This window comes from Neolamprologus multifasciatus, chromosome 19 (genome assembly GCF_963576455.1).
Source record: "Neolamprologus multifasciatus chromosome 19, fNeoMul1.2, whole genome shotgun sequence".
In the NCBI taxonomy this organism is placed as follows: Eukaryota; Metazoa; Chordata; class Actinopteri; order Cichliformes; family Cichlidae; genus Neolamprologus; species Neolamprologus multifasciatus.
This window is the reverse complement of record NC_140457.1, coordinates 1,875,286-2,119,078: the sequence shown is the minus strand read 5'-3', so window position 1 is coordinate 2,119,078 and position 243,793 is coordinate 1,875,286. Positions and strand designations below refer to the sequence as shown.

The 243,793-nt window shown below is 43.8% G+C and overlaps 4 protein-coding genes and 2 long non-coding RNA genes across 18 annotated transcripts in view; 3 read left to right on the top strand and 3 right to left on the bottom strand.

Moving 5' to 3' along the window:
* Positions 1 to 364: 364 nt before the first annotated feature.
* Positions 365 to 7,288, bottom strand: erich1 (glutamate rich 1). The gene is made up of 6 exons (XM_085143754.1): positions 6,720 to 7,288; positions 5,991 to 6,131; positions 5,764 to 5,910; positions 2,554 to 2,919; positions 1,956 to 2,138; positions 365 to 602 (listed from the first exon to the last, which is right to left on the bottom strand). The coding sequence occupies exons 1-6, from the start codon at positions 6,736 to 6,738 to the stop codon at positions 532 to 534; spliced, it is 927 nt and encodes a 308-aa protein (XP_084999880.1). The 5' UTR covers positions 6,739 to 7,288; the 3' UTR covers positions 365 to 531.
* Positions 7,289 to 7,359: 71 nt separating this feature from the next.
* On the top strand, positions 7,360 to 195,840 carry dlgap2a (discs, large (Drosophila) homolog-associated protein 2a). 9 transcript variants are annotated; one of them, XM_085143735.1, is made up of 16 exons: positions 7,360 to 7,621; positions 18,497 to 18,551; positions 18,918 to 18,965; positions 104,040 to 104,072; positions 134,369 to 135,513; positions 148,052 to 148,266; positions 159,488 to 159,556; positions 160,547 to 160,706; positions 161,325 to 161,541; positions 168,688 to 168,747; positions 176,489 to 176,874; positions 184,898 to 184,986; positions 185,143 to 185,582; positions 185,659 to 185,750; positions 189,435 to 189,587; positions 189,686 to 195,840. In XM_085143735.1, exons 1-16 carry the CDS (start codon positions 7,604 to 7,606, stop codon positions 189,890 to 189,892), a joined length of 3,387 nt encoding a protein of 1,128 aa, XP_084999861.1. In that variant the 5' UTR covers positions 7,360 to 7,603; the 3' UTR covers positions 189,893 to 195,840. The 9 variants fall into 9 exon arrangements, with proteins under 9 accessions (XP_084999861.1, XP_084999854.1, XP_084999856.1 ...); XM_085143728.1 differs by lacking the exons at positions 168,688 to 168,747; positions 176,489 to 176,874; positions 184,898 to 184,986; ... (2 more) ...; positions 189,435 to 189,587; positions 189,686 to 195,840 and adding an exon at positions 163,080 to 166,856; XM_085143730.1 differs by lacking the exons at positions 104,040 to 104,072; positions 168,688 to 168,747; positions 176,489 to 176,874; ... (3 more) ...; positions 189,435 to 189,587; positions 189,686 to 195,840 and adding an exon at positions 163,080 to 166,856.
* On the bottom strand, positions 149,276 to 151,682 carry LOC146495663 (uncharacterized). The gene is made up of 2 exons (XR_014871226.1): positions 150,415 to 151,682; positions 149,276 to 150,373 (listed from the first exon to the last, which is right to left on the bottom strand). It is a non-coding gene; the product is annotated as an uncharacterized LOC146495663 (long non-coding RNA).
* LOC146495662 (uncharacterized) lies at positions 165,947 to 171,317 on the bottom strand. Its single transcript, XR_014871227.1, has 2 exons — positions 166,855 to 171,317; positions 165,947 to 166,282 (listed from the first exon to the last, which is right to left on the bottom strand). It is a non-coding gene; the product is annotated as an uncharacterized LOC146495662 (long non-coding RNA).
* A 92-nt stretch (positions 195,841 to 195,932) lies between the features above and the next one.
* Positions 195,933 to 199,510, top strand: cln8 (CLN8 transmembrane ER and ERGIC protein). The gene is made up of 4 exons (XM_085143755.1): positions 195,933 to 196,054; positions 196,345 to 196,970; positions 197,295 to 199,215; positions 199,260 to 199,510. Exons 2-3 carry the CDS (start codon positions 196,431 to 196,433, stop codon positions 197,619 to 197,621), a joined length of 867 nt encoding a protein of 288 aa, XP_084999881.1. The 5' UTR covers positions 195,933 to 196,054; positions 196,345 to 196,430; the 3' UTR covers positions 197,622 to 199,215; positions 199,260 to 199,510.
* Positions 199,511 to 200,801: 1,291 nt separating this feature from the next.
* arhgef10 (Rho guanine nucleotide exchange factor (GEF) 10) overlaps positions 200,802 to 243,793 on the top strand; it is a 53,367-nt gene continuing 10,375 nt past the window's right edge. For 2 of the 5 annotated variants that reach the window (XM_085143739.1, XM_085143742.1), the window contains exons 1-27: positions 200,802 to 201,292; positions 208,521 to 208,630; positions 213,438 to 213,782; positions 216,364 to 216,711; positions 217,441 to 217,477; positions 217,559 to 217,647; positions 217,933 to 217,989; positions 218,317 to 218,504; positions 218,829 to 218,945; positions 219,514 to 219,625; positions 220,785 to 220,894; positions 220,971 to 221,048; positions 221,129 to 221,308; positions 223,012 to 223,128; positions 223,262 to 223,354; positions 223,848 to 224,018; positions 224,499 to 224,644; positions 224,731 to 224,915; positions 227,636 to 227,751; positions 230,656 to 230,783; positions 232,048 to 232,148; positions 232,382 to 232,503; positions 237,053 to 237,139; positions 237,780 to 238,006; positions 238,096 to 238,253; positions 240,617 to 240,759; positions 243,392 to 243,566. In XM_085143739.1, the coding sequence (XP_084999865.1) occupies positions 208,594 to 208,630; positions 213,438 to 213,782; positions 216,364 to 216,711; positions 217,441 to 217,477; positions 217,559 to 217,647; positions 217,933 to 217,989; positions 218,317 to 218,504; positions 218,829 to 218,945; positions 219,514 to 219,625; positions 220,785 to 220,894; positions 220,971 to 221,048; positions 221,129 to 221,308; positions 223,012 to 223,128; positions 223,262 to 223,354; positions 223,848 to 224,018; positions 224,499 to 224,644; positions 224,731 to 224,915; positions 227,636 to 227,751; positions 230,656 to 230,783; positions 232,048 to 232,148; positions 232,382 to 232,503; positions 237,053 to 237,139; positions 237,780 to 238,006; positions 238,096 to 238,253; positions 240,617 to 240,759; positions 243,392 to 243,566 (3,667 nt within the window). In that variant the 5' untranslated portion in view covers positions 200,802 to 201,292; positions 208,521 to 208,593. The remainder of the gene's footprint in view (positions 201,293 to 208,520; positions 208,631 to 213,437; positions 213,783 to 216,363; positions 216,712 to 217,440; positions 217,478 to 217,558; positions 217,648 to 217,932; positions 217,990 to 218,316; positions 218,505 to 218,828; positions 218,946 to 219,513; positions 219,626 to 220,784; positions 220,895 to 220,970; positions 221,049 to 221,128; positions 221,309 to 223,011; positions 223,129 to 223,261; positions 223,355 to 223,847; positions 224,019 to 224,498; positions 224,645 to 224,730; positions 224,916 to 227,635; positions 227,752 to 230,655; positions 230,784 to 232,047; positions 232,149 to 232,381; positions 232,504 to 237,052; positions 237,140 to 237,779; positions 238,007 to 238,095; positions 238,254 to 240,616; positions 240,760 to 243,391; positions 243,567 to 243,793) is intronic. The other 3 variants (XM_085143740.1, XM_085143738.1, XM_085143741.1) reach the window with 3 other exon arrangements.

Sequence of the window (243,793 nt, the reverse complement as noted above, 5' to 3'; positions counted from 1 at the left end):
GATTGGTGGGGAGTGTACTGGAGATAATTGAGCAGCTATTAGGTTAACGGCTGGGTTTAAATGTCGAACATCTGCAAACAATACTGATGCTCGAGGTAGAACTGACATTTGCTCTTCTGGCAATTAGGGGGTAAGATGTGACGGGGGGGTTGTCAGGCTAACACCAATAAAATGTTTCATTTATTTAAAATGCATACAGAAACGCTAAACAAGCGTAGCGAAGTAAAAGTTTGGTCGATAAAGACAACTTTGGCCTTACTAAGGATGGGCGGAAGGATTTGTCTGGCTCAGGATTAACCGGCTTTGTTTTCCTCTTGCAAACGGAGGAGACGGTGTAAGAATAGACTGGGCACAGATTCAAAACTGACATATTTAGAATTTAATAAAACATTTCATGCATTGAAATGAAGTCCATCGTTTACAAACGCTGTGTACGAGCAAAAAGAAAAGTCTTGGTAGAAATTATTCTTCAGTTGTGTCTCTGCGTCTGTTCGACTGGCAGTCTCATGGGTGTGTTGGAGAAAGCACGAGTCATCTTGTCTGCATGGGGAGAATGTCTGTGATCCAGTATTGGAAGAGTGTAACGACTGCTGCGGTTTCCTCTACAAACACAAGGAGACAGAGCGAAACATTTCAGTTACTGCTGACAACACAAAACCACAGGAACACTCACAAAAGACATTCACTTGCTGGTGTATTTTTGGCATAATGCATCAAAATCTGCTTCCTTCCCCCCGCCTGCACGTATCCAAACCCCTAACAAGACAAATTCCTTTTACTCGCTACTGTTAGAAGAATATATTTAGCCTTTGCAGAAAGCAAAATGGACAACACAAAAGGCGGAGCAGTCTATCCAATGTCATTTGTGAGAAACTCCAGGGTGCAGCAAAATATGCTTAAGGGAAATCTGCTTTAGAGCTGCAGCCAATTGATTGCCACTACAAGGGTAGACAGAGTGAGGAGAGCTTTAGTGAATTCACCTGAGGGGCTTTAAAAGCACGCATGCACATGGATTAGCTGAAGTCACTGAATGTAGGTTACTTTAAAATACCGAATGCTCCCTGAACATGATGGATGTTATTAAGAAGTTTAATTGTTTTACATTTCCGTACTGTGGGGACTGATGAATGTGAAGCGAGATGCAGCAGAAAGGCCGGGGCCTACACTCAGATTGAACCATAGCAGGCGAATCAAAAGTGCGCCTGCTGTTTAGCTCGACAGACACTCGTCTGCTCCGACGCGATCTGCCGGCACGCCGGAATTAAAAACAGCAGCATTTAAAAACAGCGAACTGAAGCATGACTCATTATGAGAGAGCTGGGAGCACGGGGGGGTTAGAAAAGCTTTCAGGCAGCTGTGGAGCAGCTGTACGGAGAGGGGACGGCAGGATCTATGGTGGTTTTTACACAGCGTCGTCAGGGTTACGGGGAAGGGGCAGACAAGCGTCACTTTGTGGCCGCCGACATGGCGTTGGCCTGAATCCCCTGGCTCGTCTCTCGGTCTCATTCTCACATGCCTGCACTTGTGCGTGTGACAGCAGAAAAGTCCCTGCTGATCCTATTATGCAGCCAGCTAGCTGCCTAATGCGTAAACACACACTCGGCAGATGAAACCGCGTCGGGGGACGTCGGCGCTATTTTGACTGTTGAGAGAGTCGAGGCGAGTTAAAACATGTTCGTTACTCACGGTCAGCTTGAGTCAGGGGCAGGTGCGCACAGGTGAAGGCTGAATGAGACAAGTCAGGGCAGGTAACCCGCAAACAATCCTAATCGGCGTTTGCCCCCTAACACTGGGAGGCGAGCGTTAACCTGCAGGGACGGGCCCGACGAAGCGCTCGGGCAGGTTCCAGCAAGAAGAGCCTACTGTAGGCGTGGATGCATGAACCAGCGACACAACAATAAACACAGACCTGTCATTCAAAGGAAAAATCTCTGTATTTGTGAGTTTTTACTGACCTGCAGACATGCAGCAGGAGTTGCTGCAGAGCTCCTGCAGAGCTTTTTCGAGCTTTTCTGTGTCCGTTTGCTGAACAAGTGTCTTGAGACTGTACAGCTGCTTCAGGACTGAGTTAGGTTTGCCGCCCAGAAGGCCGTCCACTGTAGCAGACAGGTCAGGGATCGTGGAAGCACGCGACGAGGCTGAGGAAGGACAAGTGGGCTGTTAAAAAGAAGCCTTCAACATCAAATTAAGCGTTTTATAAAACATCAAAAGGACCAATAGATGCCTATTTCATGGTGATCATGCACTGACCAAATATAAAGAAGACTCAACTTTATTTACATTAAAAAATAACTTTGTTACTAGTTTCTCTCATTTTCGTGCTTTTCTAACACGTATGGAAGGCTTTCATTTTCACTGAAAACACGTTCATTTCTCAGTAATGAGCATTTAACAATGCAGTGTAGGATTTTTGCACATTAGCATCCAAAATAAATCCAAACAAACAAAACATTAGCAACTAAAATCACGGTGAGCATTAGGGATGCCTACAAGGTGTAATACTGAGAACATGAGCTTCATCCAAGAAGGCAAGTACAAGTGGTCCCTACTTACAATCTGACAAATACGTTTCCATCGTTGTCCTGAGGAAGTCTGACACCTCAGCTGCTCTCCTCTCGTCTTCCTCCTGCCCCTCCTCCTCCTCCTCTCCATCTTTTTGATACGTGAACTCCAGCGCAGTGGCCCGAGGCATCAGACCCATGGAGAGCAGCTTCTGTTTGTGCCGTTTCTTCTTCAGCTTTCGCTTCTTGTTCCTGCTAATTCGCTCATCCCCCGCCGTCTGACTCTGACCTGTGCCGGACTCGCTCCCTGGAGTTGCCTCGTCATTCCCAGAGTCTTGACAAACTGTTGCTTTCTTCTTCCTTTTCCTCCTCCTCCGTTGTTCCTCCTCTTGCTCTTCATCCAGCACTTTGTCGCTCTCTAGAAGCAACAACAGATTAAACTCTTCATTAGTTTTAAAAACAGTCTTTAACTGAATCCACGATCCCGTGATCCGGACAGATCGGATTTTAAGAGGTCAGATCGTGTTCACATTGTTAAAGCATGAATCGTGTATCCACCTGCACTCTGGGCCTAATGGCTAAAACAGGAGGTGGGCGTCGTCCATTACGGTGAAAGCTGGGAGACGGCTGCTTTCCTTTCAGCCAATCACTGCACAATCTAACTCCACTAATTAGATGTTCCCTCTTGTTCACTGATTGCAGTTCAATCAGCGAAATCATCTGGTGTGGCCTCTGATTGAAAAGACACGGTCAAATCTGCAAGTACGACCATCGCTCATTCTGAGCCGGCAATTTGAGACGTTCCATTAAATCAAAGGGAACATTTAACAGGACGGTGCTCAGGTGATGCACGAGCTTTTACAGTGAGAGAAAATTAACACATTCCTCCCACCTTATGGAAATCATCCTTTAGTTTAGCAGCTTCATTGGGCTTTCCATTTTTCAGCTTTTCTCTTTTGCGATTATCACGTTGCTAAAATCTCCGCGGTCACATCACCGAATGACTAAACCTCAAAGGAGAACCCGTCCACAAACAGCAGTCTTGGATCTTCTGTAGCTCGCCACACCTCCCCTTTCCTTAAAAAACCCACGAAGCACAGAGAGGTCAAAGAAGCGACTTCTCAGCGACCCGTTTGTGAGCGGTGGACTGGAGCCAGAACACAAAGCAGCAGAAGTGACAGTGGCAGAGCAGAACTGACCGACATGCAAGGAAAATACAAACCAAGGAAGCTACTGCTCATATCAGACATGCAAATACTCCATTTTTTTAATTTAGAAACATTTTAAATGATTATTTTGTGACAGATTAAAATGATAGACTACTTTAAGTCATTATGTTTTTTGTTATATAAATATATTTAAAAGCCAGCCAACCGCAAACATGAGCGAGACAGATAAATATGAAGTCAGGCCGGCTCGGACGCCGCCCGGATCAACAAGGTCTGCGTCAGGTGTTGAGGAACCAGGGCTCCCTGACGAGAAGTGAGCTACTGGAACAAAAAGGCATCGGTGGGCAAGAGACGAAAACAGGGTGTTGTTGGGATGCTACTACGCAAGTAACCCCAGCGGAAGACGTTACATGAATAGGATGCGGAGCACTCGGTGCGGTGACTCCAGCAGATCCCAGAAACAACATCGGCGATCTCTGTCAAGAAGAGCGCAGTCCTAGGAACAGCTAAGAGACTGCGCAGGACCCTCAAGCTCCCAGGCATCTGGTAGAGCAGCGGCCCCCAACCTTTTTTGCGCCACGGAGCGGTTTGATGTCACACAATATTTTCACGGTCCGGCCTTTAAGGTGTCGCAGATAAATACAACAAAATAAAATGAAACGCGCCAACATCATTGAGAGTAACGTCCTCCTCTCTGCCCCTTAATGCTCTCTGGTCGCTATGGTAACGCATATATATATATCACTGTATGCACAAGTAATCCCTGCGAGTCACAATCATCTCAATGCTTCTTTTCTTTCCAGTCTTGGATGAGTCTGATGTCAGAGAGAATGAATATCCTAATATAATCACCTTAGGCACACTGCTCTGTCTGTGAGCATAGCAGCCCCGCCCACGTGCTGTTCAAACCTCTGTTTGAGACAGTCAACCAATCAGAAAGTGACTGGCTTAAGAAGAAGATTTGAAACTGCTAGTTTCAGGATGGACTGAAGGATGACAACGGCAAGCTGCTCTACAGAGTCCAAGAATTTGATGCAATTAAAAGAAAATAACAAGTTAAGATAAACTTTCCTTTTGATTGTTCAGAAACAAGATTTTCTCGAGGATCCAAAGGAATCCCAAAATCAGATGAACTAAAATAGACGTCCGTTTCTCAAAACATGTAGAAATACGTTTCTACATTTTGCAGCTAAAGTGAATGTGAAGAGAGATCTGTTCATTCAAGACTAGCACAGCTTTTCTCTTTCTACACCACATCAACTACATCAACTCTCCTCTTTGTAAAATATTACACTGAAGCCTTTATGAACCTCTGCAGAAACTCCAGTTGACCTTAAACAGCTCTGGGTTGCAGTTCCCTTGAAGGCTCGCTACCCACTAAATCGAAAATGTGTTCAATTAGGAACTGTTACACTTACGAGTGCAATTAATCAAACTTAACCTTGTCAGTCATTCCAGCGGCCACCCTCAGACGATGGTCTGTGTAAGCCAGCAAATCCCTTTTTTCACTGAGGTAAAGCAGAAGCTCTTCAGCTAAACGACGGTCTGAGTTACAGAAGATGACGAGCACAGAGGTGTAACGAGCCGGCGCTTTTATTACAGCCTCATCACTTTGGTGCTTCATGACAATAGAGAGAGGAGATAAAACAAACAGTCTCTAAATGATCCATATCAAATGCAGAGCATGTGACTCATCCTTGAATACCGCTGCCAGACAGCTCGACTCATCGCAGGTCAAGAAGATTTTAGCTCGGCATAAATCAGCTCACAACTCAGCCTCCAACATGTTATTAATAATAGTTAAATATCTCCTTTATAAATTATGCAAGTTTGCCCCGACAAGCACATTTAATCGGCCTATCGGAGTGAAAACAGAGCCACCCAGGCTCACTCACCACCTGCACAAGTTCTCCTCAGTTAAAGAACACGACTGATTTTCACTGTGTTTCCCCAACAACAGTGGCAGAGACAATCAGAAAGAGTAACTTTATTACTACAGAGCGCCAACCTGGAGGAGGCCCATGACATAAATCTCTCCTAGCTTTATGGTGCACAGCGCCAAGTCCATAAATGTAAGATTATGGGCAACATACCAGCTGGTTCCTCCACGCTATTTATGCTTTTTAGCTGCTGTAGTGAGACCGATTCCTCTGAATGTATATCATAGTCTGCAGGAGGAGGAAGGACCGTGTACATCCGCCTGCCTGGTTTGGCTGCGCTCTGTCTCTTCACTGCATCTCCTGAAACACACAAGGCAAATAAAGTAAGGCACTGAAACACAAAGGAGGGAGGAACGTGTTAGTAATTATCATGACTTTACCCGAGGCCGTGTCCTCTCCAGGAGCTTTGCTTTTCAGATGTTTCTTTTTGCCTAGAGCTTCTACAATCTGTGGTGGGCTCTGCTCCGTCACCACCTCTTGGATGGCAGGGTAAAGCTTCTGGAGAACTTTTGACTGGAACACTGAGTGACACAAAGACAAGTTGTGTTAATTATGCATATTCAGGCTACATGTGATATAGTCCATGTTGCAATGAAGCATGAAAACAGGATGTAACCCGCTGACTGTGAAAACTGAAACAGGTGATGTTCATGCTGTTTGTGACTGCAATAACACAGCCTAACAATGAACACTGTGTTTACAAACTTATTGTGATGCCAAACAGTTCAGATAAACTCAGAGTACACTGCCAGTCTTTAGCTTTAGTCTTTGTCATTTTCCTAAACCGTCAAAACAAAAGGAAAGGTCAGTGAGTACGTTTATTCAGAACATAGAGGACTGAGATGTCCACACGAGCGTGACCACATAAAAACTAATAAAAGCTGATCAAATATGAATCACCAAAAAACAAAACCTGTCTTCTCAGGTACGTCTTCCAAAGTCAACGAGTGTTTTTAGGGCTTGACAGAGGAGCACGTGCTTTTGTTTACAACACAGAAACCAACTTAACGCGAGATTTAGCTAGCCACGTTATTTAGCTACGTTCGCGAGCTAAAGAGTTACGAGCTGTGTGTATTTGTATGAGCTGAGTTATTTCTGGCGGTGCTTACCTTCTTTCCTATGTGCCATATTCAAACATCCACCTCAGTCGAAGCAAAGAAAACATGAATTCCAACTCTGCAGTCAGCTAGGAAGTTACTATGCTATCAAGCTAGCTGAGTTAGCTAGCAAGTATGCTACAGCAGCTTTTTAAATGAGCTAGCTTGACGCGCACGTCCCGCTCAACTTAAAGATCAGAGATATTCATCTGTCAGTATCGTCGCCACAGAGCTCCAGCTTCTTCAGCAAACCCCACTAACCCAGAGTAATGCGCAAAACTGCTGAACCGCGCACTTCACCGGCTACCACACGCGCACTGTGACGACAGAGAGATTTCGCTTCCTTTTGCGCCAACTTCTATTCAAAATCCGGCCAGTTTAAAATGCACGTAGTCCTCACAAACACATGCTCTCTGTATATACTTAATGATATGTATTTATGGGATTACTCGAATCTATTCTTCACATCGGCAGACGAATCAACCTCGTTTATAGTATAATATTCATTAGCCTTGCGTATTTCAAGGAAAAAGACTCAAGAAGGTCTGGATTTGTAGAGCGAACAATGACTCCAGCTAAAATGATTATAAAAACCGTTATTAGTTATCTGAGCAGGTGTATCAGACTACCAGAGCAACATACGTTTTTTTAATGTCCACTTTTATTCTTTCCAATGGGCTACAGCGCCCCCTGCGTTTGAAAGCTGTTATAACAGCGGCTTGGGCGTGCGCACACCAAGCCAGCTGTAGGACGGGGTGCAGGCGAGATGAGAATACTAAACAGGCGCCTCATGGCTCAGCATCAGCACCGGGCTGAGTTCAGATTTGCGCACCCATCAAACTTGGCTTGGGACCTCAGCATGTGAACGGGCGTTGCAGGAGGAGGATCCACCTAGAATGTCAGCTCTGAAAAAGGTATTTCCTCCCTCTCTCTCTCTTTTCTTAATCTTTCAGCACACATTGAAGTCATGAAATGTGACAATGTGCAGCATTCAAACGCGGCATACAGTCATCTTACAGTAAATGGGAAAATGTATGCAGTGGTGACAAATAGGTGTGTGTGTGTGAGCAGTTCAGTAGCAAGGTTTTCTTAGAAGTGTGGCGCTTTTAAGCGTCTGGCTTTCTTTCTTCTTCTTATTTTTAAAGTATATTAAGTGTCACAGCGCTGGTTTGTTTAATCATGACCACTGATTACAGTTGCCCAAGTATAATATGATTTCTGCATGCTTTGCATGTGGAGTCTGATCACCGCTCCTCTGCTATAGCTCTCGCATGTCATTCCACTTGCATTTATCCCTGAGGAGGCTTGCACGAAGAGCACTTCAGGCAGGAAAAGCTTAGGATAACTTCTCAAACGGATGTTGTGTCAGGTTTGATCTCAGCCAGACTCCTCCTTTTGTGCACTGTCACGTAGTACTGTATGTGCCATGCTGACTGCCGTCTCTGTGGGTGGATGAGCTTCACTGACTGTGTCTGACAGAGCCAAAGCAACTGGCAACCCTGAATGAGAGTGAAGCTCCAAAAAGCTTGCAAAAAATGAGCCAATGGATGAGTTTACTCTGTAGTAAATTATGCTGATTTAGGTAAACATGTTGCATAATTCCTTGCAGTGAACAACACACTGAATAGCACATAAACACCTCCTGCAAGCCTTCTTAATGAACAAGTAGTAAGAGGTGCAGGCTGCTCGTGGTGTAGCAGTCATCCTCTAACAGCGCTGGTCATGCTGAAAAAAGAACTTGCTAACTGCATGTTTGTGCAAAAAAAGAAGCTTGTCATCACTCTTGGTGTACATTGACAAATGATGCTGTTTAAGACTCAGTGCAGCCGCAAGTATCGACGTCTTAGCTCTGACAGATTCCACTGACTGAGCAGCACAAAAAGAAGGAAAGTTGTATAGGACGCCCGCTACGACGCTGCTGCTGAATCCATAGCAAATGCAGACTACTCAGCACGCGCTGTGAGTGACAAAGTGCTGGCTGCCAGCGCTCACATAGTCAGACATCATAATCACAGAGGTGCTAAAAATAGGGGGCCATGTTTATTGGAATGCTAAAGAAGCTCAATGGAGTCACTGCTGTTCGCACAAGTGGCTAAAAGTTTTACCTGGATACTCTTCGATGCTGCGCTCCTGCTCAATAATACAAAAGCACTTATTTTTAGACAGTAGCGGTCAGCTAGTCTTCCTTCAGTGACACAGCTTCGGTGAGACACTGATGTGTAAGATATAGAGCTGAAGGTCTGTGCATTGCATAGTATAGCAGGACATATGTGGAAAATGTGATTTCTGAATGTTTTATGTGGGGTCTTTGCAAACCGCCCCGTGTTCTCTCATTGAAAACAGCAAGCGGTCTGACACCAAGCTAACTGCATGAAATGCAAGTGTCAGTATCTGTTTGTGTGCAGATTTGCATGTGATCGCAGTATCTAACATAACCATATATCGTCTGTCCGTCCTGGCAGGTGGCAGATGAGAAATGTAAGGCCTGGACTGAAAAATGACGTGTCACTTCCCCACCTTTTACCCCGTTCACACCGCCACCTCTGCTTTACCCGGCGACAATTCAGCCCTTCGATGAGAGCTCGATGATTCACTGAGAAATCTTTGCTCATCCTAACAGGCGACTTCTCCACTTAAAAAGCAGGCTGCCTAATTAAAATCCACTGCCTGCATTTTTAAAAAGTAATTGGAAACTGACACTGTTTTCCTCCCAGAAGCACTTTGAATATTGAAGGTCGCTTTTTCTTTTTTCGCTTGCATGCACAAGCGTGCACTCGCTTCTGCGCCCACACAAAAGAGTGGCTCGTGTGGACTTTGGCTCCTTGGCAGCGACACGATAAGGCTCTCATAATCTATTTGAAGATGCAGCACAAACTTCAAACGTTGCATTTCTGCATGCAGCGATGTCATTTTGGTGAACGCGGAGGCAGAAGAGCAGCGATGAATGTAGACCAGTCTGACTGAAAGTAAACGTTGAAACATTCAGGAGGTTCTTTTCTTATTCATCCGCTCTCTGTGACCGATGTGTATCTGCATGTCCCTGCATTTTCTCTCACTTTAAGACTTTCTCTCACCAGCCCGTGCACACAAATCTAACTTCTTTTCATGTGTTTGCCTCAGTTTTTATACCTCAGTTCATTTTGTGAATGAAGCTGTAATAGTTCTGGCTTGAGTAGAGGGATGCAGAGTGAGTGCAGGGGACGGATGAGACGCTGCTTTATGAATATAAAACATGAGGCATGAGATCCAAGTGTGTGTGTGAGTCCTTGTGTCTGGGGAAGTCTGTGCATACCTGCAAACCAGCCGCAGTCATTTAATCACCTTTGTGCTGTGGTGGGATAACGCGTGCAGACGGGCGTCCCTGAATTCTCCCAGTGCTACTGTACCGACGTGTAGCCCTCAGGCATGGCGAGCCGGTGTCCTGAGTGACCTTTTCTCTCTGGCGGTAAATAGAAATAGTTTGATATCAGCACTGATGACGATTTCTAAAGGTTGTCCTTTGAGAGTTTGCTGAGCAGAGAGTCGAGCGGCTGTGTCTCTTGTCAGCTGTGCGCCTTTGAAACTCTTTGACTAGAGACAAAAGTAAATCATCTCATGCTCTAAATGGAATTATAAATATGACCTCTCGTGTCAACACTCTGTCAAAATATAAAATGTCACATTAATGCATGAGCATCACACCCATTTCAACTGGTCTCGCCTGTGGAGTGTGGAAGTCCCAGCTCTTTACAACCAAATCTTTATCGGGCCTTTTTTCACCGAGCAGTGAACTTGAATATATCAGCTGGAAAAAAGCAGCCGGCATTAATGAAGGACAATCAAGGCAGAGCGAGTTTTAACTGGGACAAAGTTTAAGGATTTTGATGAAGAGCCAGAAAAAGTTTCGTGCGGTGAAGCTGTTAGGATATGTTTCTAAACCCGGGCTGCTCGGATTTTCTTTTTAAGTTGCTTTGCTGTAAATACTCCAAACGCAGGTCTGCAGACAGAGCGAGACAGAGGAGCCGTGGATGCTGTAGGCTATCCGTGATTACTGTGCATCGTGTTGTTTTCACCTCTGGAGAGTTGTTCTCCAGGTGCTCGGTGCTTAAATGATAACTTAGTTTAGTCTGATGTTTACAATGAAATTTATAGTGTAAAGTAAAAGAAACATCTCATGTAAGTTAAGCTGGATCTAAAGTAAGCAGAAGCAAAGATGTAATCTTTGTTGTCAGATTAGTTTTATGATATTTTGGATGGCGTCTTTCTGTCGGGCTTTCTGACACCCACAGGCTGACTCTGTGCTTTTATGTCAGAAGTCTTTGTCATACATCTGCTCTTGTATACCGACTTATTTACATTTCACGTAAAGGTATCAAAGCCTGTTTTATATATCTATGTAAAGCTTTGTCCTTCATCTGAGCCTGCAAACGCATCCCTGCAGTTGGTGCCTGTTTTTCTGGCCCCGCCTTTTACTTTTCCTTTACACGTGTTCCTCTCTAACTTCACCCTGAAGAAGCAAAGTGAAGGTCGCTTTGCTGTAACAGTGCTTTATTGTTAATTTAACTGAAATATCTGAGTGTATGATATGATACATGTGATATCTACTGATGTGATCACAGGGAGCTTTTAACTATAATATTTACAGTTTCTACCATATCAGGCTTGTGTGGATAGAAGTGACTAAGTAACCTGCTAAATACATGAATTAACATAACTTGGCCATTTGTTAGGTGCTTGCTAGGCAACATGATGATGTCATGCATAATTCAAAGGTCATTATAGCTTGTTGGAAGGTGATTGTTGGACACATGCAGAGGAGGGTTGGTGGAGATATTAAACATGGAGCTGCAAGACAGGTGGAGAAGAGGAAGGCCTCAGAGAAGATTCATGGATGTGTTGAGGGATGACATGCAGAGTGTTGGTGTGCCAGAGATAGTGTGAGATGGAAGGAGGTGATCCACTGTGGCGACCCCTTAAGGGAGCAGCTGACGAGGGAGGTGACTGTTAGGCATAATGATGATGTAATAATGTCTGCTATAGATTAGGGCTGCCACGATTAGTCGACTAGTCACGATTACGTCGACTATCAAAACCGTCGACGACTAATTTAATAGTCGACGCGTCGTTTGAAGCTTTGTAAGATCACAAAAGACGCAGGAATAAGTAGTAGGATTTAAGAGTGTAATAACGGACTGAAACAGAAGATGGCAGCACTGCATGTACAAGGATGCCAGCTGACGTTAAACCCCGAAGAAGAAGAAGAAGCTGTGTCCCAGAATTCATAGCGCGGCCCTGCGCAGTTTCCAACAATGGCGGCAGCTGGTTAGTTTTAATATTACTCTTATTATTCTTTTTGGGTCACAAAATAAACGTTTAACATATTTTCAGGCGAGAATGTAGCTGTGTAAACCTCAAATATCTGCTCAGTTTATCAAGACACCACATATTTTCAAAAGCGCTCCAACGTTTTCGGAGACGTCTGTTACCCACTAGCTCGATAGCTAGCCGGGGGCTAGGCTCACTAGAGCCGTGAGAACACCGGACTCCTGGCTACTCAGGTTAAACATGATATATAAGTCACTTAGATAACTTAAAAATGTTATTGTTTGGCTTTTTTTAGTATTTTATTTGTTCCTGAGTAAATCGGTTTGGCTGAGATTAAAGTTATAGTTTTTACACAGCTGAATAAACATCAAGCAGACAGCTGATTATCAGAAGTGTGAGATGCTCGAGAATTTACTCCGGTGTCCTGTTATATTTTAGATAGCAAGGAGTTTATTAAACTTCACCGAAACAATCTGCATTAATGTCATTAAAATTTAATAAACTATCATTTTGTCTTTATTGTTAGTTAGCACAGACCTTAAACACTTAAAGCTGTAAGCTAATGCTAGTTATATAGCAGATGCATGCTGGTGCAATAAGCTGTACGTTTTACGTCCAATGGATGATGATCTGATTAGTCGACTAATCACAAAAATAATCAGTGACTAGTTGACTATCAAAATAATCGTTTGTGGCAGCCCTACTATAGATAAGAACCGTCAGAGGCAGACGATGCACCCGTGTGCCCAGTTTGGTAGCTCAGCTCCTGATGGTGTTGGACGAGTTTGTGGGCAAGCAAGCAGAGATATTCTGAACTGTGGTAAATCCTGTCTTAAACATATAATAACAACAAATAGATAATAATAATAGTAATAAATATATATATTATTATAATATAATAAGAATTATTACTAGCTCAACAAGAGGAAAATTATGTTTTATTTATGTATAATGAAATCTGATGTATCCTACCACCAATGATAAAAAACATCAGCAGAATGAATGATACTTTGTTCAAACAGCCGCACTCTCCTCTAATAAAACTATTGTTATAAAATGAATCGTTTCTGCTGAAGCTGCTGTGGATTCAGCTCTGTGACCTGACTTTATGTGTTGTTTACTTGGACTTCATTACACTGGAAGGAGTCTTAAATATGCTGCATGTTTGTGTGTGTCCTAAAAGCCACTGCTGGGAGGTGCAGACCTTATCATCTGCTCAGCCTGTGCACCGCTGCATTTAACCAGATGGAAAGCGAGCAGACAGTGTTCAGGCAGAGCTTTGAAATGGGCTGGAGTGAGTCTGCTTCCCGTCTATCTGCTCAGATCTCCATTAGCTCACCATGGGTTGCACTCTGTCCCTCAGCAGCAGGCGGCAAGATTTTCTGTTATATACTGCCACTTGTGATAACTGCCTGTACTAAAGGTAGTGAGTCTTGCAGCATTAGGTTAAGAGTAGTTCAGTGCTCTTTGACATGGTCAGCCTCAGATCACGAGCAGAAGAATGAAATGACAGTGGTGCACTGGAGCCTGACCTGTTTGGAGGCACGTACACCAGCCCGGTTCAGCCGCTGTGAGCTGACAGGTTGTAGGGTACAAGGCTCCCAGTGTGGAGGAGAGAAGTAGAAGTTCAGCAGTAAAGCTCAGACTTGTTTTGTCTGTGCAGGTTCTGAGTCATCCAGGTCACAGGCGAGATTAAGACTTGTTTAGGTCAACTTTTCTGATTTCAGAACTATACTTTTAGTCAATTATGAAGCTAGTTCACATCCTCTGTTCTCGTGACGTAGGCTCCATCAGCATCAGACAAACAATCTCCCAGATAAATGACGGTACTGTTAAGTCCTGGGGTCATTCACAGAGAGCTGATATCAAAGAAAAACGTTTCTCCACGGATGCTGGGTGGTGAGTGACTCACCTGAGTTACTTGATTGTTCATCTCAGTTAATGAGCATGCGTTTGGTTATTTCTCTCTTCTTCTGCCGCTGTCTCATCAGTGCTTTAACACTGTAAAGTGTGCCTTTGTAAGAGGAGGCACGTAGCTCTGTGTCTGCTTTGTGCTAGACGTGAAACTATATTTAAATCAACAAGCTTGAGGTTTAAAGAGAAGCTCTGTTTTTCCCATCATGCAGACATGAAAACAAACAGAAACCTCCCAAAACGAACAGATGCACAGTGTGTTTCTGTAGGAATGATGTCTATAAATTCACTCTTTTCTGTTATTATAACCTGATTATCTCGTGGAGTTTTAGATGCTTTTATGAAAAAAATGATCGAGTGAAAGCATCGACTGATTGTAGAGCTTAAATCTTCTCCACAGAGCTGGTTGTTATAAAAACTGAGCATGAACAATGTGGCCAATTGAGGCTTTTTATGTCTCAGTGGGCACTGAGGACTCATGCACAGGATTAGGCCTTCAGTCTTGAGGACAGCGTCTTTCCTCTGACTGAAGCAAGCTGTAAAACAAATGAAATAATTGATGTAACACGTGATTATAATTACCTGGCTTTTATCTAATTAAGGTTATTTTTATAATGCAGTCAGACCGGCTATTCAAACGTTTGTACGTTAGAAGGCAAGTCTGCTTTCCGAAACCTGATTATCGATTGTGTGTTTTTTGCAGCTGCCCCAGTTACACGTGTCCGCGGGATTGTTCTGGTGTGTAAATCTGTCTTTCTAAAACACAGAACATAAATCCTCTCTTGCGTTCATCTCAACACGAGCTTAAAAAGACAAACAAACAGATGCTTTACGCGTTTCGGTTTGTGAAATTCGATGACTTGCTTCCCGACTCCAATCCTTTTAAAGCGTAAATGAGAAGCGAGTACCAAGAGTGTCCCTGACAGCTTGTTTTCCAGCCTCCTCCACAGCGAGTCTCTGCCAGCCAGCTCCCAGCATTAGTTAAGTCTGTGCATCGTGCAGCTGTTTTGGGTAATGCAAACCAATAATTCTGTCATAATCTCTGCAGAGCTGTCCATTTATATCTGAACTTTCTTTCCCACTTTTACGTGCAGAACCTGGATTACGGAGACTGAGCTGAATATATGTTCAGCAGGACAAACTACAGTCGCATGTACACAGTAAAATAAGTGTCACGAGCAGTTTGTAAGTCCTGGATTTTAGGTTCTTTCCTGGTTTGCCAGTATTTCTTTTCCAGGTTATTCAGTTCTTGTTATTTTTTGTAGTGCTTCTGTAGGTTCTTATGATTTATTTGACAGCTTTATTCCTGTTAAAAGGGAGTTTTTCCTTCCCACTGTCACCAAAGTGCTGCTCATAGGGGGTCATATGATTGTTGGGTTTTTCTCTGTATCTATGAAGCGCCTTGAGGCAACTTTTGTTGTGATTTGGCGCTATATAAATAAAATTGAATTGAATTGAATTATTATTTGTGTCTGGTCTTTTATATCTTCCATTTTTTGTTGGATTCTCAGTTATTTTATTGTGTTTATTGTATACATTCTTGCAGTTTACCCAGCCTCCCGGTGTTTCCTGTGCATCGTCCCTCTTGTGTCTGTTGGGTTTGGATTTGCTTCCGTTGTCTGATTAGTTGCAGCTGCATTCCCTGCTGTTTCCCATCTCCTTAATTACCACGTGTGTTTATAGGCCTGTCACAGTTCTTTGATGAATCATCCATCATCTACAACGGGTAAAGTACGATCTGAACACGTCACCAATTTTCTAAGTAAATATATTTCTAAAGGTGATGTTGACGTTAAATTCTCACCAGATGTCTGTAACAACCCATCGAATCCACATCCATAGAAAAAAATCAAACCATAGATGTCCATGATTGAAGTTATGTGTTTGCACAAAAGGCTTTGTTGGTCAGCTTCCCCTCCTGTGAGGAGTAACGAGTCGCACACATTCAGCTCAGCTGTGATTTTTGGCTCCTCCTTCCACACAGTCTGCAGGTTGCTGCAGTTCTCCACTGATTTTCAGGTGGAGTCAGGTCAGGTGATCGGCTCGCCCATTTCAGCAGCTTTATTTTCATTTTTCTGTGTTCGGGATCACCGTCTTGCTGAAACATCCACCCTCGTTTCATCTTCATCATCCTGTTAGATGAAGCAGATTTTTAGTTTCCGTACACTTTTCCCTTCATCCTTCCTTCAATTAAACGCAGCGCTCAGTGCTGTATGCTGGGCACGATCTGATATCCTCGTGTTGGTGTTGTTCCCAGATCATCATACTAAAGGTTGTTCCAGGATCAACATTGCAAGTGACCAATCAGAATGTTGTGATGTCATACTTTTGCGACTTCGGGAAAAACTGGCGCAAAACAAAAAACTGTACTTAAGCTGTGAGAAATCGCCTTTGTCCGCCGATCAACGGACCCTAACCCTGACCTTAACCCTTTAATAAACGCTAAGCAGAATTGATATTGTCCTTGCAACATTGGAATTTCATAAATGCACGAATGGGTTGGTGCGCAAAAGAATAACGTCACAATAATGTGATTGGTCACTTGCAATGTTGAACCTGGAACAACATTTTCATGATGATCTGGGAACAACACCAACACGAGGATATCAGATCATCCGTATGCTGGAAAACAGCCGCTCACCATGATGTTCCCACCTCCAAGCTTTCCTGTTGGTGTTTTGGGGTGGTATTCAGCGCCCTTTCACCTTCAAACATTTTGCATCTAAATGTTCAGTTGTGCTCTCATCTGACCAGACTGATTCTCAGGCATGTCTAAAAGTTGTTCAGCAAACTTTAAACATGCTTTCCTTTCAGCAGTGGAGTCTTGTGTAGTGAGTGTGCGTACAGGCATGGTGGTTGAGTGTGTTACTTCTTCTTTTTACTTTGAAATAATTGTACCTGCTGACTGAGGTCTTCCTGTAGCCACAGGTGCTCCTGGACTCTCTTGATCACTCTGTTTGAAATCTTGCTGCTCGTGCTCGGTTTCAGGGGAATGATGTTCTTTTATGGCCCCAGCAGTGCTCACTGGAACCTTCAGTAGTTTAGAAACCAGTAACCGATGCCATCAGTGTGCTTTTTACCAATAAAGTTACAAAGATCTTGAGAGAGTTCGGTGGTTTTACCCATCATGGGATGTTTTTTGGTAATGAAACACCTGTTTTAAGGACTGAACCAGATTATAGTCATTTGCACTAAGTGGCAGGATTGTTATCTAATAGCTCAAAGAACTCACGATGTCCCTTCTTGTGTTCAGCACTTTCCTCTGTGCCATTTCTTATTTTTATCTATGGTTTCTTTTCATGTGTGGACTGCTGGAGTTGTTACTGACATTCAGTTTCATGATAACAGCACCTTTAGAAAATTGGTGTTCAATACTTATTCTGCTCACTGTATGTAAACCTCAGTTCTCACATGTTAACTGTTCATTTGTCTGTTTTTAAATAATTCGAAGAATCGCTGAACATTACAGTAATTTTGGTGTTGGTGGACTGGAAATGTTTATTTTTGGAGACACATGTTCAGGTTATTTCAGAAAGTAATGTTTTTGATTGAAAAATTAAAATTAAGTGTTTGTAATGATGCAGATAATTAGGGCTGAAGGGTTCGTTTCTATTTTTCAGGCTTTTCTCGCTTTTCTTCAAGTACCTTTATATATGCTCCCCATTTAATTAAAAAGAGCATTTATCTGATCTGGCTTGTTCAGTCCCAAAGCGGAGTGAAATAACTCTGCGAGACAAAGCAGCCCGAGATAGCGAGCGAGCGCAAATGTAAAGGGATGTTAACATAATGACAAGGAAAAAATAGAGCTGAAGAAATAAAGAAGAGGCCTGTCGACTGTTAAAGCCGTTTCAGGTAACAATCAGCCTGTCGGTCAGATGCAAAGACAAAGAGAGACTGATGGGACCTGCTGAGTCAAATCTCTGGGTTTGTTTACATTCAAGAGCTTTTTTGTTTCCGGATAGAAATCGTGCAATAATAATGCCTGTAATGATATTCAGTGTCGCAGCTGAACAAAGCTGCTATCATCACAAAACCCAGTGATTTTTCAGGTCTGCACACAAACGATTCAGCAGCGTTTCCCAAGAACAAAACGGTCTCTGACAGAGGACGGGAGACGATAGCAAAACATTCAAAGTTCAGATAAAATCTGAATCCATTAAATTTGTGGTGAATCCTCACAGAATAGATTGTTGGCATAAATTATTGATTAGATAACCGCCTCGGGCTTTGGAGCAATCTAATAATTGGCTGTTGTATAGCAATGGCTGCTAAAACTTTGTGGAACAGATGTCGATGGAGCAGAGCCACTCTTTACCTGAATGTTTCTGCACCTCCACTGTTGACTCAGGGCTTAACATGAACCTCCCACAGTTTGCAGAAAGGTTGCAGATAAAGGTGGGAGCTGCTCCTTCTGATGCTGATGATGTGAGAGATGGGTATCTGTTGCTTCTCTGTGATTGTGGGTCTCAGCATGGCTCGGTGCATTTCCGCTGAGCCCCGAGTTGTTTATCTGCTTTAAGCTGCTGTGATATTAACGTTTTTCCATCTCTTCTTCTCTTGTTTCCTGGAAGGTGTTGCCAGGCATACTGCAGAAGCATTGCTGTATCTTACCAGACAGGAACGCAGGTAAGGACCTAACAGATGTCCCCCTCTCCACTCATGACACCACTCACACACAGGCTGAGGTAGAAGGCGAGAGCCAGTCTGTGAGAGTAATGAGCAGGCTGTGATCCCGGGAATGGAGACTCAGCGGGGGGGTCGTATTTGTCTGCGTGCTCTACATCTCGGAGCTGACCGTGTTTCTCACATAGTGCTGACCTGACCTCCCTGTTTGCTCACTTTATCCTTCTTACATTAAATTATTCTCACTGCTACCTTTAGCAACATGAACATGTCAGATCTGATGGGGTCTCTGTGGATTAACTTTCTCTACCTACATGCCTGAGGTTGTTGGAACGTGTGATGGTGACGGGCTTCTTCACATCGTTGCAGGTGTGAAGAGGTTGCTGATGAAATTGAAGAGCAGGGAGATATACTCAGGTACCTGGCCGCAGCTTTCACAATAATGACTTTTCTTCTACCTCTGTGCGTTTTTCCTTTGGCAGCTCCGCCACCGCATGCACATGGGCTCCCGCACCATCCATCCCACTAACAAAAGCTCGTTAGTGCTACTCTGATGTGAATTTATCAGCGGCGTGGACATTTTGACACGTTAACATCAACTCCCTCGGCTGTTATGCACTTTGTGCCTTCTCTTTGTTTGACACATGGCTCGAAAGCTACCTGCCCGACTTTTCAAGGTGGGACACGCGTGCTTAAGAGTAGAGCGAGGGCACGGCAACCTCGGGGAAAGAGAGACCTGGCAACGTACAAGTTTCAGCTGATCGCTGTGAGTGATTTGTCACAGCGTGAAATTAATGTTTGATGGTCCATATAGGCAAGATTATCTGCAGTTAAGCAGATCAGGAAGTTTACAAACCTGTAAACCACTAGTTGTAGTTTTATTCTGAGCATAAATGTTCCGCTCTCATCCACAGGATCTCCTCGCTCAAAGGATGCCAGATAGGTGATGCTTGCAGGCGTGTGGCAGCCCTCTTTTTATATTAGGGAAATGTTTTTTAAAGAGTCCACGTCTTAATAAGTTGCTGTTAGTTGCTTGCAATCCCCCGTGAATATGGAGGACCGCCGGGCTATGCGCTGGTCTTAGAACAAGGTGTTCTGACAGAGTGAGCACACATTAACCCTTTAAAACCGGTCAGAGCTGCACGCTCTGTTTTGCGTAACTATTTTTAAATCCCGGTAGCTCTGCAACCACGTGAGCTAGCGCAATAATTTTTTTGCATATGAAACCGGAGGAGTTGTACTTACATCTTATGCCATCAGCTTGTCCTCGGTCACAGTTTCCTTCCACATATAACTTTGCAAAAACTGCATAAAAAGCACTTGCAGCAACAAAAACATAATATTCCAGAAACACGCTTTGCCGATCCGATCAGCTGTTTGTAACACTTCCTACATTGGATTAGACGTCAGAAACCGGAAGTGACGTCATTTTCGCGGAATTGTAGTTTTTTACCATCAGGGCCTCATGAGCCTATACTGGTGTTTTTAAAAGTTATGTTTGACTTTATGACTTTCTGTGTGGTTTCTGGGATGCTTAGGACTCATATTGCACTGCTGGAAATAGTTTATTTTGATGCATATGCTGCTTTTTTGCAAATTTGTATTAAAATATTTATTTTCGTTTTTCCTGCAGTGTATAAAAATTGGTGTATTTCAAAAATAAAACTATGAAGACACTCAAAATAAATTTCCTGTGGTGGGAAACTAGTTTGTGCAACTTTTTCGTATTTACAGTTTTGAGGGATAAGCCTCTTAAATTTCTCTAACTAGAAATATATGTTAAAAAATCAAAAGCGATTTTCAATTTTTTTGTACTTTATTGCACTTTTTTGCAATTTATGTAATTACTATGCACTTAATGCAGACATATTATTAAAATCTGGGCTGTAATGGTTGTATTGATGTATAGCAACTTGAAATGCTCCCAAAAATGGCTCCACAGCATGTAAACATATAATATAAGCTCTGGCGGACTTGGTTCTATGGTAGGTCTTAAAGGGTTAAAATAACCGTATTAACATGGATATCTCTGAAAGCTTTCCACTGAGGGTTGCAGAGACACTTGTCTGGGATACAGAGTTTATTTCATGATGTTTGCATCTGTGTTTGTGTATCTATAGTTCCTTGACAGCAGTATTACTTCCCCCCACAAACTCCATTTCATAAAAAACACAAAACAAAATGCACACAGAAAAAAAGTCATTGCTTTTCTCTGCAAATGTCTTCGTTCTGAAAGATGGCGCTGTCAAGAAGACACCGTGCAGAGCGCTTCTCCTGAATCCTCGGCGGCGCCACATCAACAAACCTCTGATTTTCTGAGAAGCACCAAAGTTCACCGATCAGCCACAGGTTCCATCTCAAATACGAGTCGGAGCTTTTGCAGATTGTCTACCTTGGCATCCTGTTTCCATGGCAACACAGGGTGCCAGTAGGCGATACTGTATTTCGTCATCTCTCTAGCGACAGGTCGACGTAGTGTTAGTGCGATTGCATATGCGAAACAGATGGCATAAATTAATACAGGCAGTGAGTGAGGACGCTCTCCAGCGAGCTCGTCCGTGCTGAGTCGGGCCGCCTGAGGAGCAGCGTGAGTGGAAACACTCGGTGGAGGGCTTGGATAGGAGAGCACAGAGTAAGAAGGGCGACTGTTTCGAGGAGGAAGTAATGCCCATAAAAAGACTGATATCTCCAACACAGATGCTGCACTGCGAGTGTGTATGTGTGTTTTCGTGTCCTGGTGCACGCGCTCAGCTCTGGTGTACTTCACTGAGCGAGCGGCGCCCTCTCCTGGGCGGTTTCACTCCACCTCGTCCTCAGAAACACTTCTCATCTGTCCCCGGCTTCTGCTCGGTAGAAGCTGGAAGGATGAGGCTTATCGTAATCTTAGAGTCTCACTGTTATCAGCGTGTCCCTCTGCTCCTGCAGCTCTCCATAAGCAGCACTCAGCATTTCTATGCCACACATTCACAGTTTGTCCTATTTATAGACATTAATTAGCGTGAGACTGTTTCACCATTCATACCTGTACTCCTATTATCATCTCGTACTATCCCAGGTTTAAAGACACTTGCCAATTCGTACTCTGGCATTGCAACTAAAAGCTCCATATTTGACTTTAGCAACTGGTACATAAACTGGTTCAATCTTCACGTCCACTGAAGGAGTTTTAGGATGATTTTGTTGTAGATGGCATGTTTACGCGGTCTTGCATTGCTCTCGCTTTTCTCTCTTTTGCAAACATTTCACAATCACTGAGGTTTGTGCAAAGCTTTCTGTCTGGGAAGCCCGTCTAATCAGAATCAGAAACTTTATTGATCCTTAGGGGAAATTATTTTTCATTGCAGTGCTCCATTATAAACAAACATTAACAAAGACAGACAATACACTAAGAATAGAATATATACAGGCATATATATACATAAAAGTCACAACACACAAACAGCCTTTGCAGTGTTTGGACACTTAATGTTTTGCATTCATTCATATTTAGTTTCCCCGAGCTTCACGAGACTCTAACAGTGTCATGGGCTGGGTCGTGTGACCCAGTGTTTGAGTTTTATGTCTTTTTGTATCCATGTTTGATCGAGTTAATTTCTAGGTGGCTATTTAGTATTTTATTTCTTAGTTGTTTCATGTCTGTGTGGTTATGTTAAGTTCATGTCATGATTTATCTTCATGTCTCTGGGTTTCCTGTTTTATTTTGAAAGAGTCTGGTGGTCTTTGTTCACTGCATTTAGGTTTACTCTCCCCTGTAATTATGTTTCATTCTAGTCAGCTGTGTCCTCGTGTGTCTCCACTTCCCCTGATCACCTCATGTGTGTATTTAGTCCTCAGTCTTGCTGTGTTCAGCGTCGTCTGTGTTCTCACCTCCATGTTTTCACGGTCAGTCTTTGCAGTGATCATCAGTGTTGGGAAGGTTACTTTTAAAATGTATTCCATTACAGATTACAGAATACATGTCCCAAAATGTATTCTGTAACGTATTCCGTTACGTTACTCAATGAGAGTAACGTATTCTGAATACTTTGGATTACTTAATATATTATCATGCTGTTTACAACTACATGAATGTACTATTGCTGTGATTTATTACTGTTACTGAAGGTCCGCGGCTCCGAACCGTAGTAAAGGGACCTCTGGCTAATACGGTGGGTTCTGTGTCGGCTCGTAGCTGAAAACTAGCTTTACTTTGTTGTCTGGGTCAACTTTGCTAGCAGAGACAGAGAGAGGCGTTGAAAGGCTGCTCCAACAGAACTTATTGTTTCAGAGGAAAACACGAACACGGTGTACAGTCGAGTCTTAATAGCTTACTTACAGCTGGGCTCGTCAGGCTCTCTTCTTGGCTGCAGTGGTTATTATTATATTTACATGCTTCCAGCTCCTGTTTCTGCTCGATGACAGCTCGTACTTTTCCTTTTTCTCCCTCCCTCGCTCACAGACACATAACGTGTATGGCAGTCCATTCTCCCTGCAGCACGGACTACACTGCCCATGATGCTACATTCTTTAGAGCTATACCTGTAGCATTCTGCCTGTTAGCTTAGCACAACAACAACAAAAAGGCCTCTCTCACCCAGGAAACACGCAGAGAGAGAGCGTCACCCTGTAACCATGGCAACCGTAACGCTGCCACCTGGAACAACAGAACGTAGCTGTCAAACAAAACCCAAACAGTCCTGACCCGCCACAATATGAAACAGGGAAGTACCGCCGTGTAATCCATTTATTTCAACAAAGTAACTGTATTCTAAATACCACCTTTTTAAACGGTAACTGTAACGGAATACAGTTACTCATATTTTGTATTTTAAATACGTAACGGCGGTACATGTATTCCGTTACTCCCCAACACTGCTGATCATCATAGTCTCTGAGTCTTCTTAGTTTGTCACAGTATTAGTTTCCCCAGTTTAGTTATAGTCTAGTTTAGTCACCTATCCCTGCTTTGTTTGTACACTTTGTCTTCAGCCATAATAAAGGCTTTCTGTTCAGTTCACTCCCATCTACTCACTTGTGTACGCACCTGGGTCCATCACACACACCACCGCACGGCCTGTCTGTGCAGACCGTGACAAACAGTCACACACACAGAAACACACATTTTCACTACTCATCCTCAGTTTTCACCCAAAGTCTTCTGCATTTTATTAGTAGAAAATTAGCTGTTAATAATAGTAATAAATATTCCTACATATAGACGTGCACTTACCTTATTAAACACTATTTTAAATGCATGCATTGATAGCAGTGATGCAAACAAGCCCATCATATTTTGTATGAGAACAGTGAGGGAAATCATTGTTATCATGGCATGTATGAAACAGACTTTACAGCAGGTGTTATGTTGAGATGGAAAACATGTATGAGTGATGTACGGTCGTCTACCAATCGGAAGGTTGAAGGATCGATTTCCCAGCTATACTGAACCCTGATGCATCTGTCAGAGTGTGGATGTGTGTTCAAATATCAGACTAAGTACAAGAGAGATGAAGACAAACAGCAGCTGTATGAATGTGTGTGCGATTGGGTGCTTTGGACTCAAGATGTTATTCGATTGGCAGATACGTTTCTAAAGCAGTAAATTCATGTGTACACTTGAAATTGGGCACATTTCAAGTTCAAGCTATCTGCGCCGCATGAGAAGTTTCTGATGCGTCTCCGTCTAAAACAGCTAAAGTCCCTGAACTGCATGAGCTGATAGCATTGCTCTTTATGTGAGTCGCAGCATGTCCATCTTAATGCTTCCTGTCCCGCCTGAGCTTCTCCGTCCTGCTGTGAGTCTCACTGACACCAGCGTGAATCAGCAGCCGCTCTGTTAGCTTCCGTAATTAACGGGCGGGCTGTCCCTTCCCTGTTTTCCTAAATGCGCGCACACACACACACACACTGGACACATGGTGTCCTTCAACACACTTTATCAATCTGCAGCAAAGCGAGACAACGAGGGAGAGCCCGTCTCCTGCTCTCAGATACCTCGATGGCAGGTCTGTATATCACACCTGCTCATCAGAAGGAAAAAAATCCAATACTGCATTTTGAAAGGAGCTAATAAGTGAATGTGTGTGCATGTGCACATGTTTAGACATCTTTCTGAGCACAAAAGTAGCATGCTAACAAAACGCCCGTCACACAACTTTGAAGGCTCAAAATGTGATTTTAGTGTCAGGGTTACATTTAGGTTTAGGCTGAGGGTTAGAGTAGCTCGGGAAAGCATTGTGTCAATGAGATGTCCTCACTAAGATATGAAAGTGCATGTGCTGGAGGACATCAGCAGCTTTCTGTTGCCTGCTAAACTCTCAGCTGCTATAGATTATTCAACCCGATTCTTTGATCCCCGTGATGGAAGAGAGAAAACCCGACTCAGAGGTCGAAACATTTCTAATTCTTTATTCATTCATCCTCGGGAAGAGAGAGCTCTGCACAGCCCAAAGCCAGTTGCAGAATCTGACATTAGAAGCTAAAAATGTCTCATAGGTGTTATTTTGGTACTTTACACGTCACACAGCCTCGATACAAACAACTCCTTATATGTTACTAGTTCCTGTTTTTATTTGTATGCTTGCACAGCTCTACACTAACTTCCTGTTTTCCAGTCTGGCTGATTAGTCTGTGAGTCACACTGGCCTTGCTTTACGAGCCTTTATTACTAAAATACATAAAACAATATAATCAGAAAATAAGAACTAAAATATGTTTATTCCTTAACAAGATGATAATGAGTCCTACACTATCTCCCCTCCTCAGCTTTTCCCACTTTCTACTGTTAGTCCGTACCCTCGACATTCACCGCCTCCTCTGCACTCCCCCCACCACTGAACTGTTACAGGAGTAGACTGTAGCTCCTGGCATCGTCCTCCAGGTCTGTGCAGCACGTTGATCATAAACAAATGTGACACAGAAACATAATGTATTAGAGGGAAACTGGCTCCACTGTTTGGTCTCCCACGAGGTGTCAGATCAAAGTAGGACATGCTGGTCGAGTTGAATATTCATTATGCAAACTCTGAATTTAAGTTTCTGTGAGTTCAGGAACATTTCAGTTTTTTGTGGTCAAGATGCCGTTCAGCTGTGTGTGTGTGTGTGTGTGTGTGTGTGTGTGTGTGTGCTGAATGCACATTATAGAAACGTGTTCGTAACAGCAACAGGGCGATTGCTTCTGGTGTTGAATATTTACAGACGACTTCATGCTGCTTGTGCTGGCAGTTGTCACCTCACATATTGGAGCTCATTAACTTCCTCTTCACCCTGGCATCAGCTCACACAGTCACCAGGAAGTGGCCACTAGGTGACCCTGCAGACTGTGCACAGGCACACTTGCAGATTCTTTAAAGGATCTCAAAGAAAATCAGTAAAAATCCCAAACTGTGCTGGCAGAAGCTTCTTCCAGCTGTTACTACTCACCTCTCCTTAACTGTGTGAGGAACTGCGAGCCAAAAACCTGACTGTTGGCTGCACTGAAGTGCATGTCTGTCACAAGCTAAGCACGACGATCGCTGTGACTATGGGACTGGATTTGCAGACCGTAATTAGATTATTTTTCTAATCTAATAAAAGATAAATATATAAAAATGTTGACTATTCAGAACCTCTCGTGTTTGCACAACATGCACATGGTGGAAAAAAAATACTATTTGCTGTGTCATTGGACAGTGTTGCACTCTCGGTGTGCAGCTGTGTGCAGCCCACTTACCTGGCATGAATGTGTTTCAGTGCTGCATCTGTCTGTGGGGACTCCTGTCATTGAATTGTATAGTATATGACTGGAGGACAGCTGGTCTCCGTGGACTGTCTGTCTCAGCTTGTCCCTGACATAATGAGCAAGCTGGGAGAAAGCTTTGATTTAACGCCGAGTGCTCACTTCCAGCTTGCTCGTTAATGGATGAATGACGGTGGCAGGAAGTGAAGGAAGTGGGAGGTTCTCCCTGTTTCTGTTTCTGTGCGGACAAACCTTTAATTCCTTTTAATAAACTCTCCTTCCTCCTTTGCCTTTTTAATCAGAAGTCACACACATAATCATAGTTTATGACTCACAAACAGACAATCAGTTCACAGCTTTATTCTAACTAATGGGAGACGTAGAGCTGTCGACTCTATCCAGACACTCAGTTAGACCTTTAACTCTGCTCTGGTTGCTCTGTAAGACGGGAGCATCTCATACCTGCTGAAGCTGAATGAACTGAATAATTAAGCATAAAACAAATGAGACTACTGATACTTTGATGCTGCATTAGCAATCATTGCATGCTTAATGTGCAGATAGCATGCCAAATACTGTATATGCAGGAAGAAAGAAAGAAATTTTAGGAAAAGCTGCCGCCTACTTCCTGCATGTTTCCGTGGAATAGCTTGAGAAAAGATTGGGGTCACACGGTGACAGAGGGGTGATTGTAAAAGCTTATCAGAAATCTGTGTAGTGCTTGACCAGATAGATCATCCGAAGAAAGTCGGCCAGAGTCTGTGTGTGCACGGAGGCGATAGTGAGAAGCAGCTTCAAGCCGCCAGGCTGGGCTCTAATGAAACGTTTCACAGCATGTGTTCAGCATCCCTGTCTGTCTGTGCAGCTCTCTCCTCAGTGGAGTCTCTGATTATGTGCAGGTTTCCTATTGGCTGGCATTTTAAAATAATACAGACCTAGAGTTGGTACTTCCTCTCTGCTGTTTGCAATCGTTTTCTCTCTAGCTGAGTTTAAAGGTTCACTGTTGACACTGAAAAAAGGTCGTTCATCAAATTAATCGACTCAATTATTTACTTAGTGCAACATAATGCAGTTTTTTTTTTTGCTACACTAACAATATTATAGAAAGTGTAATAATTACTTTCATCATAATTTATTATTTTCTAGCTGACATAGATTAATTTAAATGATTAAATCACGTTTTATTATTTCTCCACTTGACTCTAACCAAACCCGTGACCCTTGGTTAGCAGAACCTAACAAGATTTATGTAAAAGACTCTTTCCTGATCATTTTAAAACACATTGTGGGGCAGAAGCAGAGCCTGCTTAATGTAGCTGAGATGAGAAATATTCAAAGACTGTACATAAAAGATAAACACAACTAGTCTTGACTGTCAGTTTATGGCAGCATTTTTTATTTTCACCAAAATGAGAAACCATGCATACATATACACACGGAGACGACCATCCATCCCTATGCTGTGCTATCTGCATCCTGCGAGGTGGGACCTCCATGGATCAGACTTGTTTATCCAACATGTCACAGATTGTTCGATTGAATTGAAAAGTGGGACTTTGGAGGCCAAGTCAACATCTCAGACTTGTTGTTGTGCACCTCAAACCATTTTTGCTTTTTGTCAGGGCACATTATCCTGCTGAGAGGCCCACATCAGTGAATACTGTTTCCACGAAAGGGTGTACGTGGTCTGTAACAGTGCTTAGGTAGGCGGTATGTGTCAACCTGACATCCACGTTGATGGCAGGACCCAAAGTTTCCCAGCAGAACATTGATTAAAGCATCATTCACTTTCTTCCCATAGTGCATCCTGGTACCAGGTGTTCCCACCTTCTTCTGTTGCTCCGTGGTCCGGTTCTGATGTTTACATGCCCACTGATGACATTTTCGGCACTCGACAGCTGTCAGCATGGGCACAGTGACTGGTCTGCCCCATGCACAGCACACTGTGGTGCTCTGTGTAATCTGACCTTTCTGTCAGAACCAGCACGAACTTGTTCTGCAGTTTAAGCTACAGAAGTTCATCTGTTGGATCAGACAACAGGGCCAAGCCTTTGCTCCCCATGCACATCAGTTAGCCCAGGCTGCCCATGACCCTGCTGCTGGTTCACCACTGTTCACTGTTCCATGTGTGGTAGATACTGGGAACACCCCACATAGTCGTCTGCCCATCACAATCTCAGATCACTCAAATCCTTGCGTCACCCATTTTTCCTGCTTCCAAAACACCAGCTTTGAGGATATAATCTTCACTAATATATCCCACCTGCTAACAGGTGCCCTGGTGAAGAGATGATCAGTGTTACTGGTCATAATTTTGTGTCTGATCAGTGTAAATACATATTGGAAAGATGTAATCTACCTCAGACAGAATACCAGTCACAGAAAGATGGACTCACATCATTACCTGCAGCTGATTTAAAACCAATGGTTAAGCTCTTATATCGTCTCTTTGACTCTACATGGAAACACATTTTACAAGATGAACATTGTTCTGCATTAGTGTCATGGCTGCGTGCAGGATGAAGGACCCAACATGTAGGACTCAGAAACAGGGAGTAACTTAGTAACTAACCTAAATTCTGGAAACTCTTAAAAACAATAAAAGTTACAAAAACAAATCAAAACCTCAAATGCTGGAAACAGGAACCAGAAGCTAACAGGCACACGCTAGGAAAAACCAACTAGAACGTGACGAGAGAGCACACAGCGAGTGCGACACGACACCGAGCAGTAGGAAGATGTTGCACACTTGGATTAAAATGAATTGAAACCAGTTTGGCTTTGAGTTCGCCTTTACTGTATCTGCAAATATATATGTAGACATAGCTCAACGTTACACACTTTGCAGTCTCACACAACTCTTATAGGTGCCCTGCCTTATGGTTAGTGGCTCGGCTTATTTACTCCCGCTAGAGCTGCTCATTTTAAGGGATACTCCCTCTTGTGGTGTAACGGAGGAATAACTACCCTTCCTGCACTATGTCATTTTTGGAGACTGGGGCACATTATTTTACAACAATACATATTTGAACAATCAGACCCAACTGACATTAATGACACAGACGAGACGGGGAGAGTGAAACAGAACACATAGACATGAGACCTGGACCTTCAAAGTAAAACAGGAAATACAACAGGCACACACAGACACCAGCTTAACACTAACACATCAGACATGGCAACAGGGAAGGAACATGTGGGCAGGTGAAGGGACGCAGGCTAGACACAGAACAGAGGGAGCTTAAATAATAAACAGAACAAGGCAACAAGCATGAACCTGAAACATAAGATGATAATAATCAAAACCAAAACCACTGAGACTGGGAAACTACTTTCTTTTATATACCGTGTGTGGTATAATTCCTGAAAGCAGAGACAGAAAACAAAGACATTTTGATGAACTTCCTCTTTACAGCACAAACTGAGCTGTAGCCTAGAAAGTTGAACGCCACAACATCCAGATGGGACTGTAAATATTCTGCCAGTTACTTTGTCATTCAGGGTTTATGCCTTGAACAGCTGCCTCGTTCAGCCTTAGATGAAAACCGAAAATCACCGTTTGTGCTTTCCACCTCTATTTCTGTCTCTTTGGTTCCCCTGTTGCCCGTCTTGTTGTTGTACCCAATGTTCCGAACACGTTTCTCCCACTGCTGCAATTACACCAAAGCAACGCCATCCATTTCAGCCCTCATCATTAGCACAGCGGCTACGCTGAATAGATGGCACTCGTTTGGCAGGCCGGAGCTCCCGGACACCTGACGAGCGAGTCTAACCGAGCTCCACCTGTTTGTCTGAACCTGCTGCAGGCAAACGCTTGTATTTCTCCTGTTTATTTTTTGCACAGTGTGTTTTATTAGTCTCGTCTCTTTGCATTCATCAGCGCTTGTCTCTCTTTGCTGATGTGCGTGTGCAACCATCGCCAGCGCTCTAGAATAAGTGAATTATTAAAGCTACACGGGTCGATGTCACTGCAAACATTTGTCTCACCGTGTGCTCTGTCAGGCGTTCAGGTACTCATAACTCACTCTATTAACTTCTACCCAAAGAAACATTTTCTCTGCCTGTCGGCCACCATTCTTATCTTTCTGCTTTTTACCACAGTTCAAATTACATTTTTTTTTGTGCTGTTGCTGTGACAAATAGCAGTGACCGCAACATCGGTTTGTTTTCAGAGGACACACATTATGTGTGGAGGAGTTGTAGCCAGCGGGCGTGAACTGGCTGCGAGCTGTGATTTGATTATCAGCCACAACAAATAGAAGGCAGGAAGTCAAATAGCAACACCTTACACAGTTCTGACCTCAATTCTGTGGTGTGTATTAAAAATAAACGAGTGAAGAATTGAATATAGATTAACTTTTGTGTTACCAAATAGAACAACTTTGCTTTTGTTTGGTTTCTTCTATTGTTCTTTCTTTTGGGATATAATGTAGATAGAAATGTCGTGCCATCCAGTAGTTAATGCTCTTTGGTCTCTCGTTTTGTAACAGACCATCAGTACTGCAGTTGTAGCAAATTATTTTTGAACATTTATCTTCTTCTGCTTCCTTTAGAGTTCTCCACAGCAGGTCATCCTCCTCTGTCACACCAACCCTCTACATGTCCTGCTTCACTACATCCGTGAATCTTTTCTCTTCCTGGTTTTGTTATAAAATGTTTCTAATTGTATATGAAACACGTTTTTGTCCATCAATAAAGTTCAGGTTGTTTTTGAAACCTTTGGTTTCCTAACTTATTAATTCCACTTTCACCACCAGCTTCGTTCTGCAACTCTAAGATCAAGTTTCAGCAGAAATGGTTTTTCTTGACATCCATCTGTCTCATGAGTTGGTGATCCATCCTGTCTGATGGACTCTGCAATGGCTGCTTTGACTAAGTAGGCCTATCCTGGAAGGGTCATCCTTCATGCAGTTGTGGTAGATGCACTCAAATGACGACCGGGTTTGCCTTGCTCTCTTCTGCTGCTGTCGCTCTTTTGTTGTGTTGTTTTAGTCCTTATCTCCTCTGCAGGTTTCATTCAGTTCCATTCAATTTTATTTATATAGCGCCAAATCACAACAAAAGTCGTCTCAAGGCGCTTCATAGATACAGAGAAAAACCCAACAATCATATGACCCCCTATGAGCAGCACTTTGGCGACAGTGGGAAGGAAAAACTCCCTTTTAACAGGAAGAAACCTCCAGCAGAACCAGGCTCAGGGAGGGGCGGGGCCATCTGCTGTGATTGGTTGGAGTGAGAGAAGGAAGACAGGATAAAGACATGCTGTGGAAGAGAGACAGAGATTAATAACAGATATGATTCAATGCAGAGAGGTCTGTTAACACATAGTGAGTGAGAAAGGTGACTGGAAAGGAAAAACTCAATGCATCATGGGAATCCCCCGGCAGCCTACGTCTATTGCAGCATAACTAAGGGAGGATTCAGGGTCACCTGGTCCAGCACTAACTATATGCTTTAGCAAAAAGGAAAGTTTGAAGCCTAATCTTGAAAGTAGAGATATGCCAGCTTACAGAAGCTGCTTCTTCCCAGCATCCATGTTGATGCGGCATGCTTTCATGCTTGCATACATCCTTGAATTTTAACTGTGGGTACCCTCGTGGCTGGCACCAGTTACCAGTTTTTTGGGGATTCTGCCATTGTCTCCATGTTTCACATGATCAGCGCCTTTGGTTTGCTTGATCAGCCTTTGTATGCTGGCAGTCTGAGCTTGCTGTAGGACCCTGGTGTTTTGATGCATGCTCGATCATCCAGATAAGGAACTTCTGATCATCTGGACGTTGTGTTTTCAGTGGAAGAAGACTCAGACCGACCCTGTGATGAAACATCCAGATGGACAGAATCAAATCTGGATATTTTCCAGGTCTCCTGACACATTTTATGGTCTTAATATCTGATATCTTGGAGTGTTTGAATTTTATGGGATTTAAAACTTTCTCTCGTTCCCTTCTTGTCGCTCATCGACCTTCTAGAAAACTCTCAGCCGAATCCACCTCGAGTCTACCATCTGTAGTCTCCACTCTCTGTTGCTTCCTTGCCCGTCTTAACTCTTTGACCATAATGTTTTCTTGGGGTCAGTCCATCGGGGCGCTCCTCATCCATCCAGCCAAACGCCATTTGTTGATGATAATTGAATGTGCTTATGCCTAGAGGGAGCAGAAGATCGAGCCCATTCCTTTGCTGCTCCCCCTTGAAAATGATAATCAGGAAAACAGCATGGAAATCATCCCTCACACTGTTCATTAGCATTTCTTCAGCTGATGCTGTTTGTTCACTAATGAGAATCACGCATGGAGAGACACTTGTTGTCTTCAAGGACACAGAAAGAAAGACATCAGCTGAAGTTCTGACGGACTCGTCTTTGCAATTCAAAGATTTCCTCACATTTTTCTTGACGTGTCATCACTTCTTCCTCTTTATTAGGGAGGTGGGAGAATCGTTCTGTCTGTAGCGATCCCCCGCATCTTCCAACTGTTTCCACATGCAAATCAGCATTTTTGCTTCTTTGGAGAAATCCTCTGAAAATACCTTTTTCAAGGTTTCAGGGTGAGTGGCTCAGTTTATTCCAGCTTAGAGAAATAAACCAGACACAACAGAGTAGAGAGACATTTCTCATTTCTTTGTAATTTAATTGAATTCTTTTGGACTTCAATAAAAACTAAAAGCAGACTTACATGACAAATTCTCGATATAACAACATGAAGAGGAAGGTGTGAAGCTGTAGCTTACAGTGACGCTCGTTTAAAGAGTGACGACAGGAAGTTAAACAGGTGTGTGCTTCAGCTCTGAAGCAGAGCGATGTGGGGAATAACTGGGCGCCATCATCACCCTCTCTTTCTGTAATGATGTCCTGCCTGATTGGCCTTAAGGCCAGAGTCGGACCTCCAACTGACGACCTCGTTCCACAGCTGGTCGCGATGAGTCGCTGCTCAGGGTTAAAGCTAAGTCTGTATTTGAAGAAGTGGCACGAGGAGCAAACAGAGAGACAGCAGGACGTTTGGGATTGAAATAGACACCAGATCCATCATCGAACATAATCAACTTTATTTTAAATCCGTCGAAAAGCAGAAGTTAAATGTTTCTGATAATTGATTTGTTGAGGAGAAGCTCAGACGTGCTCACGTAGGGGACAAAGGCTGAAGTTGTTTTCCTGACGAGCGGCAGCGTTATCTCGTGAAGACACTAGTGTTGTTTTCATTAAGCACTGATGTTCTGTAATCTCATCGCCACACGGGAGATTCAAGAGACCCGAAAATGTTCTTCAGTCGATAGAAAAACTTGACATTCGGACGTCCAAATCAGATTCCAACATTTCAACTTCAAACTGGAAAACTACACATCCATCGGTGCTCGTTATTAAAGGAGTGAAATGATTATAAAGAGAGCTAGAGAAAATTCAATGGCACTTAATATTTATTTCAGTCAACAACAACAACAGATTATAATTTTACATAAAAGTACTCAAACTAGGGATGCAACGATACCAACTTTTTCCAATACGATACCGATACTTGGTTCTGAGTACTTGCCGATACAGAGTACAAAAACCGATACTTCTACCACACACACACAATGAATTGGAAGACCGATTTTATTTTATTCTCTGCCAATAAAAAATAAAATCTTAATAAAAATGACCACAAAAAAATTTCAAGTGAAAAATAAGCACTTCTGTTAAATTATTGAGTCTCCACATTGTAATTTAACAAAATATCACTGAACTATTGGCACTGTCTCGAGCTTTCAGAATAATAAATAAACACTTCTGTTTATTTATTATATTTCATATCGCAGCTCGAGTATGCTGAGAAGACTGTGCAATCCTCTGTTTTCCACGACCGGCATTGGCTGGTCATCCAGAGCGATAAAATGAGTCAGAGCCTCTGTTATTTTAACTGCCCGTGGATTTTCTCTTGACATTTTTCATCGCTTTTCCAAAACCTGAGTTAAAGTTGGCTGTTCCACACTGCTGACATTTTGTTTAGCCTAGCTACAGCAGCCTCCAGTTTCTCTTTTTTATCTGGAGCTGCCAGTCTCACTCGCCTAACCCTGTGCCTGTTTAGTGCGGGATGTCCCCCTAGTGGCCAATCTAAAAAACTACAACAGAAATGACAAGCCACCCTCTGATTAATGAAATAAGTTAGTATCGGTTCATGGTATCGGTTAACTTTTATGAGTATGAGTACACACACATTTTACAGTATCGGCACCGATACCGATACCAGTATCGGTATCGGTGCATCCCTAACTCAAACAGTAACCGAAAAAGGAATAGGCTGAAGCCTTGTGACTTATACTTACCCCCATAGAAATAATTAAATCCTTAACCAAGAAAATAAATAGCATTGATAAATAAGTTGCATAACAGTTTGAAACGAAATCAATGATAAATCAAGAAATTAAATAACACACAAAAATTTTAACAAACCAAATTTCTATAACGTTGTATAATACTAATTTTTAAAATCTTCCTGAAGAATGACAAAGAAAAACACATCTTCAGTTCATCATTAAGTCCATCCCATAATTTCACTCCCAAAACTGACACATCTATACTTAACATTGGTTCACTTTAGGCATTTCAAACTTATAAGACCCCCTCAAATCATATTTTCCATCTCTTAGTTGAAACATACTTAAAATACAAATTAAAACATTCTTTTCCATCACTCGATATATCATTTCTAAAGTTTTAGAATATATAATGTCCATGAATTTTAACATAGATGATCCTACAAAAAACTGGTTCGCGGACTCCCTATATCCAGCTTTATTTATTATTCTAATAGCTCTTTTTTGCAATTTAAATATTGAATCCAAATATGTTTTGTATGTGTTCCCCCAAATTTCTGCACAGTAGGTCATATAAGGCAAACAAAGGGAAGTATCCAATAAATAAAGGCAGTTCTTCTTGTTTTATAAAGAATAGAAACAGACTTGGATAATTTCCGTTTCACATGTTCTATGTGGGGCTTCCAACAAAGTTTATCATCAATAATTACTCCTAAAAATTTTGTCTCATATACTCTTTAAATTTCAACATTATTTAAATTCAATTTTACTTTAATATTACTTTTACTACCTCCAAACAACATAAATTAGAATGGCACTTAAATTAAATATAAGTGCCAGAGCTTGTTTCGGTGATGTGCATCACCAAAGCCGACGTTAAAAGTGGACGGGTTAAATGTCAGGCTTATAATCTGGCACTTTTTTATGGCGGCGCTGAGGACAAAGAGATGACCGACAGCAGTTGCTCTTTTCAAGCTCTCAGTAGTTCAGAGGCCGCATTGAACGTCATCAAATTGCTTTAGAAAGTAAATCTGCTGGAGTACTCGCTTGATGCTTTATTAATGCTCTGGGAGAGATAACGGGGAGAAGATTACGGAGCAGCAAATTCACTTCCTTTGCTGCTGCGACGCGACAGATGTTTGACAACAGGCTTTTGTTCCCTCCATCCAAACTTCTGTGAGACTCGCTGTGATAGATCCCTGCTGAGATCAGAGGATGAAGGGATGAAAAAGCATGAACGCATGCACGGAGAAGGCTTTGATATCACGAGGGCTTAGAGGTGCGACAAAAGAAGAAGAGCCTATAGTTTGGCATTCCTGAATACAAGGGTCTGCATATGTAAGGTCAGAATAATGTCTGGGAGGACGAGAGCAGCACGAATGTTGTCATTTCGCAGACATGTGAATGAGTTGGTGTTATGACGTTTCACTCTGGAATCACCAAGAAAGTCTGAAAGCAGATCTACAACTCCAAAACTTTCTAAAGTTATTATTCTTAAGTAGGGCTGGACTTCAGAGCTGTTGTGTTTGAGGCTCAGGCGGTGGAGTGGGTGCATGCTAAAGTGTGTGAGTGTTAGATAGAAAGCATTTAGTGTTTGTTTGCATGAATGGGTGAGCGAGGCGCGTTATATAAAGTACTCTGAGTGTTCAAGCAGAGTGGAAAAGTACGATGTAAGAGGCCGAATTTTCTGTGCTTCTATTTGAGTGTTTCAGTTTTCACTGTTAGAATAGAAACGGCTGTGCTGCAGCGCGTAAATGCAGCGTGTACTCGAACCCTGCTGCCCACAGCCGACGTGGTTCTGAAGTGATTCGTACTTGCACCACTTCATCCTCTGACCGTACTCGTCGTTCTGTTTAGGTGTGAAGAGAAAATCATTTCTCTACGATGCAGGAAACAACAGACGCAGCTGTTTGCTGTTTTTCTCTACTTGTGAAGGCAGATGTTCAAGCTGAGCACATTCATTAGGATTAGAGCTGAAATTGAAACAAAGTTTCATTTGATTTGACATTAATATTCGAGTAATGAGCTTTTTACTTTTATACTTTGAGTACAAAAGTCAGAAACTCACCAGAGAAATGTTCGACACAAGCGTCGGTACTTCTAGTAAAGCCACAGGTGTATTTTTGACTGAGATGAATATACGCAGTCATCATGATCACATATGGTGACTGAATGCTGCTGTTTTCTTGGCACAAGCCCTGCAGTTCAGACATTAGTTTACATGTCTATGAAACACACAAACTTTTTACGTAATCATTTCTATCACTGGATCCCAGAAAGCTGATTGTTAATCTGGAGGTTCAGGTTCAACCTTCTTCAGATTCAGTCACATGATCCTGGGTATGGGATGACCGAGCATACATCAAGACATATGATTGGATATTTCAGTGATGTATTGAATGATGTACCTGCATGTTCTCTTTATCACAAAGTAAATGTCACAGTTACCATATCAAATGAAACATCTCCAGTTGTTATTGTCCTGGGCCGGTGACCCAGTGTTTTGACTTTTTGTATCATTATTATTATTATTATTGATCTTTGTTTTCTTCTGGGTTTTGTCTGACGTCCGTGTGTTCTGTTTTGCGTCCTCCCTCTCATGTTAATTAGTAGAGGTGGGAATCACCATACATCCCACGATACGATATTATTGCAATTTTTTAAAATATTTTGCGATATTCAGATTCTGTACATAAAGGTAAACTTTATCAATATTCATTTTCTCTAATATCAAAGTCTCACACTCAGTCTTTCTCTCATTTCAGTTTGATTGTTGACAAACTGAACGGTTTGTATTACAGTCTAGTCCAACTTAACTGAATCAACCATCTGGTACAATTATAGCTATTCTGAACTATGCAGTTTATGAAAACTATGCAGCCCCTTCAGCAACTGAAGAATTTGAAAGTAAATTAAAACAAAATATAATTTTACATTAAATAAAAAAGTTTTAAACTTAATTAAAATAAAACATGTCTTAAATTAAAATAAGTAAACTGTCACATTTGGACAGTGAAGGAATGTCAGGATTCTTGCTCAGAAAAAGGATCAACATGCTCTGAAGTCAGAGCACAAAAACCTTTTTGTAACAAAGTATCGATTTCTGCTGTCCCTGTATCGATACATTATTAGCAAACAAAATATCACCATGCTACACAGTATCCATTTTTTCCCCCACCCCTATTAATTAGGTCCAGGCATGTCTCCCTCCTGTGCGCTGTTTCCTTGTTACCTTGTGTGTATATTTAGTGTGTGTTTAGCTCTGTTTGTCGTCGGATCGTCTGCTTATCATCCCGTGTTTCTCTGCTTTCATGTTTTCCGGTTGGTTTGGTTCGTTATCCCCAGTCTAGGTCGCTCTTGTGTTCCAGCTCCGCTTCTGTTCGTGTTTTCACCCCGTCTGGAATAAAGTTCACTCGTATCTCAGCCAGCGGCTGCTTTTTGGGTCCTTCTACAATCCACACGCCTGCTGCTGCTGCAGCCGTGACAGTTATGGGCTAAAAAGATCCAAACAAAGTATGACTTCATGGATCCAAACAGTCATTTACTGGATCTTTTCTACTTTTCTTCTGTCTGTCTCAATCATTTAGCTCTCAAAAACAATCTGCTCTGCATTAATGCAGAAGTTTAGCACATGTGACAAAGTTATGTAGATGACTCTGTCTGTCTCTCTACATTATCCTTGATTATTCTCTCTTTCTCTCTTTTAGCCAAACAGGTGGAAGAGCACAAAAGAGAAAAAAAGCCTGTTTTCATTTTACTGTCTGTGGAAACTTTCAGAGCTTTTACCAACAGATTAATTGTGGGAAAGTGAAAGTATATGATGTTGGGCTGTTAATTTAATGCAGCCCGTTGAGTCATCTGATTAGAAGAGTCTTAATGTGTGAGCGATGTTAACAGTGACGTCAGGTCTTTGTAGCCTTTTTCAAAAGACGCACGTTTACAGCGTTCAGCCAGCATCAACGGCCACGGAGAGGATTTATTCATTATATCTGATAACAATCTCCTAAATAAACCTTATAAATAGTTTGTTAGTTTTCAAATATACAAAAAGGTACAGTTGTGTTTTAACAGTTTTATTAAATCTGATGAGATATTGATCTGCACAGCTGCTAGTTTCATATTCCTGCCGTTATTTTCCCAGCACAGTTGTCTCCGGTCTCTAAAACGAGAGCGCACCAGGTCTTCTCCCGTTAGCTACAAGAGTGAACCCTAAAGACTTCCTCGCTCACACTTTATTAGCAACTGGCCAGTTAGCTGACAGATCTCTGTGGACTGCACGAAAAGAGAAAATCATATTTGAATGACAGGGTGAATTGCGAGCTAACACCAAGCTTGATTAGAGAGTTGCATTCATGTGCAATGCACAACAACAGCTGCTAATTGGTGCTGAATAAGAAACTAACACAATTCTTTAGTCGTAGTCTGTTCTGCACTACGAGTCATATTATTTATCAGGTCATTTTAATAAAAAATGCTTCAGAAACATCAACCCAAACATGTCAGAGGTCCAGGTCAGAAAGCAGGAACTCCAGCAACACTTGAGGAAGAAGAACAACTTTAATAATAGACCAACGCGTTTCGGCTTGTGGCCTTCATCGGGGTCATAGTAAAAGATTGTAAAAATTGCTTAAATACAAGACAGGAAACAGACAAAAAATTCAAATTAACCAGTCAAAACTTCATAGATGGGTCAGCTGACATATAATAGGTAGGTATTGGTTAATTGGCTAAGTCAGGCCCAAGTAAATACCGGACTAGATCATTACTGATGAGGAGAAGGTCCAGGTCAGACCCAGCAGACACTGAGACTGAGATTTGACAGGTAACATCTACAAACTACAATAACCTGGGAGTTTGAATCAGCAGCCTAAAGCCTCACTGATGTGTGAGGCATGTTTCTGGTCACAAACAAGGCAACAGACCGTTTTGAAGCATGTTTTTAATCCTCGTGGATTTAATGTGTGACCTGGGTCAGCGTGCTATAATGATGAGGCGAGAGGACGTTAAGTGTGTGTGTGTGAGACTCAGAAACTGTACAAATCGCACAAGGTCAGATACAAACCAAATATTGGTTTTCTTGGCCAAGCAGAGGAAGAGCTTGTAGCAGCACTTCTTCTAAAGCAATAAAGCCCCGACAGTCATGAAGACAGATGGAGGTTATCTGTCCCGTCTAGCGTGTCCAGCGGCGCGGCCCCAGATAAAGCTCTGCTGGGACCAAAACACGGGGAAACGCACACGGGACTCTCATTAAGAGGACAGTAATGGCGTTTCACTGTCGCACACCTGCCTCAGCAGAACGTGCCGGGGATTAGAGCGAGAGAGTTCATTATTGGTGATTCACAGCTTCGGTTTGTCTGCTGTGCTGCATCACAGCTAATCAGTGGAAAGACGCTGAAGATGAAGCTCCGATGCAGCTCAAACCTCGCTGTGTTCTCCTAGTGGTGCACTGATATCTTCAGGAAGTAGATGCGTAAAGAATGCACAAAGTACGTCCAAGTTAACGGTAACGGGAAAGCGGCTCGTGCATCATAATGCGTCTGCAGTCGACATCCAATCTGTGGGATTGACGGCTCTGTTTTTGACAGCGCAGGCAGCAGGCAGCCTGGCGTACAGCTGCCATCATACTCGCAGCAGGAGAGCGTCAAGAGATGAATGTCGATGTGGATCACACGCTGAGCGCGTCACAGAATCATCACCTATAGCTAATACGCTCCTTTATAATTAGGTTTTCATTACATAAATATTCCACGTCTGCAGTCCACGCGTTACCCAAGAAGCCGCATCAACATCTATTTAATTTCCTGCACCACCAACCCATACATTACCACACTATTATAAGTTTAACTCGAGCCTACTTTCATCAGAAGGTGACATCTTATCTTTGCCAGTATTTCCAGGCTGCATTGGGCAGATTATGTAATTCCACAAGCTGACACGTCCTCAGCTCGGAGACGCTTTGAACCTCCTGCTTTTAAATTACTTTGTGTCCTTGCCTCACTTTAGGCACGGCGGTGAATAATTTAGCTCTCCGTATTGCTTTTGTCTTTACTGTATGTGTCTGAGGTTGCTGCACGGCACAGGCGGCTTTGATAGCGCTTCAAAGTCTGCGAGATGGCAGACGAAAAGATTCTTAATATCGCGTCGTAAGTATTGAAAGATGTTTAAAGATGCTGGATTTTATTCACACAATAAAAGGGATGTAATGGCAGAAGTGTGTAACTGCTGTTGGAGGAACTTTTAACCTTTTTAATTTGACCTGTAAAGATTAAAGCTGGAGGAGCCAAGTTGGCGAGTTCAGTATTGAAGGAGACGGTTAAACACGAGTGTCACTCTTGGCTGTTTGCATTACAGCTCTCCCATTAAAGATGAATTTCTGTGTAAGACCATAAGATGGTGCTATGCATCTAAACTGGGGGAAAAGTCATCACGGTGAAACACATGGTGCACATAACGTCAGTGATCCCAGCTGCAGCTGAGTGATTCTTCTCTGTTTTTCCTGCATATGATCCAACTAGATGGGCGCATGCTGCAGGTGAAGGACTCTGAGGATATGTGGACCTGCATTGCAAGAGTCACCCATGCTGCTTAGCATTCAGCTATCGTGCACTGTGAGTCAGCTTATCATTAGTCTGCACGACTAAGAGGGTGAATCTCCGGCTGCAGCGAGCAGGCCTTTGCAATAGATTTACATCACTGTTTCGTGGCACAGAGCGCCGGGGAGGAAAAAGCACCGGCGTATAGGAGCTGTGAAGCGTTCCACCTGTGTGCCATCACTACACATCAGCTCCATAACTCAGCTCCCCCACCAGCTGCACACAGACAGCTACCTGAAGAGGTTTTAGTTGCCTGCCTAAACACTGCAAGGTCAACGCGAGTGAATTTAAGCACGCTGTCAGGTCTCGTGCGCAGGTTTGGAGGAGTGATCGACGTAAAGCGGCAGAAGTGACAGGAAGGAAGGATTTGACTTGTTTCGAATGTCACAGCTTCTTAGATCATTTTTAACAGGTCATAATGTTTTCATGTTCAGTAATCTTCTATATTGTCCCCTGTTTATTATTCAGTGTTTTGACCACACGTTTGAATTCACTCTGCAGCTGTAGCTATACCACTTGCAGATTTGAGGCTATTAATCATGGCAGGGACGCCCTTTATTACCATTAACTGTGCCAAGATTTGACTTGAGTCAGCATATATTGATGAAAGTCCATTTAAATGCTTTATTAATAGGCCGTCTTACGCCTCAGCGCTGTAGCCGGGGATTTCCTCAGCAAAAAGAAAGAAAAAGGCAGAAGATGCACATAATGAGAGGACAGAGGCTGAGCACAAGCCCGCAGCGACTTCTGTCTTTGCAGCTTGCAGCCTTTACTCCTTTCTGCAAAATGCATTTTGTTTTCTCGCTGATAAGAGAAGCACGGATGCTTTCTGATTTAATCCCATAGATTCATCCCACTGTAGAAATCAGGTGTTGGAATTTGGGAAATTGCTGAGGTGTAAAGACTTATTCTGGGAAGAGTACTTTGCAGAAACGAACTTTCACATCATTTCCAGCCAGTTTTTGTAATGGAACAAGGCTCCATGCAGGGGGAACATGAGGATGCTAGAGATGACTGTAGCTGCCATTCATCCATGCTGGCCCGAGGCCCAGAGAGAAGGGGTGCGAGGATGAAAAGTGCTGGCTTGGCTGCGTGGCTTTTTTCTGTGTGTAAGGGAAAAGAAGAAGTGTCTGGCTGGGGGCTGTAAATCTATTTCTTCTGGGAGAACTAAAAGGACCTTCCTGTGGTGGGCTCAAATCAGCCACGGGGCACATGATCGTGCTGAGTGCACGTGCAAAACTGTCGTAATTACTACATTTTTAAACACTTTAAAGGACTATCTGACAGAACTGTGACTCTTATCTAAATTAAACCTAAACTTAAGCTGTCCAAAGTCTCTCTGTAGCTATTAGTCCTGCCTGTGGACAAATATTTAGGCAAATATTTTGAAAATGCTCCTTAAATGAATCAGAAGGGAGCTGTTGATTGGTTCCTTGGGGGCAGGTGTGACAGCCAACCTTTGTTCTCATTATGAATTTTGTCTGTACATTTAAATTCAGGATTATCTGAGCACCGCGTCTTTGTCTTTCCTTACCTTGGGCCTCAGGCACACAGCCCAGAGACTGGTTGGTAGCAAATTTGTGTGAAATCGGTAATGTTGGTCACAAAGAAGGTGGTGCATCAAAAGTCAGTCTGATTGCTTTGCTTTGTTGTTCACTAGCAGTGCCGCAGTCGCCCATAGTTTTCATGAAACATGGCGACGTGTCTGCAGACACCTGTATTTACTCTCCGAGCGATGGAGGAACTTTAACGGAGAACGTTAGGCTTCAAAGTAAAAGTTGTCTTACCACTGCAATCATTAAAATGTGCAGCTTTTACTTTGAAAGCCAACACTGTCTGCTTCTGTTTTGCAGGAGTTTGTGAGTATTTGCAGACATGTTTATGCGTACTGTGCAAACTGCTGATAATCACAGCTAGTGACTGCTGCTAACCTCCAGCGACCACTCGGCAACCAGCCAATGAATGCACGGCTTTTCCTTAGGTATTTAGACCCACTTAAATGGGGTTTTATTGGTTCATTTCACAGCGAATGACAGCTGCCTGCAGCATTCACTCGCCAACCGGTTGGGGAATATAAATGTTTTTCCCGTGTAATTGATGGTTACCGTTTGGATGCCAACTGGTCTCTAAGGCTGTGTGACTGAAACCTAATAACATGTTCTACTAAAGGAAAGAAATCCTCATGATGTGACTGTAAACACACACACTCTGGTGAAACAATAGCGGCAGCATTGCTGCAGCTGGTAACGGCTCTTTCCACAGTGGGATACACCTCAGTAATGCTCCTGGACTGAAACCTATTTTCAAATCGTTGCTTTTTTCAAACGTCCCTTGTGCTCTTCATCTTATCTACCGCTTCCTCTTCCTCACGCTGTTGGGTTTTTCCTTCCCTGCGTGATTCAGATGCATGCTGCCACTGTTGTTGCGTCTCCACGCATGCACTGATGCACAGAGGGGCTTCTGCATGTCTGAGTCTCCGTCTTTGTCTCTAAATGTTCTTTTGCTTTCATGTCATTTTAACTTCTCTTCTCATGGGGGAGCTCTAATCTCTTATTCCAAGCATCATCAGAATACGGTGCCTATATTTGTGCCGCACGGCCTCACGTTGGCACTCGCTCACGTTTACCACATTTGACCCTTGAAGGGAAATCTTAATTGCAGGAGAGTGATCTTTTGACCATCTGTCTTTGTTTTCTGACAGTACCAGCAGCGAGTGGCAGATAGCGCTGCCCTGTTATCGCACTCAGCTAAAATATGAAATTGAAGGATTATAGTAAGTCCTCGTAGAGTGGCTGTCCTCTCCTCTTCTGTGGATTTCAGCAGTCCTCTGACCTTCGTCTCAGCCAAAGAGAAATTTGTCTTTTTGCAAATTGTTGGTACTGTGAATTTCATGCAGACTTATATTTTCTACCTATATTTCTAAACCACCTCGTGTTGTTTACTGTACAGTCCTGCAGGGTAAACCTTTGCCCTCCATTTTCAAGACCTGCCGAAAGCCACAACCTTCACTTAAAATCAGAGTCGGCCAGATCTCTGGCAAAAACGGTCCGTTAGTGTTGTAATATTGTCAGAGTCATGCTGCTCGGTTTGCCTGTTGCCATTTGGGCGCTGAGATGAACAGGCGGATCGGCATGAAAGCACAGGAGGGGGGAGAGACGGGGCATTTGCAAAGAAAGAGGAGAACGGGCAAATACAGACTGTGTGGAGGAAGGCAGGTCTCCCGAGCCCTCTGTGCTGGACGGTAGCTGGGAGAGCAGGCGGATACGAGAGTAAGCAGCAGCGGAGAGATGCACTCGATAGGGTACATGTATGAACACAGCCTGATATAGTATCTGAGATACAGCTAGAAATTCTGGCTCTAACCGAGATCCACTGATGACAGAAGCATCGCTCAGTTTTAGGCTTTCAGCTCCTTTCAGCTGGAACAATTCATGGATTTGCAGTTTAAATAAATGTTCACCTGTATAGAAAATGTTGTGCTGTTGGCTGTGATAAAAAGGGCAGGAAAGTAAAATGTTAGAAACCTGTAATTTATTCGTGTGAGTGGATTTTCTTACAGATACACGCTGGGCCTTCTGCAGCTATAACGTGTTTCCTGTTGCACTCAGGAGTAATAAAGTAAAGTTACCATAAAGTAATGTAAATGTCATTGGTGCATTTTTGTTGTTAGGGTCACAAAATCATGACATGGACGTTCAAATGGGGAAAATTTATTGGTTGTTTGATTTCAGTCTGTAAAGTAAATAATTTATTCAAATTTTAACACTCAACACTAAAAATGAAACAAAGATGTAACACAAATATTTTAGGAACTATTGTAGCCTAACGTGCATTTTTATGGCCTTTTAAGAAGCACATGCCAACCTTTCCACCTTCGATTTATGCTCCTCTTTCTATACTCTAATCATCATGTCAGTCTTACAAAGTGAAATCTTTCTGCGGTCCCAAAGTGTCTCAAAGTGAAGTGAAGAATGTTTTTCCTGAATCCCGTTTCTTTTACTGAATATTTAAGAGAAAAACTCAGAAGGCAGCACGGTGGTTAGCACTGTTGCCGCACAGCAACAAGGTCCTGAGTTCAATTCCACCATCAGGTCTTTCTGTGTGGAGTTTGCATGTTCTCCCCGTGTTTGCGTGGGTTCCCTCCGGGTACTCCGGCTTCCTCCCACCGTCCAAAGACATGCAGCTTGTGGGGATAGGTTAATTGGATAATCCAAATTGCCATTAGGTGTGAATGTGAGTGTGAATGTGAGCGCAAATGGTTGTCTGTCCCTGTGTGTTAATTCTGCGACAGACTGGCGACCTGTCCAGGGTGTACCCTGCCTCTCGCCCTATGACAGCTGGGATAGGCTCCAGCGCCCCCCACGACCCTGAAAAGGATAAGCGGAAGCGAATGGATGGATGGAACTCAGAAAGGACCGATGACGTGACACTTGGTGGCCGTTATTCCTTTTAAAAGGTCAGTCCCTGCAGCAACCAGCTGTAGCATGTTCTGCCTGTGAGGATGCAGATGTGTGCAGATGGATATTACCAACTGTTCCTGCTTCTGACCGCTATGTCGCCAGCACTACAGTATCTCCAGAGCTGACGTGTCACTGCTGTAACTCTAACAAAGCACAGCCATGGCTACAGTCACAGAAACAGCGATGTCATCCCAGGGCTGTAGTCGTAATGAGATCTGCAGTCTGTGCTCGCAGCAGTCAGTGAGAGAGCTCCTCCAGCTGTTTTCTAAATGCAACGGGACAGGCTAGTGCCTGACAGCTACAGTAAGGCTGCACTGACTCACTGTAGTCACAACCAGTGGCAGCCTACTACATAATGCATGATACCGTATCAGGATACAGCTCAGCCTCCGCTGTTGGTCGGGGGAAATGCAAAAGTTATTACAAGGAAACTCAAAAATAGTCACAGAAAGCGAGCGCAGAGTCCAGAATCTCCACTCAGCTGTGAAGTATTTGCAGCATTTCAGCCCCTTATGTCAGTTTATTAGGACCACTGCACGTTTTAAGGTTGCTGACTTATATATTCAGACAAACAAGTCACCAAACCAAGTCTAACAGTAGAAAAAAACAATAAAAGAAACTTGTGTCTATTTCTTGGTACTTTTGAGTCACTATATGTAGATAAATTAAACCTTCCTGCAGTGAGTGGCATTGCATTGCATGCTCAACCTCTGGGTGATCAGTCGGTTGCCTCGGGTACTTGCAATTAATCTAATCTTAACACAAAAAAAATCTATGCAATCACCAGGGAACTACTACAGCTTACGCCGAGGTCATCCAGAGTCATCGGGTTTAAAGCAGCTGAGGGGGGCTTGGACAAGCACGTTAAACAGATCTCCCCACAGCGAGGAAATATTCTTTGGAACAATGGTGTGGCATCCCTGCGTTAAATTGAAGCTGTTCTGGCAGCATATGGTAGCTCAACATCTTCCTGTCTAGTGAAAATCTGTTATCAGCAAAAAGTGTCAAGTGAAATCTGCTCAGCTGATACAAATCAGGCCCCGACTGTCTGAGCAAACCTGGAAGAGCGAATCTACAGGAATGTATATATTTACACTACAATAAAAGGTTTGCTTGGACGTTGAACATCGAGGACACAGACGCCGTAGATTCTCTTTCTTATTCACCCGCTGCATTATTGATAAAGCCTGGAGTGAATTCGCGGGGCTTTCCCCATTGAGAAGGCTGACCTTTCTCACAGCTGAGGCTCACACTGGTAATGCACTGATATCTGGTAGTAGCATGGAGGGCAATTTCATGCTGCCCGCCTTCTGAACCACAGCCCAGTCACAAAGCACTGCTTCTGTTTTTAGCATCGGTAAGTTTGTATTGTCTTATTTTTATTTGATTTGATTCTTCTCGCCCTCCGCGGGATATCTGCACCATTTGTAACGACAGTTTCACTTCCAGACAGATTTATTCTGTTTATGTGACGTAGGGATGGATATTAAGGGTGTAACACACACTATCTTTAGTTTATTTCAGATAGGAGCCATCACAGACTTTGTGTCAGTTTGCTGTTAAATAATGAATGAACAGTGGTGTAGTCATACTCGGTTCCTGATCTTCTTTTCTCCAGAGATCCCAGGCTATAGAAACAAAAGTAATGGTTGCCTGCAGTTGAGAGATAGAGATGCATTTTTAAATGTCTGCAAAAATCTGGATTTTAGCACTTATAAAAACATTTATTGGCACACGGGGCCATTTAGATTAGTACAAGTTGGTTAATTTTAATGCACTGGTGTTTGTTAGCTTTGGGCATTGCATTGTATGACTTCCAATCAGTGATTGACACATGCACGTTACATAACCCCAGCTTATCACCCAGCCAATTATTTTTTTCATTTTAATTTTTCCTCTTTCAATAGAGCGCTGAGCGTCGTCTTCTGTCCCACTTCTAATGAGAATCTGCAGCTCTGAGAGGTGAATTCTTTCATAAAACCTGCCTAAACGTCTCATATTAAAAAACGCAAGCTTGGAAATCCGTCACGAACAGACTCCGTCTTGGAGGGTCCGGGATGTTTGCTGCTGGAAATTAAATGTCAATTCCAACCAGCGAGTCCATTTGCAAGCGTGTGGGTGCAGCAGGGACATCCCTGTTCATACGCTGCACATCGACACACCAACACATTTACCGTCATATCACTTACAAAGTATTTATGTCCTGTCATGCTTGCTTTTCTGCAAAATTACCTTTTAAATGTCATTCTCACAACCAAAGAAACAACCACAGTGAGTGAAGCTTGTATGATTTTCCTGTCTGATGCCACTGTGGATTATAATGAACACGAGGTGTACTGCTTCATCTCTGTCATGGCTTTAATTACTATCTGAGCCTGCTTAGCTCATATGTGATATTGCTGTGAAACACGCCAATCAGCCCGATCATTTAAACTCTTCAGAAATGTTTAGCTCTGTGATGTTTGTCTGAATAACATCCATGAATGCCTCGACTTGCAGCACAATACAGTCAGAAGCGTCAGACTTCCCCTGTTGCCGTCATCTCATTGTGCATCCTGCTGCCATCTCTTCCCCTGGTAAATGATGCGAATGAAATGTGATTCATCAGAGCCGCCTATCCATGTAGTCAGCATGGGCACTCTGACCGGTTTGCAGCTATGCAGCCCGATTCAGAACAAGCTGCACTTTATGTTCTGAAATCTCTCCGTCATTGCAAACACTCAAGTGAACATTAGTTCTGCAGAGTGTCACTGAGCCTAAGCTACCCATGACCCTGTTGTCCGGTCACTGTGTACCTCAGAAAGAATAAAATAAAAAACAACACTGTTCTAAAAATAAGTTTGGATGCTGATTTATAGGAATGTGAGAAACAGTGTTCACAGGACCTCTATAAAAGCAGACGTTTTGTCAGTTTGTTGGCATTCAGGTTTGTGTAACACAATGCTACAACGTAGCATATTAAATGTTAAAGTTAATGACAGTACAATTAGAAAAAGACTGAACAAATGGGGACTGTTTGGAAAAGCTGCCAGGAGAAAGCCTCTGTTTTTCTAAAAAGAACATGGCTGCACAGCTTAGGTTTGCAAAGCTGCATCTGAACAAACCACAAGACTATGGAGAGTAATGCTTAATGCACAGCATTATCATACCAATGAGTTAAACTGCAGGAATGTCTTAAAGACATAAAGACTTGGATGGCCACTAACTTTCTGCTTCTTAACTCAGATAAAACTGAGGTCATTGTACTCGGTGCTGAAAATCTTAGAAATATGGTCTCTAAGCAGATTCTTACTCTGGATGGCATTACCTTGGCCTCCAGTAACACTGTGAGGAACCTTGGAGTCATTTTTGACCAGGATATGTCCTTCAACACACATATTAAACAAATATGTAAGACTGCGTTCTTCCATTTGTGCAACATCTCTAAAATTAGAAATATCCTGTCTCAGAGTGACGCTGAAAAACTAGTTCATGCATTTATTACTTCCAGGCTGGACGACTGTAATTCATTATTATCAGGAAGTCCTAAAAACTCACTGAAAAACCTTCAGCTAATCCAAAATGCTGCAGCAAGAGTCCTGACAGGGACTAGAAAGAGAGAGCAGATTTCTCCTGTTTTGGCTTCCTGTTAAATCCAGAATTCAAAATCCTGCTCCTCACATACAAGGTCTTAAATAATCAGGCCCCATCTTATCTTAATGACCTTGTAGTACCATATCACCCTATTAGAGCACTTCGCTCCCGCTCTGCAGGCCTACTTGTTGTTCCTAGAGTATTTAAAAGTAGAATGGGAGGCAGAGCCTTCAGTTTTCAGGCCCCTCTTCTGTGGAACCAGCTTCCAGTTTGGATTCGGGAGACAGACACTATCTCTACTTTCAAGATTAGGCTTCAAACTTTCCTTTTTGCTAAAGCATATAGTTAGGGCTGGACCAGGTGACCCTGAATCCTCCCTTAGTTATGCTGCAATAGATGTAGGCTGCCGGGGGATTCCCATGATGCATTGAGTTTTTCCTTTCCAGTCACCTTTCTCACTCACTATGTGTTAACAGACCTCTCTGTATTGAATCATATCTGTTATTAACCTCTGTCTCTCTTCCACAGCATGTCTTTATCCTGTCTTCCTTCTCTCACCCCAACCAATCACAGCAGATGGCCCCGCCCCTCCCTGAGCCTGGTTCTGCTGGAGGTTTCTTCCTGTTAAAAGGGAGTTTTTCCTTCCCACTGTTACCAAAGTGCTGCTCATAGGGGGTCAGACTGTTGGTAGGATATACTGTACAGTATAAAGCGCCTTGAGGCAACTGTTGTTGTGATTTGGTGCTGTATAAATGAAATTGAATTAAATTGAATGGTCCACTGAAATACCAACATTAACAAAGCTGTGAATAAACAAATGTCTAAAAAACCTCAATGAATAAATGAAGAGATTTTATAAAAAGTTTTTATTCCCTAATTTTAACAATGAAAATCAGATATTTTGAATAATATGCTTATTATTTTTGAATGATCAGTCTGCATACATCATACCAGCTCTATTTGTAACGCACTTTACATAAAACCAGGGTTCACAAAGTGCTGTACATATACAAATAGCATAGGCAAAGTAAGAACAAAAAAATAATAAAAATAAGATAAAAGAAATAAAATACAATAAAACATGTTAAAACAAAATATACCTTTAAGCTGCTAAGTACTACTTCAGTTATCAGCTGTGCGCGCTACAGTGAAGTGAACAGCATCCCCATTTCGATTTGTACAGTCTGAGCTGTTGCAGTCAGAGATCAGATAACCTGCTGTTCCACGTTAGTCAGTGTGATCCGTGTGTCAGTTTGTGGGCTGTGTTGCTGGTAATATCCAATAAGCAGGCAAATATACACAAGATTTACCATGCTGATAGGAGGAGGGCAGTTTTTACACATTACAGCGCAGGATTATGTGCTTAGCCGAGAGAATACGAGGGATATTCCAGGTTTTTCCATCACTGCCTGGCAGCAATGCCTTCAGCTGGTAATAGAGATCTTTGTTTCTTTAAACCTGACGCTTTCTGCTCGGTGATATTTCACACCTGGTGAGATGAATAGGTTTCACGACTAGCACGGGGGGGCGGTGTTATAATGTTGTTTTCCCACTTAGTAGAATTAATTTCCCTTGTCACAAGCTGAAAGAAAGCTTAATTCCATAAACAGCAAACACACAGACACACATCGTATCCAGCTCATGGGAGAACACGTGTGCGCACTCTGTAGCCGTCGAGCCAGCTGGTGTGTTTTTGTCCTCCACGTCGGGGAAAAACGACCACATATGTGCGCAGTTCTGCCGCAGTGGGTCAAGTTAATTTAGCGGGTGCGCACTTTGTTTTAATTTTCCTCAGTAAACATCAGCAGATGACCCCTAATCTGTCTTTCTTCTGCTGTAGCAGATGCAGGGTTATACATGTGGAGACAGAATTTTCTGCAAGAGGGCCTGTGAAATGACTATGAGTCACATGCTAATTACAAGAAGTTAATTTGGGCTTTGAGGGAGGTGAGAACAAATCCCAGTATACACACAGATCTCCAAAACATCCAGAATCATCCAGTCGCACGGGAGAAACTCATGCACATAGAGCCAATCTTTGAACAATTCAATTTTATTTTATTTATACAGCATCAAATCACAGTCGCCTCAAGGTGCTTTATATTGTAAGGTCGACCCTACAATAATACATACAGAGAAACACCCAACAGTCATATGACCCCCTATGAGCAGCACTTTGGCGACAGTGGGAAGGAAAAACTCCCTTTTAACAGGAAGAAACCTCCAGCAGAACCAGGCTCAGGGAGGGGCGGGGCCATCTGCTGTGATTGGTTGGGGTGAGAGAAGGAAGACAGGATAAAGACATGCTGTGGAAGAAACCTTGAGGCAGATGGGCTACCACACCAGGCGCCACTCCTGTTAGTGAGAACATGAGGCTACAATGCTCACAGGCTCCCCAGAATTGAACAATAGAAGACTGGAATTCACCGGAATCATCCAGATGATAGGATCAGAATTTGGCATAACTAACACAGGCCAGATTTTCTAGACCAACGTCAGGAGTGCCCAATCTTAAATCTTCCCTCTAATCCAGAAACAAGAGGAGGTGATGAGTTTCCTTCAAAGTTTTATTTAAAAATCATAAGCAGCACAGGATGGATTGATAATGCTCCTCAGCCATATGCAAAGTGTTAAGGCCAATGTGTGGCTGACTTAGGCTACAACCACACCTACACGGGTATTTTTGAAAACGCAGACTTTTCTGAGTTTGCACCTTTCGTCCACACGTAAACTGTGTTTTCGATCACTGAAAACAGAGATTTTCAAAAGCTCAGTTTTTGCGTGTACGTGAGGGCGAGAAAAACTGAGATTTAGTCACGCAACATCAAAGGTGTGCGCCACGTTATTGTTTACATGAGATAAATTTCTACAACGGCAGATATACACAAAATGCTGTGGCTGTTAATCTGAATATCTGCAGTTTTTACACGGTTACATAAACACACGCAGTTACTGTCCCTCTGTTTACGAAGACAGAGGCGTCAGAGTGAACTTCTACACTCCCGATGCTGACGTTGGCTTTGAATAAATTTAAAAAATTTAATTAAATTTATGCATGCTGTATGCATTTTGTTCATTCCTAAGTTGTGAGTCTACACCACCAAAATACTGTTTTGTTTATTAACTTTTGAAATGATGAAGGCTTCTAGACTTCTGATTGGCCGACATTTCAACACAGGTAGGGTTTTGCATGGTCTGGACACGTTTGACTGCGTTTTAGGCGTTTACATGTGGACGGAGATATTTTACTGTAGCCTTACTATTGGGAGAGAGCAGTAGCATCAGGCGAGAGTAATGAGTAATATCACAGTTACCAGTTTTAATTCACTTTTAATGTAAATAAATTCACATAAATAACTGTAAATGTACCTTCACAGCTGACCAGGGGCCCCCCCCCCCACAGTTTGAGTCACTGTTCTATTTCAATAACTTTATCGATAATCAGGGAGCAGTCAGCTGCACGAGTGTAGAGCGTCCCCAAACCAGAAGACATACGTCAACAAACGTGTGCGCAGTGGACGCAGGCGGCTGTAAAATGTACAGATACAAACTTTATAGTATGAGACGATGATGACGACGGTAGCTCAAATGTCCAGTGTCAGGCTGACTGTGTGTCCTGCTTGTTTACTGTTTTTTAGCGGTTTATGAGCTCTTTCATTGGTCCAATGATTTTGCTCCACGATGTGGATCCTACGTCACTTCTCATAAGGATCTTTTGAGAAGTCTCATTTACGTTGCATTGGTGAATATCTCTGTCTTCTATATTTGCATCTGTGTCAACTTTCGCAAACTACATTTGTTTACTATTATTATTACTATTATTTGTTTACCACTGGCCTTTGGTAACAGCGAGTAAACTCACTGGTGTCTGCAGTGAGCCCAGCAAAGACCCAGTCCTCACATTTGCTCTTGAATTTAATAAGGAAATAACTTAAACGCCATTTGAACATTTTCTCTTTCTTTGATCGGGGGAACTTTTCCCTCCATTTACAAAGAAAGAAGACATTTGCCTGCCACACTTAATTAGGGTTCCTAAGCTAAAACTGGACAATCACCCTTTGGGGGAGTATTTCTCAATTTTGTGACTTATTTGATTAACATTAGTGCCAATCACGTTTGCAAATCACAGAGTTCATTTTATCTGTTATAATAGAGTCGAGATCAGAGCGGGAATGATTCAAACCTGTAATAGCCGGCCCCCATGTGCATAATTCCCTCATTTGGTTTTTATTGAGTTCACTAGTCGTCTTCTCTCTGAGGTTATTCACGCTCTTTACAATCTACATGCCATAGTGTTGTGCAGACTCGCAGCCTGTGAGCACTCTTCTTCTTCTTCTTCTTTCCATTCAGTCCAGCACTGGTTAGTGGATGGGTACCCCCCCCCCCTCCCCCGGCAGTGTAGTAATCACCGCTGCTCAATCTCTAATGCATCTCATTTCCCGATGCTGTGTACATTTTTTTCTCTGTCACCATTTTCTGGAAAAAAACAACATCCTGGGAGAGTTTTTGTCCTTTCCCGAGGCTTGTGTCACATTATTGAGGAGGAGTTGCTGCTAACACTGTGCCACTGAGAATGCATATTTTGAGCTTCTGGACTCACAGATGTGGTCGTCTGAGCATTAGGAGGAGCCATAAAAGCAGCAGGTAGGCCTGGTTCACCATGCTGTCATGTCACGGCGCATTACAACAGGTACACACACTTGCGTAAACTTTATTTACTATTGTGACCTTGTGCGTACAATTTTCTATGTGCTTATTTTGTAAATTTACCAGATTTGAGTTCATTTTGTTTTAAAACACATTGTGCAACGTTGGCGGTATGATAAGAATAATCATTCTTATTCGGAATAATAAGAATGAGTCTAGTAATTTTGACCTTGTTTTGCTTTGCTTGGATAGTTTTCAAGCTTTATTATTAGAGACAAAAAATTGCATTCGACTGCTGCACATGTCAGCTGCTGTGACGTTTACAGGAGAGCTTATGCCCCAAGTTAAGCATGAACTACAGATGTGGGGTCATGGTCTAAACCCCTACAGTTTATACCAGGGGTGGGCAATCTCAGTCCACGAGGGCCGGTGTCCCTGCAGGTTTTAGATGTGTCCTCGAACCAACACGGCTGATTTAAACGGCTAAATTAGCTCCTCAACATGTCCTGAAGTTCTCCAGAGGCCTGGTAACGAACTAATCATGTGATTCAGGTGTGTTGACCCAAGGTGAGATCTAAAACCTGCAGGGACACCGGCCCTCGTGGACTGAGATTGCCCACCCCTGGTTTATACACTTCCAGTTCGCATCAAGCTATTATAGAAGCATGTCTGACAAAGTCCTGCTTCACACTTGTTATTAACAGTCGAAGAAAACGTAACACGAGGTTTACAGGAAGCTTTTGCCCACTGAAAGCTAGAATTGGCAAAAACAGGTAAAACAGCTGTTCGTAATTGAAATACGAGGACTTGCAGGTATGCAGTGATTCATTTCATGTCCTCTTTTACACACACGTGCTTTCATGATGTGGTAAAATGTTATCAGATGAAACGTTTTCCTGACTGTGCTGACTGTTCATCACATTTTTGATGATGCCTCTGAGGAGAAGCCAGCAGCACCAACCCTGATTTACACCTTTGATGTCCGCAGGTCATAAACATCCGCCCTCCAGCACAGTGTTTTAAAGAACTAATGATTTAGGTGAATCAGAGACAAACTGCTGAAGGTCTCCTTTCTATTGGGCCACGGCCACAAAGCGCCCTGCTGAGTCAGGACTCTAAATAGGCAAACATCATTTACAAAGATTGCATGAAAGCAGGCCTTGGGATAGCGGGTCGGTGTGAGATGGACATTGTGCTCCAGTGTTGTTTATAACAATTCTTTCAGAGGCGGTATGTGGAGATGTTTTTGAAAGCTTACAAGAGAAAGATGTATTATTCAGTGGTGACGAATCCATTTGCTTTTAAATCCACAGCAAAGCTAATACCTGAATACTCATAAATTGAGTCTTAGCATTAGCTTCAAATACTTCTGCACACAACCACTGGAGGTTGGTTAACTTTAAAATGTAGATAAACATCATAACATCCATCCATCCTCTTCCGCTTATCCCAGCTGTCATAGGGCGAGAGGCAGGGTACACCCTGGGACAGATCGCCAGTCTGTCGCAGGGCTTAACACAGACAACGATTCACTCACAGTCACACCTTTGGGCAATTTAGAGTCCAGTTAACCTAACCACACTAACTGCATGTCTTTGAACTGTGGGAGGAAGCTGGAGTACCTGGAAACGACCTGATGGTGGAAGTGAACTCAGGACCTTCTAGCTGTGAGGTGCTAACAGTGTTGGTCAAGTTACTTGAAAAAAGTAATCAGTAACTAATTACTGATTACTTCCCCCAAAAAGTAATCCTGTTACTTTACTGATTACTTATTTTCAAAAGTAATTAATTACTTAGTTACTTAGCTACTTTTTAAAAACACGATAGATCTTTCAACCCAATTCTACTTTTTCTGCATAATCCATCATACAAAATGTAATCAAATGGAAAAGTCTCTTTTTAAAACTTGTTTTATTAGTTTTAATCTTTTAACTTTATGCATCAAGTAAAAATTTAATTATCTGCAACATTCTCTGACTGGAAGAAATTAGTTTAACATTTAAACCTATTTTTAAACCTACAGCACATAAAATAAAATATTTTTTTTGTGTGTTTACACTTTCAAATAGATGCAAGTAAAACACAGCAGAAAATAAATAAAGTCAAAGACTAGCGGTCCTTTTGCTCTATTTTCACCTGTAAAGCAGGAGTGGGGTAGGCGGAGGGTTACCCTGGTGCAGGTGTGCAGCGGTCAGTGGAAGAATCCGCGAGTTTCTCTGTGAGTTTCCCATTACGTCGTAGCTACTCGGTGCTTGTTTGGAAGTTTAGGGGTTTTTTCGCTGTAAAAAGAAGTTTTCTTCCCACGCACAACGGACACTAATGTTTTTGTCACTTTTTATGGAATCAAACTCAAAGTAAGGTCAGTACTTCCACGCTTTAAACGCTGCACGCTCATACTCTCTCTGCACTCGATATATGATCCATTGTTGATCTGCACACAGCTGTTGTCACGAACGTCGCACTCGCTTACGTCACTGTCATGAGACATTCTCGCAAAAAATCACGCTTTTAGTAACGCAGTAACGCAGCGTTCCTACGGGAAAGTAACGGTAATCTAATTACCGTTTTTGCAATAGTAATTCCTTACGTTACAAGTAACGCGTTACTGCCCATCTCTGGGTGGCACTTTGCGACCGTGCTACCCTAAAGATCATAACAGATTCCATCAGAGGAAGAAGGTTGCCTCGTCATCTGATTCATGTCATTTTGCATCACATGGATGGCCGTGCATGATGGTGATTGGATACTTTGAGTTGGTGGTATCACAAAGATGTGTGCACGAATTATCCTCGGCAAAAGTTGACAGTATGTGAAGGAAATGTAGCAACGATTTTGATGATGTCAGCAGGACAAAGTAGAAGGAACATTTTGAATCCATGAAAGCAGAACAAGGAACTCCCGAGTGGCTGATCAAACTAAGCTCTGAACCAGCAAGATATCTGGAGAGGAAATTACAGTGACAAGTTAACACTGGTCAGTGTTTGGCTAACATCTTTGACAATAGCTCTAGGTGATTAGAAAGAAGACATGCATCTTAATAATTCATTTTTTATAATATTTCTGATGACTCCAAATTCATAAATGCTTAAAAATGACTGAATTTGAATATTATTTTCAGATGGAAAGAAGCTAGACGATGACCTATCCCACGCGGTCATATGATCATTTAAAATGGGCCCAAAAAGGACTTTTTTAGAAGTTTCCTTTGATTAATTTGTTTGTATTCAGGATTATAGACATTAAAACGTTAACACGTGTCACGTCTCAGCTCATTCTGAGGGTTTCAGGTGAATTCCCCAAATAAAACTTCAGCTGCAACAATTTATCGTCTGCTTCTGGGAGTAAAGTAGCACTGCAGTTTAAGAAATCGAGTGCGACCGTTGCACGTGTGTTTTACCTCTTCATTATCCACTTGCAGTAGGAGGACTCTTGCTCACACATTCGTCTTTGTTGGGTTTGTTATTACCTTTGGGAAAATCCATCACACCACTTAATTCAGTCAAGTAATCACCTGCTTGGAGTCATTTCTTATGCATTCCTCAGCTGCAAACAGAACAACTTGGCATTTTGAGCACATTGTTTTTCTTAGAGCCTAACCGGGTGTCGTTCATCAAGCTTTGTGCTGACCCAGTCAATGCTCAGGTGGCAGGCGAGGAGAATTAAGGAGCAACATGAAAAATGCACGCAGGTAACATTCCTCCTTTTGGTTAACGCCTCATATAATTCGAAGTAGGTGTGGGCTGATATTAATGGAGCCTCTCTAGACACCACCACCCCCTATATCTTTAAAATCTACTGTAAATGATTCAGTTGTTACATAGTTGCTTCATTCTGTGGTGTGAATCTGCGCTGTGATCTGCAGACACACTGCCGGGTTGTGAGGTTCGTGTGAGAAATGCTTTTCAATACTGTGGACGGTATCACCTTGAACAACTATAGCAGTGTTTAGCAGAGGGTACAGTGGTTACATAACACACACACAAGCCACAAACAAAACCAGCAGCAAATGAGATCTGAGAAAGCAGATCCTAGGAGAGCCATCATTCCAGCTGCAAGCAGAGCCAGATATGCCAGGAATACAGATGCAGTATTAAATTATCTCTGGATTTGATTTGTCTGATAGATATTTCCTCTTGGATACATTTAATGTCATGGTAGTTTAGAAGTTTTGATGCTGTGCAGGTAACGCATGGTCTGCTGTATACAATTTGCCACAGTAATGCATGTGTGTGGGCCTGGTTAAATTCAGATGTTGGATATTTACTGGAAAACAGTGGCTACTAAATTGTGTTACTCACAAATTGTTCTTTTGTGATGCCTGACAGGTGAACAGCTCATAGTTGAGCACTGAGAACGGTGAGTCCAGGTGAAGCTGACTTACTGGAGTGATTTTATTCAAAGCTCATTTACTGAGACCACCTTACAGAAGGAAAAAAGCTGCAGAGCGTCGGCCGTGGCTCTGGAGGAGCTCCTGTAGGCTCTGACAAAAAATGTGCATGCCATGCTCCTCAGCTTATGTTGCAAAAGTCACACATTTTGTAGCGTTAACTAGTCTTTGGAGCCGTACGTGGGTAAATAAAACTCATTTGACTTGAGTACTATAACATGGCTACAACAAGTAACTAAAACTGCAGGCCCACAGCTATAGTAGTTAGCCTGTAGCATTGCCACTATGCTGCATTTCATTGACTCACCCTTTGATTTCATGCTTCCTCCAGGCTCACGAGTCTCTTCACTACTCTATTAGGACCCAGTCACACGAGCCTAGACACAAGTTGTCTATTCCTTTACTGGAACAGGTTGCACAGAGAAATATAGCGTCGCACTGAAAACGTCCTAGCATTTGCTTTGGTTGCTAGCAGACTGGCAAGTGTTACACAAAGTGGAAACAGAGCAGCAGTCGCACCTTTTTAAACGTGTTTCAACAGTCACAGCTTTTACTTTGAAAGCGAGCGTTTTTTGTTCCTGGTTTGCATCGTACTTTTGAACATTTCCCTACTGCTCGGTGGTTTGTTTGCAAGTCTTTGGAGACAAGTTTGCATCTTTCATGCAAGCTGTGGACGATCACCACAAACTGCTAGGCACCAAAGCAATCACAAGGAGGTTTACGGTCCATCACCAGCTGTGTGGCCAACTTGACCCAGCAACAGTCGGCAACCACTCCCCAAACAACAGACCAATAGGTCTCTGTGACTGAGGCCTTAACACTGAATTTGTCATTACACTTTTGGTAGAAAATTAAAGAAAAACTAACGACCTCAGTGGGGTGATATGCTACATGGTAACCGTTATACCTGCCAAATGTTAGCTCAATGCTGTGAGCATGCTGCTATGAGCGCCACCCTTAGTGCATAGTCTTCTTAAATCCATGTTACACAGGCCCTGTAACGTTTATAATTTCAGTTTTATAAACAGTGGTGGGGCAGCATGTGTTCAGCAGGAAGTTGTATGTTTAGTGCAGGGAAAATAAATTCTGTTTGCTTTTTTTACACAGTTATAAACTTTATAGCTGTGTGGATTAAATCTGAGAGTAAAATGTCAGAGAAATGCCAAGTGGATGATATTTCCCCATTAAATAATACACTTCCTGTGTTTTTTGCCCACTTCCAGTTTTAATTGGAATAAGATGCCGAAGAATCTAAAACTTCCCTCGCCTTAATCCGAAGGTCATTTCAGCTGCTGTTGTTTGTGGATTTGTTTGCTTTGTTTTAATATAATTTCATTTTTTACTGAAGTCATTTTTGTAGATTTTATAAGATTTCTTATGTGTGTTTTGTGGTGATTGTTGTTGTTGTTTGTTACTTTTATCACTTTACCAAGCACGTTTTGAAATATGTGAAACAGTAAGATATATATAGATCACTTGATTTTGAGGACATGGTTCAAATTAGGCAATAGATTTTCATTTTTCTCCTTCCTTCCATGCATAATTCCCTCAACACTGAGTGGCCTTCACGGGGCTTCATCAAACAATGACAAACTGCCCAGAGCACATCAGTGCAATGCAACAAGACAGGTGAGACGTGTCTCCTTTGCACGTCATTTAGCCAAAGTCATTGGAGAGCAACGATAAGCCTGCTGGTGAATGGCTTGAATGAATGGTTAGATGTGGCCGCAAACCTCATTACGAGGACAAACCACGTTCGGCGGGAGGCTGATATCTCCTGCACAGGCGCACTTTGCAGTCTTGAATTTGAATAGAGAAAGGAGTAATGCTTAATGCCTTTCCCTCTGTGGGTATTGGCTTGTGCGGGACAGCGACCCGTGAAATGAATATTTTTGTGAGATGAGATTTGTTATACACAAAGAGGAAGTCCCGCTTCCCCGGCCGACACAGAGTAGAGGTATTGTACGTTCACGACGTGTCGAGCTCGGAGAATGACAATACTTCCGAAAAAGGAAGAAGATGAAGAGATGGAGGAAAAAACTGGGCTCACATAAGATTACACAGAGAGTCTGAAGCTGTCTTTTTCTACCTGATGTAGCAGATTGTGCAAATCTGTCTGCATAATTTTTCCTTCTGCAAATGCTTTGTGAAAGTAGCTGAGTGAACTAATGACTTGCTTAATGAACAGTGGTGATTTTAAAATAGCGCTGCATTTATTCATAAGAAAATTGCTCTTCAGATATACATATGCTTTTAGGAGAACGAGAGCTCCATTAGTTGTTCTCTGGAAGAGAGAAAGACTCTTTTTAAAAACATATTCAAAAATAAGCTGTAAACAAAAGCGCCCACAGCTCCCTGTGATTAAACGCAATGAACTGATTTTTTAAAAATTCTTCTAAATACTGAAACTTGCAATAATAGATACAATGTATTATTTATAAATGCTTTATTGAGAATTCTTTTTATAAAGCAGGTAGTAGAAATAATGATGAAATATTTGGTGACCGAGTGTTTAAGATTATTGTGTGTCTGAATGGCTTGTTCAGGCCATGAAGGGGCTGCAGGTGGGTTGGGGGTTTGGTGACACTGCTCTCTGCTGTTTTTGTTGTTTTTTTATCATTTTCCTAGTTTGAAAAACAAAATCGCAGATTGCAAACTAAATGTTGCAGTGCAACGAGCAGGATGCACGTGCAGACCAGCGTTATTAGTCCAGGGCGGACGTAATCGATCGCGTTCTTTTCCTGCTTCACATTGAAAATTGATTTTTTTTTTAAATCTTGTAAATTTGTAGAAACCAAACAAGCACATATTTACAATCAGTCTTCATTGTCAGTCTTTCCATGTTGCACCAGTTTGGAGTTGTAACTTGTCTGAGGAGCTACATTATCATATATTCTACATCCTGGAAAACATGAATTTCTTTCGGCGCGGACGCTAATGAGCGCTTACACATATTGTAAGTAAGCTTCTCATCAGACTTTGTAAAATATAACAAATCGCTTTATTTCGCTCCCAAATTTTTCCTGCGCAAAGGGACCGAATCAAACTAAAGAACCGATTTTCTGACGAGGAGGCAACAGTTGCAGTCAGAGCACGAGATGCTCGGCTGGTTAGCAGATGAACTGTGAGCTTCAAGGTCACACTCTTCCTTCCTGATTTCACACTTTGAGAAATCTGATGGCTGTTTATCAAAATTTACTCCAGTGTTTTATTTCTGGCCAAATTCAATAAAGATGTTAAAGTATTTGTAATTAATGGTAAAAATGTGTTAATTTTAAAAGCAATTGTAAATCCTTTGACTGACTTAATTCATTCTAATGACGCAAAGAGTTATTTTAGGTTGTAGAGCTTATTAGCACCTTTATATATAATGTTCTTATATATAAATAAGGCTGCTGCTTTCTCGTTGATAGTGATGGACTTAAATATTCGACCTGTTGCTAGTAAAGTCGTATAAAGGAAAGTGTGTAATGACATCGTCCAAAAATAACAGCAGCCAGGGGGCAGAATTGAGTTGACTGCAATCTACTGACATCTAGTTGTGAACAATTATACACTATACCTTTAACCATGCAAAAGCTAATGCTAATTATATATAATTATTATAGTTTAGTATTAAATGATCAATAAACAACGTCCAGTATTGGTTTGTTAGCACGGTGGCTAGCACTGTCACCTGACAGGAAGAAGCTCCTGGTGGCCGGCAGGCTTGTAGACAAGGTGTGGACCCAAGTGCAGATGCCACCCGGAGGCGAGGAGTGAAAATGCAACAGCAGCGTTTTATTCTAATGCTAATTATATATAATTATTATAGTTTTATAGTATTAAATGATCAATAAACATATTTTTAGTCCACTAAAACTTTTGAAAGGGTTGCAGGAAGAATATCTGAAGAAATCTTGAGCTTGGCAGTCAGTGCTGTGTTTTTGCTAAAACTGGGGAAGAAAAAAAATAAGATCATTTTGAGTCAAACAGCATTAATTTATGCTGTGAGAAACAACAACAGTTATTTTTACCACAAATAAGTCACGGAAAGCCAATATTTGTAACATGTAACAATGCCTTTAAACATCTAAAAAACATCAGTCTCATAAAATATAATGTGTGCTAATGTCACTGTAACGTGTCATCAGCTTTAATAAATTCATAATATAAAGTTCACAAGTCCAGTATTGGTTTGTTAGCACGGTGGCTAGCACGCTCACCTCACAGGAAGAAGCTCCTGGTGGCCGGCAGGCTTGTAGACAAGGTGTGGACCCAAGTGCAGATGCCACCCGGTGGCGAGGAGTGAAAATGCAACAGCAGCGTTTTATTTACACAATGCAACAGATCAGAAGGAACTAAGGAAACCATGGCAACGATTGAAACTAAAGAATTCACTCAATTAACTAACTAACTACTAACCTTTAACACTAATTCAGGAAGTCAGAAACAAACCTTATCCTTAGCTATGAAAGCATTCAAGAGAACTAGAAGTGAGGCACAACTCAGAAGTCCTATATTACATTGAATGCCTCACCAACAAAAGACTTTAATAAAGCAGGTTTAAGCAATCAAGTTCTCTGGTCACGCTGGTCATGTCTCCGGGGTGTAACAGCCGTCCCACAGCTGTGTGTTTTGACAACCGATTTACAATAAAGATCAAATGAAGCTGTGAAAACATGAATCCACCAGGTAACATGTGACCTGAGCTCATTATAAACGCAGACAAACAGCATTCTGACCTTGTCTTGTCCCCTGATGAGCTGCAGAACAATATCAGTATTTCGTATGTACCCACCTTTTCGGTGAGAGGGGATTGACTTTCTTCTGTGGGTTCATAAATCTCCCCCCTCTACCTGGCCGAGCGCTGTTTGAATGCACGTGGGTTAGCTGGCCGGCTCTCTTGGCCAAGACTATAGATTTGGATTGACAGCTTTTCCATCCTGTCTGCCGCTGTTAATCATCGAAGGATTTCGGCTGCCGGCAGGCAGCTCTGCCAAGCGACCTTGAGCCCTGCTGGGGCCGAAGGACTCTAACTAAAAGCCTGTTCCCTTGTTACAGTACAGCAAGCAAGAGACACTTTAGCCAGGTGGCCCAATTGCTCCATAAGAGAGATTATAGCAAAATGTGCCACATTGTCAGAAAGAGTTTAATGTGAATATCCACGTGCGGCTAATGCATCATTTCACTTCCTGTGGGAATGCAGTGTCCGTCATCACCTTGGATCTCCGCTGTAAAGATTTATATAGCTGGAAAATGACCGAGACCGAGATAAAGTAAGGAAACAAAAGAATATGACAGCTGTTGTTAGAGATGATTCAATAGTTTGTCCACAGCAACTCTGAAGAAGCTGGAGAATGATAGCAAACATGCAAGATTTGTTGCCAAGAAGGGGAAAATATTAAATGTGGTGCAAAAGAGAAGTTAGATGGAGGTCGTGCAGCAGACATGTCCTACAACGATGCTCTGCTCGGTCTGTGCTCCCTTCTTTCCATAACTCTCCATCTGTATGAAAGCAAAAGAGCAGGATCCAGACTCCAGTCCCAGGTTTTCGCTCCAGCCGTGCTTTTGGAACCAGCAGCAGTAAATGCCTGTTTTGCCTGCCTCGCTCCTCTCTCCCTCCCTCTCCTCCTTTGCTGCGCGCTACTCTGCTCTGCTGCAGTGGATGGTCCTCACGTTGCGCTCGCAACTCGTCTTAGTGGAGGAGATCTGAGCATCTCGCGGTCGTTTTGCCACCCTTCTTTGCTTTTTTAGCCGTTCCTTTTGCCGGCCCCTTACCTTTTCTCAGAAGGTTTGGATCAATGTGAGGCAAAAGTCATAGGATAGACTATGAAAGTCATAGATGAGAGAGCTCAGGAAGTCTTTAATCCCGCATCTCATGCACTATGACTGTCTAATCTTCTGCTGTCTCCAGATGACAGAGAAGCTTGTGGTCCTAGATGCCTCCTGCTTTTAGACTGTGTGCCAGGTAAGTTGTTTTCTGGCTTCATGTTCATTCATGTTCGTCATGTGTTTGTTGTGGCAGCTTACAGAGAAGCTCCGTTTCCCCATTTCTCCCTGAAGGAGGCTGATATGTTGTCATGAGGAGATATTTTGGTGGAAGTTATGTACAAACACAAGTCCAACACAGGCTGCATGTAACATATGTGCACCTGTCTCCAGTTTTGTGCTTTTATAATAGACCAGCTGAGCTTCTGTGCAAAAAAAATCCTGCAGCAACTTAAAACTGTTAGTTCAAAGACAGCTCTGTTTACCTCCTGGTGCTGTAAAATGGTTTGCACGTTCCACATGCAGCCATAAATGCTGTGGACTGACGGTAGCTCCATAAATGTGTGTTTGAGTCCCTCACTGTGGTTTTTGGGGAGGGGAAGCAGAGGTAGTGTACACACAGTGCGGTGCAGCAGGGATGATAACAATGAGATTGTGTGACAGCGCTGTGAGGAGAGGGCACTGCTGTGCGAGCGTGTGGGTGTGGGGCAGTTGTATGTGTCTAATGTAAAGTTTCAGGGCTCTGTGTTGGGCGGCTTTTGTGAATGAAGTGCTTTTAGTCCGAATGCATGCGTGTGCATGCGTGTTTGTACTGTTGCGTGTGCGTTTCCTGTTCAACGCTATCGTTTGTCGCCGCTCCGCTCGCTGTGGTTGTGCCCTCACACGTAAGGGCACGCGCTCTCTTTTGGGAAACACTCGTCCGCGGCGCAGCGCCGTCTCCTCATCAGGTATTGGGTGGCGTTCCGCTGTGGGTGGTGACTTGGTGACGAATTACAACCTGGGTTCCCAGGTTCTCATCTACTGGTGTAAATCAGCTGCTTGGTGGAGCGCAGAGCCACAGCAGCCAGTTAGAGGAGATGCTTTGGATGTTCACTGCTGCACTGCAGACAGACTCACACTGAATCTACTTAGAGACACGATGTTACTCAGCCACAGACAGCGTGGGCTCAGTAAAGAGGCTCTTTATCTATCACTACACAGTATTTAAACAGATGGTTGTAATCCAAAGTGACATCCAGCAGGCTGTGTGGTGTTTTTGCAGATGCAGGTGGACCAATCCCCCGGGAATCATCACCCACTGTACAACTGTGCACATAATGCCACTATGCTAAGTGATTAAATGACATAATCTAAACGTGCCAACTATAAACACTAAATGCTTCTTCTGGCTCGCCTGCCATGCCCTCCCCTGGGCAGTGCTCACTACTTGTGCAGGATTTTCCTCACACATGCACTCTGTTGTATATTATTACTGTGTATAATGCTGCAAGCTGTGTGTGCATGTATCAGGACTCCATGTCACACTGAAGTGTCACTGTACTGCAGCTGTATGCATTCACCCTCAGCTCACCTGCTTGATGTTCAGCCTTTGCAGTTAAAACAGGAAAAATAACAACCAAGTGACTCAATGCATGGAACCAGTTTAAGTGTCAGTGGATTTCAGTTCATGTTCCAGACCCATAAATAATTGAGTTTCTTCATGGATCAGTAGAGTACTCGAGCACACATATGCAAAGCTTGAAGACTTCAAAGTTTCCTTACTAACCATAATGAAGGAATGTGTCTTTTTGCCATATTTATTAGACCAGAATAAAATTATAACAGTATCCAAAGAAAAACACTGTCATTTGAATTTAACTCCATATTCTGTAAATAGAAATTGAACATTAACTCATTCTTAAACTCTTTAAACGAACGCAGTGACTACATAGAAGATTACTTTGTTTTAATTCGTTTAAACACTTAAGAAACTATCATCAGGTTTTACAGTCCATGGTACAAATTTTAAGCATGGAGCTTATTCATTTCAATTCAATTCAATTCAATTTTATTTATATAGCGCCAAATCACAACAAAAGTCGCCTCAAGGCGCTTTATAGATACAGAGAAAAACCCAACAATCATATGACCCCCTATGAGCAGCACTTTGGCGACAGTGGGAAGGAAAAACTCCCTTTTAACAGGAAGAAACCTCCAGCAGAACCAGGCTCAGGGAGGGGCGGGGCCATCTGCTGTGATTGGTTGGGGTGAGAGAAGGAAGACAGGATAAAGACATGCTGTGGAAGAGAGGCAGAGATTAATAACAGATATGATTCAATGCAGAGAGGTCTGTTAACACACAGTGATTGAAGAAGAAACACCCAATGCATCATGGGAATCCCCGGCAGCCTACATCTATTGCAGCATAACTAAGGGAGGATTCAGGGTCACCTGGTCCAGCCCTAACTATATGCTTTAGCAAAAAGGAAAGTTTGAAGCCTAATCTTGAAAGTAGAGATAGTTATAGTTACTTCTAAACTGTGGCCTGTGCAGCTATGATTTCAAACCTCAAGGAACACAACTAAGGCTTTGATTTTTATGCCGAGAGCATTTATCCTTTTGGAGGACACAATCTGCTCTTACCTCTCGTTTACTTAATGCGCTTTAATGTGCCTCCATGATTGGCACATGTGTTTAAACACGCACTTCCACTCATCACCTTCACAAACTCCTTTGCACAAAGCCTGAGTAATGAAACACAAGCTGCCAGTGTGCATGTGAAGCAGTTTGCACTGATCTTTTGCTTTAGTATCAGAAGTGGATCCACCACCTGCCACGACGCCATCATTTCCCATATTTTGAAAGGTTCATGCATGTTAATAACAACACCCATGTATAAACCAGTCCGTGCTCTGCTAAGCTGCTGGGCCGTTACTTTATTCAGTGCCAATTTGTTTTCGTCAAGCACCAAACTTGAGAAATCGTGTTTGTAGTATGTCACCTGGCTCACAATAACACGGAGTATAGTCGATTGTCTTGTCAGACAACTGCTCTGTGTGGCTTGTCCCTTTCAGCACCCTTACAGGGAATTAGGATGGAGCAGGAATTAGACAGATACAGCTGTTAGCCCCACAAAAACCATGTTATTGCACAAAATGTTTTAATTTTGTTTTCACAATGATAATGCTGCTTCCTGAGGATGATTGGCATGGCCTGTGTTTGGGCTGAGGTCTTTTTATCCTAGCTCGTTTGGCCATTTCACTTCTGTTTGATGCACCGTCTCAAAGCGCCTGCATGAATTAAGCAAATGTTTTCCAGAAGAAGCCAGTAAAGAATGAAAAATGGACCAGTGGGTATTATTTTACATGCAAAATGATAAGTGCAGTAAAGATTGCACAGAAGCCTTCTGAGTGCTCTTGGCGGTTCGCGTCAGATACAATCAAACACTGAAAACAGTCGCCGGCTGTAAACAAATCAGAGGGAACATGACAGCGTGGAAGGAGTCCTGCAGCCTATCATCTCTCTGTCTCGACATGTAGCTGCAGCAGTATAGAATATCACCATCAGCACATTGTAATGCTAATCATTTCCTTCTACTGTACTGCATATTAGGAAACTCCATAATGGCTGTAACAAGGAGCTTTTAATTTAATTGTGCAAAGGCCTGGCAGTCAGACGCCGTACAGGAAGCGAGTGAGCTTGAAATGATTATTCGCCTGCAAAGGTTGCAGACAGGTTTTGGAAAACACTGATGCTACAGCAACAAATCAAGTTTGCAGTGCCCAGATTTCAAGGTTGGAGGTTGATTTTCAAAGAGGAAAAATATTGCCACAGTCCAATAGTGAGCTGTTACTGGAACGACAGAGAAGGAGAAGTGGTCGCATACATTTAATGCGGTGCAGCCTCGGAGACTTTACTGCAAAGGAATGCGTTCCTCTGAAGACTTCATTTGTTATGCATCATCATTTCAGCAGCTGACATGGATGAAAGCTGTGGCCGGGCCGTGCTGAGGATAGTCGCTGAGGATAACTGACGCACAGATGGTGGCCCGGCACCGACAATAAGTCACCAGTCAGTGCGGGGCATCCCACTCGCTGCAGACGATGAGCCGCTGATATGAGTTGTGTCCTTTTTGTTGGTCGTGAATGTGTTTGCGTGAGGCGTGCTATCTAATGGGATAATGGCTTTGCTGGGATAATGGTTTTGACTCCAATCAGAGTCCAGCTGACTCCATCAGCGCTCTCATTTTGGAACACTTACCCAAAAACACACATGCATAAGAACACAGGCTGGACGCTGTTGAGGTTCTGAGCAGCCGCCTCTTCAGAGGAGGTTGAACTGAGCCCAAAAACAAAAATAAGAGAAGAAGAAAGCCTTCTGTTCTTCTTCTGCCTTGGCATCTCTCCCCCCTTCTGTGTGTCTGTCACTCACCAGCGCTCTCAGTCCACTATAGCTCTGCTTTTATCTCTCTCTCTCTGTCCCTGGGCAGTCAATAGGTTGCACTGCATCCTGAGTCCGAGCCAGAGCCCAGCCTCTGAGCCACAGGTAAAGCATTAAAGCCAAATGACTCATGCACTGAAACAGAACAAGCTCTTTGCTACTTGAAAGCACTGCTTGGGCTTCTTAAAAGTTTCACCTGAATAAGCTGCTCCAACTGCGATGCTTTCTCCCTTTAGCTGCACCGACAGTTAGCTGACACACCTTTGTGCCTCAAAGTCAAAGATGGGGTAGCACAACGGGCTGTGTGTGTGTGTGTGTTTGTGTGCAGAAACATGAATTAGAGTTTGTTTCCTTTGTTTTTTAGAATTATTAGGTGGAAAATAAAAAGGACACACTGTTCTTGAGATGGATCACTCTGATGGTCTGTGAAGGTTCTCAGTCATCCAGGTCATCATAGTCAAAGGAGCTTGCAAAGAAAAGCGTCTGGACTTCTTTAAGTTACTTGAAGACGTTTCACCTTCATCCAAGAGGCTTCTTCAGTTCTAAGGTCAAATGGTGGAGAGTCCCAGATATAAACCTAGTGGGAGTTTCCCCCCACAGAGGGACAAAAGGACCCCTGATGATCCTCTAATCGCCTGAGCCAAGGTGTGAAACTGGGTGTGGGTCCCAATCAGCCAGTGAAACCTGGCCCCACCCTATCATGCGAATTCCTGAGGTCAGATGGCCCAGGATGTGAGTGGGCGTTAAGGCGTCTGGGGAGGGAACTCAAAACTGGATTATAGATGGCAGAGAGTTGATGTCGTAAGCCCCGCCTCTGTTCAAAGATGGCCGCTCACAGTGGACATAGATGCTTCTTTCACTCCTCTTTCAAACCATCTGTCCTCTCTGTCCAAAATGGGAACATTGGCATCCTCGAAAGAGTGACCTTTGACCTTTAGATGCAGATGGACAGCTGAGTCTTGTCCTACTCTGATGGTGCGTTCACTTGTTGTTCTGCTAAACTCAATAAATGCGCCCTGTAAGTAAATCGACCTGACTACACTGTACTCGGAGTTTAAATAGGCAATTTGGGCAGATCACAAGTGCAATACAGTATGAAGCTGATTATTGCACAGAACTCATTGCACGTGGCTTCCTACCTTTCTAGCTTATTAGAAAAGAACACGAATAACCAGTTTATATAAAATTATTTTAAATCCACACTAATGCACAGTCATGCCAGCGCCTTCACTTTGTAGCTCTGCTTTAGCTAAGATTTGGATCTTTGCTCCTTCGTTCACATATTTCCATCATATATTATGGGTGAGGTTGGGTTTGGTACTTGGACTGCTCTGCTAATATTAGTAAAGCACCTTAAATGCAGTTTAATGTAATATTTCATCATCACATTGTCATCGATTGGGGAGACTTCATTGCCATGGCAATGATAATAACCAGCGTCAGCGCGAAGCTGAGAAATTAACAACTCTGTGACGTTTTATTGACTCATCCATCCACCTGGGCTCCCTCTGGTTACACCGCACAGAACGGAGTGATTATTACTCCAGCGAATATTAAAATATGTCATTTTTGGGAATTTGCCAGAATGACTAATGCTCTTCTTCATGTGAGAACAGTTTTGATATTTCAGAGAGCCACTTCTGCGTTATCCTCTTGTCCCCCTGCTGTCCTGGAGATGTGTCATCCAGTGCAAAAACCTTCGTTTGAAGCAAAAAAGTTAACTTTGAAATATCCAGCATGTTCCCAAAACATAGAAAATGTGATTAATTGGGGAAATGCTCACAGTCTAATTCAAAAACAATAAAACTGTGTATAACAGGCTGTCTGTCAGAGTTGAATGCTACACAGAAGTGTCACTGTATTACTGTGTGCTGCACAGGCTGCTTTCTCCATGCTAAACATCATGAGTGTGAAATATCCGCCACCTAAAGTGTGTCAAATACAGTAATGATGCAAGAGCATCATCCAGCTCGTTTCTTCGCTAAAGTTTAAATCGCCGTGTTTGTTTGACACTGCAACGCAGGGCCTTGCTCCCTTAGTTGCCATGGAGACACCATTAGGCAGTGGTGCCGCAACGATTTTTGTATTTCTTTGCATAACCCCATGCCAAACCGTGCTGGTTCTCGGGGACTCGCCCGTGCCAACTGCGTGCGTGGGCGGATAGATGGGTGCACGTGCATGTTTTTGTGACTGAGAGCGAGTGGGAGAGAAAAGAAGAAAGAGATCAAAACAAGGTGGGAGGGATTGAGAAAATTAACACAAAAAAAGGGGCGAAAGAGTGACAAGGAGAGAAATGAATGATGGAGTGCACTGGAAACGCACCCACGCACGTGCACTGGCATATACGTGCTGATCAGACACACAGTAGCTGTGCACGTACGCCCCCCCAGCAGCCATGACTGGAGTACACGCGTGCGAGTGAGCACGGTGACCGTGTGGGTGGAGGGATGCCGCAACAGTGCATCTTATTTTGCCTTCAGTTTGATCCCTGCAGCCCCCTCACGGGAGCTTCTCACTGCGTTACCGGTTCACATGGTATGATGCCAAATGCAAACTCGCTTCCAATTTTGTCGCGGATGAGAAGCTGATAACGACTCCAGTGGTTTTCAGATTCCTGAAAAGTGTAACGACTTGTTTTATGAGAGGAATGGCTGCATATTGATGTATGGCACAGCGCAGCATAAAAAGGGCTCATTCAGTTACTCGTGAGTAGGAAATTACTTCTCTTCATCGGCTTAAACTAGTCCCTTAAGACTATTTCCCTTAATGCAAATAATTATTGGAGAGGACCAATTTTTTTTTTCACAAGCTGCAGCTGTTTCCTGATATTCATTACTGAAAGTCAGCCTGATTTCTTCTTCTGCTCCAAGTCTGAAGTGAGAATGACTGAAGAGAGACGTGTTAATCAGACGCAATGTGTTAAAATATTGTTTCTGCAGGACAAATCTGGCTTACCAGGTTTGCACGTTGTCTGAAGAGACTTTCAGCCTAATATTTTTAATGTGCACAGTGAAATCTTCTGTGTTGTCTTGCATGCATTGTTGCTTTTGGTCAGCAGATGACACTGTTGGACACATTTCATGAAAACACTGTAAATGTGACACGGTGCTGTGGTGGTTAACACTGGAAGGTCTTGAGTTTGCATCTATGAGCTTGGGTGAGGTCTTCAAGTGTGGGGTTTGCGTGCGCTCCCCGTGCCTGCATAGGTTTTCTCTCCACTCCAGCTACCTCCCACAATCCAAAGACATGCATGTTGGGTTGTCTGGTCATTTTAAATCGGCCATAATAGGCTGTGATTGTGAGTGGCTGGCTGACCTCCGCGTTGGCCCTGCAGTAGATTTAGTGTTTTTGCCTTTTCAGTTTGGACTCAGTGGCTCGATGGTGTAGTGGTTAACACATTTGCCAGCACATGAAAGGTCTGTCATAAAAACCCAGCCTCAGGGGACACGAGCACAGACAAATAGGAGGGTTGTGAGAAGAACAACATCCGGCGTAAAATCTGTGCCAAATTATACGTGTTCATCCATCTGCTGTGGTAACCCTTTGGGAAATAAGGGAGCAGCCAAGAGTTAATTTTAATGGTTTAATTTCCCTTTCCTTTTATTAGTTTTAGCATTAGTTCAGCTACTTTCATTATTGTTGTAATACACGTGGGTGGTATTGATTAGCAGCAGATTTAAGTTCTGAAGAGAAAATAATAATACACATTAGTCACATTAGTTCTGCTGGTTGTGTAGAAATAAAAATATACCGAACTGACTAAACCTGAAGACATTTCCCTTAATTTTTTATATAAACATTTGTTTATTGTATTTTGATTTGTCCACCATGTGATTTAATGTAGAGATGGAGACCAAAGCTGTGGCGCTGTGGTAGATGCATATGAAAGTAGACGAGTGGTTTCTCTCTGTAGTCTATAAGTGCAGGACGACAGGCTCCCTTGATGGCACAGTACTTGTTCCAGAAGATTGCAGCAGCAAAAACTGGAAATGGTTAGGCTTTCTGCCAAACACTTTAGAAATACCTGTTATTGTGTTTGTGTTGGACTGACGCACTTCCAGCATATCAGTACACGGCTCCTTTTAAAAATAAACCGGGTAATGAGAGGGGATGGAGTCCCTGCTATAATTCACAAAAACACACCTTAAACCTGATAATGTGTAAGCTGGTGAAGGTATGTTGTTGTTCATTTGATCTGTGAAATACTCAGAAGCCCTCAGAAGGACAGCTGACGTACTGACATAATAATAACCTATAATATTTATTTACAGTCCTCCTCTCCTTTACGCCTTTCTGAACTACAATATTTATACTGTTTATAAGGTTGGGGAAACCTGCAGTCAGCTGAGACTGAAGAAGTCACCTGGATGAGTGACGAAACGCTTCTCCCACAAAACGCTGCGTCCAGATGAACAGAATCAACTTTTGGAGAATTAATACTAAGATTTTATATGTGATCAGTTTCTCTCTATTAAAAGGATACACACCACAGGCTTTAACTGCTACTTAAAAAGACTTACTTGACCCAGCAGTCTTAGCTAATTATAGGCCAATCTCCAACCTTCCTTTCATATCAAACATCCTTGAAAGAGTAGTTGTCAAACAGCTAACAGATCATCTGCAGAGGAATGGTTTATTTGAAGAGTTTCAGTCAGGTTTCAGAGTTCATCACAGCACAGAAACAGCTTTAGTGAAGGTTACAAATGATCTTCTTATGGCCTCTGACAGTGGACTCATCTCTGTGCTTGTCCTGCTAGACCTCAGTGCAGCGTTCGATACTGCTGATCATAAAATTTTAATATATTAAATAGAGTACGCTGGTGCTATTAAAGGAAATATGCTGGAATGGTTTGAATTGTGTATATATGATAGACGTGGTGATGGAGTTCCACAGGGCTCTGTGCTGGGTCCAGTACTTTTCACATTACACAGTGTTCCCTTACACAGTATTATTAGAAAGCGCTGCATACATTTTCACTGCTATGCAGATGATACACCGCTTTATGTATCCAATGAAGCCAGATGACACAAATCAATTAAAGTGTAGGCATGTCTTAAATACATAAAGACTTGGATTACATCGAATTTGCTGCTTCTAAATTCAGATAAAACTGCCCTAAACATCTTAATAACATGGTATCTAACCAAACACTTATTCTGGATGGTGTTACCTTGGATACCAGGAACGCTGTGAGGAATCTCGGAGTCATTTTTCACCAGGATGTGTCCTTCAAATATGCAGGACTGCTATCGTTCATCTGCACAATATCTCTAAAATCAGAAACATTTTGTCCCAGAGTGATGCCAAAAATATTAGTTCATTTTATAACTTGTAGACTGGATTTCATGGTCCTGGGTCTTTAATCTATTATTGCGAGTTTATGGACTTTTAGTTTGCATATTTTTAACTTTTGCATCTTCGTGTTCTTTCAGTAGTGTATTTAATCTTTAATCCTTGGAGTTTATTTTTCTCTTTGTCAGTTCTCCTGTTGTTTAGTTCAGTCTTCTATCTGGATTTCCCTTTTTAGTTACTGCTTATCACCTTTTTTATTTTGGTAGTCATTTGTAGTTTTAGTTTCTCTCATGTTGACTTTGATTGTTGTCACCTGCGTTTCATTACCCAGTTGTCTCTACTTTCCTTAATTGCCCTCTTGTGTATACAGCAGTGTCTTCCCATCTGTATTTGTGTGTGTTTGTTGCTCTTCATGATGTGACCCCTTCCCCTTTATTTTAATGCATCTTAAAGGGGATGCAGTTGGTGCAGACTACAGTGGGACTTCATGTAATGCACTGACCATTACTTCTATTCACCTCATTTCACTCCCCATACAGCGTTTACTGCATATACCACTGCAGCGTGTCATTAAATATGTCTTCTCTCTCTCCTAGTATATGCTTCGTCCCGTCTCCCTTTGCTGTCTTTTGCTTTTTTTTTCATTGCATCTGCAACGACAAAACGCGGTGCATCATCAGGACTTCATCACTTCATGTCTGAGCACTACAGGTATCTTTTACTATCAGTGTGCTGGATTACATTTGTTGATCCAAGTCATGATCTTTTCCTAAATATAGCAAAGTCCAGTTGGTACGCTGTAGAGTTGGTGTCTAAAGACCAAACGGAGTAGAACATGCAACTGATGGCAAAAACAATGCTTTCACTCAGGACACAAACTGCTGTCTCATAACATCGTACAATTACTGTACAAGCATTGAGTGTATTTTTATGCTTTGATCTTCCCCATTTGGTAAGGCCAACGGTCAAAATTGGTCGTGCATAAGAACTGAAATTGGCTTTTAAATTTATAGCAGCCTTCATGATGGACTACTGTGCCTTTGAAGCTGCTGCTCTGTTATTGCTATCAGTCTTTTTCTGTGTGTTGAATTGAGACACTAAGCTCTGGCAACCATTTCAGTATGAACTCTGATTTGAGGACCCATTGTGCTCCCTATAGACAGGCAGCCAGGGGAGATTCTGTGGGTCAAAGGTGAGACTGCACACTCATGGAGAAAATGAAGTCATCATAGCTAGGATTTGAGAATTAAAGAGACAGAGAGCAGCAAAGGAAGTGCGAGTGTTGTTATCTGTCGAGATAACAAAGGGCCTGGTCGGGGGTGACTTCCAGGTTAAAGTCCACTGACTGAAACATGAAAAGTTTTATATTTCCAGCTGTGAACGCTGTAATGCAGAGAGCATTTTTACACTAACCGTACTGATAGCTAAACCAAACCAAATCCAGCATCTTTCATCATGCATTTAACTAGCTTAGATTGATAACTAATCATAAGGCAAAGAACCCCAAAGATGCAAGTGTGTCTATCTCCGAATGCAGGGACATTCAGTATGCCAACATTGACTTTAATGAACACTGAAAGCTGTCATCATCCAAATAGTTTATGAACACTGACCCTCTGGAGCTCGACTGTCCCCAGGAGACTGGTAGGAGAACCTTTTCTGCTTGTCCTCTGTCCAGAAGACTTTTTTATTCCTCATTTACTTTGTACATGTTTTCTCTTATCTGCCCACGTCCTCAAAGCTCTGCACATATTCTTCCTCTGCGTCCTGAGTATCTCTTCCTCTTGTTTACTCAGTGAGTTTTTCAGCAGCATAAGCAATTATGCTGAAATTATTTACTCCTGTAAATCCTTTCTGAAAGTCTCCCTTTGACTTTTGGCCAAGAAAGGACTTAATGCAAGTGTGCAGTTTTGATACAACAGACATCAAATCGCACAGAGCGACCATCCAGATCTCTTCAAAGGTAATCCGATGTTCCCTCAGAAGCCCTGCTCGTGTCGCTCTCTGTCCATGCCTTCATAAAGCTTACATTAACACACAGATGGTGCATGTGAGACCAGCTAAGGGCTGTATGAAGTGCCACATTGTGATCTAGCCTGTTTGTTGCTGCTGTCACATCACTAAGCTACGTGATAAACCGACTAATTAGGTGGATGTAATATGTGCAAATCAACTGTTTGAAATTCCAACAAATAATAAAGTTGATTTGTTTGTGTGATGTTGTCATGACCACGCAAAAGGGGATGTAGAGTTACACGGTTCACTTTGCAGTCTGCATGCAGCAGGTTTGCAAATGTATTAGAATCACATTGCAATTCATTAGGTACGCCTGTTTCACTGTTTCTTAATCACGTGGCATCAACAGTGCACCTAGACTGATCACAGAGGTCAGAGGACCAGACTGCAATCTGATAGGAAACCAACAGTAATCCCAGTAATGACTTGTTATAACCAAAGTATGCAGAAGAGCATCTCTGAATGCACAACGTGTCAAACCGTGAGGATGATGGGCTGCAGCAACGGGAAACCAAACCGGCCGTCGCTCCTGTCAGCTAAGAACAGGAAACAGAGGCTGCAAATCACAGAGGCTCACCAGAAGGTGACAACAGGAGCCTGGAAAATCACTGCCTTGCCTGAGGAGTCTTGACATTGAGATGGTAGGGTTAGAATTTGGTGTAAACAACGTGAAAGCATGGATTCATTCTGCCTCGTACCAACGGTTCAGGCTGCTGTTAGCTCAGTGCTGTGGGTGGGGGATAGTTTCTGTGGCACACACAGCACACCTGAGTGTTGCTGATCATGCCTATCCCTGATGGCTGCTTCGAGCAGGAGTTCACTGTACTCAAACAGCCTCCACAGTTACCAGATCTTAGAGGCACCTTTGAGATGTGGTGGAACGGGAGATTCTCAAGGTTATTATCGTTAACGAAAACTAACAAAATAACGAAAACTATAAGTGAAAAAACATTTTCGTTAACGGAAATAAAAATAAAAACAAAAAAGGAAAACTAAAACTATAATGAGTGTTCACAAAACTAACTAAAATTAACTGAATTTATAGCAAAAATGTGTTTAGTTTTCATTGATGTGTGCGTGTCATACAAGAGTCAAGGGTGAAAATGAAGTTTAGTTTACAGATTTTTTTCTTGCTGTGCCTCATTATGCCAGCAGGTGGCAGCACGTTAGTCGAGTCGTCTGTGTTGCTGCTCCGTCCACGCGCAGAATCATGTCAGGAAAAGTCAGGAGCCAGAGTCCAGTTTGGGATTACTTTGAATATGACTGTGTTTTGGATAAAGCAAGTGTCTTGTAGTGGAAACAGACAAATTATGAGGGACGTTTCTAAAGGGAAAAAAATCCCACAAACCTTAAAGTGCACTTGAAAAGCTCACACAAGAAGGCTAACCTAGCTTAGCTTGAGAAGGTAAGGGAGCACACTCAACCCTCATCCCCAGAAAACAGAAGCTAACCCCAGGCAAGGCAGCGTGATGCATCCCGAGACAACAGGACGGGGATATCTACACAACTGTGTGAGTCAATTACCTTCAAAAAGTTTATCAATTCACTTGAACCACAATTACGAACACCCGGTGCTGCGAGAGTTAATAGTCTCATTGGGGCCAAGATATACATTTTATAGTTGCCTGGTATCAATGGTTGTTCATCTGCCTTTATTTATTTATTTAAAGAACCCATAGGTGGGAATGTGAGCTGTCTGTCTCTGCGTGTTAGCCCTGCGACAGACAGGCGACCTGTCCAGGGTGCAGTATGGTAGCTGGAATAGCAACATACCCAAGGATGAGCAGAATGACTGATATGATGAAACTGGGATTTTGTTACACTTAATTATTGCAAACACAACTAAAACTATAACTGAAACTAATCAAAACTAAACTGAAACTAAGGATTTTCAAAAAAACTAAAAACTAAACTAGCAAAAAATTGGTAAAAACTAATTAAAACTGATATAAAATTGAAAATCTGAAGTCAAAACTAAATAAAAATAAAAAGTAATGAAAATTGCAAAACTATTAAAACCCTGGAGATTCTCATCATGAATGCAGCTGAAATCTCTACACCAACCGTGAGATGCTGTCGTGTCAGCATGGACCAAAATCTCTGAGGAATGTTTCCAGCCGCTTGTTGAATCTGTGCTTTGAAGAATTAGCTTCTGAAGAGAGGGCATACGATTATGATTGGTTTATATGTTTCCTAGTTTAATAGATATTAATTCTATGACCTCATTAGACAATTTCCCAAAGAGTTTCTAGTTCTTTCTAGTTATTATCTAGAACATACGGATCTTTTCACAAGTTTTAGAATCAATGATGAGTAAAATAAAATGGTCTAAAATAAAGTCTCTACACCATGCAGTCTACAGTTCATATACTTGCTATTCAGGGTTCTTCGAGAGGTTTCTCTCTCGCTTATAACACCTCTGACCATTTTAGCATAAAGTGACAGATCTGCAGGAACCTGAAGAGATTAGAACAGGCCAGATCATATTTCTTCCATAAAGTGTCAAAGCTGGAAAAGTGGTCAGCATCACAGAGGGCTGTGAAATACCTCAGACCCATTCTTCTCCATTGTGAAAAGGTCAAATCCACTACGGAGGGTGGAGAGAGAGCCCAGAGAGAAAACTGTAAGATATTTAAAGTAAAGGCAAAATTGAATCTAAATTCTAAGAGTAGCAAGGACAATTGGGTTAGAGGAATGGCAGGACAGTCCTAATGGATGAGATGACTATGCCGAGGCAGGAAGAGTAGATAAATGACATGGCCGAGGCTCTGAAAAGGCCCCGGTCTGTCTCAGGAGTATTAAACCAGAATGAAGCCCAGTAATAATAGATAAATACATAATAAATATATTTAGGAAGGCATTCTACATCCTGAGGGCACTGGAGAAAGACTTTCAGCATTTTACCTGAGAAAATGAAGCTAAAATAGCCCGTTCTTTTTCTCCAGACCTAACACGTGTTTAATGGGCACTTTTTTACAGTAATGGCTACATTAAGGCATTAGCTTTGCACCGGTCCAACACGGGTTAGCTCTGTGGAGGAGGCAGCATTAATCCTACCAAGAAAAGACAAGCGTGCCCTGTGACGTTTCCAGCACTGGCACCTGTAAGCCTTCATTCAAGACTTGATGTTTTCTCAGAGTTAAAGTGAGTTGAAATGCTGCATCTTTACTGTACCTTGACTTCTGGAGAGCAATCTCACTTCACCAGGTCCAAGTTATCGTTGGATGCGCCTCCAGGTCTTTGTGAGGCTGCTGATGTTTCACGTTTTCTACAAATTTCTAAAAACAAAAAGGAAAAACGGACTTGTGTCGAATCAGGAGTCGGCCACATTTGATGGAGCTGAGCTGAACTAAATGACTTTGTAATTATTAGCTTTTCATAAGTAATAAGATTTAAGTAAAAAGCCAAACACTTGCAGTAGCTGAACTTTTCATTTCCAGTCAATGGTCCAGTAAGTCCTTTCCAGCCCTTTGGAGAGCTTTTTCCTCTGGACTAGAAGTGATTTGGTGAAACACGAAGATAACTGGAGCAGAAATGAGATGCATGTAGACTGATGGTGTGGCTCCTCATAATGGATTGTGTGCATGGGTGCAGATGCAGCAGAAAGCTCATTTCCAACAGGAGCACACATATCAACAGGCGGGATGATTTTACCCCACCCGGGGTGTTCGAAATATGTCTCTTAGTCCTTTTCAATGAATGAGATCCACAAGCCACATTTCTAAACCCTGACCAAGACTGCCCACTGTCACCGTTTGTTTTCCTCACATCAGAGAAAAGGTTGTTGATAATTGTCCCGACAAAGTGACCAAATGTGCTGCCACGAGCTACAGCAGTGCAGAATATACGAGTCGCTTTAGTGCCATCTATTTCAGCCGCTCCTGGCCTTCAGTCAGTCATCACGAGAATGCAATTACACCCACTCCCCCAAAGCTCTTATTAATAGCTGCAGATAAATCATCAATGCATTCGACAATACAGACGAGCAATGATGGCAATGACCCGAACAAATCAAATCTGATTGTCCAAAAAACCACAAACAGTTTTCACATTTATGCCCTCTCCACGTGGGCTCTGTAGGAGCGTGACACCTCTGGGATGATCCGGTGGCGATCTAACACCTTCATTTCCAGGTCGGTGTGCGCTGAGCAAAACACATCGACAACCACCACCCCCTCCTCCTCCTCCTCACAGCTGATCTGTAGAGGATGGAGCCAGAGACCTGCTGACTAGTAAGAGGCAGGGTCATTAGGCCAGGTGGTGCTGCTGCGATACCTGCTGTGCAGCACATGTCTGGCATTAACACCTACAGACACGACTATAGATAAGCACAACTCGGATCATTAATCATTGTTCCAGTAAACTGCAATCAGGTCTTCACCTGTTGTGCCGTGGAAGGCTCTCCTCTCTGGGCTGGTATTAGCCAGAAGGAACGACTTGTGTTCACTTCAAATATAAAGATTCAAACAGAGATGGACAAATGTCAGTCTTAACTACTGATATTGTGTTATTATTGTTAATACTGTATGTGGTAAGATCAAAGTCTGTTTTAAAAATGGCAATTATTATAAACTGTGTGAAGTTTGAAAGCTGAATAATGCCACCTGTTAGGTTAGGTCCAGTGTCGTGTTTTGTAAGCCGATGTTGCTCTTGTCACTCGTGCCAGTGTTGGTCAAGTTACTTGAAAAAAGTAATCAGTAACTAATTACTGATTACTTCCCCCAAAAAGTAATCCTGTTACTTTACTGATTACTTATTTTCAAAAGTAATTAATTACTTAGTTACTTTTTAAAAACACGATTTACACCCTGAATAGGTGATAAAGTGATAGATCTTTCAGCCCAATTCTACTTTTTCTGCATAATCATCATACAAAATGTAATCAAATGGAAAAGTCTCTTTTTAAAACTTGTTTTATTAGTTTTAATCTTTTAACTTTATGCATCAAGCAAAAATTAAATTATCTGCAACATTCTCTGACTGGAAGAAATTAGTTTAACATTTAAACCTATTTTCTGCACATTCCAGCACATAAAATAAAATATTTTTTGTGTTTACACTCAGTCTTTCAAATAGATGCAAGTAAAACACAGCAGAAAATAAATAAAGTCAAAGACTAGCGGTCCTGTTGCTCTATTTTCACCTGTAAAGCAGGAGTGGGGTAGGCGGAGGGTTACCCTGGTGCAGGTGTGCAGCGGTCAGTGGAAGAATCCGCGAGTTTCTCTGTGAGTTTCCCATTACGTCGTAGCTACTCGGTGCTTGTTTGGAAGTTTAGGGGTTTTTTTGCTGTAAAAAGAAGTTTTCTTCCCACGCACAACGGACACTAATGTTTTTGTCACTTTTTATGGAATCAAACTCAAAGTAAGGTCAGTACTTCCAGCTTTAAACGCTGCACGCTCATACTCTCTCTGCACTCGATATATGATCCATTGTTGATCTGCACACAGCTGTTGTCACGAACGTCGCACTCGCTTACGTCACTGTCATGAGACATTCTCGCAAAAAATCACGTTTTAGTAACGCAGTAACGCAGCGTTCCTACGGGAAAGTAACAGTAATCTAATTACCATTTTTGCAATAGTAATCTCTTACTTTACTCGTTACTTGAAAAAAGTAATCGGATTACAGATGCACTGCCCATCTCTGCTTGTGGGACTTTATTCTGGAAAGCAGCCATGTGAGAATGCAGTTGGATAAATCTATAAAGAGCAGGAAACCTCAGACGTACTGAAACAGGAACTTGTTTTCAGTCAGAAGGACTTAAAAATAAAATTCAAATTCTGCAGTTTTAATGTTGAAGAAAGATATAGTGACCTGGAGATGCTGAGGATATCAGACAGCCCGGGCCCCGTGTAATCGCTGGATTTGACCCGTGTTTGAGTTTCACGGTGCTCTGTCTCCTGAGTTCCAATCTGGCTGTTGCATGTTGCGAGTAACGATGAACTCGTTTGATCCAGATCCACTGGATAAACGAGACAACTGTCGGTGTCATCTAAGAGTTGTTAGACAAAGACGGCTCTCAATTCGCTCGCCAAAGTGTAAACCAGCTCTGTCAATGGCGATGGGGGAGCTGTGTCAGCGTCCTGAGCTGTCTGAGTGATTTCAGGGAACAGATGCACTGTACAGATGGGCGCTGGTCTTTTTTTTATTAGCAGGCATATGAAGCAAAGTCTGAATGTGCCCACGGGGCTTTAGAAAGCTTGCATTTAGGATATGATTCAGGCTGGCAATAAGGGCCTGTTTCATCTTCTCTCTAATGTGCCAACATTGTTTTAGAAGTTGTGTCAAATGAATTCAAAGGATAACGTCCACTGCTGCACATTAGCATGAAGATTTCAAGAGCCTATAAAGGTCGATCTCTCACAGGGCATCCGTCTTGATTTTCTTAATGAATAGAACAGAGACGAGATCGATCTTCGCTGTGATGTGCCAGCCTGAATCATTTGAGAGGACGTGAGGTTACGAGCTTTACACTTTTTTACATCGGTGAGCGGCTGGCTATTCTGTGGATTGTTTCGGAGCTGTCTAGGCGATCATATCATTCAATCTTTATCCTTGAAGTTGTCCTGCAGCGTCTGGTGCACAGCAGGGTGACGTGGGGACTAATTAAGACAGGAAATGTTGAAGACTTTACACGTCGTTCTGTTTACACATCTTAAGGGTCGTAAAGCCTTTTGACTTCAGAGGGAGCTGCGTGACATTTAATAATTGCAGTGGTGGCTGAGGCCAGAAAACTGTCTGTGCTATGTTAGAACAGAAGTGAGCTTACGAGAGCTCAGTGTGACGTTTTGACCTCTCTGTGGTTGCTCTGCATTGTGGGTAATCTAGTGGCCCAGAGTTGACAGGCAACATTTTGAGCTAACTCGGGTTCAGCTGCACTTTCTACTTTTCCAGGCGGAAGCACACACCTGATCTGCCACCTCGTGCTGCACTGTGGCCTGCAGCGTGACGTCGAGCTTTACAGCAGCAACAAAGGCCGTCTAATTCACACACACACACACACACACACACACACACACACACACACACACACACACACACACACACTATAACAAACACCAAATGTTCCATCATTCCTGCATCGCCGTGGCTCCTGCCAGGCTGATTAGATGCTCGGCCTCAAAACCTTTACAGCATTGATTGGAATCATATTTTGTTGCAGGGGTGGCAGATGCTGATCGACAAGCAAACTCCCAGGCATGTTCCACATATGGGAGTAGATGTGCCTGCCATTAATTAAATCACTCTGGGATAGAGACCGCCGGTGGATGATGGCTTTTATTCGAGGGGCATAAATCACTGGCATTGTGGGAAAAATGCAAATGACGCCTAAGCAAAGTGCGCCTGTCCCCCGAGTGTTCTTTGATAGGAAGGAGTTACTCGGTACCGCTCCGTCACCGTGATTTAAACTGCACGTCTCTTTGCAGCCGCGGTCTATATTTTATGACTCGGAGCAGCTCTTTGCTTTAATCTCATGCAGATTCATGCATCTCACATGCAAAGCGTTAAGCTTTTGCACTCAGGCGCCCCTCTTATTCATTTAAATTCCCATCATGTGTTTGTTATGATCATTGCTCTTTTACCGGGTCGCTTTGTGAATTCGATGTATCGCTCCGTGTCTTTGGCCTTAACCCGTCGAGTCACGACTTGACTTTTATCCTTGTGAATTCGAGGGTTGCTCTGACATAGACAGACCGCTCCCATAAGTTCCAGCTGTTTATCCTCGCCAGGCCATCAATCTCTCTCCGCTGTCGCCAAACAGACGACTGACTGATGGAGATGAAACGCAACGTTTTTTATCTCTTTCTCCCGCTGGAAGTGATGGCTGAGCTACTAAGTGTTATTAAAGGGTCTTAAATCACGTTACATAAGCCAGGTAGGTTGTTATTTATTTCAGAAAATGGCCAAAACGTTCATCTTTTTAAATCTTTTTGAAATCCCGCTTGTTGAGTCAGTTGTTTTGGTTATTAAATCTATAAAAATGGAGGGAAAGCTTGTTACAGACACCAGTATGACCAAAATATCGTGTAATTTAGTGTCACAGACTGTAAAGACGGCATGCATTTCTTTGCTTCATAAGAAGTGTTGTGCATGAAATTTGCCTCGAGTTTAGTGAAGAAACTAGAAACATCAAATCAGTAAAGTTATTTGAGATTAGATCTGCCGGCCCGCTGCAAACACGAGGAGAGGGATCAGCTGACTTCGTTGCTGAGCTCAGATGCTTTCAAGTGCCACCGTTTAAAAGCTTTAAATGTACTCAGATTCAACAAGTGCTCGCCTGGTCCTCAAAAATCAGGTACAATTCATTTTGAATAAAAAACTAGATTTTCTCCAGGCTCCCTGTGGCGCCTGCTAAAACATGGCAGTGGGTTTAAAACAAAGCAGAAACGGCTGCTGGCGTGTCCACCTACAAAAGCTGCAGCTGCTGAGCCGGTGATGCCACGCTGACCATCAGCTAATACTCCACTACACGGTGGCTCGCTGGAGTTATCTGACATTTCTGTGCAGGCTTTGAAAAGCTGCTCACTGATGAATATTTCTGCTTTAGTTTAGTGTTTCATTCACTCCATTTTCTCAGCAGTTCTTTGCCTCTTTCAAGTGGAAACTGCAGAGTGTTGCTAATACCTGAGCTGGCCCCGCCCACAGCCAGTTACCACTTAGTCATGGCTGCTTATAGACAGTTCTGATGGACTCCCGTGCTGTCAGTCCACTGGTTAAAGCTTGTTAACCGAGGGACTTTGAACACAAGGTCAGGGTTAATGTACCCCGATGTCATTTTTTAGCCTGCTCATCCAATTAAGCAGCACAGCTGAAACAATAGCTGTCACTATTCAAATGTACGCCTTGAATAGATTAGCTGTGTGGAGGTCATGTGAGCTCCTGTAGGTGATAAACAGCCTGCATGACCGCACCACTTTATCTCGTGGGTGGAAATGATTACATATGTGTGTGTATTCACTATGACTCAGTGTGTTACAGCTGATATTATAATATGGGGGGGGGAGTCATCTGGGACTCCATGCCTGGTTGCACACCGCTGCTCGTCCATCCACGAGGCCTACCGATCAATGCTTAGGGAACTCGTGATGGAACAGTGGTCATTTCTCGATGCAGCCTCTGCATCAGCGTGCTATTCCCACATTTCTCACTTGCCCACCGCTCCTCGCGAGGAGCTCGTACTGTTCAAATCAAAGAGATTAAACCGAATAAATGGCTGCATGAATAAGCCAATGATTTAATCCCTGCAGTTCTTTCGCCATCAGACTATGAATGAAATAACACACTGTGATAGATGGCCAAGGCTGTGAAGTCGTAACGAGCACATAAAAGAGGCCATTGATGCAATATTTATCGCATTTGCAAATATAGTTCTGCTACAACTGCATGAGTCATACGCATATCTATTGAGGGTGACCTCACACCATGTAATATTCATCTCTGTCAGAGGTAACCCTTCCCCAGGCCTCAGCCTCTGACTCCAAGTATGATCGAGTGATCCTAGAGAGGGCCGCAGGTCGAGCAGCGGAGGTCCTTCCTCACGTCGTGGGCAACTTCCTGTCTGGAATTGAAGCGGCCAGGCGGTGGATCAGGTTTATATTTATCCATATGCTCTAAGACAGAGTGTGAGGGATAACACTTTGCATACAGGAAGGAGAATCCACAAACACCTCACCACCTCCTCTTCATCCCTGCCCGTTACTATGGCAACGGGCTTTTTCAAACATGGGAGACTTTAGGTTTCCGTGTTTATCCTTCCTCAGTGGCTTTTTGCACATGTGTGCGATAAAGTGAAAAAAAAATCAAAACTAGTGATTTGAGGCTTGTTTGCTGCTTTTAGTTACTGCGAGCCGCTTTGATCCTCCTTTGTCCTCAGTTGTTTGCTCTCTGTGGTGATTTTTCTCTTCTCACGTGTCTTTTCATCTGTCTTCTAATTCCAGGAGAGTCCTAGCGTTTCCTTCCCTGTAACGTACAACACTGCAGAGCAAAAAAAAAGAAAAATGTGCTGTGGTCTGTTAGTTGCTAGGCTACAGACGGACAAGGAGTATCTGTGAAGAGTTCCTCCTTTATGAATTGTCACATTAGATGGCCTTTAGCATTACAGAGCTTTGATGTCATCATTTTTTAAACAAATCCAGAAACAAAAGCTCGTCTGCTACGTGCTGGTTACTCTTCAGCGTTTCTGGATTCATATGAGCGAGCGGCAGCTTTCTTGCACGGGTGTAACGACTCCATGTCCACAGTTTGGTTCATGCTTCAATTTCTGGGCAATGTTTTTGTTTTGTTTGTTTTGTTTTTTGCCGCACATGCACACGGCGGATACTGTATCCCTCCGCCAAGGCTGAATCCGACTGGACATCTGGATTCAGATTAGTTGGTGATCTCATCTCAATCTGAAACTGTTTCCCAAAGATAAAACACAAAATATTCAGAGCTGCCCTGTGGTCAAGACACTTTTCCCAAACTCTTGGATCCAGATTTAACTGGACCATCACTGCTACAGTTTTCCACCCATAGCTTCTTGAGGAACCCTGCTAACAAACAAGCGCACAGACATTTAGAAAACCTATCATAACCTTCTTTGCAGAGGTAATTAGCATATCATTACACGACCGAACACCATTTCTTAACCACACACATGTTTTACAGCTACATAAAACATGTTGTTTAAATCTCTGAGCAGGCACTCTGCTAAACTGGGTCTTTAATCACAAAGCTTGCCTGACTGCTGCTGGCTATAGCTTACTTTCTGCTTCTCGAATCATGCACTGAGCTGCTGCACTTCTATTATGCATTTATTATGCAATGAGAGATCTGGGGTCTGGTAGCTGGATGGAAGAGGAATGGGTGCTACCGTGCAACAGAAGAGTAAACCCTGTTTGACTGTTTCTCAGATGTGTATAAGCCTCCATGGTGGTGGAGTGGGTATCAGTGTCACCTCACAGCAAGAAGGTTCCTGCTGTCACAGTCAGCGGTGTGGAAAGTTGTTGTTTGCAGAGCTAACATTAGGGGACACACAGATACGTGGGACAACTCAGCAAAGGACAAAGAGAGACAGTAAATACAAAATGCAATGAGCTAGTGGAAACATGGGGAACACCGCTGAAACTAATCAAGCCAAGACAAAGGAAGTAGAACTAACTAATACAAAGCCGACTGACAAAACCTCGAGTCCAAAGCCCAGCACCTGGTTCAAGGCCCACCTGTGGAGTTTGCATGCCTGTTTGGGTTTTCTCTGCATACTCCTGATTAGGGATGGGTATCGTTTAGGTTTTACCGGTACTTTTGAAATGGTGCCGGTGCTTAAAGAATGGAGAACACAAACTTTGTCCAAAAACCTCTCATGTTCAGCTGTTTTTTGTAAAAAGATAACAATGTTAGCCTTTTCTGCAGCTATAGGGCATATATGGTATCACTCTTGGCTGGAAGCAGCTTAAACAATGGAAAAAAACACAAACTTTGTCCAAAAACCTCTCATGTTTAACTGTTTTCCACTTTTTCTTTGGTCATTTTAGCCTTTTTGTCCAGGGTGAAGGGAGTATCTGCCATCAAACAAGAAGACAGCCGCATGTAGCTATGATGGTGTTTGCTAGTTCACCTTACATGCATTAATGTAATAACGTGGTTAGCCTACTCAATGTAAATTACACACGAACAACATTAAGCTACTCACGCAGAGAAGAACGGCTGCTGCTGCATCATCATCCTCATCATTTCTGCTACACTGGCAGGGCTAGGGGCCAGGACTCTCCTCTTCGGGTTTTTGGGGGATGTTGCTAACTCCGGGTCGATAACAGGCACCACACCCGCAGTAGATGTGCTCGGTGTGAGGTCTCGCAGCAAGCTAAAAAAACGCTATCCGTTGCTAGGTGCATAGCTTTGACCGCTTCGCCTTGGTCATTTTTAATCTGTAGCTCTGCTCTTAAAGAACGTACGTACCTGGACCCGCCTACTACGCTTGCAAAGGTAAAATGATTGGCTGGAATTCAAAGCGTATGACATCTCAGGGAAAATAAAGCACCGAAATGTGCGCTGCTTTTCGGTCTGGTTACTACAGTTTATGTCAGAACCCGGTACCCATCCCTACTCCTGATAGCTCTTATAGTCTAAACATGAGCATTTTAGCTTAACTGGAGGTTCTAAACTGGAGGTAGAAAAAGTGCCAGCATATGAACACGTGGTTAAGAGTGCCTTGACTAAGTACATTACATCACAAGACAGTAGTTGTATTTTCTGCCGTGAAGCAGATTCATTCTCCACTAATTCCAGGAGACAAAAGGTCAGCTGAGGTAACAGCATGCTATAGGAAACCCCGTGAACAGTGTGATGGTGTTTACCTTTATTCCCACGTGTCAGTGTGTAGATCCTTATTCACTGAGTATGCTCAAAGCAAGCACGTCTCTCTGGACCAGCATGATTTATTTATGCATCTGTGAGTGAGATGTAGTTCCTTATCGCCTCTTCCTGCCTGAGGCTGTTAGTGAGTTGATATCGATCTTTTGCAGATTTGTATGTGGCGTTTGCGGTGCCTGCGCTGTTGCAGCTGAGATTAACTAAAATAGTGCACGCTGAATTAATTTGCTATTTGCATTATTAAGAAATGCTTTTTATGTGTTTCCTTATTGGGTGGTGTTATTTTTGAGTTGTGAGTGGATGAAGTTTGTGCGCTACAGTTGCCTTCAGGTTTATGGAGTGTTTTTTTTGCCATTTTCTCTGTTTTGGTTTTGTAGCCCACAGCTTAAGAACCTCTTAATTCACTCTCCCTGCTCTTAATAATGTTGTTTCCAGCAGCAAGCAATTAAGGAAAGACATCTTTAAAAAACCGACTGCAAAGAGCCGAAACAACAAAGAGACAAAAACGGTGAACGCTGTGCAGCATGTGGCACAGATTTAACTCAGGAGTTGTTGGAAAAGCAAAAAAGAGCTGAAAAGTTGTCAGAGGAACCAAACAGAGAAAGATGAACAGATCTTAAAAGGAAGCCTGCACATCAAACTCTATTTGTAGATCTTGAGGGGCGAGTGTGTGGGGGAAAGCAGTTGTATTAAACCTTTTGTGGCTCCAGAAGGAGATGATTTATAAACAGTCCGAAAGGATGTCACCTCTGTCATCGCCTGCTATAGCTGACAAGTAAGAGTTAGAAATGGAATAAAAATGTTCAAATCTGGGAGTGTGGCGTTTGAAAGAAGTAAGCTTATCAGGCTGCTGTGGCCTGCTTCCCATATCAGCCCGAGGACAGCTGCTGATACCAAGCAGCAGCCTTCAGGGCTGAAGAATAAGGCCGGCCCACAAGTGTCACAAACTGCAGTTCTTTGAGCGGCCACTAGAGGCTGATTCCAGCAGTGAGTCAGACTCCCATGTTAGACTGTACAGCTAATAAAGTGTGTATGGTTTAAACCTTATGTAGCCTTAAAGTTGTGTTTTACTCTAGTTGGAGTCACTGCCCTGGACCTCTCATGTTTACCTCATGCCTGATCAAGCAACTATCCCACAAACAGCACAGCTTTTTTTTTTTTTTTTGTAGTGACCTATTATTTTTATTTTTATTTTTGCTCAGTACTAATTAGCAGCAGTGTTGGTCAAGTTACTTGAAAAAAGTAATCAGTAACTAATTACTGATTACTTCCCCCAAAAAGTAATCCCATTACTTTACTGGTTACATATTTTCAAAAGTAATTAATTACTTAGTTACTTAGTTACATTTTAAAAACACGATTTACAACCTGAATAGGTGATAAAGTGATAGATCTTTCAGCCCAATTCTACTTTTTCTGCATAATCATCATACAAAATGTAATCAAATGGAAAAGTCTCTTTTTAAAACTTGTTTTATTAGTTTTAATCTTTTAACTTTATGCATCAAGCAAAAATTTTATTATCTGCAACATTCTCTGACTGGAAGAAATTAGTTTAATATTTAAACCTATTTTCTGCACATTCCAGCACATAAAATAAATATTTTTTTGTGTTTACACTCAGTCTTTCAAATAGATGCAAGTAAAACACAGCAGAAAATAAATAAAGTCAAAGACTAGCGGTCCTGTTGCTCTATTTTCACCTGTAAAGCAGGAGTGGGGTAGGCGGAGGGTTACTCTGGTGCAGGTGTGCAGCGGTCAGTGGAAGAATCCGCGAGTTTCTCTGTGAGTTTCCCATTACGTAGTAGCTACTCGGTGCTTGTTTGGAAGTTTAGGGGTTTTTTTCGCTGTAAAAATAAGTTTTCTTCCCACGCACAACGGACACTAATGTTTTTGTCACTTTTTATGGAATCAAACTCAAAGTAAGGTCAGTACTTCCACGCTTTAAACGCTGCACGCTCATACTCTCTCTGCACTCGATATATGATCCATTGTTGATCTGCACACAGCTGTTGTCACGAACGTCGCACTCGCTTACGTCACTGTCATGAGACATACTTGCAAAAAAAATCACGGTTTTAGTAACACAGTAACACAGCGTTCCTACGGGAAAGTAACGGTAATCTAATTACCGTTTTTGCAATAGTAATCCCTTACCTTACTCATTACTTGAAAAAAGTAATCGGATACAAGTAATGCGTTACTGCCCATCTCTGATTAGCAGGTGTCTCTCTGGATCCTGATCACTACCCAAGCTTAATAGTGTAGCTGATAACTTCTCATCCCAGTGTGGTCACAAGGTCTCGAGTCTGGTCTCAGGGTGAGACCTGAAGCTACAGATTGCACCCACAACCCACCGATTCCCATTGTGCTGGTGAGACCCCACAATCTCTGGTGAGAGCTGTCAGTGGTTGAGTTGCATTAAGGATAATATAGGTAGATTAAAATATGCATTGTTATTCTGATTCCACTAGACCGTCAGCTCATCTGCTGAATCCAATCACGTTGCTCGTCTGCATATGATTGGCTTGGATATTTAGCTGTGAACAAAGCTTCCCCGGCTTTGGCCCAAGATGCATTTACTAGTTAACAAAGAGACAGAAGGATGGGGAACGAGTCCAATATGGCCTCCCGGTGACATGGCTGACCAGGTGTTAGACACATTGTACGCTGCCTCTGGGCTTGCTTCGTCTGCTTTCTCCTCACGGCCCATTAGGTCCATTCCTGGAGATGAAGCATAATGCAATACCCTAGGCGGCGCTCGTAAAGCACACGCACGCACACATACATAAATACGCACGAGCGCTATGACATCTGTACGTGAACGTTCCCTGGCAGAGCGGTCGGAGCCAAAGACAGCAGGTGTGTCGCTGCTCAAATCTGCTCTGTGAAGACACCAGGTGCCAATCTGTCATCATTACACAGACACCCAATCACATGAAACAATGTTGCGACATTATGGAGACACACGGAGAGAAATGGAGGGAGTCTAGAAGAGGGAGAGGGTGAGGAGAGGTGTTTCCCAGCCGTGCCAATTTACCAGTCTCCCTCCAACATGCAGAGAATTTGGCTCCCTTTCATTTTTTATGATTGCAGCTCGTTTCTGTCATTTTTTCTCCTGCACTTGGACATATGCTAAGCAGCACATATGTTTTTGTTTACCAAACAGCTCGACTCAGAACTCATCTGCACAGGTGGTGATCTCTGCTGGTTGTGTGTGAGACGGAGGGAAATGAGCAGAAATCGAGCAACTTGTCTCTGCTTTGTCAAGTAGCATCCAGTGAAGCCTCTTCCTATTTGCAGTGACAGCATATGGCATCTAAAGAGTGATGCACACATGCACACAGGTTTTGATTTCTTATGCTGCTCATAGTGCTGATTGCCAGAAGAATTTTCTTTAAATAGCCGATAGTCGGTCCCACTCTCTCCATCTCTCTGTCCTCATCCTTTCTTCGCTCCCTCATCCCCTCCCTCTGCTTCCTCCATGTCCCTCTCTGTAAAATATGAGCACAGCAGCCGTATAAATCTGGACTGGAGATAATGAGAGTCGATCCCCTCAGTCCAGTGGGCCACCAGCCAGGCTTGGTGCCAGTGACATCATCCTTGGGGAAGGCGGGTAGATTGATGAGCGCCGTGACACTGTGCCATTGGTTCTAAGGCAGACACAGTCATGTATTCACGTACACACACCTCTTTATCAAGTCTTTACACATGAGAAAGTGTGCAGCATGTCTGGTTTTCTCTTGTGGAGGAACACGAGCGAGTTGTCTGTAAGTTTATATCATTATAGCCGTGATGCATTAAAAGCTTGTTTCTACAGACAGACGACAGACGCGCAGTTTGATCACATTAAATCCAAACAGAGCGCAGCTGTGTTCAGTTCATTACGCTCACCTTTACTTGTCCTGATGGTCGTCATAGCGCTGGAGTTTGATACCTTACAGGAGGGATGCAACGATACCAATTTTTTCAAACCGATACTTGGATCTGAGTACTTGCCGATACAGAGTACAAAAAACGATACTTCTACCACACACACACACACACACAAATGCAATGAATTGGAAGACAGGTTTTATTTTATTCTCTGCCGATAAAAAATAAAATCTTAATAAAAATGACCACAAAAAAATTTCAAGTGAAAAATAAGCACTTCTGTTAAATTATTGCAGAGTCTCCACATTGTAATTTAACAAAATATCACTGAACTATTGGCACTGTCTCGAGCTTTCAGAATAATAAATAAACACTTCTGTTTGGAATAAAATAAATACAAATTAGGTTTGAGAATAAATTAAACTTTTAAATTATTGCAGAGTGTCCATATTGTAAACAAACAAACAAAATAATTATTATAAAATAAATAATAAATAAAATAATAATTGCCCCCCTAGTGGCCAATCTAAAAAACTACAACAGAAATGACAAGCCACCCTCTGATTAATGAAATAAGTTGGTATCGGTTAACTTTCACGAGTATGAGTACACACACATACACCCTGATACCCGATACCAGTATCGGTATCGGTGCATCCCTACCTTACAGCATAAAACACATTGGGATGGCTGGCATCAAACCTGGCTTAGAGTGGCTCAAAGGCTCCGTTTCATTCACATACTGATTGCTTTATTTAAACATCCACTGTAGTGCTGTACAGAGGCAACATGAGAAAATAGCATCAGTGTCCAAATAGTTATAGTCAAATACCATGTGGTACCACGACAGGTGGATCTTGTTGTCACAATGTAGCTAAAGTGCAACTGATTTATTTTGAAGTTCCTAAAATTAAAAATCTAATTTAATTGGTTGATTTTTCATGATGATGTCAAACTGTGTTTGTTCTTGGACTTATTGTGGTTTAGAGATGATGCTGATTGATGAAACTCCAGCAGGTTCACGAGAAACTGTCGATTAATCAGGTCCCACGCGGCGTTTTCACCGCAGGCTAAAGATGAAAAGTCACCAGCAGCGTCGCTGAGGGGGACGTGGCCGGGTTCCACTCCAAAGAGGCTGCGCTGAGCGTTTCTGCCTGGTGAGGATCTGAAGCAAACTAGGATCCTGTTTATTTGCAGATTGTGCAACATTTTTTGGACATAGCTCTGAGTGACGTTGCAGATGCTGAAGTGAAGACAGACTGACGATGCACGAGGATTCAACAGTATCTTAGAATTTGGTTAATGCGTTACAAATAAGCTAGTTTGCATTTCAAATGAGGTAATTTAGAAAAAGTCGTGTTTCTTTTCTCTAAAATCCAGCTGTTGAAACTTTTCCGTCTCACAGGATGACTGTATCCTGCCCGTGGTTAATATTTGTGGTTCCATTTGAAAGAGAAAGAAATATTGGAGGCATTACTGTGAAATAACGTTTGGACTGCTTGTTCTCAAGTGTGCCCAGTACTTTGGTCCACTCACACACTCGCTGTATGTCCTGTTCAGTGCTAAACTATGACACTAAATATCAGGATTAAATCATCCTCGCTGTGAGCGTGTTGATGACACACCTGGAACGTATAATAAAACGCAGACAGCTAGCATGCGCTCAAACTCCAATGGAGACACTTTAGTCAGTAAATGAATGGCACACAGCCAACACTGTACATCCTCAGTGTCCTCTGAGATCTGTGTTTACCCAGCGTCAGTATGTTCTGCAAAAAGCTTGCATTTTAATGAGTTCCTGTTGTCTAGAGTTGAGTTTTCTCAAACAGCTGACAGATTCTGCCTGCGCTCGCAGACGAGCTTCCAATTCGAACCAAATTACCGACTTCAATCAAGACTCATTTTCAGGATGCAAACAGGACGATTTGCTCGGCTCTGCCTTGTTTCCTAATTGAAAATGATTGAAACAAGGAAAACTCCACGGAAAACAAACACAGCAATATTTTTCTGTAGTTTCGGAGACGAATAAAACACGCCTGCAGATAACCGGTGCGCAGTATTCCCCCAGCTCTCGCCCCGTCTCCCATTTTTGTCTTCTCTGGTGTCTTGTTTGCTTTGAATCCACAAAACAAAAATGTCTAAAGGAATAAGAGACTAAGAGCTACTACAGACAGTAGCTTGAGTACCGCCATCACTGACCTTGCTGATTACTTTCATGCTCGACAGACTCTTTTCTGCTTCTTCGTCTGCTGATGCTGAGCACAATGCTGCGCACACGTTGGGGGCAATGAGCTGCAACAGAGCATGACAGTGATTACATTTATTGATTTATAACAATAACAGTCATAAGACATCAGCGGCTGATTTTCCACACACCATCCTTCCCACTTGCTCTTAAAGCTTTCTCTGTGGGAAAATGTCTTTCACATTCGGAGGGGTTTTAAAATGATGAGTCACTAAATCACACACAAAACAAACAGCGACGCTGTTTAGGTTCAGCATCAGTTCAGTTTTAGTTACGTCACTTCAGAAAGTTCGTTGTTTTGTTATTTACATTGAGTCGCCTGATTCTGATGTGCTAGCACGCTCAGAGGTAAGCCTCTCGTGGCCGTGGGACGTGTACGTGTTAAATATTTAGTGCCAAATATCCTCTAAACTTCCACAATTGTTGGTTCAATCTGTAAATACAAAAACCGTTAGCTATAAAAGGCTGCGTACGTGGTGTAGTGGCGGCACTCCGTCTCTATTTCACTCTTCTGTACCACCTTTAGGAGTCAGTCCAGCAACATGCATTTGAAACGCGAGCAAGTCCAGGTACTTTTCTTGCAAAAAGATGTTTATTGAAACTTTTAATTTACATGGCAAGACTCGGTCAAAAAACTGTGTTGCTTCCATCTTATCCGACTCCCCAATAGAGGTGGGAATCACCACACATCCCACGATACGATATTATCACAATACTTAACGCACAATACGATATTATTGCAATTTTTAAAAATATTTTGCGATATTCAGATTCTGTACATAAAGGTAAACTTTATCAATATTCATTTTCTCTAATATCAAAGTCTCACACTCAGTCTTTCTCTCATTTCAGTTTTATTGTTGACAAACTGAACGGTTTGTATTACAGTCTAGTCCAACTTAACTGAATCAACCATCTGGTACAATTATAGCTATTCTGAACTATGCAGTTTATGAAAACTATGCAGCCCCTTCAGCAACTGAAGAATTTGAAAGTAAATTAAAACAAAATATAATTTTAATAATTTTTGAACTCAGAGCATGTTCCAGTCCACAAAAACTTTTTTTGTAACAAAGTATCAATTTCTGCTGTCTCTGTATCGATACATTATTAGCAAACAAAATATCACCATACTACATAGTATCGATTTTTTCCCCCACCCCTACTCCCCAACTACGTAATTACAGTGTGCCGGAAGCCCAAAATACTAAAAAGCACATTAGAACGTCGCACTTTTATATTCTATACCTTTAACAAAACAGTATTTTGAAATTAACTAGAAATTATATTCTTAACATCAAACATGTATATTTCTCCTCTAATCATTTTACCAGTACCAATAAAATTAACCTTTACTTGGCTCTTAGACATGGGATGTAAAGGTGGGGGTGAAAGTGAGATTTGGCAGGTGTGTGTGTGCAGGCTGCGATCAGCTGACCTGTGCTGTTACTCCAATATTTCCTGCTATTTTGGATTCAGCCAAATAACTTTAACCAAGCTAAAACATTAGCTGATGCTTTGTGAGCTGATTTCCAGCCCGGACACCAGGAAGTGAATATAGAAGCTAGAATTCAGGGAGTCTAACCACCGTCATCGGCATGAGTAGAAATCGATGTCAGCTGCCTGTGATGTAACATTGACCATGAAAAGCACAGCCTTCTCTCTGCAAACTGCCTACAAGACTGTCACACAACCTCTGAATAGTAGTTTTGTAATATTTTGCACAAATATAATTGAGCCACGCATGTAGATCTGATTAAAATCAATGACCCGTCCCGCCTTTAGGTGTCATTAAAGCGCGCACAACCAGTTTGTGTGCTTCCTGATATTTTTGAGCTTTTTGAAAAATTTCTGAAAAGCATTTCACACGATGCACCTGAGCTGCTCATGTCCATGCCATCAGCTGGAAGCAATGCCAGCACACAAAAATGAACTCAATCCAGAGTGATGTGCATCACCCGCCGATCAGATTTAATTGTTCGTTAAGTGAAGGCGCCAGAACTCTCCGCTGGTCCACTTTAACCCAGCGGGGGTTTCTGACGAGTGGACCGTGTTCCTTTAGAAACAGACTGACTTTAATTCTTTCCTCCGCCTGCTACTGTAAAATCCACAAACGTTTATCTCTATCTTCGGCTGCTTTTTAAGCTTTCCCTGTTGGTGCAGTGAAAGATGGCTGCAGATTCTCAGCAGTGTTTCTCAGATTTATTTTTAATTTCTGCAGATTTTTGTGGGTAAAATTAAAACTTAATTGACTCCAGCATTTAATTTTCTCGGTTCACGACTGTCGTAATGCACAGATGTGCAGATATAACACTTGGTTCTGCCCGAAAGGACTCGAGATTGCAGGTATTTCGGTCGCCCTGGCTGAAAAACACCAAATGTCTGCTCATTTTCCACAACGAGCAGACATTTTCAGTTTGGATCTAAACAAAATTTAAGAAGAGTTTAAAGGACGTGATGATGAATGAGCTGGGAGGACACAGTGAGCAAAGAGGACAAAGCGAAGGGAAAGTTAAGTAAGTGATGTGCCATTTATGGCTACACCCCCCTCCATCAGCAGGTGTCAATATGACCATGTACGAGGCCCGGCCGTCCTGATAGATGCTTTAGTAAGACAGAGGGCTGCTGGGGCGTGAAGGAGGCCATCAATATCCTCTCTGCATGACTCTCGCTGTCTGCGTCTGTCTGCACAGCTCGCTCTCTCTCTTTGGCCTTCCATCATTTTCCATCTTTCCTACCTCACATGTCCTTCTCTTTCACACTCTTTCCTTTCTTTCCCTGCCATCATCCACACTTGAGCACAGGTTAGAGGCAGTGAATCACTCAAATAAAGTCTCACCCTTATACTTCAATCCTCTCCTGCTCCCTAAAATATTTATCTCCCTCTTCCTTTCGTCTGCCTTCGCCTCCTGAGACTTCAGAGAAACCACGTATAAATCTGACCCGGGACCCTGGGGGCTTGATAGAAAAACGATGGGACGTTTTAGCTTCTGTTTTTTTCAAACCAACCTTCTCTTGCCTACATGCACCAAATCCGTCCCTCCTACCCTCCCACCTCCGTGTGTCTGGCATCTTATCGGCACAGTCAGGCTGTTATGTGAGAGGCTCAGGGACTAACATGGGAAACAAACTGCAAAATGAAATGTCGCTTCTAATGTGCAAACACTCATTGTGACGACACGGTGTGTCCACCCACCCACACACACTGCACTACAGCATGCATGCACATGATACGTATGCATGATCCACATCCATGTTACAAACTGCACACTCACAGCATATATGTAAAGATTAAAGGCCCTGCAGACTCGCACTCATTTACATAAAATCTGATGCACTAAACTAAACCTAAGCTTAACACCCTCGGGGCGGGTCGTTTGGTCAGTCAGGTTAAACATGTATTGAAAACTGAAGTAACCCAAGACTGCAGCACAACTAAAATTACTGCGACCGTGTGCAATGACCGTGCAATCTCATTGCCTTTGAAATTGTTGCTTGGAAGACGGAGATCAGGTTTGCAACCGCTTGCAGACAGTTGCCACCTTCAGAATGACTTTGGTGTGTGAAGACAGCGTCAGTCTGCAGTCAGTCTGCCGTCAGTCTGCTGTCAGTCTCCTGTCAGTCTGCAGTCAGTTGGCTTTCAGTCTGCCGTCAGTCTGCCGTCAGTCTGCCGTCAGTCTGCTGTCAGTCTCCTGTCAGTCTGCTGTCAGTCTCCTGTCAGTCTGCAGTCAGTCTGCTGTCAGTCTGCAGTCAGTCGGCTGTCAGTTGGCAGTTAGTCTGCAGTCAGTCTGCCGTCAGTGTGCAGTCAGTCGGCAGTCAGTCGGCTGTCAGTTGGCAGTCAGTCTGCAGTCAGTCGGCTGTCAGTCGGCTGTCAGTCTGCAGTCAGTCGGCTGTCAGTTGGCAGTCAGTCTGCATTCAGTCGGCTGTCAGTCTGCAGTCAGTCAGCTGTCAGTTGGCTGTCAGTCTGCGGTCAGTCAGCTGTCAGTTGGCTGTCAGTCTGCAGTCAGTCAGCTGTCAGTTGGCTGTCAGTCTGCAGTCAGTCGGCTGTCAGTCTGCAGTCAGTCGGCTGTCAGTCTGCAGTCAGTCTGCGGTCAGTCGGCTGTCAGTCTGCGGTCAGTCAGCTGTCAGTTGGCTTTCAGTCTGCAGTCAGTCTGCTGTAAGTCTGCAGTCAGTCTGCTGTCAGTCTGCAGTCAGTCTCCAGTCAGTCTGCAGTCCGTCTGCCGTCAGTCTGCAGTCATTGGGGTCAAATGGCAGAAACTGTGATGAAATGACAAAAGTGCAAATCCTTTGCTGTTGACATCCACAGAAATTCACTTTAAATAGGTCACACTGCTTCTTTACATTCAGCACAGTCATATGTTTGAAATAAAAATTCATATATTCTTCCACAAATAGTGATGTAATATCTGCAGGGCGGTTATTTAACTGCAAAACACGTACAACTGACACATTGTAACCTCGTTTTTTTAGTCGTTGTTGACTCGAGTTTCTTATTGCAGAGCAGCATTTAGACAGCAATCACTTGCTTTCTGGCCAGTCTGGTGGTGATTACAGTGCACCTTCAGCCTCTGGGTGAAGAGTTTGGCCACAACAACTTTCTCCAATCGGTCATCACCATCATCAATAGCAAAGAAATTACTGCAATCATTAAGCAAACACCAATTTTCCCAAAATGCGAGGAGGTTGCCGTCCCCTTTTAACTCTGATTAGTCTTCACTCTAAAGCCTTTGCTGCATGTCATCACCCTCCGCTCTGTCCCTGACTTCCTGTTTGTCTCTGCTGTAGGTGTTCACTGTGCTTAAAATGCCAAAATTCAACACTGGATTCAGATTTACACCAAATGCGCTGCAGGCTCAAGACAAAAACGGACAGAAGCTGCAAATCGGTGACAGTCAGGGAGAATTTTTTATGACGCCGCTGTCACTTATCCACCCATTGACACGATGAAAGCGTGAGTGTGACAGAGGAAGGAGAACGGCTTCCTTATCCCAGTGGAGGCCTGCTGTACTCCACTGGTCCCCAGTCACTGTGACCTAACAATCTAGAGACCCCTGACCCCTGTAAATAAGTGTCAGCGAGACCATGTACCGGATATTAGTCTTGTATTCGTTGTACAGAAATAAACATGAAACAATCAGAACTGGGTGGAGCGGCGGTTTGGATTTCTCATTGCAGGGAGATGTGCTCGCCTCGAGCATCGGCGGCCTCACAGCACCACACGTACCCACGGAGATCTGCCGAACAGACAAGCGATGCATCCTGACATGTGACAGTTTTTTTACTCGCCACAGAATGACAGCGTTCGCCTATAACTGAAGGTCGTGCTTGGATCCCTGCGTGTCTGCCACGCTGAACCATCCGCTGCTTCTTCACAGCACAGCCACAGGAGAAGACTCAAAGCTTTGAAGCTTCTTTTTTAGCCATTTGTTCCGACGCACCTTGTTTTGAAAGTCGCACACCAATAAAGCTGCTTGTAGCGCTCTGACAGCGTTCTTCATCCACAAACACTGACGGCAGGCCTGTTTTCAAACCGTTTGATGTCACACACCTGCTGTTTTCCTTCTAAGGAGGGAAAATTAAGAGTGTTCTTGAAAACGAGCTCCTCATTATTGCACAATGTTGAGGTTCTGGTTCCTTGTCTCTTCTTATAAAGTGACATTTACTGCATCTATTTGTTTCTATGTCGCTAAAAACAAACTTTCAAATCACCGGCCAGTTTCATGTCTTTGACATAATGAAGCTGCTGCTCCTGCACATTCAAAAGGAGCAAGTTGAGGTGCATTATTGCCAGTGTACACAAGTATCGACCCATTAAAGTATGATCAGCACTTTCTCTATGCCTACTTATAACCTTTTTCATGTAGATCGCATAATTTAAGTAGCATAGCATGTGGAAGTCCAGTGTAATTAGCCCCTGCAGACACAGACAGAGCTTAGTGAGAGGCCTTCGGTCTCACGCTCTCCTCTGAGAAGTGCTAGATCAGCTCCGGGGGGGGCTGCTGTGTGCAGGGGGCCCCGCTGAAGATGGCTCGTGCCATTCGAGGGAAAAGTAAACTGAAAGTGGTAACCGGGACGTGGTTTATCTTTGTGCGGTTCTGCAGGTTCATCTGTATGATCCGTACATTTCTGTGCACTTCCCTTTTATTGACAGCCGATTGACTCTGCCCCCAATAAACAGCCTTTATTTGGCTTGTGTCTCACAATCAGCGCGCGGCCCAACTCAGAGCAAACAAGCAGAGCTTATAGGCTGTTCCTTCCAGTAAATCCCGAGTCATTGATAAAACACGCCAACTCCAATATGCTTTTCTTTACCCTCACACCTGTGCTGCACAGTTTTCACGCCCCATCTCACCTTCCTTTATATAACCGCGTGTTTTCTCAGAAACACAGCGTTCGTATTAAAAAAAGAAAACTAGCTAATTAGCACCTGTATCTCTCACACATCACATGATTGGGAGGAACGGCGAGAAGGCAGGGAGTGAGGGGAAGAGAGAGATCAGCCACCGGGGAAGGTGTGAGCAAGCTGCGCTGATATGGAAATGAAGTCTTTAATTATGGATGAATACATTATCAGATCAAGGATTTGCTCTTCGTGTATGTTGTGTTTGGCGATATCGTGGGACGCCGCAGACCCCTGTGAATAACAGCGAGTTGGTTTACTCCAGAGCAGCGAGGAGTCTGCATTCAAGCCCAGACTGGCGCTCACGTGTCTCCGGGTATAGATGATGATACGTGGCTGGTTATTTAGCTCCATTTGTTGTTCTTGAAATGTGACGACGATCGTGGCCTGTAGAGTGCTGCAGTTATCTCATCTTCCTCTGCAGCTTATATTTCCTCCTCACATGGTTGAGTGTGCAGTTGGGGCTTTGGCTCCAAAACCTTTTCTCAACATCTTTGGTGATACAGTGGAAAAACTCTCACTTTGTTTGTGGTTTCACCTCCACACAGAGTCATAGATGAATGCTTTTTGTATTGTTTTCAGGATGCAGTTACTTTTCACACCCAGTATTATATTTGGATGGATGCTGGCCTTTGTCCCAGCCCGAGTTAGTCAGAGCTTAGTGATGATTTGTTCTTCAGCTTTTAAAATGAATGCGACTCGGGAGTCAGTGAAATATATTTATGGATAAAATGAATCGATAAGTCCCGAATCCCCAAAAGTTGATTCTGTTCATCTGGACGTTGTGTTTTCTTCAGTCTCAGCTGCAGGTTTCAAACTTATAATCAGTACATTTGCATAAAGACTGAAACCAGCACCACAGAAGGAACAAAGGGCTGTGAGGTCAGTTCCTTAATCTTAATTATGCAAATTCTCATGACTATTGATCAACAACTACTGATCAATGGCCATGAGTTCCATTCACAGAGAGTTGGGGAATGGCTGCAAGCACAGCATGTAAGATGGCGAAAGATGTACCATTAGCCCCCCCCCCCCCCCCCCCCCCTTACTTACCTGGATGATTGAGCACAAGACCCAAAGTCCAATAATTTATCTTATAATAATAATAATTAATCTACGGAGCCCCGCAGGGGACATGGGAGAAAAAAAAATTAAGACAGACTTTTGCGGGATCTCGCAAAAGTTGAATTCCAACAATGGCGGCAGCTACTTAGTTGTACTATTCCTCTTTCTGGGTCACAAAATACACTTTTAAGATATTTTGAGGCGTGACTGTAGTTGTGTAAACGTCAGATATCTGCTCGGTTTACAAGACATCACATATTTGCAAAAGTGCTCCGACGTTTTCGGAGATCTGACACCCACTAGCTCGAAGCTAACGGGAGGTCGAGACCTACTACAGCCGGGAGGAACACCGCTTTCCCGGCACATCGTGCCTCGACCTCCCGGTCGGCTTCGAGCTGGCGGCCTCCGAAGAATGCGGCTAAAACTTTTGCGAGATCCCGAGTTTGTTTTGCGAGATCTCGCAAAAGTCCGTCTTAATTTTTTTTTCCTCCCATGTCCCCTGCGAGGCTCCGTATTAATCTAAGTTTTACATGTCAGGACATAATGAAAGGAACACGACGTAATATTAGGTACATAAAACCTCAGGTAAACAACATCATTATTAATTTACCCAAAGCTAAGCCACAATCTAACTACGCCCCACGATTGGGTAGAACCACCTTTGGCAATTTTACTGTGACTGCATTCAACACCAATCAATACCTTGATGTGCTTTTTCCATATTGAACATAGTTGGAAGCTCATTCATCAAACGTATGGGTCAGCAGGTCGGCCGGCACCCTGTGGCGGGCGTCACCTGGCCCGTAGGATGTAAGCTGAGAGTCTTATCCTTGTACCTGAGAAGCAGAGCCATGATCATTCCTCTTGATGCTCCGCTGGCAGCTACTTTGCACATCTAATTGGAAAGCAAATAAGAATTACCCAAGAACAGTTCCATACTGTAAAAACTGCCTGACCTTGATCAATACGGGCCCCACACGGGGAAATTCAAGAGCATTTTAAATTTAAACAGGCAGGACAAACTAATAGAGCCAATTGCTTTGACTCTGTGGAATTACACTGTAGGGAGTGGGGAGTAAAAAAGGCTAATTAAACCAGTAAATTCTCTCTGGGCTTCTGCTGTCCGCCACTTCGCTGGGAGCCCTGCACTGACTGTGACTGGTTTAACCCCACAGACCCCGAACACTACTGACAGCGTGGGACTGGTGCACGCTGGAGTTCTCTCTGTGTTTGGCTTTTTGATCTACACTTATGCATAAACCAAGAGACATGCTGGCTTTACAGGGAAGGTGCTGTGAAAGAGTAAATAAAGTTTTAGCACAGCCAATTGCAGCCACGGTGCTCAGACAAGAAGCTATGGGCAGTTTGTGACTGTGTTACAACCAGACTGACAGCAACAACAAACCTTTAAAGAGAGCACCGCTCTGTGTCAGCCTCTTCACCTGTGAGACAGCTCACGTGGGAACAACGAGGCAGAAAGGCAGTCGTGCTTTAGTGCTTTGAGCATTTAGTTTGATTTGAACCAGCCTCACAGATTACTACAAAATAAGACGAGTCATGGAAGGTTGCTGATCGTCTAATTAAGCCCCTAATTAGTCGGGAATAGATGACAAAGCACTTCAGCAAAATAAAATTTCAAAAACAAAAAGCATGCATGAACAATTTTGGCTACTTTTAGAGAAAAGAGAGACGCAGTGACACAGCACAGCTGTTTTGCAGGGCCTGAGGACAACATTTTCATCATCATTCTGCTTGTTAAGCCCACTGTCTGCCTCTGCAAAGCAGCATATTTGCTAATCTGGGCTGTTTAAAATAATCCCGCTGCACTCCTGGAAGCTGCCAACACTTTCCCGGCTCCAGGAAGGATTGATCGATAACTTTAATGCCTTTAAACTGAGTTGTGGGATTCATGCACTTGTAGTTCTGTGTGTTTGGGTGATGATTGGTTTGCATGACCTGCATGTGTCATTTAGGTTTAGCCTGAAATGCATGCTGCATATTAACCCTTACACCCTCTTCTTTCAAATGATTATAGCATCGTCATGATTTCATGTTGTTTCAGGTTTAATGCTGCAGTTTTGTCACATGACACTGATGAATTATGATCCTCTTTCTTTTTCTCCCCTTTTCATGAGGCCGCATGTGGCTCACGGTTGTATTATGCATGGTTGCTGGGTTTCTATTGTGTTGCACATGGGTACCGCCCTGCAAGGACATCAGCAGCTCGAAAAATGTTTGTGTCTCTCTGTTGTTTGCTCACTTTGAATGTTTCATTTGTTTGTGCCAGAGAGGGATGCTCCATCTCCGTTTTTTCCTAATGCCTGGTGATGCTAATGTTTGTCCCCACACACACATGCTCAAGCATATATGCTCGCATATGTGTCGCCTCTGTTAACAATCTCCTGTTATCTCTCTTTGGTCCTTGTTTAGAATCACAGTGCACACTGTGTGGTGAACCAGAAGGTGAGTGGGCTTCGCCATTCCCCGAAATGCTCGTGTCATCGTCATCTCCCAGCTTGTTGTTTGCCATTAGGGGAGGGTGGGAAGCGGAGCGGGGGCGAGGCTTTGCTGCAGAAACCCTGTTCTTCAGTCTTCATCTCAGCAAAGCGATGGTGTGGAGCAGGTTTTTAGGTTCCGTGTCCAAAATAATAAAAGACACAAAAATGCACAGAGTGAGATAGCGCTCCCATCGTGCAGCATTTAGACAGCAGCGCTGCAAAAAGTATCACATGTGCAGGCTGGGGTTGTACGCACAACGTAACTCCAGAGGCAGCCATGTTTTTGCACATACTCTAATTGACAGCATGAAGGCTGAAGGGCACATGTCGGAGCGATGACTAACCACGAGTGTTTCTGCTTCACATCTCATCCAATGTTGCGCACATAGTTGAGCAAAGACATATTTGTGAGCTTGTGTGTGTGCAACATGCTCGTGGCGGATTTCAATGCCTGGAATCTGCCGTTAGATTAAGAAGTCTTTCCAAGCTCCTGTCACCTCCTCATTCTGCATCATTCCCATACGTCTCCTTCCACTCGCGTCCAAAACCATCGCCTGCTTTTTGCATGCGTTACTTCTGAGAGGCGACCCTCCGTCTCTGCACAGCTGCGCTCCGTGTGCTTTGTTCTGGTGTCTTATCTGGTAGCTTGCTGTTACTAACAGTCTCTCTAAACAAAAATGACTGGAAATTATGGGTGAATAGAAAGCGCTTAGAGTGCTTCGCATCTTGCAGCGAGAGGGGTAAACCTCGAAATGAGCATGCTCGCCGATGGGCTCGGTGACAGATATGATATTTCCCTCTGGACTTAACCTTGTCCAGGAATCAGCCATGTGCCTCTAAGCCCAATAAGCATTATTCTGTGTCTCAAAAATCAATGCTGCTCTCTCTGCTTTGCTTGATTGGATTAAGACGTAATCAAATCGAGCATGATAACTGTGTTCTTCTGACCTTCCCACTGAGACGAGCAAAGACGGGAGGGGAGGCCTGAGGGAAGGACAGGGAGTGTGTGTGTGTGTGTGTGTATTCATATCTTTGTGGGGACCAAAAATTTGAATTTTACTATACTTGTGGGGACCAAAATCCTGGTCCCCATAAGTTTGAGGACATTTTTGAGACTCAAAATGTGGTTTTAGTGTCAGGGTTCCAGTTGGGTTAGAGAAAGCATTATGTCAATTAGGTGTCCCCACAAGATATGAATACCCGGCGTGTGTGTGTGTGTGTGTGTGTGTGTGTATCTGGGTAGAGGAGCTCCAGAGGCAGCCATGCTGTTGCTTCATGTTGCACAGGATGGTGTCTGTTGAACCTCCGGAGGGGAAACCAGCCCTGGAGCGTCCGTGTGGTTGGTTGAGAAACGACTTTTAATGGTCACTTTGACTCCTGATCTTATTCTTTGATTGCTTACATTATTATTATGGTTTTTCCCATTTTGGACCCATTTGGACTTTTTTTTTAGTTAAAGTTCTTTAATATGCAGATTTTATTTAGAACACATTAAGAGCTGTTCAGTAATGATGCATACACATCAGATGTCAGGAATGCAAACCAAAGTTTTGGATAAACAGCCGGAAAACCAGGATTATTCGCCCCTAACAGCCAACAGGAGGAGTTCAGCTGATAGCTGGAATCAAGCTGAACTCATGAGCCTTCGTGCGGTGGCATCAGGAGAGAAACCACAGTGTGTTAGATGAAATATTTAAAGTCAAATGAAAACACAAATTCACTTCCATGTGTGAACGCACACTTAAAGCAGCGTTTTTGGACGTACAGCACATATGAGTCCTATCAGTACAGACACATTTGGGTGTTGAGCGGCTAATAGCATCAGTGTGTCCATCAGCTCGTTGCTGTCGTACCTCTGCACGTGGCGGCCGCAGCGAGAGGCTTCATGTCTGCAGCCAGCCTGACGTCTTGATAGGATCAAGTGTGGCACAAATGTTCACTTGGACACAAATGAGTTTTTTCATTAGATTTTGGTGGCAAATATCAAGAAAAGAGAAACTTTAGAATTCATGTGGTTACAATAACAAAACTCCCACAGACGTCTAATGAAAAACGGATACTTAATATCCAAGAAGTGAAGGTCTGGACAGGAGCTGATGTCAATCAGTCATCTGAGGTTTATAATCCCAGATTGTAAAAATCAGTCCTGAGAGGAGGGAGTGTGAGCTGACGTGGTGATTCTTGGTGAACAACTGCTTTCATATTTCTATAATTCCTAAATAAAAAATATATTTCGCTGCTTTAAATTCCTTAATGCACAGAAACGTCTGTGTTTGCCGTTTGTTGCCTGGCGCACTCGTCTTGTTTTCACCAGACGCTAAACCTGCTTAAAACACGCAGCTCTTATCTGTGTTTGTGTGTTTGCTCTGAGAATCGTCAGAGAGGAATTTAGCGCATTTACAAGGCCAGGCGAGGCTTCGCCGCCTGCAGGTGATAATCCCGCGAGAGGGGCAGAAAGCAGGCATGTGATGTGAGGAAGAGCGATGCAGAGACATTGAAGTGCAAACATGCACATTTGCACATCTTGTCCTCTTGTGTTTGAGCTGAATGCTGAGCCAGAGGCTACAGATCCCCCTGGAACCCTTAACTCCTTATCTCATAAATATGTAGCTCACACCAACACACAAAATGATTGGACGCACTCTGAAACCATACAGTTTGTTTATTGTACACTACATGAACAAAGTAAGTAATTGGTCAGTAAAAATAATCATGCAGCAGTTTTCTTCATCTCTCTGTTCCACACATTTCTTTTTATAGTCTGCAAACAGGAGAACAAGCGCAGCTGCTCGGTGAACGTGCAGAAAAACTGATGCAGAATATTTCATTTTTAATGTGCAAACTCTCAAAGTATTGTTCCTTCAGTTTTTATCAAAGATGCACCAATTAGAGCTTTTTCTTTGGCTGCTGGGAAAATTAGAGGATGCCCACAAATTTGCAATGAAATAGGCAAAGACGTGGCTCCAAGCACCCAAATAAGAGAAAACATGACGTTTACTAAGCTGTCTACAGCTGACGTAGAGCGAGAGGAAGGACACTTTCTTAGAGGATGAAGAGAGGCACTTACTGGTGTTAATGGAAATTCAAATAATCTCACCAAGGTCTAACGCAGAGTCTCATATTGAGCGCGGGGACAAAGGAAGCACAGACACAGCTGTTTTCAAGTCAAAATTAGAGCCCCGTCCTTCAGCCGATGCATTGGTGATGCGTGGCAGTTCGCTCACTGACAGCGAATGTGAAAGGGAGCATTTCATCATTAACCGGACCTTCACACAGACCCTGAACTTCACAGTGAGGGAGACAATGAAAGAAAATGGTTGAGACAGAAGGAGGACGGGGGGAGGTGAAGGGTAAGCCACGCATCTGTTAGAGAAAGAGATGAAAAGCAGGAGGGAGACTGGGCCGGCTCGCCTCTGGGACTTTTTGTTTATAAATTGTTATTTTCTTTACATGTTTTGATGTGAAGCCTAATTGTGTCTTTGATTATGTTTTTACAGGGTAGCAATTCTAGTAATGAGGTCGTTGGGCTCATGGCGGGCATGGAAACACGGGACTGACACTGAACAGCCCACAGTCCCACATGAGCTGCTGCACATTTATGATCTCGTTATTTTAAATAAATAAGAAACCATTAAACCGTTTTATTAGTGTATAAATTTAAAAAGAGACAAAGAGGGAAATTTGCAAACTGATCCTGCACGATCCGAGGTTCGGTTTGCTGGATCAATCATGTTTTATTCATTCTGGGCAGCCAGTTTCTTACATGCTACGTTAGTCAATGCAATACGCATTATCAGGCTCTCCGGTCTTATTCTTAACTGCATCGTATCAACGCTGCGAATGTATTTTAGTGTAATTTTGTGTTGGACAATTTCAGCCATGAGGCTGCAGGAGAGCACGCCACGTTCTACGTTATCAGTAACATTATTGTGCTCTGATAGGCTCCTGTACTCCTTCTGTGCACACAAACTCTGTCCTGTATTGGAGCGGGCAGCGTACGTGCCTTTTAATGTTCACAAATGTATGTTAGCCAGATAAATAGGACGTGCGGTGTGCCAGACCACTGGCCAAGGTCAGTGTCCAATACAGAAGGAGCTTGTTGGTAGGTGTGAGGGGAGTACTGATGCTGCACATCAGCAGCCTCATAAGGAGCACCTTCTGCTCCTGGACTTTCTCCTTTATCTAAAATTAGTCTTTGCACAAAATTGTAATCACTGAATTAATTAATTTAAGGTTTACTAGCAAAGTTCTCCAGATGTCTGTGCTGACAGTGTCGGTAGTGTACGCTGTTCAGCAAACACCTCCTCAGATTTAATCTCCTCACTACTGCACGGAAAACACGAAAAAGTTAACATTAATCTTCCAATTTCAGGATACATAACCCTGCTACTCACTTCAGATTTCCAGTATGATCCATATAAAGTCCTAATTTCAATTAGTACATATATGAATATTCCTGTAGTCTATGCCCAGTGTTGGGAAGGTTACTTTTAAAATGTATTCCATTACAGATTACAGATTACATGCCCCAAAATGTATTCTGTAACGTATTCCGTTACGTTACTCAATGAGAGTAACGTATTCTGAATACTTTGGATTACTTAATATATTATCATGCTGTTTACAACTACATGAATGTACTATTGCTGTGATTTATTACTGTTACTGAAGGTCCGCGGCTCCGAACCGTAGTAAAGGGACCTCTGGCTAATACGGTGGGTTCTGTGTCGGCTCGTAGCTGAAAACTAGCTTTACTTTGTTGTCTGGGTCAACTTTGCTAGCAGAGACAGAGAGAGGCGTTGAAAGGCTGCTCCAACAGAACTTATTGTTTCAGAGGAAAACACGAACACGGTGTACAGTCAAGTCTTAATAGCTTACTTACAACTGGGCTCGTCAGGCTCTCTTCTTGGCTGCAGTGGTTATTATTATATTTACATGCTTCCAGCTCCTGTTTTTGCTCGATGACAGCTCGTACTTTTCCTTTTTCTCCCTCCCTCGCTCACAGACACATAACGTGTATGGCAGTCCATTCTCCCTGCAGCACGGACTACACTGCCCATGATGCTACATTCTTTAGAGCTATACCTGTAGCATTCTGCCTGTTAGCTTAGCACAACAACAACAAAAAGGCCTCTCTCACCCAGGAAACACCAGAGCGAGAGGTCACCCTGTAACCATGGCAACCGTAACGCTGCCGCCTGGAACAACAGAACGTAGCTGTCAAACAAAACCCAAACAGTCCTGACCCGCCACAATATGAAACAGGGAAGTACCGCCGTGTAATCCATTTATTTCAACAAAGTAACTGTATTCTAAATACCACCTTTTTAAACGGTAACTGTAACGGAATACAGTTACTCATATTTTGTATTTTAAATACGTAACGGCGGTACATGTATTCCGTTACTCCCCAACACTGTCTATGCCAGACTTCTAATGTCATTGGGAACCACCCAAGACAGTCATTTGTATTTTGATGCTTTTCTGTTGTTCTAGGCACTAGGGCTGCTTTATTATGGTAATAAATAAATATCATATTTAGGTCAGAGGTGACAGGAAGCTGGCCTGAGACCAGTCGCAGTCAGCTGTCATCTTCAAAGCGACTTTGATGCATCAAGACAGCAAAAAAATGGCAACATGATGGAATCAGTTTGAGATTAACTGAGATAAATCGTCACACATCACAACTCTGTTGCTGAATACATACACAGACGTTCACATTAACGTAACATGAGCGCTCAGCTACCTCACCTTTGTATGGAAACTGCAGGACGGTCCACTGCAGAGGGATTTTGTGCAGACGGACTCAGATTAATAGCAGCCTGTCTCATGAATCAGCTGTTTGGAGTTGAGTCAGTGCGGGTCTGTCCACGGTTATTTGGAGACACGTTGCCTCCCACCTGCAGTGTTGGAAAGGTTACTTTTAAAATGTATTCCGCTACAGATTACAGATTACAGATTACATATCCCAAAATGTAGTTTGTTACGTATTCCGTTAAGTTACTTAATGTGAGTAACACATTCAGTAACATATTCTGAATACTTCATATATTGTCTTTGCTTTTTAAAGCTACATGAATGCACTATTGCTGTGTGATTTATTACTATTACTGAAGCCACTGAGCTAACACTGTTAGCTGGCGTTAGCTGAGGTTAGTTCATCGACTGTTAGACTTGATGGAAAGCAGTAATCATATAATTCTGCAGATCTGAAAGCAACACCAACTAGACTTTTAAATTTGAATATAAAATGAGTAAGAGTAGGGTGATAGATCAGCTTCTGCAGTGATCTCGTATAGATCTGTATCGGTAATATGTTTTCTTTCTGTCTGCTTTCAGAGCTGCACATGATTGTTTGCAGCTTGCAGGTTGTAATGCAGTAATAGTAATAAATCACACAGCAGTAGTATGTGAAGATGCTGAAGTGGCACATAACCCAGGCAGCTACCACAACTAAAACAAGGTAGCTGCAGTAGGCTAGTGTTAGTTTTTTAAAGAGCTTACATCCAGATGTTTCGTTAGGTTGGACTCTTGATGCTGAGAGCAGCTCGGTTGCAGTGCAAACAGAGTTTGCATTGCAACCTCAGATTTCTCTTAATGCATGTTTTGTTTGGGTTTCCTGCAATAAGTGGAATTACCCTTTAATCCTACACCAAATACATACTGTACACAGTCAGGAAGCCGAGCGGCCTGACGGCCAACAGGGCAGCGTTAGACTGCAGCGCCGTTCCCGGCCCCGGGAGGCGACACAACGTTTCAGCAGCTTAGTGTTTGAGAGGATGGCAAAGCAGCAGCTTTATGTCACTAACAGGCATCTGAGAGAGACGGAGAAGGAGGGAACAGGGAGAGGAAGAAAAAATATAACATCTGAAGATTGCCTGCAGCTGCCCAGTGAAGAGGGATTTACAAAACATGCTATTTAAACGGCAAGCAATTTTTTTCTTGCTTCGCCAGGCGCCGAGGAAAAGTGCAGCAGGCAGTCAATCCTTTGAGCTTATCGCAAGTAACCAAAGTTGCTCTCTTTGCTTTCTCGAGCCCTCGTCCTCTTTTGAGTTACAGCCAAACGCTGAGATTCACAGTCCTCCGATAGTTTTACACTTAACATTCACAACATTTTGAAATAAATGTTTAATGGCGAGAGAGAAAGAGCCTTGCAGCTGGGTGTGTGACATCTAAAATCTCATCAGGCAAACATAATGAAGAAGGCTTCAAGGAGAAAGTTGTGTCTCATTGCTGGCACTGCCTCAGATATTACATGCCATCTAATCTAGCTTCAGCTTGAGTGCAGGCATGGAGAATGTGTGGGGATGTATTTGTTAAGAAGATTGAAGGGAACAGCTTTCTCAAACTGCCGCCATCGATCTGTCTCCGTCTGAGTCCCCGTGAATGCCAAAATCAGCGGCTGAAATAATGAGAACGCAAAGATACAGACGCGTTAGCGGGGAGAGCTAGCAAGAACTTCTGTGTGTGCAGCATCTGCAGGTGTGCACGTGTCCAGGCAAAAGACTGATGAGCAGCAGAAACACGGGAAAGTTTGAAGCCTCGTGTGATGTTTTTCTGTGAATGCTCCCATTTATAAGTCCTGTAAAAACATACACGGCTACAGCTTGTTAGCAAATACTTTCCCAGTGAAATCACTCACAATGAATACACTTTTAAGTATTTGTATCGTTATCGCCAACATCATGTTTCGAAGGCCGAGTGCAGCGTTTAAAAACGAGATGATAGTGTTGGATTCATTTCTGTTTATAGCTCTGCTGTAGCTCCTGTGGTTTAATGGGACTTTGGGGGTGATAACAAGAACACCTGACCATCAGCATGCAGATAGTCTCATTATAGGGAATGCTCCCACGAGGTGCTGTAATACTTTTCCGGGCGCACGAGTCATCCGGCTCCCGTTTCATGCTTGCTGTAAAAGGAAAGCTATCGGCAGCTGTGAGGACTAATACATGCCTGCTGCGTACTTTGTTTTTGAGCAAATGCACCAATATCCACACGCTGTGAGGCTTAAGTGGCGTTAACAAGGTTTGACAGTTTCAAGTGGCGGTGACTCGTTATTCGTTATTGTTTGCCGACCGGTCTGCCAGGCCGGCTGGATTTGCAGAAAGCGCTCGCCGTGATTGGAGTCTCGCTTATCTCGTTTCTCATTCAAACTTGGGAGCTGTCACGTGGATTTGTGTGGCTGCAAGTTTTATTAGCACAGATGTTAAAATGTGTTTGGTTGTCAGTCAGCAGGAAACAACGACAGCCCTGATGCCGCTGGCATCGCTGAGATACTTGCAGAGCGTCCGTGGAAAGCGCGGCACGGAGGTAACGGTGCACACGTGTAGGGTGACGGGCTGGATTTGCTTTGTGGGTTTTTTTTTTTTTCCATTTTTATTTAGATTATGTTTCTGTAATCACTTAAAACTTGCTTGGCCCGGTCTCAGAAGACTCTGGCTTGGATTAAAATGTCCCACGTCACATGGTTACCCTGCGAGAAGGAAAATGATGCTCACACAGTACGTTATACACAAGCGTCTTTTATGAGACGAGGGGGGAGTGACAAACCCGGTGCGTCACAGCAGTGGCACCAAAGGAGGGTGAGATGCCGTCGGCTTTGACACAGAGGCGGAGTCCATGGACTGTGCAGCCAGAGGCACATACTGAGCTTTTTATTTTGGCATGCTAACACAGAGCCTCACACCTCGTTTAGCTTATTAAATATTCACTGACCAAATGATTTCAGGAATGACTTTCAAACTTCCTGTTTGCCCAACCAGTCTGCATGTGTTTTGTGGACTTGGAGAAGGCATTGACCGTGTGCATCGGGGTGTCCTGTGGGAGGTGCTGCAGGAGTATGGGGTGTCTGGCCCGTTGCTAGGGGCCATTCGATCCCTGTACAACCGTTGCAAGAGCTTCATCTGCATAGCCGGCAATAAGTTGGACTCGTTCCTGGTGGGTGATGGGCTCCACCAGGGCTGCCCTTTGTCACCGATTCTGTTCATAATTTTTATGGACAGGATTTCTAGGCGCAGCCAAGAGGTGGAGGCTTCATCATTCTGTTGGCTTCATCGGGTGGTGGCCTCCAGCCTTGGAACGGTTCGCAGCCGAGTGTGAAGCAGCAGGAATGAGGATCAGCACCTCCAAATCTGAGGCCATGGTTCTCAGCCGGAAAGGGTGGAGTGCCCACTCCGGGTCGGGGATGAGTTCCTGCCCCAAGTGGAGGAGTTCAAGTATCTCGGGGTCTTGTTCACGAGTGATGGGAGAAGGGAGCCGGAGGTCGACAGACGGATCCACAGAGATGCAGACGCTGTACTGGTCTGTCGTGGTGAAGAGAGAGCTGAGTGTAAAAGCAAAGCTCTTAATTTACCGGTCGATCTACATCCCTACCCTCACCTATGGCCACGAGCTGTGGGCAGTGACCGAAAGAACAAGGTCGCGGATACAAGCGGCGGAAATGAGCTTCCTCTGAAGGGTGGCTGGGCTGAGAAGTTCGGCCATTGGGGAGCCGCTGCTCCTCCGCATCGAAAGGAGCCAGCTGAGGTGGTTCGAGCATCTGACGAGGATGCCTCCTGGGTGAGGTGTTTCGGGCATGTCCCACCGGGAGGAGGCCTTGGGACAGTCCCAGGACACGCCGGAGAGATTATATCTCTCAGCTGGCCTGGGAATGCCGTGGTGTTCCCCCGGACAAGCTGGAGGAGGTGGCTGGGGAGAGGGAGGTCTGGGCTGCTGCCCCCGCGACCCGGCCCGGATAAGCAGAAGATGGATGGACTTAATCTACAATGTTTCAGTGACTTTTCTATACCAGTCACACCCAGGACGACTCATTCGACCCGATTAGAGTTGACCTCTTGGAAAGTGGCGAACAGGACGAAGGACAGCCTGTGAAGTGACTTTTAAGGCTTCACTTTCACACAAACTCTATAACTTTTCAGTTGATTATTAAAGCAGACAATCAGTAATCAATAAATAACCATAAATTCTCTGCGTTACTTCCAAAGTGCTTATTTATTTCAGCGTGTGCGTCTGTGATCTCCACAGAAACGCTGACACCGACTCAGGTATTATGAATCCACGTGACAGTGGAGCGCTGTGTCAGATTCAGTGTCAGCTCTAACCAAACATTAACATTTAGATTCAGGAGGGAAAACGATCTTTAATGAGGCACCGGGCCCTTATTATTATGATGATCGTCTTCATCGTCCACATTTTGTAACTCGAGCGAACTGGAACATCCTAATTATGATTAGATATCTCACCGCTGCCTGTGTTACCAAAACCAGAAAAACATGGCACCGGACACGTCTTGTTTCCTCTCGTCTATTTTTGTCTCTCCTGCCTTCGTCGTCTTCTCCCCTGAGTGTGCGCTCGCTTCCCACCGCTGCCGTCATTTCCTCCCAAACGTCCAAACATGGCCTCACTCTGGCCTCTGCATGTCTTTCCCGTCTCTGCCTCTTTATTCTGTTCGCTTCACGTGAGGACAAAGGTGGGAACGTCTCTCTGGTTCCATCCCAGTCATCCGTGAACTTTTCAGCAACAGGAACCAATTACTGTAACAAGTCTGCTTTGCAGAACGTCTTCATTTCACAGTTTGTCTGCCGGCTTTTCTCTTTAGTCAGCCAGGGCCTGCTTGTATGATCAAGGGCCTCGAGTGCAAAGAAATTAATCACCGCTCTCTGAAATGATGGCACCTTAGAGATGCTGGTGATTACTGCACACTGCAAACTCGCCATATTTAAGGTCTGCATGGCTTTTTGATTGAAATCAAAGTTTATTGCCACACTTTTATTCATGAAGCCTCCACAGATGCACCGCTTGGCCAGCCAAGCGTCAGACAGGGCCAGAGATAGCGGATGATGCACTGGGCCGCTACTGAATCGCAAGCACCCTGTTGCTATGTATAGGCTGCGAGTACTCTGAGGAAAGGATGGGGAAAGCGAAAGACTGATGGCTACTGTCAGCCGGCGGCACGGGTGAATCATGAGCGCGACTATTTTCACCCATCTGAGTTTCCACGTAATGTTTCCCCTCTTGAACATTTCCTGCTTGAACAGTTGTCTCCTTTGTACCAATGTTTTATTTTGGTGTAACGTCACGTCTTTCCGTTTTAGCCCAAACCGACGCCGCTGACATTTGACAGACCCGCAGACCCGACGCTCATCTGTTTATTGCTGCGCTGCATTGTTTACCTCTCGATAAGCTCCAGCAGCTTAAGGTCAGAGAGAAGCGTGAACCCCTTACGTAACAGCGAGGCTCTGCGCCCTCTGACAGACAGGAAGCCTTTCACTGACACTGAATCACCGTGACGTGGGAGATAACGAACACAGCACATCCTACAGTACAACATTTGGCCTATTTTTCCCCCCATTGCCAAACTCCACCTCTCACTTTGTGTTGTTTCCCTCTATTTCCTGAGCCTGCACCAAAATCTCATTACCATGCTCCGCAGCCTCTTCATTCAGCCAGATATCTGGCTCAGTAGCGCTGGGGGAAGACATTGGATTCTTGAAAGCATATCAGCGAGCAGGAAATAAGGCGTCTCTCTCTATCTGGCTCGTCTCTTCTCCCCTAATGACAGTGTTTTTTTAATAAGGACGCGTTTGGGTACGTGCAGGGAGCCGGGGACGCCGCGGTACTTCAGTGACCACTCCATGTGTAGCTCTATTAGCTGTTAACTTCAGTGCAGCTCAGGTGAACGCCAAATGAGTCGAGCAAGTCGGACAGATTTCCCACTGGCCCAGAATTCATTGCAGGAGTTACGAGCGACATGACAAACACGAGCTCTGGGGACGGAAAGTTTGGCGATGCTGAGGAAACGCAGTCTCTAATTTGATGTTCTCAAGCACGTTGGTCCTCTTTTTGGATTTCGTCGTCCATTTAAACAGAAATCTTTACCTCCGGTCCGTGACGGGCATGCCGCCGTGCCTCCGAGGTGCAGTCCTGGAGCCGGAGACACACTTTTCATTTCTAAAAATAAACCTGCTCCCTTCTCAGCCTAGTTTTCAAGCAGGGAGTATAAATAAGGGAGGAAGGAACAACGCTCACAGCTTGAACTGCTGGAAGGGACCGTCATTATTTTCAACAACAATTATGACAGAGTTGCACTCCTGCGACTCGCCCTCCCGTTTGAATCATCCGTGAGCGAGGCTGATTCGCTCACAAATGTTTTCTCCTCCCACACGAGCTTTGGAGGAGTGTTATTTAGAAAACTGAATATAGAAATGATTTATTGATAACACAGTTTAGAAGTCCTCGCAGCTGCCGGTTGCTTTGAAGACTGACTATGAGCGATGTGAGTCACCGTAGCCTCAAATCTGCTTCCTTTTCTTCCTTTCTTTGTTCAGGAAATTCGTCCTGTGCTCCTGAAGCGAGGTGAAAGCAGCACACCTGTTTGTTGGCTGTTTAATCACGGAGACTTTAATGGCACGCTGACCCCGGGACGCATTAGCTGGCCTTTTTGGGCGTCAGTCAGACAGGCGTCAGTCTGACATGGCAGTAATCCAAGAAAGGGCGGGAGTGTTAATAGTGTGTACCGTGTCCTCACCCCGATGGACCCCACTTCCCTGAAGGGTGTTTAAAACAACTCGGCGCCTGGGTCCAACGTGGAAACACAGGAAGCATTCATCCCTCAGCCAGTACAGGTCGCCGTGGGTTAACCTTCATGACAAGAAGGATCCACGGCTCGTGCCCGTACTGTTTCTCCCTCACATCTGTTGTCACCATGCGGTCTGTTTCTGTGAATTTAAAGTGATCCACTCGGCAACAACAGTGTTTTATTGTGCCCATTTTATCACAGCGGGTCACTCAAGTGTTTTCAAAGACCACCAAGATCCTTAATTTCAGCTATTCTGAAAAACACCAAGCACTCTGACTCCCACTCCCACTTAATGCTCATTCTACAAATCAAACACTCCATCCCTGTCCGCCCGCGCAGGTAATGCAACCTGTGGTGTTTCCTCTGACACCTGCAGCAGCACGCTTCCCCAAAAGTGTAAAATCTCCTCACAACCCACCGAGCGTGTGACGCGCAGCAGCCGAACGCGAGCCGACGGCTGAGCGCTTTTTAACCCTTTAAAACCGGTCGGAGCAGCACGCTCCGTTTTGCGTAACTATTTTTAAATCCCGGTAGCTCTGCAACCACGTGAGCTAGCACAATAATTTTTTTTGCATATGAAACCGGAGGAGTTGTACTTACATCTTATGCCATCAGCTTGTCCTCGGTCACAGTTTCCTTCCACATGTAGCTTTGCAAAAACTGCATAAAAAGCACTTGCAGCAACAAAAACATAATATTCCAGAAACACGCTTTGCCGATCCGATCAGCTGTTTGTAACACTTCCTACGTCCATCAGCGTGAACTATCGCATGTCCGCCATGACCTGCCCGAAACCGGAAGTGACGTCATTTTGCGGAAATGTAGTTTTTTTGTTTTTACCATCAGGGCCTCAATGAGCCTATACTGGTGTTTTTAAAAGTTATGTTTGACTTTATGACTTTCTGTGTGGTTTCTGGGATGCTTAGGACTCATATTGCACTGCTGGAAATAGTTTATTTTGATGCATATGCTGCTTTTTTGCAAATTTGCATTATAATATTTATTTTTGTTTTTCCTGCAGTATATAAAAATTGGTGTATTTCAAAAATAAAACTATGAAGACACTCAAAATAAATTTCCTGTGGTGGGAAACTATTTTGTGCAACTTTTTTGTATTTACAGTTTTGAGGGATAAGCCTCTTAAATTTCTCTAACTAGAAATATATGTTAAAAAAACAAAAACGATTTTCAATTTTTTTGTAGTTTATTGCACTTTTTTGCAATTTATGTAATCACTATGCACTTAATGCAGACATATTATTAAAATTTGGGCTATAATGGTTGTATTGATGTATAGCAACTTGAAATGCTCCCAAAAATGGCTCCACAGCATGTAAAAATATAATATAAGCTCTGGCGGACTTGGTTCTATGGTAGCTCTTAAAGGGTTAACGAGCGCGCCGATGGCTGAACGAGACCTTCCGCCTGTGCAGAGGAGAGCTTCCCTACGCTACCGCTCTCGTCTCGGGTGTCTGTATCTGTCCATCTCCCTCCGCGAGGTCCACCATGCAATGACACAAGCCTGCAGTGACAGCAGCGTACCGATTCCCAAACAGTTGCAGCGATTTCAAATCGCCCCGAGTTCAATGTTCCTCGCCACCTGATAAATCACCGCTATGGGTTTTTCTTCAAAATGTCACGATATGAACCGCAGAGTCGAGAAAGCAGCACACGCTGACCTTCGCCATCGATCCAGTCCAGGTAACTCCTCGGCCTTCTGGGAAAACCCGCGAACACGTCCATTACCGTAGCGTCGTGGAGCTCGCCGCGTGTAAATGCAGCGAGGCCGCAGCAGTCCCTCGTCATCTGTTGATAATCGTGTTTTGCGCGATAAGACTCGCACTCTCTGAGAGTACACAACATCAACAACACAAGGTAATGACTTATTATCCATCGCCTTTATCAGATTGACGAAACCCGTGGCATTAACGGGGCGCCGAACGAGGCTGCCCACATCAATTAAATCCTCACCTCTCATTGTTCACATTCAGGCGGCATTAAAGTTTGACAAGTGAAACATAATTAGGTATTAAATTGTATTAAATTGACCATTGAGTGTAACAGATTCACAGCATGTTTCGAACGTCCCTCGTTAACTCATGCAAAACAGCATTAATCCATCATAAGCATGCGTGCTGCACACTTCCTCTTCCTCACCTTGTCTTGTGATAATTCCCCCCCCTCACCCCCCCGTGTCTGCCCTTTCCGAACACCGAATGTAGAGACAGCAGAGCACTCGTCCTCATCTATAGTAGGCTCACATACTCCCGCGCAGACTTCACTGAGTGCAACAGTTTGTTGATTCTGAATCACTCCTGCAAATATTGAACACTTTGTAATTCATGTTGTCTCAGACTTGAGTAATCTCTCCGACAAAGAACAGGAGGAAAAAAGAGAAAGAAAGCTAACAAGGGTGAACCAGCCATGTTCCGGAAATGCTGTTGTTTGTCTTACGACGGTGGGGAGTAATTGTTGTGGGCTCATTCGTTTTCAGGGGGGTTGTTCAAAGCTCGGGTCTCAAGGACGAACGTAAGAGGCCAATCGGGAAGAGGCGCAGTCGTTACCCTGCGAGGGTTTGCTTCCTGCGTTACTAACATGACAGCAGCAGACTGTGTCGTGCAACATCAATATCCATGCAAGTAAAGAAAAAACCTCAACTTTTGTTCTTTTATTGTGAAATGTATTCAGAGTGCAAGGCTGCTGTGTTTGCACACATGCAAAAAGTTTATGTGGAAATGTTACAGAGTGGAATTATAAACAAGTCATTGTGAGATATCGGGATTCATTCTTTACGTTTGAAGGCGCTCGTCATCAAAAATCCTCAGTGTTAATTTTTTGGATTCATGGTGACGGTCTGCGAGTGTTTGAGGCAGTAACTGTGTCTCAATCCAGATCTTCAGGTCTCACATGTGGAAGCTACGTTTTCCTGAATTAACTGACAATTCAATTCAATTCAATTTTATTTATATAGCGCCAAATCACAGCAAAAGTCGCCTCAAGGCGCTTCATAGATACAGAGAAAAACCCAACAATCATATGACCCCCTATGAGCAGCACTTTGGCGACAGTGGGAAGGAAAAACTCCCTTTTAACAGGAAGAAACCTCCAGCAGAACCAGGCTCAGGGAGGGGCGGGGCCATCTGCTGTGATTGGTTGGGGTGAGAGAAGGAAGACAAGACACAAAACAGCAAAATATATTTTCATAAAGCATGCAGAGGATTGCTCCGTTTCCAGTATCCAGCATGCGAGAAAGAAGAAAGATGAAGATAAGAGTAGGTTGCAATTATTTAAGCACTGCTGGGACTTTTTAAATTGCCGTGATTTATTTTCTCACGACAGAACACCACTGAACCTCGTATTGTGTAGTATTTTCCAGAACTGCAGACTACAGAGCTTCAGACTCCTGAATTAGGACACAGCTATGGTGGCAGATGTGACTGTCACATCTCCCATCCACGGCCCCGGGCGAAGGCTAGCACTCTGGTCCTGGCTGTGATGTGCATGAGCTTTGTTTCTAAGCAACCCCAGCTCAAAGCTTGGAGAGTCTAGATGGGGTGGGTGGGTGGATGGAGGTCTGTTGTGTTAGTGGTTCCACTTAAAGGGTTTGCTTTTGAAGCAGTTATGTCAGCTTTGTTGAACTTGAGCAGAACCTTGAGTTGCCTAGCTTCCCAGCTGTGATGTAAGTGCTGGCAAACATCTTTATCAGCAGCTCGTACGTTTGAATTTTTAGCAAGCAGTCGAAATTTAGGGGTTTATTTTTACCAGGAAGCTGCAAAAGTTTAGGTTGCTGTAACTTCACGCTCACCTGTCTTTCACTTCCTTTCCTTCCTCACGTGCCTGCCGCTCTGACAGCGCACAGATTCTCACACACACTTGCGTGCTAACAAGTCTGACATGATGAATTATCTCTACTCACCTCACAGAGTTTCAAAAATGGCTTGTTGATGAGACTCGGTGGAAGAGGCTGCAGAGAGACGCCTCAGGGATGAAAATAAAAATAGAGTAAAGAAGGGAGATCCAGTGAAAACGGGCTCCATGGCTGACCCGTCACCAGCCAGCGAACCCTGCTGTCTGTGTGTTTTTAAATCTTTACATTTCAAACGTGTGACACTATCACTCTTCTTCTTCTTGTTGCTGATTTTGATCCCTTGTGACTGTTTCTGGGTTCCTGTCAGTCTTCATGTGAAACATCAGGTGACACCCCCTTCCTTAAATCCAATCCAGCCTGGCTGTTGTCAGGCATTGCACCCGTGTTTTCCACGTCTCCTTCCACCATTGCATCAACTCAATCAGCCCACTCACTCCACTGAATTATTACTAGAATCATGTGGTTTTAGCGACCGCCTGGGGAAGCAAATGAAAACCAGCCAGGCCCCGTAAGAGTGACTTTGCACAGATGTTGACTATCAGGGCGGCGGGAGTTTACATATCTGATCTACGCTGCTTATTTAAATCAGATGGGTATTACAGCTTTATGAGATGTGCACAGTAAAACGGGATAACATCAGCTCACAAGCTTATTTGTCTATTAACCCTATGTAAAGGGCAATAAAAAGCCTTTAAAATTAGGCACACTTCAGCACTGTTTGCAAACAGCAGGTAGGCTGTTTCAAGCATCTTAAAAGCTGTGCTGTAGATTCAGGCGCTCTTAATATCTTCTGTTACTGCGTGTAATCCCAGAAAGCCTGGCTCCATGCTTTCGAGTTCAGGGCTATCTGGGAGCCTCCATCTGTCCTGTTCTTGTTGATGAAGTCAGTTCTTTATGACTTTGGCTTTGTGTTTGGGCTTGTTAACGTGCTGCAGAATGAATCAGATGCCTCCCCGATGCTTCTGCGTGACTAATAAAAACCGAAAGTTCTCAGAACTTCTGCACAGCGTATAAAATGATTTGTGAAGCAAAATGGAAATTAAAGTCCAGGTTATCAAAATGCAAAATCTGAGTGTTGTCTGACCTTTTGTAGTGTAATCATTTTCATCCCTCAAAGGTCATTTTTGGACCAAGCTTGCTCTGTTATTGACCGGCCTTCTCATTACTGTCGATTCCTGAGGCTTTAGTTTGTCCTGTAGGAGGCATTCATGAAACCTGCCAGCCAAGATCAGTCAAGGCCAGCACAAAGTTCAAAACTGTGTCCTTCCCACAGGTTATTCCACATTATTTATCCTTTCATTGAGTTTGGTCGAGGTAAAGGTCATCTCTCAATCCTGGCAAATCAGCTGATAATTAGTTTAGGCCCACCTGCAGCTAGAGCTGCCTCTGCAAGCCTCTTTGCAGCCCTCTTTGGTGCTGTCCCTGATGCCTGTTCTGTACGGTGTCGGGTTTTGGCTCGTGCTCATCACCTCTGTGCTCAGAAGGTCACAGAACAGATATTCTGCCAAAAATAAATTACAGCCGATTGAAAAACAATCCTCGTTTGGCTTAATTGGCTTTGACTGAATGTGTTTGAGATTAAATAGCTGTTGGATTCAGAAGCAGAAATTTGATTTGTTTTAATGATTAATTGCTTTCAAACTTGAGGCACTGTTCAGCAAACATGCTTAAAACCTAAAGACACTCATGCAGACTAAATAGACAAATAACTGCACAGCATCTTCTGAGTATTTATTTTTTCTGCGGGACTGTGTCATGCAAAAAAAGGTTTCACAGGAATCCCAGAGCCCTGTGAAAAACACAATGACTCGATAGCTTCAGGCGGTAACCTGAAGTGATCGCTTTCTATATGATTTTCTCAGTCTGTCACATTATTGTGGAGAAACTGTGACATGCACAGCTTTCTAAAGGTCCCACATCAGCATCAGGTTAAAGTCTGGACTTCATTGCGTCACTGCAGCACCTTGACTCGGCCTTGATGTGCTGCTCTGTGGACAAACGTCACCACTTTGGTCTCAGGTTGTTCCAGAAGTCTTGTGGCTTGAGGTGGAAGTTGTTTTCTCCTGCAATCCTTCCAATCTATCCATGCTTGCTCAGTTTCTTTTTCCAGTCGTACCGGCATGAACTTGAACATTTACCATGCTAACGGCTGCCTGTAAAGTCTGAGATGGAGCTGTTGGGTCTGACGTTGTGGTGAGATGCTGGGGCGTCCACTCCTGGCTCGATCGTGGCGTTATGTTAACACACATGAATATTTCAGATCTGCAAACGGTGCGTTTTAATAAGCAGCACCTGGCTCTTAATGGAGCAAGGATGGAGTTAGTTTCCCGACCATATATGACGTAACAACACAAGCTGTATAGTAAGATCGGTGATAACGGAGCGAGCTGTTCAGGCTCTCACACTAATTACATTTGACTGTCAGATGTGTCCGGTTTCACCTCTGAGCGACATTCAACCTTCCTCCATCCAATAATAGTCTATCAGTAGCAGCCTGTAAACATCGCTCCTATCGCCTAATTTTTCTGATTTGATTTTGTCCAGATTAACATCGCAGCTAATCATTCAGCACTCTGACTGACTTTGTGCTTCTGACGTTCCAGCTGACTTTGGGGAATAAAAGGCGAGCGAGAGACAAAGATCTGAAGTGAACTGCTGGTATCTCTTCCATCTCCAAAAAAATCATTATGTTAGGCTCCCACCCTCCACACTCGCGGGCTGCTGTGGTCTGCAGCGAGGAAAATTACATTAGAGGGGAAAGGATTTCAATTGTCTTCTTCAGGCTTTGCAGACCTGTAGCGTTTTAAAAATCGCTTCCGAGATGGGATTGACTCGGAGGCTAGTCCGGACCTTCCCCTCAGTCAGCGATGTGGAGCTGGGAAGTTGATACGGCGATAAACTGCTGCTGACTCGAGCAATCAAAACATTTGATACACTTGCTGGTTTTTAATAGGCTGCCTTTGACGTGTTTGTTTGTTTATTCTGTGTCGTCGCGGCGAATAAACAGTGCGACGATATCAAATTATCTCTGTTTTCCCCGAAACTCCTCAGTGGCTGCAAAGACAGCAAAGGATGGGAACTTCAGAGCGCGTTGCTACAGCAACAGCAGTTCTGAGGCCTCGTCTAACAAGTTGCCTGGGAATGCAGCAGCGGCTGTTACATAAGATGCGGCTTACTCTGCCTCGCGTCCTCTCTCACACGCGGGGCTTTTCCTGTGGCAGAAACTCACATTCAGCATGATTTATTCATAGCTGGATCGCAGCGCTGGATTTATGATTCCACCATGTAAATGCAAACACATGCAATCAACCACACTTGGCAGGAATCTGTGTGGGGGCATTGTTGCACTGCGAGTGCATTTCTGTAGCTGCTGTAAATGAAACGATTTAGATTGAGGAGGTTGTTGTTTGAATAAGAGATGATGCAAAGGCCTGCGATGCTGTGCGGGATGAAATCAGCACAGAACAAAGCGACGTGCGCTTCACTTTCCCCGCAAAAGCATTAATTGCGTTAAAATCCAAATAGCAAAGAGGAAGCATGAACCTGGTGAAGCACAAAAGCCTCGAGGATCGTCGTCCTCGGAGGAATAAAGAACGCTGATCCCGACACTTTGTTAAATTTCTTTCCGTCACCTCTCGTTCCCTCGCCACTTTGACTGTCGGAGAGAAGGGGAGCCGCGAAGGAGCGCTGAGCACAGCACAGATAACACTCTTCATCATTAACGGCCTCACGATAAGTATTCAGACATTCAGCGGCTTCTCCTTATCTGACCTCCGTAATCTCTCAGCGGCTAAATACTAAGGCTGTGTTTAGCTCGCCACACCGTAGGTGCAAATCGCCGCCGCAGAAGAGAAATAGCCCTTTTACGCCTGTTGGTACAGCCTGCCAATAACCTAATAATTTTTCAAGAGATTAGTGCCTCAGACTTGTGTGCAGAGCCCTCCTGAGGTTTACGGGAATATGCAGAGCTGCCGGTATACTTCCTGTTCACTCTCTGACGGTATCATTTTACAGTCTCTGCACCCGTTATCTCCCCAGACTCTCCCGAAACATACAGCCAAACAAACTGTCTTTCTTTAATCCTTAATGTTGTTTACAGAAGCTCAGAAGACAATACGTTCTAACCTCCGCTAGCTTCTGCTCACTATAATCTGTTCCTTCATCCTCTCAGGAAAACCTCCACCCTGCTGGGAGAGAGATAGTAGGCTGTAGGCTTTGATTGGTGTTGAGGGATGCAGGTGGGGGGCTCTATCTCGCTGCCGTTTCTCACATCCAGGCAGCACATCTAGGTGTGTGAGCACAACCGCATGCAACTCGGTGCAACACAATCCACTGGAGGCTACAGTGTGACAGCCCAAACACACACACACACCTACTGTTACATCTGCTGTGAGCATGTTGCATGCTGCTTCCCAGCACTATGTTGCTAATATAAAAACTAAACTTGTGAATCACGAGTTTTGTGGAGGTTTTTTTAACCTCTGATATTTTTAAAAATTGTATTTTCATGTTTGGTAATCGTTCGTAACCTGTTCTGCAGCTGTAACAGCATATTTTCAGGGTTTGAGTTTGTCTATCACTCATTTAGTTCACATTATAAGTCAATAACTGAAAAATGATTCTGTTAGAGTCACTGACCTTTGAAACTTTTCTATTATTTTGATTTTTCAGTACATAATGTTATTTTTATTGTAGCACTGCATCATTGTTAATCACACAGGTGTAGGCGAGCTGAAAATCCATGTACCTGCAGGTGTTTTTATGATTGAGGAATTTAGCCAGATTCTCTACATTAGGGGTGTCAAACATAAGGCCCGGGGCCAGAATTGGCCCAGCAAACACTCCAATCCTGCCCATGGGACAGCTTTGGAAAATGTGTGTAAGGGCATAAATTGTGTATTTTTTACTTTTAACGTGTGATTGTGGCCTCAGGTGACTGTTTTTGTAATTTGGTGCTATTAAAATAAGACTGAGCTGAATCCTACTGATAACGATCTTCCCTACAGCTGTTCATACTACACCAATAAAATTAAGTAATAGTTAAAAATTAAATGTTTTTTACAACATTTTCTGTGAATTAACAAAAATGTTCAGCCTGAAACTTTTTCTGTAATTTAGGCTCAAAGAGGTGAACTGACAGATTTCTTTACTGTGTACAGAAGACAAGACACTCTCTTCAAGTGTGGCAGAAAGAGTCGGGCTCAAAGGACTCAGAAACAAAGGGGGTAAACTGAGAAGCAGCTGTATTTCTAAACTTAAATAAACTACAAAGTAATGCAGGTCACAAACGAGGAAACCAAAATGCCAAATCGTTAAGGAGGTAAACTGTATCCTATGTCCTATAAGGGACATCACAACAAAGAGCGCAGGGAAACTGAGGACTTAAATACACACGAGGTAATTAGGAGGCGAGAATACAGAAAACAAGACAGGTGAACAGAATCTAACTAAAAAGACAAGGGGAGCGAAACACTGGTCGTGTCCAAATTCATGGGCTGCTTCCTCCTGAGGACGCATTTGTAGACCGATTACGTCACAGCGACACGCTGAAGGCTGTCCAAATTCGTAGACTCCTCCGAATGCAGCCGACAGATGCGTCCTCCTTTTCCCCGAATTTGAAGGATGGGTCGGGTGTGTTCTTCGTGGCCTACCATATCCCAGAATTCATAGCGCGGCCCAGCCAAACTCCAGTTTCCAACAATGGCGGCCGCTACTAAGTTTTAATATTACTCATACTAATCTTTCTGGGTCACAAAATAAACTTTTAACATATTTTCAGGCGAGAAAGTAGCTGTGTAAACATCAAATATCTGCTCGGTTTATCAAGATATCGCATATTTGCAAAAGTGCTTCGACGTTTTCGGAGACGTCCGTTACCCACCAGCTCGATAGCTCGCCGGGAGCTCGAGGGTCACTGAAGCCGCTGAAAACGGCACAACTCCCGGCACATCATTTTCACATCACCGCAGATCATCGCTACTCAGGTTAAACATAATATATAAGTCACTTAGACAACCTAAAAATGTTATTGTTGGGCTTTTTTCAGTGTTTTGTTTGTTTGTAAGTAAATCGGTTTGGCTGAGATTAAAGTTATTAGATTAGATAAAATAAAACTTTATTAATCCCCCGGGTGGGTTCCTCCTTAGTTTTCACACAGCTGAATAAACGTCAAACAGAAAACTGATTAAACAGAAGTGTGAGACGGTCGAGAGTTTACGCCAGTGTCCTGTTATATTTTAGATAGCAAGGAGCAGACGGCGAGTTTATTAAACTCCACCAAGACAGCGGTGACGCTGATCAGAAGGCTAGACCGTCCAATTTAAAGTGAACCGCCGTTTACTTCCGGCCTACCCGACCTTCTGAGGACCCGGCCCACGTAGACCGCGAAGGCCGGGTCCTCAGGAGGATGCAGCCCATGAATTTGGACACGACCTAAATGCAGCACACACAAGACAAGGAACTATCAAATTAAAACAGGAAGTAGACCAAGACTAAGACAAATGAACTTGACCACATCTAACCAGGGACACGACCAGGGAGACAAAGGTCACCAAAAATGGAGACAAGACTGACTTCCACAGGAGACGCTGAGTAAAGGACACAGAGACGAGACACAAAAGGGACTGAACTAAGCAAACAAGAAACCATGAACTGGAAATGCAGATAAACATTCAGAGGGACATAAATAGGAAAGTAGGACATAAACAGAAAGAAGCCAAACACAAAACTGTAGCTCAACAACACAGAAGATCCAGCAGATATCTCATGATCGTGGAGTTAAACTTGTTTTCCCTGACAGAGTTTCACTGGTCTGACACACTAACGTCAAAGTGGGCTGTTCGTGGCCCCCGATGTGAAAGAAGTTTGGCGCCAGAGCTTTAGTTTTTCATGCACACATATCAGGAAGTCAGTGTTTAGTCAGCGGTGATAATAAAAGCAACATGATTGTAGCTCTTTTTTCTCTGAACTGAGATCAACAGATGATCAGTGATGAAGTCACGTGACGATTTTACTTCATTTCATTCTCACGTCGATTTAAGAGCCAATGCATCTCCTATCTGAGCAGCCGTGCAAACATACTGTCTGCATGTGACCCACGCGGCGCGGCGATCGCGACGCTCTGTTTTTATCTTGTGTCTCAGCGTTAGGTGTCAGTCACAGCGGCGATCATGAAAGAAACAGTTTGTTTCGAGTGTCACGGCCGGAGAAAGACAGATGGTCGGTGATAAAAGTGACAAATGATTGGTCCCCAATTGCTGTGTCAGATGGAAAAAGCTCACTAAGCTGAGTATTACATTAACAGCTACAATGCTGCTGGTACAGATTTAGCTCACATGCTACACTCGAGACCTACGCATGAAGTGTCCAGCGCTGTCGCTTTGATGGACAAGTGAGCAGGATGTCTGCTAAAGATATAAGTCGCAGCCTTATTTTGATCTGAGCTGCTGTGGCAGATATAACGAGGCTGGCAGAGCTGACAGACTTACTACTCTGTCTCCTTGTCCATTAGCTCCTTCTCAAATCTAATAGCTCAGGTCATTGCTGATTTGCCCTGAGGGTTGAGGACGCAATTCCCTTTCCTTTGATTTTCGAAGAAAAGGCCAGAATTCTACGGAGACTGCATTTAACCTTTGGGAGACGGATAAAGAAGCTGCTCTATTGATTAGTTTTGCTCAGAAAATGAGGGGTGTGGCTTTACTTTGGCCAGCTGGATTGGATACTGCTGGATGAGGCCATTTCAAACAATACTATGATGTATACTCACCTCATGAGCCTTTGTGTGTGCGTGTCATAAGGAAGGAATCACCTACTGTAGCAGGATTTTTCACAGTACTCACAACTCGCAGGGTGGGAACCACCCGGCTGCTGCAGCTGGTAATCATTTAGTAATTACTGAATCATTACATGTGTGCCGAGTACTGATGGGTCAACATGCTGATGGGTGTCACAGCTGGTGTGAGCTCATCGTAAAATAAAAAAATAATGTAGGTTTAAAATGTTTTGAAGTTATTCTACATATTGTTTCTTTTTTTGTTTGTGATTTAAAAGTTAAACTTGTTTTCTACATCATTTAAAATCTCTCAGGGAAAACGATCCATCTTTAAGGAAGTCGTCTTCATCGCTCTTGCAGCGGTGAACCAGTAAACAACCAAATTAACCACATTAAAAGAACTAAAGTGGTTCAGGCTGTTTGACATCTCAGAAAGGACGGATTCTTCCACTGATGCAAAATGCTGCAACTCTTCCTCGCACGTTGCTTCACGAGCAGGACGCTTCTTCACAGTCGCCCGTAACCAAATCCCGTGCCGCTTAGCGCTGCGGTTAGCCACGATGCTAACCACTTCCAAGTCTGAAGGTCGCACGCCTTTGATCTCTCAGTCTAGTGCAGCGCTTTATTAACTTTTAACTTTGTTTTCAACTCCAGTTAGGGCCCGAGCCAGTGGAAGAGTGGAAGCTGTCACTGATACTGAGGGCAGATATAATGCTATTTAAATGCTAATGTGTTAAGAGGAGCAAAACGACCTTTACTCACACCGTGCGCGCGGGCGGGGTGGCAGCACAGAGCAGAAGGCCTTAATAAATGAGCGTCTTCCTCTGAATCTGTTTCCTGTCTGTGTACACCTAATGTCAGGTAGACGGTGTGTTTATCGCAGCCTGTGACAGCATTGGAGACGTGTATTACGTCAAGGGGTGAAACAGATATTGGATGATTGTGGGTGTGTGCGTTAAGTTGAACGATCATTTCCTTTTTCTGAGTTGATCTCTAATAAGTTAGCATGTCTGGAGTAACAGCGAAGGTCTCTGTTTTCTCAGATATCAGCTTTTCTTAATTTTTCTCATGTGCGCAGTCAGTGTCGTACGGAGCCCCGCAGGGGACATGGGAGAAAAAAAAATTAAGACGGACTTTTGCGAGATCTCGCAAAACAAACTCGGGATCTGGCAAGGGTTTTGCAAGCAGTGTTGCCAACTCCTCAGTAAGGAAAATCGCTATTGGTTGTCCTAGAAGTCGCTAGAAGTCGCTAAGTGACGTCATCGCCTAATTTGCATAATTGGTCATGCTAATGTAATTGTAACCTACGCTGCTGGAGAGAGAAATAACATCGTGGACGAGACATAAAGTGAGCAAAAAACGTCCTAAATGCATTTAGAATTTATTTAGAACTACAAATTAAATTTATTTTAGCAATTATTATTTTTGTAATGTCTTTCACGTCTTTTTTTAGCGACTTTTTTCTAAAAAAAAAATCGCTAGGGGGTCTGAAAACTCGCTAAATATAGCGACAACGTCGCTAAGTTGGCAACACTGTTTGCGAGATCTCGCAAAAGTTTAAGCCGCATTCTTCGGAGGCCGCCAGCTCGAAGCCGACCGGGAGGTCGAGGCACAATGTGCCTGGTAAGCGGTGTTCCTCCCGGCTGTAGTAGGTCTCGACCTCCCGTTAGCTTCGAGCTAGTGGGTGTCAGAGTTTGTTTTGCGAGATCCCGAGTTTGTTTTGCGAGATCTCGCAAAAGTCCGTCTTAATTTTTTTTTCTCCCATGTCCCCTGCGGGGCTCCGTAGTGTCGTTATTATCATCACATCAACACTAAAAGCCCAGTAGCTTGATGGTTGTACACCAAACACTGTTTCCACTGCACTTCTGGATCCAGCTTCCATCCTAGCAGTGCTTCTAAGCAGTTGGCACCCTTGCCAGGAAGCCAATAATGTGATGGCAGGTGCTGGTATCAGTGTATAAACAACAAGCCCTCTCCCTGTCCCTCTGATGTCACTGATACTTGTCTCCCCGTTTGCAAAGTACTTGCCAGAAGGATGTGCACTCACCGAGAGAGCTGTCTGCCTCGCTCGGGCTGCTTTGGCTAAAAATTAAGTCAACTTTAAAATGTTTCTGATCACAAATCTATTTTTTTCTGTCTTTTTTTTGTAGCGGATGATAAATGTGGTATCGGCATTGGTAGAAGGTGAAAAAGAAGAAAGAGAAACGCAGGGCAGATGAGTCTGTCATCTGTCGTATAATCCCAGGAAGTACCATAACTCTGCGGTTAGGTAATTTATTCAGTGCAGCTTCCTGAGATACCTCAAGGAATAGTGAGCTGTCAGAGAAAAGCCTTGGAGTAAGACAGTGACATAACTTCAGATAGAGACGCAGCATCGCATCAATCAATAATGCAGCGTCATCCTCCTGTTTCACATGCTAGCAGGGAATGATCTGGACTCAAGCTAAGCGAGTTCACCTGAATTATCCCATTCAAATGCATTCAGCAGTAATGCGTCTGATGAGCTTTTTCAGCGTAGTTCTGTGCAGCCGTACAAAAGCAACCTCTTCCCTCGGGCATGTTTAGAGTAGCCTGGATTAATTTTACATCAGGCTGCCAAGAAGACATCCTCACGTAAGACTGGTAAACAACGAGAATTTGTTTTCATCTCGACAGATGGAGGACGGCAGCAACAGAAGAGCACGGCTGCACCTCAGGGGTTGAGATCTTAGACCTCATTAAAAATAATTTTGAACGGAATAAATTTGATCCAATTTGAAAGATGAAAGGGAGCATCCACCCTTAGTTACGAGCCACAACCAGCAGAGTAAGTCGTTCTCGTGATCTTGCTCAGGTTTTTGATCTACGAGTACGAGACTCAATCAAACTATTGACAAAATAATCTAAATCCTCAATATTCCCAGGGAAAGGCCCTTAACTGGGAGAAAAGACCTCAAAAGGGATTTCACAGATAAAACTGATGCAGGTAAAGTTTATATGATTGTGAAGCTTTTGCAGGGATAAATGTTTCATTGTCAGCGCATGAAAATCCACTAACGTGGTGCCTTCGCTGACCTCAGTGTGCGTCAGTCATATAAACGCTCCTCGGCTGATCTTCGCAGATGTTGGAGTTCAAAACTCTCAGAATTTTATTGTAAGTGCAGCACATCTGTGCTTCTGATCTACGTGCTCACAAAATACGTTACAAGATAAGATGAATCTGAGTCAGTTTTATGCAGAGGCAGGTTAGTCATTGAACCCTGTCTCTATGAGAGGAGACATTTCACATGAGCAATGCATTATAAAAGTCATAGTTTAATGTTGCAGTCAGTTAAACATAAAGTTATGTTGGTTTAAAGTTGCCGTTTCTGCCTGACCTTGCCGTTAGAGATTTCACGTGTTCTGACAAATCTGTTCTTCACGTTTTCTTTTCTGAAAGTCACGAGGCGCCAGTTTAAATGCTTCTTTCAAGGATGGATGAAAATGTGACAGTAATGCAGAGTCCTTGGTGTTTGTAGGATAATGAACAAATGCAACATAATAAGATGTGCCTTTAGAAATGTGGTGATCTTGAACATGCAAAAAGGCTTTTTCACTCTTTCAATCAAAATGTGACAAATCCGTTCCCAGCACTATATGTTCATGTGAAAAAGAGTCTACTGTAAAAATCTAATTACAGGACAGGGATTAAAGAGTAAGGAGCGCCCAGACACTGCTAATCAAACGCACTCGATTAATGGATCATCATCCGTCTGAGCACCTCGATAAAACAAAGGTTTTTGCAGTTTGCAGGATTGTTGTGTGTTAATGCAATGTCACAATCTTCCCAGAAGTGGAAATCCCAGTAAATTCACCCCAAGATCAGACCATGGAAAACCCAAGAGCTCCATCTCAGACTCTGCAGGCCTCAGTTTGCAGGTTAAATGTTAAAATTCACAACAGCACAATTAGAAAAGGACTAAACAAGTATGGAAGGGCTGCCAAAGTGCAGAAACCAAACACCGTCAGCACGGTGGTGCAGCCATGATCGTTTGGGCAGTCACTGAGTGGACATAAGCTGCTGTCACAGGTGAGGCCATCTGTCCCACAGCTCAAGCTTGGACCAAACTGGGTCATCAACAGGACAATGATCCCAAACACAGCAGCAAATCTCAAACAGGGCGAATAAGAAAGAACCAGGTTGCTGCAATGGTCCAGTCAAGGTCCAGCTCAACCTGACTAAAACGCCGGGGTGGGACCTTCAGAGCGCTGTGCATAAATGAATCCTCAACGAACTGAGCCAACGTTGTAAAAAGAGTGGGCCAACATTAACACACAACAGCATTAGAGACTGAAAGTCATACAAGGACTCATTCCTTCAAGTTATCGCAGGTTGTTCTACAAGCTGTTCAATCAGAGTGTGTAGTTAGTACAGAGTCCTGTGAAACGGTCTTTTTCCCATAACAATACCTCCAAAAAACCATCAAATAAACTAATATTACACAAGGGAAGTCTGTGCTTCAGCACTCCTTCAGTCAAGTCAGGTGTCCTCGGGCAAGATACTGAATCCCAAAATTTCCCCTGATGCATCATTTGGTGTGTGAATGTGATGCAGAGAGGTCTGAGTGGGCAGCAAGGTAAAAATGTCTGGATTATATCTACCTGGTGTAGACAGCAGCTTCTGTATAGTGCCAGGATGTACCACAGAGATCGTTTGTACAGCGCAGCTGACAAAATGCTCTGTGCTTATACAACTGTTTAATTGCTCTGCAGGTTATTAGTCTTCATTTTAAGGTCAGTAACACTACATACAGTCTGCTTACCATTTCCCAAACATTCAGTCAGTGCAACAGGCAGCTTCCAACATGTGCTGGTGCTCTGCTCACACTGAAGATTTAGTTCTGTGGACTGAGGCATTAATGGCGGTTAAGGGTCCAGCTGTCCTTTATTTATATCAAGGTATCAGAATTAAGTTTATGGAAATGTTTTGGGAATTTATAGAGTTGTTAATACGCTGATATGAGACTGTCCCGTTCCCTCACTCTCTCCCGTTCCACAGCAGCTCATAAAAACTCTCCTTCGTTTTATGGGGTTACAGCGGGAGTGAAAGTGCATGGGCTTTATGAGGCGTATCAATGGCTGGCGAGAGGACTGAGATATGCTTATTTGTTTGTTTCCTATTTCACAAGACAGGCTGCAGATAAGTTTGAAATATGACATCACACTGCACTGTTCAGCTGCTCATTGAAAGCCGGGAGGATTGGAGGACAGTCACAATTATCAATATGTTATGAAAAGGAGCAAACTCATAATTCACAGGCTCAAAAATATATTTTGATAAGCATTCATTTTTTTGCACACGTGGAAATGACGACCAGGCCAGAAAATGTTATTTGTAAAAAAGCGTTCCACTAAAGTTGAGTCTTAACCGACATTGTCCCGACGTGTTTAAAGGAAGGAGCCGGTAATTAGAACATGCAGCGCTGAGGCATGAAAGCAAACCTGATTAAGTTAAACACATTGGAACAGAGCGCGGAGACGTTTGACCTCGGCGACCGATCGCACAGAATTGGTTTTTAATCTTTGACTACAATGCCCATCAGAAGCAGAGAGGGAGGGTGCATCTGGAGATCACCTTCCAAGGTCTCCTTCCTGGCCGTACGCCTCACGGCGCACTCCTCGGGGCTTTGACGGATGACACCAGCGCCGGCGAGTGATAGGCTATTATTTCACTTTGCTTTGGATAAATGGTGATGCGGGATCCTACCTGTCGCCTGCCCTTCTCTTTCTTTTGTCTCGTCCTCTTGTCCCGTCTTTACAGCGGTATGCCACCGCAGACGGGAATAGAAGGTGAAAACTAAGAGTGCTGAGATTTTGTCAGAGCAATTTGTGGATTTCAGCTCTGCTGCTTTTTTCCTCCCTGTAGCCAAAGTGGGTTTGAGAGTGAGAATAAGCTGGATAACGACCAACTTGTGTGTTATTTGGCTTTTTTCTCCCCCATCATTAAGTGTGAAATGCGTTTCTTTTTTGGGAAGCTGCTTTTTTCACCCTCATTCTGATGAAATTGTCTCTGCTTGTTGCTTTCAGACCAACAGTATTCATGGTCCCCCTCGCAGTACTTCGATGAGGACAGCTACTCCCCTCCACCCAGGAACATGAAGGGTCTCTCCGGCGGCCGCCCTGCCCACCTCCAGCTCACCTCCCCCACCTCTGCCCACACCTGCGGCCTGGCTGATTGCGACCATTCCCTGGACCACCTGCACCACCATGTTGACTCCCGGCCTCCTTCCTATCTCCTCAGCCCCACTGAGAGCTGCCCCCTTGACGGTCATCACCGCTGCTCCCCACGGAGCTCCATCCACTCCGAGTGCATGGTGATCCCGATGTCCATGTCGGCCACTGACCACTCTATCTCCAGTAGCACTTTCCCCCGCATGCACTACGGCAGCGCTTCGCGGGACAGCGGCGGGAACGCCTCGGGCGGCAGGGAATCTCGAGACAACGGCGGCTCGTCCTCGCACGGCGGCAGCGGCAAAATGAACCGAATCCCAGCAAACCTCCTGGACCAATTTGAAAAACAGATGCCGCTGCACCGGGACGGCTTCCACACGCTGCAGTACCAGCGCACCTCCACCACGACCACGACTACAGAGCAGCGCAACGAAAGCCCCGGGCGAATACGCCACTTAGTCCACTCGGTACAGAAGCTTTTCACAAAGTCACACTCCCTGGAGGGCTCCTCCAAGATGAACGGCACCAAAGGTGACTCGCACAGGGAAAGCTCGCACCACCACCATCACCACCACCAAGGCCACCACAAACACAGCAAACGCAGCAAGAGCAAAGAGCGCAAGTCCGACAGCAGCAAGCAGCGCTCGGGAGGCTGGTGGAGTTCAGATGACAACCTCGACAGCGACAGCACATACAGAACGCCGAGCGTCATGTCGCGGCATCCGGTCGACCACATCAGCCACTGTTACCCCGAGTCTGTGCACGGCCACATGGTGGGAGATCTGTCGCTAAAGACCTCCAAAAGCAACAACGACGTGAAGTGCTCAGCCTGCGAAAGCATAGCCATGGCGCCAGAGGGCAAGTTCATGAAGAGAAGCTCCTGGTCAACGCTGACAGTTAGCCAGGCCAAGGAGGCCTACAGGAAGTCCTCACTCAACCTGGAAAAGCCAATGATGCCCACGGATCTCAAGCCCAACCTCAGGCCCTGCCACTATCTACAGGTGAGTTTGGCTCCTCCTGACATCATCGCATTATTCTGCATCTTCAGTGGGCGCAGTAGTATAGGTGTAGTTACACCGGTGCACTGAGCTGCACCATTATGACACCCCAACATCCTGGTTGGGATCATCAGATTTCGACCAAACAAAATCAAACCTGCATGCCACCAAACAGAGTTTATTTTTAAATGAAATGCTCTCATTTGTGTGGAGATGCAACAGAAGGAGCGATGATAGCGTTCCTTTTCTGTCACTGAGTGTTTTGAGTGTCGTTTTATAGAGTTTTCAAGAACTTTGGGCATTGTAGAAAAGACGAGCAAGCCTTCGCTCACAGGAGAAGAAAAGCCGCTCGTCTCAGTTGGCGTTAAAAGCTGATCTGAAAGACGGTGTTTTGTTTGTCACTGCCCTGGATATTACATTGTGAACCTGTCCTATGGCTCAGCATGTGGCTGGCAATAGAAAGGACTAGCACAGCAGGACAAATCAATTAAGTCTGTAAATGATCTGTGCTGGAGGGGAAGAGCTGGCAGTACGAGAATAAAAGGCCAGAAATCAATGTGGATTTTTTTTACTGCGTTGTTTTCTCTGATTTCACAGAGGATTCAGTCTGGAAAAGTTTAGCATTTAGCTCAGACCCGTGATCGGCTCTGCAGGAGACCTTATAGCACAGAAGGGATCAATTCAGTGAGTCAGCACTTTTCACAAAAGGTTCTCGTGGGCTTTATAAGCATGCTGCAGGGTTTATGGAATAAGAAAGTATACTTTCAATCCCAAATTGCAAATTCAAGCCAGAAAAACGACATTATGTAACCGTGCTGCTGCAAATATAACAATGTGAAATGTGATAGCATCCTGTAAGTACTGCCTGTAGCCAAAATAAAGCCATCGTTCAGCGCAAAGGGAAAGAGGAGACTTGGAGAGCGTGTCGTATGATTGCCTAATGTTGTAAATGAAAAGCCGACACGTCACTGAAATCGGCTTCAGCTGATATCATCATGCACAGACGGTGCATCATCCACTCCAGTTTTTTTGCATATCAATAAGGAAAGTAATCTCTTAGGGAGAGAGTTGCAGTGCTGGCACCCCCACCTGTTCCCATCTTCTGTTTGGTTATTCAGCTGAGGTAGTGTCCGAGTCACAGCACTATAAACACTTCTAAAAATATCCTGCCGCAGGGCTATATTTAGACCGGCGTTATCAATCCGATCCGTACAGGGCGTGACACATCTTCCCTCCCCGGAGGAGAATCAATGCGCTCTCAGGGAAGGCTCAGAGACGACGTATTGGAGGAGAGAGAAAGTTGGAGGTTTATGGCTCTGTGGATGTGCTGAGATACTTTAGGAAACAGAAGAGAGGAAACAAAGCAATGCTCCCCGTGGCTGCTGTTGTTGCTCATCAACAGGAGCAGTCAGGCAGAGAGATGGAGCCAATAGTCAGGAATGATACTCTACACACACTGAGGGGTCACATTGAGAAGTACTCAGGTCCTGCTGCTGCTGAATCGGGATTACCCACAACTGTCTGCTCTGCAGCAGCATATCCAGGGAGAGTGTGTGTGCCGAACGCCTGTCAGTGTGTGAGTGGCAGTGTTCGTGAAAAAGTGGTTTTTTCTGTTTATCACACAGCAGATGGTTTGATGAGGTGCTAGTCACCTTGTTGCCGTCCTTGGGTGATGACGGAGAGAGAAACTTTGAAAGTTTGGTAGAACTATAGACACAGACTTATTAAAGTGATCTAACTTTGCAACTTTGTAACAAATCAATCCCATAAATCCTGCTGCAGGTAATAAAGTTAAATTCAGCCAAACTGTCTGCATGTTGTGCAGACAGTTTGTGAGTCTTTGTGCGTGGAAGCAGGATGAACCGGACATTAGGGAAGACAGACGGGTTCATATATAGAAGCTGTTTCTCTAAAATGATAAGTGGTGGGGAATCAGACCTGGCATTAGCATCTCTTCCTGTCATCTCTCAAATTAGCCCTAATTAGCTCGCTCTGAGATCTGTACACACTAATAGCCACTGAGCCATCCACTGTAATGTGCGCGTAGGTGTGTGGGCCAGCCTTTGTCCGTCGTTGCAGTGTGCAGCAGACGCTGTAATGCATGCTCAAAATGTATCAGCATCTTATGGCAATGCAAAACACTTTTAATTAATTTTGCACCACTTTGTTGGTTTTGTTATTGTTTTCCATGAATGGTCGGATGCTGCATCGCTGTGAATTATGGCCAGGAATTATCTCCTTCCTTTCACGAAGGATGTATCCTCCACTAAAGGAGGTCATAAAGGAAGAACTGAAGAACCTTTCCTAACGATTTAGAGAATTCAAACAGCTCTTAATATGTCAGCTACACAGATGCTTCCAGATCACTTTGGTTTGGAGCCTTTCTAAGTAAAACCGTCTATTAAACTGCACCCAATAACTCTGCGTTACTGACAACTCTCAGCCCAGATTAAGTGAGCTTTTCTAGCAAATACAGTTCCCTCCTCTTCCTTCGTACAGTAGCGTTGTACAAAGGAAGGATTAGTCTTTGATAGTTTTGCTGATAGGGCGTTGCGGTGGGATTTAATAAGCCAATTAACTGCCATGTTGGCTTGCCAAAGGTGGGGCTTGAGAGGCAGAAAGGCTGCTGATTAAAATACAAAAGCAAAGTGCAAAGCAGCAGAAACAAAACTGGCACTGTGATGGAAAGCTGTAGTAACGCACACCCACACACACTCGGGGGTTTCCTAGCATTTTTATGAAGGAGTTCCCAGATAGCAATCGGGCCACGAACCCTTACGTAGAGGGATCTCGTCCCAGGAACCCGAAGATCAGACGACTGTCTGTCTCTGTTTGCCGGAGGCGACGATGTGGATCATCACTGTGACAGCGTGCATCTTATTGCAGTCGTGTTATTATGTCAAACCTCAAGTTTCTTTTGATTTTAATGTGATTGTTTCAGGGTATAAACATTAAATAGTCACTTGTTAAGCTGCAATCTGCAAAATGCCTTTTTCTGATCCAGTAGCCAGGCTAAATCAATAATAATAGCCAGCTATGATGCCAATCTAATTCTTGGGAGGTTTAGTAGCCATATTTTCTGCCTTACAGGCGTTTCCTGCCAAGACGTCTTCACTGTTTAAGTGTATTATTACCATGTGGTGCAAAATACCCCGGCACGCCATATGCAGTGTCTAACAGTCTGTTTGGAGAGGTTTCGTCGTGAGCAAGAATTCTCTGATAAACCAGATGTGCAGTAATGAAAAAGTCATTTTGTTCATTTTACATGAACATGAACACATGAGTACATTAAGCATTCAGCACAGGTGTTACCACAGGAGACAAACATGGAAGCAAAATCAGAGACTGCAGAGTTCTGATGAATAAGAAGGAGAGAAGAATCTGTATTTGTAATGCTGGGGTAGGTGAAGATGTCGTGTAGTGACTTTGGGGATGAAAAGCGTAGGTAGGTTTCCTCCTCACAGCAGGAGAGAACCTCATGCGTCTCTTTTATCTGTCATCAAAATACTCAAAAGGAAAATATGTCCTTGTGTGTATTTTCTGTTAGACGTTCTTCCTTTTGTTGCTCTGAAAGGTTGTTTGTTTGTTTGTTTGTTTGTTTGTTTGTTTGTTTGTTTGTTTGAGACGCCTCTTAGCAACAGAACAAGGGTGAAGAGTTGAAAAAGTCTTGGTTGAATGTCTTTTTAGTGCAGAAATGTTGGGCAGTCTCATTCACATCGAGTTATCATCACAAACATGCTGCGGCCCTCAAGATTTCAGAGATTCAGAGATTTTAATGTCAGTCCACAGCTTTGCTTCACAGTGAAATATCTCAACGTTTACTCAAATGATTGTGCATTTATTCACAAAGCACGAAACCTTAAACCCAAAGCCAGCAGCTTCATGAAAGCATGCTAAAAGGTGGAACGAGCTGCTGAATATCAGTTAAATATCAGTAGAGTGTTGATGTGGCACAATTATTGCAGCCATGTAAACTTGCAGTCTTGTTAGCTTTGAAGACCATCTAACAATTTAATTGTTGCAATATGTTTGTGATAATGTAACAATAGTAAGATTCCAAAAATTGCAACTATGTTGCCGTTTATCTACACAGAAAATCACATCAGTTACTTTTATTAAATTCCGGTTCTTTTGGATTCTTTAGGGCCAAAAAAGACTCTGCTCAAAAGTGGTCTTTTTACTTAAAAAAAAAGATCTTTATTTTACATATCCGGATATGGAGACCTGAACACAAAACACACAACCTCAGGTCTGAAGCACATTCCACAAATCCTGATCCTGCAGAACCCAAAAACTACAAAATGACCGAGGCACTCAGCAAGCTTGTTTCTAGAAATATAACCAGAATAAACAGTAATTATTTGCAGACCTTTTCTAATCTGACTAAGAATGACTGCAGGCAAACAACGGTTGCTGCAACTTCTTGCAATCAGTCTCCAACGGCAGAATTAAAAGCCCCTCAGCAATCACAGATTTGTTTCTAGCTGCAAGGAGACTGACATCTTCTTTTTATTCTACAGCGACTGAGCCATTCCCAAACGGCTGTTCTCGTTAACCATCTCAAGTTCAGGAGCGCGCTCCGTTGAGTAAATGCCCCAGTGAGCGTTTTTTTTTTATAAAGTTACCATTTAGCTCACAGTTCAGGTTCACAGAGCTGCCAGCACGTCTGCAGATTAGAAGCCTCCTGTTAAGCTCTTGGAATCATCCGTTGCCCCTGTGAGCTCTGCTGATGCTCATACAGCAGCTTTAGTGTTTGAATCGCTCTGAGAAGTGCTGTTGGTATTCATGAGATTGATTCTGTTACAGCCAAAATGACAAATTTATTCTCCTCATCTTCCCGGGGCATGACTGCTGTCATTTTGTTACTGAGCACGATTATTTACACTTTTACGACTTTGTCTGAAAATGTAAAGCGGCGGTAAACAAACAAACAACGTGAGCTGAGACTGCAGATTTGTGAATGTTGCATGTTTGTGCAAAAGCAGCACGAGACATGAGGAGTCCACGTTGGTGTGTAGTGGGAGGCCGGAGGCTGGTGGATGGGATTACCAGTGATTGCACCTTTAAGAGCACTCTAACTCCCATCAGCCAATAGGCATCAGCCATCTCTCCATATTTCTGCACAGTGCATTGCTCGCTCTTTCTCTCTCTCCCTCTGTCTGCCCCGGCGTATTTCTTTACTTAATACCAGTGACTTATGTCTCTTAGTGGGTGTATAGATAGAGCCGCAGAGTTAATCAATGAAATGCACTGCAGCACTGCAGGAGCATTGGCTGGGGCCTGGCTACCCCCACTACCGGCACGCACACAAACACACACATATACACACTGCATTCTCTCTGGCCTCCGACAGAGCCACAGATCAAAGCTGTGAAAGTAAAAGTAGACAAAGTAAAAGTAGACACACAAATGTGCCGGTGTCTGTTTAATCCTGCTACAAGATGCTGGTGAGGCAAGGTTGTTTGCTGCCATTGCAGCTTGGGCACGTGCCAGGAGTTGTGGTCATAAAAATCTCATTATAGTACAAGAAAAACAATTTTCCCCGAACCGTGTCTCTTATTTTTTGAGCAGAATCCAGTTAATTAAATCAAGCTAAAGTTCCGTTATTGTGAAGAGAAAAGCTAAAATGTAAAATTTCCCACTGTGAATTTTCACAGAGCTCCCACAAATCTTGGCTCGTATTCACATTATTGCATCAGAAGCTTCATCAAAGTTTCCCTGTGGAACAATTTTGGGATCTTTAGGTCAAGGTGAGCAGCAAAGCACTCGTACGATCAGAAACTGACCACTCGCTGTTTTTTATCTTCACAGGGAGCCACCCTGGAATCTATCCTCTTTATCAGCAAATTTAAATTAAACAAATCTCACCACAGCTTGTGCCTGTCCTCTGGCGTTCCGTTCATTAATTAGACGTCTAAAAATATCAAACCCCTCCAAGACTTAATTAACCCATCGACTCCATTTGGTAGATGGTGTCTGTCTGTCTTTGGAGGGGAGATGAATGACTTATCGCTGTGTGTTTGAGAGTGTATCCATATGGCTGTGTACATGTCCCAGTTAAGCGTGTGTTTTGCATCACAGTAAGCTTCTGTAGCTCCTTTCACACACACATGTTAGTGTTCGAGAGGCATTTTGTGCAGCACATCCAAACACCTCAAGCCTAACACAACTTCCTCAGCGATGTCATCACAAAATGCCACTTTATTGGGTAACCTGGTTCTGAGTCAGCTGGCAGCAGGGTTTTAATAGTTTTGCAATTTTCATTAGTTTTTATTTTTATTTAGTTTTGACTTCAGATTTTCAATTTTATATCAGTTTTAATTAGTTTTTACCAATTGTTTGCTAGTTTAGTTTAGTTTTTATTTTTATTTAGTTTTGACTTCAGATTTTCAATTTTATATCAGTTTTAATTAGTTTTTACCAATTGTTTGCTAGTTTAGTTTTGATTAGTTTCAGTTATAGTTTTAGTTGTGTTTGCAATAATTAAGTGTAACAAAATCCCAGTTTCATCATATCAGTCATTCTGCTCATCCTTGGGTATGTTGCTATTCCAGCTACCATACTGCACCCTGGACAGGTCGCCTGTCTGTCGCAGGGCTAACACGCAGAGACAGACAACTCACATTCCCACCTATGGGTTCTTTAAATAAATAAATAAAGGCAGATGAACAACCATTGATACCAGGCAACTATAAAATGTATATCTTGGCCCCAATGAGACTATTAACTCTCGCAGCACCGGGTGTTCGTAATTTTGGTTCAAGTGAATTGATAAACTTTTTGAAGGTAATTGACTCACACAGTTGTGTAGATATCCCCGTCCTGTTGTCTCGGGATGCATCACGCTGCCTTGCCTGGGGTTAGCTTCTGTTTTCTGGGGATGAGGGTTGAGTGTGCTCCCTTACCTTCTCAAGGTAAGCTAGGTTAGCCTTCTTGTGTGAGCTTTTCAAGTGCACTTTAAGGTTTGTGGGATTTTTTTCCCTTTAGAAATGTCCCTCATAATTTGTCTGTTTCCACTACAAGACACTTGCTTTATCCAAAACACAGTCATATTCAAAGTAATCCCAAATTGGACTCTGGCTCCCGACTTTTCCTGACATGATTCTGCGCGTGGACGGAGCAGCAACACAGACGACTCGACTAACGTGCTGCCACCTGCTGGCATAATGAGACACAGCAAGAAAAAAATCTGGAAACTAAACTTCATTTTCACCCTTGACTCTTGTATGACACGCACACATCAATGAAAACTAAACACATTTTTGCTATAAATTCAGTTAATTTTAGTTAGTTTTGTGAACACTCATTACAGTTTTAGTTAGTTTTCCTTTTTTGTTTTTATTTTTATTTCCGTTAACGAAAATGTTTTTTCACTTCTAGTTTTCGTTATTTCGTTAGTTTTCGTTAACAATAATAACCTTGGCTGGCAGCAGCTCTTTTGGGCTTGTAGACACTGAAGTTCAAAATGAGCATCAGAATGGAGACAAAAGGAGATTTAAGAGACTTTGAATGTGGTGTGGATGTTTGTGTCGGTCAGACCGCTGTGAGTCTTTCAGAAACTGCTGATCATCTCCTTGGACTTTCCCACAAAACATCTCCAGAGTTTACAGGGAATCGTCCAAAAAACAGAAGTTATCCAGTGAGCAGTGGGAGTGGCCGTTGCTCAGGAGGTAAAGCAGGTCAACTACTGATTGGACAGTTGGTGGTTCAATCCCTGGCTGCTCCAGTCTCCATGCCAAATATCCTTGGGCAAGACTCTAACCCCAAGCTGCTTTCCGGTGCATCCATCAGAGCGTGAATGTAAGACAGAAAGCAATTAAGCACAGAAATAAAAGTGCTGATATGAAGCAGAGCACTGAGGGGCTACAAACAGGAAACTGAGGCTGCAGTTCACAGAGGATAGAAGATTGAGTCTCGATTACTGCTGCAGCATTCACATGGTAGGGTCAGAGCTGTTGTAAGCAACATAATAGTGGTATCAGTGGTTCAGGCCGATGTAATGGTGTTCGAGATGCATCGTTCAAACACAGCAGCCTACCTGAGTGTCGTCCACGTCCATCCTTTCATGACCACAGCATAGCGTACCACCCCACGAAGCTCAAACCGTCTCAAACTGGTTCCTGGAACATGACCGTGACTGGACTCACATGGCCTCCACATCCACCAGACCTCCGTCCCCAGAGCCTGGCACAGCTGACTCACATCACGGACGTGTCGTTAGGACATTATGCTTGTATGTGGATCACGATCGAGGAAATAATTGCTCGATCGTTCAAGATGTTTTGATCTGATGACACTCGCTAATTTAGCAGTTGTGAATGTGCGCACGTTAACGCTGCGGGATTAGTGCCGTTTACGTTCCAGAATATAAATATAACATCATCTTTAATGCCTTTGATGAATTCTTGATGTTTTTCTATTTTTTCCATATAAAACTGAGAAATCTTTTATTTGCAGCAAATAGCCGTTTGAATAAAATTCACATTTCCTTTGCTATTTTTCCTGCTGATGGCATTTGTATCAGGGAGTGATTACAGTCATCTATGTGATGCATTGATGACATTTGCATGTAGCCCATCTCCTCCTGACATTTGCCGCTGTCAGTCAGCTGCCACCCAGTTCATTTTCAGAAACATCTGATTGTTGGAGGAAAACACAAACTTTGTATTTGTGTATGTGTTTCAGTTGTGGTGTGAGGACACGTTAAAATCAGGGCGGCAGAGTTACTATGAAATGAAAGAAAACTGCTCAGCGGTCAGATTGAACAAAATCAAAACTCGAGATCTCCATAAAGATGTGTACGGAGCCCCGCAAGGGACATGGGAGAAAAAAAATTTAAGACGGACTTTTGCGAGATCTCGCAAAAGTTTTAGCCGCAGTTTTAGCTCGAAGCTAACGGGAGGTCGAGACCTACTACAGCCGGGAGGAACACCGCTTTCCCGGCACATCGTGCCTCGACCTCCCGGTCGGCTTCGAGCCAGCATCCGAAGAATGCGGCTAAAACTTTTGCGAGATCTCGCAAAAGTTTTAGCCGCAGTTTTAGCTCGAAGTTTTAGCTCGAAGCTAACGGGAGGTCGAGACCTACTACAGCCGGGAGGAACACCGCTTTCCCGGCACATCGTGCCTCGACCTCCCGGTCGGCTTCGAGCCAGCATCCGAAGAATGCGGCTAAAACGTTTGCGAGATCTCGCAAAAGTTTTGCGAGATCCCGAGTTAGTTTTGCGAGATCTCGCAAAAGTCCGTCTTAATTTTTTTTTTCTCCCATGTCCGCTGCGGGGCTCCGTAGATGTGAAAGTGAGCCCAGCTTCCACACAGAATGATGACCGACGGTGTCGCATCATGTAAAAGCTTGGCTGGCTAAGCTTGTGACATCACAGAGTGCAGCGAGGTTAATCTAAAAAGCAAAATAGAAAAAAATGAGTAAGAAGGGTTTGTGTTTGTAGCTGTGAGTTTGTAAGTGAGGCTAAGTTTCTGACTCAGCTGTTCTCGCCACAATAACTCAGTTCTGTTGTTTTTTAAAGAAAAATGTGTGCAGGAAAGAGAGCGAGTGAGAGAGGGAGGAACAATCATCACTGGTTCATTATATCAGTGGGTGAAGTTAGCCCAGCACATTTTAATAAGCTGCACCACTGTCCTCGATACAGAAACCTATTAGAGCCTTTTAATGGCTTTGCTGTGTGCTGTGTAACGGCATGTACCATAATGGAGTCGCTTTTCCTTTGTGGTTCGATGATGATTCACAAACTAATTTCCCTCCACATCATCTGTACCCATAACACGGTTACATAGTAACAGTTACATGTGTTCTGCTTCAAACGCTTTCAAATAACACAGCAGCCTATCTGCTCAAAGCGTGTGACTAATGTTAAAGTGTGTTAACCTCGCTGCACATTCGCGACCTTTGTGATGTTGTGTGTTCAGTCTGAACCATATGCAATAAAGACAATGAGTGCTCTCTCTGAATGGGAGATGGTGATTCTGACGTGGATACTCAATTACCTGGTTTAACGAGTGGATGAAAATTGCAACATATGCAGTGCCCTGCTCGTTTCGATGGCAGGCTTCCACTTCCGATAGCTTACGACAGAGTGAGCAGAGGCGGCTCCTTTTCTCCTCTGGTTTCGAGCTTTTCTTCCAGCGGTAATTACAATCAGCAGCCGACTTTCAGTCGAGGTTTTGAGCAGTTTGTAACCTGGCCAAACTGCAGAAATACTAAAACACCGCACAGCTGCGTGAAGGCTTAATGTGTGTTGACTCATCGAGAAATCCAGAAAGGATCTGCGTAGCTCAATGGGAGGTAGGGGTTCAGTTCAAGTGTCTATCAAACAGCACGTCGCTTCATTGATGGAAATATTATAGCACTGCTTTTATGGCTTCACGGTTTTAAAGCGACTACATTAACATAAAAGGTGAGACAGCCGGGTCAGGATTCTGTTATTCTGTATTGTTAACTTGGTAAAAATATGTCACCGCTATGGCTCGTTCACAGGAAGGAAAGGCGAGAATATTCTTACCAATACTCGCCAAACTTTGTTCCAAAAGTCAGCAGAAACTACAAGAAGACGGCAGATTGTGTTCGGGTAGCTGCATACTCAGGAACCTGTTTTTGGTTCGCTGTAACGACACAGCAGAAGTAACATTTGGACGTTTCTGCAGCGTCCAGTAAAGGTGCAATCATCTGTTGTTCACTGACACAATAATAATAATACATTTTATTTACAGGCACCTTTAAAGACCCTCAAGGTCTTTATGTTGTTAGTCCAACAACATAACAACATAAGGTCAATGAAAAATAAAAACAAGCATGAAAGTACAAAAACTAAACAAGGTAAAAGTAGACGAAGACAGAGTCATGATGAAGGATATGCAATTCTGAATAGATGCGATTCAAAAGTAGGGAGAGAGGTTGTAGTGGAAGCTAAAGGCTCCTGTGGTCGTCAGGCGAGCAGGTGGAACAGACAGAAGAGAAGCTGAAGAAGAGCGGCGTGTACGAGGGGGCGAGCACGTGTGGAGATCAGGTAAATATGGAGGAGCGAGGTTATAATCTCCTCTAATCTTCCCTGCATCCCCCCACAGAATTCAGTATGAGAATCCTGATGAAACCAGGAAAACGGTGTGGAAGTTCTTGAGAAGTACACCTGGCTAAGGCCCCACTCCCACAGACCTGTCACACAACTACCAGTAACGTGGGAAAAACGTGCTTTCCCTGTCCAGCAGTGATTGGCTGGTCCCAACGAGGATCACAGGGTTGCCTGATGTTTGTACAGAGGTCACCCACTGGTCTGCAAACACTTGATGAGCAGAAGTAAAAATATTTAGAGACAAATCAGCATCTTCTGTGCAAACTAAGATAAGATAAGATAACCTTTATTAGTCCCACACGTGGGAAATTAGTTTTGTCACAGCAGGAAGTGGACAGTGCAAAAGTTATGAAGCAAAAATTAGAATACAATAAGAATAAATACAGTACACAACTGTACAGAATAGAATAAAATAAAATACTATATATAGTAGAATAAAATAGAATAAAATATACAATAAGAAAAAAAAATACAATAATTATAAGAAAAATAAGAAAAATACAATAAGAGAAATAGAATACAAATGCTATATACAACTGAGTAAAAATACAACGATGCCAGAAAAACTACAAGCAACCGCAGGTTTTCCACAAAGCTCTTTGCAACCAGTTTCATGTTGCTATTGCCAGCAACCGCTTGTTAGCTTATAGCAGTGCTCACTTATTCCCTCACCACCGGAGATGCCTCCGCTCAGCCTCTAGGGCAGTGCGTGACTGGGGGTTGTGTTGCAGCGAGTGAAACTTTCACTGGTGCAGGATGGATTCAGAGAGACTTCAGACGATGGCTCAGGAGTCTGACGGCAGGAGTGAAAATCAAGATGTAACAGATTAATTCTGTCGGTGTTACATGCTGACCTGCAGGGTGCTCACGGTTTTGTTTTTATCTGTTTCATTATTCTTGTTGTGAAACTGCTGAAAGAAACGTTTAGTTTTGCAAATCAGGTTTTAGTCTCATGGTAATAAACGTTTGATTTGCATATTTGACTTGGTCATTTAAGAAAAACCTCCGTCCTCTGTTATTGTTTAAAATATTTAATACAGTGAATTCAGTGTTTTAAATGTAATTATACATAATGAATGCTGCTACACCGAGTATCAGAAACACACTTTTTCTGTAAAGCAGGCGTCTGTAATGCTGAAGAGAGCCACACTGAGAGGAAAAGCTGTTAAAGTTGCAGGTCTGAGGTTTGCTTCAGATTTATGGGCATTTTAAAGTCTGTCAACACAACGTTAGCAGCTTTGTAGTACAGAGCAATCAGCAGCTAAAGGAGGAAACCGGGAAGTTAGTGAGGAACAAGCGGAGCTAAAAACATCATGAATAAAACATTCATGGAGCGGCTCAAACATGCTTCCAAACGCTCACTGTTTTAAAAGCTTTAAAAGATGAAAGCATATTAATGCTCTGCTCCCAAGTAGCAAAAACAACCATTACGTGTCTTTGTTATTCCCCCTACCCACAAGGTGCCCCAGGATGAGTGGGGGGGTTATCCTGGAGGTGGGAAGGACGATGAGATACCTTGCCGTCGGATGCGGAGCAGCAGCTATGTTAAAGCCATGGGGGACGAGGAGAGCGGCGAGTCAGACTCCAGCCCCAAGACGTCGCCTCAGAAGTCAGTGCGGCCAGACGCCCTGGTCAAGGCCATCATCAGACCCAGGGACCTGCTGGACTCCCAGAGGTATGACGCATGCTAGCTACAAGTTTCAGTAATTGATGTTGTTTGGCTCTTTGTCGGTTTTTCCTTGCAGGCTCATGTTTAGTGAGTCAGTGTCCCCGCAGTGCTGCACAAAGCAAACATCTCTCTGCTGTCCTGAATATAAACATGTATGTTTATGCAATCACATATCCTACACATGGTTTCTTATGTTTGCAAAAAAGAAAGAGAAACATAATGACACCAGTCAAACTCTAAGTATTGATCCCAGTCTGTTCAACGTCCGCCAGGATTTCCCCAACCGGGGAGGTTCATACCGCTGTGGCTGCCAAACATAAAAACAGCTCAAATAATTATCATTTAAACTTTCACAAGTTTAGTTTGAGGGTTGATTATAACAGACGTGCATGCTTTCTGTCTTTTTCCTCTGTGTGCCGCAGCTGTTTTCACCCACAGTCTAAAAATCCCTTTATTTCCTCTCACTTTAATTCATTATAGGTCACCAACAACCATCGGTTACGTACTGTAACCCCGGTACAGTCGTACCTTTGTGAGCTGTCTGCTAATAATGAAAACTCAAATTCAAACAAAAATGTGACTTAAATGCAAAACAGTGTTACTATTTCTGAGGTTATCGGATTTGTGCCCATTTATGTTTCAGATGGGGTTTGGGTTAGAGGTCTGAAAAGTGAAGTCAGAGTAGGCCTTATATTTTAGTTCAATTCAGTTCAATTTTATTTATACAGCGCAGAATCACAACAACAGTCGCCTCAAGGTGCTTTATATTGTAAGGTAGAGTCTACAATAACACATACAGAGAAAAAACCCAACAATCATATGAGCAGAACTTTGGCGACAGTGGGAAGGAAAAACTCCCTTTAAACAGGAAGAAACCTCCAGCAGAACCAGGCTCAGGGAGGGGCGGGGCCATCTGCTGTGATTGGTTGGGAGATACATCAGTCAAATTAGAGTAAAAATAAGACAACAGCCTCCTTGTAGGATAAACTGCTGTTTGCCCGATGATTACACTTAATTTTTGTATTTATGACTGATTGAAAGTCGCTGACATTCATATAGAAGTATAGTTTTTCCAGCTTCTGGAGCCTTTATTGCTTCATAAAACCTCTTTAAATGAGTTCATTTTCCTAACATCTGATGTAACTTCAGATCATGAACATAGATCTGTGTTTTTAGGAGCAGTTGTTGCCTCACTGTTATTCGCACAATCCCCCGAGCACCGGTTTTAATATTCCATATTTGACCCAGCAGCACGTCGGTGTCAAGCCCCCGATGGCTGAACCTTGTAGTCATCAGAGCTCCTTCATGGGTTTTCATATCAGCTGTGAGAACATGTTAGGCGCACTCTTCTGGGACGTGTCCTATTAAATGGTGAGGAAATTGAGGGCTTTTGTTTCGATGGAGGAAAACACTCGTAAGAGGATTACAAGATAAGATGAGCTGGAGACACGAAAAACTCAAACAATTACGTTACAGAGAGACGAGTTACTTTGATTATTGCTTTTACAAACCCATCAGATTAGAATGAAATGAGATACTAAAGCAGGGGTCCCCAACTCCAGGCCTCAAGGGCCGGTGTCCTGCAGGTCTTAGATCTCACCCTGGGTCAACACACCTGAATCACATGATGAGTTCATTACCAGGCCTCTGGAGAACTGAAGACATGTTGAGGAGGTCATTTAGCCATTTAAATCAGCTGTGTTGGATCAAGGACACATCTAAAACCTGCAGGACACCAGCCCTCGAGGCCTGGAGTTGGGGACCCCTGTACTAAAGAGTGCTGAGATCAGCAGACAAAGGCTACGTCCACACGTACCCGGGTATTTTTGAAAACGCAGATTTTTCTATGCGTTTGCACCTTTCGTCCACACGTAAACGGCGTTTTCGGTCACTGAAAACGGAGATTTCTAAAAACTCCGGCCAGGGTGGATATTTTCTAAAACTCCGTTTTTGTGTTTACGTGTGGACGAGAAAAACGGAGAAAACGAAGAAAACGCAGCGTCAAAGATGTGCGCCTTTTTTGACGTCACACTGTGCGCCACATTATTGTTTCGGTGAAATGAATTTCTACAATACTGTTACTGTTACTTGTTCTCTCTGCAGTGTTTAAATGCTTACATATACACACAGTTACTGTCCCTCCACACAGACGACTCGGTTCTGCTTCTATGCCCCAGCTTTGTTTACTTTTTCCCACCGAGGCTTCTAGACTTCTGATTGGCCAACATTTCTGCACGGTTAGGAATATAGCGCCACCTGCTGCTTTGGCGTGTTCCTAGCAGCGTTTTCCTTCATTTCTGCGTTTACGTGTGGACGGGATTATTTTTTAAAACGGAAACGGAAAATCTCAGTTTTCAAAAATACCCGTGTACGTGTGGACGTAGCCAAAGGCCTCACGTGTAGCAACACCAGAGCAATGATACGATTCAGTGACGGCTGTTTGTGTCCTTAAACGTTAAGTCTTGGGTTGTGTTACCAACAGACTCGAGGTATTTGTCGGTTTTTGTTTGCCTCACCTCGTCCTTCACGTTATCTACCAAATTCACCTGATTCACAGCTCTGGATAAACATGAGACACCACTCGACATCCTTTTTATTACTAAATTGTATATTCTATCCAGTGTTTCCTTTTTTGCATATTTTACTATACTGGCTTTTATGTTTTGAAATTGTGTTTTACCAGTACTCCAGACACTAAATGAAGACATTGTGTTTGTCAGATTCCCGTTTTCAGTCATTTCTAAAAGGTGGCAATAACAGAAATTAGATTCACTTTTGCGTCTCGTTCAGCGGAGCCATCTTTCTTTTCTCTCTGCAGAATGTGAAAACTGTAATCACAGCTGAGGTTCACGAGTGTATTTTAATAATGGGACAATTTAAAGGGTATCCCAGACCTGCTTTTCCAAAGCGCGGTGTTTTTATCAGCCTCTGTTCTCGTATATTGAGCGCATTTATCAGCCGAGGTTTGAGTCAAGTGCAGCGGGATCCATTAAAGACCCGCAGCCTCGACTTCAGAAAGCCCGATTTCACTTTCTCATTTTCAGACAGTTAGATGGTTTCTTTCCTTTTATCAAGACTTTGGGGCAAAATGTGCCGACGAGATCAAAGGAAAATACTCTGTGATCTACGCCGATGATTGTGATGTGTTTCCAGTAAGACTTTGATTTTAGAGTAAAAACATTTCAGACTTACTTCTAAACCGAACTTTTAATTCACTTGTTTTCTCTCCTGTTAACTAAAATCACTTTGAGGGCTTTTTAGTTCAGGTGACGACAGAAAGAACCTGACAGAGGAAAAATTGGGGATAATATGGAAGCTGGGCTAAACTCAGCAGATGATGCTGCAGAAAAAATGAGGTCTGGTTTGACCGCAATTATTTTTAGATCAAACTTACCCAGGTAACAGGATTAATACTGAACTACCCTGGGTGCAGAAGCCCCACCCACCAGCGACTGGTGGGTGGGGCTTCTGCACCGGCCCCATTCACCCCTTCACTGCTATCTTCAGTTTTATCTGCACCTTAAACATGCAGCACTACTATCCAGCACCCTGCTAAATAAACACATAAAGGCTGAATAAGAGGAGCCTGTTTATAGAGCTGAAATACACCTTCTCTGCTAAATTCATTTGAAATTTGGGCAGAACTACGCTCCCTGTGGCTCAGGGTTGATGTTGCCTCTGCTGCATAATGTAAGTATATCCTGTTCAGCTTCTTTTCGCGCCATGTGTTCCACTCGGGGACGAGCGGAAAAATTCATCACAGAGCTGCTGAGACTTGTGCATAAATCACACTGTCTGTCTGCTCAGCTGCGGCTCTGCACAAGCCTAAAAGCAAATAATGACATAAATTGGAGGCATTATGCAAAGATGACCTTGCGTCTGACCTCAGTGTGCAGCATGGCCGGTGACAGCCCCGTAGTTTGCGGTATGCACCGTCAGACAGTCACAGTAAGATGCACGACCCACACACACCGATGAGTCACTCTTCTACTCTCGCTCTTCAGGCGGGTTTTTAAAAAGCTTTTCCATCACACGGTTTTGCTTTTTTCCACAGAAGCGTGGAAACGTCCATGGGCAACACCCACGGAATCCATTAATGCACCTCGCCGCTATTAACCCGACCCTCGCGAAAACACAGACACACGCACAGCAGAAGGATTAATTGCGAGCTTTTCTGGCAAAGTGTTTGCGACGTCTCTCTGCAGGATAACAGCAGAACAGGAAGTAGGTCAGCAGAGATCCAGAAACCAGCTTCTACTGTTAAATACTTCTCTTTCATGACTCCATAATAAGCCAGATATGTGATCCAGAGGATGTATACTGACAAATGAAATGTTATGGTTGGTGATCAGCGCAGTCTGGCCGTGTTAACACATCTACCTCAGAAGCTCTTTCTGTGTAATCAGTGAGATATGCAACTTTTGTCACACCTTGCAAAGCTTTCATCACCGTTCGTTTTAAATAGCCGTAAACAGTGAATGATTTATGAAGATGCAACAGCAGGAAGGGCTATCAGCTGCAGTTATTGTCCTCCAAGGCTCTTCTGAATAATCGCCCTCTCAGCGGTTAGAGTCTGCTGAAAGAAAAGTATTGACACTCATGGATCAGGCGGTGGGGCCTGACTCCCAGTCCATCGATGGCATTTAGTCTGCGGGAGAAGGTTGGTCGGTGCATTCATTTAAATGCCAGGAACGTCCCCAAATGTGTCATTACTGAAGAGCACTAATACTCCACTGATCGCGCTCTGAGAACATCATAATGTGGCGTCCAACAGCTTGGCATTGATTTAACGCGCCACTAAAAGAGCCTGGTTGTATGAGCAGGTGTATACGCGTTATGCTGGAAGTGAAGCTGCAGGAGAGAAATGCAAAGATGTGTGAGGTAACGGAAACATTTTGTCCGGACAGAAAATGCTCCAATCAGCGGCTTTTTAAAAAGCTTGCACAACAAACCGTGGACCTCATTCTTCCTCACGGAATTGCTTCCGCTCAGCAGTGCGCTTTAATCTTGTGTGAACGGCTCTCCTGAGGTAATTCCACAACATCCACGTCAGGTTAAGGTTAGGGCTCGGACCGCTCCGCTTCAAAAGATGGAATTTTAGTTCAAGGTTTATTGTCCTGCTGCATCAGCCTGCCGCCACTAAACCCTGATGTTAACCTTTAAAACGCGTTCAGTTTACTCTTAGTGTGAGCAAACAACAGCAACACTGCCACAGATCACAAATATTCCACTTCTTAGTTGTTGTATGTCAGCAGTCAGTGGTATTTGCATGCTAACGTAATGCTGTGTTGTTTTTATTAACCCTTTAAGACCTACCATAGAACCAAGTCCACCAGAGCTTATATTATATGTTTACATGCTGTGGAGCCATTTTTGGGAGCATTTCAACTTGCTATACATCAATACAACCATTATAGCCCAAATGTTAATAATATGTCTGCATTAAGTGCATAGTAATTACATAAATTGCAAAAAAGTGCAATAAACTACAAAAAATTTGAAAATCGTTTTTGTTTTTTTAACATATATTTCTAGTTAGAGAAATTTAAGAGGCTTATCCCTCAAAACTGTAAATACAAAAAAGTTGCACAAAATAGTTTCCCACCACAGGAAATTTATTTTGAGTGTCTTCATAGTTTTATTTTTGAAATACACCAATTTTTATATACTGCAGGAAAAACGAAAATAAATATTATAATGCAAATTTGCAAAAAAGCAGCATATGCATCAAAATAAACTATTTCCAGAAGTGCAATATGAGTCCTAAGCATCCCAGAAACCACACAGAAAGTCATAAAGTCAAACATAACTTTTAAAAACACCAGTATAGGCCCATGAGGCCTTGATGGTAAAAAAAAAACACATTTCCGCAAAATGACGTCACTTCCGGTTTCGGGCAGGTCATGGAGGACATGCGATAGTTCGTGCTGATGGACGTAGGAAGTGTTACAAACAGCTGATCGGATCAGCAAAGCGTGTTTCTGGAATATTATGTTTTTGTTGCTGCAAGTGCTTTTTATGCAGTTTTTGCAAAGCTGTATGTGGAAGGAAACTGTGACCGAGGACAAGCTGATGGCATAAGATGTAAGTACAACTCCTCCGGTTTCATATGCAAAAAAATTATTGCGCTAGCTCACGTGGTTGCAGAGCTACCGGGATTTAAAAATAGTTACGCAAAACAGAGCGTGCTGCTCTGACCGCCTTTAAAGGGTTAAATCTGTCTATAGTTAAAATAATTATCGTTAGCTATCCCAACATGTGGGGCGCGTAGCCCCAGCCTTAAACTGTCTCTATATGCAGCTTGTTTAATACTGAAACTCTCAGTGAGAAGATTGTAGCCAACTTGCACTTCACATCCTCGTGAAGAGCACACTGAAATCGCCCGAGTGTGTTACAGTAGCTCTGACCCACTCCTGCAAGCCTGTGTCATTGATTGGACGCCAGGCTTGATAACTCATGACCCCAATTAGTTTTTGATGATGCCATTAACCTCGGGTTATGGCCATAGGTTTTTCAATTACATTAACATACTAATTCCTACACTGGGAATGATTGAATTACGGTTTGAGTACAGAACAATACAATCACAGTGTTCACTTTGTTTTTCAAACAAATAACAACCATAAATATAAACGTGAGGAAAATAAATAAAACTGTTGGATAAAAATGTGTTTTTACATATTTAAGTTGTAATATCTGTCAGATCAATCACCTGATTTAGACGTGGATCAGAATTATTGCCTGAAGGCCAAGAAAAATGCCCAGCAGACTTATTTCCCCAAGTAGACATTACAGACCGTGTGGAGAGTGTGTGTGGTGGACCCAGGCGCGAACACAGGCGAGGAGACGGGAACTTAAACTGAAAGCGAGCCTTTATTTGGGCTGATGCAGAAGGGAGTAGACAAAACATAACAGGGACAGAGACTGCAACTAACCAAAAACCTAAACTGGAAAAACACTAACCTGACTGAAAGGAATAACTGTGACCACTATGAACAGAATGCTGTGCAGATGCATGGAAACTGAACCAAATGGCGTGACGAAACAGACATGAACATGACCTGCACGCAACCTCATCGTGCAGCTGCATGAAAAACAACATAAACCAAATGGCAAACATGAATCACAGAATCCTGAAAAACACTTAACCTGACCAGAGGGGAAGTACACAGACGACACGACAACGAACACAGGAAGACTGAGGACTTAAATACACACATGAGGTGATCAGGGGAAGTGGAGACACATGAGGACACAGCTGACTCAAATGAAACACAATGACAATACAGAGGAGAGTAACACTAACTACAATGAACAAAGAACACCAGACTCGTACAAAATAAAACAGGAAACACGGAGACGTGGAGATAAAACATGACATGAACTTAACCACATAGACATGAAACGCAGGAACCAGGGAGACTGAGTACAGGCGGAGATGACAGAAATAACTAAGAAATAAGGTCTGAACAGCAACCTAGAATTTAACTAGATTGAAAATGAATACAAAAAATACATAAAACTCAAACACTGGGTCACACGACCCAGTACCGTAACACAGCGTTTGCTATACTGGTCCACTTGATTGTCTTATTTTATTTGACCTTTATTATTATAATTTATTTTTCAGGTTTTATTTTTATTTTTTCATTTTGAGTTGTTACAATCAGAACAGACGGGACCGGGGGACAGGAAAGAGAAAGAAAGAGGTTAGGAAGACAGTTAGCAGAAGGAGAAGAAAAATAGAGGAGAAGAGCGATGGCGAGAGAAAAGATGCCGAAAATCTACTACAACATTTATATGGCAGGGTCAGAATTTTTGTAAAGACCATGAAAGCATGGCTCCATCATGCCTGGTTTCACTGGTGGAGGTTGCTGGTGGTCTAGTGGTGTATTCATTCACTCTCACATTCACACACTGGTGGAGGCAGCTACAGTTGTAGCCACAGCTGCCCTGGGGCAGACTGACAGAGGCGAGGCTGTCATCAGCCGCCATCGGCCCCTCTGGCCAACACCAGTAGGCGGTAGGTGAAGTGTCTTGTCCAAGGACACAACGACCGAGACTGTCCGAGCCGGGGCTCGAACCACGATCGCCCCAAATTTTGATAGATGCTTTCAGCAGGATTGCGCACCGAGTCACGAAGCTCAGATCATCTCAGACTGGCTTCTTTGGGTCACACCATGGAACTGCAGCTGTGTGATGCTGTCGTGCCAACATGGACCAAAATCTCAGAGGAATGTTTCCAGCAACCTGTTGAAGCACGAAGAACTAAAGAAAAAGGGTCCATCATGGGCGTCATCATGAGCGACCGTGGCTCAGGGGGTTGGGAAGCGTATCTGTAACCGGAAGGTTGCCGGTTCGATCCCTGGGCTCTCTGTCCTGGTCGTTGTGTCCTTGGGCAAGACACTTCACCTACCGCCTACTGGTGATGGCCAGAGGGGCCGATGATGCGATATGGCAGCCTCGCTTCTGTCAGTCTGTCCCAGGGCAGCTGTGGCTACAACTGTAGCTGCCTCCACCAGTGTGTGAATGTGAGAGTGAATGAATAGTGGCATTGTAAAGCACTTTGGGTGCCTTGAAAAGTGCTTTATAAATCCATTATTATTATTACTAGCAAGGTGTACCTAATAAAGTGGCAGTAAAGCAGTAAATCAGATCAGTCCCCGAACTCTACAGAAGTCCTACGAAATCTACAGAGATCAGACATCAAAGACCCCGTAGTACCAGATGCCTGAAACATTTAAAGACCTGAACTATTATTATATATTATTATTATTATTTTTATTATCCTCTTGAAGTTTTTTCAGGCACAAGAACATGTGAGAAGGTCAGACACGGATCGACCTGCAGCTTTACTCTAAACTCTGTCATGACTGAAAGTTTTGTGTATTATTTGTATATGAAAGAGCGCCGAGGTTTATAGATCAGCCCTCAAAGTGTTTTTCTGACTGAGCCACTCTGCATGCAGCACTGACAAAGATGCTTTTTACACTTGAACACTTTAAGTCAATAATTTGAAAAAGAAATTAGACCTGAAGAAGATTTCATTTGGTTGCATAATGAAGCCACCAGGTGATATTTTAAACCAGTGATACTTAATTGTCTGAGCACGTTAATATCTCAAGAGGTGCTTCAAAGTCTGACCACTTCCAGCTTGTGTCACCGTAGCGCTGCATGTTTGTAAATGATGTCAAAGATGTGAGAGCTCTGAGGCTGTTGTGTTTCAACGGCCTTGTGGGATGGAATTAGATCGGATCTAAGACAGAAGTGGCGCAGGTTGGATTTCCTCTGCGCTCGTACCAGTTCGATGTCCCTGTGGGGGCGCACGGACGAGCCGAACACAAATTTGACAGCACCGGGTCCCTGAAGCAAATCACGTTAAAGCGAGAACAGCCTGTCGAGTCGTGTCACCTCGCCTCTTTGTTCGCCTCACCAGTAAAGAACGCATCGCCGCTTCGCTGAGAAGCCGAGAAGTGAAGTTAGGTGATTGTTTTAGATAATCGTCCGGCCTCGCCCCACGCCCGCCCGGGCCGCGTGCGTCCTGTAAAGCTGACAGCTGCGATGAAATGAATATGAATGGCTGTTTGTGGCGTGGTCAGACCTGCCAAAGATATTTAAAGAAAGTATTAATGATGATGAACTGAATGGCATGTGGCAAACTTCACTATGAGTCATTAGCATAATGAGTCAATCAGTAATCATATGTCACATCTGATAACGGGGTGCGCTGACACACGTGCACACGCACACGCGCATCTCCACTTGACATCTGTCGCCGCCGCCCTGTCTTTAAACGACACTTTGACTTTGATCACACGAGCCGATCAATCACGCGCGTTTACGGCACTTTCACAAAAAAACTCGCATTTGTTCGGCTCCCGGCTGCTATAATTAATCAGAGTTAACACTGGCAAAGCTTTCGATAATTCTTGATTCAACATACTGTAATTACTCATTTAGATAGCATTGTGTTTGAGCGTTTCTCCCTCAGATCTCAAGGTCAGAGCGGAATTCCAATTCATTGATTCGTGGCTGCGTGGGACGTGTCGTGCATAGATATGCTGCTTTTCTGTTTCCAGAGCTTCGTCTCTTCACTTTTGTGCCTCTATTTCTAGTATAACAAAAGCACTGTAGCAAAATGAGCGTTTTTAATCTTCCACCACATAGCGTCTGGTTCTCGAGGACCGCAGCCTCCTGGATGCTGGCGCTCGTGGCTTAAACAGCATATACGAGAGCTTATCGCAGACAGCTGTGAGTCGTCTTGGTTCGGCGATTGCAGGTGCATTAAACTCAATTTTCTGCTGTTCACATTCTCACCTCTTTAAGGTATTTTAAGATTGCTGCTTTCTTCCACCACACTGACAAAACCCTAGAAACATTTGCAGTAAAGATCTCTGCAGGGCGTTGCTCTCCTTTTCTTTGTCAAACACACCTACGCTCAAGCATGTTTCCCCATTTTTGTCCCCGTTCTTTTAATGTTCCCTTAAATCAAATGATTATTTGAATTTTTGCTCCAGGATGAAATGTTTTCAGCTTAAAATGCACGTTGTTTAACCACTAACAGCACTTTCACTGGCAGCGTAAAAAGCAGGAAGTGCGAGATTCCCATCATCCCCTGTCGTGATATTGGCCAACAATGGAAGTGCATTAGTACCAATCAGAAACATTAGAGGAAATTTGCTGTGGCGTGATTTGATAAAGGGCCGACGCATTCTCGAAACAGCCTGCCTTCACTCTGCTGCTGATAATAGACAGCTCCACAGGCAGCGATGGGCGAACTCATGCACGAGCATCAGCCGGTGCACTTCTATCTGATCTTGTCAGCTAAAAGCTTTAAAGTTTAAAGTGTTTTTGTCCTCATTTAGCTCAATTAACCAAATGTAATTAGCCACACAGAGAAAGAGAGTGTGATTGATGCTTCACCGTAGCTGTGGTGTTCAGCATTCATCATCAGATCCTTTTCTTCACCGACTGTGGACCAACTCGTACCGCACTCCTCATGTTGCCATTTGTTGTGTGAACGTGTTACATTGTCTCAACCTGCCAGCTGACTCTAACTGTAGCATCCACCCACTTTCCTCATCGCACAAACGCCATGACGGTCATACGGTCACCCTAATGTTTGCGGCGCTTTGGTGAAAATTCCCAAGCAAACATTCCGTGACGTCACATCCATCCAACAGCTCCTTGTGGGACCCAGTAACTCTGTTTTCTTCTCTACCCACAGCTCTTACCGCCTGGATAAAATCAACAGTGACATGCGTAACTACATCACCAATTTTGCTGCAGACTTGAGGTGAATACAGGTTCAGCTCCTCCCCCTTGCCTCTCCGTTGCAGCGGTCAGATGTCAGAGCCAGCTGGCTCGCTGCCCTGCTGACATATTCAATATGGACGCCTTACAGAGCAAACACTCAAGACCAGTCAATGAAAGGTCACCTGGGGCAATCTGCTCATACTGCCAAAGCACAAGGCAATGATGCACACAATGCAGATTTGATTTTCCCTGCTCTTCTTTACATCAGCGTGCTTTTATAGTGCTAAAAATAAGATATGTGGTGCTTGTACCACAACATTTACACTTAATCGCTGGGTGTTTCCACCCCAGCGTGTCTTTGGGTGTTTAGAAAGTTGATATTACTTTGCAAATACGCAGGGCCTTGCTACAGCATCACAAGATGGATTGGGAGACTTTTAATCACACTGGCATTTTCATGCTGCCAAACACCAGCGTTTATCTCTATAAAAAGCCCAGAAACTGCTTACTCATCCCGGCCTGTCATTAGAAACAGATCTGGCGGAGGGAACCCAACCTCACTTTGCTCACATAGTATTCTTTATTTTACTTAAAGCACATTTCTTCTGAGTCATTTTCTCTTCGGCAGATTCCTAACCAGCCGTGGGTTTCTGAGCACCTCTCCTGCACTGCTGGGGGAGCACGTTTAATTGACCTGGCTGACACTGGGGTGCTCTCCAAAGTGCTTGCTCACTAACTAGCCCCTGATTTGCATTTCCCTCATTTCCAAGCACTGATTGGATGTTTCAGCACGACAACAATCAAAGTGCCTTTCTAAGGACACGAATGAATGTAGCGAGGTGGGGGAAACAGGAAGAGGCAGCCTAAGAGCCACGGTGTCATCCAGCCTCCCTCTCAAGCTCAGCCAGCTGTGCTTAGTAATTCTTCATCGTGTTGCACAAAATGCTTGTTTATCAGTCAGATTATATTTCATTGCTTTATGGCTGTAGTCCCACTCCTGTCCTGCTTTTCTTTGTCTCTCTCTGTTCAGTCAGAGCTACCACTTGCAAGCCACCAGGGACATGCACCCGAGCATTGCCCTGGATCCCTCCACCAACTACAACTCACCCAAGTTTCGCTCCAGGAATCAGAGCTATATGCGGGCTGTCAGCACCCTCAGTCAGGCTAGCTGTGTTAGCCAAGTGAGCCAGGTGAGTGCGCGTCCTTTAGGTTCGCACAGATTTTCCTGGATCCCCGAGGGAGCCAGAGGGGTTCGCTTTAATTTCCAGGAAAATTTTATAAAGTCATTTCATTTAAAATCCCACTTAAAGAGGCCGATTCTCCTAGTTTCATTGTCACGGCACTGAGTGTTGTTTTCAAAGCCCAGGCATAATTTTTCTGACATAAATTTAGTCTCAACACTTTACTGCACATTGTTTATCTGGACAAATTAAAGGATTGAAGTGGGGCTTGCTGAGATATTCATCTCCTTAGTAAAAGAGAGATATTGATTTGCTCGGAGTCCCAGCATTTCAACTAAACTTCCTCTAATTCCTAATCCCAGTCGAACAAGATGTTTATCTTTGATTCCTGATATTGCCAAATGAGAGTGTAGAGATAACGGTTAAACAGTTTCTGCTGTTTTAAAGGCATCAAATCCAACAACAAATGTGTCACGAACTCTCCGACAGTGTACGACCTTGATTCCATGAACCTTCTCGCAGACTCTGCTTCTTTATGATTTTAAAGTGAGAAAAAGTGAAGGTTTACAGCCAACCGATAAAAATATGTCGATCGATGGAGCTCATTTATGGCTTTGTTTCTCTCAGGTGAGTGAAACAGAAATTAACGGCCAGTTTGAGTCTGTGTGCGAGTCTGTGTTCAGCGAGGTCGAATCCCAGGCCATGGACGCTTTGGACCTGCCCGGCTGCTTCCGAACCCGGAGCCACAGCTACCTGCGAGCCATCCAGGCTGGCTACTCCCAAGATGACGACTGCATCCCCCCCATGGCCTCCACCGTCACCTCCACCATCAGGTCCACCACAGGTAAGCGTGGTTAAACATAAATCTGCACAATATATTAGTGGACGTGTGACTCTAATACGTTTTATTTTGACACGGTTGTGTGGTTATGGATACATAAAGACTGTTAGTGCCAACTCATGCTGTCAAACAGTTTCCGAATATTTGCATGAATCATTCTTGTGTGTGTTCATTTTTACTGAGGCATTTGTAGTTACCAGTTGCGAGCTGTTCGTACTTTGGATACAGCGCTTCATCTGCTCATCCACTGGATGCATCAAAGAGTAAAGCTATGAACCCTATTGAAAAGTGTCTGAAATAAAAATCAGGTCAGAATAAGGACACCTGCTGCTTTTTCCACTGCATATATTTCTTTGTTGTGCCACATGGTGACAATGAGCACGCAGCTTTATCGTCTCGCTGGAAATACCACGTGAAGTTTTTACTTGAAGCGAGTTGACACGGTGCTGCAAACGCAGCTTTTCACTCACAGACTGTTTAATTCACACAAGTTATTTTGTCTCAAGCTCACGTTTACGCACAACGAGATGATATTACAGAGCTGCAGACAGTTGTGTCTACACTCGGATCAGCTGACTACAGCGGTAACCGAACTGTCGCGCTAGTTAGTCACATGTATCACACGTGCAAATTACTCAGCTGAAACATGCATTTACTTCTGATACTGAGCATTCATTATAACAACTTGTAAGCTGTTTCAACAATTCCCTGATTGCTGGATTCACAGAGGAAAGGATACGTCCTTGTACAGATGAAGAATGTGGGAAGAACAGAAGAGAAACGGCTCGGACAAGAAGTCCAAGTGGATTCCACCTCCTCCCGCAGTAGATTCACGATCAGTTGGGCTATAATAGGGAGAGTTAGAGGTGTGGACATCTGGAGATGTGCTTATAATCAATTCTTCATACCTATAAATGTTTGCTTACACTGCTTTCTCAGTAAACTCAAAGATCTCTTAAGAGTTTGGTGCAATGCATTTTGCAACTCGATTTAGTCAGTCAAACTGGACTTGACGTTTTCAATAGGGTTCATACTGTACTTCCTGATTGATGAGAAAAGCTTTGGAATCGTTGCTCATCTTTGCCTCTTTTCACTGCACAAAGTTCACATTTCCTTACCTCAAACGGAAGCCGAAGAGCACGCAAGGACTGTTCTCACACCTCGCTGATTAGTTGTCCATTCTCTATGATGTGTTCCAGGAGCTAGGAGTTTCAGCTTTGTGCATTGAAAAGATGTGAAGAATGCATGCTAGAAATTAAGGATGAGAAGGCAGTGTAAACCATCAGCATAAATGAGTCAAAATGGGAGTGCTGTGTAAATGCTAATATGACATATTGTTACTTCTATACATCTGTGGGAGTCACACGAGGAGATTGGCACCATAATCACTGCTGTACATTTCAGCTATTATCTTATTTTGACTCATGGCATTCAGTGCATGACTTGATGTTACTGCATTGTGACAATAAAAAGCACATTCTCTCCAGCTGCTCACACCTTTGGCCATATTACAGATATATATATCTACATTTGTCTTCCAGACAGAAATTATGTGCAGGAAGACTCTTGTTTACCTGACCAGGACAGAATACATGAGGATTTGGCAGACACAGTCCCTCTGACTCATGATGATCTAGGCTGCCCCATCAGAAGAGACAGGCTTTACCACCAAGACAGCACGGGGGCTACAGCCAAACCCTTGTCTGGACCACCTGTTTCTCCGAGCCTCTTCAGATCCACTGGAGCTAGTGCTCCAGAACGGCCATCGCCAAAGGCCATCCAGGCCAGTATCAAAGAGTCGGCTACCCTGGCTGCCGCTATCAGCATGCAGTGGAAGGAAGAGGTCTCGGCCATGCGTCGAGAGCTAGCTGAACTCAGGAGGGACCTCTGTAAAGAACTTCGTGCTTTCAACAGTAATTTCAACACTTTCACGCAGCATTATAACACATGGTCTCCCCAGGGAGTCAACGTGGCCGCTGGAGCTGGGGCAGGCTTGGGTGCAGGAGCTGGAACTAGTACAGGGACAGGAGCAAGGGCAAGGCCTGGAGCGGGGTCGGGGCCTGGGCCTGGGGCAGGAAGATTTGGAACCTCTACTGCAGATAGAGGCGCTGGGGGGGCTAGAGAGAAAAAGCCCCAAATATCCAAGGTATCGGTGGGGACCCAGGCCCGCAGCAAAGTCTTGGTCAGGCAGAGCACTGCAGATGCAGCTGTTAATTGTCCAGAAGAAAAAGACGAAAAGAAAGGGGCCCGCCGAGGCCTGCCAAAACAGCTCTCGATGGACCCGAGCATTCTTGCCTCTCCACAGTCAATGTACGTAGAAAGTGCCATACCACTTTCTTTGGATCCAATACTTCCTCTCTCTGTTCGAGCAGTCAAGCCAGAGACACTTGATGATACTGCTGTGCTCACCGGAGCTGAATCGGAGCTTGCAGTCGACGGTGCAGTTCTAAGCTCCTCTGACGTGGCCACTAATGAGCCAACCACCCAGGGTACAGCGCCACGTTCTTTAGAAACAGCCCCTGAGAGTCCTCAGGGTTCATCAACACCTGAACAGGAAATGGTAATCACTCCACAACAAACAGATGTAGGTCCACGTAATAATTCCCTACCTCAATCTGAACCATCTTTCACAGATAACCCCCCAGACTCCAAGCAAATTCACAAGGATATGATACAGCTGCCATACCCAGTCCCTGTAGTTACAGTGTCACCGCCAGATGAACAGGATTATGACATCATGTCAGATTCAGAGTCTCCAGATGTTGTCGCTGTGGACAAACCAGATTCAGGCCCTCAAGATCCTACTGCCGTGTCCTCAACATATCCAGAACTGGAAAATACAGATTCCTCAGACCCAACACAAGAAGAACTTCAACCACCAGAATCGCCCGTAGCCATTAGTCAAGCCTCAACCTCAGTCTGTGATGCACCAACTCTTCAGTTTGATCCTGCTACGCTGTCTGATTTGGATAGCGGCATAACATGTCCGTCTATTGTTGTGTCAGAGTATCTCGACTCGGACGATCCTGCGAGTCCAGCCGGCAGCGTCACAGATCCCATTATCACCTTTCCCGATCCTTCCGACCTCCCTGATGAGGAGAAAACATCTGTCTCAACTTTTGCTTCCAGCTCTGTAGAAACTCCACCAAACCCTGAATCTCAAGAGTCTCAAGACTCAGACTGGCCACCTCTTCCAGAACCACTGGAGACCACCACTATATATCACGCTGATCTGGTCCATTTTGACTTGGTCATGCTGACTTCCCTGGATCAAGATGATCTGGACTCAGTGTTTATGGATCCTGAACCAGAGCCTTTTGACATTAGTGTTGACTCTTTATCAAATGTAGAGGATTTAGACCCACCGATGTACCAGTCAGACAGTCCAAGTTCACCTCTACCATCTGTTGACCCTGTTGCAATGGGCCCTTTGGATCCTTCAGGATCAACAGAGTTCGTCTGTTTGGACCCAACTACGGAGTATCACATGTCTCAGGACGTAGCCTCGGGATTACCTGACATCCTACCACAGGTCACTGTCACAATATCCCCTCCAAGTTCGGTATCTCCTGATACATCACTGGAACTAGACTTTGGACCCACAAGTCCAGCCTCAGAACCTGCTCTATCATCAGGCCCAGATCTCCAAGAGATAACCTCGGAGGACCTGCCATCCATGGAGTCAGATGATGTTACAGCAGAGATACTGGAGTGTGTGGCTGTATCCCATATGACTGTGGGACCTGTGGAGGAGGATGTCCCAGGCAGTCCAGAAGCAGCTTCATCTGAGCAGGCCTTTTTGTGGTACAGGTGGCAGAAGAGGGGCCACAGGCGAGACTCGATGTACAGGAGTGCGAGTGTAGAACTGTGGAGTGGCCGATACGAGTACAACAGCGCAGAAATCACATACGTGTCTCTCACTCTGTGAGCTCATACCTCATCCTCAGCAGACGAAATGTAGCTGAAAATTATATTTATAGCTTTTGGTTTGTAGCTGCCAGTGCACTTACAGCGACGTGCGCATCGAAATGTCATGGGATCATCGGCATTCAAGCAAGAACTTCCTTCTACATCGTCCATGGAAAAAGACTGCATTGGTAGCAGCAAAACTGCATTTCATGGACTGCAACACAGTGCGAGAATGTCATAAACTCCTGCAGTGATAAATGCACTGAACAATAATGTTTCATAAAGCTCTCCGAAGCAATTGTCACCTCTAATGTGAATCATCTCCCAGGAAAGGACTCCTCATCCTCAGAGTGCTGGTTCAAATCAATGGATGATCCTGCATAACAAATGTTGTACACATTTATTTTAAGAGACTCTTTTAAGAGCTCACTAATAGACTGTAGAAACAGTCCAGAGTGTGCAAGGTCACAGCAGTCTTTGCAATGATTACGGCGATTACTTTGACCTATTTTGAGCTCTCCTTGCATTGTCACTCTAAAGTGGGGTGAAGTAAATATTGGCAGTTATCATATAACTATATAAAGAGATACTGTTTACTATGTGAGCTGTTGGATGGACGGGTTTAAAGAGAGAAGAACATGAGAAATGATGTTTGCACAATACTGAGTGGAACTGGGATCCTTTACTGTTACAGCTGTTTGCAAAAGTTTGAGCAAATTGTTTATTCTGTTGATATTTTACAGTGAATGCAACCTCAGCGGTACACAGGTGTTAGAAAAAATAACTTTTTTTAATTCAGTGGCGTAAAAATAATAAAAAATATCAAATGTGCCACCTGCAGTGTTGCCAACTCCTCAGTAAGGAAAATCGCTATTGGTTGTCCTAAAAGTCGCTAGAAGTCGCTAAATGACGTCATCACCTAATTTGCATAATTGGTCATGCTAATGTAAATGTAACCTATGTTGTTGGAGAGAGAAATAACATCGTGGAAGAGACATGAAGTGAGTAAAAAACGTCCTAAATGCATTTAGAATTTATTAGAACTACAAATTAAATTTATTTTAGCAATTATTGTTTTTTTAATGTCACAATTCCAACCCTGCTCCTTTACCCGGGCTTGGACCGGCAAAAGTGACCCGAAATAGGCACTCTGGTGGAGTTACTTTGTGTGTGTGTGTTTATAAGTAGTTTTAAACCTTGTGATCCACAAAACAGCATAAGAGTAAAAGAAGAACTGACTGCGTTACAGCACCCGCTGCTTGTTCAGAGTAAAAACGATATGCGCTTTCACGTCTTTTTTTAGCGACTTTTTTTCTAAAAAAAAAGTCGCTAAAAAAAGACGTGAAAGGGGGTCTGAAAACTTGCTAAATATAGCGACAAAGTCGCTAAGTTGGCAACACTGGCCACCTGCAGGAGTTTGCATCTGCTAACATCACTGACGTCTCAGCCCTTCATTAACAATCATCATTAGGTAAAATAAGGTGTGGGCAGACTTTTGCATACAGCTGCATTTTGTTGGAAAATAATTCTGCATTTATAATCATTCCCAACTAAGATTGCAAACCAGTAGAGTCACAGTATGTAGCTACCGTTACCTGCATACACATACAGTTTGCTATCAAACATGCACACATTTTCTGGACTGTACGGATAGATGAATTCATCAGAGACACTCTAAATTATTACATTTGTCTGACACTGGAATAACAGGCTTTGCTCAGAGGTGATGATGTATTTTTTACTGTAAGCTATCATCCTAACGCTCAGGAATCAAAGACTGAGAATGTACTGGGACATAAGTGTGATGACATGCCGAATTGTATTCCTTCCTGAAAAGAGGTAGTGCTGCATTTCCACATGTGTGATACTGACTGATGAAGATAATGTAGTAATGGTGCATGACAGACGGCCTCCATATTTCCTTGTGTTTCATATGCAGTGCCTCGCTGTAAGTACTCGGTTCTATTCATAGCTTCATTTCGACATTCAGTGCAATGAAAGGAGCCTACGTACCACCGAAGACGCAGAATTCTGTTACCAGCAACGAACAGCCAGGCAAAAATCGCAAGATATATCTGCACTCTCTGTCCAATTAATGCGCTCTGTGGAGTCGCCCACTGAAGTCTGATAAAGTGCATCGGAATAAAAGGAATCTTTCAGCAGAACATCAGTGAGCTGCCAGAAAAGGATTTTCGTCTGTTGTTTTGAGTCGAATGTGCGCGCAGCACTTTATTAAAGTTTGCTAAATTAGATGAATGTGAGAGGTTTTCAAAGGGGCGGGAAGTTAATTAGGTTCTACTGTTGAATTCATTTTACTGACATAAAGTGCTCCACTTTTCTTCTTCTCCTGGCTCTCTTCCTTTACCTTTGCAAAGATCGTAACTAGACGTAGCTCGCAATTTATTATGCACTGTAATGGTAATATTTTTATTTGTAGCATATAATCCAAAAATAAAGTGCTGTAGGATGCAGCGTGCAACGGCACGTAAAGCCAGGCTTTTCCTGCTGGAGCAGACAGAATGATGCAGGTGTGTCACAACACAGTATTTACTGTTATATTATTACAAACCAAAAAAAGCCAGTGGCCTCAAGTTATCTGCCCAATCTCAATTTACAAAATGGCTTCGACTGCTTCCTGTAGACTCATTTCATTTTCAAATTTCATCAAGATTAAGGTCGGTTCAATCGGATGGAAGCGCCGAGACCTTTTCTGACAACGGTGACAAATACGATCATTATTTTTCACTTCATCAGGTACTTTACATTAGACGGGGTTATCACAAGCTCACTTTCTTGCATTAGTATTTTTTTATGATTTAAGATAAAGTGTGATAAACTGTAGAGGTCATGCTGTCATCGTAAATAAAAGACAAACGATCATTGTTGTTCTGTGGACCCGCTCGTGATCTGTGTCCTCAATAAAGTCTGGAAATAACTGATAACCCTGCAAATATCAGAAAATGAGTTGAAGTAAAGAATATGCTTCCTGCTTGGTGTTAACGGGAACAATCGGGCACTTTTACGCTATTATAATGATGGTACTCGATCACAACGCTCATCCTGCTGCAATAAGAGCAATCATAACGCATAAACTCCCGCTGTGCCAGATGATCCTCGTATCCTGCAGTTTGTTCTTGGATCCAATCTAAGTATGGCTTTTTCTATTGTTAATCCATTATACTGTGTGTTTGGGCAAATGCGCCCCCTCTTCTGAATATCCCATCGCTCCCTTGTTTTCAGGGATCCAGTTCTGCCTCCCCTCCACCTGCAGCATTGATTGGACGCCCCAACAAACCCCAGGTAAACTGTCTACCTGGGGCATTCGCTGTTGCTCCGTTTCAAAGTGACATATTGTTTTAATGACACATGAGGTGTCCTGCAGCACACTGTTAAAAAAAGGAGAGAAAGAAATATATAGTTTCTGTTGTTGAGAATAATGTTGAGGATCTGCACCAACTCACATTCATGGCATCACAAACTTCACAGGAGGCTACAGCTGTAGCTACCTATCAAAGTCAATTAACTCAACTTGAACAAGTTAAACCAAAGAGCCGAATAAAGCCATGGAAAAATGGACCGCAAAGACGTGGGGACACGGTCGGGCAGGGAACTGTTGGGTTCTGGAGGTTCTACACTGGTGAACTGGAAAACTGACTGGGAATTAACTGGCAGGAAACTGGCTGGCTGTTAGCAGCATGAGTAATGGGCTGGGGTTAGTTTCGTCTGGAGCCAAGCCGAGCAAAAAGCAGACTCTTAAACTGGGCGATCTGGACATGGGTGATAAACCTCGGCGATGTCTGTAGCCTTAGTCTCAAGTGGGAGTCGGTGGGTTTGATCCAGCTGATACAGACCCTTATGGCTAGCAGGCTGGTGGTTACTGGGATGGCTCAGTTTCCTCACTACAGCCACATTAAAACAAACCTGCATATTCAGATTGAGGCAGACTTAATCGTTGAGAGTGCTTTCTCTGCTGCTTGGCATATTTATGAGTGCACCAGTTTCTCAAACGTCACCTCCGAAACCTCTGTTGTTCTGTATGTTTTAATAATCTTCCTAATGAAGTGTCACATGACACGTGAGGCGTGCAGCTAACTGTTGCCCTGCAGATGCTCTTCTTCCTGATGCTAACGCAGAGCGGTGGCACCGTTTCTGACTGCAGAAGCCATTAAATACGACCACGACAGTGTGGCTTCCAAGTACAGAAGAGCGTCTGATCCACAGATCAAGTGGAACGGGTTATAAAATGACTGTCTGCAGCCACTCGTGTGGTTTATTTATCAGGAACAATGTTTTTGTCCACAATGAGCCATCACGCTCCTCAGGACGCTTTTAAACTTTAACAAACCCTCCAGGTGTGGTTGAGTACGTCAGAGTAATGACTCACCCGCTCTCTCTTATCTGTAGTGAGTTATTCTTATATTCATTTCTTTAATGTTTCTGTCTGCAGTGCTTGTGATAGTGCCAATAATGGAATCCACCATCATTCTTCGTCTTCCAGCCTCCCTTCAGATCATTTACATATTCTTAAAAGCCTACTGCAAAACAAACTGCTGCATTTCCTTTGTAGTTATAAATCCAGCCGGAGAGAAAGACTCTTAACAACGTGTCACTCAACTCTCCTCCAAACTCCACGCCCATGTTAGCATGCAGCCCGCCTGATAGATGGAGAGGTCCTAACAGAGATGGAGTGGTTGACTCACTGCCTTTGTGTCTCACGTTAATCAGCCTGGCTGCTGCGCGTAGAGAAAGCAAAATGGTTTTTACTTTGAATAAATTTAGCCGCCTCTGAAGGTCCTGTCATCGATTACTTTTTAGAAACGAGCACTCTGCGTTGCACTTCCTCTCCTCGCTGCGATGGACACGTCCAGCAAATTTAGGCCCAAACAAATATTGTCCGTTTGTACTCGTGTATGCTCGAGGACTACATCCTCCCAGGTTTCTACATGTTTGTGTCACGGTTTATTTATTGCACCATGCACGTTCCAATTAATGCATGCATGCAACATTTAAGCACAACTAAACCTTTTTAGTTTAGTTGCAACATTTGGAAGATTTTGTGTTCCCACTAAAAACAGCCAGACTTGATGCCAGGTCTACCTGAACATGTTTAGCTGATGTTCTCTCACAGATACAGTGGTCCCTCGCTATAACGCGGTTCACCTTTCGCAGCCTTTTTTTGTGCAATTTTCCATGTTTTTTGTTTTGTTTTGTTTATTTAACAGTGCATTGTGATCCGCGTCCTGATTGGCTGTAGACCATTGTCAATCAATCTCCTCCATGTGTCTTCTGTACAGTACAGAATGCGTTCAGTTTGTCAAATATACATAAATCTTTGATGCTGTACTTTAGGTTTGTAAGTTTTCTCCACGACAAACACAACAATGTCGACGAAACGTTTTGCACTCCTTTGGTTTCCTTCCATAATACTGGACTTATTTTTCTACGAAGGTTTGAACTTTGAGAGTTTAAAGAGAGAAAAGTGTGAAAATGTTCTGGGAAAAGTGTATAAAGTGTGTAGTGACGGGTTTTACAGCCTTTAAACATCTATAATAACTGTAAAAAATAAAGTTGGCTACTTCGTGGATTTCACCTGTCGCTGGTTAGCTTCAGAATGTAACGCCGTGATAAACGAGGGAGCGCTGTACTACTGATTACCTCAGCACGCACATATTTTCCCCTCAGCCACGTGTGCTCTCTTTACAGATCCACTGATGTGACCTAAGAGCAAAGATAAAACGTCCTTAACATTAACACTACTAACAATAATTAACCCTTTCACACATAGTGGATTCAAAGGTTGTTTTCTTGTATTTGTGTCAGTGTTGATGGACATAAACACAACACACATATTATATTATTGATTCGTTTGTCAAAACTTAGGTGAACATGTAAAAAACTCTTTGAGAAACACGTGTTTAAAAAAATGAAGTTCAAAAATCTTTTTAAAGATGAATAAAATTACTTAAGAGAAAAATCCTGATTGAGGTTGTCATAATTCATGCCTGAAAGGGTTAAATTAAATTCATTAAACTGCATACAAAAACACAAAGCGCACACAGTGAGCCTTCGCAGACTCTTCTGGTTTGATGCCCCCGCACGGGGCAGTTCCCTGCGTCTCCTGATTGATGGTCCTGCTTCAGCTGCCAGTCTTGCTGCTTTGCTAATTGCACAAAATGTTCTCTTAAACAACCGCGGTGTTAAACATGGGTCTGTTGCACCTCTCAAGCCTCTCATGTTCCCATTCTTGAAGCTGCTCTCTTGACTAAGGACGAGGTTTCCTCCTGGTTTCACTCACAGCTCATCACATGCAGATGTTTGTAAAGGACCCTACAGTCACGTCTAATTTATCGCATGTTGTATAAAACGCTTTGAGCGCTCAAGGCGAGTAAAAAAGCACTAAGAACCAGTAATTTAAAGCAGGAACGTCAAAATCACTTTATACTGTGAGCTACATGCAGCCCACCGCTGAAACTGCCCTTTCTGTCAGTGTAACGACATTTAGCCGAACATTCAATCCCTGAGATATTTTAAAAGAACTGTGATTTCAACAACGCATTTCTGTGTATGTTGAATGTGTAAAAAGACAGAAAAGGTTCTGGTAGCTCATTCCTCTGCCCTGTGACCAGAGATGGGCAGTTACGCGTTACTGTAATCTGATTACTTTTTTCAAGTAACGAGTAAAGTGAGGAATTACTATTGCAAAAACGGTAATTAGATTACCGTTACTTTCCCGTAGGAACGCTGCGTTACTGCGTTACTAAAACCGTGATTTTTTTGCGAGAATGTCTCATGACAGTGACGTAAGCGAGTGCGACGTTCGTGACAACAGCTGTTTGCAGATCAACAATGGATCATATATCGAGTGCAGAGAGAGTATGAGCGTGCAGCGTTTAAAGCGTGGAAGTACTGACCTTACTTTGAGTTTGATTCCATAAAAAGTGACAAAAACATTAGTGTCCGTTGTGCGTGGGAAGAAAACTTCTTTTTACAGCGAAAAAAACCCCTAAACTTCCAAACAAGCACCGAGTAGCTACGACGTAATGGGAAACTCACAGAGAAACTCGCGGATTCTTCCACTGACCGCTGCACACCTGCACCAGGGTAACCCTCCGCCTACCCCACTCCTGCTTTACAGGTGAAAATAGAGCAACAGGACCGCTAGTCTTTGACTTTATTTATTTTCTGCTGTGTTTTACTTGCATCTATTTGAAAGACTGAGTGTAAACACACAAAATATTTTATTTTATGTGCTGGAATGTGCAGAAAATAGGTTTAAATGTTAAACAAATTTCTTCCAGTCACAGAATGTCGCAGATAATTAAAGTTTGCTTGATGCATAAAGTTAAAAGATTAAAACTAATAAAACAAGTTTTAAAAAGAGACTTTTCCATTTGATTACATTTTGTATGATGATTATGCAGAAAAAGTAGAATTGGGCTGAAAGATCTATCGCTTTATCACCTATTCAGGTTGTAAATCGTGTTTTTAAAAAGTAACTAAGTAATTAATTACTTTTGAAAATAAGTAATCAGTAAAGTAACGGGATTACTTTTTTGGGGAAGTAATCAGTAATTAGTTACTGATTACTTTTTTCAAGTAACTTGACCAACACTACCTGTGACACATTCACACATTTTTGTTTCCCCACTAGAATAAAAACAGAAATCTCTGCAGTAGACATTTAATCTTTAACAAAAACATTCAAATTGAAGTTTGACACCCCTGAGTTACAGGTAATAATAAAAGTCAAATCAAAAAAACATTTAAAACGCGATGAAGTCAAAGAATAAAAAACACAAAGTGCGCCCCAACACGTCACCAACCTCTAAACACAGAGCATCACTCGGCTTCACGTACACAGAGAGCAGTTTGCGCTACATCACCACAGCTTCATATGATGTATAATAATAGTGTTAAATACTGTGTCTGAAATGAGTGAGCAGTGCGTATGTTCTGGTGTTCACTTCATCTACATGCTGAGTAATACTGCCACTGACAAGATGGGACCAAGAGTTATGACTCCCCTTTGCACGACTGGCTGGCTAATAATGGCTCTATTTTGGTCCCCCTGCTGAATCATGCCCCTTCAATGGGTCATCTCTTTCCCTCCTCGATCTCTCCGCACTCCCTGATTTATCCTTGCTCTCTATCACACACAAACCCTCTTTCATCCCTCGTTATATCTGCGATGATTTACTCTCCCTCCTTTCTCTCTTACCTCTACATTTTCCTTTTCTCCCATTTTCCGTCTTTATTCGGTTTCGCATCTCTTCATCCACGAGGACTTAATTCTGTGAATGGCCGTCAGTGTGAGTCATTTAGTCCTTGGAGCAGAACGCTCTTCATAGACCAGACGTCTGTAGCTATTTATACACAGCTGCAGTCGGGGTGAGAAAGAGGCCAAAAGTTGTTGCAGGTTTCAGGTGAAGCGCTGGCTTTGATGGCTACAAGACATTTCTCTCTTTATTAAGATAAATGCAAACAAAAAAGGTTTGTGTTTGCTCTGCACTTGTGAAATGCTATTAATCCTACACATTAGTGTTTGGGGGGCCTGCGTGGATGCTCATTAGAACTGAAAGTAGTGGCTTTGTGTGATGTAAGCACACAAGAAACGCTGAGTTCAGCTCAGTTTGCCTCTTTGTCGAGGAAACGATAACCCATAACTTGCCCCGCAGCGTGACTCGGTGTTCCTCGGCTCTGCCGTCGCTCCTCCTTCTGCTCTCGGCTCTGAGGTGGCCGGCTCACAGCTCATGCTTCAGATGCTCGGGCCTGTAACTACGATGAGCTTTCTGAAAATAAAGACATGTCAAAGCCCAGAAGCCATTCGTGACCCATTCCCCAGTCCATCTCTCTGTGGATTAAGTCCATATTCTCATTTGCACTTGAAAGAAAGTAATCCTCCTTTCTGTTGTGAAACGGGCAGAATAAGAAGACGAGACGTGTCAGCAGAATCCTCCACACGAGTACTCCTGATTCATCCACGTCAGATCAGTCTCACGTGTCACAACGGCTTTTTTTTACCAGTCTCTGAACACCTGAGGCTGTGGTGATGAGGGCCGGTGTCATTGTAGGGTCTTTACCTTACAATATAAAGTGCCCTGAGGTGGCTGTTGTAGCGATTTGGTGCCATATGAATAAAACTGAACAACCCAGCTGTCCCTGAATTCTGCTGAAGCCAATCCCAGCAGTCCTGTCAGCACTGGGTGAGTTTATTACTCCAGCTGGGTATCAGATCACTGCTTCTGGAGGTGTTTGAGGAGCTGGTGCTGTGGCCCTCTGCTGTTATACAGCCTTTCTGACCTGTGCTCATGTGTTGACTCATGTACCTGCTCAGCTTAGTTTCTACAATACCTCAGAGGAGCTTCCACGTAGTGGAGAGGCAGGTAGTTCGATGGCGACCCTTTATGGTCAGGATGGTTCTGCCTTGTGTTAGCCAGCCTGCTGTTAGCGGTTACCCTTATTTGTGCTGCCGGGCGATCGTGGAGGGCTGTGAGCTTCGTCAGTCAGCAGGCATGGATCATGTCAGGTCCTGGTCCAGCTCATTCTTGTGGTTGGATGGCTGTCTTTGTGACGTTCACTGGCTCTTGTTCTGGGAGGTTGCTCTGGTCTGCTCTTAGATCCACCAGTGACGCTTCTTTCTCCTGGATGTTCTTCCAGTATTTTTGAGTCTCAGCTTCGGGTGGGTAGTACACCCTGGATGGGTCTGTGGACAACAAGCCATTATTCTCTCTGCTTGTCTTCAGCCTACTGGCCAGAGCTGTGAGGCTTCATTTGTTCAATTTGTTGCACCTCTAATTCACCCGCAACCTGTTTCTTTAGCAGCTAGCTTCTTCCAAATGTAATGTCTCAGCATGATGATATACACCAGCGGTCTCCAACCTTTTTTGCGCCACGGACCGGTTTATGCCCGACAATATTTTCACGGACCGGCTTTTAAGGTGTCGCGGATAAAAACAACAAAATAAAACCAGTACCGGTACAGAAAAAAATAAGATTTATTCATAACACACATGAAAAGACCCAGGAAAACAGAGTTAACGATAAAAACGATAACAAAATAACGCTAAAAACCAATAAAAACCCGGAAAACTATACATTTCACACCTGAGCCTCAACTTTTGCGGCCCGGTACCAAACGACTCGCGGACCGGTACCAGTCCGAGGCCCGGGGGTTGGAGACCGCTGATATACACTACTCACGTATCTAAAAGTAATATATGAGTAACTCAGTTAAAACACTATGAGGCCTAAGTCATCACCGGTGATGAGAAGAAGTTTTTTCTGCAGGATTGCAGAAACTTGGGAGCAAATTTTTTATTTTTAATTTTATCACATTTAGTAATCTGTGAGATACAAACCATCTGCATGTGTTTATCAATATCATGCTGGCCTTCTGCTTCTATTACATCCAAGTTTGTTTCTTTTTCTATTTCTGGATTTTATGTATGATTAACTTTTATTTACGGATCATTTCTATGAATTACAAACACACACACAAATTCTGGTTTTGCTATCTTAGTGAGGACATCTAATTGACACAATGCTTTCCCTAGATGCTTACCCTAACCGTCATAAATGAACGCCTAACCCTCAGCCTGAACCTAACCTTAACCCTGACACTAAAATCACAATCACGTGTGTGTCCTCACAAGTCCTCCGGTCCCTGCAAGTATAGTAACATCCAACTTTTGGTCCCCATGATGATGTCTAAACAGGCACACACACACACACACACACACAGTTGTGATTTCTCATATTTGCACCTGAACAGAAAACAGACCAAACTAAAAACAGACTTATGGCCACACTGAACTTTAATTAAATAAAATCAAATAAAATCATCCGTCACTATTTCACTATTATGAACATGTGCACTGTAGTTTATAGTTACCTTGACATATTTTTCCCAAAATAAAATAAAATCTTTTTACATCATTGCCTTGCAACATAAAATCTTTGCTATACTATAAACATATAGTATGAACAGTGGGAATTTAATGTAAATTTAAAATGTTAATATTAATTTTTGCCTCTTTTCTAGCCATCACCTACACACCTAGCTATAAGAAGACCCCTCCTCCAGTCCCGCCACGCACCACCTCCAAACCGCTCATCTCCATCACGGCCCAGAGTAGCACCGAGTCCACCCAGGATGCCCACCACGAGGGGAGGCACCCTCACGGTGGGATGTGGGCGTCCGACGGCATCAGCTTGGGGTTGACCCCGGGCAGAGGCCTCTACAACTCCAATGACAGCCTGGATAGCACCAAAGCTGTTACTATAGCGATGGAGGCGGCCAGAGTCATGGCTGGAAAAAGACACCCGTCCACAGACTCTCACAGCTCAGTGCTCACCTGCGATAAGGCCATCCTCGTGTCAAAGGCCGAGGAGTACTTGAAAACACCTCGATCATCTATAGGGATACAGGTCAGTCTCCACATGAGTGCGTGTGGTTAAAATGTCCGAAAACTCACACTGCTCAAACCTGTGTGTGGTTATATAACATCAAAGAATAGTTTCCCACACATACATTCAGCCGAGAAACGGCGTTCTCATTTCAGGGGCTAAAAATAGCAGGAGTGAGTCATCTTACTGCAATCTGTTAATTAAGATTCAACTCATGCTGGAGCAGGTTTTAGTGAATGGTAGTTCACTCCACGGTTCATTCACTCCTCTTCTTACTGTACCTGCCTCTCTTTCTGTCTAACCCCACTGACTCTCTCCCCCTTTCTAATTGTTCTCCCTCTCGCTTCCTTTGTGCCTTTTCTCTCCCTCCACCTCCCGTTTCAGAGTCTTTTTACTTTGGATTTGTCTCAGTCGTGCTCCGACTGTAGCCGAGGTTCTGCTGTTGCTGATCTTCCTTTGCAGGTTTCTGCTTTGATGCTCTTAAAAGATTGAGGAGTCGGTTCACTCCGCCTTCGTAGCCCTTTAAAGCAGAATATCAGTTCTATTAAAGTTTTAAAGTTTGCATGTAGGGAGTTTTGGTTTTCTGCTTTCATCTCATTATTACCTTAATCAGTGCATCTTTCCTGTTTATTCCTCCTCCACACAAATATGTGCACGTACATATATCCACTCTGCTGGCTGTCGTTCCTGCTAAACTGTTTGCAAACTCAAACCTGCTCATATATAAAATTTGAACCTTTTGATTTCATTCTGCCTGTGTTTGAATATCTTTTTTTGCTATAGAAATTAAGTGCATCCTAACTGCAGTGTTTTCTTTCAAAATGAGATTAAAAGAGGTAATTGGGTTGAGCTGGGGTTAAATATTATTACGGGGAAGTCAAACAGTAGTCAGGAGATTCTTCCACACATCCAAACTTGAGAATTTGCAGGAGAACATTTAGCAAATTTCTAAATTACTGCCATCAAAAATGAGCGATTTTAATGATAAGAGACTGAAACTGGTAAAAACAAACAAACCCAAAAAAACACGACAGAAGCAACAAAAGCTGGAGCTCCTCAAACGGCCTCTGGAGGCAGGCACTGATCCGGGTCTACGGGTCAAAACCTGCAGACTCACATGCTAAATGGCTAACCTCACTGCAGACGAGAACAGGTCAGCTAAATCAACTGAACTCAACCTCTCAACCCTGTGGAGAGGTTGAATATCATTTGTATTATAAGTGCAGGGTTAAAATGTTAAACAGAGCCGACGAGTCTCTGTTAGACAGACGTGTGTGTCACTGTAGAGCTTTTGTAGTAGCCGAGCTGAATCTGTGGGAGAACGAGCTCTGCCGCCTGTCCTGTAACCGGCCCAGAGGGTGGTCAGGATAACAGTTTGTTCAGCCACCTCCTCTCCAGTCATAAAGTCAGCCTTTCTAATCAGTTTATTCACAGCTCTGATGCTCAGCAAACCACAGTGAAGTACCCGGTGCAACTCAGCTTGCTTAGGGAGCAGAGCCTGCTCAGCCTCTTTCTGTACACAGCCTCTGTGCTGGGCTTCCACTTCAGCCCACAGTGATCCTTTAACAGACCTCCCACCCAGTCACGATTCCACTCTGATCTGTTGATTTTGATTGGCTGCACTGGCTCTTAGCCTTTAACATATTCTGTATATATTCTTTCAGATGATAAAATGATAAAAGCATAGTGATAATGTCAGGCGACTATAAACAGCAGACACAGTGCAAAAAGCCAGGGTCTGTCAGTTATATATATACATGTGAGCCATCTGCAGTTATTAGTGCATTGCTAAAAGCAGCTTTCAGCTGCTCCCATCCCAAAACGCCAGCCTTGCATTAAAAATGGTTGCTTTAGGAGAAACGAGCTCAGTGTTAATGAAGGTCTCACAGTAACCAGGCTACGTTTCCCTGACTCATGTAAACATCTTGGTTTACTCACTCTTTGCTCCAGAAATGATTTACCCAATTACTCAAGCAAAGTTCAGAAATCCTTGTTCACGTTCTTACTCTCTTCATCTCCAGCACATTTGCAGTACTGGCACTTTTTTCCTGTTAGCCGGGGTCAAAGCCTGCCATCTGAAGATGAACAGGCCACCCAGCCGCTCATTTATAGAAAACAGAAGTGAAACATCCAAATCTCATTGCAACACTTCAGAAAAGTCCAAAGCAACACATTCAGCACATGTGCAGGAGCGACCCATCCATCACCAGTGAGGTGGTGATCAAACCCTCTGGGAGAACGAGTCCGGTGTTAGCGCTGTGTGTTTGAGTGGAAGAGAGGAAGTGAAGGTGAAAATGCAGGAGTGTGTGTGTGTGTGTGGGGGTAGCAAAGTGCTTCTACGCAGTGTACCAGGGGCACGGAGAAAGGTTGTCGTACCATAGGCACGAGGAGTGTGTGTGTGTGTGTGTGTGTGTGTGTGTGTGTGTGTGTGTGTGTGTGTGTGTGTGTGTGTGTAACAGGGAATTATACTGACATTGAAATTGCCTCCAGTGATGTGTGGAAAGTCCAGTTAAATTACCAGTGCAGGTAATTTAAGCTCCTGGACTCAAATATAAAATAAGCAGAAAGAAGAATTTCTCGTTCGTCTAATCATAAATGTTTAGGTTTAAAACTTTACAGTCTGAGAAGACTTATATGCTTTACTCTCACATTCATCTTTAACAACATTATATTTACCTGCCTATACTCTCACTGTACTGCATGAAAATGATTTGAATGGTCCTGTATATAGCCGGAGACTTACAGGGTTCTTTAAGTATCCCGAGCAGCGATGCAGAAGGTTTCAACCCATCACTTTGGACCTTCATGTTGGCGAATTAAAGCTTTATTTTATAAGACCCATAATTTTCTAACAATTTCTTAGAAACCTTTCCTGAAAAGACTCAAATATTATTGAATGCACTAAGCTGTAATACCAGGGAGTCTGTTATTTTACAATTAAGGGATTTTTTATTCGAAAAGCAAAATTGCTGTAGGACAAATTTAAGAAACTGAGCTTAGTGTCAGTTCACCAAAGCATATTTTTAATTATGACTTTGGATAATGTGTCATAGTCCAGAAGTCTTTGAACTACAGTGTGCAAATACTCATTTATTATATTCAGCCGACCTCTTCGTCATCCATGTGCTTCACCCAGTCCTGTAATTAACCTGGATTATCCTTCCTTTGCATTGATTTCACCCTCTCAGCCTGCCTCTTCTACAGGAGGTCAACTTTTAACATTTCTGCACATTTTTTTAAATGTTAATTATTGGCTTTGTGGACTCGGTGTTGACTTGACTTCCTCCGGTCCTCCCATTGGGACCACTTTAGAGCCATCTGGGCTGCACTTTTGCCACTTTAGAACTCAGACATGCTTACATTCCCAAAGTCTGATTGATTTATTCACAGCAAGAGTTTTAATTGGAGCCTTAATGAGGTCGTATGAAAAAAGGAGTCAAAGCTTTTAACCTTAAACGCACTCTTTGGCTCCAGGAAGTCACCAGGTGGTGTTTGAGTGTTGTGGATGAAAGGCTGAGTCGCTCCGTGCAGCTTTCAGTTTCCACACCTGTGCTGATTCTGTGACTGCGATGATGTATGCACGCCCTTGTATTTCTGCATGTGCGCGCCAAAGCATGTCCAGCCTAAAGAACCCGCTGGACGCAAACTGCACGGCATCCTGGATGTTTTGTCTTCTTTCAGCTCGCATCCATCAGACATGAAACCCATTCTCTATCATGAGGCTTGGCTCTGCCTCTAACACGGAGCGAGTAATGGAGGTCACCTCAGCAGGCTGCTCCGTGCTCATTTCCTCCCTGCTAACAGCTTCTTCCAAACAGCCTGACAGAATACAAAATAGCTCACCAAAAATGTCACTCCTGAGCTTTAATACTGACCACTCCACAACAAAGGTAGGGCTGACATTTCCAAACAACAGAGCTGCACGAGATTCTCAACCAATGCATTTGGTTCACTCTCACAGTCATAATACTACACTGAGTCGGAGATTTATGAATGTCAGATGCTTAAAAGGCCTCTTATAGACATTTTGGGCGCTCTTTGAAACACCCGAGGGCTGGAACGATATCATTGGCAGAGAAATGGACTCGTTTCTTTACAGCTATGTGCACTATAGCACAGTGCTTTGATATCAGACGAACATTATTTACGATGCAGGTATTTCAAATTCAAATACTAGGATCATGAGTTGTTACAGTTCATCCTGAGGAGGACGCAATGCTCACATTAAGTCCTGCTTGTCTAACCTTTGTCAAAGACGAGGGACGTTTGTGGGTAAGTGCAAAGTTAAACCAGCTAAAAAAAACCAGGGCACAACCACGAGTCCTTTTTCTGACCTATGCATGCTGTAAATGTGTTCCTGAAACATTTAACCCATGATTAGCTGACTCTAAACATCCCTGCGAGGAAACCCAGGTGACCAAAGGACGAACATCACTCTCTCTTTCTCTCAGGACCATAAGGCTCCGCTCAGCTCTTATCAAAGCTGCACCGCTCAGGTTATAAATACACCCGACAGAATAGAGAGCTGATCGCTCAGACATCCAAAGTCATCCGAAATATGGTCAACATGTGCCCTGGGCACACTGACTCAGCTCTCCAGTAATCACAGCTGTGATTGGGCTTTCATTTCCCTCAGTCTTTACCAGGCAAATAAAAATAAAGAAGGATAGATCAGATGTTTGTGTAGCTTATGTGGATCCGTATTTCACTAGGAGATGACTTCAGGTTGGGAAAAATGAGGTCAGGAAGACAGTCCTATACAGGGGATAGATGAGCGGTAATGAAGAAGATGATGAGCGTTGGCTGGCAGGGGTAGATAACCGCCGCTGGAGGGAAGATGGAAGATGGTATGATTGTGCTGAGTGGGCTGTGGGTGAAGGAGTGGCTGAGACGTGCAGGCAGACAAGCATCTGATTGGAGGAGGGTGATGTAAGGTGTGAAGAAAGCCCAGGTAGACAAAGGAAAAGCAATAAACAAGAAACTGGGGTTTCAGATGACTCAATGAGGTGTGATTAATCAGGGACCAAGTCTGAGCAAACAAAGCACTTCACATGAACATACAAGCATGGAGAGGGACTGAAGCAGCAGCTGCGTCTGCTCATGCACTTATGTGCATGCAGGGCAGATGTGAGTGTTGTAATCTGCTTTTTGCAAACAGAAAACGATCTATTTTTTTATTTGCATGAGGAGCGGGAGAAGTCGGATCCAATCATAAGTGGTCACTCAAGATGCATTTTAATGCCAGCTGTGAACTGGTATTCTTGAGCTGTCAGCTTGTGTTTGGATCACTCAAAGCAGATGTTAATGCAAGGTCTGTCTCTCTGAAGATACAGCCAATTACACCAACCGTACCAATGAAATCATATTTGCAGAGGACTGCTTGTACTGTCACAGAGAAAAAGAGCTCAGTGGGCACCGGAGAAAAATGACTGACATGACAAAAATGACAAAACAGTATTTAAAAAAAAGAGAGCCACAGTCAGTCAGCAAGACATTGTGGAAACTAGACAAAGAGAGACAAGTGAGAGAAAGAAATTAGAAGAGAAAAAGAAGAACGGATGGAGGAAGAACGGCAGAGCAAAACGGTCAACACTGAAGAGGTGTCATTAAATGTGGCTCCACCGACTGTAGCCACGCAGGAGCCATTATCATCCACTCTGTCCTCCTCCTTCATAGTAAAAACGAATGTCCTCGTTTCTATCACTGTGGATGGTTCCAAAGCATCCAGACGACCATAACTGACTAAAAATGCTTCAAAAGAAACCTTATCTTTAAACACATATATGATGGCTTTTCACACTATTTAAATTATCTTCATGACCTTCATGAGGTCATCACCTACAGCTAACGGTTGTGCCTCGAATGTATTTCCTGCTATCTGCAGTCATCCCTTTATCCTGAGGCACAATGGCCACTCTACAGAAAACACAGGCCAAGAACAGAGAAATGACATTGCATCAGTAAGTTCAGAAATTAGAGTCCATTAACCTGAACATTTTACTGTTTCCTGCAGTGCAGAAAACCCCAAAAAACACCAGGCGCTGTGAAACAGCCTCACCTGGCATACATGCTGGAAGTCCTAGAGTCGCAGTAGCTGTGCACTCTGCAGTCAGTGGCACTCAACGTAGAGCCCAAATTATTGCCTCTCAGAGTTCAAGTAGCAAACACACCTCCACATAAACTGTTTGGAGGAGCCTGCATGACTCAAGCTTTTATGACTGAAATGTGAGAAAGAAAGCACAGAGGAGTATGGGCTCAAATCGTGGTCATAAATATTTTGTACTTGTAAATCAGTGGCTGAGACTGATTTACAAGTCAGTGTGGAGTTAGCCAAAAAAATACGTGTGAAACTCTGCACTCAAGTTTCAAGTTATAAGTATGAATTTTGACCCTGTTTTTCTTCCTTTCATCTGATTGGTCAATTTCATGTCAATCACAAATTTAACTATCCAATCAGAGAACAGATAGGTTTGGCTATTGGAGGGATGCTTTATGGGGCTTCAGGTCCTTGAAGGGAAAAAATGCCCTTTTACATGCTAGCCCAACGTTTTCCTTCATCACCACGAAGAAAAACAGTCTGTGGTCGTCCGAGTTTGGTGATTTTTGTGTCACAGGTTTACGTGCTTAATACAGGGACTAGCATCTAGTGCAGGTAGAGCTGCTGCAAAAACCCACAGAGCTCAGCAGCCAGCGCAACAAATTCTGGATCCCTGGCTTTTAGTTAGCATTTAGCATTAGCATCACATGCTGCGTCTGATGTGAAAGGACCTTTATGCGGCGCACTGTGACTCACAGCAATGGTCCCAGGTCAGCCCTGACTCTGTGTTAAACTAATCCTAAAGTAATAATGGTATTTTTAACCACTGATATACCACAACTTTATCCTTACTGACAGTTAGGGGACCTAGCTGCTATCGGATATTTACACAGAGATCCTCCAGCTTCAAACTGTATTACCCTTCTAGGACCTGCAGTTCAAAAAAGCGCCCCTCCAACAGCCAAATCAATCTGTTCTCTGATTGGATAGTTAAATTTGTGATTGACATGACATTGGCCAATCAGATGAAAGGAAGAAAAACAGGGTTAAAATTCGTACTATAAACTTGAGTCCAGAGTAATACATGTATTTTTTGGTTAAGTCCACACACAAATCTTTTTTTACACATACAAATCCTGATTTACAAGTACAAAATATTTATGACCACAATTTGAGCCCACAGAGGAACACAAACACAAAGCAGACTGCTCAGGTCATGAAACGCAAGGAAGCAGACCAGCAGAAATCTGGGCTTTGCTCCCGCGAGTCCAGATTTGAGATTTCTGGTTCCACGTCTTTGTGATATGCAGAGAGAATGAACGGATGGTGAGAGAAGTGTGTTTCCCACTGAGAAGCATGGCGGAGGAGGTGTGATAATGTTGCTGGTGACACTGTTGGCCATTTATGTAGAACAGCCACAACATTCACAGCGGCTCAGCTTCCCATCTGCTTCCAGTTGGTGGGACCATCATTTGTTTTCCAACAGGACGGCGACCCGAAGCACACGTCCACACTCTGTAAGGGTGTCCGACAAACACGCTAATGGAGCGCCTTCACGTTGACCCGACCTAAACTCACAGGTGTTTGTGTTGAGCTCTCGCAGCGTGTGTGCAAAGGTGGCTAATTTGAAGCTGCTATGCTTATTGCATAGTTGCACAGCAAAGCATCGAACGAGTTCTCAAACATTTAGCTGGCGCTGTGTGGCGCCATTATTAAATCTAATACTTCCTTTTGGGCAACTGCAAATGCTTTATTGGACATTTTATGTTGTAGAAAGTACCCTATAGCACACTGTGCTTCATTCTTTAGCCTAATTTATGCTCAAACCTAAAAACCACCTCAGTCTTTTTCCCTTCGCAGCCTCCATAAATCATACAATGTTTACTTTCTGACACGCTGTGCACCGTTAAGTTGCTCTGTCCAGTCCCAACCCAATAAACACAGAAACACTGGGGAATTGCAGCTCACATAATGAGAAGCACTGTTTGTATCTTTTCTTCGCATTAGGTGGAAGCAGCCACGGACTCTGAATCTGAAAGCAAAGGCTCACGGGAGTACCATTCTGTTGGGATCCAGGTAGAGGATGAAAAGAAAGGGTAAGATAATGGCTTTGGGATTTTCACATCATTACAAAACATCAGGGTTTGATGTTTGATCTCGGTATCGGAGAAAATAGCCCCGCTGTCAGTGCCATTATTCGTCATTTTGGCATGTGTACATTCACCCGTGCCTTTAATCTCTTCGCCCCTCAGACAGGGAAGGTTCAAACGCTCCAACAGCGTGACTGCAGCGGTGCAGGCCGACCTGGAGTTGGAGGGCTTTCCCACCATGGAGGACAAGGGCCTGCAGTTTGGTGGGGGATTCCAGCGTCACTCAGAGCCCAGCACACCTACCCAGTACGGGGCAGTGCGGACCGTGCGCACCCAGGGGCTCTTCAGCTACCGGGAGGATTATCGTACCCCTGCTGAACCCCCCAGTCCCCGGGAGACCACCAGCGAAACCACCTGGCAGCTAGAACCCCCCTCCCCGCGGGAGAACGCGGCTTCGCCGGGCGAGTCGGGGAGGGTGTCGCCTTCCCTGCGGAGGGACGGGAGCTGGTTCATGCAGTTGCTCCACAATGAAACAAAGAGGATGGAGGGCTGGTGTAAGGAGATGGAGGCAGAAGCTGAAGAGAATGACCTGTCAGAGGAGAGTGAGTGGATCTCTGATCCTTTGAGCAGAATTAAAAGTTTGCATGTGCTCTGTTTGATATGCTGCGTGTGATTCAGTTCTAGGGAAAATCCGAAGTGCAGTGGGAAGCGCTCAGCTGCTCATGTCTCAGAAATTCCAGCAATTCTACTGGTTGTGTCAGCAAAACCTGGTAAGACGGGATTTTATTAAAGTCTGTAGGTAAAGAACAAATAAAAATGCTGTTTATATCATAGCTCACATGTAGGTGACATTAACTGCAGCACACAAATAACATGACCATCCACACTGCATGTGATCCATCCTACTAGGGATGCACCGATACTGATACTGGTATCGGGTATCGGGGCCGATACTGTAAAATGTGTGTGTACTCATACTCGTAAAAGTTAACCGATACCATGAACCGATACTAACTTATTTCATTAATCAGAGGGTGGCTTGTCATTTCTGTTGTAGTTTTTTAGATTGGCCACTAGGGGGACATCCCGCGCTAAACAGGCACAGGGTTAGGCGAGTGAGACTGGCGGCTCCAGATAAAAAAGAGAAACTGGAGGCTGCTGTAGCTAGGCTAAACAAAATGTCAGCAGTGTGGAACAGCCAACTTTAACTCAGGTTTTGGAAAAGTGATGAAAAATGTCAAGAGAAAATCCACGGGCAGTTAAAATAACAGAGGCTCTGACTCATTTTATCGCTCTGGATGACCAGCCAATGCCGGTCGTGGAAAACATAGGATTGCACCGTCTTCTCAGCATACTCAAGCTACAATATGAAATTCGCCAACCACCCACACATCAGGGAGATAATGGTTTAATTTAACAGAAGTGCTTATTTTTCACTTGAAATTTTTTTGTGGTCATTTTTATTAAGATTTTATTTTTTATCGGCAGAGAATAAAATAAAACCTGTCTTCCAATTCATTGCATTTGTGTGTGTGTGTCTGTGTGTGTGTGGTAGAAGTATCGGTTTTTGTACTCCGTATCGGCAAGTACTCAGATCCAAGTATCGGTATCGTATCGGTTTGAAAAAATTGGTATTGTTGCATCCCTACATCCTACCACATCTGTGCTTGAAGGTAAGAGAGAGAGAAATTAGAATGACACAGCTACATGTGGCACAAAGGTGATAGACTCAAAATATTGATTGTGCTGTAGAATGAACCTTTGTCATTAGAAACAGTTCCACACTTTGTTCTTCAACCTTCGATACACGTTTAATACTTTAGCTGGTGCTAACAAACTGAATTGAACTGCCTGAAAATGTCATTGATTGGGGAAAAGTGCAACATTGAGAATCAATAGCTATTCGGCGCATTTATATGTGACCTGAGCATTCTGAAATAAAACAATACATGCATGTGTGTGTGTGATGCAGCTTTATCCTGGAACAGAGGAAGTAAAGGTAGAACCAAGCTTCTATTCAAATGGATCTGAGACACCAGCAGTGTGTGTGGCACAGATGTTCCTCAGCACTATCACAGCCACTGGTTTTGCCTCTAAGTGTACGGCTTGCGTCTGTAACTTGCGTCCTATTGGCTGTGGTAGCTGCTGCCTCCATGGTTCTGGATCTCGGGGCCCGTTCCTTTGCTGACGTGATCCGAGCCTCTGTGCTGTCCTCTGAGCTGGCCTTTTCTAGCCACTGGTAGGATGTCTTCCCCTGTCTGTCGATGGTACTGATGTAGATGTAGATAGATGGTGCAGATATATCCCATGCAGGGGCTTGGTCATCCAATACACTTCCTCCTCCTGTTCCTCATCACCGTCTGTCTTTAGCTGCCTGAGGCTCTCGTGGAGCAGCCCTCGTGAGTGCTGTACTGTGGCTCTGACACTCAGTGATCCATGCCTCCCACTTTCTGTAGCTCATGGAGCGTCTGGATGTTGGACTTTGGGTGAAAACCTCCATGCTTTATGAGGGGTTTTCATGTCTTGACATTTGTGACATCTCCTCCTCCTGTGGGCATCTTATTATTCCAGCTGGTTGTCTGATGACCGCTAGGGCATATGCATTGATGGCTTGTATCTTATTCCTACTATTCAGCTGGCTTCTCTGCAGCTGTGAGTTGATGTCTCCCTCACACCTGGCATACAGTTAGGTAGGTAGGTAGAGGTACTATTTCCTCCTGAAGGAGACGGTGTTATGAATGTTTACTCAACAAACAGCAACCTTGACCATGCCATAAATCCATATGGAACAATATTTCATACACCGCCTTGGTTTGTGAAATGTCCACAAATGAGAAACTTAAAAGGACGTCTCATCTTGTTTTAGGAGCCGGCTTTTCTTTAACATCTCAATCAACATTTAGGAAGCCTGAATTAAAACGAACGCTGTGCACAGACGGCTTCTCTGGGAGAATCTCCAGGATTTGAAGCACAAACAGACACAGCCGAAGCTTAAAACTCACTAACTCCTGCCAAACCTGCCAGCTCTGAATATTTGAAGCCTTGAGACTTTGGAGTTTGCCGAACATCACAGGCACAGAGGTCAGAATAAAGCTGATGGAGTCCATCTCTCAGTAATTAGAGATAACAGGAGCGAATTGTGTTTCTGGCATTCCTCACATGGTGGACACTCATGTTTGAAATCTAAGGGTTTTTGTTTTTTTTAAATGGCTTTCTTTATGCTAATCTCATAATACTGTACAAATATCAAAGCCGAATGTAATTTAATATCTGTGTGTGATGTTGCAACAGATACAACTTTAGCAAAGAGCTGAAGAAACAACATTTTAATTGGTTAATGAATTTCTACACTTGGGGCCAAAGATGATATTTTTTAGATCATTTTAGCGACTTCCTGCTGTTTGTTTGGCTAAAAATAATTATCTGATTACTTAATGCACAGGAAACCAAATGAGTTGGGAACTTCAAAACTTAAAGAACAAGCCCCCGTCATATAAAATACTACATCTACTCTGCTGCACGCTTCAAATGTCATAATGACACTTCAAATGTCGAGTCACAGCACAGATGTTTGGTCGGTGCAAAGTTTATGAAACCATGGAGCTGAAATAGTTGAAGTTATGAAGTAAAACATGGAAATATATGAATAAAAACATGGATAAAATCCTGGATACAGTGCAGGGTGTGCTGCAGCCTGAGCTCCACACCATCAAGCCCTGAAATCAAACTACGCCTCCTGAGAGAGCCTGTTTCTAATCGAATTTCTGCGTTTGATTTGGGAATAAAGAAATTTGCAATTAAATTAGAATTTGTAACGAACAAAGGTTAATAATATGCACACATTTACCTCAAGATCATCAATCTTTTTTCTCCCTGCATCAGTTTAAGAGCCTCTCATGATCATCCCTTACTGGGTTTTAGACGTTATTGTCCTCGAGCACAAACCGGCGTACCCGGGTCCTCGTGGGCGGCGTTCAACACATAAAATCAGCTCAGAGATTCTGTTCAGGCGTACGCAGGTTGTGCTTCCTTATCATGAATAGCCTTCACAAGAATATTCAGCTTGGAAGGAGCTAATTTAAAGAAAGAAAGAGGGAGCGGCACACGGTCAACTCAAACCCGTGACTCATTAACCTGCAGCAGTTACTGAGACAATGAGGCACCTTTCAGTCGGATGTTCCTTTCATTTCAGATATCAAGTGATGAATAGGTCTGCGCCGACAGTCGGCTTAGTATTTCAGGCCTCATTCATGAACGAATGACGGACCGCTCTCCAACACGAGCTGTTGCCCCTCATTTCAATCACTAGTTTTGAATAAGACGAGGACATCTAGTGGACTGGAGCTGAAGTGCAGTAAGCAGGGTGGCCCACATGTGTGTTACATTATATCTGCCTCACCACTTGAACACTCTTAAGAGTATTTGATCTTTCGTCTTGTGCCCGTGCTGCGTAGGACCCCAGTGCCATGCCGCGACCCACCTCTCAGGACCTGGCCGGGTTCTGGGACCTGCTGCAGCTCTCCATCGATGACGTCACCATGAAATTTGACCAGCTGCAGCAGATCAAGAACAACAACTGGAGGCCTGTAGATAGCCCAGAGAAGAAGGTGAAGAAGGTTTTTTTTTTTTAAAATGTGGAGCAAACAAAAACTATTTTCTAATAAATCGCAAAATTACATTTGAATCTTTCTCTATCTTTCTAAAGGCACCAGCTCCCGTACCAAAGAAGACAATTCGACAGAAGAGTGCAATGACGAGGGAGAAATCCCTGGACCTCCCAGATCGGCACCGGCAGGAAGCCCGCCGACGGCTCATGGCAGCCAAGCGGGCGGCCTCTTTCCGGCAGAACTCATCCTCGGAGCGAGCGGACAGCATCGAGATCTATATTCCAGAGGCTCAGACTAGACTTTGAGAGGATCGGGTCAGGGGCTAACACGTCTCCCTATTTCAAACAAAACTTTCAAACTAGCCTTTTTCTAGACTGCTAATCTCTCTACTCTTCCTTTATCCATCTGTCGTCTGATCTGATAGCCATCCTCAGTGCCCATCGCCAAAACCCCAGCGGACTGTAGGATGCGCCGAGGCTATACTCCTGCATCCAGAGCGAGCGTTAGCAGAAATGTCTGACACGAGTCGCTCGGGTTTCTCCTTAGCTCACTCTCATGACACCCGACCTACAAGCTCTCTCATCCAGTGTCCTGGATGGATACATCTGTAGTTTTTCAGCATTTGCAAAGTGCCATTTAAAAAGTGCAGCTTTGAGAACCTACCAGCAACCAGGCCTTTGAGCTAAAAGAGTAAATGAGAGATTTATTTGTTTCAAGTTGTTCAAAAACGGTTAAAGTTAGTAGCCCTTCGATACTTTTTGATCATTTGAAAATTATCGTATGATTTTTTTTTCTTTTGGGGAATAAGAAGCTAAGTATCACTAAATTGTTGTAAGTTCAAGTCTTTGCAAAGTGCCAATGCTTGAAATACCTCAACTGTGTGCATGTGGCACTGGTTACACATCCAAGGTTATTCAGGCAGCCCTAAATAAGCTCTGGACTGGTCAGTGTTGAAAGATGCAGCTTTCTACCCAATCTGGTTGTAGTCAAACATTCTTCATGGTCTGGATTGGTGGAAGGATGACATCAGCTCATCAACGCGCACATTTCAAACATCTTTCCTATATATCTCATGTTGCCAACTTTCAGATATCGACATTTACTTGAAGCTGAAAACATGCAAGTCTTGTGCCAACACGTTCATCCTGTCAATGCAGTAGAAACCAGTATGAAAGTGTCTGTAACTCCTTAGATTGAAATGTGTAGACAAATGCACTTATGCACTTATTACAGTTCTCTGTATTTCCAAGGGAAATGTACATACCCCAGTTCACAATAGTACTGTTGTATTTTTGAATTGTGAGTGGGATGAATATTCATCATGTTTCCCCCCCTGCGTCTCTGCTGTTTCCCGCCCTTTCTTTTGCTCTTGACTCCTCTGGATTTGTTGCACACATGCAGTCGTTTTGATCGCGCGCACGCTCCACGCCGCACGGCCGTCTTTTCATCCGACATGCTTCTGTCAGGCCCTTTCAAGTTGCACCCTCAGCCACAGTCAACGAGGAGTGATGGAGAGAAAAACGTCAAAACATAAACAAAATATCTGCATACGCGCTTCTTTAATCTATGAAGTAATTTTTCCCATTTCTTGAAAAGTTCAGTGTAGTTTGAAGTCTCCCTGTGGCTGACACCCTTTAGGAAAAGATGGGGAATAATGAAATGAAACTGGGGCAAAGGCTTTTCCAGAGGGATGCAAGCAGCAAGTCTCACATAGCTAAAACTCTGCAAGAGCCCTGCTGAACAGACACCGATGCCAATTTTAAGTAGTGAATGGAGATTTGCACAATCCGAAATTCCACACAAACAAAAGCTAACGATCACCTACATCTAAATATGCAACTGTTACAGAGCTCTGGGGTTTTCAAAGTGTGGTTCGGGGACCTCCAGGGGTCCACGACTCAAAATAGTTTGTCAATCTGTACGGGCGCAATACACACCAATAAAACGATTGTAATCGGTGAAGGAATAGCTGGTTTGATCCAATCCTGGTCCGTGATTGTTCCTCATAAATTCATTCTGAGCAAAACGCTAAAATTCTGCTGCTTAATTCTGAAACTTCGACGTTCGCTCCGCTGTGTTGCTGATGTCGCTGTCAAATCATTGACCTAAAGACTGAAGTCTATTAGTAAAACCTTTGGGATAATCAACCCACTAAATGGTGCTGCTTTTTATTTAATCAGTACAGTACTAGACAAATAATCAAGTCGAAATAATGCGCTGTCCACTGAACGGTACATCACTTTAAAAATCTATTTTTATGACTAATTGTGCCCGAGTGCCTGGCTTCATTATGGGTGGGTTCAGGGATATGAATCATATGATAGCAGTAAAAAAACAAAGTCCCTGGATTTGAGTAGTGTGTGTGTGTGTGTGTGTGTGTGTGTGTGTGGATCTTGTTTTTGTAGCACAATGCTGACTCTAAGTCAATCTAAGGTCTGCGCGTCATTTTCCTATTACTACCCAGCTGTGGCCTGACCTCCATCGCCCGCCGCACCCCCACACAGATCTACACGCCATCGCCGTGCCATCAGCTGTTTGATAAATTGTATTTTAGATACCTCGATTTACTTTTTGCTCCTGCGAATTGTACTTTTGAGTAAACGCAGTATTTTTTGAACCATGCGCATCCTTGAAGACAAACTCCGAGCAAACGTGGGATTCACACTTGTTTTCAAGCTACCATGTATGACACATTCCTTATCTGTCAAACTTCTTGTAGCAAACCTCAGACAACACATTACAGAATGACCAGGTAACCAAAGGCTGCGATGGAGTGACAGCGTTTCAATGAAACAAGGAAACGCGGCGAGCTCGAATTCTGTTGGGTTTTTCACTGCAGAGGCAGTTTAATAGTGAGACAGTGGGTATCTGGAAAGCGTCTGGGTGTGCGATGCCAGGCAGTTGGCAGAGCGGGGACGTTCCCCTGCTGTTGCCACAGTGGCAGACAGACGGCAGAGAGACAGACTCGGGTTGACATATGCTGGCTTAGAGGAGACGAGAGCTCGGCGCTGAGGCCCAAACTGCTGGTGCTGTTCTGTAGCTGGAAGGCTGTTCGTGTGAGGATCGCTCGCTGCTGCGCCGGGTCATTTTTAGCCTCTCTTTGACTAAGCAAAGCAGCTTATGTAAGATTTTGGGTCCTTGGTGAGATCAAGCAAACTGCCTCTAAGGCAAAGCTTGTGTTGATAAATGTATTGCTGAATTGTGGTCTGCACTGTAGAACTTAAGCATCAGCGCTACATGTTTCTGCTGGGCTGAGGCTGAAACGACTGAGGAGGTTCTCCCTTACGCATCTCGAGCAGAGCCGTGAAAAACGTAGTATAACCGCCACCTGATTCAGTTTCAAGCATTTCATTTGCACCTTTAAGGCGCGTCGCATAATTTGCGAGGCCTTTTTTCTAGTCGGACCTTGAAGGAACCAGGGGAGATGGAAAAGGCAATAAGGAGACGAGTGTGATGCATTTAGAGATAGGAACAGAAATCCTCCCTCCCTCAGAGACAAACCTCGCTGCTCCGACGGCTGGGTTTCGTCTCCCAGTGAAAATCGTTTTCCTTTTCTTTTGAGGTGCAAACGCATTCTCACATGAACTCTTTTTCACAGAGCGATCTTGTATTCCCTCGAAGCCGACTGTAGCGCTTATTCTGCGCCGAATCCTTCTGGATGACGCACAGCATGAATCCGATACTGTGAGCGCCAAGAGAGTCTTCTTTTGAGGATGCAGTTGCAGCGCTTTCCTTCAGGTGGCCCGCTGAAACCTCGTGTGAACCCAGAGCGTACAAAATGTCAACAATGCTGTATTCAGTGCCAGGAGGGCAGCGGCCAACTGCAAGTGCAATGTCTTTGACTTATCCAGCAAACTGTAAAGTTCTTACTGCACATTAGTTTTACGCAATCAAACCATGACTGCCGTCGCCGACCCATCTCCAAACACGCCGTTCGAGCTTGTATCTACACATCCTGTGGCCTCACTTCTGGTACGACTGTCTATGCGCTTTAAACTCTAGAACCCATGACGTGAACTATTTCAAGGGGACTTTTTGGTAATCGTGCCATGGAAAGAAACACACTGATACAACACTTCCTAGAAGTTGGAATGTGAAACTCTATAATTACTAGACAAAATGAAAAAATGTAGTTGTTTAGCTAAAACTATTTTCATCTCTTGTATATCATATCTATAGGAAGGATGAATATAATGCCAAATATTCATTATTTGTAAAGAAATATATATATAGATATATAAATATAAAATATATGCTTCATTGAAACACAACTATTTTCTGCACTTGCTCATGTTTTGCTGTTATTCTCACTTTGTTATGGTTCCTTTCTAAGCTGATATGATGGCATGCAAAAAAAACCTGATTTTGAATGTATGCTTATTTATTCTTTTTTGTTTTTAAGAATTATGTCACACTGATGTACATGTGTTATGTATTTATTTAAGTCTGCCACACGTGCATCTCTCAAGGTGCGTTCTTTCAGTGCAAGTTACCTTATCGTTAATTTATTTTGTATTATTATACCATATGCATTTTCCTCCATTCTTTCAGAGCTGTTGGGAGATTTTGCCTCTTTGAGTCGTTGATCATTGCTTAGTTCACTCAGTGTAAATAATTCTGCAATTAAATTTTTTGAGAAAAAGTTTGAGACAAGTTTGTCTTTGTGGTCCTTTTTTACTTTGAACAGTAACTCGCTGCTGTTGTGATCATCACAGCAAAAGTATTCACATAAATCTTAGACATTATACATTACACTGCATTTAATCCACTGGAGTGGGTATGCCAGAATTACAGCTTTCTGATGCCTGTCCTAACAGTAACTACTTCCAGCGGAGGAATTTTCTCCCACCGGAGGGGAGCTAAACGAATTCATCAAACTGCTCTTGACATTTCATGCATTTTAGATCTGTGGCCCGCTAACGAAAATAGCAGTGAAATAAAGATGAAGTGTAGCTCTGAATCATCAGTCAAAGAAATTGGTGCACTTACTTTCCGATGTTCATAGTGTGTCAGGAGGTTCACCAAAGAACTGGCATTTATATAAAAGAATAACTGAATGAACTGGCTTTTGTTTTTTCACATCTAACAAAAGCGATCAGCGTGCGTCAGCTTACTATAAATCAATCTTATCCAATTCAGGGTCACGGGGGAGCCGAGGCCTCCCCCAGCTGTCACAGGGTCCACCGTGGAAAGGTTGTCAGTCTGTCGCTGGGCTAGCGCGCAGAGGATGACAACCCTTCAAGCTCACGGTCACACCTACAGCCAATTTAGAACCAGCAATTAACCTGACCCCATGCACTCGTTTGGAGAGGAAACGCAACATCACACAGGTGCTTCTTGCTGCGAGTCGACAGTGCCCATGTGTTCAGCTTACCCTTGAACACCATTCTTTAAAGCAACCCACATAATGCTTCTGGCACTAAAGAGTTCTATATTCAGCATTGACCTAATCTATATCCCAGCATGGTTACATTTAAAATTTGCAGGTTATATTCTTGTAATTTATCTCATGCACCACAGCAACGGCAGCATCCATAAATTCTACAGACCTGCAGGCTGACTGTCTGCAAGAATGCGACCACTGGTACAGTATCAGGTCTCTACACTTCAGATGATCAGTGTCCAAATGTTTCAAAGACCTTGTAATGGCCATAAAGGTGGAAGTCAGGCAAAGATATGCTGGGTATTACATGTTTTCAATGCTTTTCATTCCTGCAGAATTTTGACCTACGAGCTCTTTGCCAGGTAAACAACAATGGGTAATTTGTCTTACCCAGTAAACCTGAGAGGAAGCTGAGAAAGAGTCCAGTGAGAGTAGAACTCAAGGTCCGCTCCTATTTGTTAAACGGCTCTTGCAACAAATGAAAATAAAACACATTAATAATACGGTGAAATAAAATAAATCAAAGCTTTAGCACATCAGCTCCTCAAAAACAAAACCACGAAAAATGTAATCAAGGCCACTTCATTTGAATCTCACAATGCAAGGGCTCCCTCTGCTGGTCGGAGATATACACACATGCCATGTCCCAGTAGCTCACCTCTAATAGTTAAAAATGCAGTTCTGTGCACACGTTTATTCCTTTTTTGAGCAGAAATCGTCATTTTTATTGACATGACTATATTATTTATTGCTGTGAGGGTTTATTTGTTTATCTTACTATTTGTTTAGCGGTTTATTCAGTTGAATCTTGCGACTTCTTCTACAGGAATCCGGTCGTAATAATAGATAATCGTGATTAATATTAAAGAGGCTGTTTCCAGACAGAAAATATAAATAAGAGGCAACCAATGGGATTCTACGGCTGATCAGCGCTGACCAATGGGATGTCTGCAAAGTACAGCGAGGCTGGACTTCCTGTGTGGATGTCACATGACCAAATTGGAGTCGTATGATGTGAGTTTTCCTGTTTGGGGGTACTAGCGGTTACAAAGGGACGCTGTACTCCCCTTAACGCTTCGGTCCGGTAAGTTACACGTTTCTGTGTTAGTTAGTTAGTAAGTAAATTTAGATTTAATCATTTTTAAATATTCTGTGAGATATGTCGCGATGCTAACGTTGAACTTTTCTCTGACTCCTCTTTCGAAGAACTCTGTAGTGAAAGTTTGTCACAGGCGGATGAAATGAACACAGATTGAAGGCTTACATAGAGTTTAAATAAAATGATCCGTGTGTACCGAGGTCCACGGCTTCGTGGAGTGTTTTCACAGGCACAGTGCTGCGTTAATGGATGGTGTGTTGTCTGTTGTTTTGCAGGTGGGCCACACACACCATGCTCCTAGCAGCTCCACCTTCAGGTGAGCCTCCCCGCGCTCAGGTTCGGTGATCCTCCGTAAAGCGCCATGGCCTCCGAGCAGCACACCGGCCGCCTCCCCCAGCCCAGTGCAGAGTACTTCTCATGGGACTATCGCCTCCAGCTCATCGGCCTTGGCTTCTGCTTCTACACTGCAGTGTTCCTCTTCTGCCACCTCCTGTCTGCGTCTCTGTGCCGGACCTACAAGTCCCTGCTGGCCAAAGAAAAGGTTTTTTGGAACCTTGCTGCCACCCGGGCAGTGTTTGGCATCCAGAGTACAGTAGCCGGTCTCCGGGCCCTCACTGAAGACTCCTCAATCACCAGAGACAAAGTGAGGGGCCAGGAAGACTGGTCGTGGTTTAACGTGCTCACAGCCACGGGCTTTTTTGCATTTGAGAATGTTGCACTTCACACCTCCAATGTGGTGTTTTGGTCATTCGACCTCCCACTGGCCACGCACCATTTCTTCGCCCTGTCGGGATACGTGGGGGCGGTGGTGTGGGATTCCCTGGGCCACTTCCTGCCCATGGTCACCCTCCTGCTGGAGATGAGCACGCCATTCACCTGTATATCCTGGATGCTGCTGAAGGTAAGCATGATCGTGTCATCTCATTCTCCGGACTTGTATTTGTACGTAATCTTTGGTAAGTCCAGGCCCGGCTTTCTGTAGCATCTCACTGGCTTGACCTTTTTCTTGACTTGGAAGTTTTGCTTCCTCTTGGGTCTTGTGCACCTTGTGATTATGTTCACTGTATCAGAACGTTCTTAGAAAGAGGAAGTTCCCTTTTAAAAACAACAAAAACCTGAAGCACTAACCACAGTTGTCTCTGTTCCTTCTGCTCACTGGTTTAGTGAACAGATTTTGCATGAATGTGAAGAGAAAGTGTCTGACAGATTGTGTCTCCCCTGACAGGCTGGCTGGGCCTGCACTCTGTTCTGGAAAGCCAACCAGTGGGTGATGATTCACATGTTTCACTGTCGAATGGTACTCACTTACTACATGTGGTGGGTAACCTTGACCCACCGGGTGGAGCTGTGGACCCATGCGCCCCTGCCCCCGCTAATACTCTTCTTCACTGGCCTCGCTCTGCTCACACTTATCCTCAACCCCATATGGACCCACAAGAAGACAATGCAGCTTCTGAATCCTGTGGACTGGAACTTTGGCAACAAGGCGATCCCAGTGAACGGCACCACCGACTGTCAGCCTCAGGCTTCTGGAAAACCTCATGCCAGTTAAGGAGTATCATCTGTGTCATTTCCTGTTTCAGTTATGGCTTTTTATTTTATTATTTGAGACTGAGTGGGAGCTGACTTTTCATGGATGCTTGTTTTAAATTCTACGTTTGTTAGACTGGACTTCTTTCTAGTCCCTTGTTCTGTAACGCATCTTTTCCTCTAGCACCACCTCAACTCAACTCTACTCGGTTTTTACAATTGTGTAGCACCTCAATGTGGGCGGGGTCATAGCAAGGTGGGCAGAAAGTCCCAGTCTGCGTTTTCTTGTCAGACTTCGGGTAAAAGAAGTTTGTGTCTCCATTTCCTTCGTTGTTGGGTTTGAAAAATAGCAGATTTGATTCTTGTGAAGGAGTCGCTCTCATGACTCATCCAGTGACATCATCCCTGGCCAATCAGTGGCATGAAGTCTCCCGATGTCACATTTTTGTTTGACTCAGCTCCTCACAAACTCACCTAATGGAAACCCTTTAAAGTAAGTACTTGAGTTGTGTAGGTGCTAGTGGAAAAGGGCATAAAGAGACTTGGCTCCTGACAAAGGTTTACATATGATCACAACAGAATCTTTCCCTGCACAGCTTTTATTTCGATTTCGTTTTATTTCAGGACTCTGGTATTACTGTCTGGCTTTTTCCAGGCTCATAACAGGACTTTGTGGTTCATTATGCACACAAGTATTATCGATGCAGCAAAGAGTTGGCAATGGTGCAATTTCACACCTTTTAACAAGTGTTGCAAGTAATAAATTACCTTTTTCAGTATAAAATATGTATGAGAGCAGCTCCTGGATTAAAAATCAGTAAGTTAAAGATCAACTAAAGCTTTGAGATAAAGAGCAGAATTAAACTGGACTTTAATATGAGTTGGGAGTAGATGTTATCGGCTCACAGCTGTTTCTGTTGTGTAGCTATTGACAGTGAATTTAGCTCTGTCTGTTTAGGGAAGTGTGAAGTGAGCGTGAAGTGTCTCTAAATCAAAGCACTGTGAACTCCAGAGTGGACCCTTTGTTACACAGCTCTGCTGCCTGAGTGGGGTAAAACTGGATCATGTTTGAGGATGACCTCATAGGTTTACTCTTTGAAGTTATTAGTGTTGTTCAGATTGTGTGTTTGGACTGCATCAGCAGAGAAACAAGCATGTTTCATGGCAGTGTTACACTGAGTCACAGCAGTCTGCTTCACAAAGGCTTTACTGTGCTTACACTAAACCTCTGACCCTGATAATTGTGGTTTAAACTGCTGCAGTCCAGCTTTATTTATGGTGTATTCTAAAATCCACTGAGTTTTATTTTATGTGTGGGATTTTTATAAAAACATACTAATGGCGATTGTGTGTGTTCCTGTATTTAAACCATTGGAAAGTTTTTATTTGTCTTTCGCTGCAAATGTTCAACTTCTCCACAATATCCCACTTTAACAGCTCTGCTTTTAGTTCTCATTAATAGAATAGCCCTGTGTTGTTATTGTACACGGGAAACAGAATCACGTGTTATATTCAGTCATTTTTTAAGACCATTTTAATTGTGCACGTGGTTGTAATTGTCTTTCTACAGCGTGCACATTAACACCTTTGGCTCGACCTGCACAAAAGCTGCCTGTGTGTTAAATAAAGTGGAAAATGCTTCAAAGCCTCAGTCCAGTAGATTTAAACTTTTCTGCTTTTCACACCTTCAGTAATTTAATTTTTGTAAAGAGTGAAATGTTGATTTAACTGTAGCTCTGATCTCACTTTAAATAAATCTGATCGTGTTAGATTCAGATTGTAAAATTGGAGAACTACCATGTGACAGATGTCCTGTTGATTCAGTGCCATATACAAACAGCTTCTGTGTTATCTATGTTGGACTGTGCATTCATTTAAACTACAGAGTTTCAAAATAAAGTGTTTCCTTGGTTATTGTGTCTCTTTGTTCTGTTTTTTCTCCTGTCACCATGCTTCCGCATGTGACCCAGAAATTCATGTAAGTGGGGCATGTTCACACAGGTCTGCAGAGCAGAGGGTGACGTTGCACTGAAGGACCTGTAATGTAGGCTTTAAACAAAGTTGATTGACAGATGCTGCAGCTGTGACATTTAACTGGCAGCCCTTCAAGAGGGGAGGAAGTCTGATTTGTTGTTCCTTCCCCCTCTTGCATTTCAGGTGGGAAGCTCAGTGTGAGCTGAGGGGGGAGGAGAATGAAAGAGGAGGGCTTAGCTTAGACTGTAAGATGTGCAACAGAGGATCTGCCTGTAGGTGGCGCAATGGGAATAATTACCTCCAGTTTTCAATTGATTTTTTTTTTCAACATTGCCATAAACCATCAGCACATTTTTGCACATTTAAGGAGGATTTCCCCCTGAACAGCGAGCACAGGGCTGCAGCAGCTTTGTCTCGTACACAGATCTGTTACAGTCTGAAGAGTCACTTATTGATGCTTCATTTTAAAGTTCAGTTCAGTTCATTTTTATTTCAAACATGTGCCTTCACAATCATTACAAAATATCATTCCATTATTTGTTTGAAAAGGAGCAGGCAGAAGTATTTACTTATTTGTCCCCACCCCCTCAAGTTTTACCTCATTCATTTATTTATTTTTTTAGTCTTAAATTAAACGAACAACATATGAAACTAAAGTAAAGCAAAACAAAACATACATAAATCAAAAACAAGAAATTTGCAAGCCCCACCACAGTATCGTTTCTTTCATATGAAAAATACAGAATGTGTATATTTGCAGATACACAAGTTATGGAAAAACAAACAAACCAAAACAAAAAAACCAAAAAAGAACCACAACACCATTACCGTCCTGGGTTAACCCCGTTTTCTTCATTCTTATACTTATTTAAAATTAGATTTTTATATTTTACTTTAAACTGTTTTATGTTTTTACTGTCTTTTATTTCTTCTGTTAGACTGCTCCATAATTTAACTCCTGCAATTGAGATGGACATAGTTCTTAAAGTTGTTCTAGCACTTTGTATTTTTAAATTCCATTTCCCTCTTAAGTTATCTATATATATATAAGTCACCTTCTCTTTCTATGAACAATTTAAAGTTAAGACATGAAAACAAAAAGCTCCGTCAGAGAAACGAGAAATTACCCAGGATTTTCTAAGGATCTATAAAAAATGCTTAAAAACATTTTTCCTTAAAAAAAAGTGAAAGTTTCAGCGTTAAAAGCACAGATTTCAATATTCTAACTTTATGCGTCTGCTCGTGTAAATCACGCGTGAAGCAGCAGTCCAGCCTCTTCATCAGCGTGGATATCGGCGCCTCCCGGGGACAGAAATCCCTCCTTCGTTGTTTTCCGTTCAGGTTTTAACGGATAAGCTAAAAACTTCCTTCAACATCATCTCCGGACAGCTGTGAGGAGGGAGCCACCTCACACGTCACGTGTCCGCTTTGCTCGAACTTCTTTCCCATAAAATCCGGAGAAGACGGCGGAGGTTTGATTGGCGTTCTACGCAGCCAATCAGAGCCCGTAGTGGCGCCGTGGCGGCCAATCAGCGTCTGAGACGGGGGGTGAGAGGGTTTTCATGGATGAAGTCAGCTTGCACCGAAGGGAGAGAAGTAAAAAGGACGAGAAGTGGATGTTTTGATAGGTTTGAAGTTGTGCGGGAGTCTGAAATGTTTTGCGTTTAACGCTTGCTGTGAAAGGATTACGTCATTCACCTGGGAGCACGTCACAGAACGGTAAGTTGAGGTCATTTGTAGTTTTTTCACAAAGTTCTGAATAACCCTGACAAATGTGTCCCGATAACTGTGAGGTGAAGGGAGCAGTGATGTCAGCCCGAAGCAGAAACTGTGTGTTGGAAGATGTTGGCTATAACGTGGCGTGTCAGTTTCCACGGAGAAGATCCCAAACCCTGTCAGATACCTGCAATAACACAGTCACTAATGCGCCTTTTATGCGCATTTATGCCAATTAGTGCACCCTAATCCAGAAACGATCTGCTTTAAGAACAAGAATTACATCAACAAACTCTCCTCTGTGTTTAAGAATTCACCAAGTTTCTGAGCGGCCGTTTCTTCTTCTTACTTTGATCTTACTGCTGTTTTAGGACTGATCACAAACAGCTTTATGAACACAAAAATGTGGACTGAAAACACTGCACCACCCGTGGAGTTGACACTCCGAAAAATCATTCATAACTGGATAAATCAGAGCTGCAGCGGCCCACTACAAATCCAAGTAGTCATGCATAGCATTCCTCAGCCAAAGCCCTGCACAGCTTCAGCCAAGTGGAAGATTGGTGTGAGCAGGCTGTGAAACCTCAGTTTAATTCATCTGTTTGGCCTTTGGTAGGTTTAGTAGGTGCCTATCTGCACTACAAAAGTCAAGTTCCTCAAGGAACCCTCCGAAGTTTGGTAGATCTCCAACGATGGTTAGAAATACAAAGAACGCTTTGATCACTGCTTGTATTGTCCAGTGTCGTGCACGTCCAGTTCATTCAGCCAGGACGAGGGTGAGGTGGAAGAAAGGCTCACACATGCACATGCTTGCACACAAGAGTCTCCACTGGTAATTTGTTTGGCAAATAACTGGAGAGGCCTGCCTGTAAATACAGATGTTTAATAGCTCCACCAGTGTGGGCTGTTTTTACTGTGCTTAAACTGCCTGCTGTCAGTTAATGTCGTGTACATCACGTAGAATCCTTTATGAAGATGCTTTTATAGATCACAGTCAGCTTTGCCACAAACATGAAAACACACAGCTTCAGTGTCGTCACCTGTGCTCGGAGCAGTCTGTGAACACAGGTGTGTTTTAATGGAGAAATACCAGGAATTAGTTAAGTAACTGTAACAGGGCAGCCTGTAACGCCGCTTTGCCAATAGCACCTACTGTTTACCGTGACTAAGCTCGGGGGTGCCAGACCACGCAATGGTCGTGCAGAGGAGCATACCATTCATTTTTAGAAATGCAGTTAATGGAGTCACTGTCCACCCACAACTCGGCCAAACATCCACCGAGACGGGACGTGGATTAGCAGCATAGCTCGCCAACAGCTGGGAGAGAAAGGCCGCTGCTCTCGTGCAGGTGGACGAGAGAAACTGACACAGCGCCGGCTTGTCAGGGAGCTTTACCTTCCTTTGTGCAACAGCACCGTGCTCTGTGAGATGAGCTGTAGCTCAGGACTCTGCCCAGGGATGAGTAAAGCTAAGAGTCACTCATATTCTTGGCTTTGGGAACTGTTTCCACCCTTTTCAAGTCCATGCATAGCCCACTGATGATCAGGAGTGGTGTGGTTTCCTGTGGTCGTTTATTGTAATCTGATTGAGCTGCTTTATTCACATTAACATTCCTTCAGAGCTGAAATCCAGCCAGTTAACAAAAGCGCCTTTGAGTGGCTGCTCATCACCGCTCACTAAATAGTGTGTTTCTGGTGACATGTTGGCTTCTCGGAGCTTTGGTGTGGCTCGCTGGGTGGGTGGAGACCAGTTACGAGTGACAGCCAAGACTTTACGGTCTCTGTCTTCAAATGGACACCACGTTTGAAATATAATGCAGTCTTTTATTTTGCTGAGTGATTCCCAGGCTGGTCATGTCAGTGTTTGCTTTTTGTATTATTAAAAACAGAATCTGCCTGCAAAAGGCCGCTTCATACATACTGTATGGTGGGGTGATGCATCATTATGGCAAGCCCAATAAATCACGTCTGTAATCAGATGAAAGTCCTGCGGCCCCGTGCATCTGATTATTGAAGTGTACTCCCTACAATCGACCGCCGCTGCATTGTAATTATAAGTAGTAGCTGACGGGGAGCAGACTTATCTTCTTGTGTTCTGTGTGGGTTTTATCCTGCAGTGCTGTGAGGAGAGGTTGTATTCATTGGAGAGGAGTAAACGGTGGGCCATGTGAGCAGTAGGGAGGACTGCTTGCTTTACTGTGGTAGTGATATATGTGCCTGTGAATTTCCTTCGGTCCCAGATAGGGCTGCCACAAACGATTATTTTGATAGTCGACTAATCAGATCATCATCCATTGGACGTAAAACGTACAGCTTATTGCACCAGCAGCATCTGCTCTTATATAACTATCATTAGCTTACAGCTTTAAGTGTTTAAGGTATGTGCTAACTAAAAATAAAGACAAGATGATAGTTTATTGAATTTTAATGAAATTTGCAGATTGTTTTGGTGAAGTTTAATGAACTCCTTGCTATCTAAAATATAACAGGACACCGGAGTAAATTCTCGAGCATCTCACACTTCTGATAATCAGCTGTCTGCTTGACGTTTATTCAGCTGTGTAAAAACTATAACTTTAATCTCAGCCAAACCGATTTACTCAGGAACAAATAAAATACGAAAAAGCCAAACAATAACATTTTTAAGTTATCTAAGTGACTTATATATCATGTTTAACCTGAGTAGCGTGGGTTTGAAAACGATTTGCCGGGAGTCCGGTGCTCTCACGGCTCTAGTTAGCCTAGCCCCCGGCTAGCTATCGAGCTAGTGGGTAACAGACGTCTCCGAAAACGTTGGAGCGCTTTTGAAAATATGTGGTGTCTTGATAAACTGAGCAGATATTTGAGGCTTACACAGCTACATTCTCGCCTGAAAATATGTTAAACGTTTATTTTGTGACCCAGAAAGAATAATAAGAGTAATATTAAAACTAACTAGCTGCCGCCATTGTTGGAAACTGAGCTGGGCTGCGCTATGAATTCTGGGACACAGCTTCTTCTTCTTCGGGGTTTAACAGCAGCTGGCGTCCTTGTACATGCAGTGCTGCCATCTTCTGTTTCAGTCCGTTATTACACTCTTAAATCCTACTACTTATTCCTGCGTCTTTTGTGATCTTACAAAGCTTCAAACGACGTTTAGTCTTTGACGATTTTGATAGTCGACGTAATCGTGACTAGTCGACTAATCGTTGCAGCCCTAGTCCCAGATCTGATCTGAGCTTTCAACTTGCCAGCAGTCAGGACTCCAAGTTTGTGGTTGGAGTGGGTGGTGTTGTCGAGGCCCACATACTGTGTGAGCCACGGTGCTCTACTGGATGCTCATCACTTTATTTTTTACCATGTGCTTCAAAGTATAAGTAAGTGTGTTAATGAGAGTGATCTATGTGAGAAGCAGAAGCCTCCTTTTAACTCTGCTGTTACTCTTGAGTTCTGATCATGAAGAGCTGCAGCGCCCTGAGCGTCCTCACAAACATCTTACAGTACTTTGTTAAGACTGCTGGGCCTCTCTTTGCAGATCTTGTGTTCAGTAATCCGAACAGAAGGATGCTCTGCCCAGAGCTGCAGAGCAAAGCTCAGACACCCGTAGCGCCTGTCTCTCCCAGCACCCGCCCCCCCGAGGCTTTGTTTATGACTTTCAGCCTGTGTGTGGAATGCCACTTGTCTTTAAGTGCGCGCTACAAGACTCGGCTGCAAACCTCTTGCCGAGCTCTCAGCGTTGCACATTTTTGATTGGTCTCTGTGTTTGGGTTAGTGGCTTTTTTATAATAAATCTGTGTTTAAAAGCTTAAATGCTTAAATGCAAGTCAGTCATTCTTTGAATTCTGTGGATGATTAGTGCATGATAAGAAACCCTGCCTCATCTATGGACACGGGTTGGGTGTGGCTTCAGTTAATTAGAGTTTCACATGTTTGAAACACGATTTAATAGAAATGTAATTCTAAAATTAAGATGAAGACAAAGTCAGCTGTGGTGTTTCTGTCTCACTCCACACGGGTCACAGCTGATCCTCTGCACTCGGCCTTCTGCTGCGTGCAACATACGTGCTGTTTGTTGTGTAGCATGTGCAGGTTATTAGGAGCACACAGGTGAGCAAATTGTCTGCATTACGCTGTAAGCCATGTGACTGTTTTCCTGTCTGCGAAGCATTGCTCAGCCGCCCCAGCATGTAATGACACGCTCAGCTGAGTGTATCACCAACTGTGGAGAGGATTTTACCTTTTCTGCTTCCACTCTGCCTTAAATCACGGCTCTGAGATCAGCCAGCAATGCACTGCCTTTTAATTAAACAGCAAATAGATTAGCAGTACAATTAAAAATTAATTACTGTGACTGTATTTGGCCTCTCAGCGAGGGTTTGTGAGATACGCACACTCAGCTCGTGTGGCTCGGTCCAAAGCTGGTGACCAAAGCTGCAGATGTCATGTTGTTTGTGCTACAGGTCATCTTCACGGGTGAGACAGGTGCTTGTTTGGTGAAGACCGCATTTGAAGTCACGCTACACCGCGAGCAGCGCAGGGTGTAATTTGGAAATGTGTTTAGTTTTCCTCCAAAAGAAAGCAGAAAGACCAAAGTGGGAGTAATTACAGGAGCAGGGAGGAATGCAGGAATCTGCAGGCTTCACTCACACATATTACAAATAAACAGAAACATGAGAAACGAAAGTGTTTCAGTAACAAGTTTTTTAACCACTTTTTCTCTTTAGTGCCTTTGGGGGAAGAAGAACACGTTTCCCGTCCATCCTTTTCCTGCTTTCCTAAACCTCAAACAATGCTTTTAACGGGAGAGATGAGTCACGCTTTGAAGCTTCTGTTTGGCTTCGGCTGACAGTTCCTCACTTTAAAACGCGTCAGCCGAGTTACGAGCGTGTTTGTCGTGTAGTTACCTGCTCACAGCAGTTACAGCTGACTCACGAAACTAAGAAGGAAACCCAAGTACGGAATAAAAATACAGATTCAGAGTTTTCACACTGGATTGTTCTTATTTTTAACTTTTTATTATTTTATTCAGTCTAAGAAAAATATTTCATATCATGATAATTAAAAAAAGATCAAACACAAACATTATATATCACTGTTCTTCAGCACAGTAGAGCCTGAAGATGGACAGATGTTAATGCTGCAGCTGCGTCTCTCCATTATGAAGCTAGGGCCTCCTCAGGCTCAGTGCAGCCTACCTGTGTGTGTTAGCACTGTTTCACATTATTTCTAGACAAAACAAGCTTTGAGACTCAGAATGAGTTATCCTTCTTGTCTTCTGTTCTGCTGCACGTTTGTCTTAGTCAGAAGCAGACTGCTGTGAAGCTACGCTGGCTGTGGAGATTGCATGGATAGAGAATGGTGCACACACAGCGCTACAATGCCTGCTTTATGCCACAGCATGATGTCACCACACTGTCATCCGCCCTTGTGCACAGTAGTGAGCTGAAGATGTCCAGTAAATAGCTCAGCTTTGTTCGACAGAAACTGTCACCTCTGGATAAAAGCTGCACATCAGGCAGGAACCCTGTGCTGCTCGGGAATGTAATGTCTCTCGTGTTCATGCAGGTCCAAAGGTCCCTGCCTCAGCATGCTAATAAGGACCTGTTTGAGACAGAAGTGCCACACTGACCTGTGCCTCTGCATGATAACCTGCCTGGGTTTTAATTTACAGCAGCACATATTTCACATCCTGGAGCGTTAAAGTGAGTTTTTGATAGTCGACTTGTGTAATGCATTCTGAATGTATTTGAAATAGGGCTGCCACGATTAGTCGACTATCAAAATCGTCGACGACTAATTTAATAGTCGACGTGTCGTTTGAAGCTTTGTAAGATCACAAAAGACGCAGGAATAAGTAGTAGGATTTAAGAGTGTAATAACGGACTGAAACAGAAGATGGCAGCACTGCATGTACAAGGATGCCAGCTGCCGTTAAACCTCGAAGAAGAAGAAGCTGTGTCCCACAATTCAGAGCGCGCCCAACTCAGTTGTCAACAATGGCGGCAGCTAGCTAGTTTTAATATTACTCTTATTATTCTTTCTGGGTCACAAAATAAACGTTTAACATATTTTCAGGCGAGAATGTAGCTGTGTAAACCTCAAATATCTGCTCAGTTTATCAAGACACCACATATTTTCAAAAGCGCTCCGACGTTTTCGGAGACGTCTGTTACCCACTAGCTCGATAGCTAGCCGGGGGCTAGGCTCACTAGAGCCGTGAGAACACCGGACTCCCGGCAAATCGTTTTCAAACCCACCGCCGTCTTTCACTACTCAGGTTAAACATGATATATAAGTCACTTAGATAACTTAAAAATGTTATTGTTTGGCTTTTTTCAGTATTTTATTTGGTCCTGAGTAAATCGGTTTGGCTGAGATTAAAGTTATAGTTTTTACACAGCTGAATAAACAAGCAGACAGCTGATTATCAGAAGTGTGAGATGCTCGAGAATTTACTCCGGTGTCCTGTTATATTTTAGATAGCAAGGAGTTTATTAAACTTCACCGAAACAATCTGCAAATTTCATTAAAATGTAATAAACTATCATCTTGTCTTTATTTTTAGTTAGCACATACCTTAAACACTTAAAGCTGTAAGCTAATGATAGTTATATAAGAGCAGATGCTGCTGGTGCAATAAGCTGTACGTTTTACGTCCAATGGATGATGATCTGATTAGTCGACTAATCGTAAAAATAATTGTTTGTGGCAGCCCTAATTTGAAACCAAAGAAATGAGTTCAAATCTAAGCTGAATCCTGCTTTGCATGAACTTTGCTTTAGCTGCAAAGCTCCACAGCCTCTGTTTTCCTCGTGGACACGCAGCAGGGTGTGATGTGTCCATTAGAATGGTAGCACAGGCTGTGTATACCATGGCATCGCACACACACACACACACACACACACACACACAGCATTAGCATATGAGAATGTCGGGCACACGTAAACACACGCCGGCATCAGCTCTCCCCGGGAGCTTTACAAGTGTTTCCTTTGTTTTCACTCACTCTTCATTTGTCTGAATTCGCTTTGGTTCAGAATCAGATGTTGTTACAAAAGGTAGCAGACCGGGACAACACAGCCACGCTGCTGTCTGCCACTTTGATTAAGTAACATTGAATAACATGTGGTTGGTCTTTTGTGGACCGACTGGCTCACATATGCTGACCTAGAAATGCCAAACTCAGTCTCTTTTTTCTGTTGTATGAGCCTCCTTGAACTGACTGTAATGACATTTGTCCTTTCCTCCTGTAGGAATGTGCGTTGGTGTAACTGAGCCTCTGCGTGCTGATGTCTGAAGAGCTTTAGCAGGAGAAGAGCAGCAAGCATGGACATGGAAGACTTCCCTCCCCCACCTCCTGAAAGTAAAGTCAACAAATCCTCGTCCTTCATATGTGATTTGCATGTGTCCGCTTCCTCGATGCTTAAACTGGTAAACATGGTGGAAAGTGTTGTTTTCATTGGCCGGTTAGCTCAGCTGGTCAGTTCAGTTTATGTACATAGTGCCAAATCACAACAACAGGCCCTACAAAACCTCAGCAATCAAAACTCCCTATGAGCAAGCATTCGGTGACTGTGGGAAGGAAAAACTCCATTTTAACAGGCTCAGGGAGGGGCGGGGCCATCTGCTGCAACTGTTTAGGGTGAGGGGAGGGGAGATGAAGGACAGGACAATAGACACACTGAGGAAGAGAGCTGAGTTTAACAATCATCTACTTCCTTTTAGCGCCTCGTCCTGAAAGACCACCGTCTTGTTTAGCTCTTTTGTGATTGGCTGTCCCTCGCAATTTCGTTGTACATGTACAATGACAATAGACGGGCAGATGGTTTGAAAGGCAGGTGGGTGGAGCTTCTATATAAAGGATATCCTTTCTCTCTGACATCATCCAAATCCAACGAGGAAAAAGAAGGGTTTGGCTCACAGGGCTCATTAAAAAATTCCACAGCTGTCATAGTTTATAAATGTGTATATTTATTAGGGGTGCAACGATACACAAAATTCACGGTTCGGTTCGGTTCGATACTTTGGTGTCACGGTTCGATATTTTTTCGATACAAAAAAAAATGTTCATGCTGTTTAATTTGTAATTTATTAAATTTTCACGGCACATTCTGCACCACATCTCTGTGCGTTCATCATTTGTTTGAAGCCAGCTCACCTCCTGCAACCACTTTTCTGAGAATACGCGCTTCTTTTGTGTTTCGGACTCCTTCTGACATTTCTTTGGAGGTGGAGGAAAACCAAAGTAACTGCTTAAAGGAGCTTGTTTCTTCGACATCTTTAAGAGTTCTAAACAAATGTCTGTCCTCCTCCTGAAAATCTTATGGACGCAAACACGCGTTGCAACTTCTTATCTTGTGCGCGTTTTTTATTTTGACAGCGAATGCGCACCTGCGGACCACTTATGTGCAGCCCTGGTTATTTATCTCGTCATATTGCAGCCACAGAAATTCTTTTGTCCATGAAACCATAAAGCCGCACTTTCTTTTTGCCTTATAGTCTGATTTGTCATAACTTTTCCGTTTTGTGGTAAGCTTTTCTTTGGCTGTCACTTCTTCACCCTGACCTGTCTTATTTGGCTCAGCAGAACTAAAATATATATCCTGCTGCTTTTACACACGCACTCACATAACGCTCAGCGATTCTCTGCGCCATCAACCTCTCACATGTTTAAGCTGCAGGAGATTTCACTTGTCATGTTTGCATAGTAAGCTAACGATTGATAAGACAAAGTCAGAGGAATTGGTGCGCAAATTATCATCACTCACCAATCAGTGCTGTCGCTCTCTATACACAGTTCGCACGATTGCAAAGTGAAAGCAAAAAACAAGCGCAAATTCAAACGGGATTTCAATATGTCACATATTGACAGTGGCTCACCGATGCCAATGACATAATTACCCAGCTACATTTCCAAAAGAATGCAAAAGCATTGACATATATTTTTCCTTCCTACGATAGGCCGACGGGCAGGGCAGAGATAGATTTTGGTTGCGCAACTGGAAAGATCGCTAGCTGGGCTAGCGATTTTGCGAGCCCTGTATCTGATTGAGGAATCACTCATCTTTGGAAAAGAGTTTATTACAGAGAAATGGCTCTTTCCAAAATAAAAGCTATACTATACGCTTCTTCTGGGCTATATTCTCAGCAGCATATTAAACATATCAGGTCCCCATAAGGAGAATCATGTGCTAACGGCTGTCTAAATGACTCGGGTAAAGTTTGTAGCATGCTGCTTGTTGTTTTTGTCTGCTTCCACTTGTCTTTGCACTAGGATGATGTCGACATAAATGTGCAGTCATATTCGTTGTGTTCCCACTAGTGCTGTCAGCGTTAATCTGAAATGAGGTTAACGCCACAACACGGCAAATCTCCGTTAACGAGCTACCGCGGATCACCCCGTGCGTGGGGCTGGACGGCCAACACGTTAACCAGCTAACTGCGCTAACACACTAGTTCCCACCCTTGCAATTGAGCATTGCTGGCACATCCAACATACTGTTTTACTTTAGTCCATGACGCGCTTACCTTCAGGGTCATACATCACATGAAAACCAAAATAGTTCCAAACGCCAGATCTGAATGAGGGTGGGGGAGGTTCAATTTGCCATGTTGCAACCAGAGCTTAGCTTCTATCTCGCTAGCTTGCCCTGCGCTCAGTGAATCTGCATTAGACTACTCCGCCTAGGCTGCACTGTCGAGCGCAGATCCACTGAGCGCTCAACACAGACAGCATCGTCAGAAGGAAAGTTGATAAAATAAATTAAAAATGTTGTATTGTTCGATACATATGCGTACCGAACCGAAAGCACTGTATCGAACGGTTCAATATCGATACGAGTATCGTTGCACCCCTAATATTTATGACAGAAAATGAACAAAAACGTCCACTTTAACCAAAATGAGGAAACTTTGTTTCACAGAGGTTGCAGGTGTTGGTCAGCTGATCACTTCTGCAGGTCATCGTAAGGTTAGATGATTTTCTCAGAGGTGGATGAAGCTGTGCAGCTGGAGTCAACAGCGCAGATTCCTCTCCTCCGCTCATCCGCCGCTGTAGCGTGCGTGGGCGGAGGAATGAGGGAGTAAGGAGAGTAAAATGTGCTGCGCTACTGTGAATAGCAGACAATGTGCTTCAGTATGAGGCAGAATACTGATGCAGCAGCGCGCACAGGCACACAAAGCCTCCGGGGTAGACGCAGGCCAGAGAAATCCTTCGTCTCCAGCTGGCCGCTCGCTCGATTTGTTGCTGAGGCGAAACAGAAGCAGTGAGTCATTTAAGCAGAGCGTTATGGAGCTGAGGGGTCCTCAGAACAACATCCATGTTGTCAGCGTGAACAGCTCGCCTCCTTGCCACATTTGCATATATATATATATATCTCAGTGATCTTAAACTTTGCATTTTTGTAAGACTACAAAGTTGAAAGAAACTCTTCAAAGTGGAGATTTTATTTCCCTTTAAGAGCTGAAAGTAGACATTAGATGATAATCGTGTGTGTGTGTGTGTGTGTGTGTGCACAGTCTGTAAGTAAGCTGTTCTGACATGCACAGCCACTCACCGAGCCAGCTATCAATGACCTCCTCGGCCCACAGTTACAGATGTACTATTGAATGGCCGTCTGTGATTATTGCTCTGGCAAAATCCAATCAAACGAACTCTGTTCTGACACGGTCGAGTGTTTCACCAAAGTGCAGATTAATGCAGTTTTTAGCGTGTGATCATGCATCCTACTTTCCAGTGTTTCCAAAGGCTGTCCGTGCCTTATCACGGCGTTCAGCTCCACCGATGGAAACGGGCAGATAGCATCTCTGTTCCCATGCTTGCTCTTTGCACTTCTGCTTTCTTGAGCCGTGGGTGGAGATGGACACGGGTTGACAAAGTTGAGCGGGAGCATTAATTACAGGCTGTTCTCTCTCACACTGAGGAGGTGGAACGACTACCTGTCAGAGCCTGATTCACAGCTGTGTGCACCAAAGTCAGGGTTCAGGACGTTAGCTGGCCACTAGCCTGGAGGTGAACGCGGTTAATTAGACATGACAGACAGCAAAGAATAAAAACTGTGGCGGTGGGATCGAACCAGTGACCTTTAGATCTTCAGTCCTACACGCTCCCAGCTGAGCTAGTTCGGCCTCTGGTGCTGTTGGGGAGCCTCACCGTGTCACACAGGAGACCGTGCTCTGTTTTCTTTGGGACCCCGTTCGGGATATGAGACAGAAAATCAAACTGTAGACTGGGAGTGAACGGAGCCGTGCTGGCTGTGACGAGACGTGTGAGTGATCACAAAGAATCTGTGGTATTTGAGAGAAACTGTGATAGTGGGAGAAAATGTGATTCTCAGAAACCCTTCACGATGTCGTCTCTGATAGAAGCAGAGCCCCATACAAGCTCTGTAAAGCCTATTTATAGTATCACCTCATATCTTCACCAGCACTGACTTCTGAAATAAAAATACTCTTTTTGCACCTACTGTCTGTATCCATGTTGGAGCTGAAGCCTCCTAATGAAGGCTGAGCATTCCTAAACCAGGAATAATGCATGAACTCAGGCTGTAGCCCTCGCTGAAGGGAGTAACAGCTCTCTTTCCTGCTGGCCTAATTGCAGTGTGGAAACTGGAGAGATATTTGCAGTTCCCTTCCTGTCTCCTGTCAGCTGAGCGCTCTGATGTGAATGCCTTTGAATGCTAGCTGTGCGTTGTAACCCCCCAGTTTGTTTTTGCTGTAAAACCACTGCATGTGCTGCTTCGGTGCCAACACTTGTGCAATAAAGTCAAGCCCATCCTTAATTAGAAGTCTGTATGTGGTTCAGTCCTGCAGGTTTCAAATGCCACCCAGAGCGTATCTGTGTCTGTGTCCTCAGCCTCTTTTTCCAGAGCTGCAGCCCCACCTGTGATGCTACAGATGTTAAAGCAGCGCTTCAAGTATCGTTACTATTATCGATACTTGAATAATAGTATCGATTGTTTATCAAGATAAACACACACTTGATAAACACACTTTTTGATGTGTTTATCAAGCTAAACACATCAAAAAGTGTTTAGCTGATTGTGGTAAACTCACAATTAGTGTGTCTGTCACCTCAGAGTTTGCACTACATGATAAGATAATAAAGCGATATCTATTATTCTCTAAATCTAACTAAAATCCAACACCTGGCACATCTGGAACCTGTCCAGTGTTGGCAGGTGACATCTCTTTTGCAGATGAAGATGAGGGGGAACCCTTCGATTTTGACGACATCCCCGAGGCCGCCTGCCCGCCGCCCGCGCTCCCCGTCAGTAGGGATCAGAACAAGGACAGCACTGTGAACGGCCAACGCTCGGACCTCCTCCCCCCGGTGCCTTCCTCTGCAGCTCCATCATCAGCAGATGGAACAGTTGCCACAGCAGGTGGCGCAGCTTCAGAAGCTGAAGGGACATCTGCTGCTGAGGGGACTGATGACAGGGAGAATGATTTACCACCGCCTCCACCTCCGCTCCCTCCTCTGGATGATGACACAGAGACACGTCCTGCAGCAACAGGTATGCAGTCCAGAAGTGCTGGCCTTTCCTCAGGACGGAGAGTCCTTCCAACTAAACTATGCCTCGAGTGTGTGTTTTGTTTTTGGCAGTGACAAAGATTCTCTGCATTGCCCTGTCATGTTGTGCGTACCCTATCTGGCTCTGCTCACTCCCCGTCAGCTCCAGCGCGAGTGAGATCGTAAAGTGGGGCAGTCTGTCTCTCTGGCGACACCTTGTATATCTGGCTGCCTGTAGCTGGAGATGTTCTGGCTTTTATCACTGAAGGGCACGACAGCAGCGGTCGGGCTGGGCTCTGTTTATTCTCAGTCATTCTGAAATATGACGAGAGATGTTCCCACTGCACTACACTTCAGCTTTTGAGCATCGTTTGCACTCGTGAGAGATGCAAGATCCACATACGTGCAGAAGTCTTCTAGCGTAGACGCTACGTGATGTTCCCCCATTCAGGTTTTCATACTTTCAGCACTGCTCACTGCTGCACAATGCCACTGCAGTTTTAACCAAAGCTGCATAAAAGTAGCACCAAATCACAGCAGCAGTCACCTCGAGAATTTAGGAACGTGTCCCCAGTAGGGCTGCCACAAACGATTATTTTGATAGTCGACTAGTCACCGATTATTTTTGCGATTAGTCGACTAATCACATCATCATCCATTGGATGTACAACGTACAGCTTATTGTACCAGCAGCATCTGCTCTTATATAACTATCATTAGCTTACAGCTCTAAGTGTTTCAGGTCTGTGCTAACTAAAAATAAAGACAAGATGATAGTTTATTAAATTTTAATGAAATTTGCAGATTGTTTGGGTGAAGTTTAATAAACTCCTTGCTATCTAAAATATAACAGGACACCGGAGTAAATTCTCGAGCATCTCACACTTCTGATAATCAGCTGTCTGCTTGAGTTTATTCAGCTGTGTAAAAACTATAACTTTAATCTCAGCCAAACCGATTTACTCAGGAACAAATAAAATACTAAAAAAAAGCCAAACAAGAACATTTTTAAGTTATCTAAGTGACTTATATATATTTAACCTGAGTAGCGAAAGACAGCGGTGGGTTTGAAAACGATCACGGCTCTAGTTAGCCTAGCCCCCGGCTAGCTATCGAGCTAGTGGGTAACAGACATCTCCGAAAACGTCGGAGCGCTTTTGAAAATATGTGGTGTCTTGATAAACTGAGCAGATATTTGAGGTTTACACAGCTACATTCTCGCCTGAAAATATGTTAAACGTTTATTTTGTGACCCAGAAAGAATAATAAGAGTAATATTAAAACTAACTAGCTGCCGCCATTGTTGTAAACTGAGCTGGGCCGCGCTATGAATTCTGGGACAGAGCTACTTCTTCTTCTTCGAGGTTTAACGGCAGCTGGCATCCTTGTACATGCAGTGCTGCCATCTTCTGTTTCAGTCCGTTATTACACTCTTAAATCCTACTACTTATTCCTGCGTCTTTTGTGATCTTACAAAGCTTCAAACGACGTGTCGACTATTAAATCAGTCGTCGACGATTTTGATAGTCGACGTAATCGTGACTAGTCGACTAATCGTTGCAGCCCTAGTCCCCAGTGTGATCATCTAAACTGTTTCAGGTTGGACTGGAATTTTCCCACAACAGAGATGCAAAATAGCAAATGTCCAGTGAGCAGCAGTTAAATGGAAACATGGGACTTTCATACTCTGAGTGCTCAAAGTGCTTTCTTCCCTTTTAATCTAACCGATGCAGGAACTATGGATCAAAGCACCAACCCTTCATAGTAAACCTACTCTTCCTCCTGAGCCTCAGCTGCTCCTCTGTAAGTGGAGAAAAAGCCTTGTTGATTCCAGAGGTCAGAGGAGATTGGCCAGGCTGCCTCGAGCTGATAGGAAGGTAGCGGTAACCACAAATAACTACTGATTATCCCCGAGGTATGCAGAAGAGCACCTCTGAAACTGCAACACGTCAAACGTCGAAGCAGATGGGCTACAGAAGGCCACACCGGGTGGCTCTGCTGTCAGCTAAGGACAGGAAACTGAGGCCACCGTTCACACAGGCTCACCAATAAAAGATTTCCTGTTCTGATGAGTCTCCGTGTCTGCTGTGACTTTCAGAACAGGAAATCTAATGAAAGCATGGATCCATCCTGCCTTCTGTGAGCGGCTGGGGGGAAATTTTCTCGGCACACTTTGGGCCCCGTCGCACAGACACCACATCACCAGATCTCAATCCAGCAGAGCCCCTTTAGGATGTGGTGGCCATGAATCTCTGAGGAATGTTTCCAGCAGTTTGTTGAAGATTTAAGGCCGTTCTGAAGGAGAAATGAGTCTAACCGAGTATTTAAATAATGAATAATGTTTATATGAACAACTGAGAGACACCAAAATGATCAGACAGCTCTGAAAAAGTAAGATTTCATTCATTAAAAGCTTTTTAATGCTCATTTCTAATGTGTGCAGTAGTCGAGTTCATATAGGCAAATAAATATAATAATTTGAGGCCATCTTTGTCTAAATGTAACTATATTTGTAACTATATTTGTAACTATATTTGTAACTATATTTGTAGCTGTGTCAGCTAACTGTATGATCTTTCCCTCAGCAGTCAGTGAAGGCCAGAAAGTATCCGTCAGCGGCGCTCACGCTCCACACGTCGCCCCCGGTTCCTCCTCCCAGGGTAAAGTCAACCCCTACTCTGTGATTGACATCACTTCCTTCCAGCAGCAGCAGCTTGACCAGCAGCACGGCCCCGCCTCTCCCACCCCCTCGCCCACGGAGCCCCAAGAACGAGAGGCAGACGGCCAGGATCCTCCCAGCAGCCCTGCTGGCATCGCTTCGGGATACTCGGTGCCTGTCCCGTGTGGCTATGCGACCCCCTCTGGAGTACCGCTCATCACCCCAGCTTACACCACACCTGTCATCATTCGACACCTCTCCGTGGATGAAGATGGTAAATGAAACAAGCACCAGGGGAAACCCGGAGGAGACTTTAATAAACGCTGTTAAATTAAGAGCAAACGTTTATCAAATTATATCCATAACTGAATCTTCCCCGCTACTTTTCTTTTTCCCTGCTCTTACGGATGCACAGCTATGACACGTAAACGCTGTCCCGGCTGCTGCGATCCCCCCGTCCTTTCTTCTTTCTCTTGTTTTTCCTAAAGCCTTGCCACAAGGAAGTAGGGTCTAAATTTAGCCCTCCCCACAGATCTGTGCTGGCCGTAAGGTTTTTCCGGTTTCCCTAAAATCTTGCAGTAACTGAGCCCAAGCTTGTGGCCTGGCAGTCCCAGGAGCCTAATTACACTGTAATTATCCAAACAAGGTCACACCATGTTGAAATACTTGTGCTTTAGATGTTACAAAGCCAGAGAGTGCAACCATGAGATTCATTTGTGCAGTTTTTTGATGAATGCACATAGTACGGGCCTTTTGCTGAAGTTATGACGTCTTCCAAGGAAAACAGAAGCACGCAGAAGGAATTTCAATTAGACACATATGTTAGATGAAGTTTTGTGGAAGCACATTTACTCTAAAACACATCCAGGTTAAATGATCCGTGGAATTATCAGTGACCCCTGGTGGCACGTGTGGAAAAGCTTTGCAGTTCTGTGATGTTTGGAATGTTTGATTGGGAAAAATAATTCCTGCAGGATTCACACCAGTTCATTTTTCCCTGCAGTGATGCTGGTTGGGACTGGGAATGCCTCAGCTGACAGGTGAGCCACATGCGAGCCGTTTGTGCTCATCGCTGAGTGCATCGACATGTTACATTGAACATGTGTTTTTATGTGTTTAAGTGTTTTCAGTGAAGAGTATCCACCTATCAGAGAAGAGGATGCTTTGGCAAAATGGGCATCAGATCCCGCCAACACCGCATGGATGGAAAGTAAGGAAACAATTCCGAGTAAGGTCAAAGTTAGCGTGGTGCTGCTGCGGCGTCATCTCTCTGCGTTTGCCTCTGCGCAGTCACGACATGCCCGCAGGGCGCTCTCATCTTTTTAAAATGTTCTTTTGACACAACTGAATTCCCGGAGACTTCCTTCCCCGTTCGTTTGAGGAAGCACAGCCTTGCGTTTGCCTGTCTTCTAGCTCTCTCCCTGCCTCGCATCCTGGCTGTCGCGTTACTGGATCGGTTACGTGGTGTGTAAAACCCGTGCACGTGTTTTTTCAGATCCACATGAGGTGATTTATGATGATGTGCCCAGAGAAAACTCCGACTCCAACACAGGTTTGTGAACTATACTTTATTTTTCTCATTCCACACATTCAGTTTCAAGCTTCCTGTTTTTGGTCCCGTCCACTTTCGCTTCTTTCTTCTCGTTTAAAAATCACCGTTTGACTTATTTAGGCTCAAAAACTCCTGTTTGACTCATTTATTGACTTTAATGTTGCTAATCAATGCTAATTAGATATTTTGATGAGATGAGTGTTGCATTCAGTGACGCTCGGGACTTCTCACGTGTTCGTCTGCATCGTGAAACTTCAAGTTCATTTAAGGTCGTAGCCAGACTGTAGTATTTCTGAGTATCACTGCGAGTCGCTCTCGTTCGTACAGATCCAGATGAGATGATCTACGACGATGTGGAGCTCGGCGAGGAGGGCGGCTGCAACAGCTCCCTCGACAACGGCTGGAGCTCTAGCGAGTTTGAAAGCTACGACGAAGCGAGCGACGGGGAAGGTCGGCCTGAGAACGGCCTGCCCCACGCCTTCATGAGAGGGAAGCCGCCCCAGAGGAAGACTCATGTGTGTATAAGGATTACTTTTCCCGTCAGCACGTTAAACATGCAGCTCAGGATAGCGGGGATAACGCAGCGTGTCTTTCATACAGTTTATGAAAGTGTCTTTTTTACTGTGCTTACTCTTCCCAGTTTACAGCGATGCACACTCGTGCATTCGATGCTTCTTCTAGTCATCTTCCTGCGCTCTGTGATGATTTGCCTCGTGGTTTTGACGCTTCAAAATCACTTTATTTAAAAAACCACCACGTCGACACGAAGGCGAGCGTGGTGGGACTCCAGCTCATTCCCAGTCTGTGTAACCAGTAACGCTTGCTTTGCTTTTGTTTAGCTCTCTCAAGATCTGACACGCTTGAAAGAACACTATGAGAAAAAGATGAAAGATCTAATGGCAAACACAGTGGGAACGGTAGAGCTGCAGCAGTTAAAACAGAAACACGAGCAGAAGGTAAACGGGCTGAGGCTCACCTCATGTGTTTGTGCTAGATAAAGTAGTCCCAGCCCTTCACACTCAGTCTGGCTAACTCCACTCTGGGCGTCCTGCTTCTGACTTGGTACCTTCATCCTGCTGTGACGTGAATGAACTTGTGGTGGTGGTGGTGGTGGAGTGCGAGCAGTTCCTTTGCATCCCTTTCTGCCACGTCGACCTGTCTCATTGAATGTTCGTGCGTCGGACGTCCGAAAGGACACATTTAAGTAACACGTGTTTATTCTTCAGCAAACTGAGACACCAGCATTATACAGACTGCGACGTCTGTGACAGTTAAACCTCGATCTCGCATTATGTTCTTAAAAGCACCACGTTGCTTTTAGCTGATGTCCCAGTTTCTGTCTCCTGTGGTCGCCTCTGCTCTTCTGTCGTCTTGTGTTACGCATTCTGTTCATCCCTCCTCTAACACTGCTCCTGTAGATCGGTTCAGCTCTTCTTTAGCCGTAGGTTTAGACAGACTAGACTAAACCTGGACTAAAAAAGGACTCTTCAAATCTTAGTAATGGTGCATTGTGTCTCATCCAAGATGCAAAAGCTGGTGAAGGCTGCCAAGGAAGGAACCAAAGATGGACTGGAGAAAACCAAAGCTGCAGTGAAGAAGGGACGCTCCTTCATCAAAACCAAGTCTTTCTGTCAGGGTTTGTGCTGCTTAAGTTACACTAGAATACACGATTACCTAGGAGTTCAAATCTCATTGACCTCAGCCTCAAGGTCAGGGGTCAGAGGTCAGGTTTAATGAAAATCAAGGGTCGTGTCCAAATTCATGGGCTGCTTCCTCCTGAGGCCGCATTTGTAGACCGATTACGTCACAGCGACGCGCCGAAGGCTGTCCAAATTCGTAGACTCCTCCGAATGCAGCCGACAAATGCGTCCTCCTTTTCCCCGAATTTGAAGGATGGGTCGGGTGTGTCCTTCGTGGCCCACCATATCCCAGAATTCATAGCGCGGCTCAGCCAAACTCCAGTTTCCAACAATGGCGGCTGCTACTAAGTTTTAAAATTACTCTTACTAATCTTTCTGGGTCACAAAATAAACTTTTAAGATATTTTCAGGTGAGAAAGTAGCTGTGTGAACATCAAATATCTGCTCGGTTTATCAAGATATCGCATATTTGCAAAAGTGCTTCGACGTTTTCGGAGACGTCTGTTACCCACCAGCTCGATAGCTCGCCGGGAGCTCGAGGGTTACTGCTGCGGCCGAGAACGGCACAACTCCCGGTACATCATTTTCAGATCACTGCGGAGTTTCGCTGCTTGGGTTAAACGTAATATATAAGTCACTTAGACAACCTAAAAATGTTATTGTTGGGCTTTTTTCAGTGTTTTATTTGTTCGTGAGTAAATCGGTTTGGCTGAGATTAAAGTTATTAGATTAGATAAAATAAAACTTTATTAATCCCCCGGGTGGGTTCCTCCTTGGTTTTTACACAGCTGACTAAACGTCAAACAGAAAACTGATTAAACAGAAGTGTGAGACAGTCGAGAGTTTACTCCAGTGTCCTGTTATATTTTAGATAGCAAGGAGCAGACGGCTGAGTTTATTAAACTCCACCGAGACAGCGGTGACACTAATCAGAAGGCTAGACCGTCCAATTTCCCCAGCCGTTTACTTCCGGCCTACCCGACCTTCTGAGGACCCGGCCCACGTAGACCGTGAAGGCCGGGTCCTCAGGAGGATGCAGCCCATGAATTTGGACACGATTGTAAATGTGGTCACTTGGTGCTTCTAGGGGGCTGAGTCATTTTGCTCTTCAGGTGGACTTTAGTGCTTTACTTCCTGTTGTTTCCAATCTTTTAGAGAAGTCGGCCTGTTTTGAGGATGAGGAGTCTGGACTCTTCATCGAGGTGGACTGTTTCAATGTTGAGCCAGTGCTGTGTCCAGCACCAGAGGCTCTGTCACAGCAGCAGGTTTGTAACTTTCCCAACTCTAACCTAATCCAGTTATGTTTAACTCTTTAACTCTAAACCTCTGTTTGATCCACAGCTGGTCAGAAGATGCATCCTGGGATCTATTTTGGAGAGCGAGAAGAATTATCTCGATTCTCTCAAGAGGATTTTAGAGGTATGCGAGTACAGCTGCGGCGATTGGCGCTTTGCTTCTTAAGTGCATCTTATTACAGTTTGATTTGTCTCCTTCGTCAGCAATACGAGAAGCCCCTGTCGCAGATCGAGCCCAGACTGCTGAGTGACAGGAAACTGAAGATGACTTTCTATCGCGTGCGTGAAATCCTGCAGTGCCACTTCCTGTTCCAGATCGCCCTGGCGAGCCGCGTGGCGGAGTGGGACAGCCTGGAGATGATTGGGGATGTCTTTGTGGCGTCGGTAAGCTCGTGCCATCTTACTTCCTGTCAGAGATGTCTCACGGAGATACCTAAAGCCTGTCATGTGACACGCCACAGTTCAAATAATAAAACCACAGGATTTCACATTAAAAGCTTTATTTGGACCTGAAGTATTTATAGCGTAAAACAAAAAAATGTCACCTCATAGGCAAGTTTGAACCTCGAAGAGATTCAGTTTTTACCTAAATAACACTGGAGCTAAAGTTCTCACTGCTGTGCCACTCAGCGGTTAAAAAAGCGTCTCCTGTCCCGCACGCTGAAAGGAAGACGTCTGAGTGTCGCTTTGCCCATCAGCCAACACTCAGGAGATTCAGTCTGGACAAAACACTGAAAATCCGTTTTCAGCAGCAGACCAGCATCAATCGTTTTCAGTATTCCTATAAATAGTTCTCCGTGATGGAGCTTTTACAGCTTATTGGTGAACATGACTTAGAAAGAAAAGCTTTTTATGTAAATCTTTATGTAACATAACTAGGGCTGCCACAAACGATTATTTTGATAGTCGACTAGTCACCGATTATTTTTGCGATTAGTCGACTAATCAGATCATCATCCATTGGACGTAAAACTACAGCTTATTGCACCAGCAGCATCTGCTCTTATATAACTATCACTAGCTTACAGCTTTAAGTGTTTAAGGTCTGTGCTAACTAAAAATAAAGACAAGATGATAGTTTATTAAACTTTAATGAAATTTGCAGATTGTTTCGGTGAAGTTTAATAAACTCCTTGCTATCTAAAATATAACAGGACACCGGAGTAAATTCTCGAGCATCTCACACTTCTGATAATCAGCTGTCTGCTTGACGTTTATTCAGCTGTGTAAAAACTATAACTTTAATCTCAGCCAAACCGATTTACTCAGGAACAAATAAAATACTAAAAAAAGCCAAACAATAACATTTTAAGTTATCTAAGTGACTTATATATCATGTTTAACCTGAGTAGCGAAAGACGGCGGTAGGTTTGAAAACGATTTGCGGGAGTCCGGTGCTCTCACGGCTCTAGTTAGCCCCCGGCTAGCTATCGAGCTAGTGGGTAACAGACATCTCCGAAAACGTCGGAGGGCTTTTGAAAATATGTGGTGTCTTGATAAACTGAGCAGATATTTGAGGTTTACACAGCTACATTCTCGCCTGAAAATATGTTAAACGTTTATTTTGTGACCCAGAAAGAATAATAAGAGTAATATTAAAACTAACTAGCTGCCGCCATTGTTGGAAACTGAGCAGGGCTGCGCTATGAATTCTGGGACACAGCTTCTTCTTCTTTGGGGATTAACGGCAGCTGGCATCCTTGTACATGCAGTGCTGCCATCTTCTGTTTCAGTCCGTTATTACACTCTTAAATCCTACTACTTATTCCTGCGTCTTTTGTGATCTTACAAAGCATCAAACGACGCGTCGACTTTTAAATCAGTCGTCGACGATTTTGATAGTCGATGTAATCGTGACTAGTCGACTAATCGTGGCAGCTCTAAACATAACTATATCACAGCATTATTAGACCTAATTTATAAAAAGCATATTTGCACCTTATTAAAGCACCATAGACAAGTTAAAGTGAATTCACATTTCTAATGGTACTGCTGCTGTGGTGTGCATCTTTACAGAGGTTTGGATGATGTCATTTCCTGTAACTGAAGCACATGATGCAGTAAGTAACCCCCGTGTTTATGTGCAGTTCTCTAAGTCCATGGTGCTGGACGCCTATCGCGAGTATGTGAATAACTTCAGCACTGCGATGGCAGTCGTGAGGAAGACGTGCGCCTCCAAACCGGCATTCCTGGAATTCCTCAAGGTTTGAGACCAACACACTAATGTCAAATATTAACCTTACAGGACAGATTGGAAGTTTGTTTCTCAGTAAACTGTTTCATTATTTTGTTGCTGTGCATTTGAATAAAAAAAGCTGTTTTGCTATATATATATAGCATCGTCAGGAAACCAGCAGTGACCGAATGACTCTGTACGGCCTGATGATGAAGCCTATCCAGAGATTCCCTCAGTTCATTTTGCTGCTGCAGGTATAGTTCACTCTTATTTTCACCTCCTTCACAGTAAAATGCAATGTGCAGCAGGCAGTGTTGTTCATGCGTTCACCAGCAGAGGGAGTGCCGCATTCATAAACCCAGCACTTTGTTTTTCAAAGCTGCGGCTCAAAGCGAGGCTGGGGAATTGCTCTGAAGAGACCTGCTTTCCTCGTCTCTTTTAATCCTGCTTCCCGTTGCCCCGGCATATTTACTATTAATGTCTGCTGCAGGAAAATATCAGTGAAAATGTGGGACACTGGGCTGCTTTCTTTCTTTTTTACACCAGTTTCATAGCAATCAAGACAGCTTGATAAGAGCTGAGGGCTCTCCATCGATTCTTAAATCTTTAGGATGAATTATGAGGATGTGTGTTTATATAAATGTAGAACGATGGGGTGGGGCAGAACAGGGCTCGGCTGGTATTAGTTGTTGAAAACAGGGTGAAAAAGCATCAAACTGGTGTCTTTTTTTCTCTCGTCTTCATCAGGACATGTTGAAGAACACACCAGTGGGTCACCCGGACCGCCTGCCCCTGCAGATGGCCCTGACCGAACTGGAGACTCTGGCTGAGAAGCTCAATGAAAAGAAGAGAGAAGCGGACCAGCGCTGCGAGATCCGTCACATCGCAAAGGCCATGAACGAGCGCTACCTCAACAAGGTCTGCACGTTTCTGCGCCGAACCAAAAGGCTACTCATCGGTGGAGACTTTGCTTTTGGCTGATTTATTTTTTAGCATATGCTGTGGCATTTCTCTCAGTCCCAGTGTGGGCGGCCATCAGACACTGGAGCTTCTCTCCTGACTGAATACCTTATTTTTAGTGCATGGCTTAGCACAGCGTTTGCACAAAACACCAGCTTTCCCCAAGGTATAATTATTCGACTGTCTTCAGCCACCCACTCTGGCATCTGTGCACAGGCGTGTTTACAGGACGGCCTGGATGGGGCAGGCTGCAAGTTCCCCGTAGCGTCGCTGCATTACTCTTATCCAAAGTGAGAGGATGCAAGAGTGAAATGAGCCATTAATGCCAAATGAAATGCGAGTACTCTCAGTCTTTGCTTGGTCTGTACTCCTTCTCCGAGCTGGGTTTTTGTTTAGCGTCTTCAGAGCATTAATGCAGCGTATCATCTCTGTCGTCAGCTTCTAAGTAACGGCAGCCGCTACTTGATCCGCTCAGACGACATGGTGGAGACGGTCTACAACGAGCGTGGGGAAATCATCAAAACCAAGGAGCGACGCCTGTTCCTGCTCAACGATGTGCTCATGTGTGCCACGCCCAACATCCGGTGAGGGAGACCACGACCCACGAAGTTACATACCTGTGAGAATCGGGAGGTTTCATATCAAAGTGTTTTCATCGTTTCTTTTTCAGATTTCAGGATGGCAGCGGCAGTGGTAGCGGAAGCGTAACTCTTGACCAGAAGTTCCTTCTGAAGTGGAGCGTGCCTCTGAGCTTCGTGGACGTGCTTGAGTTCGGGTCCAGCGAAGACGTGGCCGACACCGGCCGCTTCCCTCCTCCTCATTCGGGCGAGAAAGTGGTGATCAGCGCCAAGCCAAGTACGACGCCGTTTCACAGTCAGGGATTTTCTCGCCCGTCACCTTATTTGTGTCTCCGTTTGGCACAAATCTAGTAACCATCATTAGTTTAGTGGATCGTACGGTATCAGCAGTTGAGGGTCGGTCCTCTGACACGAGGAACTGCATCTGCTTCGACCGTTTCTTAAAAAACATCAGCAGAAATATTTATTTCCCAGCCAGCACATGTGTGTTTTTCCCCTCTGCAGTCCTCAGCTTTGGCTGCCGGTCGGGTGATTTCAGTCTTTCCAGTTGGTTCCCCGTCACACAGCTGCTGGGCCGCTTTAAAAGGCCCAGACCAGACAAACAGCGGGCCTAAAAACAGCGTCGCCTTCTGCGGTCGCAGCGCTGCACTTTTTATTTCAGGATTCGATCTGTGTTTAAATTTGCCGGGTGTCTGCTGCAATGCTTTGGTTACGTATTTTCCCTGGTTTGTCCAAAGTTTGAAGAATTGAAGCCGAGGTCAGAGGCTGGTTCCTTCAGCGCTGTAATTACTGCCGCTGATTACACACTGACTCCACTTCTCTCAAATACTTTGATATTTCCTGCCAGCTGTCACACTGTCATCGACCTCTGATCCACACCTTTGTGCTGCCACCAGCTCCTTAAACACCTTCTTCTTTTCTCTACCTGCTATTTTTGTGCTTTTACTGTTTCCCTGAGTGTGAGCTGCATTCAGCGAGCGCTCTGCTGCACTTCACATCATCTGCCTCCCACGCATGTTAACAGATGATGGGGCTGTTCTTGCAAACAGAATCAGATGGAACTTAATGTTGAGATTATCTACATTAGTTAACAATAATGCATCAGAGTTTCCTCGCTGTGATGCACTTATTTCCAGACTAACTTGATTTGTGCGTGTGTGTGTGTGTGTGCTACAAATGTGTGCATCATCCAGGAACTTTTAACGAGTGGAAACAATTGTTTTCTCAGCCCCGTGTGTGCAGCCAAAAATCAGCTCGCAGACCAGCCTGCAGCCAACGCAGGGACTCTCCAGCTATGATGTCATCGTTTTCATGTCTCTCTGCTTAGTTCATCTCTTCCCTTCGCCGCTCTGCAATTACACCACCGTGCACACCGGTCATTTGGAGTCATGTTTTCCTGCGGCTCTCACGGCCGGTGTGTCATTTGTAGATATTTGTTTTTAGGAAGCGTGTAATTGCTGGGGTGACTGTCCTGCCTCTGAAGATGCTCCTGGGCCGGTTTTGTTAGAAGAATCTGGGCAGTTGGCGCTCTCACAAAGAGCCATTCACAAGGTTGGACCCAGTTTGAAATGGGTTACACAGAGCCAGTCCAGTCTGTGGGAATGGTCGCTGCTGTGATGGGGTTGTATTCTTGCCTGGGCCTTATTACTTCTGCTAGTAAATACAGCAAGTAATGGTACTGATGGTGTCAGAAAGTTAGCACAGAGACCAGTCATATGCAGGTTATAGGGCTTCTTAGCAATAACAGTAAAAACAAAGACTTTAAAACATGTAGAAATGTTCATGTTTCAAAGATGAAGGTTTAGTCCTGTCCCGACCTGCATGCAGCCTCCTGGTCACAGTGTTTAAAGAGACACATGAGCCGTGCAGCTGCCGTAGACGAGCCTGGAACAAGAAGCAGTTTCTACTTTGAATAAATCCTGATAAAACTTGATAAAACAGACAGAAAGACACCCACGCACAGACGCTACCCAAACCAGAAACACTCCAAGAGCAAATTCCTCATCTGATCATTATTGTTTCAAGTAAATAAACATGTTAAATATATTTCGGGATCACTGCGATTGAATTGGAGGTCGTGCAAACATCAGTGAAACCAAAAACCAATATAGTCTACAGGAGTCGCAGCAGTAGTGCGCACGCATGTGTAAAGATGGCTGTGTTTGAACAGCCTCATGCAGGCAAACGTTTCAGAGTAACTCTTGCAGAGACCACCAACGAACTGGTCGTGTACAAACAGGGGTAAGATTTCCCCCCAACGCCCAGTCGTGAGGGAGCCGGGCCGGTTACCATGGAGCTGCAGTCGGAGTCAGACTTTGTGACTATTGTACGAGAGGATGAAAGAAGAGAGAAGAATAACAGACGCAAACAGAGCTGCAGAGCTGGGTCTCCCCGAGTTGCAGTTTAACTCTTTGTGCGCTGCAGACCTTCACACAGACTTAGCGAGTGTTTTCCTCACGCTCTCTGCTGCAAGTGCTGTTCTCCATGGCCGGATCAGCTGACGGAGAGCGATGGAGGCCGGTGCCCTGACGGACCTTTAATCCGGTCTGTGCTGCAGTGTTTTGTCCATAGATGCAGAACTGCAACAGTTGCTGTAACATCACGTAGGATTACCAGCTTCCACGAGGGGCAAACAGGAAGCTGGAAACTTGTTTCCGCCCACATAGAGCAGGTACAGGTGGGGGGATGATTTACACTGACATGCATCAACAAACAGCATTAGCTGTGCGTCCCCTGAAAGCTAACGCTGGCTGGTTCACAGGGGTGAGAACTACTGCCACGTCTGCAGAGCTGTCACCGTCCCTGTGGGAGGACAACTGCTTATCTAACCACCCTGACTTTGCTCGTTCAGCTTCCTCTGAGCCATGCTGTCCGTTTGTGATACTTTAATTTGGGATTGTAGTCACTGCTGCTCTTTTGCTACTGTATGAGCCGTTATTACACTTTTATTACATTTGATTTGATGTGAACCAACAGCCTGAAAATGTGTTTGTGCAGATAAACTGTACATGGGCCCTGGTCAGCTCTACCAAGACCTGCAGAACCTAATCCATGATCTCAGCCTGGTCAACCAGATCTCCACCATGATTGGCAGCCTCAAGGGAAACTACCAGGTACTCCGCTGCATGATGCAGTTAATTATGTCTAAAATAGAGTCAGTGTGAGAAACATCTGGGTCTCAGAGGTAAAGTTCTGACATTTTAGGGAAAATCAAACTGAGCATGAGTCTAAAACATGGGAGCTTTTTGGGATTTCCTGTCTATTAATAGTGTTGGAAGGTTGTGAGAGTTGACACACACTAATGTTCTTTTAATGGGCGTACCTGGGGACCTAAAATCATGTTCATTAAGTCTCCTCTCACATGTCCACAAGGACCAGTTTGCTCTGTGTTTGTATGAAGCTGTGAAATGTGCCTGTGTGGGCAGTTTGTCTGAGGAGGATGAGGAGTCTCCTGCATCCTGTTTGCACTGTTCAAACCGTGTAGCTGCGCATAAACACAAGCCTGCCTGTGCTCGTGGGGTGGAAGTAAAATGTATTTATAAAGCACATTTCACAGATAAAAATCACAAATAAAATAATATAAAACAGTGAAAAAATTCATTAAAAGCTTGTTTGTATAAAAACATCTGCAGCTGCTTTTTAAAGGAGTCAAGACAGTGTAAAGACAACGGCAGGGAGTCCCACAGCCTCGGTGCCTGAAGAGCTCGATCCCCACGTGTTTTAAACCCAGTACGTGGGACCACCAGTAACCTTTGACCTGACGACCTGAGTGCTCGAGATGAAGCATGAGATGTACTGGGGAGCTTCACCGTGCAGAGCTCTAAAAGTTACAACTAAAATTTTAAAATGAACCCTAAAATTTACCCAATGAAGAGAAGCCAAGACTGGAGCAATGTGTGACCTCTTGTTTGTGCCAGTTAAAAGTCTTGCCGCTGCATTCTGTACAGACTGAAGGCGATCCAGAGCTGGTTTGTTGAGACACGTAAAATGACCGTTACAATAATCCAAATGAGAAGAGATAAAAGCACGAATCATCTCAAGGTCTGCCTTTGACACCAGTCTGAGTTTAGAAATGTTCCTTAGATGATAAAAACAGTTCTGGACAAGTTGTTCAGAGTGTTTCTGAAGAGACATTGAACTGTCAAATATAACACCCAAGTTTCTGAGATGCGACTGAAATGAAGGGTCTGAAAAACTGAGAGCATGTGATCAGGAGCAATAATCAAAGTTTCTGTTTTATCTGCATTTAACTGGAGGAAACTGTCATTTAACCATTGTTTGATCTCAGACAGACAAACAGTACAACTGAATGTCATCAGCATAGAGATGATAAGAAATATTATTGTAACATCTGATAATGTGGCCTAGAGGGAGGATATACAGCAAAAAGAGAATCGGACCTAAAACAGATCCTTGAGGTGCCCCAGAAGACAGAACTGATGTTTCAGACAGCAGATGATTCATACAGACAGTCAAAGATCTCTCAGATAGATGCGACATAAACCATTTAAAACAACGCCAGTAATCCCAAACCTGTCCTTCAGCCTATGTATCAGGATGCTGTGATCAACAGTATCAAAAGCAGAGCTGAGATCCAACAGAACCAGAACGGTGTACTGGACTCTGCTGCCATCAGTGTCACTAAACACTTTAAGCAAAGTGGTTTCAGTGGAGTGTGATGTGCAGAAACCAGACTGGAAAATGTGCAGAACAACAAAATGTTGTTAAGTTGTTCTGCAACTGTTTTTTCCAAGATCTTTGACACCAACGGTCATTTTGATGTTGGCCTGTAACTGCTTGGTCCAAATTTGGTTTCTTTAATATTGGTTCAACAATAGCTTGTTTAAAATAGCTGGAAACTGAGCCAGTATGAAGAGAAGTATTCATTATTTCCAGAATACAGAGGTCAGTCGAGTCAAACACACTAATGAAAAATGATGGAGGAAGTACATATGGAGGATGATGGAGAAATATTTGACCTGACGGCAGCGACCTTATTAACAAAATAGTTTAATAAGTCATTACAATCAGATGTAGTATAGACTGTGTGTGTCTGTGTGTGTGTACTTGTTTAGACATCTTTGTGGGGACCACAAATTGGGATGTTATTGTACTTATGGGGACAAAATGCCGTCTCCACGAGTTTGAAGGTGTTTTTGAGACTCAACACGTGGTTTTAGTGTCAGGGTTACATTTGGGTTATGGTTAGGGTAAGCGGCTTGTGTGTGTGTGTGTGTGTGTGTGTGTGTGTGTGTGTGTGTGTGTGGGTGGGTGGATCTGTCAGATGAAGAAGCTCTCAGAGAGACGCGTGTCAGAGACGGGAGGTTTGGACACTGATGCAAAGGGAAAGGAGAGAAAGTCTGATATTTGTGAGCACTGCTAAAAACAAACTTCTAAATGTTGAGACTTCTCTTAATTAGAAGTGTTTACCAAAAGTCTCGATGTCACTTCAGGGTTTTCCTGATTTTCCTGCTACTTCCTGTCGTAGAATCTTCTTCTTGGCCTGTTTGTGCAGATGCTTAGCATGCCAGCTAATCTGTGCCGCTGTAATAATCTATGAGACATTAAGCCAGAGACAACATATGTAGACGTGTTGATTCATCCAAAGCATTTTATTTAGCAAACTAATGATAATAACTTGGCCGCTGCAGCAAGCGTCAAAAACTGGAAGTGTCCTCGAGCGAGTGTCGATGAGAATTAGAAAGTAGACGTGTCAAAAGTTGCATAAGTAATAGCTGTGTGTTAGAGCGCATTAGAGTGACAGCTGTTTTCTACTTTGGCTTCAGTCAGTGCAGATATTAGCAGCAGATTCTCTTAGGAATAGCTTTCATTTGAACTTGAATCGCACTAATGGCTCTAAATAAATGATGTTATGATTTATTGATGATGTGATTCTCTGAGGTGGGTTCGTTTATGGCCCATTGTTATTCCCATTCCTTCTCTCTCTTAACTCTTTTTCCACTCCTCTGCCTTTGTCTCCTGCTCTGTTTTTCCTCTCTCGTTGTTCTTTTCTGCAGAATGTAAATCCCACCGTGGCCCAAGACTGGGTGTCAGGACTCCAGAGGCTGATCCTGAAGAAGGAGGAGGAGATCAGGGCAGCTGACCGGTGTAGGATCCAGCTCCAGCTGCCCGGCAAACAAGACAAGTTTGTGCTTTTCTCACATTTGTAGCTTCAGGCTTCAATGTCTCGATCCTCCTCACCCCCCCAGGAGTTCATGTTTATCCTAGGTTTGCCTTTATCCCCCTTTACCCTGCTTTCCCCGTCTCCCCCCCTCATCTCTGGATGTATTTCGAGCCTGTTTGGATAAACAGGTTTCTGCACCAGCTCTAATCTGAGGCATGAATCACAGCAGTGGAAATGTGCATCAGTGTGCCCAGCTGCTGCTGAATACAAATGCTCATGTCATACGTCTACACGCCGTCTTATAGTCTGCACGTGGCCTCCCAAGGGTGCACCTCGTTTTGGCTTTTTCACATTCCCTGTGAGCGTAACGGTTTTCTGGCTCGCCCTCTCGCTTTCTCCTGACTACATTTAGCCGGTGAGATTATCCATGGGTATGTTTGGAAAGGCAGCTGTAGCTCTCTAATCCCTCCCCTCGCTTCTCAGAAACACGACAGCAGTGAGCCCTCCACCCGCACACAGCAGGAATATATAGAAATGTATAATGTGCACACGAGATCCTTACAGAAGTGATCATTGGTATTGATTTCCACTGCGTTCCTCTCGCTCTGTCCTCGTGTCAGCGCTCAGTAATCAGGCAGCCTCCTCCTGTGATGCAGGTGGTGTTTAAGTGCAGTGCTTCTGCTCAGTCGACTGCTCTGTTTGCAGGAATATTCAAACATTAAAGTGCCGCTTAGAGGAATGTAAATGCACGTGATCGAGGACAATCTCGTTAAAACATCTCTGAAGGTTTTTGGGCACAAATCGGATGTTTTCTTGTTATCTCTGTCTGCAGACCGACACTTTAAAATCTTCATCGGCTGCCCCCTTTAGGGGTCGCCACAGAGGATCAACTTCCTCCATCTCACCCCGGCCCTACCATCCTCCTCTGTCACACCACCCCTCTGCATGTCCTCCTTCACTACATCCATCATCCTCCTCTGAGGTCTTCCTCTTTTCCTCCTGCCTGCAGCTCCATCTTCATCATCCCTGTCAAACGCATCCACCCTTCTCCCTCTGCACATGTCCGAACCAGCCCAGCCTCGCCTCTCTAACCTTGAGCCGTCCCTCTGATGGACTCGGCCTCCGTTCTTTTTGTCAGTGCCAGACTCTGTTACTGAAGAGTCTTTAACTCGCGCTATAAAGCGCCCTGAGCCAACTGCTGGTGGGATTTGACGCTATGTAAATAAAATTGAAAGAATCTAGTAATTTTTTTATTCATGTGTGTTTTGGTCGTCTCTGTTTGCAGGACGGGGAAGCCGACCTACTTCAGTGCAGTGTTCAATACCCTCAGCCCAGCCATCAAACAGTCATGGATCAGCAACTTGCAGATGGCGAAGCTGGCTCTTGGTACAGTACACCTGCAGCCCTCTCTTACTTTGTTTTATTCTTTCTGCATTTATACAATATGATCATTCGTTTTATTAATCGTAAATATTAGATATGCAATGTTAAATCTGTTTTATAAGTTACTGCCTAGTAGTTGCTCAGATATATTAGAGCGAGGAAGCTGTGTCACAGTTCCTTATGCTCACTGCGTGGTTCACATCATTGAACTGTGTGTGTGTGTGTGTGTGTGTCAGAGGAGGACAATGTGCAGGGCTGGTTCTTTGCAGAGGATGATGGAAATCAAATGAAGAAGCAGAAACACCCCCTGCTGCTTCGACAAATGCCCGTGGTCATGTGCAAACTGCAGGAGTTTAAGGTGAGGCGCTTTGTTTTCTTTCCCCTTCGATCATCTGTGCAGCTTGGATCAGTTGGTTCGAGCTGTGTCACAATAACCGTCGCAGGTGTAGTTCACAGGTGTAGTTCACAGGTGCCACAGGCCACACTGAAGTAATACGGCGTTTCTTGCAGCGCTGGCTAAAATAATCTCACCTGACCGAATGGATTAGAGGTCGTTTTAATTTGGTCGTGTTAGTTCACTCAGTGAAAAATAACACACGTCATGTGATTGTGGTGGTCACTGATTTGCTGCTGGTGTGAAAACAGCAGTTAATCTTTTCATTTATCTATAAATATGTGATATTGCAGCAAGAGTAGAAAGTTGTAGCTTGTAAACGTTCATACCTTCTGACTTCTGGCTCAGTTTGGATGCAACAGCCAATAAGGTGGAAGAATCACTCAAAGTATGAATTCACCTTCTTAATATTATTAAAACACTTTACCTGGTGTTGTCTGTCATTGATTGACCAGCTGGATCAATAATACTGTAAATACATGATTATCTGCTCATGTGTGGAAACAGACATAAATCACTCTGTGGTCGTCAGTTTGAAACACAGTTTTCCTGTTTTGAGGAATTCCTCTGCAGCGTCATCAGATTTATTTAAACTTCTCTTACTACAGTTCAACTGCTCAGAGCAAAGTTTAATTACACTTGACTTGTGATGAATTTTTGGTGGGAAAAAGCAGTAATCTCGGGCATCTAATTCACCGCTCACACACCACGACGCCGTCACGTACGGCCGTGTGGCGGGCAGGATTTGGACACAAATGCTGCACACGGGAGACAGGAAATGAACGCTGCTCTCAACAAAACACAACACAAAGGTTGGCCAGAAACAAGGAATCCAAAATGCAGGGACACGCACAGCGATGAGGGATGAGGGCAGACCGGAGACACCTGGGAGGACGGCTGAGCCTCAGCGAGAGAACGAAAAAGGAAACTAAACCCAGAGCAGACAAAAGACGAACAGGAAGCAACTGAATTTGGGAAAAGAAATGCAGATTTGACACAGAGAGCACAGGAGGGTGGAAAAATCTCAGGACCATACGAAGCTTTTTGAGTTTTCTCGTATGTTGATGTCATTTTGTATCATGTTTCATGTTGTTGTTCACTTTGTTAACCTTCAGTTTATTCTGTAGTGTCTGCGCTGTTCTGTTTAGCACCTTGGTTGTTAGATTCCCTGTGTGTGTGTGTCTCTGTGTGTGTGTCTGTTTGTGTGTCTCTGTGTGTGTGTCTCTGTGTTTGTGTCTGTGTTTGTGTCTCTGTGTGTGTCTGTGTTTGTGTCTCTGTGTTTGTGTGTGTGTGTGTGTGTGTCTCTGTGTGTGTGTCTCTGTGTGTGTGTCTCTGTGTGTCTCTGTGTGTGTGTCTCTGTGTGTCTCTGTGTGTGTGTCTCTGTGTGTGTCTCTGTGTTTGTCTCTGTGTGTGTCTGTGTTTGTGTCTCTGTGTTTGTGTCTGTGTGTGTGTCTGTGTGTCTCTGTGTGTGTGTCTGTGTGTGTGTCTGTGTGTCTCTGTGTGTGTCTCTGTGTTTGTGTCTCTGTGTGTGTGTCTCTGTGTTTGTCTGTGTTTGTCTCTGTGTGTGTCTGTGTTTGTGTCTCTGTGTTTGTGTCTCTGTGTTTGTGTCTGTGTGTGTGTCTGTGTGTCTCTGTGTGTGTCTCTGTGTTTGTGTCTGTGTGTGTCTGTGTTTGTGTCTCTGTGTTTGTGTCTCTGTGTTTGTGTCTGTGTGTGTGTCTCTGTGTGTCTCTGTGTGTGTCTCTGTGTTTGTCTCTGTGTGTGTCTGTGTTTGTGTGTCTGTGTGTGTGTCTGTGTGTCTCTGTGTGTCTCTGTGTTTGTGTCTCTGTGTGTGTGTCTCTGTGTTTGTCTCTGTGTTTGTCTCTGTGTGTGTCTGTGTTTGTGTCTCTGTGTTTGTCTCTGTGTTTGTGTCTGTGTGTGTGTCTGTGTGTCTCTGTGTTTGTGTCTGTGTGTGTCTGTGTTTGTGTCTCTGTGTTTGTGTCTGTGTGTGTGTCTGTGTGTCTCTGTGTTTGTGTCTGTGTTTGTGTCTCTGTGTGTCTCTGTGTCTGTGTTTGTGTCTCTGTGTTTGTGTCTCTGTGTGTGTGTCTCTGTGTGTTTGTGTCTCTGTGTGTGTGTCTCTGTGTTTGTCTCTGTGTTTGTCTCTGTGTGTGTGTCTCTGTGTGTGTCTGTGTTTGTGTCTCTGTGTTTGTGTCTCTGTGTTTGTCTCTGTGTGTGTGTCTGTGTGTCTCTGTGTGTGTCTCTGTGTTTGTGTCTCTGTGTGTCTCTGTGTCTGTGTTTGTCTCTGTGTGTCTCTGTGTCTGTGTTTGTGTCTCTGTGTTTGTGTCTCTGTGTGTGTCTGTGTGTGTCAGTGTGTGTGTCTCTGTGTGTGTGTCTGTGTGTGTCAGTGTGTGTGTGTCTCTGTGTTTGTGTCTGTGTGTGTCAGTGTGTGTGTGTCTGTGTGTTTGTGTCTCTGTGTGTGTCTGTGAGTGTCTGTGTGTTTGTGTCTCTGTGTGTGTCTGTGTGTGTCAGTGTGTGTGTGTCTCTGTGTTTGTGTCTGTGTGTGTCAGTGTGTGTGTGTCTCTGTGTTTGTGTCTCTGTGTGTGTCTGTGTGTGTCAGTGTGTGTGTGTCTCTGTGTTTGTGTCTCTGTGTGTGTCTGTGAGTGTCTGTGTGTTTGTGTCTGTGTTTGTGTCTGTGTTTGTGTCTCTGTGTGTGTGTGTCTGTGTGTTTCTGTGTGTCTGTGTGTGTCTGTCTCTGTGTGTCTCTGTGTGTCTGTCTCTGTGTGTTTGTGTCTGTGTTTGTGTCTGTGTTTGTGTCTCTGTGTGTGTGTCTCTGTGTTTGTGTTTGTGTCTCTGTGTGTGTCTCTGTGTGTGTGTGTCTCTGTGTGTCTCTGTGTGTGTGTCTCTGTGTGTTTGTGTCTCTGTGTCTGAGTGTCTCTGTGTGTGCGGCTCTGTGTGTGTGTCTCTGTGTGTTTGTGTCTCTGTGTCTGTGTGTCTCTGTGTGTGCGGCTCTGTGTTTGTGTCTGTGTTTGTGTCTCTGTGTGTTTGTGTCTCTGTGTGTGTCTCTGTGTGTCTGTGTCTCTGTGTGTCTCTGTGTTTGTCTCTGTGTTTGTGTCTCTGTGTCTGTGTTTGTGTCTCTGTGTTTGTGTCTCTGTGTGTGTCTGTGTGTGTCAGTGTGTGTGTGTGTCTCTGTGTTTGTGTCTGTGTGTGTCAGTGTGTGTGTGTCTCTGTGTTTGTGTCTCTGTGTGTGTCTGTGAGTGTCTGTGTGTTTGTGTCTCTGTGTGTGTCTGTGTGTGTCAGTGTGTGTGTGTCTCTGTGTTTGTGTCTGTGTGTGTCAGTGTGTGTGTGTCTCTGTGTTTGTGTCTCTGTGTGTGTCTGTGTGTGTCAGTGTGTGTGTGTCTCTGTGTTTGTGTCTCTGTGTGTGTCTGTGTCTGTGTGTTTGTGTCTGTGTTTGTGTCTGTGTTTGTGTCTCTGTGTGTGTGTCTCTATGTTTGTGTCTCTGTGTGTGTGTGTCTGTGTGTCTCTGTGTGTCTGTGTGTGTCTGTCTGTGTGTGTCTGTCTCTGTGTGTCTCTGTGTGTCTGTCTCTGTGTTTGTGTCTGTGTTTGTGTCTCTGTGTGTGTGTGTCTGTGTGTGTCTGTGTGTCTCTGTGTGTCTCTGTGTGTGTGTCTCTGTGTGTGTGTCTCTGTGTGTGTGTCTCTGTGTGTTTGTGTCTCTGTGTGTTTGTGTCTCTGTGTGTGCGGCTCTGTGTTTGTGTCTGTGTTTGTGTCTCTGTGTGTCTCTGTGTGTTTGTGTCTCTGTGTGTGTCTCTGTGTGTTTGTGTCTCTGTGTGTGTCTCTGTGTTTGTGTCTCTGTGTGTCTGTGTGTCTGTGTGTCTCTGTGTTTGTGTCTCTGTGTTTGTGTCTCTGTGTGTTTGTGTCTCTGTGTGTCTCTGTGTTTGTGTCTCTGTGTGTTTGTGTCTCTGTGTGTCTCTGTGTGTTTGTGTCTCTGTGTGTGTGTGTGTCTCTGTTTGTGTCTCTCTGTGTGTGTCTCTGTGTTTGTGTCTCTGTGTGTCTCTGTGTGTGTGTCTCTGTGTCTCTCTGTGTGTGTCTCTGTGTTTGTGTCTCTGTGTGTGTGTGTGTCTCTGTTTGTGTCTCTCTGTGTGTGTCTCTGTGGTGTGAGGTTTTGTTTCCCTCCTCGTGTTTCATTCTGTTTCCCCTTCATGTTCCACCGTTTCCTGTTTTATTGTGAAAGTCTCGTGTTTCCATGTTCCGTGTGTTTAGTTCCGCTTCCCCTGCAGCGTCATGCTAATCCGTGTCAGCTGTGTTCCCCGTGTGTTCTCGCTTCCCTCGTTATCCTGTATATGTCAGCGTTGTGTGTTTTTGTATGATTGTCCATTCAGCTAATAAAGCTTTGTTCATGACAAACACACTTTTGAATTTAACATGTCCTTACTCTTCAACACGTTCACGCTTGTTCTCAGGAGGACCTCGCGGCGACCGTGAAGTCATTTCTTTGTGAACGTGTCAGATAAACTCTGGTGTTTTTCCTGTTCTGTGGCAGGTGGAGTGTGCTGTCCACAACCCGGAGCCCCACATCAACACAGACAGCACAGCAGACACCCCAGTGGTGGGACATGGATGTGTCTGGGTGAGACGCTTTGTTACGCACAATCCAGAAATGAAGTCATGAGTTAGCTTACCTAACCTACGACTGCACGCCAGGGTGGATGGAGGCTGAGCCGTGACCTGAAACTTGAGTGCTGCAGCACAAAGTCGCGTTAAGTGTGTCTCAGCTTGTGTTGCCAAATGTTCTTCCAGTCGTCTTATCTCCAGCAGGTGACAGTTTTTAACCACGTCTCTGTGAGTCTGACTCTTAGACCTGGCACAGAGCTTTTTCCACGATAATGCACCAGCACAGCAGATGGTGGGTTTTTGCTGTGTGTGTCTTAAAACGTCTTCTTGAGAGACAATCTGGCTTTCAAAGTTATGATGTCAGTACTGAAGTTTTCTCCCGAAAGCAAACAATGGCTCTGCTAACCATGATAATCACAGCGAACGCAGCCTTTGCTCTGGCAGATATATAAACAGGGTGAGGTAATATTTAAACTGTTACTACAGTAATCTGTAGTAAAGTAAAGACCGTATATTCTGCTGAACTACTGGGAGACTATTTTTAGTAAGCAGCTCTGCCAGAACTGGGCCAAATCATGTTCCTGCTAATAGCTTTGCACAGTTCAAGATGAAACAGGTCACCTGTTAAAGTGTAAGGTCTCCTTATCTTGGTCCAGGTTGCGAGTTGCACCAACCAGATGGGACAGATCGCCATAGTGGCCATGCAGAACTCCAGCCCTAAGGTGACCGAGTGTTTCAACGTGGAGTCCCGGATTCTCTGCATGGCATACGTCCCAGCTGAGCAACGCGAGGAGAACGGCGAAAACGTCCCCGACGATAACCAGGTGTCCTCGGCGAAGGCCAGCGATACCCCCAGCGTCTGCCTGGGCATGGAGGAGGGGAGGTGCAGACGCTTACAGAGTGAACTCACAAAGACGTGTCCCAGAATTGCATCGTGGAATATGATTATTCATATAATGTTGTCTTTTTTAGCATCATTGTGTACAAGAGCAGCCAGCGCTCTAAGAAGGTGCGTCTACAGCATTTCTTCACCCCAGACAAGTCCACTGTCACCAGCCTGGTGTACAGGAAGCAGTGCCTGTACGCTGGGCTGGTCAGCGGCTCCGTGGCAGTCTACTCCAGATCAAAAGGTGTGTTTCACCTGTCCTGGGGCGGGACTTTTCAAATGGTGTAAAACTGTAAATGGCTGAATGTGACGTTTGTGCAAGACCTGCAGTTTGTGACAGTTTTGAATAACAGCACCGTGGAGACTCGGTGGCGAGGAAATCCCGGGGTAACTGTGAGGCTTGAGGTCAGAGGTCAGGGTCTCCTCTGCTGTACGTTGAGATTCTGTTTCCATTTGCTCGGTAGTCTTGGAGAAAGCAGTCTGTTTCCAGCAGTGACCTATTTAACTTCTTCTCTCGCTGACGAGCGGCGACGAGCTGTTCTCTTCCCACAGCTTTTGCACGTCGTCTCTTTTGTTCCGTCTCTTCTTGGCTTGCATAGCGGTGCAAACAGAGGGAGCTTGAGCTTCTTTCTAATTCTGTCTGTGTTTCTTTCACATCAGATGGAGAATGAGTACAAATTTAGGCCCAACGGGAGGAACAGTCCTTTGCTTCTTGGCTGCCAAATGTACGTGTGGGTATCGCTGTGCTGAGGCGTGTTTGATTCACCTCTGTGACTCAGTCACTGCCCTGCATCGACCCAAACGACAGTAAACTCTTGCTGTTTTCTTGTGCTTGTGTGCACTGATAGAAAGATTATGGATGATAGCCCAAGGACAGGAAACACGAGGAAAGCTATTCTCGCTGCCATGCTGCAGTTTCCCTGGAAGAAACACTCGGCGTGTGTGTAACTGCTCAGGAATTTTATTTTCTTGACTCCTCATTAGACTTTGTTTTCGTACGCAGCCGTTTCCCTTCGTTGTCCTCGCGTCAGTTACCAGGATGATGGTGCGCTGACCTTTGGTTTAACTGTTCCAGTTAGCGTTCATCGCCTCCTGTTGCTAAAATGAATTCCCAGAAGCAAAGCCTCAGAGTTTGACATGTATGATTTCTACCCATCAGCAGCTCCGTCACTGTCTCAGGAACATGATGCTCGATGCTAAATCGATGACTCACCCTGCATACATTGGTGGGGAAACTGTTCCCCACACTCGTCCTTTGTCACGGTGACTGACTGCGCTTGTGCCTGATTAGCATTTAAATCAAACTTCCAGAGATGAACAGAGCTTATGAGTTTATAATCTTTGATATAAACCTAAAAAAATCAAAGATTTTAAAAAAGAAACAGGCTGAAATGTTCTTGTCTTTAAAGCTGTCGGTGCTGAGCTCCTGTGGAGTCGGCCTGGTCCAGCCACAGTCACTTTGTGTCTGCGAGAGAGATGGAGGAAGGAGGCAGTGACTCAGCAAAGGTCACGTCACAGACGGGTCTGTCTGTGTGCCTCCGTCACCCACTTTCTCCTGTCCACAGTGATATCTGTTAGAAGGCGAACGATCGGTTTGCTTCTGCAGCGTTCAGCGTTTGCTCGCGCGCACTCACGCGCACGCTTTGATGTAGCTGACATCAACATGAGGAAATGCTTCAGTTGAAGAAAGAAGAGCTGTGGGCAGACGCGCAGCAGAGAAGACTTACATAAGCCTGCAAGTTGGCACTGCTGTCTTTTCTTTTGCCTTTTTCCTCTCGTACGCTCACCTACACAGCGTGACTATTACAGTAACATACGCCGAGCTCCTTCGGCGGAATATCACCTTATTTCCTGAGTCTTTCTGAGGCACCCTCGCCGCCTCTGAAACACCATCCCTCTCCCTTCAATAGCTGCCTTTGTGCTTCTGTTAAACAAACAATATCGGCGAGGCGGCCTCAGTCGCTTCCTGGTCTCGATTAGCCGAGGGAATGTGGAATCTGGACTGGTGGAGGCTCTCTGGATTCGCGTTCGCTCGGAGGCTTTTGCGTCAAATGCTCTCCGACATGTTTACAAGTTCAATATTTGAATTTAGATGAAAGCAGAAGCGCTGCAGAAGTGCAAGCTGCTGATTTATGAAGCCACCGCGGGGGGTGTTTGACTGCAGAGCTGGTGCTGTAGGTGCACATGTAGAACACAGTGTGTAGGAGGTGTGAGTGGGACTCGGCGCAGCTCTGACTAATGCTCGCAGCCCATCTATATTCATAGTGATGGATGGAGAAACCATCAATGGCCACTCTACCGGCAGGAGCAGTTACAGATGCAGATGACCTTTACAGATGACATTTATGAAGACAGACACACTATTATGGGATTGTTTATGGACTGTGCAATGTTCTTCTTAACCACTAAAAGAAGAATAGCTCTCGGTTTATGGTCCCTATGATAAATAAATAAATGTAGCTGCAATAAATCTTAAGACGGGTCGGTCGTTTCACTTTACTTGTTGTTTACTTCAGATGTTTAGATATTCCTCGGTGGATGTGTGCGTCCTGCGTTTGTGTGGAGTGAGTTTAACTGACTGCTGAGCTGTTGCGTTGCTTCTCACAGATGGATCGTGGAACAGCGACAAGCCCAAGTTACTGAAGCTGGGAGTGCTCCCTGTGAAGGCCATGCTGGCTGTGGAGGAGCACCTCTGGGCCTCGTCGGGTGGGCAGGTCTTCATCATCAGCACCCGCGCACACTCTGTAGAGGTATGTCGCCCAGGCTTATCTTACAGTAGTAACACATGTCCATCAGAAACGGGCAGATAGACACAAAGCTTCCTGTCTGCGTCTCTGCCCCAGCCCGCCTCGTATCGCTCCGTCATGTTTGTGGGAAATCTGAGTCGCTCTTTAGAGTCGGTGTCTCTAGAAAATCAATAAGTTGGTAGTATCTGTGCCCGCCAGTAATTAAAATAAAACCATCCATCCATCCATTCGCTTCCGCTTATCCTTTTCAGGGTCGCAGCGCTGGAGCCTATCCCAGCTGTCATAGGGCGAGAGGCGGGGTACACCCTGGACAGGTCGCCAGTTTGTTGCAGGGCCCACACACAGGGACAGACAACCATTCGCACTCACATTCACTCGCACATTCACACCTGATGGCAATTTGGATTATCCAATTAACCTATTAACCTATCCCCACAAGCTGCATGTCTTTGGACGGTGGGAGGAAACTGGAGTACACGGAGGGAACCCACACAAACACGGGGAGAACATGCAAACTCCACACAGAAAGACCCCGGCCTCATGGTGAAAATAAAACCATCATGTCTAAATGTTTAATACTTTTCCCAGTACTTTCCCTCCCGAGTCCGGGAATATGAATGGTGATCCGTGTGTGTCCCGGTCGGATTCAGGGAATGGAAGCGCCTGCTGCGGATCCAGGAATAGTAACTTTCCTCTGACATGCACTCACTCATAATCAGTTTAGCCTCATTAAGCTCATTATGTCGGCCCACCTGCCTGCATGGCTCTCTGCTCCTCACTGCACACTTACAGTTTGTCCACAGAGGTAACTAAAAGTCAGACGGAGCAGCAGAAGCACTGAGCTTCTAAAACTGATAAATATAAGTGTAAATGGCCTCGCTAGAAGTCTGACTAGCTAACAGCTAAACATGAACCCAGGAACTCCAGACAATAGATGAGATCTTATGAAGTTTACTGGTTCTTTCATTTTGTGAAACTGTAACAATAAAGCATATGTGGAAATGTACATTACTCATCTGTACTGTTAACAACAACATGTGCCTTAAACCAATGACCTAACAATGCATTTGAGAAGCTAGCATGACGATTAGCACCGCTAATTAGCATATGAACTGGCGATCTCATTTACATATGAATAGCACATTGAAAACTTGTTAACTGTGGTCCATCACACATAAAGACAACAGTTGAAGTGTCGCATTGCTTTTTACCATTAAATACTTACAGACAATGCTTTAACAAACACCCAAAAGAAGGACATGAATGTGGCGCGGCCATCTTCAAACAGCATAGCAAGAAAACATCCACTTCCTGTTTAACTCTTCTTCTACTGTCACAAAATATCGACTTAAAGGGGCCACAGGGTGGCACCAGTGTTGCCAACTCCTCAGTAAGGAAAATCGCTATTGGCTGTCCTAAAAGTCGATAGAAGTCGCTAAATGACGTCATCGCCTAATTTGCATAATTGGTCATGCTAATGTAATTGTAATCTATGTTGTTGGAGACAGAAATAACATCATGGAAGAGACATAAAGTGAGTAACACGTAAAACGTCCTAAATGCATTTAGAGTTTATTTAGAACTACAAATTAAATTTATTTTAGCAATTATTGTTTTTTTAATGTCACAATTCCAACCCTGCTCCTTTACCCGGGCTTGGACCGGCAAAAGTGACCCGAAATAGGCACTCTGGTGGAGTTACTTTGTGTATGTGTGTTTATAAGTAGTTTTAAACCTTGTGATCCACAAAACAGCATAAGAGTAAAAGAGTAAAAGAAGAACTGACTGGTTACAGCACCCGCTGCTTGTTGAGAGTAAAAGCGATATGCGCTTTCACGTCTTTTTTTAGCGTCTTTTAGGGGTCTGAAAACTCGCTAAATATAGCGACAAAGTCGCTAAGTTGGCAACACTGGGTGGCACATTTTACTAACATTTAAAACATGAAATTAACTAAGCAGTAACATAACAATAAGATTAATCAAATCAAAACACAGAAGTCTATTTGCACGTTTCCTCATTTCCACATTTATCTGAAACACTGAATGAACTCTGCTTAGCCAAATACGAGCCTGCCCACACGGTGAGATTATGCAATCCACGCTGGTGGAATGGGTCTAGTTTATTGGTCTCTGTTCACAAAGACTCTGCAGATCAATAACTGAAAGGAGGATCCAGAGTGAAGCAGGCGTGCATGAAATGTATTTGTTTGTGACTGAAAGCATTTACAGCACAAATAATAACACGCCTTCATGTGTCAGACGGATCGTTCTCTGGTGCTGTCGTGTGTGGCGAGCCTTCGTTTTGCACCTGAAGCATCACCAGGCAGAGCTCTGCATGGGTGGGCTGCTGCAGCCAGTGTGAGGCAGACTTTCTGTGGGCTGAGTGCTGCTTTCTCCACTTCATAGTCACACAGCCTGAAACGTGCACTGTAAACAACAACAGACCTGCTGAGACGTGTGAAATATTCTCATAAAAAGCTTCTTGGCCTTTACGTCATGTAGACTGTGCTGAATTGAAATCAGTTATGGCGTCACGCGACGAATGCACGCCTGGTCTTCAGGTCGTCCCCTCGGTCTCAGTTCCAGTAAATCTGCAGTAGATGACGAGGAACTCGTGTCACCTTCTTCTCCTTCAGAGGCAGTTAGAGGCCCACCAAGATGAGGGCATGGTGGTGTCACACATGGTGGTGGCCGGCGTGGGCATATGGATCGCCTTCAGCTCTGGTTCCACGCTGCGCCTCTTCCACACCGAAACCCTAGAGCACCTGCAGGACATCAACATCGCCACACCTGTCCACAGTATACTTCCAGGTAAGACGTAATCCTCACTGTGAGACTGGCAAAGCATTTCAAATCCCCACAGACTATTAAATATTGCAGTGGAAGGTTTGAAATTCAACTTCTTTCATGCATATTTTTAGATATCTTGCATAATTTTGCATAACTTGGGCTCGTATTCCCCCGACTTGAGCACGGATCAGCTTTAAACTGATTTTTAAATAATAATTTAAGTCTTACATAAAGTTAATAACTTTAAC

Excerpts from the sequence above, each read along its gene's own strand:
- erich1 (XM_085143754.1), bottom strand. Across the intron at positions 5,911-5,990 it reads TGGAGAGGACACGGCCTCGG|GAGATGCAGTGAAGAGACAG; the intron begins GTAAAGTCATGA and ends TGTGTGTTTCAG. Across the intron at positions 2,139-2,553 it reads GGAAACGTATTTGTCAGATT|CCTCGTCGCGTGCTTCCACG; the intron begins GTAAGTAGGGAC and ends GTCCTTCCTCAG.
- dlgap2a (XM_085143728.1), top strand. Across the intron at positions 18,966-104,039 it reads GAGCAGGGAGATATACTCAG|AATCACAGTGCACACTGTGT; the intron begins GTACCTGGCCGC and ends GTCCTTGTTTAG. Across the intron at positions 148,267-159,487 it reads GACCTGCTGGACTCCCAGAG|CTCTTACCGCCTGGATAAAA; the intron begins GTATGACGCATG and ends CTCTACCCACAG.
- cln8 (XM_085143755.1), top strand. The coding sequence starts at position 196,431 with ATGGCCTCCGAGCAGCACACCGGCCGCCTCCCCCAGCCCAGTGCAGAG. Across the intron at positions 196,971-197,294 it reads TATCCTGGATGCTGCTGAAG|GCTGGCTGGGCCTGCACTCT; the intron begins GTAAGCATGATC and ends CTCCCCTGACAG.